The 288358-nt window shown below is 48.7% G+C and overlaps 1 protein-coding gene across 2 annotated transcripts; it reads left to right on the forward strand.

Moving 5' to 3' along the window:
- The first annotated feature begins 52886 nt into the window (after positions 1-52886).
- Positions 52887-242963, forward strand: LYPLAL1 (lysophospholipase like 1). Of its 2 annotated transcripts, XM_063919123.1 has the most exons (8): positions 52928-53017; positions 78270-78367; positions 78472-78532; positions 80689-80786; positions 99484-99592; positions 112105-112193; positions 112311-112778; positions 113734-114081. In XM_063919123.1, the coding sequence occupies exons 2-8, from the start codon at positions 78311-78313 to the stop codon at positions 114067-114069; spliced, it is 1218 nt and encodes a 405-aa protein (XP_063775193.1). In that variant the 5' UTR covers positions 52928-53017; positions 78270-78310; the 3' UTR covers positions 114070-114081. The 2 variants fall into 2 exon arrangements, with proteins under 2 accessions (XP_063775194.1, XP_063775193.1); XM_063919124.1 differs by lacking the exons at positions 78270-78367; positions 78472-78532; positions 80689-80786; ... (2 more) ...; positions 112311-112778; positions 113734-114081 and adding exons at positions 151874-151973; positions 207399-207568; positions 241754-241869; positions 242700-242963 and having other exon boundaries at positions 52887-53017.
- The last annotated feature ends 45395 nt before the right edge of the window (positions 242964-288358 follow it).

Here is a 288358-nt window from a genome sequence, read left to right on the forward strand (position 1 = left end):
GGTTCGGATCTCGACGAACCGAACCCACTCATTTCTAATCTAATTACATTCCCTCTGTAAAGTCCACACTTTTGTGCACCTGACATTTTTCGGGTTTTGTGTTTTGGTTTTGGATTAGGTTCCGCGGCCGTGTTTTGGATTCGGATGCATTTTGGCAAAACCTCCCTGAAATGTTTTTTGTCGGATTTGGGTGTGTTTTGGATTCGGGTGTTTTGTTTTCAAAAAACCCTCAAAAGCAGCTTAAATCATAGAATTTGGGGGTAATTTTGATCCTATAGTATTATTAACCTCAATAACCATAATTTACACTCATTTCCAGTCTATTCTGAACACCTCACACCAGTCACAATATTATTTTTAGTCCTAAAATTTGCACCGAGGTCGCTGGATGACTAAGCTAAGTGACCCAAGTGGCCGACACAAACACCTGGCCCATCTAGGATTGGCACTGCAGTGTCACGCAGGATGGCACTTAAAAAAATTGGGCCCAAACATCACATGATGCAAAGATAAATAAAATAAAAAAAGAGGTGCAAGATGGAATTGTCCTTGGGCCCTCCCACCCACCCTTATGTTGTATAAATGTGGTAGCCACTAGTATTAGGTGTGCAAAATCTGCAGTCACTGTGTATAGTGCATCACACTTACTCTGCCCCGGCTGGTCATGGTTTCAGGCACAGTTACCAGAGGGTCCCCTGAAGAATCCGGTCTTTAACTACAAGTACATTGTGGGTGTGGACTACAGGTGTCGGTGCAGCGCATAAAGAATTGGGCGCCAGCCCATCTCAGAAAAACAGCATAAAGTTTATTTAAACATCAAACAGGGATATTGCAGGGATAACTTGTGAACACTCCTCCAGCACAAAGCATAAGTTACAGTGGATCCCATATCAGGGCACCTCCTCCAGCGCATCGCTTAGTCGCAGCGGCATATATATGGCGAACATCAGTACGTACCAGGGCATTCTGTGACCAGTAGTGCTACACATTAGGTTGCCGTCTCTCTCTCTCTCTTACTTAGCTAGGATTCTTTTCCTTGGGGGCGCTTACTCACGCCGCGTGGCTTTCCGACCACTTCACCCAGATTCCTCTCGAGGTACTTTTCCATGGGGGCGCTTACTCACGCCGCGTGGCTTCCGACCACTTAACCCAGATACCTCTTGAGACTCACACCATTAGCACACTTTTCTTCTGGCATCACCCTTTCACTGGATTCTGCATACTGCTGCTCTTACACTGCGATGTCTCCCTCTGTCATCAAGTGCTTTGCTGTGGCTGGCATCACTCCCCACCTAAACATGTGGGGAGGCCTCACTGGGGCTACATCTTTCTGGCTAAATTCACCTCACTGTCTGCTCACTCTCCTCACTGACTGTCCTCTTCCTAGGCTGCTGCAGGACAACCTTTTTATAACCCTGCATTCCCAGGTACACATTCTATCTGGGATTTCCCGCTCTGTGTTTCCCGCTCTCAGTTTCCCGCTCTGAGTCTGCAAATGAGTGAGTCATGCCCTTTGCATTTTGCAGACTAATCTGTATAGCTATGAGCTGTGCTGTTAACTCCTTCTGTGCTGCAAGCCGTAGGCTGCTGGCACAGTGCTATGCAACTCCAGCAAACATTTTACTTTTATTAAAGTCATGCTGGCACCTGTAGTGCCACAGTTGATTTGGGCTGCAGTTTCAGGGTATCACATAAACAGGACATGCACACTTTAACAAACCCATCATTTCAGCCATAGGGTCTGCCACACGACTGTGGCTGAAATGACTGGTTGGTTTGGGCCCCACCAAAAAAAGAAGCAATCAATCTCTCCTTGCTCAAACTGGCTCTACAGAAGCAAGATGTCCACCTCATCATCATCATCCTCCGATTCCTCACCCCTCTCACTGTCTACATTCCCCTCCTCACAGAGTATTAATTCGTCCCCACTGGAATCCACCATCTCAGGTCCCTGTGTACTTTCTGGAGGCAATTGATGGTGAATGTCTCCATGGAGGAATTGATTCTAATTCATTTTGATGAACATCATCTTCTCCACATTTTGTGGAAGTAACCTCGTACACCGATCGCTGACAAGGTGTCCGGCTGCACTAAACACTCTTTCGGAGTACACACTGGAGGGGGGGCAACTTAGGTAAAATAAAGCCAGTTTGTGCAAGGGCCTCCAAATTGCCTCTTTTTTCTGCCAGTATACGTACGGACTGTCTGACGTGCCTACTTGGATGCTGTCACTCATATAATCCTCCACCATTCTTTCAATGGTAACAGAATCATATGCAGTGACAGTAGACGACATGTCAGTAATCGTTTGCAGGTCCTTCAGTCCGGACCAGATGTCAGCACTCGCTCCAGACTGCCCTGCATCACCGCCAGCGGGTGGGTTTGGAATTCTTAGCCTTTTCCTCGCAGCCCCAGATGTGGGAGAATGTGAAGGAGGAGCTGTTGACGGGTCACGTTCCGCTTGACTTGACAAGTGTCTCACCAGCAGGTCTTTTAACCTCTGCAGACTTGTGTCTGCCGGAAAGAGAGATACAATGTAGGCTTTAAACCTAGGATCGAGCACGGTGGCCAAAATGTAGTGTTCTGATTTCAACAGATTGACCACCCGTGAATCCTGGTTAAGCAAATTAAGGGCTCCATCCACAAGTCCCACAAGCCTAGCGGAATCGTTCCGTTTTAGCTCCTCCTTCAATCTCTCCAGCTGCTTCTGCAAAAGCCTGATAAGGGGAATGACCTGACTCAGGCTGGCAGTGTCTGAACTGACTTCACGTGTGGCAAGTTCAAAGGGTTGCAGAACCTTGCACAACGTTGAAATCATTCTCCACTGTGCTTGAGTCTGGTGCATTACCCCTCCTTTGCCTATATTGGAGGCAGATGTATAGGCTTGAATGGCCTTTTGCTGCTCCTCCATCCTCTGAAGCATATAAAGGGTTGAATTCCACCTCGTTACCACCTCTTGCTTCAGATGATGGTGGGGCAGGTTCAGGAGTGTTTGCTGGTGCTCCAGTCTTCGGCACGCGGTGGCTGAATGCCGAAAGTGGCCCGCAATTCTTCGGGCCACCGACAGCATCTCTTGCACGCCCCTGTCAGTTTTTTTTAAATTCTGCAACACCAAATTCAATGTATGTGCAAAACATGGGACGTGCTGGAATTTGCCCACATGTAATGCACGCACAATATTGGTGGCGTTGTCCGATGTCACAAAACCAAAGGAGAGTCCAATTGGGGTAAGCCATTCTGCGATGATGTTCCTCAGTTTCCGTAAGAGGTTGTCAGCAGTGTGCCTCTTATGGAAAGCGGTGATACAAAGCGTAGCCTGCCTAGGAATGAGTTGGCGTTTATGAGATGCTGCTACTGGTGCCACCGCTGCTGTTCTTGCTGCGGGATGCAATACATCTACCCAGTGGGCTGTCACAGTCATATGGTCCTGAGTATGCCCTGCTCCACTTGTCCACATGTCCATGGTTAAGTGGACATTGGGTACAACTGCATTTTTTAGGACACTGGTGAGTCTTTTTCTGACGTCTGTGTACATTTTTGGTATCGCCTGCCTAGAGAAGTGGAATCTAGATGGTATTTGGTACCGGGGACACACTACCTCAAGAAATTCTCTAATTCCCTGTGAACTAATGCCGGATACCAGACGCACGTCTAACACCAACACAGCTGCCAATGCCTGAGTTATCCGCTTTGCAACAGGATGACTGCTGTGATATTTCATCTTCCTTGCAAAGAACTGTTGGACAGTCAATTGCTTACTGGAAGCAGTACAATTGGTCTTCCGACTTCCCCTCTGGGATGACGATCGACTCCCAGCAGCAACAACAGCAGTGCCAGCAGCAGTAAACGTTACACTCAAGGATTCATCGGAGGAATCCTAGTCAGGAGAGGACTCGTCAGACTTGCCAGTGACATGGCCTGCAGGACTATTGGCGTTCCTGTCTAAGGAGGAAATTGAAACTGAGGGAGTTGGTGGTGTGGTTTGCAGGAGCTTGGGTACAAGAGGAAGGGATTTAGTTGTCAGTGGACTGCTTCCGCTGTCACCCAAAGTTTTTGAACTTGTCAATGACTTCTGATGAATGCGCTCCAGGTGATGAATAAGGGAGGATCTTCCTAGGTGGTTAACGTCCTTACCCCTACTTATTACAGCTTGACAAAGGCAACACACGGCTTGACACCTGTTGTCCGCATTTCTGTTAAAATAATTCCACACCGAAGAGGTGATTTTTTTTGTAATTTGACCAGGCATGTCAATGGCCTTATTCATCCCACGGACAACAGATGTCTCCTCGGGTGCCTGACTTAAACAAACCACCTCACCATCAGAATCCTCCTTGTCAATTTCCTCCTCAGCGCCAGCAACACCCATATCCTCATCCTGGTGTACTTCAACAGTGACATCTTCAATTTGACTATCAGGAACTTGACTGTGGGTGCTCCTTCCAGCACTTGCAGGGGGCGTGCAAATGGTGGAAGGAGCCACCTCTTCCTGTCCAGTGTTGGGAAGGTCAGGCATCGCAACCGCCGACACAATTAGACTCTCCTTGGGGATTTGTGATTTAGAAGAACACACAGTTCTTTGCTGTGCTTTTGCCATCTTAACTCTTTTCAGTTTTCTAGCGGGAAGATGAGTGCTTCCATCCTCATGTGAAGCTGAACCACTAGCCATGAACATAGGAGAGGGCCTCAGCCGTTCCTTGCCACTCCGTGTCGTAAATGGCATATTGGCAAGTTTACGCTTCTCCTCAGACGCTTTTAATTAAGATTTTTGGGTCATTTTACTGAACTTTAGTGTTTTGGATTTTACACGCTCTCTACTATGACATTGGGCATTGGCCTTGGCAGACGACGTTGGTGGCATTGAATCATATCTGCAATGACTAGTGGCAGCAGCTTCAGCACTAGGTGGAAGTGGATCTTGATCTTTCCCTATTTCACCCTCCACATTTTTGTTCTCCATTTTTGTGTGGAATTATATGCCAGTAATATTATTATATCAATAGCAATGGCCTACTGTACTGTACAACTATATACTATTGGTCACCAAAATGCTGCACTGTACTACTATATATACTGCTCACAAAAATGCAGCACAGATATGGAATGGATACTAGCAGAGAGCTGCAAGATACAGCAATGGACTACTGTACTGTACAACTATATACTGTTGGTCACCAAAATGCTGCACTGTACTGCTATATAGTATACTATATATACTGATCACACAACAATGCAGCAGATATTGAGCACTGATGATCAGGATACTGTCTAGAACTGAGTCTGACACAGCTGCAAGATACAGCAATGGCCTACTGTACTGTACTACTACTATAATTATATACTGGTGGTCTCCACAATGCAGCACACTGAGCACAGATATTTGCAGCACACTGAGCACAGATACGGAGCTTTTTAGGGAGAAAACGTAGCCACGTCCTCTCTGTTCAATCTCCAATGCACGAGTGAAAATGGCGGCGACGCGTGGCTCTTTATATAGAATACGAATCTCGCGAGAATCCGACAGCGGGATGATGACGTTTGGCCGCGTTCGGGTTAACCGAGCAAGGCGGGAAGATCCGAGTATGCCTCGGACCCGTGTAAAATAGGTGAAGTTCGGGGGGGTTCGGATCTTGATGAACCGAACCCGGTCATCTCTAGTCCACTCCACACATATCATCACATACCAGGGGGTACCCAAAGAAACAGGAATCGTGTTCTAGAGGGCAGGGCGCATGTAGTGCAGGATTCAGCTGCTAGGTGAATGTTTGTGGACCCTTATGAGCAGGTATCCCAGCTGATGGTGTGGGGGAAGGTAGCGTTTGACTGCAGTGATTTTTTTTCCGATGAGTTATTCACTCGCCTACAGTATTTCTAGTGAAGTCAAATGTGAAAACAATGCTCATTTGTTTCTTTGATGTGAGAGAGATTGAACACAAGTTTTTATTGGAAGTTTTGAAAAGGTTGCATCACGATTTTAGGAAAAAACGTCACGATTTGTGGTGAACAGGTGACTGGTTCTTCCATCATGATAACGCACTTGCCCACACAGCACTGAGTGATAAGCCATTTTTAACCAAAAACGACATGACTCCTTTGCCTCACCCACCATATTCACCGAATCTCGCCCTGTGCAACCTTTTTTTATTTCCTCAGATGAAAAGAGACCTTAAAGGAAAACGTTTTGCTAATATTGAGGAGGTGACACAAAAAAAAGGCAATACTACTAAAAGGCATAAACCAAGATGAATTTAAAAACAGTATTTCTCTAACGTCCTAAGTGGATGCTGGGGACTCCGTAAGGACCATGGGGAATAGCGGCTCCGCAGGAGACTGGGCACATCTAAAGAAAGCTTTAGGACTATCTGGTGTGCACTGGCTCCTCCCCCTATGACCCTCCTCTAGTTAGATCTTTGTGCCCGAACGAGAAGGGTGCACACTAGGGGCTCTCCTGAGCTTCTTAGTGAAAGTTTTAGTTTAGGTTTTTTTATTTTCAGTGAGACCTGCTGGCAACAGGCTCACTGCATCGAGGGACTAAGGGGAGAAGAAGCGAACTCACCTGCGTGCAGAGTGGATTGGGCTTCTTAGGCTACTGGACATTAGCTCCAGAGGGACGATCACAGGCCCAGCCTGGATGGGTCCCAGAGCCGCGCCGCCGGCCCCCTTACAGAGCCAGAAGGCAGAAGAGGTCCGGAAAATCGGCGGCAGAAGACGTCCTGTCTTCAACAAGGTAGCGCACAGCACTGCAGCTGTGCGCCATTGCTCTCAGCACACTTCACACTCCGGTCACTGAGGGTGCAGGGCGCTGGGGGGGGGCGCCCTGAGACGCAATAAAAAACACCTTGGATGGCAAAAAATGCATCACATATAGCTCCTGGGCTATATGGATGCATTTAACCCCTGCCAGAATACATAGAAAAACGGGAGATAAGGCCGCCGATAAGGGGGCGGAGCCTATCTCCTCAGCACACTGGCACCATTTTCCCTCACAGCTCCGTTGGAGGGAAGCTCCCTGTCTCTCCCCTGCAGTCACTACACTACAGAAAGGGTTAAAAAAGAGAGGGGGGGCACTAATTACGCGCAGTATTAAAAGATACAGCAGCTATAAGGGGAAAAACACTTATATAAGGTTATCCCTGTATATATATATAGCGCTCTGGTGTGTGCTGGCAAACTCTCCCTCTGTCTCCCCAAAGGGCTAGTGGGGTCCTGTCCTCTATCAGAGCATTCCCTGTGTGTGTGCTGTATGTCGGTACGTTTGTGTCGACATGTATGAGGAGAAAAATGATGTGGAGACGGAGCATTGCCTGTAATAGTGATGTCACCCCCTAGGGGGTCGACACCTGAGTGGATGAACTGTTGGAAGGAATTACGTGACAGTGTCAGCTCTGTATAAAAGACAGTGGTTGACATGAGACAGCCGGCTACTCAGCTTGTGCCTGTCCAGACGTCTCATAGGCCGTCAGGGGCTCTAAAGCGCCCGTTACCTCAGATGGCAGATATAGACGCCGACACGGATACTGACTCCAGTGTCGACGGTGAAGAGACAAATGTGACTTCCAGTAGGGCCACACGTTACATGATTGAGGCAATGAAAAATGTTTTACACATTTCTGATAATACGAGTACCACCAAAAAGGGGTATTATGTTCGGTGAGGAAAAACTACCTGTAGTTTTCCTGAATCTGAGAAATTAAATGAGGTGTGTGATGATGCGTGGTTTTCCCCCGATAACAACTGATAATTTCTAAAATGTTAATGGTATTATATCCTTTCCCGCCAGAGGTTAGGGTGCGTTGGGAAACACCCCCTAGGGTGGATAAAGCGCTCACACGCTTGTAAGGGCTCTACCCTCTCCTGAGATGGCCGCCCTTAAGGATCCTGCTGATAGAAAGCAGGAGGGTATCCTAAAATGTATTTACACACATACTGGTGTTATACTGCGACCAGCAATCGCCTCAGCCTGGATGTGCAGTGCTGGGTTGGCGTGGTCGGATTCCCTGACTGAAAATATTGATACCCTAGATAGGGACAGTATATTTTTGCCTATAGAGCATTTAAAAGATGCATTTCTATATATGCGTGATGCACAGCGGAATATTTGCCGACTGGCATCAAGTCTAAGTGCGTTGTCCATTTCTACCAGTAGAGGGTTATGGACACGTCAGTGGTCAGGTGATGCGTATTCCAAACGGCATTTGGAAGTATTGCCTTATTAAAGGGAGGAGTTATTTGGGGTCGGTCTTTCAGACCTGGTGGCCACGGCAACAGCTGGGAAATCCACGTTTGTACCCCAGGTCGCCTCTCAACATGAGAAGACGCCGTATTATCAGGCGCAGTCTTTTCGTGGACAAGCGGGCAAAAGGTTCCTCATTTCTGCCCCGTGACAGAGGGAGAGGAAAAAGGCTGCAGAAATCAGCCAGTTCCCAGGAACAGAAACCCTCTCCCGCCTCTGCCAAGCCCTCAGTATGACGCTGGGGCTTTACAAGCAGAATCAGGCACGGTGGGGGGCCCGTCTCAATGAATTTCAGCGCGCAGTGGGCTCACTCGCAAGTAGACCCCTGGATCCTTCAGGTGATATCTCAGGGGTACAAATTAGAATTCGAGACGTCTCCCCCTCGCCGTTTTCCTAAAGTCGGCTTTACCGATGTCTCCTTCTGACAGGGAGACAGTTTTGGAAGCCATTCACAAGCTGTATTCCCAGCAGGTGATAATCAAGGTACCCCTCCTGCAACAGGGAACGGGGTATTATTCCACACTGTTGTGGTACCGAAGCCGGACGGCTCGTGAGACCGATTCTAAATCTAAAATCTTTGAACACTTACATACAGAGGTTCAAATTCAAGATTGAGTCACTCAGAGCAGTGATTGCGAACCTGGAAGAAGGGGACTACATGATGTCTCGGGACATCAAGGATGCTTACCTTCATGTCAAAATTTACCCTTCTCATCAAGGGTACCTCAGGTTTATGGTACAGAACTGTCACTATCAGTTCAGACGCTGCCGTATGGATGGTCCACGGCACCCCGGGTCTTTACCAAGGTAATGGCCGAAATGATGATATTCCTTCGAAGGAAGGGAATTTTAGTTATCCTTTACTTGGACGATTCCCTGATAAGGGTAAGATCCAGGGAACAGTTGGAGGTCGGTGTAGCACTATCTCAGGTAGTGTTGCGGCAGCACGATTGGATTCTCAATATTCCAAAATCGCAGCTGGTTCCGACGACTTGTCTTCTGTTCCTAGGGATGATCCTGGACACAGTCCAGAAAAAGGTTTTTCTCCCGGAGGAAAAAGCCAGGGAGTTATTCGAGCTAGTCAGGAACCTCCTAAAACCGAGCCAAGTCTCAGTGCATCAATGCACAAGGGTTCTGGGTAAAATGGTGGCTTCCTACGAAGCAATCCCATTCGGCAGATTCCACGCAAGAACTTTCCAGTGGGACCTGCTGGACAAATGGTCCGGGTCGCATCTTCAGATGCATCAGCGGATAACCCTTTCACCAAGGACAAGGGTGTCCCTCCTGTGGTGGTTGCAGAGTGCTCATCTTCTAGAGGGCCGCAGATTCGGCATTCAGGACTGGGTCCTGGTGACCACGGATGCCAGCCTGCGAGGCTGGGGAGCAGTCACACAGGGAAGGAATATCCAGGGCTTATGGTCAAGTCTGGAGACATCACTTCACATAAATATCCTGAAGCTAAGGGCCATTTACAATGCTCTAAGCTTAGCAAGACCTCTGCTTCAAGGTCAGCCGGTGTTGATCCAGTCGGACAACATCACGGCAGTCACCCACGTAAACAGACAGGGTGGCACAAGAAGCAGGAGGGCAATGGCAGAAGCTGCAAGGATTCTTCGCTGGGCGGAAAATCATGTGATAGCACTGTCAGCAGTATTCATTCCGGGAGTGGACAACTGGGAAGCAGACTTCCTCAGCACGACCTCCACCCGGGAGAGTGGGGACTTCACCCAGAAGTCTTCCACATGATTATAAACCGTTGGGAAAAACTCGACAGGTATTGCGCCAGGTCGAGGGACCCTCAGGCAATAGCTGTAGACGCTCTGGTAACACCGTGGGTGTACCAGTCAGTGTATGTGTTCCCTCCTCTGCCTCTCATACCCAAGGTACTGAGAATGATAAGATGGAGAGGAGTAAGCACTATATTCGTGGCTCCGGATTGGCCAAGAAGGACTTGGTAACCGGAACTTCAAGAGATGCTCACGGAGGATCCGTGGCCTCTACCTCTAAGAAGGGACCTGCTCCAGCAAGGACCCTGTCTGTTCCAAGACTTACCGCGGCTGCGTTTGACGGCATGGCGGTTGAACGCCGGATCCTGAAGGAAAAAAGGCATTCCGGATGAAGTCATCCCTATCCTGATCAAAGCCAAGAAGGATGTAACCGCAAAACATTATCACCGCATTTGGCGAAAATATGTTGCGTGGTGCGAGGCCAGTAAGGCCCGACGGAGGAAATTCAACTGGGTCGATTCCTACATTTCCTGCAAATAGGAGTGTCTATGGGCCTGAAATTGGGGTCCATTAAGGTTCAAATTTCGGCCCTGTCAATTTTCTTCCAAAAAGAACTAGCTTCAGTCCCTGAAGTTCAGACGTTTGTAAAAGGGGTACTGCATATACAGCCTCCTTTTGTGCCTTCAGTGGCACTTTGGGATCTCAATGTAGTTTTTGGGTTCCAAAAGTCACATTGGTTTGAACCACTTAAATCTATGGAGTTAAAATATCTCACATGGAAAGTGGTCATGCTGTTGGCCCTGGCCTGGGCCAGGCGCGTGTCAGAATTGGCGGCTTTATCCTGTAAAAGCCCTTATCTGATTTTCCATTTGGACAGGGCGGAATTGAGGACTCGTCCTCAGTTTCTCCCTAAGGTGGTTTCAGCGTTTCACCTGAACCAACCTATTGTGGTGCCTGCGGCTACTAGGGACTTGGAGGACTCCAAGTTGCTAGACGTTGTCAGGGCCCTGAAAATATATGTTTCCAGGACGGCTGGAGTCAGGAAAACTGACTCGCTGTTTATCCTGTATGCACCCAACAAGCTGGGTGCTCCTGCTTCTAAGCAGACTATTGCTCGTTGGATTTGTAGTACTATTCAGCTTGCACATTCGGTGGCAGGCCTGCCACAGCCAAAAATCTGTAAATGCCCACTCCACAAGGAAGGTGGGCTCATCTTGGGCGGCTGCCCGAGGGGTCTCGGCTTTACAACTTTGCCGAGCAGCTACTTGGTCAGGAGCAAATACGTTTGTAAAATTCTACAAATTTGATACCCTGGCTGAGGAGGACCTGGAGTTCTCTCATTTGGTGCTGCAGAGTCATCCGCACTCTCCCGCCCGTTTGGGAGCTTTGGTATAATCCCCATGGTCCTTACGGAGTCCCCAGCATCCACTTAGGACGTTAGAGAAAATAAGAATATACTTACCGATAATTCTATTTCTCGTAGTCCGTAGTGGATGCTGGGCGCCCATCCCAAGTGCGGATTGTCTGCAATACTGGTACATAGTTATTGTTACCAAAAAATCGGGTTATTGCTGTAGTGAGCCATCTTTTCTAGAGGCTCCTCTGTTATCATGCTGTTAACTGGGTTCAGATCACAAGTTGTACGGTGTGATTGGTGTGGCTGGTATGAGTCTTACCCGGGATTCAAGATCCTTCCTTATTGTGTACGCTCGTCCGGGCACAGTATCCTAACTGAGGCTTGGAGGAGGGTCATAGGGGGAGGAGCCAGTGGACACCAGATAGTCCTAAAGCTTTCTTTAGATGTGCCCAGTCTCCTGCGGAGCCGCTATTCCCCATGGTCCTTACGGAGTCCCCAGCATCCACTACGGACTACGAGAAATAGAATTATCGGTAAGTAAATTCTTATTTTTAATACCTACCGGTAAATTATTTTCTCCTAGTCCATAGAGGATGCTGGGGTCCACTTCAGTACCATGGGGTATAGACGGTTCCGCAGGAGCCGTGGGCACTTTAAGACTTTTCAAGGGTGTGGACTGGCTCCTCCCTCTATGCCCCTCCTCCAGACCTCAGTATAGGAACTGTGCCCAGGGAGACGGACATTTCGAGGAAAGGATTTACTTTCATTTAATGGTGAGATTCATACCAGCTCACACCTCAACCATGCCGCACAACATGGCATTCAACATAACACACGCCAACGGGCATGAACAATTGCAGCAACATGCTGAAATAACCGTAAAACAACATTAGTGTAACTACAAAACTAACCACTGCAGGTAAAATACGCACTGGGTCGGGTGCCCAGCATCCTCTACGGACTAGGAGAAAAGGATTTACCGGTAGGTATTAAAATCCTGTTTTCTCATACGTCCTAGAGGATGCTGGGGTCCACTTCAGTACCATGGGGTTATACCAAAGATCCAGTACGGGCAGGAGAGTGCGGATGACCCTGCAGCACCGATTGACCAAACTTGAGGTCCTCATCGGCCAAGGTGTCAAACTTGTAAAACTTAGCAAACGTGTTTGCCCTGACCAAGTAGCTGCTCGGCAAAGTTGTAAAGCCGAGACGCCCCGGGCAGCCACCCAGGATGAGCCCACCATTCTAGTAGAATGGGCATTTACCGACTTCGGTACCGGCAATCGTGCCGTGGAATGAGCGTGCTGAATCGTTCCTCTGATCCAGCACGCAATAGTCTGCTTAGAAGCAGGACAACCAATCTTGTTGGGAGCATACAGGACAAACAGAGCCTCCGTTTTCCTTATCCGAGCTGTTCTTGCGACATAAATCCTCAAAGCTCTAACCACATCAAGAGACTTTGAGTCAGTGAAAGTGTCAGTAGCTACTGGCACCACAATAGGTTGGTTTATGTGGAAAGACGAAACCACATTTGGAAGAAATTGTTGACGAGTTCTTAATTCTGCCCTATCTTCATGGAAGATCAGGTAAGGGCTCTTGTGAGACAAGGCCCCCAACGCAGACACTGCCTTGTGGATGCCAAGGCCAAAACATCACCACTTTCCAAGTGAGAAACTTCAACTCTATCTCCTGTAGAGGTTCAAACCAACTCGATTGAAGGAACTGCAACACCACATTAAGGTTCCATGGTGCCACAGGAGGCACAAATGGAGGCTGGTTGTGCAGAACCCCTTTCACGAACGTCTGAACTTCTGGGAAGCCAATTGTTTTTGAAAGAAAACTGATACGGCCGAAATCTGGACCTTGATTAAACCCAGTCTAAGGCCCGCATCCACACCAGCCTGCAGAAAATGGAGAAAACGTCCCAACTCAAACTCTTCCGTAGGAGCCTTCTTGGATTACACCAAGACACATATTTTCTCCAAATACGGTGGTAATGTTTAGACGTTACTCCTTTCCTGGCCTGAATAAGAGTGGGGATGACTTCCTTGGGAATACCCTTTCGGGCTAGGATCCGGCGCTCAACAGCCATGCCGTCAAACGTAGCCGCGGTAAGTCTTGATACACGCACGGCCTCTGCTGTAGCCTGTCCTCACGATGAGGAAGAGGCCGAGATCTTCTGTGAGCAACTCCTGAAGATCTGGATACCAAGCCCTCCTTGGCCAGTCTGGGGCAATGAAGATTGCTCGAACTCTTGTTCTTCTTATGATTTTTAGAACTTTTGGAATCAGTGGAAGTGTAGGGAAGACATATACCGACCGAAACACCCACTGGGTCACCAGTGCATCCACTGCTATTGCTTGAGGGTCTCTCAACCTGGAACAATATCTCTGAAGCTTCTGGTTGAGACAAGATGCCATCATGTCTACTTGATGAACTCCCCAAAGACTTTCCACCTCTGCGAAGACTTCTTGGTGGAGGCCCCACTCTCCTGGATGGAGATCGTGTCTGCTGAGGAAGTCTGCTTCCCAGTTGTCCACTCCCGGAATGAAAATTGCTGATAGAGCTCTTGCATGTCTTTCTGCCCAGAGGAGGATCTTTGTCACCTCTGCCATTGCCGCTCTGTTTTTAGTTCCGCCTTGCCGGTTTATGTACGCGACTGCTGTTACATTGTCCGACTGGATCTGCACGGGTTGATCTTGAAGAAGATGTACCGCTTGTAGAAGGCCGTTGTAGATGGCTCTCAATTCCAGAACGTTTATGTGAAGGCAGGCTTCCTGACTTGACCATTTTCCTTGGAAGCTTTCCCCCTGTGTGACTGCTCCCCAACCTCAGAGACTTGCATCCGTGGTTACCAGGACCCAGTCCTGAATCCCAAACCTGCATCCCTCTAGTAGGTGAAAACTGTGTAGCCACCACAGGAGCAAAATCCTGGCTTTGGAGGACAGGATTATCTTCCGGTGCATGTGTAGGTGGGATCCAGACCACTTGTCCAACAGGTCCCACTGGAATACTCTGGCACGGAATCGGCCAAACTGTATGGCCTCGTAGGCTGCTACCATCTTCCCCAACAACCGAATGCATTGATGGATCGACACTCTTGTTGGTTTCAAAATTTGTTTGACCATTCTCTGGATTTCCAGAGCCTTTTCTACTGGAAGTTATACTCTCTGAACTTCTGTATCCAGTATCATCCCCAAAAAGGACAATCTTGTCATCGGTTCCAACTGCGACTTTGGAAAATTCATGATCCAACCGTGTTGTTGGAGTACTGATAGGGAGAGTGCGATGTTCTGCACCAACTGTTCCCTGGATCTCGCTTTTATCAGGAGATCGTCCAGATAAGGAATTATATTGACTCCTTTTTGATGAAGGAGGACCATCATTTCCGCCATCACCTTGTGAATACCCTCGGTGCCGTGGAGAGTCCGAATGGCAACGTGTGGAACTGGTAATGGCAATCCTGTGCTGCGAAACTCAGATAAGCTTGGTGAGGAGGATAAATGGGAACATGCAAGTAAGCATCCTTTATGTCTACTGACACCATGAAGTCCCCCTCCTCCAGACTGGAAATCACTTCCCTCAGAGATTCCATCTTGAACTTGAACCTTTTCAGGTAGAGATTCAGATTTTTCAGGTTTAAAATTGGTCTGACTGAGCCGTCCGGCTTCGGAACTACGAAGAGGCTTGACCAAAAACCTTCTCCTTGCTGTGACAAGGGTACCAGGACAATGACCTGATCCTGACATAATTTTTGAATTGCCATTGTTACTGCCTCTTTTTCTGGAAGAGAAGCTGGCAAGGTCGATTTGAAAAATCGGCATGGGGGGATGTCTTGAAACTCCAGTCTGTACCCATGGGACACTATCTGTAAGACCCATGGGTCCAGGCCAGATTGAATCCAGATCTGACTGAAAAGCCTCAGACGTGCTCCCACCCGAACGGACTCCCGCAAGGGAGCCCCAGCGTCATGCTGCAGATTTGGCAGAAGCAGGGGTTGACTTCTGCTCCTGGGATCCTGGAGATGCTGCAGATTTCTTTCCTCTTCCCCTCCCTCTACCTGCAAAGAAGGGGGAACCTTTGGCCTTTTTGTATGTGTTGGGCCGAAAGGACTGCTTCTGAGAGTGATGTGTCTTTTTCGCCGGTGCAGGAGCATAAGGCAAGAATGTCGACTTACCTGCGGTAGCCGCCGAGACTAACGCATCCAGTCCATCTCCAAACAAGGCCTCACCTTTATACGGGAGAGCCTCCATATTTCTTTTGGAATCTGCATCAGCATTCCACTGGCTAATCCACAACGCCCTCCGAGCCGATACTGCCATGGTAGCGGCTGCTGAACCCAAGAGTCCAATATCCTTCATAGCTTCTAGCATGTATGTGGCAGCGTCTTTGATATGACCTAACGTTAGGAGTATCTCGTCTCTATCTATTGTGTCAATTTCCGATGACAAGTTATCTGACCATTTTTCAATAGCACTACTCACCCACGCGCAAGCTATGGTGGGCCTGAGCAGCGTACCATTGGCCACATAAATAGATTTTAACGTAGTCTCCATTTTGCGGTCTGCCGGCTCCTGTAGTGAAGCCGTCCCAGGTGCAGGGAGAATCACCTTTTTAGTTAACCTTGACAGGGCACTGTCTAATACAGGGGGTGACTCCCATCTTTTCCTGTCCTCTGCTGGGAAAGGATAAGCAACCTGAATCCTTTTGGGAATCTGAAATTTCTTTTCAGGGTTTACCCAAACTCCCTCAAAAAGAGTATTTAGCTCGTGAGAAGGAGGGAAAGTTACATTAATTTTCTTTTCTTTATAGAAATAAGCCTTCTCCTGAGGTACAGGAGGGGCTTCCGTAACTTCCAAAACTTCCTTTATAGCAACAATCATGTATTGAATGCTTTTTGCCAATTTGGGATCTGGAATCAGTATCGTCGACACAGGGATCAGAGTCTGTGTCGGTATTAGTATGTACAATTTTTGCAAAAGGTCTCTTATGTGACCCAGAGGGGTCGCCTGCGGATGAAAAGGCAGAACCATGAAAAATCACATCTTCCACTGATTTTCTCCAGTTTTCTGCATAAGACTCAGACTTATCCAATCTCTTACTGATATGATTCACACTATCACGTAATTCTTTCACCCATTCAGGCTCGTGGTGTGCCGGCAGCGCCACCACATTACAACTCTGTGTCCCTAAAATGGCTCCCTCAGGGGAAGAGCTCCCTGCCTCAGACATGTCACACTCGTGCACAACCACACCACAGACACTCCGGGGTTTATAGGGGACAGACCCTCAGTAAAATCTGTCAGAAGGACACAGATAGGATTTGCCAGTTCACAACCCAGCGCCAGTAACCAAATGTCTGTGAAACACAAAATGCCCACAGACCTGCAGCGCTTTTATAATGATATTATCACACCATATATAGCACCAAATTTCACTGTGCCCCCCCTGTTTGTCACCCTGATATTTGTACTCAGCAGTGGAGAGCGTTGTCTCTGCAGTATGAGGAGAAAGAAAATGGCACTGAGCAGTGTGCTGGCTGACTGAGGAGGAAGCCCCGCCCCCGTAATGGCGCGTTTCTCCACAGCTTCTTTGATACAGATATTTATACTGGCGGGGTAGGACTGTGCCTCAGCAACTTATGCCCCTTATTCTAGCCAGTTTGGTAGGTTACATGCTGCCCAGGGCGCCCCCCGCGCCGTGCACCCTGCAGTGCCTGTGTATGTGTGGGCAGCATGGCGCGCTGCGCTCCCACCAGCCGCGCGGTACCTTTAGCCGTCACTTTGATTAAAGATTCTTTCTTCCAACAGTCACCTGTGTTCTGACTTCTGGCTCTGTGAGGGGGGTGACGGCGTGCTGTGGGAGTGAGCATCTAGATACGGCTAGCGTTCAGTTCCCTTCAGGAGCTAATGGTGTCCTATCAGCCAGAAGCAGAGCCATGAAACTCTTTAGGAAGTTGGTTCCTACTTCTGCCCCCTCAGTCCCACGAAGCAGGGTGTCTGTTGCCAGCAGATCTCCCTGAAAATAAAAAACCTAACATAAAAGTCTTTTCAGAGAAACTCAGTAGAGCTCCCCTGGAGTGCATCCAGTCTGCCTGGGCACATTTTCCAAACTGAGGTCTGGAGGAGGGGCATAGAGGGAGGAGCCAGTTCACACCCTTGAAAAGTCTTAAAGTGCCCATGGCTCCTGCAGAACCGTCTATACCCCATGGTACTGAAGTGGACCCCAGCATCCTCTAGGATGTATGAGAAAAATGTTTTGAGCAATGGAAACAACGTTTGGATAAATGTATTGATTCAAGTGTAGAGGACTCTGAGGGTGACTGAAATTTCATAATGTACATAATAAATTGATGAATTCCTGTTTCTTTTGGGTACCCCCTTGTACTTTCCCTCTCTTCACTTTCCAATCCTACTGACCCCATCACTGTGTGACCATATCATACAGCCCACCAAGAGCCTCTGCAATCTGGTGTACAATTATGCAATAGGTAGCATCTATCCTTGTGTATCCATGCCTATTTCCCTATAGATTGTAAGCTGATGAGCAGGGCCTTCCTAGTTCCTACCTCTATGTCTGTCTGTTATCACCCAGTTTGGTTCTATCTAGAGATGTGCGGCGGGCACTTTTCGTGTTTTGTGTTTTGGTTCTAATTCCACTTTCGTGTTTTGGTTTTGGATCTGGATGATTTTTGAAAAAAAACATAAAAACGGCTAAAATTACAGAATTTGGGGGTAATTTTGCTCCTACGGTATTATTAACCTCAATCACATTCATTTCCACTCATTTCCAGTCTATTCTGAACACCTCACAATATTGTTTTTAGGCCTAAAAGTTGCACCAAGGTGACTGTATGACTAAGCTAAGCGACACAAGTGGCCGACACAAACACCTGGCCCATCTAGGAGTGGCACTGCAGTGTCAGGCAGGATGGCACTATTCAAAAACTAGTTCCCAAACAGCACATGATGCAAAGAAGAAAAAGAGGTGCAAGATGGAATTGTCCTTGGGCCCTCCCACCCACCCTTATGTTGTATAAACAGGACATGCACACTTTAACAAACCAATAATTTCAGTGACAGGGTCTGCCCCACGACTGTGACTGATATGACTGGTTGGTTTGGGTCCCCACCAAAAAAAGAAGCAATCAATCTCTCCTTGCACAAACTGGCTCTACAAAGGCAAGATGTCCACCTCATCCTCCTCCTCCGATTCCTCACCCCTTTCAGTGTGTACATCCTCCTCACTGAGTATTAATTCGTCCCCACTGGAATCCACCATCACAGGTCCCTGTGTACTTTCTGGAGGCAATTGCTGGTAAAGGTCTTCCCAGAGGGATTTATAATTAATTTTGATGAACATCATCTTCTCCACATTTAGTGGAAGTAACCTCCTACGCCGATCGCTGACAAGGTTACCAGCTGCACTAAACACTCTTTCGGAGTACACACTGGAGGGGGGGCAACTTAGGTAAAATAAAGCAAGTTTGTGCAAGGGCATCCAAATTGGCTCTTTTTCCTGCCAGTATACATACAGACTGTCTGACATGCCTACTTGGATGCTGTCACTCATATAATCCTCCACCATTCTTTCAATGGTGACAGAATCATATGTAGTGACAGTAGACATGTCAGTAATCGTTGGCAGGTCCTTCAGTCCGGACCAGATGTCAGCACTCGCTCCAGACTGCCCTGCATCACCGCCAGTGGGTGGGCTCGGAAATCTTATCCTTTTCCTTGCAGCTCCAGTGGCGGTAGAAATTAAAGGACGAGCTGTTGACGGGTCACGTTCTGCTTGAGTTGACAATTTACTAACCAGCAGGTCTTTGCACCTCTGCACACTTGTGTCTGCCGAAAAGAGAGATACAACGTAGGCTTTAAACCTAGGATCGAGCACAGTGGCCAAAATGTAGTGCTCTGATTTCAACAGATTGACCACCCGTGAATCCTGGCAAAGCCAAAGTAGGACTCCATCCACAAGTTCCACATACTTTGCGGAATCGCTCCGTCTTAGCTCCTCCTTCAATTTCTCCAGCTGCTTCTGCAAAAGCCTGATGAGGGGAATGACCTGAGTCAAGCTGGCAGTGTCTGAACTGACTTCACACGTGGCAAGTTCAAAGGGTTGCAGAACCTTGCACAAGACGGAAATCATTCTCCACTGCGCTTGAGTCAGGTGCATTCCCCCTCCTTTGCCTATATCGTAGGTGGATGTATAGGCTTGAATGGCCTTTTGCTGCTCCTCCATCCTCTGAAGTATATAGAGTGTTGAATTCCACCTCGTTACCACCTCTTGCTTCAGTTGATGGCGGGGCAGGTTCAGGAGTGTTTGCTGGTGCTCCAGTCTTCAGCACGAAGTGGCTGAATGCCGAAAGTGGCCACAATTTTTCGGGCCACCGACAGCATCTGCTGCACACCCCTATCATTTTTCAAAAAATTCTGCACCACCAAATTAATTGTATGTGCAAAACATGGGACGTGCTGGAATTTGCCCAGATGTAATGCACGCACAATATTGGTGGCGTTGTCCGATATCACAAATCCCCAGGAGTGTCCAATTGGGGTAAGCCATTCTGCGATGATGTTCCTCAGTTTACGTAAGGGGTTGTCAGCTGTGTGCCTCTTATGGAAAGCAGTGATACATAGCGTAGCCTGCCTAGGAACGATTTGGCGTTTGTGAGATGCTGCTACTGGTGCCGCCGCTGCTGTTGTTGCTGCGGGAGGCCATACATCTACACAGTGGGCTGTTGCAGTCATATAGTCCTTAGTCCGCCCTGTTCCACTTGTCCACATGTCCATGGTTAACTGGACACTGGAAACAAACGCATTTTGTAGGACACTGGTGAATCTTTTTCTGACATCTATGTACATTCTCGGTATCGCCTGCCTAGAGAAGTGGAACCTAGATGGGATTTGATACCGGACGCACGTCTAACACCAACATAGTTGTCAAGGCCTCAGTTATCCGCTTTGCAAAAGGATGACTGCTGTCATAATTCATCTTCCTCACAAAGGACTGTTGGACAGTCAATTGGTTACTGGAAGTAGTACAAGTGATCTTCCAACTTCCCCTCTGGGATGACGATCGACTCCCAGCAGCAACAACAGCAGCGGCAGCAACATGCGTACCACTCAAGGATCCTATGGAGGAATCCCGGTTAGGAGAGGACTCTTCAGTCTTGACAGTGACATGGCCTGCAGGACTACTGACGTTCCTGACTGAGGAGGAAGTTGACGTTGAAGGAGTTGGTGGTGTGGCTTGCAGGAGCACTGCTTACGCTCTTACCCAAAGTTTCACAACTTGACACTGACTTCTGATGAATTCGCAGCAGGTGACGTATAAGGGAGGATGTTCCAAGGTGGTTAACATCCTTACCCCTACTTATTACAGATTGACAGAGGTAACAGATGGCTTGACACCTGTGGTCCGGATTTGTGGAGAAATAATTCCACACCGAAGAGGTGGCTTTTTTGATAGTCTGCCCAGGCATCACAAAGGGCTTCTTCATCCCACGGACAACAGATGTCTCCCCGGGTGCCTCACTTAAACAAACCACCTCACCATCAGAATCCTCATCGTCAACTTCCTCCTCAGCGCCAGCAACACCCATATCCTCATCCTGGTGTACTTCAACAGTGACATCTTCAATTTCAATATCAGGAACTGGAATATGGGTGCTCCTTCCAGCACTTACAGCGGGCGTGCAAATGGTGGAAGGAGCCACCTCTACCCGTCCAGTGTTGGGAAGGTCAGGCATCGCAAACGCCGACACACTTGGACTCTCCTTAGGGATTTGTGATACCATCTCAGAACGCACAGTTCTTTTCACTGCTCTTTCCAGCTTAACTATTTTAATTTTTCTAGCGAGAGGATGAGTGCTTCCATTGTCATGTTAATCTGAACCACTAGCCATGAACATAGGGCAGGGCCTCAGCCGTTCCTTGCCACTCCGTGTCGTAAATGGCATATTGGCAAGTTTACATTTCTCCTCAGACGATTAAAATGTCTTTTTTTTGGGTCTTTTTACTGAACTTTGGCTTTTTGGATTTTACATGCCCTCTACTATGACATTGGGCATCGGCCTTAGCAGACGACGTTGATGGTATTTCATCGTCTATGTCATGGCTAGTGGCAGCAGCTTCAGCACTAGGAGGAAGTGGTTCTTCTTGATATTTCCCTATTTTATCCTCAACATTTTTGTTCTCCATTATTTTTTGGGAGTTATATAAGACTATATGCAGCACAGGAATGACTGTAATGACTGATGGACAGGACACTACCACACTGGTCTGATGCAGCACAACACAACAACACTGTAAGGGACTTGTGGTTGTTGTTATTGGCCCTCATTCCGAGTTGTTCGCTCGCTAGCTGCTTTTAGCAGCATTTCAAACGCTAGGCCGCCGCCCTCTGGGAGTGTATCTTAGCTTAGCAGAATAGCGAACGAAAGATTAGCAGTTCTGCTATTAAATATTTCTCTGCAGTTTCTGAGTAGCTCCAGACCTACTCCTAGATTGCGATCAGCTCGGTCCGTTTACGTCCTGGTGTCAAAGTCGAAAAATCTTGCAGTACACACATCACGTACAAACTACACACAGATGGCCTCCGCGTGTGTACTTGTTCTGCCATGCGTGCACATATTCGCAATTTGCGTATGGTCGCTCCCACGGTCCTGTGCATTAGCGCGTGGTATGGGTATTTACGGTAGAGTTTGTGAACGCATGGAAAGCTATCAAAACACATTACATATTTAATCCAAATAGTGCACAATGTACACATAGTCTCTCTGCACCACATCAGTAAGTTACAGCAGTTTAAATGGTAACAGAACAAAGGGATTCACCTTTACAGAATAGGAGGGGACAGAACAAGGTTATAAGATGGTGTTTGGTATCCAGCTGAAGGGTATTTTAAGGGTAACATTCCGGTGTTGGTTTGAGGAAGATCGCATGTTCCTGCAAATAGTTATGTGCAGGAGCAGAATATAGATATAAACTGTATTTACTGTACATTATGTATGCGGCGGGAATCCAGAGGAGACCACCCACAAGAGCAGTTGGAACAGACATCGCCTACCTATTCAAACCGACCTATGACCTCTCCTGTACTGTAAATGACCATCCCTGACACAAGACTCACAAAGTTATCTATTAGATGACCGAGGACCGGACCGGGTAGCGCGACCAATCCAATCACGTATGTACCATTGAATGTAGCCATTTACTCTGTTATATTGTATTGTATTGTTTGTATTGTAACCCCCTTTCAGCAATAATACGCTGTGGTTTCGGAACCCAGCGGTTTAATTACAATCTGGTGTCGTGTCTTCATTGCCCTGCTAAGGTTTAAAGTGTATTATCATTGCATTGCATAGCTGTTAAGGGTTCACGGTGTATCTCTGGGTGTGTACGCGCTGTGAGTACTTTGTACCGTCAGCGCGGCGTTTGTATGCAAAGTCCGTACACAGTACGGGACTTTGTACGCTAATAGCGTACAAAGTACGTAGAGTGTGCATTAAGTATAGCGGCTGCAGCGGCTCCATGGTAAAGTATATTTAAGGTGTGTTTAAGGTACAGGTTGAGTATCCCATATCCATATATTCCGAAATACGGAATATTCCGAAATACGGAATTTTTTGACGGAGAGTGAGACAGTGAAACTTTGTTTTCTAATGGCTCAATGTACACAAACTTTGTTTAATAGACAGAGTTATTAAAAATATTGTATTAAATGACCTTCAGGCTGTGTGTATAAGGTGTATATGAAACATAAATGAATTGTGTGCTTAGACTTGGATCCCATCGCCATGATATCTCATTATAGGATGCAATTATTCCAAAATACGGAAAAATCCGATATCCAAAATGCCTCTGGTCCCAAGCATTTTGGATAAGGGAGACTCAACCTGTATAGCTTTTATTCCAGTAGATCAGGCTTTTTCAACCAGTGTGCCGTGGCACACTAGTATGCCGCGACCAGTTGCAAGGTGTGCCGCGGAGCCAGAGCAGCTTCCTGCACCTTCAGAGTGAACTGTTGGCCCAGGCTCTTATTAAAGGATCAGTCATGCTCCGGCCGTGACCTATGCCTTGAACATGCAGCGGTGTGATATCATAGGTCACGGCTGCCGCGTCTCGCCACCCAGCCAGCCCACCCGCCTGCAATATGCATCTTCCAGTTCCTGCCTGCATACACAGCTTTCTTTGCACACCCACATCCACACATGCCCGACCACCCGCTGCTCAGTATTCGCAGAACTCCACTATGAATAACCCCCGCCACTGAGGGACAGGGAGGACAGTAGGGGCAAATAGTTGTTATGTTATTTCTCCTGTGGGGTGCAATAGGATTTATGTGGGGAGAATAAGGATTTATGGATTTATGTGGGGAGCAATGTGATTGATTTATATGGGGATTAATAGGATTTATGTAGGGAGCAACATGATTTATGTGGGGAGCAATGTGATTGTTTTTTCTGTGTAGGCCAATGTATGTGTGGATCTTTTTTTTTACTGATGGTGTGCCTTGGCAATTTTAAAATATTGTTTGGTGTGCCGCGAGTAAAAAAAGGTTGAAAATCACTGCTGTAGATAAATCAGCATTATGAATTGGGGGCTCCGTCCAGTTTTCCACATACTTACTACCTAACAGGTCACAGCAGACTTAATCTATCAGCAAAGGGTGGACAGAAAGTATCCTACGTATCCTTTTCCTGGTCGATGGATGCACTGAAAACCCTACTTGATTGCTGATTAGATGGCGTCTGCTCTGTATGGTTTGTAGAGATGCTGGTAGAACTCGTAAGGTAAACAGGAAAAAAGCTATTTAAAATCTATGATTTTTTTTTGGTGCCAAAAGCGTACACGGCACCCAGACTCTTTGTATATCCTCACATTGTTGCCATAACATTCAGATTGCTAGATTCATTTAGACTTGTGTGAAACCGGAGATATTTGTTGCTATATAGTTAAAAATAAAATAAGTATTTCAGGAAATAAGAGTAAAATTACAAAACGCAGTTCTGGCCCAGTAGTAAGAGGGTTAAAACGGAACAAGTGTGGATTGTGTTTAGTGGGCAATAGTAGTTTTATTGCTCACATTTATAGAATTGTATGATTTGTGCTATTGCGGACGTACGGTTTTGTACACGTGTCTCGGACAAAGTACGGAACTGCACACACGGCGTAAGAGACACGCACGGTCGCGTGTTTACGCAAATTGCGTAAGAGTACGGGCGCTAAGTACAAATTACACAATAGTTCGTTTAGTTTAAAGGTGGGACAGTAGCCACGCTACAATAGCACAAAACTAACCGGTTTCTAAAAAAAAAAAAATTAGTTTAAAAACAAAATTTAGTATAAATATTTTTTTTTTAATTGCTTCTGGGGGTAAAGCTGCCAACGTGAATGAATCCTAATTTTCTGTACAGAAAAACAAAGTATACCTGAGTGAGCGAACGTAGGAGTGAGTGAAATTCAAACCCCGTAATTCGGGATCCCGTCGTTCAGTACATCAAGTGAGTGGAGGCTTGGTGGCATGAGAAGGCTGACTCACGTTAGTATAAGGTTTAATACGCAAATCGTGAGGTGATTTGTAGAGGAGCGTGATAGTGCATTGTATTGCGAAGTATTGAAGTTAAAAGGTTTTTTTTGGTATTACGCTCTGGACTGAGGGTCCCAGTTTGTACAACGACCCGTGGTCGTACGACAGATAAGTAACAAGTACCTATATGCTGTGCGATTGGACCGCACGTTCGTGGGTGCGATAGACAGCGCAACTTGACTTCCTTTTTACGAGCTTTTGCGTAAAATCGCGGTATCATTAGCGCTGTATAGAGCATACGCAAGCATGATTTGTGTATATCAAAGTGCATAGGGAGTTTTCTCAGGTCTCTCTCAGGAAAATCTCCAACGGCCGATACTTTACTGGAAAGGGTAAGTTATTCCTAAAAACTTCCAGTAAATATAGGTCAGATAGGGCCATAAGTTGGGTACATTGCGATCCGCTACCAACAGTGTATGGTAGTACTGGCCAACGTGGGCGTGAGTGGGTGAAAGCGCTCTAAGAACTTTCACCGTCTATTCGTATTGTGCATTGGGGATTGCGTAAAAGGAAAAAGTCCACGATGGGATCCAATTGCACAAGCGGTGGACGTTTTGTAACCAGGGTTCAGGTTGAAGAGCCGCGGCCCAAGGGGTCAGCGAGGTTTGTTATGTGTGGGAAATATGGTTCAGACACGGAAGGCTTTTTGTCTGAATGGGTATGTATGACTAACAATTATAGGGAACCATTCCCTAGGGTGGGCAGCTTTGAACCAGAGGTACTGCAGAATGTAAGCAGTAAAATATGTCTTCTTAAATCCAGAAAACAAAGGATTAGACATAATGATTGTTTAAAATTATAGCAACAGGAGGGGGATATGCAAAGAGAACAAATTCGCAAAACAGGTTCAAAACCTAACGGGAATGAGAACACAAACACACCATTGTCGACACAGGTCGAAGGGGAAGAGATGGCTACAATCAATGGTATATCCGTAAATGATAGTAGTATGCAAAAACAATGTATTAACCCTAATTTTTGCAAGATGTATCTTGTTTTGAAGTCTTTTCAAGGTTATAGGTCACAAGAAGATGAAGGATCCAGCCAAAATCCAGCTCTCCTCCAAGCAGTCACTTTGCAGGAAACTCAGGTGGGGCCTGTCCAACCAGGTAGAGCAGAAACAGTATTCCCCAATGAAAGAACTGGTGAGGTCACAGCTACCGGTAAGTTTGAGACAGTTCATTGTACAGAGACAACAACACCTCACAGTAAACAGATTAGGAACGTAATGGGAGAATTACACCCTGTCTTGGAAATAGTAACTCCCAATGGGGGAACCGATAGTCAGGGAATAATCCTCACCAGGAATAATGCAATGCATTGCCCGTGGCCCAGAGATGAGCTGCGATCAATCATTTCAGAATTCCCCGACCCTCGGAAGCATTTAGCCAGATGTCAGAAATTTATCAGAGATCTGGGTAATGTGTGTGAACCGACAAACAAACACTGGCAGATATTTTTGAAAGCGTGCCTACCCCCTAATATTGACACCCAAAAATGTACCACTGATTGTAGACTAGAGTCGGATAGTCTTATGACTGACAAACACAATCAGGAGAACTTAGAACGAATTAATAGACAACTAGAGTTGTGTTTCCCCATTAATGTTAAGTGGAGAAAAATTTTCTCCATAAAACAGAGGGAAAATGAAATGACATCTGAATATTTCCATCGGGCCCTGCAAATAATGGATAGATACATTGGGGTATCAGATACAGGGAACGATGTGAATTATAGGGAAGTGGCTGTCTCTGTGCTAATGGATGGACTCAATAAGACAGTAAGGGACAGGGTACAAACATTTTTGCCTGATTGGAGAGGGGCCACAGAAGCTTGTCTTAGAGAGTGAGCGATTGAACACCATAAGAATATTGCTAGGCGTAGAGAACTGCAGGAGGAGAGGCTGAGGATTGAAAGTATACAGGCTCTTACACCAAAGTCTCATCAACCTAAACCCCAAAACACGGATAGTAAGAAAAGACCTAGAATATGTTACACTTGTAGGAAGGAAGGGCATTTTGCCAGAAATTGTAAGAGTAGTAGAGCACATAGTCAATATAGACCCCTAGACAGAGAAAACAAGCCACGTTATTAAACACATAGACGGGATCAAGGGACATATAGTAAGGAATCACGAGCCATATAGAAAACACAGATTCGGTTAATGGGAAGAACAGAATAAATGCAACTTTACCCTTTTGACAGAACTTACTGGGGTTAGGAGGAGGCCTCTAAACTTCTGCTTCTCTCTCTAGCAGAAGTGACCTCTAAGTAACTTAACAGGAGTTTTGTTAGAGATGGTATACATATAGCGTGCTCCCGCCCATGAAGCACAAAGTATGTTGGATACCCACGAAGACTAATGTTGCATTTCACTGTTCTAGATACATGTCCATCACAGGTAGAGGAAATTATCTCAAAGATACCGGGTTCCCTATGAACTTAGAATGGACAGGACACTGGATTGATGGCTGGGATAGTCCCAGTAGAGCTATATGGAAAGGATAAAGAGAGCTTGTCTATTGGTGGTATGCCAATTCCACCCTCCTGGCGCTAATAAAAAATATCTCACAAATGAATATGTATATAAAAAAAAAATTCAACACACTGCAGCGTATGTTTTCAAGACTTGGGCCCTCATTCCGAGTTGTTCGCTCGCTAGCTGCTTTGCACACACTAAGCTGCCGCCTACTGGGAGTGAATCTTAGCTTTGCAGAATAGTGAACGAAAGATTCACAAAATAGCGAATAGAATAGCGATCAGAAATTTCTTTGCAGTTTCCGAGTAGCTCGATACTTACTCTGCCACTGCGATCAGTTCAGTCCTTTTCGTTCCTGGTTTGACGTCACAAACACACCCAGCGTTCGCCCAGACACTCCCCCGTTTCTCCAGCCACTCCCGCGTTTTCCCCAGAAACGGCAGCGTTTTTCCGCACACTCCCATAAAACGTCCAGTTTCCGCCCAGAAACACCCACTTCCTGTCAATCACACTACGATCACCAGAACGATGAAAAATCTTTGTTAAGCCGTGAGAAAAATACTAAACTTCTTAGCAAATTTACTTGGCGCAGGCTCGGTGCGAACATTGCGCATGCGCAGTTTGCGGAAAATCGCTGCGATGCGAAGAAAAATAACGAGCGAACAACCCGGAATGAGGGCCTTAGTTAGAGTCTTAGGCATAGAGGTACATACATAGATATTTAAAACATTGCGCTGCGTGTTACTGTTTTTTTTACTTTAATAGATATAAGCAGTATTAAATTATATATATAAAAATATAAAGAAAAAAATATATATTATAAGAGTGGCTCTGTATAAATCAGTGATGAGATCGGGAGACGTCCGCAAATATCTCAACAGTCTTTGATACTGGGTCCACACACGGAATTGCTACTTTGTTTAGAGATGAGCGCCTGAAATTTTTCGGGTTTTGTGTTTTGGTTTTGGGTTCGGTTCCGCGGCCGTGTTTTGGGTTCGAACGCGTTTTGGCAAAACCTCACCAAATTTTTTTTGTCGGATTCGGGTGTGTTTTGGATTCGGGTGTTTTTTTCAAAAAACACAAAAAAACAGCTTAAATCATAGAATTTGGGGGTCATTTTGATCCCAAAGTATTATTAACCTCAAAAACCATAATTTACACTCATTTTCAGTCTATTCTGAATACCTCACACCTCACAATATTATTTTTAGTCCTAAAATTTGCACCGAGGTCGCTGTGTGAGTAAGATAAGCGACCCTAGTGGCCGACACAAACACCGGGCCCATCTAGGAGTGGCACTGCAGTGTCACGCAGGATGTCCCTTCCAAAAAACCCTCCCCAAACAGCACATGACGCAAAGAAAAAAAGAGGCGCAATGAGGTAGCTGTGTGAGTAAGATTAGCGACCCTAGTGGCCGACACAAACACCGGGCCCATCTAGGAGTGGCACTGCAGTGTCACGCAGGATGGCCCTTCCAAAAAACCCTCCCCAAACAGCACATGACGCAAAGAAAAAAAGAGGCGCAATGAGGTAGCTGTGTGAGTAAGATTAGCGACCCTAGTGGCCGACACAAACACCGGGCCCATCTAGGAGTGGCACTGCAGTGTCACGCAGGATGTCCCTTCCAAAAAACCCTCCCCAAACAGCACATGACGCAAAGAAAAAAAGAGGCGCAATGAGGTAGCTGTGTGAGTAAGATTAGCGACCCTAGTGGCCGACACAAACACCGGGCCCATCTAGGAGTGGCACTGCAGTGTCACGCAGGATGTCCCTTCCAAAAAACCCTCCCCAAACAGCACATGACGCAAAGAAAAAAAGAGGCTTTTTACTGATATTTGGTGTTTTGGATTTGACATGCTCTGTACTATGACATTGGGCATCGGCCTTGGCAGACGACGTTGCTGGCATTTCATCGTCTCGGCCATGACTAGTGGCAGCAGCTTCAGCACGAGGTGGAAGTGGATCTTGATCTTTCCCTAATTTTGGAACCTCAACATTTTTGTTCTCCATATTTTAATAGGCACAACTAAAAGGCACCTCAGGTAAACAATGGAGATGGATGGATTGGATACTAGTATACAATTATGGACGGGCTGCCGAGTGCCGACACAGAGGTAGCCACAGCCGTGAACTACCGCACTGTACTGTGTCTGCTGCTAATATATAGACTGGTTGATAAAGAGATAGTATACTCGTAACTAGTATGTATGTATAAAGAAAGAAAAAAAAACCACGGTTAGGTGGTATATACAATTATGGACGGGCTGCCGAGTGCCGACACAGAGGTAGCCACAGCCGTGAACTACCGCACTGTACTGTGTCTGCTGCTAATATATAGACTGGTTGATAAAGAGATAGTATACTCGTAACTAGTATGTATGTATAAAGAAAGAAAAAAAAACCACGGTTAGGTGGTATATACAATTATGGACGGGCTGCCGAGTGCCGACACAGAGGTAGCCACAGCCGTGAACTACCGCACTGTACTGTGTCTGCTGCTAATATATAGACTGGTTGATAAAGAGATAGTATACTCGTAACTAGTATGTATGTATGTATAAAGAAAGAAAAAAAAACCACGGTTAGGTGGTATATACAATTATGGACGGGCTGCCGAGTGCCGACACAGAGGTAGCCACAGCCGTGAACTACCGCACTGTACTGTGTCTGCTGCTAATATATAGACTGGTTGATAAAGAGATAGTATACTCGTAACTAGTATGTATGTATAAAGAAAGAAAAAAAAACCACGGTTAGGTGGTATATACAATTATGGACGGGCTGCCGAGTGCCGACACAGAGGTAGCCACAGCCGTGAACTACCGCACTGTACTGTGTCTGCTGCTAATATAGAGACTGGTTGATAAAGAGATAGTATACTCGTAACTAGTATGTATGTATAAAGAAAGAAAAAAAAACCACGGTTAGGTGGTATATACAATTATGGACGGGCTGCCGAGTGCCGACACAGAGGTAGCCACAGCCGTGAACTACCGCACTGTACTGTGTCTGCTGCTAATATATAGACTGGTTGATAAAGAGATAGTATACTCGTAACTAGTATGTATGTATAAAGAAAGAAAAAAAAACCACGGTTAGGTGGTATATACAATTATGGACGGGCTGCCGAGTGCCGACACAGAGGTAGCCACAGCCGTGAACTACCGCACTGTACTGTGTCTGCTGCTAATATAGACTGGTTGATAAAGAGATAGTATACTCGTAACTAGTATGTATGTATAAAGAAAGAAAAAAAAACCACGGTTAGGTGGTATATACAATTATGGACGGGCTGCCGAGTGCCGACACAGAGGTAGCCACAGCCGTGAACTACCGCACTGTACTGTGTCTGCTGCTAATATAGACTGGTTGATAAAGAGATAGTATACTCGTAACTAGTATGTATGTATAAAGAAAGAAAAAAAAACCACAGTTAGGTGGTATATACAATTATGGACGGGCTGCCGAGTGCCGACACAGAGGTAGCCACAGCCGTGAACTACCGCACTGTACTGTGTCTGCTGCTAATATATAGACTGGTTGATAAAGAGATAGTATACTCGTAACTAGTATGTATGTATAAAGAAAGAAAAAAAAACCACGGTTAGGTCACTGGTATATACAATTATGGACGGGCTGCCGAGTGCCGACACAGAGGTAGCCACAGCCGTGAACTACCGCACTGTACTGTGTCTGCTGCTAATATAGACTGGTTGATAAAGAGATAGTATACTACTAATATTATATACTGGTGGTCAGGTCACTGGTCACTAGTCACACTGGCAGTGGCACTCCTGCAGCAAAAGTGTGCACTGTTTAATTTTAATATAATATTATGTACTCCTGGCTCCTGCTATAACCTATAACTGGCACTGCAGTAGTGCTCCCCAGTCTCCCCCACAATTATAAGCTGTGTGAGCTGAGCAGTCAGACAGATATATAATATATATAGATGATGCAGCACACTGGCCTGAGCCTGAGCAGTGCACACAGATATGGTATGTGACTGACTGAGTCACTGTGTGTATCGCTTTTTTCAGGCAGAGAACGGATATATTAAATAAACTGCACTGTGTGTCTGGTGGTCACTCACTATATAATATATTATGTACTCCTGGCTCCTGCTATAACCTATAACTGGCACTGCAGTAGTGCTCCCCAGTCTCCCCCACAATTATAAGCTGTGTGAGCTGAGCAGTCAGACAGATATATATAATATTATATATAGATAATAGATGATGCAGCACACTGGCCTGAGCCTGAGCAGTGCACACAGATATGGTATGTGACTGAGTCACTGTGTGCTGTGTATCGCTTTTTTCAGGCAGAGAACGGATTATAAAGTAAACTGCACTGTCCTCACTAGTAAACTCTCTCCACTCAGTCTCTACACTTCTACAGTAACAGTACTCCTCCTAGTCAGCTCCAGTAAATCTCTCTCAGTCTCTTATAATCTAAATGGAGAGGACGCCAGCCACGTCCTCTCCCTATCAATCTCAATGCACGTGTGAAAATGGCGGCGACGCGCGGCTCCTTATATAGAATCCGAGTCTCGCGATAGAATCCGAGCCTCGCGAGAATCCGACAGCGTCATGATGACGTTCGGGCGCGCTCGGGTTAACCGAGCAAGGCGGGAAGATCCGAGTCGCTCGGACCCGTGAAAAAAAACATGAAGTTCTGGCGGGTTCGGATTCAGAGAAACCGAACCCGCTCATCTCTACTTTGTATGCCGGCGTTCCGGCTGTGATAGAAACAGTTCAGTGTGAAACTGAAAGCAGTATTTATAGTTACCACTGATTCTCCCTGCTAGGATGACGTATCCGTCCCTTTTTTCACCCGGTGGTGAGGCAGTCACCGCCCCGTGTGATGTACGCCGGGATGGGATATCCTGATGGGTGGAACTGCAGACTCTCAGCCAAGTTGCGCTCACTGCGGGCTCCGATATTTTCTGATCGGCCAGATAGCTGCGGTGCTGGATTGCCTGTGGCTGCAGAAGTTCACCACATTCTCCCGGATAGATGTAATAGCAGGGTGGGTAGTGGACGGTGATCGGTGGCTTTCAGCTTCCCGTGATGGTACACCAGTATATGTTTTCAGGAGTGCGGTATCAATGCGTTTCGTCCCACAATGCCTTGGGACTTCCTCAAGATTTAAGGGGAGCAGACTGAGTAGAGAATCATTCCCCGTAGTGCCCAATCCAGATGTCAAATTTTGTAAAATCTTCTTTGCCTCTACAAAATTATCTGTTACTAAACTCTATGATTTGTCTTCAAAGTTTCCTCTTCATCTCTTACATTCACCGACAGGATTACAGTTCAAACGCCACATGCCTACTCGGTCTTTCAGAGCTCTGCCCAAATCCAGTATATCTCACCAGCATAGGGACACCAGTATCAGTGTGCCTGGCCATGCACAAAGGGTGGAGAATGAGAATACTGGTGAAGGGAGACTGTGCATAGACACCGATATGCATGATGGTGTGACAGCCTGATGGTGAACGCAAATCTGACAAATTTTCTTTTTATTATTTCCCCTCTCTTTTCACTTTCCACAGACGGTTTACTTCACACAACTGATAATACACAACAGTTAAACACATTGAAATGCAAGATTTGTGTTCATTACAGGAAAGGGCGGTCTGGAGGTCAAAGGGGGTATGGCCAGGAGTCCTCAGGACTGTGGACAGGTGGACACGGTAAGCCAGTGGCCCCCAGAGCATATCTTCCAAGTCTAGCTGAGGCGGCACACGGTCTGACTCATCTGGGCAAAGAGGGTATGTGTAAGCTGGTGAGAGCCTACTGGTGTGCGCCAGGATTCTCTTCTCATGCAGGTAAGAGAGTAATGACATGCTTTACTTGCTTGAGGAAGAATATTGGAAAGTCAATACCAACAGAGCCATCCCATATCCCTCCGACAGATGGACCTTTTCAGGTAATACAAATCGATTTCATACAGTTACCACCCTGTAGGAATTTAAAATATGTGTTAGTTTGTATTGATGTATTTTCCAACTGGGTAGAAGTGTTCCCTGCTGCCACAAATACTGCTACGTTCACTGCAAAGAAAATTGTGCAGGAATTTGTGTGTAGATATGGTATCCCTAGAATAATTGAAAGTGATAGGGGTACCCATTTTACAGGTGAAGTCTTTCAGGTCATGTGCAAGCTGATTGGAATTAATAGCAAGCTGCATACTCCGTACCGTCCACAGGCGAGTGCAAAGGTGGAGAGAGTGAATAGCACTATTAAGAACAAGCTGAGCAAATTAATGGCTGAAACTGGATTGTTGTGGCCAGAAGCTTTGCCACTAGTGTTGTACAGCATCAGAACCACTCCCAGGTCTCCCCTTAACCTATCACCCTTTGAAATTCTTTTTGGTCGACAACCTCATGTAATGATAGACCCCCAGGATGATTTGAAATGTAATAATGAAGTGACTGTGAAATATTTGGTTGGGATGAGCGAGCAGCTGAGAAATCAACAAAGAAATTTAAAGCTGGTGATTCCTGACTTACTGAACAGTAATTGTCATGACATTGAGCCTGGGGATTATGTGATGATTCTAAATTTCTTACGCTCAGGTTGCCTCATATACAGGTGGGAAGGACCATATCAAGTCTTGTTAACCAGCACAACAGCATTGAAGGTTGCCGAAAGAGAGACTTGGATCCACTCGTCCCACTGCAAGAAGGTCGCTGACCCGGAGAGAACTCGTGCAGTTTCATCAAGTTTGTGTGGTTTGGTAACTGTGTGTTCAAAGAGCAAAGCGGAGAGCAAAGTGAACTGTGGGTTCAAAGAGCAAAGCTAAGAGACACTAGGGTGTTTGTTCCGGGAAAGTTGAGAGGCAGGACTGTTGAAGGGCGTCTGAGCACAGAGAGTAACAAGAGCTAGAACGGTTGTTGTACCACTTTCTTTTTTCACCTCCCCCTGCATTTTTCCTTTCTTTTCTCCTTCTTATTTTCCTCCTTTCCCCTAACGAAATGGATCGATCACAAGAGACTGCGTTTCGGGTTCTGTTAGTAATTCTGGTTTTGATAAGGACAGTTTGTTTTGGTGAGGGTCCGAGAGAGGTCGAGCAGGGATCTGGAATGGGTTCTAATGACGAGTATGAATTTGTAGGATCTCAGGAGCAGCACATCACTCTAGTAAAGGCTGGCATCAGTAAGCGCTCTGGTAGTCAAGGAGCTCGGAGGCACTGTGAGGGGTTATTGTCTAATGAATATTGCTGTTATGATTCCCGTACTCCAGACCAGAGGAGATCTTATGGCAGAGGTCTGAGTACTGGAAAGATATGCTGGTTACGGGAGCAGGAAAGCCTAGTAACCCCTGGCGCCCTAACTCCGTTGTCTCGCCCGTGTTATCAGAAATCCCCTGCGAGACTATGGTTGCTTGAGCCCATGGCAGCCGCGTTTGAAGGGCGGATTATGTCTGCCCAACCCCGATGCCCCCTCAGGTCTTAATGGGAGACAAAGGGAAATCCGAGACAGGGTGATAACAAGGGGCCCTCTGACTAAGCAACCAGGCCAGGGGCTACAAGCTAACTAACTTAAACCAAAAGTATGTGCGGACAAACCGCCAGGGAAAAGGACAACCAAAGATCCACTGATCCGTTACTCCTATCCAGCACCGCTGGATACCAGAGTGGATTTGTGGGAGCGGAATCCTCCGCAAAAGCTCCGGAACACAATGAAACTAAATAATAAACAGTAAGCGGTCAAGCCGCAACACACGGCTACGCCGCGACTCACGAACACCACAGGATGTTAAAGGTGCTCGGTCGGACTCCAGGAATAGATGACAACTTCCGAGTACAGGACCACTGAGGACAGGAACAACCGGATTGAGCAGGACTGGAAACTCTCTGTAACAGACTCAGCAAACAGGAAGCTATCACCGGCGTCTGTGAGAAGTCCTGAGAGTGCTTAAATTTGGGAGCCCTCCAATCAAGATCCAGACAGGGTAATCACATAATCATGCCGTGCAGCTGCATGCTGTACGGCCAGGATACACTTGAACTGATTAATTAAGACCCAGCAATGGGGAACGCGGTCCGAGCGTGGCGTCCCCGTTGCTAGGGTCTGAGCGGCTCCGTGCGCCCGGCGTCTAGCGTTGCTAGGGAGCCGGCGGCTGTCTGCCTGCGGCGTCCCTAGTTGCTAGGCGCCGGGCCGCACTGACGGGCGGATCCTCGGCGCCTAACAATTGCATTTGTAGGAATTGTGAGAATATAGTTGAGGATGGGTGCATCCAGAGATGACAGTCCAACCTTAATATCGACATGGACCGTCATCCGTTGAGTGATTACCACTCACTAGTGGGTAAGGTCTTAAACCAGACAGAATGCTGGGTGTGCTCACAGGTACCTCAAGGTCAGAGCAAGTCAGGATTAGTACCATACCCCTTAGCAATAGATGAGGTACTCGAATTACGGGGAGGGAGACCGGTGGACAAGAAATTCAATATTTCTAGGCCCCCTAGTTTGAAGCTCCACCAGTATCATGTAGACAGATCCTTACTATGTTTTAATATTTCCAATTACCGAAAACCGGGAAATTGGGAAGTGACGTGGAATAACCAGACAATTACCTTTTCACACAGAGCTGATAGGATACCCATAGACTCTGAACTTGTACGCCAAATAGCCAGCAGTGGGAGGTATTTTCGGTATAGGTATACTCGTGGAAGCAAGACCATGGCCAGTATTTACTAAAAATCCGAGTTTGGCCGATTTGTGTTTTTTTTTCTAAGTCCCAATCCGGGAATTCACTAAGCAGCAATCTCGGCAGTGTTTGGACTATTCGTAATGGTTTGATTTGCAAAGTTCCGAAATACGAATGAATAGACCATCGGTCAAACGCGGCTTCATACAATACGGGCATTCACTATTCATTCGTATTTGGGTGTTAGTTTCTGAGTGCTCAAGTGCGGGTCTGGTTTTTTTCGAATCATTAAAAAGCAGCAAAAAAATAGACCTGCTTTTTCCAGTCGAGTTTGGATAACCATGCACGGATCAGTGAGATCTGTGCACGGATCTATGGGAAAGGGTCTGTTTAGTGTAAAATCTGTAAAAAAAATTGCGTGGGGTCCCCCCTCCTAAGCATGACCAGCCTCGGGCTCTTTGAGCCGGTCCTGGTTGAAAAAATATGGGGGGAAAAATGACAGGGGTTCCCCCATATTTAATCAACCAGCACCGGGCTCTGCGCCTGGTCCCAAAAATTCAGGGGACAAAAAGCGTAGGGGTCCCCCGTATTTTTGAAACCAGCACCGGGCTCCACTAGCTGGGGATATAATGCGGTCTGGTTTCCGTTTTATTTTTTTGCAAGTACGTGGATTATTCAAAAGTCGGATTCTTCACTGGATTATGTGAGTATAATTTTTTTCACAGGTACCCCTAGGATTCTACATGGAGGAGAGGACCGAGCCTCGTGGGAACATAGGTAAGTACAGTATGTGTGTATGTTGGTGTGCATGTATGTAATAAAGTTGTACTGTCACGGTGTGTGTGTCCTGTTTTTATTGGGGTATTTTTTTAGTAGTAGTACTACAGGTACCAGCGGGCCCGGTTTTCTACCGCATGCTGGTACTTGTGGTTCTCCAAGTACCAGCTTGCGGGGGAGGCTTGCTTGAACTTGTAGTACTGCTACTAAAAACAATATTCACAATTTCACACAAGGCTATCAGCCCCCCATCCGCCGCCCTTGGATGGGGGGGACAGCCTCGGGCTTCACCCCTGGCCCTTGGGTGGCTGGAGGGGGGGACCCCTTGATTTAAGGGGTTCCCACTCCTCCAGGGTACCCCGGCCAGGGGTGACTAGTTGGGTATGTAATGCCAGGGCTGCAGGGACCAGTATAAAAGTGTCCCCCGACTGTGGCATTATGTACCTGGTTAGTGGAGCCCGGTGCTGGTTTCAAAAATACGGGGGACCCCTACTCTTTTTGTCCCCCGTATTTTTGGAACCAGGACCAGGCGCAGAGCCCGGTGCTGGTTGATTAAATATGGGGGAACCCCTGTCATTTTTTCCCCATATTTTTTCAACCAGGACCGGCTCAAAGAGCCCGAGGGGGACCCCACGCAATTTTTTTCAGATTTTTTAAGACTTTTATCAACTTTTTAAGGTACACAATGAAGCCCTACACGGATCTCACAGATTCGGCCGGGATTCCTTGTGTTTTGTCAGGCAGTGTTTTACTCATCACTCCCGTAAAACACTGCCTGATATTACGAATCACATCGACATCGGAAAAAATGATTGTGCAAAACTCGGCAGCTTAGTGAATGATCGTATCAGGATTCAAAAAGTTGCAGTAAAATGCATCCGATACCATTCGAGTTCAAACACCCTTCAAAACGGACAAAACACGAATCTTTGTAAATATACCCCTGTCACGATCCGGGTATCTGGACGCCATTACTTACCCTTCAGATGCCTCCTAAGGCTGGCTCAGCGTTCCAGGACCGGATCCCGCTGTTCCTGAGTTTCCACATGCAGAATGTCAGAGTGGTGATTTCATCAGCCGCGGCCTCCGCTGTGCCCGCGTGGTTAAATGTGCGCTTGTCAGTCTGGCGTCTCCTGTCTCCTGTGGCCGGCGTCGCCATTACTGTTTCAATTCTCACATGGATTACAAACCAAACTTCCCTCCAAGTGTCTGCATGGGCGCAGCCATCTTGGATTTTGTCATCTGATTATTTCCACCAATCTGCTGTCTGTATTGTTGATTTGCATAATTGCCTAGCCAACCCCTTCCTTGCTGCAGGTATAAGTATGCTGTGCCTGAGCAAGGAAGGCGTCAGTGCTTTGGTTGTCTAACCTAGTTCCAGTTTGTCTCTCTCCTGTGGTTGTCTTCCAGGTTCCAGCTCCTGTCTCCAGACTTCTGCTATAGAGACCCGCACCAGCATTCCATCTGCGGTGTAGCCTGACTCTCCGATCCATTCTGGACTCACCTGTTTCCAGCTACAACAATCACCTGCTTCCAGCCCAGCTTCCAGCAGTGTACAGCTTCTCTTAAAGGGCCGGTGTCCTTTCTGCAGTTTACCACTCTCCACCGGTATTATTATTTCACCGCTCTCAAACAATCACCTGCTTCCAGCCCAGCTTCCAGCAGTGTATAGCTTCTCTTAAAGGGCCGGTGTCCTTTTCTGCAGTTTACCACTCTCCACCGGTATTATTATTTCACCGCTCTCAAACTCCAAACTTCATTATTATTTCATCGCTCTCAAGTTCGTTTATTATTTAACTGGTTCCAGCCAGTATCCACTCCGTACCAACAACAGTCTGGTTCCAGCCAGTATCCACAGCAGCCGTTTTACCTTCAGCAGCCCAGCCTTTCCTGGAACATCAGCTGGTACGATCCTGGGTTCTCTCCATTGCTACAGTCAGGCCTGGTAAGGACTTTCCAACTAGAAGATTATAAGAACTGTCTCACACTACCAGTGCCTGTGGCCCTTGCCACCCTGTAGTACCCAGGAATTGTATTTATCCTCTGTTGACTTTTATGTTTCCTTTTACTGCTGCTGTGTTACGGAGTTTGTCATAATAAACATCATTGACTTTTATCCTGGTTGTCGTGGTCACGCCTTCGGGCAGTTATTCTACATGTTACTTACATGTCTAGGGGTCTGATACAACCTCCCAGGTTCCGTTACATCTCAGCCCCTACAACTGAGGCTGCCTCCCGTCAGCTCAGGCCCTCAGTTGTGACAGTAAGCACTGACCTAATGAATCCAGCCGGAGACCAGGATCAAGCGGCCAGGCCAATGCAAGAACTGGCAGCCCGACTTGAACATCAGGAGGCTGCACAGGGCCACATCATCCGCTGTCTCCAGGATCTCTCTACACGGCTGGATGGGATTCAAACGACCCTCCGTGGACCTGGCACGTCCGGTGCGTCCACTACAGTAACACCAGCTGTAACTCCACCCACCTTACCCATTTCCAGTCCACATCTTCATCTTCCAACGCCAGCAAAATTTGATGGATCTCCAAGGTTCTGCAGGGGATTTCTCAATCAATGTGAAATCCACTTTGAGCTTCTACCTGGCAATTTCTTCAGTGACCGTACCAAAATTGCCTATATCATCTCCCTTCTCAGTGGCTCAGCCCTTGACTGGGCATCACCTTTATGGGAGAAGTCTGATCCCCTGCTATCCTCCTTCTACTGACTTTGTAGCTACATTCAGGCGCATCTTCGACGAGCCAGGCCTGATAACATCTGCTTCATCTGAGATTCTCCGTTTACGCCAGGGAACACGTACTGTGGGACAGTATCTTATACAGTTTAAAATCCTGGCATCCGAACTGGCATGGAACGATGAGGCCCTGTATGCTGCATTCTGGCATGGCTTATCAGAACGCATCAAGGATGAGTTAGCTACCAGAGACTTGCCCTCTAAGTTGGATGAGCTAATTTCTCTTTGCACGAAGGTTGATCTACGTTTCAGAGAGAGAGCAACCGAGCGAGGAAGATCATCTACTCCTAAATCTTCTGCTCCTCCTCCTCGTCAACCATCTCCATCCAAGGATGAGCCTATGCAAATTAGTCGTTCCCGTCTATCTCCCGCTGAGCGCCGAAGACGTCTCTCTGAGTCTCTCTGTCTCTACTGTGCAGCTCCGTCGCACACTATCAATGCCTGTCCCAAACGTCCGGGAAACTCCAGATCCTAGCTCGCCAAGGAGAGGGCCGGCTAGGAGTAATGATCTCCTCTCCATCTCCTCATGACTGTAACCTCCCAGTGTCGCTCCAAATTGCTCAACGTTACAGGAACATCATTGCCCTCCTTGATTCCGGAGCAGCTGGGAATTTCATAACCGAAGCTTATGTTAAACGGTGGTCCCTACCCACCGAGAGACTGTCCTCGTCCATCTCTTTGACTGCCGTGGATGGCAGCAAGATTTTTGACGCAGTCATTTCCTTAAGGACTCTTCCAGTTCGTCTGAGAGTGGGAGTTCTTCATTCTGAGTATATTTCTTTTTTAGTGATTCCAAGAGCCACACATCCAGTGGTTTTAGGCCTTCCATGGCTCCGTCTCCACAACCCATCAATTGACTGGACGACTACGCAAATACTGGCATGGGGTCCCTCCTGTGCTGAGACTTGTTTAGCCAAAGTTCTTCCTGTTTGTTCTTCCTTCCCCAGGTCATCTGATGTTCCGCCTCCTCCATATCAAGACTTCACGGACGTGTTCAGTAAAGCCTCTGCTGATATCCTTCCTCCTCATAGAGAATGGGACTGCCCAATCGACCTCATTCCAGGGAAGGTTCCACCGCGAGGCCGAACTTATCCGTTGTCTCTGCCTGAGACACACTCCATGGAAGAGTACATCAAAGAGAACCTGGCGAAGGGTTTCATCCGACCATCTTCTTCTCCAGCCGGCGCAGGCTTCTTCTTCGTTAAGAAGAAAGACGGTGGTCTGCGTCCGTGCATCGACTACAGAGGTCTGAACGACATTACCGTCAAGAACCGATACCCTTTACCCCTGATTACCGAGCTCTTTGATAGAGTTAGTGGTGCAACTATTTTCACAAAGCTGGACTTGAGGGGTGCCTACAATCTCATCCGAATCCGTGAGGGTGACGAGTGGAAGACCGCCTTTAACACCCGTGACGGACATTATGAGTACCTCGTCATGCCCTTCGGATTGAGCAATGCTCCAGCAGTCTTCCAGCACTTCGTGAATGAGATTTTCAGGGACATCTTGTACCGCCATGTCGTGGTTTATCTAGACGACATCCTCATCTTTGCTAATAATCTCGAAGATCATCGTTTCTGGGTAAAAGAGGTTCTTTCCCGTCTCCGTGTCAATCACCTCTATTGTAAATTGGAGAAGTGTGTGTTTGAAGTTAAAACCATTCCGTTTCTAGGTTACATTGTGTCCGGTTCCGGACTAGAGATGGATCCTGAGAAACTCCAAGCAATCCAGAATTGGCCTATACCCTTAAGCCTCAAAGGGGTCCAGAGGTTCTTAGGGTTCGCCAATTATTATAGAAAATTTATACGAGACTTTTCCACCATTGTGGCGCCTATCACTGCATTAACCAAGAAAGGTGCTAATCCGTCCAAGTGGTCCGAGGAAGCTACACAGGCCTTTCACCTTCTGAAGCAACGGTTCATCTCTGCACCAGTTCTGAAACAGCCCGACACCGACTTTCCTTTTATCTTAGAGGTAGATGCCTCCTCCGTTGGAGTAGGAGCAGTGTTATCCCAGAGGGCCAAAGATGGACATCTACATCCTTGCAGTTTCTTCTCCCGGAAGTTCTCCCCAGCTGAGCGCAACTATGCCATTGGCGATCAGGAGTTGCTAGCCATCAAGCTCGCTCTGGAGGAGTGGAGATACCTGTTGGAGGGAGCTTCCCACTCAATCACCATTCTTACCGACCACAAAAATCTTTTATATCTCAAAGGCGCACAATGTCTGAATCCTCGTCAGGCCAGATGGGCACTTTTTTTCTCTATGTTTGACTTTAAACTCCAGTTCTGTCCGGGTTCTCAGAATCGTAAGGCCGATGCCCTTTCCCGCTCATGGGAGCAAGAAAATGAGTCCGAGTCTGCAGACAAGCATCCTATTATTAATCCGTTGGCATTCTCCACGGTAGGGATGGACTCTACGCCTCCACCAGGGAAAAGTTTTGTTAAGCCAGTTCTAAAGAAGAAGCTCATGCATTGGGCCCATGCTTCCCGTTTTGCTGGACATACAGGCATTCAGAAAACCCTTGAATTTATTTCTAGGTCCTACTGGTGGCCAACTCTGAAGAAGGACGTTATGGAATTTATTGCCTCCTGCCCAAAGTGTGCCCAACACAAAGTCTCCCGCCAGTCGCCTGCGGGGCAACTGGTTCCATTATCTGTTCCCCGTCGACCTTGGACCCATTTGTCGATGGACTTTGTTTCCAATCTACCTATCTGCAACAAGTTTAATACCATCTGGGTGGTAGTTGACCGGTTCACCAAGATGGCACATTTCATCCCTCTCACCGGTCTTCCGTCAGCTTCCAAGTTGGCTCAAGTGTTTATACAAGAGATCTTCCGACTTCACGGTCTTCCTGAAGAGATCATCTCGGATCGTGGAGTACAATTTGTAGCCAAATTTTGGCGAAGTTTGTGTCAAGCCCTCCAAGTCAAGTTAAAGTTTTCCACGGCTTACCATCCTCAGACCAATGGTCAAACCGAGAGGGTGAATCAGGACTTGGAGTCCTTCCTCCGTATATATGTGTCTTCCTCTCAAGATGACTGGGTTCAACTCCTTCCTTGGGCCGAGTTCAGCCACAACAATCAATACCATTCCTCATCTTCTTCTACACCATTCTTCATTAATTATGGATTCCACCCTAAAGTCCCAGAATTCCAACCGCTTCCCGCAACTTCTGTTCCAGCAGTGGATGTCACCTTGCGTCAGTTTTCAAATAACTGGAGGAACGTCCGCGCAGCCCTGCTTAAAGCCTCATTCAGGTATAAGAAGTTTGCCGATAGAAAGCGTAGAGCGGTTCCTGCTCTCAAGGTGGGTGATCGTGTGTGGCTGTCCACGAAGAATTTGAGGTTGAGAGTTCCCAGCATGAAATTTGCACCTCGCTACATCGGACCCTTCAAGATTGAACAAGTCATCAATCCTGTTGCCTACAGGTTACAGTTACCATCCTTCTTGAAAATACCCAGGACATTTCATGTATCTTTGTTGAAACCGCTGATCCTGAATCGGTTTCATTCCGCACTTCCTCCAGCTCCCAAAGTTCAGACTCAACGGGGAGTCGAGTACGAGGTGGCCAAGATTTTGGACTCACGTTTCCGTTACGGTCAGTTACAATACCTCATTGACTGGAAGGGCTATGGTCCTGAAGAACGCTCTTGGACCAATGCCTCAGACGTCCATGCTCCTGCCTTGGTCCGAAATTTCCACGCAAAGTTTCCTTTAAAGCCTAAGAAGTGTCCTGGGGCCACTCCTAAAGGGGGGGGTGCTGTCACGATCCGGGTATCTGGACGCCATTACTTACCCTTCAGATGCCTCCTACGGCTGGCTCAGCGTTCCAGGACCGGATCCCGCTGTTCCTGAGTTTCCACATGCAGAATGTCAGAGTGGTGATTTCATCAGCCGCGGCCTCCGCTGTGCCCGCGTGGTTAAATGTGCGCTTGTCAGTCTGGCGTCTCCTGTCTCCTGTGGCCGGCGTCGCCATTACTGTTTCAATTCTCACATGGATTACAAACCAAACTTCCCTCCAAGTGTCTGCATGGGCGCAGCCATCTTGGATTTTGTCATCTGAGCATTTCCACCAATCTGCTGTCTGTATTGTTGATTTGCATAATTGCCTAGCCAACCCCTTCCTTGCTGCAGGTATAAGTAAGCTGTGCCTGAGCAAGGAAGGCGTCAGTGCTTTGGTTGTCTAACCTAGTTCCAGTTTGTCTCTCTCCTGTGGTTGTCTTCCAGGTTCCAGCTCCTGTCTCCAGACTTCTGCTATAGAGACCCGCACCAGCATTCCATCTGCGGTGTAGCCTGACTCTCCGATCCATTCTGGACTCACCTGTTTCCAGTTACAACAATCACCTGCTTCCAGCCCAGCTTCCAGCAGTGTACAGCTTCTCTTAAAGGGCCGGTGTCCTTTCTGCAGTTTACCACTCTCCACCGGTATTATTATTTCACCGCTCTCAAACTCCAAACTTCATCAATCACCTGCTTCCAGCCCAGCTTCCAGCAGTGTACAGCTTCTCTTAAAGGGCCGGTGTCCTTTCTGCAGTTTACCACTCTCCACCGGTATTATTATTTCACCGCTCTTAAACTCCAAACTTCATTATTATTTCATCGCTCTCAAGTTCGTTTATTATTTAACTGGTTCCAGCCAGTATCCACTCCGTACCAACAACAGTCTGGTTCCAGCCAGTATCCACAGCAGCCGTTTTATCTTCAGCAACCCAGCCTTTCCTGGAACACCAGCTGGTACGATCCTGGGTTCTCTCCATTGCTACAGTCAGGTCTGGTAAGGACTTTCCAACTAGAAGATTATAAGAACTGTCTCACTCTACCAGTGCCTGTGGCCCTTGCCACCCTGTAGTACCCAGGAATTGTATTTATCCTCTGTTGACTTTTATGTTTCCTTTACTGCTGCTGTGTTACGGAGTTTGTCATAATAAACATCATTGACTTTTATCCTGGTTGTCGTGGTCACGCCTTCGGGCAGTTATTCTACATGTTACTTACATGTCTAGGGGTCTGATACAACCTCCCAGGTTCCGTTACATCTCAGCCCCTACAACTGAGGCTGCCTCCCGTCAGCTCAGGCCCTCAGTTGTGACACACACACTCTGAAAAATTGTCTTTATATGTGACTGTCTGTTCTTTTGCCCCATTGGTTTTGGGGTTACCCTGGTTAAGGGCCCATAACCCTCAATTTGACTGGGTCTCTGTGGAGATTCTTAGTTGGGGTAGTGATTGTTTCAGGAGTTGCTTGAGCCTTCCAGTCAGGCTCTCGCAGCTAAGTTTGCCAGGATTGCCAGGATGTTATGCAGATTTTGCAGATGTGTTCTCCAAAAAAGTTGCGGAGGTACTGCCTCCCCATCGCCCCTATGACTGTGCCATTGATTTGTTGCCGGATGCTAAGCTTCCCAAGAGCAGGTTGTACTCCCTGTCACGTCCTGAGACTCAGGCTATGGCAGAGTACATTCAGGAGAACTTGGCTAAGGGATTTATCAGACCCTCACAGTCCCCAGTTGGGTCGGAGTTCTTCTTCGTGGGTAAAAAGGACGGTTCGTTGCGACCCTGCATCGACTTCAGGGAATTGAACCGTATCACGATTAAAAACTCGCACCCACTGCCTCTCATTTCGGTTTTGTTTGACCAGCTTCGTACTGCCACCATTTTTTCTAAGATTGACCTACGCAGTGCTTACAATCTAATCCGAATAAGAGAGGGGGATGAATGGAAGACTGCCTTTAATACCCACTCAGGGCATTATGAATATTTGGTGATGCCTTTTGGGCTCTCTAATGCCCCGGCAGTCTTCCAGGAATTCATGAACGATGTGCTCAGGGAATATTTGGATAGATTCTTAGTTGTTTATCTAGATAACATCCTAATCTTCTCTCATTCCCTGGAGGAACATCGGAAGCATGTACGCTTAGTCCTCCAGAAACTCAGAGACCACCAGCTTGGGGCGAAGCTGGAGAAGTGCGAGTTTGAAGTCCAGCAAATCGCATTTCTAGGGTATATTATCTCCTCAGAAGGTTTCCAAATGGAGGGTTCTAAGGTACAGGCAGTCCTGGATTGGGTGCAGCCCACTAGTTTGAAGGCGCTTCAGCGTTTTCTGGGCTTTGCAAATTTTTATAGACGGTTTATCGCTGGATTTTCGTCTATAGTGGCCCCCTTGGTGGCACTCACTAAGAAAGGGGCGGATGTTGCTCACTGGTCTTGTGAGGCCAAAGCGGCCTTTGCCCATCTCAAAAGGGCATTTGTCTCGGCCAAGGTGCTGCGACACCCAGATCCAGAGCGTCCTTTTGTGGTAGAAGTGGATGCCTCTGAGATAGGTATTGGGGCAGTGCTCTCTCAGATGGGGGTGTCTGATAATCGCCTTCATCCCTGTGCTTACTTTTCCCGTAAATTTTCGTCTGCCGAGATGAATTATGATGTGGGTAACCGGGAATTGTTGGCTATAAAGGATGCACTCGGGGAGTGGAGACACTGGCTTGAGGGGGCTAAGTTTGTGGTCTCAATTCTCACCGACCATAAGAATCTGGCATATTTAGAGTCAGCGAAGCGGCTCAATGCCAGGCAGGCACGATGGGCTTTGTTTTTTGCTCGCTTTAATTTTTTGATAACATATCGCCCTGGGTCAAAAAACATCAAGGCTGATGCGCTCTTGCGGAGTTTTGCTCCAGTTCAAGAGACCACCGAGGAGCCATTGCCCATTGTGTCCCCATCATGTATTAAAGTGGGCATTACCCAGGACCTCTTGTCATTAGTCCTTAGAGCACAGGAGCAGGCTCCTCCAGACCTTCCGGTAGGTCTCTTGTTTGTGCCTCCTAGGTTAAGACAGCGAGTGTTCCTGGAATTCCATGCCAAGAGGTCGTCAGGGCATCCGGGTATTGCCAGAACTCGGGAGTTGCTGTATAGGGCGGTGTGGTGGCCCTCGGTGGCTAGGGATGTGGATCAGTGGGTTCGGGCATGTGACGTTTGTGCCCGAAATAAAACTCCTAGAGGGGTTCCTGTCGGCCCATTACATCCACTCTCTATTCCGTCTAAGCCATGGACCCACATTTCCATGGATTTTGTGGTGGACTTGCCCAAATCCTCGGGGATGACAGCCATTTGGGTTGTCGTTGACAGGTTTTCGAAGATGGCGCATTTCGTTCCACTGGTTGGGTTGCCATCGGCCAGACGCCTGTCTGAGTTATTTATGCAGCATGTTGTGCGCCTCCATGGGTTGCCACTTGATGTGGTCTCTGACCGTGGATCCCAGTTTGTGGCCAAATTCTGGAGGGCATTTTGTTCTGATCTCCAGATTTCTGTGAGCTTGTCGGCAGGCTACCATCCACAGTCTAATGGGCAGACTGAGAGGGTGAAGCAGTCCTTGGAGCAGTTCCTCAGGTGTTATGTCTCCAAGTGTCATACTGACTGGGTTGCTCATCTGTCCATGGCGGAGTTTGCCTATAACAACGCGGCTCACTCTGCTACAGGGATCTCTCCCTTTCTTTGTGTGTATGGGCATCATCCTAAGGCCAATTCTTTTGACCCCCAGGATTCCACGCCTGGTGGTTCCTCTGTTGTTTCGGTCCTTAGGGGTATTTGGAGGAAAGTGAAGAAAGCCCTTGTGTCTGTGTCATTAGTGACCAAAAGGGTTTTTGATAAGCGGAGAAGACCCTGCAGCTTCAAATTAGGAGACTTCGTCTGGTTGTCCACCAAGAATTTGAAGTTGAGACAGCCATCTCATAAGTTAGGCCCCCGGTTCATCGGCCCTTATAAGATCACCAGGGTTATCAATCCGGTGGCATTTCAGTTAGATCTGCCCCGTTCATTGGGTATCAATAAAACATTTCATTGTTCCCTTTTAAAACTGGCGGTTAGTAATCCTTCTTCCAGTGGAAGACCTTCTCCTCTTCTGATACGGGGTCAGAGGGAGTTTGTGGTTGAAAGGGTTCTTGACTCCAAGATGGTTCGGGGTCGGCTGTCATTTTTGGTGCACTGGAAGGGGTATGGCCCGGAGGAGCGGTCGTGGGTGCGCAGTTGTGATCTTCATGCCCCCAGACTGATACGCTCTTTCTTCTCGCAGTCCCCCGATAAACCCGGTGGTAGGGGTTCTTTGACCCCTCGTCAGAGGGGGGGTACTGTTAGGATCTCCTGCTCTGTGCTGCCACGTCGCAATGGCAACCGGGAGGCAAGTGTTAGCGAAGTAACCTGAGCGCAGCTGATACTCCGGTCCGGGTTTTTACTGTGTAGTGGTTACAGGCTCTGTGCACGGCAGGGAATCCGGCGCTGGTTTTGTGCTCACAGTCTGTGAGGTCTGAGTGGGGCGTGGACAGCACCTGCTATATAAACCATCCTCTCAGGCTAGGCAAATACTGCTGAATCTTTGTTTGTTAGTCAGTTCCAGAGAGTTAGCTAGTGCTGTGTGACTTTGTATTTACTTGTTGCTTACTGCGAATAGGCCTTGGGATTCGGTACTTCATTCTGCCATTCCGGACCTAGCAGTAAGACTGGAGTCAGTTGTTTGACCTGCTGGGGTTCTTTTGCTATTCTGTGAACCCAGCAGGTTTGCGGCTGTACTCTCAGACCTGCTTGCTTAATCCTCCCTCACTGTGCAGGGCGTCCAGGTGTCAGTTTAGTGGCAGTAAGCTGAAACTGTGCCCTGCAAGTGGGGGTTAGGATTGTGGATACTCTCCTTGTGTCTATATTTCTATCTCTGACCAAGGAGTTTATTCCCACACCCGTTGGTAACCCTTTGGGGTTTTTTCTGTTGCTCTTAGCAACATCATTTCAGGTGCTCCACATGTTAAATCACTACACATCGCTTCATTGTCCGCTCTATTCCATCTGAGCATTCCTGACAGTAGGGAGACACCCAATTCCTGAGCCTTTGGGCTTCTCCGTTCACTTTGTGTTTATTAGTTATTCCATCACCTCCTGTGTATGTTATGTTATACTGTCTGTGAGTTCGTTTGCTTCGCTTCCCTCTCTGTTCATACACCGGTATACCCCTGTTAGCACTGGTGTGCGTAACATTATTACAGCATGTGCTGCGCTCTTATTACAGTATGTGCTGCTCTCTTATTACAGTATGTGCTGCTCTAATATTACAGCATGTGTTGCGCTATTATTACAGTATGTGCTGCTCTCTTATTACAGCATGTGTTGCGCTATTATTACAGTATGTGCTGCACTCTTATCACAGTATATGCTGCTCTCTTATTAAAGCATGTGCTGCGCTCTTATTACAGTATGTGCTGCGCTCTTATTACAGTATGTGCTGCACTCTTATCTGTGCTCTTATTACAGTATGTGCTGCTCTCTTATTACAGTATGTGCTGCGCTCTTATTACAGTATGTGCTGCTCTCTTATCACAGTATGTGCTGCGCTCTTATTACAGTATGTGCTGCTCTCTTATTACAGTATGTGCTGCGCTCTTATCACAGTATGTGCTGTGCTCTTATCACAGTATGTGCTGCTCTATTATTACAGCATGTGCTGGTCTATTATTATAGTATTTGCTGCTCTCTTATTACAGTATTTGCTGCGCTCTTATTACAGCATGTGCTGCTCTATTATTACAGTATCTGCTGCTCTATTATTACAGTATGTGCTGCGCTCTTATTACAGTATGTGCTGCGCTCTTATCACAGTATGTGCTGCTCTCTTATTACAACATCTGCTGCTCTCTTATTACAGTATGTGCTGCTCTATTATTACAGTATGTGCTGCTCTATTATTACAGTATGTGCTGCGCTCTTATTACAGCATGTGCTGCTCTATTATTACAGTATGTGCTGCTCTATTATTACAGTATGTGCTGCTCTATTATTACAGTATGTGCTGCGCTCTTATTACAGTATGTGCTGCGCTCTTATCACAGTATGTGCTGCTCTCTTATTACAACATCTGCTGCTCTCTTATTACAGTATGTGCTGCTCTATTATTACAGTATGTGCTGCTCTATTATTACAGTATGTGCTGCGCTCTTATTACAGCATGTGCTGCTCTATTATTACAGTATGTGCTGCTCTATTATTACAGTATGTGCTGCGCTCTTATTACAGCATGTGCTGCGCTCTTATTACAATATGTGCTACTCTATTATTACAGTATGTGCTGCTCTATTATTACAGTATGTGCTGCGCTCTTATTACAGTATGTGCTGCGCTCTTATTACAGCATGTGCTTCTCTATTATTACAGCATGTGCTGCTCTATTATTACAACATGTGCTGCGCTCTTATTACAGCATGTGCTGCGCTCTTATTACAGCATGTGCTGCGCTCTTATTACAGTATGTGCTGCGCTCTTATTACAGTATGTGCTTCTCTCTTATCACAGTATGTGCTGCTCTCTTATCACAGTATGGGGGTCATTCCAAGTTGTTCGCTCGTTGCCGATTTTCGCAACGGAGCAATTAAGGCAAAAATGCGCATGCGCATGGTACGCAGCGCGCATGCACTAAGTATTTTTGCACAAAACTTAGTAGATTTACTCACGGCCAAACAAAGAATTTTCATCGTGGAAGTGATCGGAGTGTGATTGACAGGAAGTGGGTGTTTCTGGGCGGAAACTGACCGTTTTCTGGGAGTGTGCGGAAAAACGCAGGCATGCCAGGATAAAACGCAGGAGTGTCTGGAGAAATGGGGGAGTGGCTGGCCGAACGCAGCGCGTGTTTGTGACGTCAAACCAGGAACGAAACTGGCTGAGCTGATCGCAGTGCAGGAGTAAGTCTTGAGCTACTCAGAAACTGCTACGAATTTTCTATTAGCAATTTTGCTAATCTTTCATTTGCAATTCTGCTAAGCTAAGATACACTCCCAGAGGGTGGCGGCCTAGCGTGTGCAATGCTGCTAAAATCTGCTAGCGAGCGAACAACTCGGAATGAGGGTAGCAGTTGATTTACGACGGACACAATACCGACGGGCATAATCCCGACAGCCATTGACTGACAGTCAAAATACCAACATGGTAAAAATACCAACATAGCCAGAATACCAACATTGAAATGCCGACATGTCAGAATGCCAACATGAATTTTTAAGGACTTTTTGTCCAAAACCAGACTTTACCATCTCAGTGAACCTGGAGGGGGAATATAATAGTGTTGCAGCGATGCACCGTGCCCGAAGTATAGCGAGCCATGCGAGGGGACGCGGTACACTTAGACGGTGTCCATGTCGACCTATGACACCAAACCCCCCCCCCAAAAAAAAACAACAACCTTATGTTGGTATTTTGACATGTCGGCATTTCAAATGACGGCAGCAGCAGGCTGAGACTGCAGGCATGGCACCGTGGCCTGGAACTTGAAGCTGCCACTCGGGGAAGCCGGGGCAGTGCTGTGACCCGCATCCCCCCGCCCCCACCAGTGGTCACATGACGGGGGAGCGGCCGTGTGACCGGGGGGAAATGGAGGAGCAGCGGTGCACTGGGAGCTGTCAGCTGTCGGCACACGGTGCAGCACCAGTTAGCACCCGATATGCCACCGCTTGTGCTGGTTTATCATGGGTAATAGGATAGCCCCCGGCGGGACAGTTAGCCCAGGTAAATTACCAGGGCTAACTGCATATCCCCCAAAGTCGGGAATTTTGAACATGGTATAATAAATGTTGGTATTTTGACTGTCAGGATTATGACCGTCGGTTTTGTGTCCGTCAGTAAATCGTACTGAACCCACATGTGTGTATATAATATATATATATATATATTTATTTATTGTATGTGTGTTTGTATGTATATGTGTGTGATGTGTGTAGATATATATGTGTGTGTGTGTACATGTGTGATGTGTATGTATGTATGTATGTATGTATGTTTGATAAGTGTGTTTGTATATGTGTGTGTATGTATATGTGTGTATGTATTTTTGTGTGTGTATGTATGTGTGTGATATGTATATGTGATGTTTATGTGTGTGTGATGTATGTATATATGTGTGTGTATGTATATAAGTGTGTATGTATATGTTTGAGATGTGTGTATGTATATGTGTGTGATATGTGTGCGTGTGTATGTATGTATATAAGTGTGCGTGTTTGTATATGTGTGTGATATGTGTGTATGTATATATGTGTGTATGTATATGTGTGTGATGTGTGCGTGTGTATGTATATATGTGTGTATATATGTATGATATGTATATGTGTGTGATATGTGTGCGTGTGTATGTATGTTTATAAGTGTGCGTGATATGTGTGTGTGTGTATGTATATATGTGTGTGTATGTATGTGTGTGTGATATGTGTGTGTGTATATGTGTTTGTATGTATATGTATGTATATGTGTGAGGGTGTATGTATAAGTGTGTGATATGTGTGTGTATGTATATGTGAGTGTGCGTGTATGTATATGTGTGTGATATGTGTGTATGTATATATGTGTGTATGTATATGTGTGTGCATGAATGTGTGTGTATGTATATGTATATAAGTGTGCGTGTGTATGTATATGTGTGATATGTGTGTGTATGAATATATGTATTTGTGTGTGATATGTGTGCGTGTGTATGTATATAAGTGTGCATGTGTTTTTATGTGTGTATGTATATGTGTGTGATATGTGTGCGTGTGTATGTATGTATGTGTATATGTGTGTATGTATATGTGTGAGGGTGTATGTATAAGTGTGTGATATGTGTGTATATGTATATGTGTGTGTATGTATATGTGTGAATGCATGTATATGTGTGTGTATGTATATGTGTGATGTGTGTATGTATATATGTATATGTGTGCTTGTGTTTGTATATGTATGTGTGTGATGTGTATGTATATATGTGTGTGTGATATGTGCGTGTGTATGTATATATGTGTTTGTATGTATATGTGTGAGGGTGTATGTACAAGTGTGCGATGTGTGTATATGTATGTGATATCTGTATGTATATGTGTGAGTGTGCGTGTATGTGTGTGATATGTGTATGTATGTATTTGTGTGTATGTATATATGTGTGTATATGTGTTTGTATGTATATGTGTGTATGTATATGTGTGAGGGTGTATGTATAAGTGTGCGATATGTGTGTATATGTGATATATGTGTGTATGTATATGTGTGAGGGTGTATGTATAAGTGTGCGATATGTGTGTATATGTGATATATGTGTGTATGTATATGTGTGAGTGTATGTATATGTGTGAGTACGTATATATATGTGTGTTTGTTGCAACCTAGGTAAGTGTATGGGCCTGGGGGAGCTGAGCCTGTGCCATGTGTACAGTGTGGTATTGTTACACTGACACCACACAGGACACACCTGCTGCTGAGGAGGAGGCACTGGTGATGATACTGGGGTCACTGGTGCGGGTGATATATAAGGCAGAGGCCTCAGCCCTGCGCATGCGCGGCGGTCACGTGACTCGGGCTGTGTTTGCGTCATCATGGCGGCGCCCTGCTCCCTGTCACGCAGTGTGGTATCTCCGGCCGGCAGACACACGGCCTCCGTCATCTTCCTGCACGGATCAGGTGCCTCCTACCTCCTTTCCACCCTCCCGCTCTCCTCCTGTAATACTGTGTAGCTCGCCGCCGCGGCTGGTGTGGGACTACAGGTCTCAGCATGCCCGCTCCCCCCCCACCACCTCCCCCTGCTCTCCTCTGTGCTGTAATACTCTGTAGCTCGCTGCAGGTGTGGGACTACAGGTCTCAGCATGCCCGCTCCTCCCCCTGCTCTCCTCTGTGCTGTAATACTCTGTAGCTCGCTGCTGGTGTGGGACTACAGGTCTCAGCATGCCCGCTCCTCCCTCCCCCTGCTCTCCTCTGTGCTGTAATACTGTGTAGCTCGCCGCCGCGGCTGTTGTGGGACTGCAGGTCTCAGCATGCCCGCTCCTCCCTCTCCTAGTGCCCCTGTGATGTCACAGTCGCTGTGCGGTGTTGGCATGCTGGGGCAGGTTGTTGTACGCAGCGCCGCGTGCTACCAGTACCGCGCAGCGACAAGATGCGCTCCATGGCGCCCCCGGGAAGCCATTATCACTGATATGGCCACTTACACCTCCCCCATACTGGGTGCAAGAGATGCGTCGCATACCGTGTGCCAGCTGCCCAGGGACGCCGGTATCACGTGGGCAGAGAGCCGGCTGAGGTGTGTCGGCGCAGTGTCGCAGGGGTATGCGCAGAGATGCGTGTGACTGGGAACTTGCGATGATGGTGAGAGCCGGGTACATTAGGCGCGTGTGTACGACAGGCAGCGGGGACTCGCGGGGTAACGACATGTGCATCGTCATCACTGTGTCGCTCTCAGCCCGTGACTGTCGGCAGTGTAAGTGCGTCCCATCTGTAGTAGCGCTGAGCGCAGCAGGACAGACCCGCCCCCTTATAGAGCGTGACGCAGATAAATACACTGTATGTTGCTGAGCGCCGGTGTTCCTCCCCGCCTGGTGGGTGCCGCCATGTTGCTGCAATGCTCGGCCGAGCCCCAGTAGCACTATGGCAAACTCTGGCACAGATGTACTAAGCTATGGAGATAAAGTCCCAGCCAATCAGCTCCTAACTGTCATTTCTCTAACGTCCTAGTGGATGCTGGGGACTCCGTCAGGACCATGGGGATTAGCGGCTCCGCAGGAGACGGGGCACAAAAATAAAGCTTTAGGATCAGGTGGTGTGCACTGGCTCCTCCTCCTATGACCCTCCTCCAAGCCTCAGTTAGGTTTTTGTGCCCGTCCGAGCAGGGTGCAATCTAGGTGGCTCTCTTAAGGAGCTGCTTAGAAAAAGTTTTAGGTTTTTTATTTTCAGTGAGTCCTGCTGGCAACAGGCTCACTGCAACGAGGGACTTAGGGGAGAAGAAGTGAACTCACCTGCGTGCAGGATGGATTAGCTTCTTAGGCTACTGGACACCATTAGCTCCAGAGGGATCGAACACAGGCCCAGCCATGGAGTCCGGTCCCGGAGCCGCGCCGCCGACCCCCTTACAGATGCCGAAAAGCGAAGAGGTCCAGAAACCGGCGGCAGAAGACTTTTCAGTCTTCATGAGGTAGCGCACAGCACTGCAGCTGTGCGCCATTGTTGTCACACACTTCACACCAGCGGTCACGGAGGGTGCAGGGCGCTGCGGGGGGCGCCCTGGGCAGCAATGAGAATACCTTGTTCTGGCTAAAAAATACATCACATATAGCCCTTGGGGCTATATGGATGTATTTAACCCCTGCCAGGTCTCACAAACTCCGGAGAAGAGCCCGCCGAAATAGGGGGCGGGGCCTATCTCCTCAGCACACAGCGCCATTTTCCTGCTCAGCTCCGCTGCGAGGAAGGCTCCCAGGACTCTCCCCTGCACTGCACTACAGAAACAGGGTAAAAAAGAGAGGGGGGGGCACTTTTTTTGGCGTTTTTGATATATATTAAGCTGCTATAAGGGAGACAACACTTCTATAGGGTTGTTCCTATATATTTATAGCGCTTGGGTGTGTGCTGGCAAACTCTCCCTCTGTCTCCCCAAAGGGCTAGTGGGGTCCTGTCTTCGATAAGAGCATTCCCTGTGTGTCTGCTGTGTGTCGGTACGTGTGTGTCGACATGTATGAGGACGATGTTGGTGTGGAGGCGGAGCAATTGCCGGTAATGGTGATGTCACCCCCTAGGGAGTCGACACCGGAATGGATGGCTTTATTTATGGAATTACGTGATAATGTCAGCACATTACAAAAATCAGTTGACGACATGAGACGGCCGGAAAACCAGTTAGTACCTGTACAGGCGTCTCAGACACCGTCAGGGGCTGTAAAACGCCCTTTACCTCAGTCGGTCGACACAGACCCAGACACGGACACCGAATCTAGTGTCGACGGTGAAGAAACAAACGTATTTTCCAGTAGGGCCACACGTTATATGATCACGGCAATGAAGGAGGCTTTGCATATCTCTGATACTGCAAGTACCACAAAAAGGGGTATTATGTGGGGTCTGAAAAAACTACCTGTAGTTTTTCCTGAATCAGACGAATTGAATGAAGTGTGTGATGAAGCGTGGGTTAACCCAGATAGAAAAGTGCTAATTTCAAAGAAGTTATTGGCATTATATCCTTTCCCGCCAGAGGTTAGGGCGCGCTGGGAAACACCCCCTAGGGTGGATAAGGCGCTCACACACTTATCAAAACAAGTGGCGTTACCGTCTCCTGAAACGGCCGCCCTCAAGGATCCAGCAGATACGAGGCTGGAAACTACCCTGAAAAGTATATACACTCATACTGGTGTTATACTGCAACCAGCCATCGCCTCTGCATGGATGTGCAGTGCTGGGGTGGTTTGGTCGGATTCCCTGACTGAAAATATTGATACCCTGGATAGGGACAGTATTTTACTGACTATAGAGCATTTAAAGGATGCATTTCTATATATGCGAGATGCACAGAGGGATATTTGCACTCTGGCATCGAGAGTAAGTGCGATGTCCATATCTGCCAGAAGAAGTTTATGGACGCGACAATGGTCAGGTGATGCGGATTCCAAACGGCATATGGAAGTATTGCCGTATAAGGGGGAGGAATTATTTGGGGTCGGTCTATCGGATTTGGTGGCCACGGCAACAGCCGGGAAATCCACCTTTTTACCTCAGGTCCCCTCCCAACAGAAAAAGACACCGTCTTTTCAGCCGCAGTCCTTTCGTTCCTATAGGAACAAGCGGGCGAAAGGACAGTCATATTTGCCCCGAGGCAGAGGAAAGGGTAAGAGAGTGCACCAAGCAGCTTCTTCCCAGGAGCAGAAGCCCCCCCCGGCTTCTGCAAAGCCCTCAGCATGACGTTGGGGCTTTACAAGCGGACTCAGGGGCGGTGGGGGGTCGACTCAAGAATTTCAGCGCACAGTGGGCTCACTCACAGGTGGACCCCTGGATCCTGCAGATAATATCTCAGGGTTACAGGTTGGAATTCGAGAAGTCTCCCCCTCGCCGGTTCCTAAAGTCTGCTCTGCCAACGTCTCCCTCAGACAGGGCGACGGTATTGGAAGCCATTCACAAGCTGTATTCTCAGCAGGTGATAGTCAAGGTACCCCTCCTACAGCAGGGAAAGGGGTATTATTCCACACTATTTGTGGTACCGAAGCCGGACGGCTCGGTAAGACCTATTCTAAATCTGAAATCTTTGAACCTGTACATACAAAAATTCAAGTTCAAGATGGAGTCACTCAGAGCAGTGATAGCGAATCTGGAAGAAGGGGACTTTATGGTGTCCCTGGACATCAAGGATGCTTACCTGCATGTCCCAATTTGCCCTTCACATCAAGGGTACCTCAGGTTCGTGGTGCAAAACTGTCATTATCAGTTTCAGACGCTGCCGTTTGGATTGTCCACGGCACCTCGGGTCTTTACCAAGGTAATGGCCGAAATGATGTTTCTTCTACGAAGAAAAGGCGTATTAATTATCCCTTACTTGGACGATCTCCTGATAAGGGCAAGGTCCAGGGAACAGCTGGGGGACGTAGTAGCACTAACCCAAATAGTGCTGCAACAGCACGGGTGGATTCTGAATTTTCCAAAATCTCAATTGACCCCGACGACACGTCTGCTGTTCCTGGGAATGATTCTGGACACGGTTCAGAAAAAGGTGTTTCTTCCGGAGGAGAAAGCCAAGGAGTTATCCGAACTTGTCAGGAACCTCCTAAAACCAGGGAAAGTGTCTGTGCATCAATGCACAAGAGTCCTGGGAAAGATGGTGGCTTCTTACGAAGCGATTCCATTCGGCAGATTCCACGCACGAACTTTTCAGTGGGATCTGCTGGACAAATGGTCCGGATCGCATCTGCAGATGCATCAGCGGATAACCTTGTCGCCACGGACAAGGGTGTCTCTTCTGTGGTGGTTGCAGAGTGCTCATCTGTTAGAGGGCCGCAGATTCGGCATACAGGACTGGGTCCTGGTGACCACGGATGCCAGTCTGAGAGGCTGGGGAGCGGTCACACAGGGAAGAAACTTCCAGGGAGTATGGTCAAACCTGGAGATGTCTCTTCACATAAATATACTGGAGCTAAGAGCGATTTACAATGCTCTAAGCCTGGCAAAACCCCTGCTTCAGGGTCAGCCGGTGTTGATCCAGTCGGACAACATCACGGCAGTCGCCCACGTAAACAGACAGGGCGGCACAAGAAGCAGGAGAGCAATGGCAGAAGCTGCAAGGATTCTTCGCTGGGCGGAAGATCATGTGATAGCACTGTCAGCAGTGTTCATTCCGGGAGTGGACAACTGGGAAGCAGACTTCCTCAGCAGACACGATCTACACCCGGGAGAGTGGGGACTTCATCCAGAAGTCTTCCACATGATTGTGAACCGTTGGGAAAAGCCAAAGGTGGACATGATGGCGTCTCGCCTCAACAAAAAACTGGACAGGTATTGCGCCAGGTCAAGAGACCCTCAGGCAATAGCTGTGGACGCTCTGGTAACGCCGTGGGTGTTCCAGTCAGTGTATGTGTTTCCTCCTCTGCCTCTCATACCAAAAGTACTGAGAATTATACGGCAAAGGGGAGTAAGAACGATACTCGTGGCTCCGGATTGGCCAAGAAGAACTTGGTACCCGGAACTTCAGGAGATGCTCACGGAAGATCCGTGGCCTCTACCTCTGACGGGACCTGCTTCAGCAGGGACCGTGTCTATTCCAAGACTTACCGCGGCTGCGTTTGACGGCATGGCGGTTGAACGCCGAATTCTAAGGGAAAAAGGCATTCCGGAAGAGGTCATTCCTACACTGGTAAAAGCCAGGAAGGAGGTGACTGCACAACATTATCACCGCATTTGGAGAAAATATGTTGCGTGGTGTGAGGCCAGGAAGGCCCCCACGGAGGAATTTCAATTGGGTCGATTCCTACATTTCCTGCAAACAGGATTGTCTATGGGCCTCAAGTTGGGGTCCATTAAGGTTCAAATTTCGGCCCTGTCGATTTTCTTCCAGAAAGAATTGGCTTCAGTTCCTGAAGTCCAGACTTTTGTAAAAGGAGTACTACATATACAGCCCCCGGTTTGTGCCCCCAGTGGCTCCGTGGGACCTTAATGTAGTTTTGGACTTTCTCAAATCCCATTGGTTTGAGCCACTCAAATCGGCGGATTTGAAATATCTTACATGGAAAGTAACCATGCTACTGGCCCTGGCTTCAGCCAGGAGAGTGTCAGAATTGGCGGCTTTATCGTATAAAAGCCCATATCTGATTTTCCATTCGGACAGGGCAGAACTGCGGACGCGTCCTCATTTTCTGCCTAAGGTGGTGTCAGCGTTTCACCTGAACCAGCCTATTGTGGTGCCTGCGGCTACTAGCGATTTGGAGGATTCCAAGTTGCTGGACGTTGTCAGGGCATTGAAAATATATATATTTCAAGGACGGCTGGAGTCAGAAAATCTGACTCGCTGTTTATACTGTATGCACCCAACAAGCTGGGTGCTCCTGCTTCTAAGCAGACGATTGCTCGTTGGATTTGTAGCACAATTCAACTTGCACATTCTGTGGCAGGCCTGCCACAGCCTAAATCTGTCAAGGCCCATTCCACAAGGAAGGTGGGCTCATCCTGGGCGGCTGCCCGAGGGGTCTCGGCATTACAACTCTGCCGAGCAGCTACGTGGTCGGGGGAGAACACGTTTGTAAAATTCTACAAATTTGATACCCTGGCTAAAGAGGACCTGGAGTTCTCTCATTCGGTGCTGCAGAGTCATCCGCACTCTCCCGCCCGTTTGGGAGCTTTGGTATAATCCCCATGGTCCTGACGGAGTCCCCAGCATCCACTAGGACGTTAGAGAAAATAAGATTTTACTTACCAATAAATCTATTTCTCGTAGTCCGTAGTGGATGCTGGGCGCCCATCCCAAGTGCGGATTGTCTGCAATACTTGTACATAGTTATTGTTACAAAGAAATCGGGTTGTTATTGTTGTGAGCCGTCTGTTCAGAGGCTCCTACGTTGTCATACTGTTAACTGGGTTCAGATCACAAGTTGTACGGTGTGATTGGTGTGGCTGGTATGAGTCTTACCCGGGATTCAAAATCCTTCCTTATTGTGTACGCTCGTCCGGGCACAGTATCCTAACTGAGGCTTGGAGGAGGGTCATAGGGGGAGGAGCCAGTGCACACCACCTGATCCTAAAGCTTTATTTTTGTGCCCTGTCTCCTGCGGAGCCGCTAATCCCCATGGTCCTGACGGAGTCCCCAGCATCCACTACGGACTACGAGAAATAGATTTATCGGTAAGTAAAATCTTATTTTTTGAAAGACAGTCTGTAACATGGCAGGTGCTGATTGGCTGGTACTTTATCTCTCCCCAAGACTTACTACCTATCCCCCACAGTAACTCCGCCCCCATATGGCGATGGTAGAATCTGCGGGCTGTGTGCTAATGAGCTGGATAATATACGCGCAGTACTCGGACAGGTCATGTGGTAAATACGTTGCGTTGGGCGCAGGGTGTTTCCATAACTCGGCAGGCGGAGGTAATGACAGGGTTGCGGGCGTGCGTTGTGTACTGACATTGGAGCTTACTGTCCTGTGTAGGATTCCAGCGAGCAGTGCGTCAGTAAGAGCGATGGCGGCTGCTGGGATCCACCAGTAGTCACATGGCAAACGCTGATGCTGGAACCCCGGTGGTGGTTCTTTCTTGGTCGGATATCGTGAGTAAACCCTTCTGCTGTTTCCTAACAGTGTGTAAAAGAGAGGGGGGCAGACTAGATAGTCCGCCACGTCTTTCTGTAGGGGCGTTCGGCTGGTGTATTAGTGCAATGTATCTGTGTTTTAGGGTAATTTGCATGTAGTGTTCTCTTATAGATGCTATGTAATAATATCCAGGGATCGCTGAGCGCGGCACATGTGACTGCCCAGACTCTGTAAGTACATGCCGGAGCGCACACAGGAGTTTCCCTGGCCACTAATGCCGCTTTCAGACGTGTGACCTAGCGCCATGACATTGGTCGGGAACAGGGTTTTTGAACATGGGACTTAGAGCCTAATTCAAGGTTGATTGCAAAATAACATGTTCCCCTAATGGGCAAAACCATGTGCGCTGCCGGTGGGGCAGATGTAACATGTGCAGAGAGAGTTAGATTTGGGTGGGTTATAGTGTTTCTGTGCAGGGTAAATACTGGCTGCTTTATTACACTGCAATTTAGATTTGTTTGAGCACACCCCACCCAAATCTAACTCTCTCTGCACATGTTACATCTGCCCCACCTGCACTACACATAAGAGGAAAATGTTGTTTTGCAATCAACCTTGACTTAAGCCCTTAGTCCCGGCTTGCTTCCTTTCATACATTCAGCAATCCCAGGTTGATGCACATTCATGTGCGAAACAATGGGATATAGTTGGATGTGTGACGGGGTGTAAAGCGTCTATATTGCACCAGGGTTCCTAACGCCAGTCCTCGAGAACCTCTGCAGCTACTGTAGGTACACACACTATGAAATGTTGTATTTATTGTTTGGTGGAACTGACCATCGGTACACATTCTCTGCCAGTGGACGGTGCTGGTCTCGGTATTTGTACAGAAGTGACCTGAATTTGCCTATGTCCGCCCACAAGGAAGATGAGCGCCTGTGGATCAGGTTATCGGGAATGGCACCACTGCATTATATCGGGATATTTCGGCCATTATTTTCTGGCAGTTCTGACCGATTCCGTAACCTAAGCATTTCTAGGTTGTTGGGGTTTTTTTTGCCTACATACTACATAACAAAACAGGCTGGTCACCTGATTATTGGCCCAGTAATTGTATGGTGTGCTCCTAGCTTAGCAGGTCATGTTTTACAGATCTCCTCATTATCTCAAGTGAAACAATTAGCAGCACATGTGGATCATATACAATGTGTCAGTAATGAGCACACCTGTGCAGCATGTAGGAGGGAGGGAAAACACGCCCTGGTAAAGATGGCCGCACATCTTCACATTACCCCTCTAACCATTTCATTGGTAATCTATGGGGGCAAATGGCGATTGTGCCCAAACACTGGGAAACGGTTGTTTTAGACAAGTTGGTAAAATCTGTTTCTGAAGGAGCATTTTTGCCCATTTTCATGGTTTGGGGATTACACGCTGATTGTCACCAGACTGTCACTCCAAGCAGCCATATAGTCCACACAACTGTGACCCTAACCCTTTCTATACGAGGGGAACCATGCAGACCCACAGCACCTGTTAGGTTTCCCAGCCCACGTTAATGAGCTGATTTTGGTGTATTGGGGTGTGTGTGTTCTCAGGAATCACTGGGCGCCACAGATTAGTGATCCAGGCTGGAAACCTCGCAACCCCCGAGTCCAGGTTACTATTTGGTGTGGGGGTTGGGTAGAACGGCGTGCTTTTACACTATATATAAAGCTGGGCATACACTATACAGTTATCTGGAAAATGGACAAAGCCGGTTTAGATAGTTTGGTTAAATCTGTGATTTAACCAATTTGTATAAACTACATTTTTTTTTTTTTTTCCATTTTCCAGTGTTTGGGAGCAAATGGACGATTGTCATTTGTTCCCAGACATTACAAGATTTCCATTCCGACCAGCCAGATCTGGCAGATAATTGTATAGTGTATGCCCAGCTTTACTCACGGATGAGAGAACGGTATGGTTTTATAGAGAATAATTCGTAATAATGCTTCCCAGACTCTGCCCCCCCTCCCGCATTCTGCAGGAGACTCCCTGAATAGTCCAGCACGCTTGTCCCGGTCTCCCTGACAGAGTGTTGTGTGGGTCACTTCGGTAAATCAGGGGCAGGTCAGCTGCATTTTGGGGGCAGTGATGTCACACTCAGCCGCTCCAATCATGAAAATGGCGGTAGACCAACTGCATACACAGCCTAGCTGCGGCTGCAGAGTGTCGTCCACGGTTGCACTCACAGCCACTGGGCAGGCCATTCAGCATGCTGTGCGGCCTTGTCCTGCGATGGGCGCACCCCAGCATGTGATAGAAAGGATTGCCCTTACTGAATAACCCCCCTTATCCCCATTATGCAGCTGTTATCAGAGATGCATAGTCACATGGGCTCATCAGTCACATGGGCTCATCAGCATTAGTTATAAGGCACAATGCCCCAGATTTATCAAGCCTTGGAGAGTGATAAGGTACCAACCAATCAGCTACTAACTGTCATTTTTTGCACAGTCTGTAACATGGCAGTTAGGAGCTGATTGGTCCTGTATCACCATGCTGTTATCACTCTCTGCGGCTTGATAAACCTGGGCCTATGATCCCTATGGCTACATGCATTTTATATAAGGTTCTCGTGGCCACTTACAGTATATGGAACCTCCTGTAAAACACATCCTGAATTCACGTAGATCTTACTGACTCTGGGGCTCATTTACATTTGGATGTAACGCGTCTCTCAGCTGATAGGTGTGACTGTCACATCTCCCTGACACGCCGCCTAGCAGTCCAGGTTTTACAATCACTGAGGTAGTAGTTGGCACGTGTGCTCAAGCGTGGCTATCCTTAAACCCAGGACTGTTAGGTGAGTTTGGGAAACACGGATTTATAATAAAGGACTTTGGCACAGATTTCTCCATTTTATATGTCATTGTTTTAGATCAGCTGTAAAGACTCTCAGCTTCTACCAGTTTGCCTCCTATAACCTGGGGTTCCATTTGCATTTAAAAACACCAATAAAAGTAGAAAGAGAAGTAGAAATAGAATTCTGTATATGAATGTGCGGTCACACAGCAATGTAGCACAAGTCTGCAGGCGGGACCTGGGACACTAAAGTCATTCTCTCGGGATATCTGCACACAGCATTTGGAATATACAGATCGCTGTATAGACGTCTGTGCAGTCTTCTGCCCCTTTATACAGAGTGTGAGCTCAATGGTGGCAGATACAACAAATAACTAGAATGTTCCCTTCTATTACCAGCTCCTGCTGTTCCGTGTGTCATGTTCCGCACTGCTCTGCAATCCTCATGTAACATTCGTGCGTTACCCTCACGCGTTCTGATAGACCAGTGCCCCTCGTCCCTTCAGCAGACGACCGTCATAATGTACAGTAATTCCTGTGTTAATGAACAAGGCGCCACTAATGTGCATGAGATCACTTGCTTGCCGTTAGCAGGAACAGAGTGTGAGTCACAGACCAATGGCCGACGCTCAAATCTTTATAACTTTGGAAGTTTATATTGTTATTCCGCTGGAGAGAATGTGATGTGGGCATTGTCACCTCTGTAGCGCACGTCACTCTGGCCTGTGATCAGTCATGCCAGGAGACGGAACGTCCAGGCAGACGCTGTGTATGGCGGGGCCCCTGTACGTGGATTGTACGCTGTTTGCATGGATTAGCTGCTGCTATTTCTTTAGGGGCTACATTAGCTCATCTATAACTTGGGGTCTCTGTATGTGGGATTTCCTTTTGTGTGTGGGGAGGTTTGATGTATTTCGCTGGTGTTCCTAATATTCTGTAACGGTGTCGTCACACTGGTGCTTCTCCTTCACTAAGCTCTGATTGATAATGCACCTTTATTGCGCTGACAAAGCGTTACGGGAGACGCTTCTTTCTGGGGGGTCTGCTCAGGTATGGCTTCCTTCAGAGAGTGTTGTTGAGTTCTTTGGCTGTTTGTATAAAATCCTGCAGTCTAATTAATGCATTTATGTGACATCGTATTTTACTCAGAAAACTGGAGCGATTTATCTCTTTCCTAAATGTGGAGAGAACAGCGCCCGTCTGACAGCGCCCCCGTGTTACTGAATCATTACTGTACTGTATCCACCACAGCTGGGAGACGGATCTATAGACCTATAGCCCTTCCCGTACCTTATGTTACTATTCAGTCTTCCTCTGAGGCCATTGTGTGACCTCTTTTTGTACAGATCATTGTATCTTTTAGAATACTGCCCTTTCCAGCGTTCTTTATGCCTTTGGTAGATTTGTAGTGTTCATTTTCAGCAGCTAGCTAAAGACCAGGGTGTGCTAGAAGCACCAGAGCAGAAAGCGTCACCCCAGGCAGGAAAGAGGAACTACACGGGTTGTGATAGGTGCAGGGTACTAGACTGAACACTAGATTTGAGTGTTTGTCTTATTGCCTCATCTCTTTCCCATGTTGTACAGGTTCAGTAATTGGTGTGTCTCCTGATATGTGTAGTAACCCATCCATGATTGTATATGTATTAATGTGCTTCTGAATGAGTGCCCCAGGAACTGTATGTAAGACTGCCTCTTCCTGCAGCTAATACCTCTGTATACTGTATAAGTGTCCCAGTGCGTACAGTGCTCTGTGCCCTGCTTGTGTACTTTCACATTTTCATGTAGTATATTTATAATTTGACACTACATCCATTTGTTTTTATCAGTTCTGGAGTATCAGCCCTATTACGGTGTATTATCTGTAACCAGTCTTGCCCTACTCACTTGTAGTCGTCATGTCACCAGTGAATACATGTTACAGTCATCAAAGTGATAATGTGGCATTCCCTTCCAGTGTAACACTCATTGGTCCTGGATATATACTTTATCAGCAGCTATAGGCTAAAATAAATGTTGTTAGTGGCACAACAAGGACCAGTCATAATTCTGTTACCTTTCTGATTTATATCGGCTGTGCATTGATTTATCTGCTTTTCATTTAGAGAGTTGAAGTAGTAGAATCTCTTCTGTAGTGAATATATGTACAGCACAGCAGCCAGATCTTTCCTTCCACGTCCTAGTCACTCACTTTACACAGTGACTAAGGAGCATAGATTGGGAGCTACATATACTGTGCAATGTGCCCTGGTTATGGGCAGAAGATAATACGCTGTACAGTAACACTCATGCTTATAAGACACACTGGCTCTCATGGGGTAATTACCTACATACCGGGCCAGCTGTGCCCCTGGGCGGCCCTCCCGGGCCAACTGTGCCCCTGGGCGGCCCTCCCGGGCCAGCTGTGCCCCTGGGCGGCCTGAGTTTAATAGTAATTTTCTGGTTGTTCCCCCACAGTCTGTAAGTGACTTGAGCCTCAGTTGTGTGATGCACTTTCTGCTCACGGTTGATGCTCTGTTTCGGTAAGTCGTGTCCAGTTTGGAATATGTTTTGGATGCCGGGATGGCTCCATGCACACCTAAGGAATGGCTAGCAGCAAGCAATGCTTGGAATCTGGGATTATCCAGTGTTCCACCTGTAGGGAATGGGATTGCAGCACATTGGTAAGGTGAGAGGAGGTGCAGCTGTATACATACAGTATCACAGGAGATGGTTTGCGGACGGTGGGTTAGTTATTTGCAGAAGAGACTCCTGACCACGGAACAGAACCTCGTGTGGCCTCGCAGGTAACATTTTAGGAGGCTTCTGATCTTCCTGATAAATAGCGATGACACCACTTTAGCACGTGTGTCCCAATATCTGGGCACAAAGTTCCACATTGGATTCCAACACAGATATTTAATGGTGGATGTTACTATTAAAGGGTTTGGTTACAATCCAGGTTGTAACGGGCTAAGGAAACTTGTTTAGTAAAAGCTGACCGTTTGGAAATGAAGACGTTTCCGTGATGCTGGATAATGAACGCAGTAAAGTGATAAGTCTGTAGTTTGCATATAATACCCCTGTAACCACTTCTGTGGATCGGATGACTCTAACCAATTTCCATGCCTTGGGGAAAGCAATCAGATGACATAATAGAGATTACTAAGGAGGCTGACACAGGTCCCATGTGACTGCTGTTCTGCAGCTGGGTATATAAATGGATTACCTCCTGCTGCGTCCTGCGGCTGTTCTGCAGCTGGGTATATAAACGGATTACCTCCTGCGGCTGTTCTGCAGCTGGGTATATAAACGGATTACCTCCTGCTGCGTCCTGCGGCTGTTCTGCAGCTGGGTATATAAACAGATTACCTCCTGCTGCGTCCTGCGGCTGTTCTGCAGCTGGGTATATAAACGGATTACCTCCTGCTGCGTCCTGCGGCTGTTCTGCAGCTGGGTATATAAACAGATTACCTCCTGCTGCGTCCTGCGGCTGTTCTGCAGCTGGGTATATAAACGGATTACCTCCTGCTGCATCCTGCGGCTGTTCTGCAGCTGGGTATATAAACGGATTACCTCCTGCTGCGTCCTGCGGCTGTTCTGCAGCTGGGTATATAAACGGATTACCTCCTGCTGCGTCCTGCGGCTGTTCTGCAGCTGGGTATATAAACGGATTACCTCCTGCTGCGTCCTGCGGCTGTTCTGCAGCTGGGTATATAAATGGATTACCTCCTGCTGCGTCCTGCGGCTGTTCTGCAGCTGGGTATATAAACGGATTACCTCCTGCGGCTGTTCTGCAGCTGGGTATATAAACGGATTACCTCCTGCGGCTGTTCTGCAGCTGGGTATATAAACGGATTACCTCCTGCTGCGTCTGTTCTGCAGCTGGGTATGAACGGATTACCACCTCCTGCGTCCTGCGTCTGTTCTGCAGCTGGGTATGAACGGATTACCTCCTTCTGCGTCCTGCGGCTGTTCTGCAGCTGGGTATATGAACGGATTACCTCCTGCTGCTCCGGCCCCCTTACAGAGATGAAGCAGTCTGTGACCACTGACATCGCTGTGGAAATAAGTCCCTTACCGCCAGAGCACTGCTGTACTGATCTCTGCAAGTGCACTGGTTTAGTCCCCGCTGACTCGCACAACTCTGCAATAAGGGTTGGGGAGGGGCAATGCATGAGGGGAAAGTGAGGAAGGGTGATCTTTTGCCACTGAGGGGTAGCTATAATTTGAGCTGGCAGCAGTGTGAATGTAGACAAGCTGAGTCTCCCCTGATAGTCAGAATCTGCCTAGCTGGAACGTGGGTGCTGCTGCGCTGCACATACAATGAGGGATAAGAGGTGAGACGGTGACAAGCTGAGCCTCCCCTGATGGTCAGAATCTGCCTAGCTGGAACGTGGGTGCTGCTGCGCTGCACATACAATGAGGGATAAGAGGTGAGACGGTGACAAGCTGAGCCTCCCCTGATGGTCAGAATCTGCCTAGCTGGAACGTGGGTGCTGCTGCGCTGCACATACAATGAGGGATGAGAGGTGAGACGGTGACAAGCTGAGCCTCCCCTGATGGTCAGAATCTGCCTAGCTGGAACGTGGGTGCTGCTGCGCTGCACATACAAGGAGAGATGAGGCCAGTGATTTTGTTGGTAAAAGGGACCAGGGAGGCAGCTGTCAAATCCAATCCGGCATGTAAGCTAGACTGCTGCTGGTTGCTGAAGTCTGAGGGTTGGGCACAGCACCACCACTCTCCTCCCACTGAACCGATTCACTGCACAAGGGTCTCAACTAGGGAGGCCAATCCCGGGTATCGGGATAGTGCAGGGAGAGCAGGTGGTGGGTGAGTGCAGGGGGAGTCGGCGGATGAAGACCGCCGTACCTTCCGGCTCTGCGGCTGCTGACAGCGCAGCGTGACCTCACAGGTCACGCTGCACGGGTGGAGCCGGGAACAGGTATCTGGGCAGCGTCTGAGCCTCCTGAGGTTGCTCAACGCTGATCCCTCAATGCCCAGGATTAAAGCTTCCAATCCCAGGATTGAATCCTGGCCGTTTTGGGGCCTAACTCCCGGGATCCCGCCGATCCCGATCCCTGGTTTGGCCTCCCTAGTCCCAACCCCCCAAGACAGCCCAGTCACAGCCTTCCCCCAGGCTAGTGTTCCACTGCCCCTCCCTCATCTCCAGCCCAGTGTTGACTTCATATGTCGCCTCCACCCCATCAATTCAGCCCAGTGTTCCATCCCATACGTGTCGCTCTCCAACCACCATCTGTCTGCACCCTGCGTATCTGCACCTGCTGCCTGATGGTCGGAGCAAGTGGTGGCATCTTCCTGGGTATAGGACACTTATTCTTCTTTAGTTTCTAAAATCGAATAACGGTGCAATTCTTAAGCGCTAGCCGCTGATATACTAAGGTGCGTCTGATTCTTGTAGTGAATCCCATCTCTGACAGTAACAAGTATCAGACTTTATCTTAGTATGTTGGCGTTATTTTGTTTTATAGCTATTTATTCCTTGTGTGGGCGATGTGGGTGTGATTTACGCTGCTGCCTTCCCATGTTTGCTTTATTTGATGCATCTTTATTTCTCTATAGTCCTAGTGGATGCTGGGGTTCCTGAAAGGACCATGGGGAATAGCGGCTCCGCAGGAGACAGGGCACAAAAAGTAAAGCTTTAGGATCAGGTGGTGTGCACTGGCTCCTCCCCCTATGACCCTCCTCCAAGCCAGTTAGATTTTGTGCCCGGCCGAGAAGGGTGCAATCTAGGTGGCTCTCCTAAAGAGCTGCTTAGGAAAGTTTAGCTTAGGTTTTTTATTTTACAGTGAGTCCTGCTGGCAACAGGATCACTGCAACGAGGGACTTAGGGGAGAAGAAGTGAACTCACCTGCGTGCAGGATGGATTGGCTTCTTGGCTACTGGACATCAGCTCCAGAGGGACGATCACAGGTACAGCCTGGATGGTCACCGGAGCCTTGCCGCCGGCCCCCTTGCAGATGCTGAAGTAAGAAGAGGTCCAGAATCGGCGGCAGAAGACTCCTCAGTCTTCTAAAGGTAGCGCACAGCACTGCAGCTGTGCGCCATTTTCCTCTCAGCACACTTCACACGGCAGTCACTGAGGGTGCAGGGCGCTGGGAGGGGGGCGCCCTGGGAGGCAAATGAATACCTATTTTGGCTAAAAATACCTCACATATAGCCTCCGGAGGCTATATGGAGATATTTAACCCCTGCCAGAATCCGTTAAGAGCGGGAGACGAGGCCGCCGAAAAAGGGGCGGGGCCTATCTCCTCAGCACACAGCGCCATTTTCCCTCACAGAAAGGCTGGAGGGAAGGCTCCCAGGCTCTCCCCTGCACTGCACTACAGAAACAGGGTTAAAACAGAGAGGGGGGGCACTAATTTGGCGATATGCTTATATATATATTAAGATGCTATAAGGGAAAACACTTATATAAGGTTGTCCCTATATAATTATAGCGTTTTTGGTGTGTGCTGGCAAACTCTCCCTCTGTCTCTCCAAAGGGCTAGTGGGTCCTGTCCTCTATCAGAGCATTCCCTGTGTGTGTGCTGTGTGTCGGTACGTGTGTGTCGACAGGTAGGAGGACGATGTTGGTGAGGAGGCGGAGCAATTGCCTGTAATGGTGATGTCACTCTCTAGGGAGTCGACACCGGAATGGATGGCTTATTTAGGAAATTACGTGATAATGTCAACACGCTGCAAGGTCGGTTGACGACATGAGACGGCCGACAAACAATTAGTACGGTCCAGACGTCTCAAAAACACCGTCAAGGGTTTTAAAACGCCCGTTTACTTTAGTCGGTCGACACAGACACAGACAGGGACACTGAATCCAGTGTCGACGGTGAATAAACAAACGTATTCCTTATTAGGGCCACACGTTAAAGGCAATGAAGGAGGTGTTACGTATTTCTGATACTACAAGTACCACAAAAGAGGGTATTATGTGGGATGTGAAAAAACTACCATAGTTTTTCCTGAATCAGATAAATTAAATGAAGTGTGTGATGATGCGTGGGTTCCCCCCGATAGAAAATATGGGCGGTATACCCTTTCCCGCCAGAAGTTAGGGCGCGTTGGGAAACACCCTTTAAGGTGGATAAGGCGCTCACACGCTTATCAAAACAAGTGGCGGTACCGTCTATAGATAGGGCCGTCCTCAAGGACCAGCTGACAAGGCTGGAAAATATAATAAAAAGTATATACACACATACTGGTGTTATACTGCGGCCAGCGATCGCCTCAGCCTGGATGTGCAGAGCTAGGGTGGCTTGGTCGGATTCCCTGACTAAAAATATTGATACCCTTGACAGGGACAGTATTTTATTGACTATAGAGCATTTCTATATATGCGAGATGCACAGAGGGATATTTGCACTCTGGCATCATGAATAAACGCGATGTCCATAACTGCCAGAAGATGTTATGGACACGACAGTGGTCAGGTGATGCAGATTCCAAACGGCACAGTATGGCCGTATACAGGAAGAGGACTTGTTTGGGGTCGGTCCATCGGACCTGGTGGTCACGGCAACTGCTGGAAAATCCACCGTTTTTTACCCTAAGTCACATCTCTGCAGAAAAAGACACCGTCTTTTCAGCCTCAGTCCTCTCGTCCCTATAAGATCATATCTGCCCAGGGATAGAGGAAAGGGAAGAAGACTGCAGCAGGCAGCCCATTCCCAGGAACAGAAGCGTTCCACCGCGTCTGACAAGTTCTCAGCATGGCGCTGAGACCGTAGTGTTCATTCTAGCACCCTGCACCTTTCAAAATCCGTGCAGTTCCACTGTCCTGCCTGGGGTGTCACTCTATGCTGTGGTGCTTCCCAGCACACTCTGATCTGTAACTCAGTGCTGTGATACAGACATGTGTCTGCTGAGAAGCACCAGAGCAGAGAGCGACACCCCAGGCAGGAAAGAGGAACTGCACAGGATTTGAAAGGTGCAGGGTGCTAGAATGAACACTAGACCGTACAGGACCCCTGGATCCTACAAGTAGTATCCCGGGGGTACAGATGGGAATGTCGAGACGTTTCCCCTTCGCAGGCTCCTGAAGTCTGCTTTACCAAGTCTCCCTCCGACAAGGAGGTAGTATGGGAAAAAATTCACAAGCTGTATTCCCAGCAGGTGATAATTAAACTACCCCTCCTACTACAGAAAAGGGGTATTATTCCACACTATATTGTGGTACTGAAGCCAGAAGGCTAGGTGAGACTTATTCTAAAAATTTGTTTTTGAACACTTACAAAGGTTCAAATTAAGATGAAGTCACTCAGAGCAGTGATAACGAACCAGGAATAAGGGGACTATATAGTGTCCCGGGACATCAGGGATGCTTACCTCTATGTCCCAAATTTGCCCTTCTCACTAAGGGTACCTCAGGTTCGTGGTGCAGAACTGTCACTATCAGTTTCAGACGCTGCCGTTTGGATTGTCCACGGCACCCTGGGGTCTTTACCAAGGTAATGGCCGAATTGATGATTCTTCTTCGAAGAAAAGGCGTCTTAATTATCCCTTACTTGGACGATCTCCTGATAGGGGCATAGTCCAGGGAACAGTTGGAGGTCGGAGTAGCACTATCTCGGATACTGCTACAATCAGCACGGGTGGATTCTAAATATTCCAAAATCGCAGCTGATCCCGACGACACGTCTGCTGTGCCTAGGGATGATTCTGGACACAGTCCAGAAAAAGGTGTTTCTCCCGGAAGAGAAAGCCAGGGAGTTATCCGAGCAAGTCAGGAACCTCCTAAAAACAGTGCATCATTGCACAAGGGTCCTGGTAAAAATGGTGGCTTCCTACGAAGCAATTCCATTCGGCAGATTTCACGTAAGAACTTTTCAGTGGGATCTGCTGGACAAATGGTCCGGATCGCATCTTCAGATGCATCAGCGGATAACCCAATATCCAAGGACAAGGGTGTCTCTCCTGTGGTGGTTATAGAGTGCTCATCTTCTAGAGGGCAGCAGATTCGGCATTCAGGATTGGATGCTGGTAACCACGGAGCCCAGCCTGAGAGGCTGGGGAGCAGTCACACAAGGAAAAAATTTCCAGGGAGTGTGATCAAGTATGGAGACTTTTCTCCACATAAATATACTGGAGCTAAGGGTAAATTTATAATGCTCTAAGCTTAGCAAGACCTCTGCTTCAAGGTCAGCCGGTATTGATCCAGTGGGAAAAACATCACGGCAGTCGCCCACGTAAACAGACAGGGCGACACAAGAAGCAGGAGGGCAATGGCAGAAACTGCAAGGACTTTTCGCTGGGCGGAAAATCATGTGATTACACTGTCAGCAGTTTTTCATCCCGGGAATGGAAACTGGGAAGCAGACTTCCTCAGCACGACCTCCACCCGGGAGAGTGGAAACTTCATTGAGAAGTTTTTTCCACATGATTGTAAACCGTTGGGAAATACCAAAGGTGGACATGATGGCGTCCCGTCTGAACAAAAAACGGGACAGGTATTGCGCCAGGTCAAGAGACCCTCAGGCAATAGATGTGGACGTTCTGGTAACACCGTGGGTGTACCAGTCGGTGTATGTGTTCCCTCCTCTGCTTCTCATACCTAAGGTGCTGAGAATTATAAGACGTAGAGGAGTAAGAACTATACTCATGGCTCCGGATTGGCCAAGAAGGACTTGGTACCCGGAACTTCAAGAGATGCTTACAGAGGTCTTATGGCCTCTGCCGCTAAGAAGGGACTTGCTTCAGCAAGTACCATGTCTGTTCCAAGACTTACCGCAGCTGCGTTTGTCGGCATGGCGATGGAAAGCCGGATCCTAAGGGAAAAAAGGCATTCCGGAAGAGGTCATTCCTACCCTGGTCAAAGCCAGAAAGGAGGTGACCGCACAACATTATCACCACGTGTGGCGAAAATATGTTGCGTGGTGTGAGGCCAGGAAGGCCCCACAAAGAAATTTCAACTCGGTCGTTTCCTGCATTTCCTGCAAACAGGAGTGTCTATGGGCCTCAAATTGGGGTCCATTAAGGTTCAAATTCGGCCCTGTAAATTTTCTTCCAGAAAGAATTGGCTTCAGTTCCTGAAGTCCAGAAGTTTGTCAAGGGAGTATTGCATATACAAACCCTTTTTTTGTGCCTCCAGTGGCACTGTGGGATCTCAACGTAGTTCTGGGATTCCTCAAATCACATTGGTTTAAAACCAGTCAAATATGTGGATTTGAAGCATCTCACATAAAAAGTGACCATGCTCTTGGCCCTGGCCTGGACCAGGCGAGTGTCAAATTGGTGGTTTTTTCTCAAAAAAGCCCATATCTGTTTGTCCATTCGGACAGGGCAGAGCTGCGGACTCGTCCCCAGTTCTCTCCCTAAGGTGGTGTCAGTGTTTCACCTGAACCAGCTTATTGTGGTGCCTTGCACCTACTAGGGACTTGGAGGACTCCAAGTTGCTAGGAGTTGTCAGGGCCCTGAAAATATGTTCCAGGACAGCTGGAGTCAGAAAATCTGACTCGCTGTTTATACTGTATGCACCCAACAAGTTGGGTGCGCCTGCTTCTAAGCAGGCGATTGCTCGTTGGATTTGTAACACAATTCAACTTGCACATTCTGAGGCAGGCCTGCCACAGTCTAAATCGGTTAAGGCCCATTCCACAAGGAAGGTGGGCTCATCTTGGGCGGCTGCCCGAGAGGTCTCGGCATTACAACTCTGCCGAGCAGCTACGTGGTCAGGGGAGAACACGTTTGTAAAATTCTACAAATTTGATATCCTGGCAAAAGAGGACCTGGAGTTCTCTCATTCGGTGCTGCAGAGTCATCCGCACTCTCCCGCCCGTTTGGGAGCTTTGGTATAATCCCCATGGTCCTTTCAGGAACCCCAGCATCCACTAGGACGATAGAGAAAATAAGAATTTACTTACCGATAATTCTATTTCTCGGAGTCCGTAGTGGATGCTGGGCGCCCATCCCAAGTGCGGATTATCTGCATTACTTGTACATAGTTACAAAAATCGGGTTATTATTGTTGTGAGCCATCCTTTCAGAGGCTCCGCTGTTATCATACTGTTAACTGGGTTTAGATCACAAGTTGTACGGTGTGATTGGTGTGGCTGGTATGAGTCTTACCCGGGATTCATAATTCCTCCCTTATTGTGTACGCTCGTCCGGGCACAGTACCTAACTGGCTTGGAGGAGGGTCATAGGGGGAGGAGCCAGTGCACACCACCTGATCCTAAAGCTTTACTTTTTGTGCCCTGTCTCCTGCGGAGCCGCTATTCCCCATGGTCCTTTCAGGAACCCCAGCATCCACTACGGACTCCGAGAAATAGAATTATCGGTAAGTAAATTCTTATTTTTCCGTCTGGTTTTAGTTGTGCGTTTTGTAGCTGCGGTAAATGAGAGGTCATGGGACGTATAATGCTCCCCTTACCGCAGCCTTTTATTGTGTGTTAGGGACTTTTTTATGTTAGTTTGTAGAGTTTGTGTGTGATTAGCAGAGATGCTTTACATTCTAGTGTAATCTTTGTACATGGCTAGAATGATCTGGTGGGGTATAATTTCCCAGAAAAGAGAAATGTGCCCACTCATTTACTAATCCCCCAAACAAGAAACACTCCTTCCTATATTTTTTATTTCATCTTTGTGTACGTTTTTCCTCATCTGAGCAGATGATTATACTGACGTGCCGTAATGGGTACAGCGTTGGTAGCGGCGGTGTTCTGTGTCGGATTTATGTTTCTTCTCTCATTTGCAGCAAGTGGATGTTTTTGCAGTTTGTCTAAACTAGGGATGAGCGGGTTTGGTTTCCCCGGGAACTGAACTTCCTGATCCGAGCAAAACGGGGCGAAACGTTGTCATCCCGCTGTCGGATTCTCGCAGGTTTTGGATTCTATATTAGTCCCTGGTGATCGGCGCCATCTTCACTCCGTCAGTAGAGAGTGTACTGGATGGACGTGTCCGTCTCAGTTCTGGGTGGTGTGTGGCTGGTGGGAGTGCCCTCTGTGCTGTATCTGAAAAAGGGGTGCTCTGTCAGTCCATCCAGGGGCTCTGCCCCAGTGTAAAATTAATAAAAGAAAAGCTATAAACAAAGCCTAAAATTATGATTATAAAAATATATATATTTTTTGTTTGTGCTGTACCCCTGTGTACTATACAATTTTTATTTTCATAAGTGCTGTGACACTGCCGGACAGATCGCAGTATATTATTTCCTTCTCGTACATGTATTGTGCAACACTGTCAGGGAAGTACAACCACAGTGTGTAATTATTATACATATTTCTGACTCATTTGTGCGACGCTGTCGGTGAAGTCAGCTGCAGTGTGTAATTATATATATTTCTGACTCATTTTGTGGGACACTGTTGCTATACCCCACTATGTGTTGATAGAAATGGAGGACAAACTAAGGACTACATGACTGTGACAGCCCACTGGGTAGATGGATTTCATACCACAGCACCAGTAGCAGCATCTACTAAACGCCAACTTGTTCCTAGGCAGGCTACGCTGTGTATCATCGGTTTCAGTAAGAGGCACACCGCTGGGAACCTCTTAGAAAAACTCAGGGATATCATCTCACATTGGCTTACCCCACTTGGTCTCTCCTCGGGATTTGTGATATCTCACAATGCCACTAATATTGTGAGAGCATTACATCTGAGCAAATTCCAACACACGTCCCAAGTTTTACTCACACAATTAAATTGGCTGTGCAGAATTTTATTTTATTTTTTAAATGACAGGGGCGTGCTGTCGGTGGCCCGAAAAATTTCGGGTTATTTTCGACATTAAGAAACTGCATGTTGAAGATTGGAGCGCCAGCAAACACTCTTGAACTTGCCCTGCCATCACCTGAAGCAAGAGGTGATAACGAGGTGGAAATCTACCCTTTTATATGCTTCAGAGGATGGTGGAGCAGCAACAGGCCATTCAAGCTTACACATCCACCTATGACATGGGGAAAGGAGCCGGAATGCACCTGAGTCAAGCGCAGTGGAGAATAATTTCCGTGTTGTGCAAGGTTCTCAAACGCTTCTAAGTTGGCACATGTGAAGTTAGTTCAGACACTGCCAGCTTGAGTCAGGTCATTCCCCCTCATCACGCTTTTGCATAAGCAGCTGGAGAAAGTGAAGGAGGAGCTGAAACGGAGCGATTCTGCTAAGTATGTCGCACTTGTAGATTAAGCCATTAATTTGCTTTGCCAGGATTCAAGGGTCGTCAATCTCTTGAAAGCAGATCACTATATTTTGGCTACTGTACTTGATCCTAGGTTTAAAGCCTACGTTGTATCTTTGTTTCCGATGGGCACAAATCTGCAGAGATGCAAAGAGCTGTTGGTGAGAAAATTGTCAGCTCAAGCGGAACGTGACCCGTCAACAGCTCCTCCTTAATTTTCTCCGGCAACTGCGGCTGCGAGGAAAAAACTATATTTTCCTATGAGACCCGCTGGCGGTGATGCAGGGCAGTCTGCAGCGAGTGCTGACATCTGGTCCGGACTGAAGGACCTGACAACGATTACGGACATGTCGTCTACTGTCACTGCATATGATTCTCTCACCATTGAAAGAATGGTGGAGGATTATATGAGTGACCGCATCCAAGTAGGCACGTCAGACAGTCTGTACGTATACTGGCAGGAAAAAGAGGCAATTTGGAGGCCCTTGCACAAACTGGCTTTATTCTACCTAAGTTGCCCTCCCACAAGTGTGTACTCCGAAAGAGTGTTTAGTGCCGCCGCTCACCTTGTCAGCGATCGGCGTAGGAGGTTACTTCCACTAAATGTGGAGAAGATGATGTTCATCAAAATTAATTATAAATTCCATGAGGAAGACTTTTACCAGCAATTACATCTAAAAAGTGAAAGTCCCTGTCGCTGAAATGATGGGTTGGTTAAAGTGTGCATGTCCTGTTTAATATACAACATAAGGGTGGGTGGGAGGGCCCAAGGACAATTCCATCTTGCACCTCTTTCCTTTGTATTTTGTGCTCTTTGGAGCATTTTTGACATAGTTTATGAAATTGCCCTCCTGTCTGACACTGCAGTGCTACTCCTAGATGGGCCAGGTGTTTGTGCCGCACACTTCTGTCGCTTAGCTTAGTCACACAGCCACCTCGGTGCAACCTTTTGGCCTAAACTGGATAAAAACAGTATTGTGAGGTGGTCAAACTTTACTGGCATTCAGTGGAAATGAATGTTATTGAGGTTAATAATACTGAATGAACAAAAACACCCCCAAATTCTGTGATTTTAGCTGTTTTTATGACCTTTAAAAAATAAAATAAAAATCCAGATCTAAAACCAAAATCCGCATGGCAAAACCAATACAGATCCAAAACCAAAACACAAAAAAACGGGCCGGTGCTCGCCCCTAACTAAAGTTGTCTAGGGCCCGTTCCGGCACACGGAACGGCTAAGGTGGACTGCGCCCCGCGCCGGCACCAGACACTGCTATCCAAAGTGGTCCAGGCCCCTGTTACGGCTATCTAAGGTGGTCTGTCCCCCGCGTTCCTGGAATCCGGAATGGATGTGTAAGATTGTCTGCGCCTGATCCGGAAATTATATTAAAAGTAGTTAAAATTTGGAACACTGCACAAGAAATGGGTCTTGTTTAATTAAAAACAATAAACTGGCATTGCCAGTCACTCAGGTCACATTCCCGAACCTCTCAACATTACCAGAGGGCAAGGTAGTAACTATTCATTATAATGGCTCATGTTCAGAACACGGGATCCTCTGGGCTAGCAGTTTTCCTATCCACATGGACATCTAATGGGAATAGTAACCTGTGGTGAGAGAAGCGAGATTCCGTGCCCAAGTGTGGTGAGCCTGTGCGGCTACACACCTAAATGTTCTGAACACTTTTTATGATGTTCTGAACCAGTTTAGTTAGCCCAGGGGGTCTCATTGAACCAGTTATATATAATGCCCCCCACCTTATGCAGCAAGCATTGATCATTGTAGTGCTGCTCCCGTTGTCTTGGAGCAGCAGCAGAACATTGTGGATATACGAGGTGGTGACTAGGTTAGCTGAGTGATGGAACGCAGAGTCCGGAAGTATAATCGGACATGAAAGGCGGAAGTCCGGTGGAACGCAAAACCAGGAAATCTGCTTGTGTGTCAATTTCCAAAGACTGGTGGAACGCAGAACCCGGATGTGATTATTTTGTTTACATCATCATGCATCTTCCGGTTCCTGTATTTTAGTCAACAAGAACAAGGAAGCTTTTCTCAGTAAGTTCTGATATTATGCCTGTAATTCCCCCTTTCTGCTCATTGCACAGATCAGGGATGATTCTATTCCGGTCCTCCTGACGGGACGCCCTGGGTCACAGTCTCTGAATGAAACAGCCATTCACACATCTAATTGCTATGTGTCCTTCCATCTGCAGCTCCAGCCTTGTCCCGTATGTCACTTCCAGCCTGACTGCAAATGGATAAAGCTAAATGTAAGCCGGAACGGAGGAATATCTTATCCCAGGAAATACAGGTAGGCTGAATATAAGAAGTTCTGATAACATATGTGCAGATTACAATCTGCTTTACTGTCATTTATTTATTATTATTATTAATATTATTGTGTACAACATTCAGAGCGATGGTAAGATACGTGTGAAGATAAAGGAGGAGGAGGTCCCGACAGATATCAGCACAGGTCAGTAATATTCCCGTATTGTTCTTGTATACCCTCAGTGACGGTACACAGGGGAGGGGCTTCTCCGCATCCAGCTGCGAGTTGCCCTCTGCTGCATATTATCAGGGATTATCACTGCACGGTTTTTGAACAATACCTAATTGATTAGCATCTGCAAGAGATGAATAGCATGAGCAATATGTAATGGCACTTTATAACAGGAGCTCGCATAATACCCCTTTTCCACCAAAGTCGCGGGTCCGATCTGGGACAGACCCCTTACACACTGCGACTCCGACCTGGAAGCAGTCTCTCTTCTGATGACATCATCTCCAAGTGCATGCAAATCCGGATCTTCCCATGCTGTAAACGGGACTCGGGTCATGTGACCTGGGTTACCCATGTACACTATCGCTACCTGGGTTGGATTCTTGGGTCACTGGACCTGGGTTTTTTTTTTTTTTTTTTTAAGAATACATTTCTACTGAGCTACAACCCACATTCTCACGACTATATAACGACCGGGTTTTATCAGCAGTGGAGAATGGGAATTAGAGGAACCCATCCTAACATCATTAATAACATAGCATAAGCACGTCATTTTACCAAATATTCACAATGCCGTTGGATAGGGTGTGAGACCTGCAGCCACCGCTAAGCTGGTGTAATTACAATATGACCTTAGAAATTGATGGGTAACAGGTCTCTGAGTCTCCCAGGATTCCTTATCCTACAGTGATGACTGGTCCTTCTGTACAGGAATGGCAATCTGCTGGCTATTTCCCTACCACAAATCCCCCCCCCCCCCCCGTTCGGCTATCACAGAGTGCTACAACATCCCAGGATCGCCGCCCATACCAGTGAAAAATTGTTCTTTTTATTTTTGGCTGTTTGAGTTGATTTCCCGGATTATCCGCTGACTTGCTTAATGTAGGAGGATGGCAGGATTAGGTACTGAGGCCTGATTCAGATGGACATAAACCCAATGCTTTACATACATCTCTGATGGTGGAGCGTCTGCACATGTGCAGGTCCTGCGTCCTCTCTTGCAGTGCACCCGAGCCTCCGCTTCATTGAGGCTGTCAGTGTTTGGGGCAGAGTGGCGTGTCGTCCCCTGTTTTCTGGGAGTTATGAGCCCAGGGTCTATGTCTTCTGCTGCCATTCTCTCTCCTATATTAATGGACGTCTTCTGTTTGGCAGTAAAGACGGTGTAATGGTTAGCATTACCGCCTCACAGCACTGAGTCCGTGGGTTCAATTACCACCATATGCCCTAACTGTGTGGAGTTTGTATATTCTCCCCATACTTGCGTGGGTTTCCTCTGGGTTCTCTGGTTTCCTCCCACTCTCCAAAAATATACTGGTAGGTTCCCAACAAAAAAATTAACCCTAGCATGTACATGTGATAGGGAATATAGAGTGTAAGCTCCACCGGGGCAGGTACTGATGTGAATGGCAAATATTCTCTGTACAGCGCTGCGGAATATGTGTGCGCTATATAAATAACTAGTCATTTATGAATTCACAACTCCATCATTGTTTTCAATTAAAGCTGATTACTCCTGCAAATGGGCAAACGCTTTCTGGTGCTATGCATTAAACCAAATAATAAACTTCATTTCCATTATCTCTCTCTCGGTAATGATAGTTACACTACCTGTATGATTATATAATAGTAACATTTCTCTCTCTCTCTCTCTCTCTCTCTCTCTCTCTCTCTCTCTCTCTCTCTCTCTCTCTCTCTCTCTCTCTCTCATATAATAGTTACACTCCCTGTAGGATTATATAATAGTAACATTGAGGGGAGAGAGAAGCTTGGTCTTGGTGACGTTGGGCGCACAGATTTCTAGGCTGTCTTTAACCCCTTGTTGGAATGTGTCCTCGGTGCAGCTGGGCAGTAAGCTATGCACGCCAGCATCTCAAGTAATGGGGTTAAGATATTGAGACTGTTCCATACAGTATTTGTAGTGTAATTATTGGGCCACACTGATTTATAGTTGTGCATATGACGGATATAATCAGCTGGTGGCCTGTATAGACTGTGCACGTTCTGAGATGATAGTGAGTGATTATGATGACACTCGGCAGAAGACAATCCCGTGAGACGGTTCAGGTCACTACTATACCAAACTATATAAAAAATCCCATGTAAACTTCATATCCATCACTGTGTTCCAGATGGTTCCAGTAACAGGAATACACCGGAGCGTTATCTCAGCCCGCAGCACTCGCAGGACTGTACAGGAGAGGAGCTCCGGCTGGATAAGCATATTAAGGTATTGGCAATACACGTTCCTTTCTCCCCTGTAAATAGTTTTATGTTTTGTGTGCGTTCCATTAAGAGACGGAGGTGCTGTGGGGGTGCGCCTTCTCTCTGGTTGTTGGACATTCAGTAACTCTATACATCTAGAAGGATCTATTTATTCTACTTTAATTTTTAGGAAGGTAGGGGACTATTAACATCTTTACCTACTTTTGTGGGAATTAAGTATTGGGGCCATTAGTTACAAAGGTGAGTCTTCTCTTTCCGTTCCCATCTGGGCCGCTGTATGGGAACCAGAATTCATCAGACTCTGACAGTAGCTTGATAGAGGGAACCTTTGTCGTCAGATGGCTCTCATTCCCAGCCCCGGAAGGAAAGAGGTCCAGGTTGGGAAACTCTATCCCTTTTGATCCCTCCACTGGATGCTGGCTTCTCAGTGCGCACGGGTGATCCCCAGTTCATACATACGTACTAGCGCTGCCAAGTCGGGCTCAGTGGTGCTAAGGCTTTCTGCTGCCAAGGCAGTGATCCGCTGTCTCTGCACTGGAGCAGTGTAGAATATCCGCCACTACTAATCGCAGGAAGTAGGATGCTTTGTTAGCAGGGCCAAACCGCATAGGCCCCTAATACATTCATGAGCAGGTGGCTAATGGGATGGCAATTTCAGAGGGAGCAGTTTCCACAGTCAGGAGGGAGATCTGAGTGGTCTCGGCCAGGGCTTTCAGGGCTTATTTGATATCGGCTCGCTGTCTGGAAAAGGATAAACAGAAAGTGGATATTGGGCTTTGGGGTATTTTGATGGAAGGGTTGATGGAGGAAGATCCTGGTTATGGCAGCCCCTGAATGAGCAGTCAGACTGGTAGTATGGCAGTAATGAGAGGGTAGTACCACGGGTTACAGGAGAACAGCTGGTAACACAATATGGAACACATCCAAACGAAAAAGCGAGAAGATGTGCTGTGAGGAGTGCGTTGTCTGTCTGCCGGGGATATGAGTGAAGTCGATCAATCTGCCGTTTCCAGGTTACTCATGTACTTTTAATTCTTTCATCTTTGGATTAAGCCATGATTTTATTTTTTTTGTCCCCCCCCTCAAGTTTGGGGTATAAATCGGACCTGTCACCAGTTCCCCTAGATTGCGGGTCTGTAACTGCCGCATTGTCACCGGGAGAGAGTCTTTCTTGTTGATGCATTGCTCGCTCCCTGATGCGGTGTGGAAACTGGCACAGGTGTCTGAGAGAGCCGGTGACATGATTCCAGATCTGATGCTCTGTCAGTGTGCAGGTCCGGAGTTCATGTATACATGCTCTGTTATAGAGCCACCAGGTACAGAGGGGTTTCTGGTTGTACATTGTAACTAGCTGGCTTTATATAGTTCTAGAGACCTATTAATATCTTTTCTCTGACGTCCTAGTGGATGCTGGGACTCCGTAAGGACCATGGGGAATAGCGGCTCCGCAGGAGACAGGGCACAAGAATAAAAGCTTTAGGATCAGGTGGTGTGCACTGGCTCCTCCCCCTATGACCCTCCTCCAAGCCTCAGTTAGATTTTTGTGCCCGAACGAGAAGGGTGCACACTAGGGGCTCTCCTGAGCTGCTTAGAGTAAAAGTTTAAATAGGTTTTTTATTTTCAGTCAGACCTGCTGGCAACAGGCTCACTGCATCGAGGGACTAAGGGGAGAAGAAGCGAACTCACCTGCGTGCAGAGTGGATTGGGCTTCTTAGGCTACTGGACATTAGCTCCAGAGGGACGATCACAGGTTCAGCCTGGATGGGTCCCGGAGCCGCGCCGCCGGCCCCCTTACAGAGCCAGAAGAGCGAAGAGGTCCGGAAAAATCGGCGGCAGAAGACGTTCCTGTCTTCAATAAGGTAGCGCACAGCACTGCAGCTGTGCGCCATTGCTCTCAGCACACTTCACACTCCGGTCACTGAGGGTGCAGGGCGCTGGGGGGGGAGCGCCCTGAGACGCAATATAACAGATATACAGTACCTTAGGTTGGCAAAAAGAAATACATCACATACTGTATAGCTCCTGGGCTATATGGATGTATTTAACCCCTGCCATTTTTCCAGAAAAGAGCGGGAGATAAGGACGTCGTGAAGGGGCGGAGCCTATCTCCTCAGCACACAAGCGCCATTTTCCCTCAGCTTCGCTGGAAGGACGGCTCCCTGACTCTCCCCTGCAGACCTGCTACAGAATCAGGGTAAAAAAGAGAAGGGGGGGCACTATTGGCAGCTAATAATAAAAACAGCAGCTATAAAAGGGAGTAACACTTATATAAGGTTATCCCTGTGTATATGTATGTATGTATGTATGTATGTATATATATATATATATATATATATATATATATATATATATATATATATATATATATATATATATATATATATATATATAATATATAGCGCTTGGTGTGTGCTGGCAAACTCTCCCTCTCCAAAGGGCTGGTGGGGTCCTGTCCTCTATCAGAGCATTCCCGGTGTGTGTGCTGTGTGTCGGTACGTGTGTGTCGACATGTATGAGGAGGAAAATGATGTGGAGGCGGAGCAATTGCCTGGGTTAGTGATGTCACCCCCTAGGGAGTCGACACCTGACTGGATGATCGTATTTAAAGAATTTACGTGACAATGTCAGCACTTTGCAAAAAACTGTTGACGACATGAGACAGCCGGCAAATCAATTAGTGCCTGTCCAGGCGTCTCAGACACCGTCAGGGGCCCTAAAACGCCCGTTACCTCAGTGGGTCGACACAGACCCAGACACAGATACTGAGTCTAGTGTCGACGGTGAGGAGACAAACGTAATGTCCAGTAGGGCCACACGTTACATGATCACGGCAATGAAGGAGGCATTGAACATTTCTGACACTACAAGTACCACAAAGAAGGGTATTATGTGGGGTGTGAAAAAACTACCAATAGTTTTTCCTGAGTCAGATGAATTAAATGAGGTGTGTGATAAAGCGTGGGTTTCCCCCGACAAAAAACTGCTAATTTCTAATAAATTATTGGCACTATACCCTTTCCCGCCAGAGGTTAGGGCGCGTTGGGAAACACCCCCTAGGGTAGATAAAGCGCTCACACGTTTATCTAAACAAGTAGCGTTACCGTCTCCTGATACGGCCACCCTCAAAGAACCAGCTGATAGAAGGCTGGAAAATATCCTAAAAAGTATATACACACATACTGGTGTTATACTGCGACCAGCTATCGCTTCAGCCTGGATGTGCAGTGCTGGAGTCGCGTGGTCGGATTCCCTGACTGAAAATATTGATACCCTGGACAGGGACAATATATTGTTAACTATAGAGCATTTGAAGGATGCATTACTATATATGCGTGATGCACAGAGGGATATTTGCACCCTGGCATCAAGAGTAAGTGCTATGTCCATTTCTGCCAGAAGAGCATTATGGACGCGACAGTGGTCAGGGGATGCGGATTCCAAACGACATATGGAAGTATTGCCGTATAAAGGGGAGGAGTTATTTGGGGCTGGTCTATCGGACCTGGTGGCCACGGCAACGGCTGGAAAGTCCACCTTTTTACCCCAGGTCACCTCACATCAGCAGAAAAAGACACCGTCTTTTCAAACTCAGTCCTTTCGTTCCCATAAGTACAAGCGAGCAAAAGGCCACTCATTTCTGCCCCGGGGCAGAGGAAGAGGAAAAAGACTGCACCATGCAGCCGCTTCCCAGGAGCAGAAGCCCTCCCCTGCTTCTGCCAAGTCTTCAGCATGACGCTGGGGCTTTACAAGCAGACTCAGAGACGGTGGGGGCCCGTCTCAAGAATTTCAACGCGCAGTGGGCTCACTCGCAAGTGGACCCCTGGATTCTACAGGTAGTATCGCAGGGGTACAAACTGGAATTCGAGGCGTTTCCCCCTCGCCGGTTCCTGAAGTCTGCTCTACCAAAGTCTCCCTCCGACAGGGAGGCAGTTTTGAAAGCCATTCACGAGCTGTATTCTCAGCAGGTGATGATCAAGGTACCCCTCCTACAACAAGGAAAGGGGTATTATTCCACGCTGTTTGTGGTACCGAAGCCGGACGGCTCGGTGAGACCAATTTTTTAAATCTGAAATCCTTGAACACTTACATAAAAAGGTTCAAATTCAAGATGGAGTCACTCAGAGCAGTGATAGCGAACCTGTAAGAAGGGGACTATATGGTGTCTCTGGACATCAAAGATGCTTATCTCCACGTCCCAATCTACCCTTCTCACCAAGGGTACATCAGGTTTGTAGTACAAAACTGTCATTATCAGTTTCAGACGCTGCCGTTTGGGTTGTCCACGGCACCTCGGGTCTTTACCAAGGTAATGGCCGAAATGATGATTCTTCTTCGAAGAAAAGGCATCTTAATTATCCCTTACTTGGACGATCTCCTGATAAGGGCAAGGTCCAGGGAACAGTTAGAAGTCGGAGTAGCACTATCTCAGGTAGTGTTACGTCAGCACGGGTGGATCCTAAATATTCCAAAATCGCAGCTGATTCCAACGACACGTCTACTGTTCCTAGGAATGATTCTGGAAACAGTCCAGAAGAAGGTGTTTCTCCCGGAGGAGAAGGCCAGGGAGTTATCCGAGCTAATCAGGAACCTCCTAAAACCAGGCCAGGTGTCAGTGCATCAGTGCACGAGGGTTCTGGGAAAAATGGTGGCTTCTTACGAAGCGATTCCATGCAAGAACGTTTCAGTGGGATCTACTGGACAAATGGTCCGGATCGCATCTTCAGATGCATCAGCGGATAACCCTGTCGCCAAGGACAAGGGTGTCTCTTCTGTGGTGGCTGCAGAGTGCTCATCTACTAGAGGGCCGCAGATTTGGCATTCAGGAATGGATCCTGGTGACCACGGATGCCAGCCTGAGAGGCTGGGGAGCAGTCACACAGGGAAGAAATTTCCAGGGCTTGTGGTCAAGCATGGAAACATCTCTTCATATAAACATTCTGGAACTAAGGGCCATTTACAATGCCCTAAGTCAAGCGAAACCCCTGCTTCAGGGTCAGGCGGTATTGATCCAATCGGACAACATCACGTCAGTCGCCCACGTAAACAGACAGGGCGACACGAGAAGCAGGAGGGCAATGGCAGAAGCTGCAAGGATTCTTCGCTGGGCGGAAAATCATGTGATAGCACTGTCAGCAGTGTTCATGTTGGCGTCCCGTCTAAACAAAAAACTAGACGGGTATTGCGCCAGGTCAAGGGACCCTCAGGCAATAGCGGTGGACGCTCTGGTAACACCGTGGGTGTACCAGTCAGTGTATGTGTTCCCTCCTCTGCCTCTCATACCAAAAGTACTGAGAATCATAAGAAGGAGAGGAGTAAGAACTATACTCGTGGTTCCGGATTGGCCAAGAAGGACTTGGTACCCGGAACTTCAAGAGATGCTCACGGAAGACCCGTGGCCTCTACCTCTAAGAAAGGACCTGCTCCAGCAGGGGCCTTGTCTGTTCCAAGACTTACCGCGGCTGCGTTTGACGGCATGGCGGTTGAACGCCGGATCCTGAAGGAAAAAGGCATTCCAGATGAAGTCATCCCTACCCTGATCAAAGCCAGGAAGGATGTAACCGCAAAACATTATCACCGCATTTGGCGAAAATATGTTGCGTGGTGTGAGGCCAAGAAGGCCCCTACAGAGGAATTTCAACTGGGTCGTTTCCTCCATTTCCTGCAAACAGGACTGTCTATGGGCCTAAAATTAGGGTCCATTAAGGCCCTGTCGATTTTCTTCCAGAAAGAGCTGGCTTCCGTGCCTGAAGTTCAGACTTTTGTAAAAGGGGTACTGCATATACAGCCTCCTTTTGTGCCTCCAGTGGCACCTTGGGATCTCAATGTTGTTTTGAGTTTCCTAAAGTCACATTGGTTTGAACCACTCACCACTGTGGACTTAAAATATCTCACATGGAAGGTGTCGATGCTGTTAGCCCTTGCTTCAGCCAGGCGTGTGTCAGAATTGGCGGCTTTATCATATAAAAGCCCTTACTTAATTTTTCATTCTGACAGGGCAGAATTGAGGACTCGTCCTCAATTTCTCCCTAAGGTGGTTTCTGCATTTCACATGAACCAACCTATTGTGGTACCTGCGGCTACTAGGGACTTGGAGGACTCCAAGTTGCTTGACGTTGTCAGGGCCCTGAAAATATATGTTTCCAGGACGGCTGGAGTCAGAAAATCTGACTCGCTGTTTATCCTGTATGCACCCAACAAGCTGGGTGCTCCTGCTTCTAAGCAGACGATTGCTCGTTGGATTTGTAGTACAATTCAGCTTGCACATTCTGTGGCAGGCCTGCCACAGCCAAAATCTGTAAAAGCCCATTCCACAAGGAAAGTGGGCTCATCTTGGGCGGCTGCCCGAGGGGTCTCGGCTTTACAACTTTGCCGAGCAGCTACTTGATCAGGGGCAAACACGTTTGCTAAATTCTACAAATTTGATACCCTTGCTGAGGAGGACCTGGAGTTCTCTCATTCGGTGCTGCAGAGTCATCCGCACTCTCCCGCCCGTTTGGGAGCTTTGGTATAATCCCCATGGTCCTTACGGAGTCCCAGCATCCACTAGGACGTCAGAGAAAATAAGATTTTACTCACCGATAAATCTATTTCTTGTAGTCCGTAGTGGATGCTGGGCGCCCATCCCAAGTGCGGATTGTCTGCAATACTTGTATATAGTTATTGTTACAAAATTCGGGTTATTATTGTTGTGAGCCATCTTTTCAGAGGCTCCTTTCGTTTATCATACTGTTAACTGGGTTCAGATTACGAGTTGTACGGTGTGATTGGTGTGGCTGGTATGAGTCTTACCCGGGATTCAATATCCTTCCTTATTATGTACTCTCGTCCGGGCACAGTATCCTAACTGAGGCTTGGAGGAGGGTCATAGGGGGAGGAGCCAGTGCACACCACCTGATCCTAAAGCTTTTATTCTTGTGCCCTGTCTCCAGCGGAGCCGCTATTCCCCATGGTCCTTACGGAGTCCCAGCATCCACTACGGACTACGAGAAATAGATTTATCGGTGAGTAAAATCTTATTATTGTGCAGTGGCCGGCGGTTACGTGGCAGAAAGCATCTATACAGGCAAGCCGATAACCGTGCATCAACCATAGCTAGTCTTATATCGGCTCCTTTTCTGGCGCTGTCCCACGGGCAGCTGTCTAGTGGATGGGCATGAATTTTGTGGCTAACACAGCTGCCATTGGAAGACTCGGTGAATTGTGTATCTTAGCTTCATTCTCCCTTTGTGAGAACTTCTATATTATTATTTAGTTGTTCTTTAAATCTTATGGGGCCACACTTCCAGATTATGTATATTGTGCTATTACATGGAACTGTGCATTCACTTTCAGTGTTCTGCAGAGAACACTTTGCCAGCCAGGTGGCATTGAGAGGTAGCCAAGTGGGGGCAGTGTAAAACTTTGCAATAATGCTGGCTGGACATAGATACTATATTTCTCTTACGTCCTAGAGGATGCTGGGGTCCATATTAGTACCATGGGGTATAGATGGGTCCACCAGGAGCCATTGGCACTTTAAGAGTTTGAGAGTGTGGGCTGGCTCCTCCCTCTATGCCCCTCCTACCAGACTCAGTTTAGAAAATGTTCCCGGAGGAGCCGGTCACAGCTAGGGAAGCTCTACAGAACTTCTCTGGTAAAAGTTTGTTTTAAGAGTTTATTATTTTACAGGGAGGCTGCTGGCAACAGCCTCCCTCCAGTGAGGGACTAAGGGGGGGGGAGCAGTGTCCGTCCTGCGGGGTCTGAGCCACTGTTTCCGCTGACAGAATACTGAGCTCCTGAGGGGATAGATCGTTCCCCACCACAGGGGATCGCTCACCCCGGCAGCATGCCGCCACCCCCTTAGAGTCAGAGGATCTGTGGCGAGTTAGTCACTGCCCCCCCTTGCAAGCGGGGGGCCGGTGTGAAGATGGCGGCAACAGGGTATGGAACGCAGTACTAACTGCGCTCCGAGGCTCAGCGGTACATAGTGCGGCGCTGTGAGGGGCGCCCTGAGCCAGCGCCTACACCCTACACTGACCTCCAAGCCTGTCAGGGTCCAAGGATCGCTGCCAGCACAATTCCTCAGGCCACTATAATCCATGAAGAGCGGGAAGACAGCGTCATGAAGGGGGCGGAGCTACTCCTCAGAGTGGACCCAGCAGCGTTCAGCGCCATTTTCCTGCCTGCAGAAGCGCTGACAGGGAGAGCTGTCCCTCCAATTCAACTCCAGCTATCTGTATGTTACCAGGGGGTTGTAGGAGAGTGGGTGGGGGGGGAGGTTTGCTGCATTAAGACTGTGTAACCTATTAAGGTGCACAGTCAGCGCTGGTTGGGGGTCTCCCTATACCTTAAAAGTGCTGTGTGTGGGTTGGCTCCAATGTCTGTGTCTCTCTTGCCATTCTTGGGGATGAAACTCTGTCCTCCCCTGTGTGTGTGTAGTGTCTGTGGTCTCCATTAAGCAATGTCCAGGGACGCTGTGTCATATGCTGCAGAGGATATGTCCTCTCAGGATGATCTCATTCCATGTAATCTGGATTGCACTGTTTTAGCGCAGATACCAGCAATGAGCATGAATGGTCATCCTCTATTAAAACGATGATTTCTCAGATTTCTACTAGGGTCGCACAGAATGAATCTGCAACTCAGGCTTTACAGAACTCTATGGCAGTTTGGTCCGGTTCTGTTACCTCAGGACCCCCCCCCCCCCCCCCTCCTCTGTAGGAAACGTTCTCTTGCCCAGATTATGCAAGATGACAGAGATACCGATTCTGACACAGCAGACGGTGATGGGGATGTGCTCAGGGGGGCGGCATCTCTTGCTAAAGGGGTGCAGTTGTTGTTGGCTATTAGAGATGTGTTGAATATTACAGACACAACACCTGAGCAGGTTGAGGAGGCTTACTTCACTGACAATAAGAAAGCCTCGCTAACCTTCCCTGCGTCAAAATAATTAAATGCTATTTTTGAGAGAGCATGGGAAAACCCGGAGAAAAAATTCCAGATCACTAGAAGGGTTCTGGTTTCTTTCCCCTTCCCTGAAGAGAATAAGAAAAAATGGGAAAACCCACCCATAGTGGACGCGTCTGTATTCAGACTCTCGAAAAAGGTGGTTTTACCTGTTTCAGAATCTACCGCCTTAAAGGAACCGGCTGATCGCAAAATTGATACTACGCTCAAATCCATATACACAGCTTCAGGGGTGATACTACGGCCTACTATTGCCTGTGCATGGATTTCCAAAGCTATAGTAAAGTGGTCAGGCACGTTACTTGAGGATTTGGATACAATGGATAAAAGTGATGTTGAATTGTTTTTACGTAACATTCAGGATTCTGCAGGATTTATGGTGGAATCCATGAAAGACCTGGGTTCCATGGCTGCAGGGATATCTTCCATGTCTGTCTAAGCTCGTAGGGGACTTTGGCTGCTCCAGTGGTCTGCCGACGAGGAATCCTGGAGAGGTGTGGAGACCCTACCCTACACAGGTCAGGCTCTCTTTGGGGAAGCGTTGGATGCGTGGTTTTCCACGGCTACAGCGGGTAAGTCTCCTTTTCTTCCCTCAGCTGCACCTGCTACGACGAAACCCTTTTCTTCAGCTGCATCTCAGTCCTTTCGGACTACCAAAGCAAGAAAGGCCAAGCCGTCCAACACCTTCTTCAGAGGAGGTCGGCCAAAATCTAAGAAACCTGCTGCGGCGGGTTCCCAGGAACAGAAACCTACTTCAGGTACGCCAAAGTCCTCAGCATGTCGGTGGACCGTGTGACCTGGAGGTGGGGCCGGTGGGGGCGTGACTCGGGCATTTCAGTCACGTATGGGTGTCGTCCGGTCTGGATCCCTGGGTGCAAGATAATGTGTCCCAAGTGTACAGGCTTGAATTTCAAAATCTCCCTCCTCACCGGTTTTTCAAATCAGGCTTGCCAGCTTTGCTGGCAGACAGGGCTATCCTACAGGAAGCCATCCAGAAGTTGGAGGAGGCATAGGTTATTATACCAGATCCACCCCATATGGAAAACAAAGGTTAGTATTCAAACCTTTTCGTGGTACCGAAACCGGATAGTTCAGTCAGGCCCATTCTGAATTTAAAATCACTAAACCCCTTCCTGAGGGAATTCAAGTTCAAAATGGAGTCTCTAAGGGCGGTGATATCAGGTCTGGAGGAGGAGGAATTCCTGGTATTCCTGGATATCAAGGATGCGTACCTCCACACTCCGAGTTGGCCGCTGCATCAAGCTTATCTCCGATTCACACTGTTGGACTGTCATTTTCAATTCCAGGCCCCGCCATTCGGCCTCTCCACAGCACCGAGGGTATTCATCAAGGTGATGGCGGAAATGATGGTTCTCCTCCGCAGACAGGGGGAGAACATAATTCCGTTTCTGGACAATCTGCTGAAAAGGCATTGTCCAAGGAGAAGTTGTTACAGTCCATTGCTCTCACGACCCATCTACTCTGGGAACACGGTTGGATTCTGAATCTTCCAAAATCGCATTTGGAACCAACCAGGAGGTTGGCCTTTCTGGGAATGATCCTCGACACATTAGTGCAGAGGGTGTTTCTTCCAGAGGAAAAAGCGTTGGTGATGCAAACAATAGTCCAGGATGTCCTGAAGCCAGCCCGGGTGTCGGTTCATCAGTGCATTCGCTTCTGGGGAAGATGGTGGCCTCTTACGAGGCTCTGCAGTATGGGAGGTTTCATGCTCGGTCCTTCCAACTGGATCTCCTGGACAAGTGATCGGGATCTCATCTACACATGCAGCAGAGAATACGTCTGTCGCCAAAGGCCAGGATTTCACTCCTAAAATTACCTCATCTTCTGGAGGGCTGCAGGTTCGGGATTCAGAACTAGATACTTCTAACCACGGATGCAAGTCTCCGAGGTTGGGGCGCAGTCACTCAAGGGGAAACCTTCCAAATCTGAAAGCCAGCCTAGCGATAAACATTCTGGAACTAAGAGCCGTCTACAACGGTCTTCTCCAAGCGGCCCATCTTCTGAGAAATCGGGCCATTCAAGTGCAGTCGGACCATGTGACGACAGTGGCTTACATAAACAGACAGGGCGGAACGAAGAGCAGAGCTGCAATGTCAGAGGTAACAAGAATCATCCTGTGGGCAGAAAAACGCGTTGGCGCTGTCCGCAATCTTCATTCCGCGAGTAGATAACTGGGAAGCGCACTTCCTCAGCAGACACTATCTCCATCCAGGGGAGTGGGGTCTCCATCCGGAGATGTTCAAGGAGGTAACAGATCTTTGGGTTGTACCTCAAATAGACGTGATGGCCTCTCGTCTCAACAAGAAGCTTCGGCGATATTGTTCCAGGTCGAGGGACCAGCAAGCAGTGGCGGTGGACGTCCTAGTGACTCCGTGGGTGTTCCAGTCTGTATACGCGTTTCCACCACTCACACTCATTCCAAGAGTGCTAAAGCTCATAAGGAGAACAAGAGTTCAAGCAATCCTAATTGCTCCAGACTGGCCAAGAAGGTCTTGGTACGCGGATCTTCTGGATCTACTGCTAGAAGAGCCGGGGCCTCTTCCTCTTTGGGAGGACCTGCTGCAACAGGGTCCGTTCGCCTATCAAGACTTACCACGGCTACGTTTGACGGCATGGAGGTTGAACGCCAGATACTAGCTCCGAAGGGCATTCCGAAAAAGGTTATTCCTATCCTGATACAGGCTAGGAAAAGGATAACGTCTAAACATTACCATCGTGTTTGGAAAAAATATGTATCTTGGTGTGAGTCCAAGAAGTTTCCTACGGTGGAGTTTCAATTGGGATGTTTTATCCTCTTCCTGCAAGCGGTGTGGATATGGGCCTGAGGTTAGGATCTGTAACGGTCCAGATTTCGGCCCTATACATTTTCTTCCAGAAACAGTTGCCCGCCCTTCCTGAGGTTCAGACTTTTTTTTTTGAAGGGAGTTCTGCACATCCAGCCTCTTTGTGCCGCCTACGGCACCGTGGGATCTTAACGTGGTGTTGCAGTTCCTCCAGTCGAACTGGTTTGAGCCTCTACAGGAGGTTGAGGTCAAGTTTCTAATGTGGAAGGTTGTCACTTTGTTGGCCTTGGCTTTTGCTAGACGTGTGTCGGAGTTGGGGGCTTTGTCATGTAAAAGCCCATACTTGATCTTCCATAAAGATAGAGCCGAGCTCCGGACACGTTAGCAGTTCCTTCCGAAGTTTGTGTCGGCATTTCATATCAACCAACCTATTGTGGTGTCAGTTGCGACTGACTCCTCAATTTCATCAAAGTCCTTGGATGTTGTAAGGGCTCTGAAAATCTATGTGAAGAGGACTGCTCGTCACAGGAATTCGGACTCTCTGATTGTCCTGTATGATCCCAAGAAAATTGGGTGTCCTGCTTCTAAGCAGACTATCTCTCGCTGGATCAGGTTCACTATCCAGCATGCGTATTCTATGGCAGGCTTGCACTGTCCTACGTCTGTTGAGGCCCACTCTACTTGTAAGGTGGGGTCTTCCTTCGCTGCTGCCTGGGGTGTCTCGGCTTTACAACTCTGCCGAGCGGCTACTTGGACGGGGTTGAACACATTTGCTAAGTTCTAAAAGTTCGATACTTTGGCCTCTGAGGACCTAAAGTTTGGTCAATCAGTTCTGCAGGAGCCTCCGCACTCTCCCTCCCGTTCTGGGAGCTTTGGTACATCCCCATGGTACTAATGTGGACCCCAGCATCCTCTAGGATGTAAGAGAAAATAGGATTTTGGTTACCTACCGGTAAATCCTTTTCTCGTAGTCCGTAGAGGATGCTGGGTGCCCGCCCAGTGCTTCGTTTTCCTGCAGTGGTTATCTGGTTCAGTACAACTTTGTTCTGGTAGGAGGTGCATAGAGGGAGGAGCCAGCCCACACTCTTAAACTCTTAAAGTGCCAATGGCTCCTAGTGGACCCGTCTATACCCCATGGTACTAATGTGGACCCCATCATCCTCTACGGACTACGAGTAAATAATTTACCAGTAGGTAATTAAAATCCTATTTCTCTGACGTCCTAAGTGGATGCTGGGGACTCCGTCAGGACCATGGGGAATAGCGGCTCCGCAGGAGACGGGGCACAAAAATAAAGCTTTAGGATCAGGTGGTGTGCACTGGCTCCTCCCCCTATGACCCTCCTCCAAGCCTCAGTTAGGTTTTTGTGCCCGTCCGAGCAGGGTGCAATCTAGGTGGCTCTCTTAAGGAGCTGCTTAGAAAAAGTTTTTAGGTTTTTTATGTTCAGTGAGTCCTGCTGGCAACAGGCTCACTGCATCGAGGGACTTAGGGGAGAGAAGTTCAACTCACTTGCGTGCAGGATGGATTGGCTTCTTAGGCTACTGGACACCATTAGCTCCAGAGGGAGTCGGAACACAGGTCTCACCCTGGGGTTCGTCCCGGAGCCGCGCCGCCGACCCCCCTTGCAGATGCTGAAGATTGAAGGTCCAGAAACCGGCGGCAGAAGGCTTTTCAGTCTTCATGAAGGTAGCGCACAGCACTGCAGCTGTGCGCCATTGTTGTCACACACTTCACACCATAGGTCACGGAGGGTGCAGGGCGCTGCTGGGGGCGCCCTGGGCAGCAATGTATAATACCTTTTATGGCTAAAAAATACATCACATAATGGTGATGTCACCCCCCAGGGAGTCGACACCGGAGTGGATGGCTTTGTTTATGGAATTACGTGATAATGTCAGCACATTACAAAAATCAGTTGACGACATGAGACGGCCGGAAAACCAGTTGGTACCTGCCCAGGCGTCTCAGACACCGTCAGGGGCTGTAAAACGCCCTTTACCTCAGTCGGTCGACACAGACCCAGACACGGACACTGAATCTAGTGTCGACGGTGAAGAAACAAACGTATTTTCAAGTAGGGCCACACGTTATATGATCACGGCAATGAAGGAGGCTTTGCATATCTCTGATACTGCAAGTACCACAAAAAGGGGTATTATGTGGGGGGTGAAAAAACTACCTGTAGTTTTTCCTGAATCAGAGGAATTGAATGATGTATGTGACGAAGCGTGGGTTAACCCAGATAGAAAAGTGCTAATTTCAAAAAAGTTATTGGCATTATACCCTTTCCCGCCAGAGGTTAGGGCGCGCTGGGAAACACCCCCTAGGGTGGATAAGGCGCTCACACGCTTATCAAAACAAGTGGCGTTACCGTCTCCTGATACGGCCGCCCTCAAGGATCCAGCTGATAGGAGGCTGGAAACTACCCTAAAAAGTATATACACACATACTGGTGTTATACTGCGACCAGCCATCGCCTCAGCCTGGATGTGCAGTGCTGGGGTGGTCTGGTCGGATTCCCTGACTGAAAATATTGATACCCTGGATAGGGACAGTATTTTATTGACTATAGAGCAATTAAAGGATGCTTTTCTTTATATGCGAGATGCTCAGAGGGATATTTGCACTCTGGCATCGAGAGTAAATGCGATGTCCATATCTGCCAGAAGAAGTTTATGGACGCGACAGTGGTCAGGTGATGCGGATTCTAAACGACATATGGAAGTATTGCCGTATAAAGGGGAGGAATTATTTGGCGTCGGTCTATCGGATCTGGTGGCCACGGCAACTGCCGGAAAATCCACCTTTTTACCTCAGACCCCCTCCCAACAGAAAAAGACACCGTCTTTTCAGCCGCAGTCCTTTCGGTCCTATAAGAACAAGCGGGCAAAAGGACAGTCATATCTGCCCCGGGGCAGAGGAAGGGGTAAGAGAGGACAGCAAGCTGCCCCTGCCCAGGAACAGAAGCCCTCCCAGGGTTCTGCAAAGCCCTCAGCATGACGCTGGGGATTTACAAGCGGACTCCGGAGCAGTGGGGGGTCGACTCAAGAATTTCAGCGCACAGTGGGCTTGCTCACAGGTGGACCCCTGGATCCTGCAGGTAGTATCTCAGGGTTACAGGTTGGAATTCGAGAAGTCTCCCCCTCGCCGGTTCCTAAAGTCTGCTTTGCCAACGTCTCCCTCAGACAGGGCGACGGTATTGGAAGCCATTCACAAGCTGTTTTCTCAGCAGGTGATAGTCAAGGTACCCCTCCTACAACAAGGAAAAGGGTATTACTCCACGCTATTTGTGGTACCGAAGCCGGACGGCTCGGTAAGACCTATTCTAAATCTGAAATCTTTGAATCTGTACATACAGAAATTCAAATTCAAGATGGAGTCACTCAGAGCAGTGATAGCGAATCTGGAAGAAGGGGACTTTATGGTGTCCCTGGACATAAAGGATGCTTACCTGCATGTCCCAATTTGCCCTTCACATCAAGGGTACCTCAGGTTCGTGGTGCAAAACTGTCATTATCAGTTTCAGACGCTGCCGTTTGGATTGTCCACGGCACCTCGGGTCTTTACCAAGGTAATGGCCGAAATTATGATTCTTCTTCGAAGAAGAGGCGTATTAATTATCCCTTACTTGGACGATCTCCTGATAAGGGCAAGGTCCAGAGAACAGCTGGAGGACGGAGTAGCACTAACCCAATTAGTGCTGCAACAACACGGGTGGATTCTGAATTTTCCAAAATCTCAGTTGACACCGACAACACGTCTGCTGTTCCTGGGAATGATTCTGGACACGGTTCAGAAAAAGGTGTTTCTTCCGGAGGAGAAAGCCAAGGAGTTATCCAAACTTGTCAGGAACCTCCTAAAACCAGGAAAAGTGTCTGTGCATCAATGCACAAGAGTCCTGGGAAAGATGGTGGCTTCTTACGAAGCGATTCCATTCGGCAGATTCCACGCACGAACTTTTCAGTGGGATCTGTTGGACAAATGGTCCGGATCGCATCTGCAGATGCACCAGCGGATAACCTTATCACCACGGACAAGGGTGTCTCTTCTGTGGTGGTTGCAGAGTGCTCATCTGTTAGAGGGCCGCAGATTCGGCATACAGGACTGGGTCCTGGTGACCACGGATGCCAGTCTGAGAGGCTGGGGAGCGGTCACACAGGGAAGAAACTTCCAGGGAGTATGGTCAAGCCTGGAGATGTCTTTTCACATAAACATACTGGAGCTAAGAGCGATTTACAATGCTCTAAGTCTGGCAAAACCCCTGCTTCAGGGTCAGCCGGTGTTGATCCAGTCGGACAACATAACGGCAGTCGCCCACGTAAACAGACAGGGTGGCACAAGAAGCAGGACAGCAATGGCAGAAGCTGCAAGGATTCTTCGCTGGGCGGAAGATCATGTGATAGCACTGTCAGCAGTGTTCATTCCGGGAGTGGACAACTGGGAAGCAGACTTCCTCAGCAGACACGATCTACACCCGGGAGAGTGGGGACTTCATCCAGAAGTCTTCCACATGATTGTGAACCGTTGGGAAAAACCAAAGGTGGATATGATGGCGTCCCGCCTCAACAAAAAACTGGACAGGTATTGCGCCAGGTCAAGAGATCCTCAGGCAATAGCTGTGGACGCTCTGGTAACACCGTGGGTGTTCCAGTCAGTGTATGTGTTCCCTCCTCTGCCTCTCATACCAAAAGTACTGAGAATTATACGGCAAAGGGGAGTAAGAACGATACTCGTGGCTCCGGATTGGCCAAGAAGAACTTGGTACCCGGAACTTCAAGAGATGCTCACGGAGGATCCGTGGCCTCTACCTCTAAGACGGGACCTGCTTCAGCAGGGACCGTGTCTATTCCAAGACTTACCGCGGCTGCGTTTGACGGCGTGGCGGTTGAACGCCGAATTCTAAGGGAAAAAGGCATTCCGGAAGAGGTCATTCCTACACTGGTAAAAGCCAGGAAGGAGGTGACGGCACAACATTATCGCCGCATTTGGAGAAAATATGTTGCGTGGTGTGAGGCCTGGAAGGCCCCCACGGAGGAATTTCAATTGGGTCGATTCCTACATTTCCTGCAAACAGGATTGTCTATGGGCCTCAAATTGGGGTCCATTAAGGTTCAAATTTCGGCCCTGTCGATTTTCTTCCAGAAAGAATTGGCTTCAGTTCCTGAAGTCCAGACTTTTGTAAAAGGAGTACTACATATACAGCCCCCGGTTGTGCCCCCAGTGGCTCCGTGGGACCTTAATGTAGTTTTGGATTTTCTCAAATCCCATTGGTTTGAGCCACTCAAATCGGTGGATTTGAAATATCTTACATGGAAAGTAACCATGCTACTGGCCCTGGCTTCAGCCAGGAGAGTGTCAGAATTGGCGGCTTTATCCTATAAAAGCCCATATCTGATTTTCCATTCGGACAGGGCAGAACTGTGGACGCGTCCTCATTTTCTGCCTAAGGTGGTGTCAGCGTTTCACCTGAACCAGCCTATTGTGGTGCCTGCGGCTACTAGCGATTTGGAGGATTCCAAGTTGTTGGACGTGGTCCGGGCATTGAAAATATATATTTCAAGAACTGCTGGAGTCAGAAAGTCTGACTCGCTGTTTATATTGTATGCACCCAACAAGCTGGGTGCTCCTGCTTCTAAGCAGACGATTGCTCGTTGGATTTGTAGCACAATTCAACTTGCACATTCTGTGGCAGGCCTGCCACAGCCTAAATCTGTCAAGGCCCATTCCACAAGGAAGGTGGGCTCATCCTGGGCGGCTGCCCGGGGGGTCTCGGCATTACAACTCTGCCGAGCAGCTACGTGGTCGGGGGAGAACACGTTTGTAAAATTCTACAAATTTGATACCCTGGCTAAAGAGGATCTGGAGTTCTCTCATTCGGTGCTGCAGAGTCATCCGCGCACTCCCGCCCGTTTGGGAGCTTTGGTATAATCCCCATGGTCCTGACGGAGTCCCCAGCATCCACTTAGGACGTCAGAGAAAATAAGAATTTACTTACCGATAAATCTATTTCTCGTAGTCCGTAGTGGATGCTGGGCGCCCATCCCAAGTGCGGATTGTCTGCAATGCTTGTACATAGTTATTGTTACAAAAATCGGGTTATTATTGTTGTGAGCCATCTTTTCAGAGGCTCCTCTGTTATCATGCTGTTAACTGGGTTCAGATCACAAGTTATACGGTGTGATTGGTGTGGCTGGTATGAGTCTTACCCGGGGTTCAAAATCCTTCCTTATTGTGTACGCTCGTCCGGGCACAGTATCCTAACTGAGGCTTGGAGGAGGGTCATAGGGGGAGGAGCCAGTGCACACCACCTGATCCTAAAGCTTTATTTTTGTGCCCTGTCTCCTGCGGAGCTGCTATTCCCCATGGTCCTGACGGAGTCCCCAGCATCCACTACGGACTACGAGAAATAGATTTATCGGTAAGTAAAATCCTATTTGTGTCCAGCAATGCAGTGCTGCACTCTCCCTCTACCCTCTCTGCAGTGTTCCCACAGTCGGAACCTGTTTCTTAAAGATGTGAGAGGGATCTCTGTTACTCTGTTACTGTGCCTACTACAGATCATTTTCATGGTGTGTACACACGGTGAGATCCTTGCTATGCCCGATTTCCACTTGCGATTTCCCCTGAACTCCCCGGAGCCCAGCACCACCATTTTTGAGTAACTTTTCTTGAGATATGGACTGTGTGTGCTTACCATTGTGGCTTATGTGAGATGAACTAGACAGTACACTTGCCTGCACAGTCGTATCTTCTCTTGCGATATCGACCTGCGCATCGGGATCGCAAGTGGCATAACACCTTGCGATTTGCAGTAACTTTTCTTGCGATTTTGACCATATAATGAAAATCGAAAGAAAAAATCTCACCGTGTGTGTACACACCCTAAAATGTAATTGAGGTTTTCCTCATCCCTGCAGATTGTCTGATTGCATTATTCTGCCTGTTCTTCAGGAAGAGAATCTGAATATTGTGATAGTTGATATTGGTCCAGAGATTCAGAGAGAAGATGAGATCCGCGGGAAGATTAAGGAGGAAGAAATCCCTACAGATATTGGGCCGGGTGAGTAATGACTAGAGACCCATACATTCTCCTGGTCACTATATTCCTCTCTTCTCTATACACTCTTCTGCCGCTACATGCCGGTGAGAGAAACGTATCTGTCCGGGGGGGATGTGGGGGTGGTGATGGTGGTGGGGGGGGGGGGGGGGGGGGGGGGGGTGGGGTGTGTGTATCAGGAGTCTGTTGTCCATGTTAGAACTGTGCTCTTCTGTTACACATCCTTTTGCTGATTATATCATTGACACGACCATTATGCAGAGATGCACTAAACAGTGAAAAGAGAGAAGTGAGCCAGTGGAGAAGTTGCACATGGCAACCAATCAGCATTGACGTAACCTTTATAATTTGCATAGTATAAAATGGTACAGAGTAGCTGATGCGGTGCATATCTCCAGTTGCCTTTGTCTCCTGCACTGTTTTGGGGTGTCTGCCATCACTGCCTTCTGGATGGGTGGTCCTGCTGTTGCCATTTCCTTGTGATGACTGCACTCCCTGCCAGTTCCTCATTGCCGGGTGCCGCCAAATACACTATCTGTGTCTTCCTCTGCTCCTGCCTGCCAGTGTCTGAGAACGTGTCTGGTATCTACTGTATCTGGTGCACCTCCTCTCCTGCTCGGGAGGGTCTCTCTGGATTCACCGCCTCAGGTCACTGACACCTGGAGACCTCTCTATTCTTTCTCCTGGTGGCCCACATCCCTGTGCATATCGTGAGACATGCTTGAAGAATGTGTAGTTGGGATGACGTTGGCTGAAGCAATGTGATTTTCTAAATGTGGCTGTCCAGGAATGAGTGAGAAGAAGGTAGAGAAACGGTGATAAGAGTAGGAGCGGTCAGGGGAGAAGTAGGTCTGGAGCTGTGCAATTATGGACCAGCTCCACAACAGACACAGAAGGAAAATGAAGTCAGATTGGGATATTGTGAGAGTGTGGGGGGGGGCAGTAAGTTAGTGGATTCCTGTGTGTGGCGAGGACTTCCTCCACAAAAGAAGGTCAAAGATGGTTCCAAGGTCTCAAGGGATGTATCGCTATATTGGCTAATGTCAGGATAGTGGGCCTAATCCACTAAGGATTTCAATTGCAGGAGGAGGTCCATACCACCTCCATACCGCCCCCTGCCTTCATACCGCCTCCATACCACCCCCTGCCTCCATACCACCCCCATACCGCCCCCTGCCTTCATACCGCCTCCATACCACCCCCTGCCTCCATACCACCCCTATACCGCCCCCTGCCTTCATACCGCCTCCATACCACCCCCTGCCTCCATACCACCCCTATACCGCCCCCTGCCTTCATACCGCCTCCATACCACCCCCTGCCTCCATACCGCCCCCTGCCTTCATACCGCCTCCATACCACCCCCTGCCTCCATACCACCCCCATACCGCCCCCTGCCTTCATACCGCCTCCATACCACCCCCTGCCTCCATACCACCCCCATACCGCCCCCTGCCTCCATACCACCCCCATACCGCCCCCTGCCTCCATACCACCCCCATACCGCCCCCTGCCTTCATACCGCCTCCATACCACCCCCTGCCTCCATACCACCCCCATACCACCCCCTGCCTCCATACCACCCCCATACCACCCCCTGCCTCCATACCACCCCCTGCCTCCATACCACCCCCTGCCTCCATACCACCCCCATACCGCCCCCTGCCTTCATACCGCCTCCATAACACCCCCTGCCTCCATACCACCCCCATACCGCCCCCTGCCTTCATACCGCCTCCATACCACCCCCTGCCTTCATACCGCCTCCATACCACCCCCTGCCTCCATACCACCCCCATACCGCCCCCTGCCTTCATACCGCCTCCATACCGCCCCCTGCCTCCATACTGCCTTTTGCCTCCATACCGCCTCTATACCACCCCCTGCCTCCATACTGCCTCTATACCACCCCCTGCCTCCATACTGCCTCTATACCACCCCCTGCCTCCATACTGCCTCTATACCACCCCCTGCCTCCATACTGCCTTTTGCCTCCATACCGCCTCTATACCAACCCCTGCCTCCATACTGCCTCTATACCACCCCCTGCCTCCATACTGCCTTTTGCCTCCATACCGCCTCTATACCACCCCCTGCCTCCATACTGCCTCTATACCACCCCCTGCCTCCATACTGCTTTTTGCCTCCATACCGCCTCTATACCACCCCCTGCCTCCATACTGCCTCTATACCACCCCCTGCCTCCATACCGCCTCTATACCACCCCCTGCCTCCATACCGCCTCTATACCACCCCCTGCCTCCATACTGCCTCTATACCACCCCCTGCCTCCATACTGCCTTTTGCCTCCATACCGCCTCTATACCACCCCCTGCCTCCATACCACCTCTATACCACCCCCTGCCTCCATACTGCCTCTATACCACCCCCTGCCTCCATACTGCCTTTTGCCTCCATACCGCCTCTATACCACCCCCTGCCTCCATACCGCCTCTATACCACTCCCTGCCTCTATACCACCCCCTGCCTCCATACTGCCTTTTGCCTCCATACCGCCTCTATACCACCCCCTGCCTCTATACCACCCCCTGCCTCCATACTGCCTTTTGCCTCCATACCGCCTCTATACCACCCCCTGCCTCCATACTGCCTCTATACCACCCCCTGCCTCCATACTGCCTTTTGCCTCCATACCGCCTCTATACCACCCCCTGCCTCCATACTGCCTCTATACCACCCCCTGCCTCCATACCGCCTCTATACCACCCCCTGCCTCCATACCGCCTCCTCCTGGCAAGCTGAGTAAGTGTGAGCTTAATCAGGTTTACCGTCACAGGTAGCCTTGCAAGGCCAGGGAAACTGCGTCCACGACGCAGTCCTTGGCCTTCCTACTCCCGGAAAATGGTGGTGACACTCCCCTATTGCGCAGGACCCGATCGGTGAAATGTAGTGAGGATCGCCATGTTCTAGCTGGACTGTTGTATTTATAAAGCAGCAGGTGTGACCTCTACGTTTAATGTACCGCCATTATTAAGCGCACACACTGCTGTGTTTCGCGGTTTGCGTTTTGCAGAACTGCTGCTTCGTACATATACCGCGGTTACTGACACGCCGCAGAGGGGGGGGGGTATAAATACATTTTGTGACGCTAGAGTAAAAAGATGGGTTTTATTTAATCGGCTTAAAGGCCAGACTGTAACATATAGGAGGCCGTAGACATTGTCACTGCGTCCAGCACTGTAACATATAGGAGGCCGTAGACCTTGTCCCTGCGTCCAGCGCTGTAACATATAGGAGGCCGTAGACCTTGTCCCTGCGTCCAGCACTGTAACATATAGGAGGCCGTAGACCTTGTCACTGCGTCCAGTGCTGTAACATATAGAAGGCTGTAGACATTGTACCTGCGTCCAGCACTGTAACATATAGGAGGCCGTAGACATTGTCCCTGCGTACAGCACTGTAACATATAGGAGGCCGTAGACATTGTCCCTGCGTCCAGCACTGTAACATATAGGAGGCCGTAGACCTGGTCACTGCGTCCAGCGCTGTAACATATAGGAGGCCGTAGACCTTGTCACTGCGTCCAGCACTGTAACATATAGGAGGCCGTAGACCTTGTACCTGCGTCCAGCACTGTAACATATAGGAGGCCGTAGACATTGTCCTTGCGTCCAGCGCTGGAACAGACGGAGGCCGTAGACATTGTCCTTGCGTCCAGCACTGTAACATATAGGAGGCTGTAGACATTGTCCCTGCGTCCAGCACTGTAACATATAGGAGGCCGTAGACATTGTCCCTGCGTCCAGCACTGAAACATATAGGAGGCCGTAGACCTTGTCCCTGCGTCCAGCACTGTAACATATAGGAGGCCGTAGACATTGTCCCTGCGTCCAGCACTGTAACATATAGGAGTCCGTAGACATTGTCCCTGCGTCCAGCACTGTAACATATAGGAGGCTGTAGACATTGTCCCTGCGTCCAGCACTGTAACATATAGGAGGCTGTAGACATTGTCCCTGCGTCCAGCACTGTAACATATAGGAGGCCGTAGACATTGTCCCTGCGTCCAGCACTGAAACATATAGGAGGCCGTAGACCTTGTACCTGCGTCCAGCACTGTAACATATAGGAGGCTGTAGACATTGTCCCTGCGTCCAGCACTGTAACATATAGGAGGCCGTAGACATTGTCCCTGCGTCCAGCACTGTAACATATAGGAGGCCGTAGACATTGTCCCTGCGTCCAGCGCTGTAACATATAGGAGGCCGTAGACATTGTCCCTGCGTCCAGCGCTGTAACATATAGGAGGCCGTAGACATTGTCCCTGCGTCCAGCGCTGTAACATATAGGAGGCCGTAGACATTGTCCCTGCGTCCAGCGCTGTAACATATAGGAGGCCGTAGACATTGTCCCTGCGTCCAGCGCTGTAACATATAGGAGGCCGTAGACATTGTCCCTGCGTCCAGCACTGTAACAGACGGAGGCCGTAGACCTTGTCCAGCACTGTAACATATAGGAGGCCGTAGACATTGTCCCTGCGTCCAGCACTGTAACAGACGGAGGCCGTAGACCTTGTCCCTGCGTCCAGCACTGTAACAGACGGAGGCTCTGGGGACGTCTAGGAGATGACCTTCATTCAGCAGAAAACACTGAAATGTGACAGTCGTAATAAAAATTACCCTATATGTAATAATAAATCCTGCACCTGGTTTCGGTGCCTCCTTGTCTCTTTAGGACGCTGTCCATTTGTCCTAGAACATGAAATATATGTTCTTGCTGTAGCTCACGCTTCCCCCTGAGAGATTGGTGTGCAGTCCCTTTTCCATACAACTGGTGGTGTCTCTTTGTGCAGTGAGCACCCCTAGCCAGTGGCGTAACTACATCCACCAATACAAACGGCCCTGTCCAGGGGACATACAGGGGCAGGACTGATGGGGAGAGCTCGCAGCGGTGGGCTGGGGAAGGGGAATATGTCCCATCGGGATGGGTCCTGTTAGATGCATTTGTTGGGCCTGGAAGCACTTGCAGCGAGCAGGGGGCTGCCAATGTATGTACGACCTGTGGCCCGCGGCCAGCAAGGAAAAGGGGAGTCTCTCTTTTTTTTTTTTTTTTTTTTCTTCTTCCAATTGCTGTGAAGGCAGCCCGGTCTGGCTCATTGGGTGGCCCCACCCTCCGAGGACCCTTCGGCCGCCCTCTACCATGCCAGGGGAGGACCCAGGATGACGATGACCACAAGCTGCTTGGTGCCTGGGTGCGGAAATAGTGTCTGCGCTAACCGGGCCTGCTTATGGCAATTAGTTGCCACCCAAAATGGGACCAGTCACCACAGCATCGCGGTTCACCGTCGTCCTCCTCACTTCCATTCAGCACCTCCCACATGATGTAAGCTGCTGTAACCATCCAATCACTCACCTCCTCACCCCACTGTGTGAGCTACTGTAGCCAGCCTCCAGCTCTCCGACCCCCGGCCAGTTTGTACTCCAACATCCGCCTACCCCTGCATTAGGCACTCCTGTAGCCAGCTCCTAACCCCCCACCCCTATAATATTCACCCCTGTAGCCAGCCCCCCCGGTGTTATGTGTACACCCCTACCCCTGTGTGTGACTCCCTGTATCCACCTGTCCCTGTGTGTGACACTCTTTCCCCCTACCCCTGTGTGTCTCACCCTGTACCCCCACTCTCTGTAGAAGGGCTTTCAAAATCTTGCTATGGGGCCCACAAAGTTCTAGTTACGCCCCTGCCCTTAGCCTTGGAGCTTGAATCTGATTTTTAACACGGTCCGTTACAGTTCTGAGGGGGATACTCCCTTTCTGTTGACGCCTGATCTTGCGACTAGTCCAGAGATTTCCTGGTGTTCGGTGTCAGTCTTGGTGGTCTTGGATTACCATCCCGATGTTTTGAGGATCTTCAGTTGCAGATCTCTGGCATGCCAGCGAGCATATGGGAGACCCCCAATGATAGAGGACAATATTCCTATCGGCATGAGACGTTCCCTAACTGGAGATCTCTGCTGAGACTGGGTCTGATGAGACAGCTGTTGGATTTGCTCTTGTGACCGTGCCGTAACTGGGCAACATGTCTACCTGAATTCATAGGAACTTCAGCTGTAGATATTCTAGGTGACACTTGCTGGTGTTTATGATCCATCCATGTTCCTGTAAAGAAGTCAGTGTCTTGTTTTAGGCATTAGGCCTCACCCTCAGCTTTTTCGTTTGCCCGCGGCAGCCCGTTCACCATCTTAGGCTAATATGACTATCTGTCCACCTGTCTTGATGTGGAAGGTTGCATCACCCACTGGTTTTCCATCAGTATGGGGACTTACACCCACCTCATGCTGGTGGGAAAAGATCCATCTGAAAAGGTTTCCTGTTTCCGTTTGGAAGCCACAAGCATTTTTCTTATTACTCCCATGAGATTTTTCCGTCCTCAGACGCAACCACTTCATAGAAAGAGTGATCCGTCCTCTCTTTCCGCTTCCGCCAGTGTGCGTATTCATGATGTTGTGCGCGCAGTCTGCAATGGCTTTCTCTGGCGCATGTGTGGTTTGCAGATCTCTGTGGGATCCATCCGCATTTGTTTAAAATTAAACCTGTTGTTTTCTGAGTTTATTAGAATGTTGTCCTTATGAGGCCGGCCTACAGCTCCTTGCTTCCTGAGAACCACCATCAGGTCTACTAGCACCTTCTTAGAGGTCCTGGGGGAAGGTGAGGTTCCAGATTGTAGGCACGTAACCTGTAGTATGTGAGCAAGCGATGATGATGTGGTGCAGTTGGCATGTGACGGTGGGCACCCTGTAAGTCTGATGTCAGGAAGTCTCCTTCTATTGCCCAGAAAATGGAACTTGAAGGCTCCATGTGAAAATGTTTTGTCTTTTACAAATGGAGTCTAATACAGTCTGAAGTTCTCCTATTTACCAGTAAGAGCCTGGAAGAAACTAAGAAAGTACATATAACCCTTTATATTTTGGTGACTTTAGACCAGGCATGTCCAAACTGCGGCCCTCCAGCTGTTGAGAAACTACACATCCCAGCATGCCCTGATACAGCTTTAGCATTCTCTGACAGCAAAGCTGTGTCTGGGCATGCTGGGATATGTAGTTTCACAACAGCTGGAGGGCCGCAGTTTGGACATGCCTGCTTTAGACTCATTCCTGTCTTAACTCATCTGACCAAGCTTTAACTTCTACACCTAGGCTACCATTGAGTATGAGGAAGGACATTTTCAACATAAGTATTATGAAAGAAATGTTGTGATGTTTTTTTTTTTCTTCTTTCAAACCAATTTTGTTTTCTCTATCGTCCTAGTGGATGCTGGGGTTCCTGAAAGGACCATGGGGAATAGCGGCTCCGCAGGAGACAGGGCACAAAAGTAAAGCTTTCCGATCAGGTGGTGTGCACTGGCTCCTCCCCCTATGACCCTCCTCCAAGTCAGTTAGATTTTTGTGCCCGGCCGAGAAGGGTGCAATCTAGGTGGCTCTCCTAAAGAGCTGCTTAGAAAAGTTTAGCTTAGGTTTTTTATTTTACAGTGAGTCCTGCTGGCAACAGGATCACTGCAACGAGGGACTTAGGGGAGAGGAAGTGAACTCATCTGCGTGCAGGATGGATTGGCTTCTTGGCTACTGGACATCAGCTCCAGAGGGACGATCACAGGTACAGCCTGGATGGTCACCGGAGCCTTGCCGCCGGCCCCCTTGCAGATGCTGAAGTAAGAAGAGGTCCAGAATCGGCGGCAGAAGACTCCTCAGTCTTCTAAAGGTAGCGCACAGCACTGCAGCTGTGCGCCATTTTCCTCTCAGCACACTTCACACGGCAGTCACTGAGGGTGCAGGGCGCTGGGAGGGGGGCGCCCTGGGAGGCAAATGAATACCTATTTTGGCTAAAAATACCTCACATATAGCCTCCGGAGGCTATATGGAGATATTTAACCCCTGCCAGAATCCGTTAAGAGCGGGAGACGAGGCCGCCGAAAAAGGGGCGGGGCCTATCTCCTCAGCACACAGCGCCATTTTCCCTCACAGAAAGCCTGGAGGGAAGGCTCCCAGGCTCTCCCCTGCACTGCACTACAGAAACAGGGTTAAAACAGAGAGGGGGGGCACTAAATTGGCGTTAGAAATATATAAAAAAGATGCTATAAGGGAAAACACTTATATAAGGTTGTCCCTATATAATTATAGCGTTTTTGGTGTGTGCTGGTAAACTCTCCCTCTGTCTCTCCAAAGGGCTAGTGGGTCCTGTCCTCTATCAGAGCATTCCCTGTGTGTGTGCTGTGTGTCGGTACGTGTGTGTCGACATGTATGAGGACGATGTTGGTGAGGAGGCGGAGCAATTGCCTGTAATGGTGATGTCACTCTCTAGGGAGTCGACACCGGAATGGATGGCTTATTTAGGAAATTACGTGATAATGTCAACACGCTGCAAGGTCGGTTGACGACATGAGACGGCCGACAAACAATTAGTACCGGTCCAGACGTCTCAAAAACACCGTCAGGGGTTTTAAAACGCCCGTTTACTTTAGTCGGTCGACACAGACACAGACAGGGACACTGAATCCAGTGTCGACGGTGAATAAACAAACGTATTCCTTATTAGGGCCACACGTTAAAGGCAATGAAGGAGGTGTTACATATTTCTGATACTACAAGTACCACAAAAGAGGGTATTATGTGGGATGTGAAAAAACTACCGTAGTTTTTCCTGAATCAGATAAATTAAATAAAGTGTGTGATGATGCGTGGATTCCCCCCGATAGAAAATTATGGGCGGTATACCCTTTCCCGCCAGAAGTTAGGGCGCGTTGGGAAACACCCCTTAGGGTGGATAAGGCGCTCACACGCTTATCAAAACAAGTGGCGGTACCGTCTATAGATAGGGCCGTCCTCAAGGACCAGCTGACAGGAGGCTGGAAAATATCATAAAAAGTATATACACACATACTGGTGTTATACTGCGACCAGCGATCGCCTCAGCCTGGATGTGCAGAGCTGGGGTGGCTTGGTCGGATTCCCTGACTAAAAATATTGATACCCTTGACAGGGACAGTATTTTATTGACTATAGAGCATTTAAAGGATGCATTTCTATATATGCGAGATGCACAGAGGGATATTTGCACTCTGGCATCAAGAGTAAATGCGATGTCCATATCTGCCAGAAGATGTTATGGACACGACAGTGGTCAGGTGATGCAGATTCCAAACGGCACAAAGGTGTATTGCCGTATAAAGGAAGAGGAGTTATTTGGGGTCGGTCCATCGGACCTGGTGGCCACGGCAACTGCTGGACAATCCGCCGTTTTTACCCTAAGTCACATCTCTGCAGAAAAAGACACCGTCTTTTCAGCCTCAGTCCTTTCGTCCCTATAAGATCATATCTGCCCAGGGATAGAGGAAAGGGAAGAAGACTGCAGCAGGCAGCCCATTCCCAGGAACAGAAGCGTTCCACCGCTTCTGACAAGTTCTCAGCATGGCGCTGAGACCGTACAGGACCCCTGGATCCTACAAGTAGTATCCCAGGGGTACAGATTGGAATGTCGAGACGTTTCCCCTTCGCAGGCTCCTGAAGTCTGCTTTACCAAGGTCTCCCTCCGACAAGGAGGCAGTATGGGAAAAAATTCACAAGCTGTATTCCCAGCAGGTGATAATTAAATTACCCCTCCTACTACAAGAAAAGGGGTATTATTCCACACTATATTGTGGTACTGAAGCCAGAAGGCTAGGTGAGACGATCTCCTGATAAGGGCATAGTCCAGGGAACAGTTGGAGGTCGGAGTAGCACTATCTCGGATACTGCTACAACAGCACGGGTGGATTCTAAATATTCCAAAATCGCAGCTGATCCCGACGACACGTCTGCTGTGCCTAGGGATGATTCTGGACACAGTCCAGAAAAAGGTGTTTCTCCCGGAAGAGAAAGCCAGGGAGTTATCCGAGCTAGTCAGGAACCTCCTAAAAACAGTGCATCATTGCACAAGGGTCCTGGTAAAAATGGTGGCTTCCTACGAAGCAATTCCATTCGGCAGATTTCACGCAAGAAGTTTTCAGTGGGATCTGCTGGACAAATGGTCCGGATTGCATCTTCAGATGCATCAGCGGATAACCCTATATCCAAGGACAAGGGTGTCTCTCCTGTGGTGGTTATAGAGTGCTCATCTTCTAGAGGGCCGCAGATTCGGCATTCAGGATTGGATGCTGGTGACCACGGAGCCCAGCCCGAGAGGCTGGGGAGCAGTCACACAAGGAAAAAATTTCCAGGGAGTGTGATCAAGTCTGGAGACTTTTCTCCACATAAATATACTGGAGCTAAGGGTAAATTTATAATGCTCTAAGCTTAGCAAGACCTCTGCTTCAAGGTCAGCCGGTATTGATCCAGTGGGAAAAACATCACGGCAGTCGCCCACGTAAACAGACAGGGCGACACAAGAAGCAGGAGGGCAATGGCAAAAACTGCAAGGACTTTTCGCTGGGCGGAAAATCATGTGATAGCACTGTCAGCAGTGTTTCATCCCGGGAATGGAAACTGGGAAGCAGACTTCCTCAGCAGGCACGACCTCCACCCGGGAGAGTGGAAACTTCATCGGGAAGTTTTTTCCACATGATTGTAAACCGTTGGGAAATACCAAAGGTGGACATGATGGCGTCCCGTCTGAACAAAAAACGGGACAGGTATTGCGCCAGGTCAAGAGACCCTCAGGCAATAGCTGTGGACGTTCTGGTAACACCGTGGGTGTACCAGTCGGTGTATGTGTTCCCTCCTCTGCTTCTCATACCTAAGGTGCTGAGAATTATAAGACGTAGAGGAGTAAGAACTATACTCATGGCTCCGGATTGGCCAAGAAGGACTTGGTACCCGGAACTTCAAGAGATGCTTACAGAGGTCTTATGGCCTCTGCCGCTAAGAAGGGACTTGCTTCAGCAAGTACCATGTCTGTTCCAAGACTTACCGCAGCTGCGTTTGTCGGCATGGCGGTGGAAAGCCGGATCCTAAGGGAAAAAGGCATTCCGGAAGAGGTCATTCCTACCCTGGTCAAAGCCAGAAAGGAGGTGACCGCACAACATTATCACCACATGTGGCGAAAATATGTTGCGTGGTGTGAGGCCAGGAAGGCCCCACAAAGAAATTTCAACTCGGTCGTTTCCTGCATTTCCTGCAAACAGGAGTGTCTATGGGCCTCAAATTGGGGTCCATTAAGGTTCAAATTTCGGCCCTGTCGATTTTCTTCCAGAAAGAATTGGCTTCAGTTCCTGAAGTCCAGAAGTTTGTCAAGGGAGTATTGCATATACAACCCCCTTTTGTGCCTCCAGTGGCACTGTGGGATCTCAACGTAGTTCTGGGATTCCTCAAATCACATTGGTTTAAAACCAGTCAAATCTGTGGATTTGAAGCATCTCACATGAAAAGTGACCATGCTCTTGGCCCTGGCCTGGACCAGGCGAGTGTCAAATTGGTGTTTTTTTCTCAAAAAAGCCCATATCTGTTTGTCCATTCGGACAGGGCAGAGCTGCGGACTCGTCCCCAGTTCTCTCCCTAAGGTGGTGTCAGTGTTTCACCTGAACCAGCTTATTGTGGTGCCTTGCACCTACTAGGGACTTGGAGGACTCCAAGTTGCTAGATGTTGTCAGGGCCCTGAAAATATGTTCCAGGACGGCTGGAGTCAGGAAAACTGACTTGCTGTTATCCTGTATGCACCCAACAAACTGGGTGCTCTTGCTTCTAAGCAGACTATTGCTAGTTGGATGTGTAATACAATTCAGCTTGCACATTCTGTGGCAGGCCTGCCACAGCCAAAATATGTAAATGCCCATTCCACAAGGAAGGTGGGCTCATCTTGGGCGGCTGCCCGAGGGGTCTCGGCTTTACAACTTTGCCGAGCAGCTACTTGGTCAGGGGCAAACACGTTTGCTAAATTCTACAAATTTGATACCCTGGCTAAGGAGGACCTGGAGTTCTCTCATTCGGTGCTGCAGAGTCATCCGCACTCTCCCGCCCGTTTGGGAGCTTTGGTATAATCCCCATGGTCCTTTCAGGAACCCCAGCATCCACTAGGACGATAGAGAAAATAAGAATTTACTTACCGATAATTCTATTTCTCGGAGTCCGTAGTGGATGCTGGGCGCCCATCCCAAGTGCGGATTATCTGCAATACTTGTACATAGTTACAAAAATCGGGTTATTATTGTTGTGAGCCATCTTTTCAGAGGCTCCGCTGTTATCATACTGTTAACTGGGTTTAGATCACAAGTTGTACGGTGTGATTGGTGTGGCTGGTATGAGTCTTACCCGGGATTCAAAATTCCTCCCTTATTGTGTACGCTCGTCCGGGCACAGTACCTAACTGGCTTGGAGGAGGGTCATAGGGGGAGGAGCCAGTGCACACCACCTGATCGGAAAGCTTTACTTTTGTGCCCTGTCTCCTGCGGAGCCGCTATTCCCCATGGTCCTTTCAGGAACCCCAGCATCCACTACGGACTCCGAGAAATAGAATTATCGGTAAGTAAATTCTTATTTTAAATGTATTTATTAAAAAACAAAACAAAAACCAGTATACCTTTTTTCCAGTACATATGAACACAAGGAAAGGCTACCTGAGGAATCCTTACAAGAAGTGGTGGTCTCCCGCAAAGAATAACTATGCAGTCTCACATAAGGTAAATAACCATGTGAATGGGCTTATGTTTCCTTACTGATTCTATAGAAGGACCAGGCCTGTTTTCTTTAGTATGTGCATACGTAATCTGTTTTTTTTTTTTTGTTTGTTTTTTAAGATGGATCTTTCAAAGAAGAAAATGTACTCCGAGTATCTTATGAATCCTCAATTCCTAAAAGAATTTATAGACGCGTATCGATCGTTTCCATGTTTGTGGAATGTTAAATACTCCGATTATTCTAATAAACAGAAAAGATCGAAAGCCTATGAGAAGCTAGTAGGCCTCTGTAAGAGCGTTTGTCCGACGGCAAATATCCAATTTGTTAAACATAAGATTGCAAATTTGAGAACAGTCTTCAAAAAAGAATTTAATAAGGTACAAGTATCCAAAAAGTCTGCGGCCTGCGTGCAGGACATCTACGTGCCACGGCTGTGGTATTACGACCTACTGAAATTTACTATTGGTCAGGATCTTCCAAGGAAGTCCTTGTCCACCTCGAGCCAAGAGACCCACAAAGCGAGGCAGGAGGATGAACACGCCGACGAGAACCTGGAAACCCTGGAGGAATCTACAAACTTGTCTCAGGTATTACATGTTCCGTTCTTGTATTACTGCAGTGGCCACAATGGGCCGTTACGGGGTGTATAACACTTCCACTCTTGTCTGTCTTTATCGCTCTGTGAGCCTGATTCAAAGATGGTCGCAAATACTGTCGCTGCTTCGATCCAGTACGCAAATGTCGCAGCAGCCAGGATGAAACGAAGACGTTGGAGCCTTAACTGAAGCATACATGATTGGAGTTGCAAAAGAGAGAGTCGAAACAGTCGCAATACGCCTACATTTGAGTTGCCGCACCCCTTACTGCCCACACGGTCCCTGACTGCTGATCACTTTGTGAATATATCCGCTCTGTGACCGCCGTCGCAAATACAATGCGGCAATGTCGCAGTGCAACCCTGACGTGTGCGCCAAAGAAAAAAACCTCGTCCAATTGTGGCTTACAGTCCATGAACCTGGCCCTGTGTGTTTTTGTGTCCTCTCTCTCTCTCTCTCTCTCTCTCTCTCTCTCTCTCTCTCTCTCTCTCTCTCTCTCTCTCTCTCTCTCTCTCTCTCTCTCTCTCTCTCTCTCTCTCTCTCTCTCTCTGTACAGATTTATGTGTGGTTATATTTCTCCGTGTGCTTTTGTCTCTCTGTGTGTACCTTTCTCTCTGTGTGTTTTGTGTTTCTCTTTTTTTGTGTGTGTCTGTCTCCTCTCTATCTCTCTGTTTATTTGTTTCTATAAATGTGGGTGTCTCTGTTTCACTCTTTGGGCGGGATGTACTAAAGGGAAAGTGCGTTTGAAAACAGACGTTTTGGGAATTTCCCCGCTTTTCCCTTATGTACCAAGCATTCTGCTGCTTTTGCCCAGTGGTTAATTCCTGTAGGCTTCTTATTGTGTTTCCCCCCCTGGACACCCCCTGGGAGGGATTCAATTGGATGGTAAACCCCCTTGAACATTGATTTAAATCCTGATTGATTTATTTTTGTGTGTCTAATGTAGGTAACCAGCAACAGCCAATCAGATGACGTGGACTTCGAGATACAGGAAGTTATTCCTATGAGGAAGCAGAAGAAAAGAAAGATGTACAAGGAGGACGATTTAAGCAACGAGCTCCTCTCTCAGGCTGCAGCCATTCTCTCTAAGAACGATGACGAGTATGACGCATTTGGGATCACTGTTGCGTCAAAGCTGCGGCGGATGGAGGAAAAACAAAGACTGATTGCGGAGGTTCTCATAACAGACATTTTATACAAGGGAATGTTAAACCAAATAAATGAAGAAACCTACGTTGCAGAGTACTCCGATCAGTACTACCCGCCTAACCCGATCAGCTGAGCCCCCCCCCCCCCCCCCCCCCCCCCCCTTTTGGTTTTACTTCTACCTGTGCCCAACAGACTGTCACACCCAGCCATGGTGTATTGCCACCTGGACTATCGGTGGATCATCGGGATCTTTCTGTTTCTTCCTATCTCATTGTTTTGTTACTGAGAATATTGGAGCCCACGGTCGTCATTCTCCTACATACCGCAAATGTGATTTCTGTTTTTTAAAGCTGCAGTCCCACAAGCCGGTTCCCTGCCTTCTTATCAAGCATCTGATTTTTCTACTTCTACGTCCTCCTCCTCCTAATGTTTTCTTTGCACACTCTCTCTGTGGTGGGGTCTGATATGGTGGCTACTCCGCTAGCTCGAGTCGTCGCAGGACTCTGGTTCATTCCCAGGACAAGGATTACATGATCTTCGTCCTCCCCCCTATACACATGGTAGCAGTGAAAGCGCATGCTGAGAAGAGACGTGCCCCAAAGCTTCCCTGCTCACTAGCGTATGCCGTGACTGTGGTTGCCATGGTAGTCACGTGACACTTGGCAAACTATGTATCGTTAATAGTGCTTTTAAAAATAAATAAAAATAAACACCACCATCATGAGCTGGAAGATTCGGTAGCAAATGAGACGCCTTCGTCTATGGAGGAACGGGTTGCGGAACGGTGAGAGGCGCACTGCAGCGGTTGTTACTGGTTAGTGCTGTCAGGCCGGGGCTCCACTACCAACATGGAGTGTTGAGAATATATAGCTGCTCTGTTACTATAAACTAGTCAGAAGGTAATACATTATTCATTTAGCTCTACATATTTGCAGACGAACTTCCCTTTCAGACTACGCTAATTATTTATATCAACCCCTTTGAGTAATTAAACTGTATCAACTCCACATGATCCTGTCCAGCTCCCTTCCTGACTCCCAACAAATGTGGTTTGAACTAATGAAATCTCCTGCTTCTGATTGGTCTTTAATGAGTTTTGACTTCATACGGATAGGATGGTGGTTTGTCCCCAGGTCTGAATGGGGGGAGGAGGAGGGGGGGGGGGGGGGTTGGCAGGCCACAGAGGGTGCAGTGTTAGACCATTTATACAGCAGTGGCCCAGAACAAATGTTCCAGAGTTCGGTCCTGGGTGGTCTCGCGACCAGTATTGGGCAAGTATTAATCATGCTGTGTTAAATAGAATGTAAAAAAATCTCAGTGTATGCACCCATCCCTGCAAGACACTGGCCTGGAGCCAGAGGTACCCACAGGTGAGGCAGGGGTGCTATGCCGGACAGTGTTTTCTATGTCTGTGTTTTAGGCTCGATGCCTTAGAACGCCTAGTTACATGTACCTTTTATATTGTCTAATAGTCACACGTGTGTTAGTGTTACTTTGAGGAGACATTTTTTATTTTCAAGCTGTAAACTAGAGAATGTTGTTACTATTATTTTTTTGAAAAAAATTGATTTCCAGTTTATATTTTGAAATATTGCTAAATAAGTGTCCTATAACATTATGAAAGTTGATGTAAGAAAATGTGTATTAAAACATGATTTAACAATGAAATGTCTGGTTTTATCTTATGTTCTTTCTTGACCGCTAATGCGGTTCCAACATGGTGTCTCTGCGGCAGTCTGTGACCGACTGTGGGGAGATTGCTGGTCAGGACTCTCTATAGACCTATACAATATTCCTTACCATCGCTATTTGCTTTCTAGAGATTCATGTGTCCTGGTTTTCCAACAGATGGGTCCCTGCGGGCAACAGAATGACTTCTTCGCCTATAGCGCTATATACCAGAGTTGGGTATGAAATGCCGGCAGTCACATGACTGACAACGGCATCCCAATAGTGAGAATACAGACGCTGGACGGGGGTATTTTACCCCTTCCCCCTAACCCAGACATGTCCAAACTGCGGCCCTCCAGCTGTTGTGAAAAAACATATCCCAGCATTCCCTGACACAGTTTTGCTGTCAGAGAATGCAAAAGCTATGTCAGGGCATGCTGGGATGTGTAGTTTCTCAACAGCTGGAGGGCCACAGTTTGGACATGCCTGCCCTAACCTAACCCTCTGCGAGTGTTGGATAGGGCTAACCCTCTGGGGGTGCTGGCTATGGATAATAGTGCCTAACACCCCCCCCCCCCCCCCCCCCTTAACCGCTTTGCTGACAGTAGGCTATTGGGAGGAGGTGACTGAGAGAATAACCAGAAACAAAATCACCACCCTAATTAAGAAGAAATCCTACCAGATATATTACCACTGGCATAATACCATAGATTAATTAGAATGCTCAGCACATGTACCTCTGGATGCTGGAGGAACTGCGGCCACAGAGACCCCTCTGTCACATATGGTGGGCCTGCCCAGAGAAGAAACATTGCTAACCTGATATCGGTTCTAGAGTTGCCAGTCCCTTATGGTCCATGGATACTTCTGCTCTGATACCTGCTCCAGAATTGAATAGATGCTCAATAAACCTGGCATTTCACATGCTCACGGCCGCAAAAGGCTTAATATCCAGTCACTGGAAATATAATAATTACACACTGCGGTTGACTTCACCGACAGCTTTGCCCAAATGAGTCAGAAATATAATACACACTGCGGTTTACTTCGCCAACAGCGCCACACAAATGAGTCAGAAATATGTAGAAGTATTTTTTATATCACATACCGGCGGTTAGTGTCACACAAATGAGTTGGCTATATATTATAATAATTACACACTGCGGTTGACTTCATCAACAGCTTCGCACAAATGAGTCAACAATACTGTATAATACATACGGCGGTTGACTTCACAGACTGCACCGCACAACACGAGTAGGAAATAATATATTGCGGTCTGACCGGCAGTGTCACAGTACTGATGAAATAAAATAAAAATTGTATAGTACACTGGTGGGGTACAGCACAAAAAAAATATATATATTTTTTTAATCATTTTAATATTTATTTTGTTTTTTTGCTGTTATTTCAATTTTACACTGGGGCAGAGCCCCTGGATGGATGGACAGATCACCCCTTTCAGATACAGGAGACAGAGAGAGCACCCCTTTCAGATACAGCAGACAGAGCCCCTTTCAGATACAGCACAAAGAGCGAGAGCACCCCTTTCAGATACAGCACAAAGAGTGAGAGCACCCCTTTCAGATACAGCAGACAGAGCCCCTTTCAGATACAGCACAAAGAGAGAGAGCACCCCTTTCAGATACAGCAGACAGAGAGAGCGCCCCTTTCAGATACAGCACAAAGAGAGAGAGCACCCCTTTTTCAGATACAGCAGACATAGAGAGCACCCCTTTTTCAGATACAGCAGACATAGAGAGCACCCCTTTCATATACAGCAGACATAGAGAGCACCCCTTTCAGATACAGCAGACAGAGAGAGCGCCCCTTTCAGATACAGCAGACAGAGAGAGCGCCCCTTTCAGATACAGCAGACAGAGAGAGAACCCCTTTCAGATACAGCAGACAGCGAGAGCACCCCTTTCAGATACAGCAGACAGAGAGCGCCCCTTTCAGATACAGCAGAGAGAGAGAGAGAGCGTCCCTTTCAGATACAGCAGAGAGAGCACCCCTTTCAGATACAGCAGAGAGAGCACCCCTTTCATATACAGCAGACAGAGAGAGAGAGAGCCCCTCTTTCAGATACAGTAGACAGAGCACCCCTTTCAGATACAGCACAGAGAGAGAGCACCCCTTTCAGATACAGCACAGAGAGAGCGCCCCTTTTCAGATACAACACAGAGAGAGAGAGCACCCCTTTCAGATACAGCACAGAGAGAGTGCCCCTTTTCAGATACAGCAGAGAGCGCCCCTTTTCAGATACAGCAGGCAGAGAGTGCCCCTTTTCAGATACAGCAGACAGAGAGCGCCCCTTTCAGATACAGCAGACAGAGAGAGCACCCCTTTCAGATACAGCAGACAGAGAGAGCACCCCTTTCAGACACAGCAGACAGAGAGAGCGCCCCTTTCATATACAGCAGACAGAGAGAGCATCCCTTTCAGACACAGCAGACAGAGAGCACCCCTTCTTCAGATACAGCAGAGAGAGCACCCCTTTCGGATACAGCAGACAGGGAGAGCACCCCTTTCAGATACAGCAGACAGGGAGAGCACCCCTTTCAGATACAGCAGACAGAGAGAGCACCCCTTTCATATACAGCAGACAGAGAGAGCGCCCCTTTCATATACAGCAGAGAGAGCACCCCTTTCAGATACAGCAGACAGGGAGAGCGCCCCTTTCATATACAGCAGACAGAGAGAGCACCCCTTTCAGACACAGCAGACAGAGAGCACCCCTTCTTCAGATACAGCAGAGAGAGCACCCCTTTCGGATACAGCAGACAGAGAGAGCACCCCTTCTTCAGAAACAGCAGAGAGAGCACCCCTTTCAGATACAGCAGACCGAGAGAGCACCCCTATCAGATACAGCAGACAGAGAGCACCCCTTTCGGATACAGCAGACAGAGCACCTCACTCAGATCGCAATGTTTGGGGGGGTTTCGGTTCCAGGGGTTACCTGACAGGAGTGCAACCCAGGGTCTTAAGGCCCGTACACACTGGCCGATATATCGGCCGTTCTCTTGAATGGCCGATATATCGCGGGTCCGTCGGCCAGTGTGTACGGCCGATATGTCTGTGAACTCCGTCGTTCACAGACGTATCACGTGGGCCCCGCAGCACAGCCGACAGCCAATATATCTACTGATATATTGGTGCGTCGCTGTGTGTACGGCGGTCGGCCGACCGCCCGTACACATGCTGCGGAGGTCGGCGGTGATTGACAGCTGAACTGGGCGGGCGTGTGTACACGCCCGCCCAGTTCATGACGTCAGTCCCCGACGGATCGGGCAGTGCGTATGGTCAACACACTGCCCGATCCGTCCATAGATATATCTGCAGATATATCTACTAGTGTGTACCCACCTTTAGTCTTCTGCTCTATCTAGTCCTTGGGGTGTGTGGGAAAAACCCTTTTGTTTTTTCTTGTCTAGAGTAACACCCTCTTGCAGCATCGGAGTAATGTTACCAGTTTAAATTGAGCAGTTTTTCATTATATATTGCGGTTCAGAAAGGCATAGATGGGGCCATCATTGGGAGGGCATGCTGGGTCCTGTAGTACCATTTGGCAGATACAGGGGTGACTCCAGGTAAGCTTAGCTCTCAATCTGGATATATTTTTTATGTGCCGTTATCATACTCTTAGTGAACATAATATTGCTGTGTGAGTTTGGGGTGGCCGGGCTGCCTTGGGCTAGCACACCATAATATTTATTTAGCACTTTTGTAACAGTTCTATGTATGTTTCCACTAACACTACTCTTTTGAGTATTTTACGAACACCCTTATTTTTGTGTCACTTTTTAACACACAGCTCTTGCTTCTTTCATATTAACACTTTAGTATTTCAATGGTGTGCCACCCTGGGGTGGTTGGGTCAGAGCCAGCTATGTTCGGGTCCGCACCATGGACTTAGACTTAGTATTAGGGACCTCCAGTAATAAAGATGCCTTGACGTGGCCTGGAGGCTTATCATATTTTTTTTGTAAATTATATCTAACTAAGGTCTCTTAAATTGTCTCTTACCCTATGGTGTACAGGTCTGGTCACTAATAGCCCTTGGGGTGCGTGGGAAAAACCATTTTGATTTTTCAAAGTTTTTCAACCTTCAACTCTCCACTGCTGGCAGGCTGGTGCCCACTAGACCATCACTTTCTCCAGTGGTTACCTGACCGGAGTGCAGCCCGGAGTAGTCGCCTACTGCTCTGAGAGGCGCCTCTGCATGCCAGTGCTGTCCCACTTGGTCACTTGAGTCACTGTTGCCTTCAGGTCAGTTTTCTCCCCTGTTCTTTCATTGCAGTTACTACGGCCAAACACACCAGCGGCAGTGGGCAGAAGAAAGGTGTAGTCTTTTAATGAAAATTAAAATAGCTTGGGTATGATGCTCCAAATTACAGAAACCAGTGCAATAGAAATATGATTGGCTACTGACCCTATGAGGTCAACAAAAAACAACAAGTCTGAAGATACCATACGCTTGAAGGGCCTTGAATGGATCCCTAAGAGTGTCTGTGCATTGTTGTTAGTGATATTATACAATATAATGTATTTTGTGCAAAAACTTCAGTACAAAAATATAATGATATAGAACAGCCCTGTTGATCACCTTATAAAGCCAATCAATGTAGATTCCAGAAAGCAACTCTGGATTGCTTAAAATATGCAACATTAATTAATAATTATATTTCTCTGACGTCCTAGTGGATGCTGGGAACTCCGTAAGGACCATGGGGAATAGCGGCTCCGCAGGAGACTGGGCACAAAAGTAAAGCTTTAGGACTACCTGGTGTGCACTGGCTCCTCCCCCTATGACCCTCCTCCAAGCCTCAGTTAGATTTTTGTGCCCGGCCGAGAAGGGTGCATTCTAGGAGGCTCTCCTGAGTTTCTTAGAAAAAGTTTAGTTTTAGGTTTTTTTATTTTCAGTGAGACCTGCTGGCAACAGGCTCACTGCATCGAGGGACTAAGGGGAGAAGAAGCGAACCTGCCTGCTTGCAGCCAGCTTGGGCTTCTTGGCTACTGGACACCATTAGCTCCAGAGGGACAGAACACAGGCCCAGCCTCGGAGTCCGGTCCCAGAGCCGCGCCGCCGGCCCCCTTACAGAGCCAGAAGCAAGAAGAGGTCCGGAAAATCGGCGGCAGAAGACATCCAGTCTTCACCAAGGTAGCGCACAGCACTGCAGCTGTGCGCCATTGCTCCTCAGGTACACTTCACACTCCGGTCACTGAGGGTGCAGGGCGCTGGGGGGGGGGGCGCCCTGAGCAGCAATAAAAACACCTTGGCTGGCGAAAATACATCACATATAACCCCCAGGGCTATATGGATGTATTTTAACCCCTGCCAGAATATAGCAAAAAGCGGGAGAAAAGTCCGCCGAGAAGGGGGCGGAGCCTATCTCCTCAGCACACGGGCGCCATTTTCCCTCACAGCTCCGCTGGAAGGACGTCTCCCTGACTCTCCCCTGCAGTCCTGCACTACAGAAAAGGGTAAAACAAGAGAGGGGGGCACTAATTAGGCGCAGTATTAACATAACAGCAGCTATAAGGGGAAAAACACTTCTATAAGGTTATCCCTGTTTATATATAGCGCTCTGGTGTGTGCTGGCATACTCTCCCTCTGTCTCCCCAAAGGGCTAGTGGGGTCCTGTCCTCTATCAGAGCATTCCCTGTGTGTGTGCTGTGTGTCGGTACGATTGTGTCGACATGTTTGAGGAGGAAAATGATGTGGAGGTGGAGCAATTGCCTGTAATAGAGATGTCACCCCCTAGGGAGTCGCCACCTGAGTGGATGGGCTTATGGAAGGAATTACGTGACAGTGTCAGCTCTTTACAAAAGACGGTTGATGACATGAGGCTGCCGGCTACTCAGCTTGTGCCTGTCCAGGCGTCTCAAAGACCATCAGGGGCTCTAAAACGCCCGTTACCTCAGATGGCAGACACAGACGCCGACACGGATACTGACTCCAGTGTCGACGATGAAGAGACGAATGTGACTTCCAGTAGGGCCACACGTTACATGATTGAGGCAATGAAAAATGTTTTACATATTTCTGATAATACAAGTACCACTAAAAAGGGTATTATGTTTGGTGAGGAAAAAACTGCCTGTAGTTTTTCCTGCATCTGAGGAATTAAATGAAGTGTGTGATGAAGCGTGGGTTTCCCCCGATAAAAAACTGATAATTCCTAAAAGGTTATTGGCATCATACCCTTTCCCGCCAGAGGATAGGGCACGTTGGGAAACACCCCCTAGGGTGGATAAAGCGCTCACACGTTTGTCTAAACAGGTGGCACTGCCGTCTCCTGATACGGCCGCCCTTAAGGAACCTGCTGACAGAAAGCAGGAGAATATCCTAAAATGTATATACACTCATACGGGAGTTATACTGCGACCAGCAATCGCCTCCGCCTGGATGTGCAGTGCTGGGGTGGCTTGGTCGGATTCCCTGACGGACAATATTGATACCCTAGACAGGGACAGTATATTACTGACTATAGAGCATTTAAAAGATGCATTTCTATATATGCGTGATACACAGAGGGATATCTGCCGACTGGCATCAAGAGTAAGTGCGCTGTCCATTTCTGCCAGAAGAGGGTTATGGACGCGGCAGTGGTCAGGTGATGCTGATTCCAAAAGGCATATGGAAGTATTGCCTTATAAAGGGGAGGAGTTTTTTGGGGTATGTATATCAGACCTGGTAGCCACGGCAACTGCTGGGAAATCCACATTTTTACCCCAGGTAGCCTCTCAACATAAGAAGACGCCATATTATCAGGCGCAGTCCTTTCGGCCACATAAGGGCAAGCGGGCAAAGGGCTCCTCTTTTCTGCCCCGTGGCAGAGGGAGAGGGAAAAGGCTGCAGCAAACAGCCAGTTCCCAGGAACAGAAGCCCTCTCCCGCCTCTGCCAAGTCCTCAACATGACGCTGGGGCTTTACAAGCGGACTCAGGCACGGTGGGGGCCCGTCTCAAGAATTTCAGCGCTCAGTGGGCTCACTCACAAGTGGACCCCTGGATCCTTCAGGTGGTATCTCAGGGGTACAAATTGGAATTCGAGACGTCTCCCCCTCGCTGTTTCCTAAAGTCTGCTTTACCGACGTCTCCCTCCGACAGGGAGGCGGTATTGGAAGCCATTCACAAGCTGTATTCCCAGCAGGTGATAATCAAGGTACCCCTCCTGCAACAGGGAAAGGGGTATTATTCCACGCTGTTTGTGGTACCGAAGCCGGACGGCTCGGTGAGACCTATTTTAAATCTAAAATCCTTGAACACTTACATACAGAGGTTCAAGTTCAAGATTAAGTCACTCAGAGCGGTGATTGCGAACCTGGAAGAAGGGGATTATATGGTGTCTCTGGAAATCAAGGATGCTTACCTCCATGTCCCAATTTACCCTTCTCACCAAGGGTACCTCAGGTTTGTTGTACAGAACTGTCACTATCAGTTTCAGACGCTGCCGTTTGGATTGTCCACGGCACCCCGGGTCTTTACCAAAGTACTGGCCGAAATGATGATACTCCTTCGAAGGAAGGGAGTTTTAGTTATCCCTTACTTGGACAATCTCCTGATAAGGGCAAGATCCAGGGAACAGTTGGAAGTCGGGGTAGCACTATCTCAGGTAGTGTTGCGGCAGCACGGTTGGATTCTCAATATTCCAAAATCGCAGCTGATCCCGACGACACGTCTTCTATTCCTAGGGATGATCCTGGACACAGTCCAGAAGAAGGTGTTTCTCCCGGAGGAGAAAGCCAGGGAGTTATCCGAGCTAGTCAGAAACCTCCTAAAACCAGGCCAAGTCTCAGTGCATCAATGCACAAGGGTCCTGGGAAAAATGGTGGCTTCCTACGAAGCAATCCCATTCGGCAGATTCCACGCAAGAACTTTTCAGTGGGACCTGCTGGACAAATGGTCCGGATCGCATCTTCAGATGCATCAGCGGATAACCCTGTCACCAAAGACAAGGGTGTCTCTCCTGTGGTGGTTACAGAGTGCTCATCTTCTAGAGGGCCGCAGATTCGGCATTCAGGACTGGGTCCTGGTGACCACGGATGCCAGCCTGCGAGGCTGGGGAGCAGTCACACAGGGAAGGAATTTCCAGGGCTTGTGGTCAAGCCTGGAGACATCACTTCACATAAATATCCTGGAGCTAAGGGCCATTTACAATGCTCTAAGCCTAGCAAGACCTCTGCTTCAAGGTCAGCCGGTGCTGATCCAGTCAGACAACATCACGGCAGTCGCCCACGTAAACAGACAGGGCGGCACAAGAAGCAGGAGGGCAATGGCAGAAGCTGCAAGGATTCTTCGCTGGGTGGAAAATCATGTGATAGCACTGTCAGCAGTGTTCATTCCGGGAGTGGACAACTGGGAAGCAGACTTCCTCAGCAGGCACGACCTCCACCCGGGAGAGTGGGGACTTCATCCAGAAGTCTTCTACATGATTGTGAACCGTTGGGAAAAACCAAAGGAGGACATGATGGCGTCCCGCCTCAACAAAAAACTAGACAGGTATTGCGCCAGGTCAAGGGACCCTCAGGCAATAGCTGTGGACGCTCTGGTAACACCGTGGGTGTACCAGTCAGTGTATGTGTTCCCTCCTCTGCCTCTCATACCCAAGGTACTGAGAATTATAAGACGGAGAGGAGTAAGAACTATACTCGTGGCTCCGGATTGGCCAAGAAGGACTTGGTACCCGGAACTTCAAGAGATGCTCACAGAGGACCCGTGGCCTCTACCTCTAAGAAGGGACCTGCTCCAGCAAGGACCCTGTCTGTTCCAAGACTTACCGCGGCTGCGTTTGACGGCATGGCGGTTGAACGCCGGATCCTGAAGGAAAAAGGCATTCCGGATGAAGTCATCCCTACCCTGATCAAAGCCAGGAAGGATGTAACCGCAAGGCATTATCACTGAATTTGGCGTAAATATGTTGCGTGGTGCGAGGCCAGGAAGGCCCCTACAGAGGAATTTCAACTGGGTCGATTCCTGCATTTCCTGCAAACAGGAGTGTCTATGGGCCTAAAATTGGGGTCCATTAAGGTTCAAATTTCGTCCCTGTCGATTTTCTTCCAGAAAGAACTGGCTTCAGTTCCTGAAGTTCAGACGTTTGTCAAAGGGGTGCTGCATATACAGCCTCCTTTTGTGCCTCCAGTGGCACCTTGGGATCTCAATGTAGTTTTGGGGTTCCTAAAATCACATTGGTTTGAACCACTCACCACTGTGGACTTAAAATATCTCACATGGAAAGTGGTAATGCTGTTGGCCCTGGCTTCGGCCAGGCGTGTGTCAGAATTGGCGGCTTTATCCTATAAAAGCCCTTACCTGATTTTTCATACGGACAGGGCAGAATTGAGAACTCGTCCTCAATTTCTCCCTAAGGTGGTTTCAGCGTTTCACCTGAACCAGCCTATTGTGGTACCTGCGGCTACTAGGGACTTGGAGGACTCCAAGTTGCTGGACGTAGTCAGGGCCCTGAAAATATATGTTTCCAGGACGGCTGGAGTCAGAAAATCTGACTCGCTGTTTATCCTGTATGCACCCAACAAGCTGGGTGCTCCTGCTTCTAAGCAGACTATTGCTCGTTGGATTTGTAGTACAATTCAGCTTGCACATTCTGTGGCAGGCCTGCCACAGCCAAAATCTGTAAAAGCCCATTCCACAAAGAAGGTGGGCTCATCTTGGGCGGCTGCCCGAGGGGTCTCGGCTTTACAACTTTGCCGAGCAGCTACTTGGTCAGGGGCAAACACGTTTGCTAAATTCTACAAATTTGATACCCTGGCTGAGGAGGACCTGGAGTTCTCTCATTCGGTGCTGCAGAGTCATCCGCACTCTCCCGCCCGTTTGGGAGCTTTGGTATAATCCCCATTGTCCTTACGGAGTTCCCAGCATCCACTAGGACGTCAGAGAAAATAAGAATTTACTTACCGATAATTCTATTTCTCGTAGTCCGTAGTGGATGCTGGGCGCCCATCCCAAGTGCGGATTGTCTGCAATACTTGTACATATTTATTGTTAACTAAATCGGGTTATTGTTGTTGTGAGCCATCTTTCCAGAGGCTCCTATGTTATCATGCTGTTAACTGGGTTCAGATCACAGGTTGTACGGTGTGATTGGTGTGGCTGGTATGAGTCTTACCCGGGATTCATGAATCCTTCCTTATTGTGTACGCTTGTCCGGGCACAGTATCCTAACTGAGGCTTGGAGGAGGGTCATAGGGGGAGGAGCCAGTGCACACCAGGTAGTCCTAAAGCTTTACTTTTGTGCCCAGTCTCCTGCGGTGCAGCTATTCCCCATGGTCCTTACGGAGTTCCCAGCATCCACTACGGACTACGAGAAATAGAATTATCGGTAAGTAAATTCTTATTTTCCAAAAGACAGCGCATAAACAATTCTATTCATTCAGACTATTTTAATAATTCACTTACAAATTTATATAATAAAAACATTATAATTGTAAATTAACATGTAGATTTTCCTCTCACTGAAAGCATGAATTACTATAAAAAAAAAGTCCCCAGACATTTTTAGTCCAGAAAAGTTTTATCCTTGTCTGAAAAGATGCAACGTAGTAATACTCCAATACTGCAGAAGATATTTAGATCAATTTACAATACGATTGTTCTCTACATTGGGTCTAGACTAAATTCAATTCTAAGGGGGTCTTATTTACCATTTAGAGGGTGCAGTAATGTCTTTCTTTGAAGAACCAAGGAGGCCACATTCAAGCGAATGTGTCTGGTTTATTGAGCAGGTGATATGCAAATAGGTTTCAATGAGAAAAAAGAGGTGGGCAAAATAAATAAATATATATATATTTATATTTGACTAATTTGTGCGACATTGTTGTTGTAAACCAGTGTGTAATTATTATATATATTTCTGACTCATTTGTGCGACGCTGTTGCTGTACCTCACTTCGTGTTGATAGAAATTTGAGGACAAACAATTGAAAGATCAGGAACCACTTCCTACTACTAGTGCTGAAGCTGCTGCCACTAGTCATGACATTGACAGTGCAAGTCAGTCAACGATGGCCGATAAGGCCGATGCCCAATGGCGTTGAGGGCATGTAAAATCACAGAAGCAATGTTTTATGGTGATACAGGTTGAGTCTCCCTTATCCAAAATGCTTGGGACCAGAGGTATTTTGGATATGGGATTTTTCCGTATTTTGGAATAATTGCATACCATAGTGAGATATCATGGTGATGGGAACTAAATCTAAGCACAGAATGCATTTATGTTACATATACACCTTATACACACAGCCTGGAGCTCATTTTAGCCAATATTTTTTATAACTTTGTGTATTACACAAAGTGTGTCTACATTCACACAATTCATTTATGTTTCATATACACCTTATACACACAGCCTGAAGGTCATTTAATACAATATTTTTAATAACTTTGTGTATTAAACAAAGTGTGTGTACATTGAGCCATCAGAAAACAAAGGTTTCACTATCTCACTCTCACTCAAAAAAGTCCGTATTTCGGAATATTCCGTATTTCGGAATATTTGGATATGGGATACTCAACCTGTAAATAAAAAAGTAGAGTTAGCTAACGGGAAAAATATGCCATTCACTACTCTAAGTGGCAAGGAAAGGCTAAGGCCTCGGCCTGTGTTTATGACTGGTTGTTCTGAGTCTCATAATAAAGATGTACTGTAAGCCTTCCTCCCTGTAGAGGAGTAAAAAAAAAAAAAGGAAACTTGTTAAGGCGCAGGAATCAACTGTGCGTTCAGAAATATCACCAATCCCCGAGGAGAGTCCAAGTGTGTCTGCGGTTGCGATGTATAAGCCTGACCTTTCCAATACTGTATGGGAAGAGAAGGCTCCTTCCACAATTTGCACGCCCCTGCAAATTGCCAGTCACCGTCCTGACAGTGAGATTGAGGATGTCACTGTAGAAGTACACCAGGATGAGGAGGACATTGACTATGAAGATTTCTGCTGCCGGGTACACTGGGCTCCACAGGGAATGACATTGGGGTGTAGAGTAGGATCTTGAGCCGAGGCACCAACAGGCTCAAAGCTTTGACCTTCCCAAGATGCATAGCGCTGTCTCCTCTATAACCCCGCCTCTGTGCACAGGAGCTCAGTTTGCAGTAAGCAGGCATACAACAGGTGGGCTGCTACAGTAGCCCTGAGAAGAAGCTTTTTAAGCAAAGATAGAAGACCTTAATGGCTGCAGCAGTGATAGATGTCAGTCTGACATCTGCTGCAGCTCCATCACCTCCCCCAGCGGCGCTGTATACTCACGCGCCCTGGTTGCTGGGTACTTACAGCGGAGACTCCGGTTTGCTCACCGTTAGTCACACACTCGCCAAAGTTCTCCTGGATCGCGTGGCCGCACTCAGGGAGTAGGTAAGTGGGTCCCCTAGGCGGGTCCCGTTGAAATCGCGATCCGGTGGGAGGTGGACACTGTGGTCGAGCAGGGTCTCTACTAAACCACCAGGGCAAGGACACAGGTCGGTTTTTACCTCATAAAAAACGTTTTTATTACGGCCCATAGTACCAGTGGTGAGGTCCATCATGGGGTAAGGCTTGGACCTGTAGCCCCTCCCCCAGCCCCAGGGTGCCATTTACAGTAATGTTTCCGCCCTGGAGCTGCATATATCTCTCTCCCTCACTCCCAGTCAGTGTTTGGGCGCCATTACACAGAGCAGCACTGTTCCTGGGACTGTTTGGGCAAATCCTCCTCTGTAAAGCCACCTGCATGTCAGCGCTGTGCATTTTACAGGACACCTAAGTATTCTACATGTCTATTGACAGTGTTAGTTAAGAAACCATGCATTCGGTCAGGGTTATATACACTGCTCAAAAAAATAAAGGGAACACTTAAACAACACAATGTAACTCCAAGTCAATCACACTTCTGTGAAATCAAACTGTCCACTTAAGAAGCAACACTGATTGACAATCAATTTCACATGCTGTTGTGCAAATGGAATAGACAACAGGTGGAAATTATAGGCAATTAGCAAGACACCCCCAATAAAGGAGTTGTTCTGCAGGTGGTGACCACAGACCACTTCTCAGCTCCTATACTTTCTGGCTGATGTTTTGGTCACTTTTGAAAGCTGGCGGTGCTTTCACTCTAGTGGTAGCATGAGACGGAGTCTACAACCCACACAAGTGGCTCAGGTAGTGCAGCTCATCCAGGATGGCACATCAATGCGAGCTGTGGCAAAAAGGTTTGCTGTGTCTGTCAGCGTAGTGTCCAGAGCATGGAGGCGCTACCAGGAGACAGGCCAGTACATCAGGACACGTGGAGGAGGCTGTAGGAGGGCAACAACCCAGCAGCAGGACCGCTACCTCCGCCTTTGTGCAAGGAGGAACAGGAGGAGCACTGCCAGAGCCCTGCAAAATGGCCTCCAGCAAGCCACAAATGTGCATGTGTCTACTCAAACGATCAGAAACAGACTCCATGAGGGTGGTATGAGGGCCCGACGTCCACAGGTGGGGGTTGTGCTTACAGCCCAACACCGTGCAGGACGTTTCACATTTGCCAGAGAACACCAAGATTGTGCTCTTCACAGATGAAAGCAGGTTCTCACTGAGCACATGTGACAGACGTGACAGAGTCTGGAGACGCCAAGGAGAACGTTCTGCTGCCTGCAACATCCTCCAGCATGACCGGTTTGGCAGTGGGTCAGTAATGGTGTGGGGTGGCATTTCTTTGGGGGGCCGCATAGCCCTCCATGTGCTCGCCAGAGGTGGCCTGACTGCCATTAGGTACCGAGATGAGATCCTCAGACCCCTTGTGAGACCATATGCTGGTGCGGTTGGCCCTGGGTTCTTCCTAATGAAAGACAATGCTAGACCTCATGTGGCTGGAGTGTGTCAGCAGTTCTTGCAAGATGAAGGCATTGATGCTATGGACTGGCCCGCCTGTTCCCCAGACCTGAATCCAATTGAGCACATCTGGGACATCATGTCTCGCTCCATACACCAATGCCACGTTGCACCACAGACTGTCCAGGAGTTGGCAGATGCTTTAGTCCAGGTCTGGGAGGAAATCCCTAAGGAGACCATCCGCCACCTCATCAGCAGCATGCCCAGGCATTGTAGGGAGGTCATACAGGCACGTGGAGGCCACACACACTACTGAGCCTCATTTTGACTTGTTTTAAGGACATTACATCAAAGTTGGATCAGCCTGTAGAGTGTTTTTCCACTTTAATTTTGAGTGTGACTCCAAATCCAGACCTCTATGGGTTAATGAATTTGATTTCCATTGATTTATTTTTGTGTGATTTTGTTGTCAGCACATTCAACTATGTAAAGAACAAAGTATTTAATAAGAATATTTCATTCGTTCAGATCTAGGATGTGTTATTTTAGTGTTCCCTTTATTTTTTTGAGCAGTGTAGTACAAGTACCCTGTGATATACATCCGGTCTTTACTGTGCATTGATATATCTACTAATTATATAGCTATACTGAGTATTACTTTGTATTGCTAGTCCAGTGCAGTTTTATTGCATGTCATAATTTCTGCATTGTACATTGTGACTATATGTGTGTGCATGTAGCTGCATGTGACCTCCATTTTGTGTCTCTCTTAGATTGCTATCCCCATATTCTATGACCTGAGGGGGCTCAGTGCGTCAGGTTTATTATCTGATATAGATGTCTCACAAGATATACTCATTGTGTATTTTTCTTTGTGATTTGTAGTCACCATATACCTCTTGAATTCCCTGTTTGCGGAGTACATAAGCTGCACAGGGGGTTCTTGTCAGGTATTTTGCTGCTAATATTGTACTGTGTTGCCTAAGATTGTACTTTTAGCTATGTTGGCTACAGGGGGCAACAAAGCTGGAGCTGATCCCACAGTGTGTGGAGCTGACGCTGCAGGCATGTTTGATGAAAACTTGGCAGCAGAGAGTTCAGGTTCTGGGGGTTCCCTTCCCCCCAGTGGAACAGTGGCAACGGGGGTTCAAAATGACCCACCGTGGGCTACATTTTCCTCATTATTAACTACACTTGTAACTAAACTTACGCCCCTATGGGACCCCCTGTGCCGGTACATCTGAGTATGGTCCCTGCAGTTAATCCGCCCTGGGCAGATCAAATCTCCAGTCAGTTACAGCAATTAAACCAGCCACTACCTAAAAAGAAATCTGACTCTCGCCCGCCTAAGACCAAGGGGTCATCTAAACGGGCCATTACTTCCTCACAGTCTACCACTGTCCCAGACACCTCATCTGATGAGGATGGTGTCTATACTGACCCCCCCCGCCAGTGGCCTCTGATTCTGATCCTGATAGTTCTGATGGGGAGGCTGGTTCGCAGGTAGATGTTCCTGACTTGTTGGAGGCTATCAGGATGATTCTTCAGATCACTGATGACACAGAGCCTGATGTCGTTCCTAAGAATGGTGGTCTTCTGTATGCCGAATGTCGGGATCCCGGCGCACAGTATACCGGCGCCGGAATCCCGACACCCGGCATAACGACAACTATTCTCCCTCGTGGGGGTCCACGACCCCCCTGGAGGGAGAATAAAATAGTGTAGCGCGCCACCGTGCCCGCAAGGGGCTCCTTTGCGCTCGCCACGCTGTCGGTATGCCGGCGGTCGGGCTCCCGGCGCCGGTATGCTGGTCGCCAGGAGCCCGAGCGCCGGCATACCATACTACACCCCCTAAGAAACCAGACAGGTTCAAACGAAAGAAAGTGGTTAAGCAAGTTTTACCTCACTCTGACCACTTAGTGGACATACGTCAGGAATTCTGGGAGAAGATGCTAGCTCGCTATCCTCTTGCTGTGGAGCTAAGTAAAAATTGGGAGACTCCCCCACCAGTGGATTCGCAGGTGGCGCGGCTGGTGGTATCCTCAGCTCTGCCTGTGACTACTGTCACATCTCTGAAGGAACCAACGGATAAGCTTGTGGAGGGTGGTTTAAAGGCGATTTACACCCTCACTGGTGCTGCGCATAGGCCCACTATTGCAGCAACTTGGGCTGCAGAGGCCATTGAGGCGTGGGCCCAGGAGTTGGAGGCAGAGTCGCCTTCCAATGCTTCCGATCACGCTAGACAATGCCTGTCGTATATTGTCACAACTTCTCATTATGTGAAGGAGGCGGCTTCTGATTCCGGTATTCTGGCGGCCAAGGCTTCTACTACATCTATCCTGGCTCGCCGGATTCTTTGGCTGCGGTCCTGATCCGTAGATCTGGACTCCAAGAAAACCCAGGAGGTGCTCCCTTTTCAGGGAAACATTCTTTTTGGAGAGGACCTCAACAGGATAGTGGCTGACTTAGCTTCTGCTAAAACGGCATGTCTGCCTAGTACTGCTCCTTCGGCGCTGAAGGCTAAGAGTACTTCCTCTCGTTCCTTTCGTCTTCCCGGGAAAGCAAAAGGTCAGGCGTACGCAAAACACGGTCGCACTTCCAAACCTGCTAAGCCCAAACCCAAACGAACCTGGTCTGCCCGTCAGCCTACTTCCAAAACTGACCAGCCTGCCGCATGACAGGGCAGGCCTCCCCCTGGGGGATCCCAGGGTGGGGGGCCGACTTCTAGGGTTTACCCAGGAATGGTTGTAGACCACTTCCGATGCCTGGGTACGGGAAGTCGTCACTCGAGGTAACGCCGTATCCTTCAAGAAACGTCCCCCTCATCGATTTTGCCTGACAGACGTCCCTTCAGATCAGGTGAAGGCAAAAACTCTTCATTCGATGGTACAGTCCCTCCTGGACACAGGAGTGGTAGTACAAGTGCCTCTTGCTCAGAGAGGCAAGGGGTACTATTCACCGCTGTTTCCTAGTCCCGAAACCGAATGGGTCTTCACGCCCATTCTCAACCACAAGTCCTTGAACAAATTTGTCAGGGTTTCCAAGTTTCGTATGGAAACCCTTCGCTCTATTGTTCTGGCCTTGGAACCTGGGGATTGTATAGTCTCCCTGGGTATATAGGATGCTTACCTGCATATTCCCATTGCAATGTCGCATCAGCAGTATCTGAGGTTTGCTATGGGCAACCTCCAATACCAATTTTGGGCGTTACCTTTTGGTTTGACCACGGCTCCGCGTGTTTTCACCAAGGTCATGGCGGTAATGACGGCTGTACTCCACCATCAAGGGGTCGGGATCCTACCGTATCTGGACGACTTGTTGATCCTGGCAAATTCCCCAGAAGTTCTCCTACACCATCTGGATCTGCTATCCAGTTTCTGAAAGCCCATGGGTGGCTCATCAACTGGAAGAAATCTTCCCTGGTCCCTGCAAAGCATGGTGCACCTGGGAGCGTTGTTGGACGCCCGCAACCAGCGGTTGTTCTTGTCTCAGGAGAAGGTCCTGAAGCTTCAGGACAAGATTCGATAGTTCCTATCTTGTCCGCAAGTGTCAATACATTCGGCGATGCAAGTGCTAGGTCTCATAGTGTCAGCTTTCGACATGGTGGAGTACGCTCAGTTCCATTCGCGCCCTCTGCAGAAACTGATTCTTGCCAAATGATGGCCTACCTCATCGGATCAGGTCTCACATGATCTCCTTGTCTCTGGAGGTCCGTCTGTCACTGAGCTGGTGGCTTCAGGACCAACGATTGAGCAGGGGTCGTCCATTCCGGATCTCCAACTGGGTCCTTCTGACGACGGATGCCAGTGTGAGGGGTTGGGGCACGGTGTTGGAGCAACACTCCCTTCAGGGTCGGTGGACCAAGGAGGAGTCTCTCCTCCCGATAAACATTCTGGAACTGCGGGCGGTGTTCAACTCATTAAACTTGGCCCAGCATTTAATACAGAACAGACCTGTTCAAGTACAATCGGACAACGCCACCACGGTGGCGTACATCAATCATAAAGGCGGCACTCGAAGCCGCATGGCGATGAGGAAAGTATCACGGCTTCTTCAGTGGGCGGAACGCCATCTGCCAGCCATATCGGCAGTGTTCATTCCGGGGGTCCTAAACTGGGAAGCGGACTTTCTCATTCGTCAGGACGTACACGCCGGAGAGTGGAGCCTCCATCCAGAAGTGTTTCAACTCCTCGTGGACAAGTGGGGCCTTCCAGATGTGGACCTGATGGCATCTTGACACAATCACAAGGTTCTGGTCTTCGGAGCAAGGACAAGGGATCCTCTAGCAGCATTCGTGGACGCACTGGCAATTCCATGGAACTTCGGCTGCCATACATGTTCCCTCCGGTGTCACTCCTGCCCTGAGTAATAAGGAAGTTCAAGCAAGAAGGAGGAATCCTACTTCTGATCACTCCAGCGTGTTCCAGACGGCATTGGCTCTCAGACCTTCAGGGTCTCTTGATAGAGCGTCCCCATCTACTTCTGCAGCGCCCAGATCTGCTCATTCAGGGCCCCTGTGTATATCAGGATTTAGCCCGATTGGCTTTGACGGCATGGCTCTTGAAGCTGCCGTCTTAAGGGCCAAAGGATTTTCTGAGGCGGTCATTCGAACCATGTTGAAGGCCCGGAAACCGGCTTCTGCTCGGATTTATCATAGGGTCTGGAATTCTTAATTTGCTTTGTGCGCATCTAACAATCATGACGCTTACAAGTTTAGTACGGCCAAACTTTTGGCCTTTCTACAACAAGGCCTGGACTTGGGCCTTCATCTGGCCTCCATCAAGTTTCATATTTTTGCCTTGTCGTTTTGGTTTCAGAGAAAAATTGTGACCTTACCTGATGTGCATACATTCACTTAGGGTGTGTTGCGGATTCAACCTCCTTATGTCCCGCCGGTGGTTCTGGAGGCATTACAAGGGTCTCCGTTTGAGCCTCTTGAATCTGCAGACCTTAAGTGGCTTTCTCTTAAGGTATTGTTTCTGCTGGCTATTGCCTCTGCTAGACGGGTGTCGGATTTGGGTGCCTTGTCTTGTAGCTCACCATATCTGATTTTTCACCGTGATCGGGCGGTTCTTTGAACACGTCCCGTGTATTTACCTAAGGTGGTGTCTTCTTTCCACCTTGGTATTTACCTAAGGTGGTGTCTTCTTTCCACCTTAACCAGGAGATTGTGGTTGCGGCCTTTGCCTCTCCTGATTTGTCTTCCAAAGAACAGTCTTTGGATGTGGTATGGGCTCTCCGTATCTATGTGAAGAGAACTGCCTCCATCAGGAAGTCGGATTCTCTCTTTGTTCTATTTGGTTTTCACAAACGTGGCTGGCCTGCTCACAAGCAGACTCTGGCCAGATGGATTAGAATGGTGATTGCACATGCTTATGCACAGGCTGGCCTTCCAGCTCCTGCTACCATCAAGGCCCGTTCTACTCGGTCGGTTGGACCTTCTTGGGCGGCCCGCCATGGTGCGACCCTTGAACAATTGTGGTCCTCAGTGAACACGTTCATAAGGTTCTATGCCTTCGATATTTCCGCCTCCCAGGGTGCTTCCTTTGGACGCCGGGTCCTTGTGCCCGCTACAGTGCGTCCCCTCCCATAAGGAACTGCTTTAGGACATCCCCAATGTCATTCCCTGTGGAATACCGTGTACCCTGCAGCAGAAAACGAGATTTATGGTAAGAACTTACCATTGTTAAATCTTTCTGCGAGATACACTGGGCTCCACAGGGCGCCGCACTTAGCTTCTTTGGTTTGGTATGGCATTAGCGGCTGACACTTCTCCTGTCGTGAGAGTGCGGTGTATGTGGCTACTAACCGTTGTCGTCTCTTTTCCTGTTACTGCATTGGGCTGGTTAACAAAAAACTGAGCTCCTGTGCACGGAGGCGGGGTTACAGAGGAGGCGGCGCTATGCATTCTGGGAACAGTCAAAGCTTTGAGCCTGTTGGTGCCTCGGATCAATATCCTCCTCTACACCCCAATGTAATTCCCTGTGGAGCCCAGTGTACCTCGCAGAAAGAGATTTAACAACGGTAAGTTCTTACCATAAATCTCATTTTCCTGCTGTCATCCTCTGGAACCAGCAACGTTTGCTGGTCTGTCAGGTATGGCAGAGATGCAGCAGGCTTGTACTGTGTCTGACCGTCGTATGACAGCGGCTGGTGTAACCAGCCCTACAGGAAACCAGCAGTCGCTGGCACTCACGTGTCACTGAAGTGGACAACTACAATTATCCTACAAACAACAAGACTGTGGTCTGCTACACAATCTCCTGCCTGTACCCTGTCCCTACTGGTACCTGGCAGATGGCATATTTATTTTTATTTATTTATTAACAGGTTCTTGTATAGGGCAGAAAATTCACTTGCGCTTTACAACTGGACACATTGATAAAACAAAACTGGGTAATAACGGTCATAGAGGTAGGAGGGCCCTGCTCGCAAGCTTATGATATAGGGGGAAATGGGCATTGATAGCACCTATCCTTGTGTATCTATTGCATAGTTTTCCACCAGATTGCAAAGGTTCTTGGTTTGCTGCCTGATATCACATCACAGCACTGATGAACCAGGGTCAAGAGGAAGGGAAAGTGTAGAAAGAGAAAATGTGTGGACTGTACAGTGGGGATATAATCGGATAGGAAGGTTAATGAAGGATGAGTGAGCGGTTCTGGAATGTGATAGGCTGCCTGAAGAGGTGAGTTTTCAGGGAACGCTTGAAGGTTTGGAGACTAGAGGAGAGTCTTATTGTGCGTGGGAGGGCATTCCTCAGAGTGGGTGCAGCCCGATGAAAGTCCTGCAATCATGAGTGGGAGCGAGTAATGAGTGTGAATGAGACGCAGATCTTGTGCAGAGCGGAGAGGTTGGGTAGGGAGATATTATGAGATGAGAGAAGTGATGTACGTTGGTGTAGTTTGGTTAATAGCCTTGCATGTCAGTAAAATTATTTTATATTGAATGCGGTAGAATACAGGTAACCAATGGAGGGACTGACAGAGTGGATCTGCAGACGATGAACATCTAGCGAGGAAGATTAGCCTCGCAGCTGCAGTCAGAATGGATTGTAGTGGTGAGAGTCTATGTTTGGGAAGACCGGTCAGGAGACTATTACAATAATCAATGCGGGAGATAATGAGAGCATGGATTAGAGGTTTTCCTGTGTCTTGTGTAAGATATGGTCATATTTTTGATATGTTGTTTTTTTTAGATGAATGTAACATAAAATTGAATGTGTGGAACGTAGTACAGGTCTGCCTCAGGAATGACACCCAGGCAGCGAGCTTGTGGGGTAGGGATGATTGTTGAGTTCTCAGCAGTGATAGAGATATCAGGTTGGTAACTACTATTGGCCGGTGAAAATATAATTAACTCTGTTTTGGAAATATTAAGTTTGAGGTGGCGAGATGTCATCCAAGATGAAATGGCAGAAGGGCATTCAGTGACACGGCCCAATACAGATGGTGACAAATCTGGGGAGGATAGATAGATCTGATTATCGTCAGTGTACAGATGATACTAAAATCCGAAAGAGCTGATTAGTTACCAAAGATGAGGTATAGATGGAAAAAAGCAGAGGACCTAAGACTGAGCCTTGTAGTACTCCAACTGATAGAGGTAGAGAAGAAGAGGTAGAATCAGAGAAACGAACACTGAAGGAGCGATTAGATAGGTACAGTAGGGTAGGGACCAAGAAAGGGCTGTGTCCTGAGGACCTAGGGATTGTAGTGTCTATATTAGAAGAGAATGGTCACAGTGTCACATGCAGCAGAGAGATCTAGAAGAATAAGGCTGTGTACACACGGTGAGATTTATTCTTTCGATTTTGACTATACAGGTGAAAGTCAGAAAATTAGAATATCGTGCAAAAGTTCATTTCAGTAATTCAACTTAAAAGGTGAAAGTAATATATTATATAGACTCATTACATGCAAAGTGAGATATTTCAAGCCTTTATTTGTTATAATTTTGATGATCGTGGCTTACACCTTAAGTAAACCCCAAATCCAAAATCTCAGAAAATTAGAATATTGTGAAAAGGTTCAATATTGTAGGCTCATTGTCACTCCCTAATCAGCTAATTAATCCAAACCACCTGCAAAGGGTCCCTGAGCCTTTAAATGGTCTCTGGTTCAGTAAAATTTTCAATCATGGGGAAGACTGCTGACCTGACAGTTGTGCAGAAAACCGTCATTGACACCCTCCACAAGGAGGGAAAGCCTCAAAAGGAAATTGCAAAAGAAGTTGGATGTTCTCAAAGTGCTATATCAAAGCACATTAATAGAAAATTAAGTGGAAGGGAAAAGGTGTGGATGAAAAAGGTGCACAAGCAGCAGGGATAACCGCAACCTGGAAAGTATTGTCAGGAAAAGGCCATTCAAAGTGTGGGGGAGCTTCACAAGGAGTGGACTGAGGATGGAGTTAGTGCATCAAGTGCCACCACGCACAGACTGATCCTGGACATGGGCTTCAAATGTCGTTTTCCTCTTGTCAAGCCATTCCTGAACAACAAACAATGTCAGAAGCGTCTTACCTGGGCTAAGTAAAAAAGAACTGGTCTGTTGCGCAGTGGTCCAAAGTCCTCTTTTCTGATGAGAGCACACTTTGTATTTCATTTGGAAACCAAGGTCCCAGAGTACTGAGGAAGAATTGAGAGGCACACAATCCAAGATGCTTGAAGTCCAGTGTGAAGTTTCCACAGTATGTGTTGATTTGGGGAGCCATGTCATCTGCTGGTGTTAGTCAACTGTGCTTTATTAAGTCCAGAGTCAATGCAGATGTCTACCAGGACATTTTAGAGCTTCCTTCAGCAGACCAGCTTTACGGAGATGCTGACTTCATTTTCCAGCAGGACTTGGCACCTGCCCACACTGCCAAAAGTACCAAAACCTGGTACAATGACCGTGGGATTACTGTGCTGGATTGGCCAGCAAACGCGCCTGACCTGAACCCCATAGAGAATCTATGGGGCATTGCCAAGAGAAAGATGAGAGACATGAGACAGAACAATGCAGAAGAGCTGAAGGCCGCTATTGAAGCATCCTGGTCTTCCATAACATCTCAGCAGTGCCACCGGCTGATAGAATCCATGCCACGCCGTATTGAGGCAGTAATTCATGTAGAAGGGGCCCAAACCAAGTACTGAGTACATATACATGAGTATACTTTTCTCTAACGTCCTAGTGGATGCTGGGGACTCCGAAAGGACCATGGGGAATAGCGGCTCCGCAGGAGACTGGGCACAAAGTAAAAGCTTTAGGACTAGCTGGTGTGCACTGGCTCCTCCCCCTATGACCCTCCTCCAAGCCTCAGTTAAGATTTTGTGCCCGAACGAGAAGGGTGCAATCTAGGTGGCTCTCCTGAGCTGCTTAGAGTAAAAGTTTAAATAGGTTTTTTATTTTCAGTGAGACCTGCTGGCAACAGGCTCACTGCATCGAGGGACTAAGGGGAGAAGAAGCGAACTCACCTGCGTGCAGAGTGGATTGGGCTTCTTAGGCTACTGGACATTAGCTCCAGAGGGACGATCACAGGCCCAGCCATGGATGGGTCCCGGAGCCGCGCCGCCGGCCCCCTTACAGATGCTGAAGCAAGAAGAGGTCCATAAATCGGCGGCAGAAGACTTTCCTGTCTTCATAAGGTAGCGCACAGCACTGCAGCTGTGCGCCATTGCTCTCAGCACACTGCACACTTCGGTCACTGAGGGTGCAGGGCGCTGGGGGGGGGCGCCCTGGTAAGCAATGAATTTACCTTATTTGGCAAAAAATACATCACATATAGCTCCTGGGCTATATGGATGTATTTAACCCCTGCCAGTTTTCCAGAAAAAAGCGGGAGAAGAGCCCGCCGTGAAGGGGGCGGGGCCTATCTCCTCAGCACACAGCGCCATTTTTCCCACACAGCTCCGCTGGTAGGAAGGCTCCCAGAATCTCCCCTGCATCCTGCAACTACAGAAACAGGGTAAAAAAGAGAGGGGGGCACTTATTTGGCAAAATAACAGATATAAGCAGCTATAAGGGATAGACACTTATTGTAAGGTTGTCCCTATACATATATAGCGCTCTGGTGTGTGCTGGCAAACTCTCCTTCTGTCTCCCCAAGGGGCTAAGTGGGTCCTGTCCTCTATCAGAGCATTCCCTGTGTGTGTGCTGGGTGTCGGTACGTGTGTGTCGACATGTATGAGGAGGAAAATGATGTGGAGGCGGAGCAATTGCCTATAATGGTGATGTCACCCCCTAGGGAGTCGACACCTGAATGGATGGCCGTAATTAAGGAATTACGTGACAGTGTCGGCACGTTACAGAAAACTGTTGACGACATGAGACAGCCGGCAGCTCAGTTAGTGCCTGTCCAGGCGTCTCAAACACCGTCAGGTGCTATTAAACGCCCGTTACCTCAGTGGGTCGACACGGACCCAGACACAGACACTGACTCCAGTGTCGACGGTGAAGAAACAAACGTATTTTCCAGTATGGCCACACGTTACATGATCACGGCAATGAAGGAGGTTTTGCACATCTCTGATACTGCAAGTACCACAAAAAGGGGTATTATGTGGGGTGTAAAAAAACTACCCGTAGTTTTTCCTGAATCAGATGAATTGAATGAAGTGTGTGATGAAGCGTGGGTTACCCCCGACAAAAAAACTGCTAATTTCTAAAAAATTATTGGCACTATATCCCTTCCCACCAGAGGTTAGGGCTCGTTGGGAAACACCCCCTAGGGTGGATAAGGCGCTCACACGCTTATCAAAACAAGTGGCGTTACCGTCTCCAGAAACGGCCGCCCTTAAGGAGCCAGCAGATAGGAGGCTGGAAAATATCCTTAAAAGTATATACACTCATACTGGTGTTATACTGCGACCAGCAATCGCCTCAGCCTGGATGTGCAGTGCTGGGGTGGCTTGGTCGGATTCCCTGACTGAAAATATTGATACCCTGGACAGGGACAATATATTATTGACTATAGAGCATTTAAAGGATGCATTCCTATATATGCGAGATGCACAGAGAGACATTTGCACTCTGGCATCAAGAGTAAGTGCGATGTCCATTTCTGCCAGAAGAGGATTATGGACGCGACAGTGGTCAGGGGATGCGGATTCCAAACGGCATATGGAAGTATTGCCGTATAAAGGGCAGGAGTTATTTGGGGGCGGTCTATCGGACCTGGTGGCCACGGCAACGGCTGGGAAATCCACCTTTTTACCCCAAGTCACCTCGCAGCAGAAAAAGATACCGTCTTTTCAGGCTCAGTCCTTTCGTCCCCATAAGGGCAAGCGGGCAAAAGGCCACTCATATCTGCCCCGGGGCAGAGGAAGGGGAAAAAGACTGCAACAGACAGCTTCTTCCCACGAACAGAAGCCCTCCCCCACTTCTGCCAAGTCCTCAGCATGACGCTGGGGCCTTACAAGCGGACTCAGGCACGGTGGGGGCCCGTCTCAAGAATTTCAGCGCGCAGTGGGCTCACTCGCAAGTGGACCCCTGGATCCTGCAGGTAGTATCTCAGGGGTACAAATTGGAATTCGAGACGTCTCCCCCTCGCCGGTTCCTGAAGTCTGCTTTACCAACGTCTACCCCCGACAGGGAGGCGGTATTGGAAGCCATTCACAAGCTGTATTCCCAGCAAGTGATAATCAAGGTACCCCTCCTACAACAGGGAAAGGGGTATTACTCCACGCTGTTTGTGGTACCGAAGCCGGACGGCTCGGTGAGACCCATTTTAAATCTGAAAGCCTTGAACACTTACATAAAAAGGTTCAAGTTCAAGATGGAGTCACTCAGAGCAGTGATAGCGAACCTGGAAGAAGGGGACTACATGGTGTCTCTGGACATCAAGGATGCTTACCTCCATGTCCCAATTTGCCCTTCTCACCAAGGGTACCTCAGGTTTGTGGTACAGAACTGTCACTATCAGTTTCAGACGCTGCCGTTTGGATTGTCCACGGCACCCCGGGTCTTTACCAAGGTAATGGCCGAAATGATGATTCTTCTTCGAAGAAAAGGCGTCTTAATTATCCCTTACTTGGACGATCTCCTGATAAGGGCACGGTCCAGAGAACAGTTAGAGGTTGGAGTAGCACTATCTCAAATAGTACTACGACAGCACGGATGGATTCTAAATATTCCAAAATCGCAGCTGATTCCGACGACACGTCTGCTGTTCCTAGGGATGATTCTGGACACAGTACAGAAAAAGGTGTTTCTCCCGGAAGAGAAAGCCAGGGAGTTATCCGACCTAGTCAGGAAACTCCTAAGACCAGGCCAGGTGTCAGTGCATCAGTGCACAAGGGTCCTGGGAAAGATGGTGGCTTCTTACGAAGCGATTCCATTCGGCAGATTCCACGCAAGAACTTTTCAGTTGGATCTGCTAGACAAATGGTCCGGATCGCATCTTCAAATGCATCAGCGGATAACCCTGTCTCCAAGGACAAGGGTGTCTCTCCTGTGGTGGTTACAGAGTGCTCATCTCCTAGAGGGCCGCAGATTCGGCATTCAGGATTGGGTCCTGGTGACCACGGATGCCAGCCTGAGAGGCTGGGGAGCAGTCACACAGGGAAAAAATTTCCAGGGCTTGTGGTCAAGCATGGAAACGTCACTTCACATAAATATCCTGGAACTAAGGGCCATTTACAATGCCCTAAGTCAGTCAAGGCCTCTGCTTCAGGGTCAGCCAGTATTGATCCAGTCGGACAACATCACGGCAGTCGCCCACGTAAACAGACAGGGCGGCACAAGAAGCAGGAGGGCAATAACGGAAGTGGCAAGGATGGCGGAAAATCATGTGATAGCACTGTCAGCAGTGTTCATTCCGGGAGTGGACAACTGGGAAGCAGACTTCCTCAGCAGACACGATCTTCACCCGGGGGAGTGGGGACTTCACCCAGAAGTCTTCCACATGATTGTAAACCGTTGGGAAAAACCAAAGGTGGACATGATGGCGTCTCGCCTCAACAAAAAACTGGACAGATATTGCTCCAGGTCAAGGGACCCTCAGGCAATAGCTGTGGACGCTCTGGTAACACCGTGGGTGTACCGGTCAGTGTATGTGTTCCCTCCTCTTCCTCTCATACCAAAAGTACTGAGAATCATAAGAAGGAGAGGAGTAAAGACTATACTCGTGGCTCCGGATTGGCCAAGAAGGACTTGGTACCCGGAAATTCAAGAGATGCTCACGGAAGACCCGTGGCCTCTACCTCTAAGACAGGACCTGCTCCAGCAGGGACCATGTCTGTTCCAAGACTTACCGTGGCTGCGTTTGACGGCATGGCGGTTGAACGCCGGATCCTGAAGGAAAAAGGCATTCCGGATGAAGTCATCCCTACCCTGATCAAAGCCAGGAAGGATGTAACCGTACAACATTATCACCGTATTTGGCGTAAATATGTTGCGTGGTGCGAGGCCAGGAAGGCCCCTACGGAGGAATTTCAACTGGGTCGATTCCTGCATTTCCTGCAAACAGGACTGTCTATGGGCCTCAAATTAGGGTCCATTAAGGTTCAAATTTCGGCCCTGTCGATATTCTTCCAAAAAGAACTAGCTTCTGTTCCTGAAGTTCAGACGTTTGTCAAGGGAGTACTGCATATACAGCCTCCTTTTGTGCCTCCAGTGGCACCTTGGGATCTCAATGTAGTGTTGGGATTCCTAAAATCACATTGGTTTGAACCACTCACCACTGTGGACTTGAAATATCTCACATGGAAAGTGGTAATGCTGTTAGCCCTGGCTTCAGCCAGGCGTGTATCAGAATTGGCGGCTTTATCCTATAAAAGCCCTTACCTAATTTTTCATACGGACAGGGCAGAATTGAGGACTCGTCCTCAATTTCTCCCTAAGGTGGTTTCAGCATTTCACTTAAACCAACCTATTGTGGTGCCTGCGGCTACTAGGGACTTGGAGGATTCCAAGTTGCTGGACGTAGTCAGGGCCCAGAAAATATATGTTTCCAGGACGGCGGGAGTCAGAAAATCTGACTCGCTGTTTATCCTGTATGCACCCAAAAAGCTGGGTGCTCCGGCTTCTAAGCAGACGATTGCTCGTTGGATTTGTAGTACAATTCAGCTTGCACATTCTGTGGCAGGCCTGCCACAGCCAAAATCTGTAAAAGCCCATTCCACACGGAAAGTGGGCTCATCTTGGGCGGCTGCCCGAGGGGTCTCGGCTTTACAACTTTGCCGAGCAGCTATTTGGTCAGGGGCAAACACGTTTGCTAAATTCTACAAATTTGATACCCTGGCTGAGGTGGACCTGGAGTTCTCTCATTCGGTGCTGCAGAGTCATCCGCACTCTCCCGCCCGTTTGGGAGCTTTGGTATAATCCCCATGGTCCTTTCGGAGTCCCCAGCATCCACTAGGACGTTAGAGAAAATAAGAATTTACTTACCGATAATTCTATTTCTCATAGTCCGTAGTGAATGCTGGGCGCCCATCCCAAGTGCGGATTGTCTGCATTACTTGTACATAGTTATTGTTACAAAAATCGGGTTATTGTTGTTGTGAGCCATCTTTTCAGAGGCTCCTTCTGTTATCATGCTGTTAACTGGGTTCAGATCACAAGTTGTACGGTGTGATTGGTGTGGCTGGTATGAGTCTTACCCGGGATTCAAAATCCTTCCTTATTGTGTACGCTCGTCCGGGCACAGTATCCTAACTGAGGCTTGGAGGAGGGTCATAGGGGGAGGAGCCAGTGCACACCAGCTAGTCCTAAAGCTTTTACTTTGTGCCCAGTCTCCTGCGGAGCCGCTATTCCCCATGGTCCTTTCGGAGTCCCCAGCATCCACTACGGACTATGAGAAATAGAATTATCGGTAAGTAAATTCTTATTTTCAGAGGGCCACATTTATGTATTTAAAATCCTTTTTTATTGATTTTATGTAATATTCACATTTTTTGAGATTTTGGGTTTTCTTAAACTGTAAACCACAATCATCAAAATGATAAATAAAGGCTTGAAATATCTCACTTTGCATGTAATGAGTCTATATAACATATTACTTTCACCTTTTAAGTTGAATTACTGAAATAAATGACCTTTTGCACAATATTCTCATTTTCTGTCTTTCACCTGTATAATCGCAATGAAAGTTAGTGGAAATTGCACTGTGTTTAGCCAGCTGCAATATCGAAGCGCACTCCCGCAGCGTCTGTATCGCAAGGAAAGATAGACTGTGCAGGAAAGTCAAGCTTGACTATATAGTGCAGGCCTGGCCAACCTGTGGTACTCCAGCTGTTGTAAAATTACAAGTCCCAAAATGCCCTGTCATAGTTTGCTATTAGAGAATGCTAAAATGGTGGCAGGGCATGCTGGGATGTGTAGTTTCACCACATCTGGAGAGCCACAGGCTGGCTAAGCCTGATCTAGTACAAAGTATAGTTAAAATTGGCACTTAGTCAAAATCAAAAGTACAGATAGTCAAAATCTGTGCTTCTGGGCTCTGGGGGAGTTCAAGGGAAATCGCATAGTCAAAATCATAGTATCTCACCGTGTGTATGCACCTTAATTATTATTATTTATTAGCAGTTTCTTATATAGCAGCATATTCCGTTGCGCTTTACAATTAGAACAACAATTATAGAACAAAACTGGGCAAAGACAGACAGAGGTAGTAAGGGGGGTACACACGTAGCTATGTGTGCTTAAATTCTCAGCAATCTGACTAGATAAAAAGAAGCACACATTGCTCCATGTGTATGCCCCATAGCGATGTGCGGCCCTGCGCGACGCTTTCGCTGACTCTAGATTGGCTCGGTGTGCTGAGCGTTCTGTGATAGATCGCTCAGCCCACATCTCCCCATGTGTACCCCCCTTAAGAAGTCAGTAATGGCCTTTGAACTTGGCAGTGACCAGATTATTCACTACTGTAGTCAGTGCTGTCTCTGTGGAGTGTTGGGAAGGAAAGCCTGACTGAAGTGGTTCTAATACGTTGGGGTAAATTTACTAAGATGGGATGTTGCCCATAGCAACCAATCAGGTTCTCCACATTTATCTAGCACCTGCTAAAAGATAATACCTGGAATCTGATTGATTGTTATGGGCAACATCCCTTCTTAAATATAACTCTCATCTTAGTAAATTTACCCTGTTGTGTGAATTAAAGTGCGTGAGGCGAGTATAGTCAAGTTTCTCAATTACAGTAGCTTGGAGAGGCATGGGAGCTGAGAGATGGGACAGGACAGAGGCATTGGAACTGCGAGATGGGACAGGAGAGAGGCATGGGGGCTGAGAGATGGGACGGGAGAGAGGCATGGGGGCTGAGAGATGGGACGGGAGAGAGGCGTGGGAGCTGAGAGATGGGACAGGAGAGAGGCATTGGAACTGCGAGATGGGACAGGAGAGAGGCATGGGGGCTGAGAGATGGGACGGGAGAGAGGCATGGGGGCTGAGAGATGGGACGGGAGAGAGGCATGGGGGCTGAGAGATGGGACGGGAGAGAGGCGTGGGAGCTGAGAGATGGGACAGGAGAGAGGCATTGGAACTGCGAGATGGGACAGGAGAGAGGCATGGGGGCTGAGAGATGGGACGGGAGAGATACATGGGGGCTGAGAGATGGGACGGGAGAGAGGCATGGGAGCTGAGAGATGGGACTGGAGAGAGGCATGGGAGCTGAGAGATGGGACAGGAGAGAGACATGGGAGCTGAGAGATGGGACGGGAGAGAGACATGGGAGCTGAGAGATGGGACGGGAGAGAGGCATGGGGGCTGAGAGATGGGACGGGAGAGATACATGGGGGCTGAGAGATGGGACGGGAGAGAGACGTGGGAGCTGAGAGATGGGACGGGAGAGAGGCATGGGAGCTGAGAGATGGGACAGGAGAGAGGCATGGGGGCTGAGAGATGGGACGGGAGAGATACATGGGGGCTGAGAGATGGGACGGGAGAGAGACGTGGGAGCTGAGAGATGGGACGGGAGAGAGGCATGGGAGCTGAGAGATGGGACAGGAGAGAGACATGGGAGCTGAGAGATGGGACGGGAGAGAGACATGGGAGCTGAGAGATGGGACGGGAGAGAGGCATGGGAGCTGAGAGATGGGATGGTAGAGAGGCATGGGAGCTGAGAGATGGGATGGTAGAGAGGCATGGGAGCTGAGAGATGGGATGGTAGAGAGGCATGGGAGCTGAGAGATGGGACAGGAGAGAGACATGGGAGCTGAGAGATGGGACAGGAGAGAGGCATGGGAGCTGAGAGATGGGACAGGACAGAGGCATTGGAACTGCGAGATGGGACGGGAGAGAGGCATGGGAGCTGAGAGATGGGATGGTAGAGAGGCATGGGAGCTGATAGATGGGATGGGAGAGAGACATGGGAGCTGAGAGATGGGACAGGAGAGAGACATGGGAGCTGAGAGATGGGACAGGAGAGAGGCATGGGAGCTGAGAGATGGGACAGGAGAGAGGCGTGGGAGATGAGAGATGGGACAGGACAGAGGCATTGGAACTGCGAGATGGGACAGGAGAGAGGCATGGGGGCTGAGAGATGGGACAGGAGAGAGACATGGGAGCTGAGAGATGGGACGGGAGAGAGGCATTGGAACTGCGAGATGGGACGGGAGAGAGGCATGGGAGCTGAGAGATGGGATGGGAGAGAAACATGGGAGCTGAGAGATGGGACAGGAGAGAGGCATGGGAGCTGAGAGATGGGACAGGAGAGAGGCATGGGAGCTGAGAGATGGGACAGGAGAGAGGCGTGGGAGCTGAGAGATGGGACAGGACAGAGGCATTGGAACTGCGAGATGGGACAGGAGAGAGGCGTGGGAGCTGAGAGATGGGACGTGGAGAGACATGGGAGCTGAGAGATGGGACAGGAGAGAGACATGGGAGCTGAGAGATGGGACAGGAGAGAGGCGTGGGAGCTGAGAGATGGGACAGGACAGAGGCATTGGAACTGCGAGATGGGACAGGAGAGAGGCATGGGGGCTGAGAGATGGGACAGGAGAGAGACATGGGAGCTGAGAGATGGGACAGGACAGAGGCATTGGAACTGCGAGATGGGACAGGAGACAGGCATGGGGGCTGAGAGATGGGACAGGAGAGAGACATGGGAGCTTAGAGATGGGACGGGAGAGAGGTATGAGAGATGGGACGGGAGAGATGTATGGGAGCTGAGAGATGGGATAGGAGAGAGGCATGGGAGCTGAGAGATGGGATAGGAGAGAGGCATGGGAGCTGAAAGATGGGACAGGAGAGAGGCATGGGAGCTGAGAGATGGGATAGGAGAGAGGCATGGAAGCTGAGAGATGGGATAGGAGAGAGGCATGGGAGCTGAGAGATGGGATAGGAGAGATGGGATAGGAGAGAGGCATGCGAGCTGAGAGATGGGACGGGAGAGAGGCATGGGAGCTGAGAGATGGGACAGGAGAGTGGCATGGGAGCTGAGAGATGGGACGGGAGAAAGGCGTGGGAGCTGAGAGATGGGGCAGGAGAAAGGCATGGGAGCTGAGAGATGGGACGGGAGAGAGGTGTGGGAGCTGAGAGATGGGGCAGGAGAGAGGCATGGGAGCTGAGAGATGGGACGGGAGAGAGGCGTGGGAGCTGAGAGATGGGACAGGAGAGAGGCGTGGGAGCTGAGAGATGGGACGGGAGAGAGGCATGGGAGCTGAGAGATGGGACAGGAGAGAGGCATGGGAGCTGAGAGATGGGACAGGAGAGAGGCATGGGAGCTGAGAGATGGGACGGGAGAGAGGCATGGGAGCTGAGAGATGGGATGGGAGAGATGTATGGGAGCTGAGAGATGGGACGGGAGAGAGGCATGGGAGCTGAGAGATGGGACGGGAGAGAGGCGTGGGAGCTGAGAGATGGGACAGGAGAGAGGCGTGGGAGCAGAGAGATGGGACGGGAGAGAGGCATGGGAGCTGAGAGATGGGACAGGAGAGAGGCGTGGGAGCTGAGAGATGGGACGGGAGAGAGGCATGGGAGCTGAGGGACGGGAGAGAGGCATGGGAGCTGAGAGATGGGACGGGAGAGAGGCGTGGGAGCTGAGAGATGGGATGGGAGAGAGGCATGGGAGCTGAGAGATGGGACAGGAGAGACATGGGAGCTGAGAGATGGGACGGGAGAGAGGCGTGGGAGCTGAGAGATGGGACAGGAGAGAGGCGTGGGAGCTGAGAGATGGGATGGGAGAGAGGCGTGGGAGCTGAGAAATGTGGCGGGAGAGAGAAAATGGGAGCTGAGAGATGCGACGGGAGAGAGGCGTGGGAGCTGAGAGATAGGGCGGGAGAGAGACATGGGTGCTGAGAGATGCGACGGGAGAGAGACGTGGGAGCTGAGAGATGCGACAGGAGAGAGGCGTGGGAGCTGAGAGATGGGACGGGAGAGAGGCATGGGAGCTGAGAGATGGGACAGGAGAGAGGCATGGGAGCTGAGAGATAGGGCGGGAGAGAGACATGGGAGCTGAGAGATGCGACGGGAGAGAGACGTGGGAGCTGAGAGATGCGACGGGAGAGAGACGTGGGAGCTGAGAGATGGGACGGGAGAGAGGCGTGGGAGCTGAAAGATGGGACGGGAGAGAGGCATGGGAGCTGAGAGATGGGACGGGAGAGACGTGGGAGCTGAGAGAGAGAGATGGGATGGGAGAGAGGCGTGAGAGATGGGACGGGAGAGAGACATGGGAGCTGAGAGATGGGACGGGAGATAGGCGTGAGAGCTGCGACGGGAGAGAGACATGGGAGCTGAGAGATGGGACAGGAGAGAGGCATGGGAGCTGAGAGATGGGACGGTACTTTGAGAGAGAGTAATCACTGCATGGTTAAACAGAGAATGAAAGATACCAGTAGAGAGAGATTACAGATGTTAGGTAAGGTTGAGATTAGAACAGGAGACAAAGGTTTGCTTGTGAGGGTATAGGATCATGAGGAGAGGTAGTAGAGTAGCAGGATGAGAAGAGTGCAGATACTTCATCTTCATTTGTGGGATCACATGAAGAGAATGTGTTAGAGGGTTCAGGTAGAGAATTGAGCAGGTCACTTGCTGTGGAAGAGCATACCATTTCATCTTGGATCTTATCAATCTCCTCCTTGAAGTAGGAAGCAAGATCTTGTGCCTTGATAGAGGATGGTGGGTTGGGTTCAGAGGTGATTGAAATGTATTAAAACGTCATTTGGGTTTAGAGGATTGAGCAGAGATGAGAGTTTGGAAATATGTTTGTTTGACAGTGTCCAGGGCATTATGATAAGACTGGTAGACAGTCTTCTATGTGAGAATGTCGCTTGGAATACGTGATTTACACCACTGATGCTCAACTTTCCGTGGGCGTTTTTGTAGATGTCTTGTTAATTTAGAGTGCCACGATTGACATGTAGCCCTACATGGAGCGTGATGGGTAGCTGTAGCCACTTGGTCAAGGCCTATTTCTAGAGTCTGGTTTAGGTGTGATACAGCCATCTCAGGAGAGGTGAATGCAGAAATAGGTGAGAGCAGTTGTTGGACTGAGGTGGAAAGCTCTTGAAAATGAATTGTGTTAATATTTCTGCGGGTTTGAGAAGGATGGGAGGACTTCAATGACTGTGAGTTTGGAATAATGGAAGAGAGCATGCAGGTGATAAGGTTGTGATCTGGGAAAGGAGTGTTAGTGAATTCAGAAACTGAGCATACAGTAGTCTAGTGAATACTAGATCAAGGCAGTGGTGAGAGGCAGAGAGAGGAGGTTAGAGAGAGTAGTTTGGAGGCATGAAGAGATTGTGGACAATCAGTAGCAATATTGAAATCACCCATGATAATGGTGGAGATGTCAGAGGATAGGAAATGAGGGAGCCAGGCAGAAAAATCTTCCAGAAATTGTTTGGCTTGCCCAGGTGGGCGATAGATAGCTGCAACACACAGAGAGAAAGGAGAGTAGATCCTGATGGAATGTACTTCAAATGATGGAACGTGACAGAACTGTATATGGGAAAGTAGTAATTTAACCCCACCTCCTATACTGTTACCAGGCCTGTGGTTCAGGACACTAAGGTGGACAATCATGAGCCATTTTTTCAATCCTGGGATTCCCGGGATTGGTTTCATTTCAATGTGTGAAATCCCCCTCCCTGCCCCCCTCCCCCCCGCCTTGCCCTGACCAGCCCACATACCTGACCCTAATTTAAATGGGCGGGAGGGTGGAGATGAGATGCGGGGCAGTGCAAGCGATGACTTCCGGTGGGTGGCTGGCTGGCTGTACAGCATGTCCTCTGACTTCACATCACACTGCACAGTGTGGGGAGCGGAGCATGGGTAGCCGGGCAACGTCTGAGCCTCCTGAGAACGCTCAGCGCTGCCCGATATAGAGAAAAGTAAGGTGGTGGCTCCAATCCCGGGATTAAATCCTGGACAATTTTAGGCCAGGATCCCGCCGATCCTGTGATTGGTCACCTTACTGGACACAGTATATGGTCAAACATGGCTCAACCAAAGTACGTTGCCATCTTGCAGGACATGAAACCTGCTTATAAAATGTAACCTGCCTGAGATGAGATACAGGTGTCTGACATTTACCTCTCTTGAAGCAATGCGCTCATGGCAGCACTTCTGACCAGTAGGTGGCGCTGCTCTGCCCCTCGCCCTGAGCCGCCTTACACAAAGTCTCCTTTGGTAACCTCTGGCAAGTTTGGCCGCCATTACATCCTGCCTATTGTGTCTTTCCTTTATTTCCGATCTGTCACTTATAGTATTCTTCAGGGGGTACACACGTAGAGATTTCTCCCAGAGATGCGTGCTGAGCGAGGGAAGGAGGGGGGCGATCTGACTAGATCCGGCATTGCTGTCACCGGCGTCCTATGCACGGAGTGATGTGTACTCTAGTCAGATTGCTTAGAAATGAAGCACACATTGCTACATGTGTACCCCCTTTAAGGCGCATATACCCGGTGCGATTCTGCCTAAGGGCCGATTTTGACAGTGTAATTTCCCTTGAACTCCCCGGAGCCCAGAACCGCTGATACTGACTCTACACACGGTGCGATTGTGCCTATACTAGAGTGTAGATTGTACACTTTCTGCCCGCACAGGCTTTCTTCTCTTAGTACTGACCCCACGGGAGCGCGGCATCACAATCTGTATACACACTGTGTGATATGTACTATGGTTTCAGATCGCACCGTGTATGCACCTCTAGGGGGCCATGTCCTCAGCATCACTACGTCTGCCCGCCTCTTACGTACCGGCTGCGATGTACCCGTCCCATCGCATTGCATTTGCGGATGGAATCCCGGTGACCGGGATCCTGGAGGTCAGTATACCGACACCGGGATCCCAGCCATCAGAATGCCGGCAGCGAGGCGAGCGCTAGAAAGCCCCCTGCGGGCTCGCTGCACTCTCCGCAGGTTCTATTCCCAGTTTATGGGTGTCATGGATACCCACGAGCGGGAATAGCCCTGGCGCAGCTGTCTGCATTCTCGGCGGACAGGATCCCTGCGTCTGTATTCTGACCGCCGGGATATTAATCACATCCCCATTAAATCGCTCCCTGAGAGTTGCACGTTATATTTAACCTCATGGATAATCTTTTTGTTTCTGTAGGTGACTCGGGACCCGGAATCAGATCATGGATAAAGGACATTTTAAAGAAAGATTTAGCATTTACACATATAAAGGTCATTTTCCCCACGGCTCCAGCCCGGTAAGCTCCATTTCTCACTCTTACATTTTACTTTGTAGCGTTACATACAATGTGGCCAAAATGAGAAGCTCATGTTTGTGTGTATATGTATGTGCGCCCGTGTATGTATAGACAGCGGAGACAGCGTTGTGTCTGACTAAATCATAGCGTCACGCTCTGGAGTCTGCAAGAAAAAAAATGAAATTGTTGTGAAACGTTTCAGAGCCGCGCTGAGCCCTTTCCTCAGGGTGTTATATGTCAGCGCTGGGTCATTCGCACACTATGGGAGACATGTATTATCCTGCAAGGTGCAGACATCGGCGCAATTCCGAGGAGTCCGCCTTATGGTTTAAACCGGCAAGGTTGATATTGGCTTTTAAATTTCTACTACTGAAAAACGTCGGACAGAATCGCAGCAATGCCAGTGTGTTACATTCCCTATATATATATATATATATATATATATATATATATATATATATATATATATATATATTATATTCAGTGCAATCTGACCTGTGCACCAAGGTGGGAACAGTTTGCCTGAAGCACTTATAAAAAATGAAAAACGACATTAATGTGTCAATTCTAAGCAGGATATGTGATGGTAAGTCAGCCGTCTCTCCCCACAAGAGCTTCCGATCAGGATGTTTTCCATTTTTCATGGCTAGTTGTACAAAGCCTCAGTGCTGCTCATAACCCTCGGGAGTTGGCCGCCAGTAGGGTGCTCGGGAGTGGGCCGGCCAGTAGGGTGCTCGGGAGTGGGCCGCCAGTAGGGTGCGCGGGAGTGGGCCGCCAGTAGGGTGCTCGGGAGTGGGCCGCCGGTAGGGTGCTCGGGAGTGGGCCGCCGGTAGGGTGCTCGGGAGTGGGCCGCCGGTAGGGTGCTCGGGAGTGGGCCGCCGGTAGGGTGCTCGGGAGTGGGCCGCCGGTAGGGTGCTCGGGAGTGGGCCGCCGGTAGGGTGCGCGAGAGTGGGCCGCCGGTAGGGTGCGCGGGAGTGGGCCGCCGGTAGGGTGCTCGGGAGTGGGCCGCCGGTAGGGTGCTCGGGAGTGGGCCGCCGGTAGGGTGCTCGGGAGTGGGCCGCCGGTAGGGTGCTCGGGAGTGGGCCGCCGGTAGGGTGCTCGGGAGTGGGCCGCCAGTAGGGTGCTCGGGAGTGGGCCGCCAGTAGGGTGCTCGGGAGTGGGCCGCCAGTAGGGTGCTCGGGAGTGGGCCGCCAGTAGGGTGCTCGGGAGTGGGCCGCCAGTAGGGTGCTCGGGAGTGGGCCGCCAGTAGGGTGCGCGAGAGTGGGCCGCCAGTAGGGTGCGCGAGAGTGGGCCGCCAGTAGGGTGCTCGGGAGTGGGCCGCCAGTAGGGGGGGTGCCCCGGCCAGTAGCGGGCGCACGGGAGTTCTAGCCTTTAAATCATGTTCCCTTATTTCTCTAACGTCCTAGTGGATGCTGGGGACTCCGTAAGGACCATGGGGAATAGCGGGCTCCGCAGGAGACTGGGCACTCTAAAGAAAGATTTAGTACTATCTGGTGTGCACTGGCTCCTCCCTCTATGCCCCTCCTCCAGACCTCAGTTAGAATCTGTGCCCGGCCGAGCTGGGTGCTTTTAGTGAGCTCTCCTGAGCTTGCTAATAAGAAAGTATTTTAGTTAGGTTTTTTATTTTCAGAGAGCTTCTGCTGGCAACAGACTCTCTGCTACGAGGGACTGAGGGGAGAGAAGCAGCCATACTCACGGCAGCTAGGTAGCGCTTCTTAGGCTACTGGACACCATTAGCTCCAGAGGGATCGAACACAGGTACCTAACCTTGATCGTCCGTTCCCGGCGCCGCGCCGCCGTCCCCCTCGCAGAGCCAGAAGAACAGAAGCAGCAGAAGCATGAAGACATTGAAATTGGCGGCTGAAGACTCCTGTCTTCACTTAAGGTAGCGCATAGCACTGCAGCTGTGCGCCATTGCTCCCACAGCACACCGCACACTCCGGTCACTGTAGGGTGCATGGCGCAGGTGGGGGCGCCCTGGGCAGCAATTAAGTACCTTTTTTGGCAAAAAGAGACATATATACAGTCTGGGACTGTATATATGCCCGAGCCCCCGACATTTTTTACACATTAAAGCGGGACAGAAGCCCGCCGCTGAGGGGGCGGGGCCTTCTTCCTCAGCACACCAGCGCCATTTTCTCTTCACAGCTCCGCTGGAAGGACGCTCCCCAGGCTCTCCCCTGTAGTATACAGGTGCAATAGAGGGTAAAAAAGAGAGGGGGGGCACATAAATATGCCTATATATGCGGGATGCCCAGAGGGACATTTGCCTGCTGGGCTCTAGAGTTAACGCTATGTCCATTTCTGCCAGAAGGGTCTTATGGACTTGGCAATGGACAGGGGATACCGACTCTAAAAAACACATGGAGGTTTTACCTTATAAGGGTGAGGAATTGTTTGGGGTTGGTCTCTCGTCCGCAGTTTCTGCCAAAGGTGGTGTCATCTTTTCATCTGAACCAACCTATTGTGGTGCCTGCGGCTACTCGTGACTTGGAGGATTCCAAGTTGCTTGATGTAGTCAGGGCTTTGAAGATCTATGTTGCCAGGACAGCTGGAGTCAGGAAGACTGACTCGCTGTTTATTCTGTATGCATCCAACAAGCTGGGTGCTCCTGCTTCAAAGCAAACCATTGCTCGCTGGATCTGTAACATGATTCAGCAGGCTCATTCTGCGGCGGGATTGCCGCAGCCGAAATCAGTGAGAGCCCATTCCACAAGGAAGGTGGGCTCTTCTTGGGCGGCTGCCCGAGGGGTCTCGGCATTACAGCTTTGCCGAGCTGCTACTTGGTCGGGTTCAAACACATTTGCAAAGTTCTACAAGTTTGATACCCTGGCTGAGGAGGACCTTGTGTTTGCCCATTCGGTGCTGCAGAGTCATCCGCACTCTCCTGCCCGTTTGGGAGCTTTGGTATAATCCCCATGGTCCTTACGGAGTCCCCAGCATCCACTAGGACGTTAGAGAAAATAAGAATTTACTCACCGTTAATTCTATTTCTCGTAGTCCGTAGTGGATGCTGGCGCCCGTCCCTAGTGCGGACTTTCTGCAATACGTGTATATAGTTATTGCTTAATAAAGGGTTATGTTATGTTGGCATCCATTGGTTGATGCTCTATTGTTTGTTCATACTGGGTATGTTTATCACAAGTTATACGGTGTGATTGGTGTGGCTGGTATGAGTCTTACCCTGGATTCCAAAATCCTTTCCTTGTAATGTCAGCTCTTCCGGGCACAGTTTCCTTAACTGAGGTCTGGAGGAGGGGCATAGTGGGAGGAGCCAGTGCACACCAGATAGTACTAAATCTTTCTTTAGAGTGCCCAGTCTCCTGCGGAGCCCGCTATTCCCCATGGTCCTTACGGAGTCCCCAGCATCCACTACGGACTACGAGAAATAGAATTACCAGTGAGTAAATTCTTATTTTTTTCCTAAAGATATAAAAATCATTGAAATAATTTAGCACCATTACCACAATTGAGCATTCCGTGTGGATACACGGCAGGAGAACGCCTGATTGGTGAATTCCGTGTGGATACACGGCAGGAGAACGCCTGATTGGTGAATTCCACGTGGATACACGGCAGGAGAACGCCTGATTGGTGAATTCCGCGTGGATACACGGCAGGAGAACGCCTAATTGGTGAATTCCGTGTGGATACACGGCAGGAGAACGCCTGATTGATGAATTCCGTGTGGATACACGGCAGGAGAACGCGAGAACGCCTGATTGGTGAATTCCGCGTGGATACACGGCAGGAGAACGCCTGATTGGTGAATTCCGTGTGGATACACGGCAGGAGAACGCCTGATTGGTGAATTCCGTGTGGATACACGGCAGGAGAACGCCTGATTGTTGAATTCCACGTGGATACACGGCAGGAGAACGCCTGATTGGTGAATTCCGTGTGGATACACGGCAAGAGAACGCCTGATTGGTGAATTCCGTGTGGATACGCGGCAGGAGAACGCCTGATTGGTGAATTCCGTGTGGATACACGGCAGGAGAACGCCTGATTGGTGAATTCCGTGTGGATATACGGCAGGAGAACGCCTGATTGATGAATTCCACACGGCAGGAGAACGCCTGATTGATGAATTCCGCGTGGATACACGGCAGGAGAACGCCTGATTGGTGAATTCCGCGTGGATACACGGCAGGAGAACGCCTGATTGATGAATTCCGCGTGGATACACGGCAGGAGAACGCCTGATTGATGAATTCCGCATGGATACACGTCAGGAGAACGCCTGATTGATGAATTCCGTGTGGATACACGTCAGGAGAACGCCTGATTGATAAATTCCGTGTGGATACACGGCAGGAGAACGCCTGGTTGGTGAATTCCGTGTGGATACACGGCAGGAGAACGCCTGATTGGTGAATTCCGCGTGGATACACGGCAGGAGAACGCCTGATTGGTGAATTCCGCGTGGATACACGGCAGGAGAACGCCTGATTGTTGAATTCCGTGTGGATACACGGCAGGAGAACGCCTGTTTGGTGAATTCCGTGTGGATACACGGCAGGAAAACGCCTGATTGGTGTATTCCGCGTGGATACACGGCAGGAGAAAGCCTGATTGATGAATTCCGTGCGGATACACGGCAGGAGAACGCCTGATTGGTCAATTCCGTGTGGATAGACGGCAGGAGAACGCCTGATTGATGAATTCCGTGCGGATACACGACAGGAGAACGCCTGATTGGTCAATTCCGTGTGGCTACACGGCAGGAGAATGCCTGATTGATGAATTCCGCGTGGATACACGGCAGGAGAACGCCTGATTGGTGAATTCCGCGTGGATACACGGCAGGAGAACGCCTGATTGAGGAATGCCGCGTTGATACACGGCAGGAGAACGCCTGATTGATGAATTCCGTGTGGATACACGGCAGGAAAACGCCTGATTGGTGAATTCCGCGTGGATACACGGCAGGAGAAAGCCTGATTGATGAATTCCGTGCGGATACACGGCAGGAGAACGCCTGATTGGTCAATTCCGTGTGGCTACACGGCAGGAGAACGCCTGATTGATGAATTCCGCGTGGATACACGGCAGGAGAACGCCTGATTGGTGAATTCCGCGTGGATACACGGCAGGAGAACGCCTGATTGATGAGTCACTGGTTGGAATCCTAGGACTCCGCTCTTGGTATTGCATATTACTGTAGAACCTTGGACCATACCATTGTGAGTCATGGATTTGCTTCCCATAACTGAGGAAACATAAAGCAATATGTTGGTGTTCTCCAGGCAGACTTGTATTACCTTTGTGTAACGGCATCTGGTAGTTTTATCTTCCTGCTTCCAAGAGGTTCTAGAGCAGATCTCTGGGATCCCGGCCACAGGTTTCCCCTCTGTCTTATATTACTGGGGCCATAAAAGTGCGAGTCCTCGGCCAGAACCTGCCAGTAACTCGCAAATGTTCTCAGTGCCAAATTCCTGGATGCTATTACCAGCAGGAGAGTTATTAATCACCCAATTTACTATAAGAGCGCAGTATGCTGCCCTGTAGCCGGGTCTGCCACTCCCACACTTATGGCTCAAGTACATAGGGGTATATGCAATTGCGGTCGAATTCCCGAAATTGTCGAATTTCGGGTCATTTTCGACCCAAAAAAAAAATCGCCTATGCAATTCAGTGCTTTCCGACCAAAAAACGGACTTTCAAAATTCGACTTTTTGAAATTCGACTTTTTGCAAATTCGACTTTTCTGCAATGATACAAGTGCTGCAATTCGACCAAAGCATATTCAATTCAAGTTTGGAAATTCGACAGCAGTGCTTTTAGACAGCAAATTCGTCATTTTCAATCCGCCACACTTTGGAGGGTGAAAACAAATAAAAAAAATTTAAACATGTTTTTTTTTGTGTTTTTTTGGGGGGGAATAGCAGATCTATTTATATTAGAAGGGATTAGGTACTTTTTTTTTTTTTTTGGAGGCACAAATATTATTTATATATTTTTTAAAATATTATTTTTTTTTTTTTATTTTTTTTTATGCTGGAACGGTGAAATCATAAAAAAAAATGGCGTGGGGTCCCCCCTCCAAAGCATAACCAGCCTCGGGCTCTTCGAGCTGGTCCTGGTTCTAAAAATGCGGGGAAAAAATTGACAGGGGATCCCCCGTATTTTTAAAACCAGCACCGGGCTCTGCGCCTGGTGCTGGTGCCAAAAATACGGGGGACAAAAAGAGTAGGGGTCCCCCGTATTTTTAACACCAGCATCGGGCTCCACTAGCTGGACAGATAATGCCACAGCCGGGGGTCACTTTTATGCCGTGCCCTGCGGCCGTGGCATTAAATATCCAACTAGTCACCCCTGGCCGGGGTACCCTGGGGGAGTGGGGACCCCTTCAATCAAGGGGTCCCCCCCCCCAGCCACCCAAGGGCCAGGGGTGAAGCCCGAGGCTGTCCCCCCCCATCCAATGGGCTGCGGATGGGGGGCTGATAGCCTTTTGTGATAATAAAAAGATATTGTTTTTTCCAGTAGTACTACAAGTCCCAGCAAGCCTCCCCCGCAAGCTGGTACTTGGAGAACCACAAGTACCAGCATGCGGGAGAAAAACGGGTCCGCTGGTACCTGTAGTACTACTGGGAAAAAAATACCCAAATAAAAACAGGACACACACACCGTCGACAGTAAAACTTTATTTCATACGTCGACACACACATACTTACCTATGTTCACACGCCGACATCGGTCCTCTTCTCCACGTAGAATCCACGGATACCTGAAAAGAAAAGATCAATATACTCACCTCAGCCATGGTCCAGAGATAAATCCACGTACTTGGCAAAAAAACAAACCGAACACCCGCTCCATGCCGGACTGAAAGGGGTCCCATGCTGACACATGGGACACCTTTCCACGAATGAGACCTGTCAGTGACAGCTGCCACAGAAAGGTCTCTAAGCCAATCAGGAAGCGCAACTTCGTTGCGCTCACCTGATTGGCTGTGCGCTGTCTGTACTGTGACAGCACATCGCAAAGCCGCTCCATTACTTTCAATGGTGGGAACTTAGCGGCTAGCGGTAAGGTCACCCGCCGGTCAGCGGCTGACCGGCGGGTGACCCCACCGCTACCCGCAAAGTTCCCACCATTGAAAGTAATGGAGCGGCTTTGCGATGTGCTGTCACAGTACAGACAGCGCACAGCCAATCAGGTGAGCGCCACGGAAGTAGCGCTTCCTGATTGGCTGAAGGGACGTCAGTGACAGGAGTCACGTGATGTCCCGGCATTCGGGAGAAAGGGGTCTGATGTGAAAGCATTGGACCCCTTTCTAGTCCGGTATGGAGCGGGTTTTTGCGTTTTTTTTTTTTTAAACAAGTACGTGGATTTTACTCTCTGGACGTGGATTTATCTCTGGACGCTGGAAGGTGAGTATAATTTTTTCACAGGTACCCTCGGATAGTCGGAGACCGTGGCAGTCGGCGTGTCAACATAGGTAAGTATGTGTGTGTCGGTAGTGTGTAATAAAGTTTTACTATCAAGGTGTGTGTGTCCTGTTTTTATTTGGGTATTTTTTCCCCAGTAGTACTACAGGTACCAGCGGACCCGTTTTTCTCCCGCATGCTGGTACTTGTGGTTCTCCAAGTACCAGCTTGCGGGGGAGGCTTGCTGGGACTTGTAGTACTGCTGGAAAAAACAATATCTTTTTATTATCACAAAAGGCTATCAGCCCCCCCATCCGCAGCCCATTGGATGGGGGGGGACAGCCTCGGGCTTCACCCCTGGCCCTTGGGTGGCTGGGGGGAGGGACCCCTTGATTGAAGGGGTCCCCACTCCCCCAGGGTACCCCGGCCAGGGGTGACTAGTTGGATATTTAATGCCACGGCCGCAGGGCACGGCATAAAAGTGACCCCCGGCTGTGGCATTATCTGTCCAGCTAGTGGAGCCCGATGCTGGTGTTAAAAATACGGGGGACCCCTACTCTTTTTGTCCCCCGTATTTTTGGCACCAGCACCAGGCGCAGAGCCCGGTGCTGGTTTTAAAAATACGGGGGATCCCTGGCCAATTTTTCCCCTGCATTTTTAGAACCAGGACCAGCTCGATGAGCCCGAGGCTGGTTATGCTTTGGAGGGGGGACCCCACGCCATTTTTTTTTCGGGTTTTTCACGTTTTTTTACCGTTTTTTAAAATCGCGGCAAAATCCGCCAAATCGGCCGATTTTCGCCCGCGACTCTGGCGAATCCGTTTTTCATTGAATATGGTGAATTCCGGAAGCCACCTTCCGGGATTCACCTGTCGAATTGAGTCGAATTAAAAAACGGCGAAAATTGCCGCGAATTCGACCGCAATTGCATATACCCCATAATCCTTTATTACGTAAGGTTCTGGTGGAGAATCGCCCTCGCAGTGACTTTCTGCTTATATACTATATATAGTGACTCCAGGTTTCCATTAATGACGGCCGCACATAGAGTCTCCCTATAGTGCTGTTCCTGCAGGTGGATGTCCTGTGTAGGTGATGTTACAGTCTGCCAGCTATCCCAGTATAGCCTGATTCCCAGTGACTTGTGTGGACCTCTCCCAGGAGTATAATAGGGCTGTCCCTCCAGGAGTATAATAGGGCTGTCCCTCCAGGAGTATAATAGGACTGTCCCTCCAGGAGTATAATAGGGCTGTCTCTCCAGGAGTATAATAGGGCTGTCCCTCCAGGAGTATAATAGGGCTGTCCCTCCAGGAGTATAATAGGACTGTCCCTCCAGGAGTATAATAGGGCTGTCTCTCCAGGAGTATAATAGGGCTGTCCCTCCAGGAGTATAATAGGGCTGTCCCTCCAGGAGTATAATAGGGCTGTCTCTCCAGGAGTATAATAGGACTGTCCCTCCAGGAGTATAATAGGGCTGTCTCTCCAGGAGTATAATAGGGCTGTCTCTCTCCCAGGAGTATAATAGGGCTGTCCCTCTCCCAGGAGTATAATAGGGCTGTCTCTCCAGGAGTATAATAGGGCTGTCTCTCCAGGAGTATAATAGGGCTGTCTCTCCAGGAGTATAATAGGGCTGTCTCTCCAGGAGTATAATAGGGCTGTCTCTCCAGGAGTATAATATCCCACCAGGAGTATAATAGGGCTGTCCCTCCAGGAGTATAATAGGGCTGTCTCTCCAGGAGTATAATAGGGCTGTCTCTCTCCCAGGAGTATAATAGGGCTGTCCCTCTCCCAGGAGTATAATAGGGCTGTCTCTCCAGGAGTATAATAGGGCTGTCTGTCTCCCAGGAGTATAATAGGGCTGTCTCTCCAGGAGTATAATAGGGCTGTCTCTCCAGGAGTATAATAGGACTGTCCCTCTCCAGGAGTATAATAGGGCTGTCTCTCCAGGAGTATAATATGACTGTCCCTCCAGGAGTATAATAGGACTGTCTCTCCAGGAGTATAATAGGACTGTCCCTCCAGGAGTATAATAGGGCTGTCCCTCCAGGAGTATAATAGGGCTGTCCCTCCAGGAGTATAATAGGGCTGTCCCTCCAGGAGTATAATAGGGCTGTCTCTCCAGGAGTATAATAGGGCTGTCTCTCCAGGAGTATAATAGGGCTGTCTCTCCAGGAGTATAATAGGGATGGTTCTCCAAGAGTATAATAGGGCTGTCTCTCCAGGAGTATAATAGGGCTGTCTCTCCAGGAGTATAATAGGGCTGTCTCTCCAGGAGTATAATAGGGATGGTTCTCCAGGAGTATAATAGGGCGGTCTCTCCAGGAGTATAATAGGGCTGTCTCTCCAGGAGTATAATAGGACTGTCCCTCCAGGAGTATAATAGGGCTGTCTCTCCAGAAGTATAATAGGACTGTCCCTCCAGGAGTATAATAGGACTGTCCCTCCAGGAGTATAATAGGACTGTCCCTCCAGGAGTATAATAGGGCTGTCTCTCCAGGAGTATAATAGCTCTGTCCCTCCAAGAGTATAATAGGGCTGTCCCTCCAGGAGTATAATAGCTCTGTCCCTCCAAGAGTATAATAGGGCTGTCCCTCCAGGAGTATAATAGGGCTGTCCCGCTCCAGGAGTATAATAGGGCTGTCTCTCCAGGAGTATAATAGGGATGGTTCTCCAGGAGTATAATAGGGCTGTCTCTCCAGGAGTATAATAGCTCTGTCCCTCCAGGAGTATAATAAGGATGTCCCTCCAGGAGTATAATAGGGCTGTCTCACCAGGAGTATAATATCCCACCAGGAGTATAATACGGCTGTCCCTCCAGGAGTATAATAGGGCTGTCCCTCCAGGAGTATAATAGGGCTGTCCCTCTCCAGGAGTATAATAGGACTGTCCCTCCAGAGTATAATAGGGCTGTCTCTCCAGGAGTATAATAGGGCTATCCCTCTCCAGGAGTATAATAGGGCTGTCTCTCCAGGAGTATAATAGGGCTGTCTCTCAAGGAGTATAATAGGGCTGTCCCTCCAGGAGTATAATAGGGCTGTCTCTCCCAGGAGTATAATAGGGCTGTCTCTCCAGGAGTATAATAGGGATGTTTCTCCAGGAGTATAATAGGGCTGTCCCTCCAGGAGTATAATAGGGCTGTCTCTCCAAGAGTATAATAGGGCTGTCTCTCCAGGAGTATAATAGGGCTGTCTCTCCAGGAGTATAATAGGGCTGTCTCTCCAGGAGTATAATATCCCACCAGGAGTATAATAGGGCTGTCCCTCCAGGAGTATAATAGGGCTGTCTCTCCAGGAGTATAATAGGGCTGTCTCTCTCCCAGGAGTATAATAGGGCTGTCCCTCTCCCAGGAGTATAATAGGGCTGTCTCTCCAGGAGTATAATAGGGCTGTCTCTCTCCCAGGAGTATAACAGGGCTGTCCGTCTCCCAGGAGTATAATAGGGCTGTCTCTCCAGGAGTATAATAGGGCTGTCTCTCCAGGAGTATAATAGGACTGTCCCTCTCCAGGAGTATAATAGGGCTGTCTCTCCAGGAGTATAATAGGACTGTCCCTCCAGGAGTATAATAGGACTGTCTCTCCAGGAGTATAATAGGACTGTCCCTCCAGGAGTATAATAGGGCTGTCCCTCCAGGAGTATAATAGGGCTGTCCCTCCAGGAGTATAATAGGGCTGTCCCTCCAGGAGTATAATAGGGCTGTCCCTCCAGGAGTATAATAGGGCTGTCTCTCCAGGAGTATAATAGGGCTGTCTCTCCAGGAGTATAATAGGGCTGTCTCTCCAGGAGTATAATAGGGATGGTTCTCCAGGAGTATAATAGGGCTGTCTCTCCAGGAGTATAATAGGGCTGTCTCTCCAGGAGTATAATAGGGCTGTCTCTCCAGGAGTATAATAGGGATGGTTCTCCAGGAGTATAATAGGACTGTCCCTCCATGAGTATAATAGGACTGTCCCTCCAGGAGTATAATAGGACTGTCCCTCCGGGAGTATAATAGGGCTGTCTCTCCAGGAGTATAATAGCTCTGTCCCTCCAAGAGTATAATAGGGCTGTCCCTCCAGGAGTATAATAGGGCTGTCCCGCTCCAGGAGTATAATAGGGCTGTCTCTCCAGGAGTATAATAGGGATGGTTCTCCAGGAGTATAATAGGGCTGTCTCTCCAGGAGTATAATAGCTCTGTCCCTCCAGGAGTATAATAGGGATGTCCCTCCAGGAGTATAATAGGGCTGTCTCACCAGGAGTATAATATCCCACCAGGAGTATAATACGGCTGTCCCTCCAGGAGTATAATAGGGCTGTCCCTCTCCAGGAGTATAATAGGACTGTCACTCCAGAGTATAATAGGGCTGTCTCTCCAGGAGTATAATAGGGCTGTCCCTCTCCAGGAGTATAATAGGGCTGTCTCTCCAGGAGTATAATAGGACTGTCTCTCCAGGAGTATAATAGGGCTGTCCCTCTCCAGGAGTATAATAGGGCTGTCTCTCCAGGAGTATAATAGGGCTGTCCCTCCAGGAGTATAATAGGGCTGTCTCTCCCAGGAGTATAATAGGGCTATCTCTCCAGGAGTATAATAGGGATGTTTCTCCAGGAGTATAATAGGGCTGTCCCTCCAGGAGTATAATAGGGCTGTCTCTCCAGGAGTATAATAGGACTGTCCCTCCAGGAGTATAATAGGGCTGTCTCTCCAGGAGTATAATAGGGCTGTCTCTCCAGGAGTATAATAGGGCTGTCTCTCCAGGAGTATAATAGGGCTGTCCCTCCTGAAGTATAATAGGGCTGTCTCTCCAGGAGTATAATAGGGCTGTCCCTCTCCAGGAGTATAATAGGGCTGTCTCTCCAGGAGTATAATAGGGCTGTCCCTCTCCCAGGAGTATAATAGGGCCGTCCCTCCAGGAGTATAATAGGGCTGTCTCTCTCCCAGGAGTATAATAGGGCTGTCCCTCCAGGAGTATAATAGGGCTAACCCACCAGGAGTATAATAGGGCTGTCCCTCCAGGAGTATAATAGGGCTGTCCCTCTCCCAGGAGTATAATAGGGCTGTCCGCCTCCCAGGAGTGTAATAGGGCTGTCTCTCTCCCAGGAGTATAATAGGGCTGTTTCTCCAGGAGTATAATAGGGCTGTCTCTCCAGGAGTATAATAGGGCTGTCCCTCTCCAGGAGTATAATAGGGCTGTCCCTCCAGGAGTATAATAGGGCTGTCCCTCCAGGAGTATAATAGGGCTGTCCCTCCAGGAGTATAATAGGGCTGTCTCTCCAGGAGTATAATAGGGCTGTCTCTACAGGAGTATAATAGGACTGTCCCTCCTGGAGTATAATAGGGCTGTCCCTCCAGGAGTATAATAGGGCTGTCTCTCCAGGAGTATAATAGGACTGTCCCTCCAGGAGTATAATAGGGCTGTCTCTCCAGGAGTATAATAGGGCTGTCTCTACAGGAGTATAATAGGACTGTCCCTCCAGGAGTATAATAGGGCTGTCTCTCCAGGAGTATAATAGGGCTTTCTCTACAGGAGTATAATAGGACTGTCCCTCCAGGAGTATAATAGGGCTGTCTTTCCCAGGAGTATAATAGGGCTGTCTCTCCAGGAGTATAATAGGGCTGTCTCTCCAGGAGTATAATAGGGCTGTCCCTCTCCAGGAGTATAATATGACTGTCCCTCCAGGAGTATAATAGGGCTGTCCCGAGTATAATAGGGCTGCTGTCTCTCCAGGAGTATAATAGGGCTGTCTCTCCAGGAGTATAATAAGGCTATTCCTCCAGGAGTATAATAGGGCTGTCCCTCCAGGAGTATAATAGGGCTGTCTCACCAGGAGTATAATATCCCACCAGGAGTATAATAGGGCTGTCTCTCCAGGAGTATAATAGGGCTGACTCTCCAGGAGTATAATAGGGCTGTCTCTCCAGGAGTATAATAGGCCTGTCTCTCCAGGAGTATAATAGGGCTGTCCCTCCAGGAGTATATTAGGGCTGTCTCTCCAGGAGTATAATAGCGCTGTCCCTCCAGGAGTATAATAGGGCTGTCCCTCCAGGAGTATAATAGGGCTGTCCCTCTCCAGGAGTATAATAGGGCTGTCTCTCCAGGAGTATAATAGGGCTGTCTCTCCAGGAGTATAATAGGGCTGTCCCTCTCCAGGAGTATAATAGGGCTGTCCCTCCAGGAGTATAATAGGGCTGTCCCTCCAGGAGTATAATAGGACTGTCCCTCCAGGAGTATAATAGGGCTGTCTCTCCAGGGGTATAATAGGGCTGTCCCTCCAGGAGTATAATAGGGCTGTCTCTCCCAGGAGTATAATAGGGCTGTCCCTCCAGGAGTATAATAGGGCTGTCTCTCCCAGGAGTATAATAGGGCTGTCTCTCCAGGAGTATAATAGGGATGTTCCTCCAGGAGTATAATAGGGCTGTCTCTCCAGGAGTATAATAGGGCTGTCCCTGCAGGAGTATAATAGGGCTGTCTCTCCAGGATTATAATAGGGCTGTCTCTCCAGGAGTATAATAGGGCTGTCTTTCCAGGAGTATAATACGGCTGTCCCTCCAGGAGTATAATAGGGCTGTCCCTCTCCAGGAGTATAATAGGGCTGTCCCTCCAGGAGTATTATAGGGCTGTCCCTCCAGGAGTATAATAGGACTGTCTCTCTCCCAGGAGTATAATAGGGCTGTCTCCCCAGGAGTATAATAGGGCTGTCTCTCCAGGAGTATAATAGGGCTGTCCCTCTCCAGGAGTATAATAGGGCTGTCCCTCCAGGAGTATAATAGGGCTGTCCCTCTCCAGGAGTATAATAGGGCTGTCCCTCCATGAGTATAATAGGGCTGTCCCTCCAGGAGTATAATAGGTCTGTCTCCCCAGGAGTATAATAGGGCTGTCCCTCTCCAGGAGTATAATAGGGCTGTCCCTCCAGGAGTATAATAGGGCTGTCCCTCCAGGAGTATAATAGGGCTGTCCCTCCAGGAGTATAATAGGGGCTGTCTCTCCTGGAGTATAATAGGGCTGTCCCTCCAGGAGTATAATAGGGCTGTCTCTCCAGGAGTATAATAGGGCTGTCCCTCTCCAGGAGTATAATAGGGCTGTCTCTCCAGGAGTATAATAGGACTGTCCCTCCAGGAGTATAATAGGGCTGTTCCTCCAGGAGTATAATAGGACTGTCCCTCCAGGAGTATAATAGGGCTGTCTCTACAGGAGTATAATATGGCTGTCTCTCCAGGAGTATAATAGGGCTGTCTCTCCAGGAGTATAATAGGGCTGTCCCTCCAGGAGTATAATAGGGCTGTCTCTCCAGGAGTATAATAGGGCTGTCTCTCCAGGAGTATAATAGGACTGTACCTCCAGGAGTATAATAGGGCTGTCTCTCCAGGAGTATAATAGGACTGTACCTCCAGGAATATAATAGGGCTGTCTCTCCAAGGGTATAATAGGGCTGTCCCTCCAGGAGTATAATAGGGCTGTCTCTCCAGGGGTATAATAGGGCTGTCTCTCCAGGAGTATAATAGGGCTTTCTCTCCCAGGAGTATAATAGGGCTGTCCCTCCAGGAGTATAATAGGGCTGTCTCTCCCAGGAGTATAATAGGGCTGTCTCTCCAGGAGTATAATAGGGATGTTCCTCCAGGAGTATAATAGGGCTGTCTCTCCAGGAGTATAATAGGGCTGTCCCTCTCAAGAAGTATAATAGGGCTGTCTCTCCAGGAGTATAATAGGGCTGTTCCTGCAGGAGTATAATAGGGCTGTCCCTCCAGGAGTATAATAGGGCTGTCCCTCTCCAGGAGTATAATAGGGCTGTCCCTCCAGGATTATTATAGGGCTATCCCTCCAGGAGTATAATAGGTCTGTCTCTCCAGGAGTATAATAGGGCTGTCCCTCTCCAGGAGTATAATAGGGCTGTACCTCCAGGAGTATAATAGGGCTGTCCCTCCATGAGTATAATAGGGGCTGTCTCTCCAGGAGTATAATAGGGCTGTTCCTCCAGGAGTATAATAGGGCTGTCTCTCCAGGAGTATAATAGGGCTGTCCCTCTCCAGGAGTATAATAGGGCTGTCTCTCCAGGAGTATAATAGGGCTGTTCCTCCAGGAGTATAATAGGACTGTCCCTCCAGGAGTATAATAGGGCTGTCTCTCCAGGAGTATAATAGGGCTGTCTCTCCAGGAGTATAATAGGGCTGTCCCTCCAGGAGTATAATAGGGCTGTCTCTCCAGGAGTATAATAGGGCTGTCCCTCCAGGAGTATAATAGGGCTGTCTCTCCAGGAGTATAATAGGGCTGTCTCTCCAGGAGTATAATAGGACTGTACCTCCAGGAGTATAATAGGGCTGTCTCTCCAGGAGTATAATAGGGCTGTCTCTCCAGGAGTATAGTAGGGCTGTCTCTCCAGGAGTATAATAGGGCTGTCCCTCCTGGAGTATAATAGGGCTCTCCCTCCAGGAGTATAATAGGGCTGTCCCTCCAGGAGTATAATAGGGCTGTCTCTCCAGGAGTATAATAGGGCTCTCCCTCCAGGAGTATAATAGGGCTGTCCCTCCAGGAGTATAATAGGGCTGTCTCTCCAGGAGTATAATAGGGATGGTTCTCCAGGAGTTTAATAGGGCTGTCCCTCCAGGAGTATAATATCCCACCAGGAGTATAATAGGGCTCTCCCTCCAGGAGTATAATAGGGCTGTCCCTCCAGGAGTATAATAGGGCTGTCTCTCCAGGAGTATAATACGGCTGTCTCTCCAGGAGTATAATAGGGCTGTCCCTCTCCAGGAGTATAATAGGACTGTCCCTCCAGGAGTATAATAGGGCTGTCTCTCCAGGAGTATAATAGGACTGTACCTCCAGGAGTATAATAGGGCTGTCTCTCCAGGAGTATAATAGGGCTGTCCCTCCAGGAGTATAATAGGGCTGTCTCTCCAGGAGTATAATAGGACTGTCCCTCCAGGAGTATAATAGGGCTGTCTCTCCAGGAGTATAATAGGACTGTCCCTCCAGGAGTATAATAGGGCTGTCTCTCCAGGAGTATAATAGGGCTGTCCCTCCAGGAGTATAATAGGGCTGTCCCTCTCCAGGAGTATAATAGGGCTGTCCCTCCAGGAGTATTATAGGGCTGTCCCTCCAGTAGTATAATAGGACTGTCCCTCCAGGAGTATAATAGGGCTGTCTCTCCAGGAGTATAATAGGACTGTTCCTCCAGGAGTATAATAGGGCTGTCCCTCTCCAGGAGTATAATAGGACTGAGCACAGGCGGGGTGGGTGGTGTATACGGTAATACAGCTGGTGCTGTCGCTGAGCACAGGTGGGGCGGGTGGTGTATACGGTAATACAGCTGGTGCTGTCGCTGAACACAGGTGGGGCGGGTGGTGTATACGGTAATACAGCTGGTGCTGTCGCTGAGCACAGGCGGAGCAGGTGGTGTATACGGTAATACAGCTGGTGCTGTCGCTGAGCACAGGCGGGGCGGGTGGTGTATACGGTAATACAGCTGGTGCTGTCGCTGAGCACAGGCAGGGCGGGTGGTGTATACGGTAATACAGCCGGTGCTGTCGCTGAGCACAGGTGGGGCGGGTGGTGTATACGGTAATACAGCTGGTGCTGTCGCTGAGCACAGGCGGGGCGGGTGGTGTATACGGTAATACAGCTGGTGCTGTCGCTGAGCACAGGCGGGGCGGGTGGTGTGTACGGTATTACAGCTGGTGCTGTCGCTGAGCACAGGCGGGGTGGGTGGTGTTTTCGGTAATACAGCTGGTGCTGTCGCTGAGCACAGGCGGGGCGGGTGGTGTATACGGTAATACAGCTGGTGCTGTCGCTGAGCACAGGCGGGGCGGGTGGTGTATACGGTAATACAGCTGGTGCTGTCGCTGAGCACAGGCGGGGCGGGTGGTGTATACGGTAATACAGCTGGTGCTGTCGCTGAGCACAGGCGGGGCGGGTGGTGTATACGGTAATACAGCTGGTGCTGTCGCTGAGCACAGGCGGGGCGGGTGGTGTATACGGTAATACAGCTGGTGCTGTCGCTGAGCACAGGCGGGGCGGGTGGTGTATACGGTAATACAGCTGGTGCTGTCGCTGAGCACAGGCGGGGCGGGTGGTGTATACGGTAATACAGCTGGTGCTGTCGCTGAGAACAGGCAGGGCGGGTGGTGTATACGGTAATACAGCTGGTGCTGTCCCTGAGCACAGGCGGGGTGGGTGGTATATACGGTAATACAGCTGGTGCTGTCGCTGAGCACAGGCGGGGCGGGTGGTATATACGGTAATACAGCTGGTGCTGTCGCTGAGCACCGGCGGGGCAGGTGGTGTATACGGTAATACAGCTGGTGCTGTCGCTGAGCACAGGCGGGGCGGGTGGTGTATACGGTAATACAGCTGGTGCTGTCGCTGAGCACAGGCGGGGCAGGTGGTGTATACGGTAATACAGCTGGTGCTGTCGCTGAGCACAGGCGGGGCGGGTGGTGTATACGGTAATACAGCTGGTGCTGTCGCTGAGCACAGGCGGGGCGGGTGGTGTATACGGTAATACAGCTGGTGCTGTCGCTGAGCACAGGCGGGGCGGGTGGTGTATACGGTAATACAGCTGGTGCTATCGCTGAGCACAGGCGGGGCGTGTGGTGTATACGGTAATACAGCTGGTGCTATCGCTGAGCACAGGCGGGGCGGGTGGTGTATACGGTAATACAGCTGGTGCTGTCGCTGAGCACAGGCGGGGCGGGTGGTGTATACGGTAATACAGCTGGTGCTGTCGCTGAGCACAGGCGGGGCGGGTGGTGTATACGGTAATACAGCTGGTGCTATCGCTGAACACAGGCGGGGCGGGTGGTGTATACGGTAATACAGCTGGTCCTGTCTCTGGGCACAGGCGGGGCGGGTGGTGTATACGGTAATACAGCTGGTGCTATCCCTGAGCACAGGCGGGGCGGGTGGTGTATACGGTAATACAGCTGGTGCTGTCGCTGAGCACAGGCGGGGCGGGTGGTGTATACGGTAATACAGCTGGTGGTGTCGCTGAGCACAGGCTGGGCGGGTGGTGTATACGGTAATACAGCTGGTCCTGTCGCTGAGCACAGGTGGGGCGGGTGGTGTATACGGTAATACAGCTGGTGCTGTCGCTGAACACAGGCGGGGCGGGTGGTGTATACGGTAATACAGCTGGTGCTGTCGCTGAGCACAGGCGGGGCGGGTGGTGTATACGGTAATACAGCTGGTGCTGTCGCTGAGAACAGGCAGGGCGGGTGGTGTATACGGTAATACAGCTGGTGCTGTCGCTGAACACAGGTGGTGCAGGTGGTGTATACGGTAATACAGCTGGTGCTGTCGCTGAACACAGGTGGTGCAGGTGGTGTATACGGTAATACAGCTGGTGCTGTCGCTGAACACAGGTGGTGCAGGTGGTGTATACGGTAATACAGCTGGTGCTGTCGCTGAGCACAGGTGGGGCGGGTGGTGTATACGGTAATACAGCTGGTTCTGTCGCTGAGCACAGGCGGGGCGGGTGGTGTATGCGGTAATACAGCTGGTGCTGTCGCTGAGCACAGGCGGGGCGGGTGGTGTATACGGTAATTTAGCTGGTGCTGTCGCTGAGCATAGGCGGGGCGGGTGGTGTATACGGTGTCAAAGTCAGAAAAATGTCTCAATGCACGTTGCCATATTTGCACCGCACACTGGTCCGCGCTGCGCGTGCATGCGCTCTCCCGTGGATTCGCATACCCGCAATAACGTGCACTCGCAGGCGCGGTATGCGTATTTACGGTAGAGTTTATGTAGTCGTAGCGTGCGACTCATTCGTTACAAATATTCACAATTAATGTAGTTTATAGATCATGGTCCCTTTGATAGATTCTGAAAGTTTAGTTAAAATACAATGTCCCAGAGCTGAGGAATCCCTCTTTATATCGTACAAAGGGTCTAACAGGAATCATACAGCAGTGTTTGGTACCCATCGGAAGAGTATTTAATTAGCAATATTCCGGTGTTGGTTTGGAGCGTATTAATCGCTCGTGCGAATAGTTATGGACATAAGAAGTTTATGTCCATTTCTATTATTTACACATACTCAGGTATGCGGCGGGAAACCCAGTTTCCCACCCACCTGAGCTGTTGGAAATCGTCACAGCCCACCTGTATGAATCACCCTATGACCTTTTGTTATGATACAGGGCCGAATTCCTTCGGCCAATGGACAATGGGATTGTAGGACCAGGAGATTGCATTGTGTGTGGGGCATAAATAGGCAGGCCGACCACATCCAGCTCTCACTCTCTCATCAACGGTTATCTGCTGATAGCCGGGAGCTGGATATCGAGGCGCAGGCGATCATACCCTTTGTGCGTAAGTTTCTCTCCGTAATCATTGTCTTTCTGTGAGCCAATTTCTCTCATCTCATCTCTCTCTCTCTCTCTCTCTCTCTCTCTGTTCTGTTCTCTCATATCTCCCCTAGACTAGGCTAGTATTGTATTGTATTAGATAGTATTGTATTGTATTGCATTTAGGTCAGTATAGTATTGTCTTATTGTATTTATTGTTTAGTTCTGTGGTTAGGAAGTCTCTGTTATATTGTAGTGTATCATTTGTACTGTTATCCCCTTTTACAAGTATATTAGACATAATACAGTTAATAGGCCTTGGAACCTAAACCAGTATCTGTGTATTTTCTATAGTGATAAGTGTTCACTTGAGCGTCGGTGACGCTCAAGCAGCTTTGTAGTTAGTCAGGTTACACAAGGTTGCACTTACACCCTGTACTCACATTAAGGTATTCAGTGTATTTCATTGGTATAAGGTTTTATCATAAAGGTATAGTGTTGTGAGCGTCTGCATCGCTGGTGACCTCCTCGTGGTCTCGAGCGTAAGCTACGCCATAGCGAATCATTACCCTAGACATAACCAATAACGTGTCCTGTGATCCCTGGGCCGTGAGCGAACGTGACGCTTGAGCGTCTCGCCTACGGCTGAGCGATCGTTACGCAACTAGCGTACCATTACGGTACTTCTTAAGTAAACAGCGTACAGTGTTCTTAGCTTCATAAAGGGTTGTTTATACGACAAAGGAATTTAGCATTGTCAATTGGGCGCTCGTCCTATACTTCTCACATCTGCACTAGGTAGATCAGCAGACATTATCCCCCAGCAAAGGGTGGGAGGTCGTCTCACAGTGCTGACGGGATAAGCGTCTGCTTCGCTTAGATAAAGAGTGCTGAAGGAACCCGGTAACCGGAAGTAAGAACAAAACGCTTGTGTCTTTTAAAACTTTTATTTCTCTTCTGTCTTGCGTATACACGCACGCATACATATATCTGCATTTCTGTTTCATTTTTCGTATATCACTATTCCTGTTTGCCAATTTTATAGTTGATAGGAAGTGCTAAAAAGAGATTTGCTGTTATTTAATAGTAGAGGTGATAGTTAAAGTATAGAACAAACACACGGTTTGTCTGAGATACAAGGCAGTCAGTGTGGATTGCGGTAGATGATCAGGGATCATTTACATTGATAAAAATATATTGTGTTACGGTGGATCCTTTGCATTGCGTACACGTGTCGCTAACAAAGACTAGCGTACGCAATCCAAAAGGCAGACGCACGCAGCGTTCATTACGCAACGTAGCGTCCGGTTACGCCCACGTAGCTCAAGTTGTGATAAAGTGAAGTAACGCAAAGGCGATAATTAACGCACAGCGGTAGATAACGCGAAGCGGTAAATAACGCAAATCTATTTTTGGAAAATCTGAAATTTAGTTTAACAGATCCTGCTCCTAATTGGTAACACTTTTGGCCTAAAGACAATTTCTGCGCAGAAATAGATATAGAAACAAAAGTGTACTTGTGTTGAGTGAGTGTGTTTTGTATACAAAAGTTTATATAACTTTAAGGTGGAACCAAAAGGAAAGCCGGGTACTCGTCAAGGGACATACGTGTAAGTGACATATACGGTGGCCAGGGAGGCATCCCTGGTTAAATAATATTTGAGCATTAGAGTATAGCGGACCATAAGGTAACAAGACCAGGAGGTCATAAGGTAACAAGACCAGGAGGTCATAAGGTAACAGACCAGGAGGTCATAAGGTAACAAAGAGGTCCGCTATAAAAGTCCAGTGGCACAACGCCTGGGGTGTTGGTGCAGAACCCATATAGGCCATACAAGCTCTGGCTGAAGGAATCGCAGCCGGAAACATAGATTCCATTGATCTTTCAGTACATGACAAGTAGTGCTCGTGTACTGAACGATTGGACCGCACGTAATTGTGTGCAGTAGTTAGTAATCTGACCTAATACCATTAGAGTAAAGTGGTCACAAACGCTATCTGTACATTCTGACGTGATTTGTGTAATTTTTTATTTTTGGAAGGGAAGTTCGCTGGTCACTCAGGAACTATCTAACAACCCCAACTTTACTGGAAAGAGTAAGTGTCCTGCGGGTAACCCTCATATGTTCCAGTAAACTAAAGGTTCACAGGGGCCCTAGGTTGGGTCCAGCAGCTCTGGCTACAGTGATTGCAGCACAGGCCAACGTGGGCGAGAAGTAAGTGGGGTACTTGATAAACCACCACCGCCGGCCTGCCCAAGGACATCTTGGTTTGTTTGTAAGGGTTCGCTGAAAGCCTTGATATTCAAGGAGGAATAAGCAACGCCTGCAGATTATGGGGGCCATTTGTTCAGGTAGGGGGCGATCAACCCTGGTTCAGGTTGATTCTGTGAACCGACCAGTTGGGTCGGCACGATATGTAATGTGTGAAAAATATGGAATTCACACCGAATCTTTATGTGATGAATGGGAGAGAATGACTGTACAAGACAGGGACAAATTCCCAAGAATAGGTAGCTTTAGTCCAGAAGTGTTACAAAATTTAAGGAGGAGGATATGTCTCGTAAAATCAACAAAGAGACGAATTCAACATCATGATTGTTTACAGTTATGGCACCAGGAAGGTGAGATACAGAGAGGTTTGGCTCTGGCGGCAGGATCTGGGGCAGTCAGGAAGTTGATTGCCACAGCTCCTCCTCCACCATACATTGCAGGAGAGAAGTTGATTGCGGAGAGAAACGCACTGGGTTGTAAAACACAAACTCTTAGTAACCCTGTAAATGTTAATGATGTTAACCAAATAACTCATGCAAGTATTAACCCGTGCAAGATGTACCCTGTTTTGAACCTTCCTCAGGAGTGTGATCAAGAAGACGATTCAGCAACAATTTCAGCTCTCTCTCTTGCAGCCACCATAGCAGAGACCACAGTAGGCACAGCGACACCCACGAGATTAGTGAAAGCCCCTAGCGGAGGGATAGGTGAGGTCGTGTCAACGGGTAAGTACGGCACCATGCACTACACTGAAACAATTGTACCACAACAAGCTGTAGAATCTACACAGGAAGAGGCTGTTAGAATTGCTCCTGTAAGGGTAATAGCAGTTCCCAATGGAAAAACAGATGTGTCTGGAGCCACTCCCATAAGGAACATTGCCATGTACACTCCATTTTCCAGAATGGAATTAAGAACAATAGTGTCCGAATTTCCTGACCCCAGGAAGGATTTAGTTGCTAGCCAAAAATACATCAGGGATCTAGGTAACACTGTAGAACCCAACAACAAGGATTGGCAGATACTGCTAAGAGCTTGTTTACCTTCCAATGTTGATGCAACTCAATTTTTAGCTGACTGTGCATTGGATAAAGATGTACCGCTTACAGACGTGTACAACAAGGATAATGTAAAAAGGATAAATTTACAGCTAAAGGAGTATTTCCCAGCCGTTGTTAAATGGAATAAAATATTTTCCATTAAGCAAAAGGAGTCCGAAACGGCAACAGAATATTTTCACCGGGCACTATTAGAAATGGCAAAGTACACTGGTATAGAGGACATTAAGACCAACCCAAACCATCGGGAAGTAGCAGTATCTGTACTGATGGATGGTTTAAAGGAAACATTAAAGACTAGGGTTCAGACCACGCAACCATGCTGGCGAGGTCTGTCAGTGTCCGGCTTGAGAGAGGCTGCTATTGATCACGACAGAAACATCACTAGGCACAGGGAATCGCAAAGTGATAAGTTGATGTCCGTAAGTATACAGGCGCTGACCACAAGGCAGCCTGCGTATGTACCACCGAATCCTGTGGGTAAGGCAAGTGTAATAACATGTTTTTCTTGTAACAGACCGGGACACTTTGCACGAGAATGTAGAACAAAGAATGTACAAAGATCTTTTAAACCCCCTAGACAACAACACAACACACGACATTGGGAGCAGGGTCCACAGAGGCGGAGTTTTGAGCCACATACAGGGGAAACAAAAAGATATCCCCCGAACAGAGATTGGCATGCCTCTGGTAGTTCCCAGCTAACTCCCTCACAAGTAGTTGCTGCCAGCGGGATTCTGGGAGGTCAGCATACCCAATAGGGGTGTGGCCATACCTGTAATCTGCAGCCAGTTAAGTTGATTGCTAGTCTTGGAAACGAACCAGAAATTGCAATCAATGTAGCTGGTAAAACTTTAAACTTTCTTGTAGACACAGGGGCGGCCAAGTCAGTGATAAATTCGACAGTGGGCATGAGAACCACTGGTAGGACAATTCCAGCCATGGGAGTAACAGGAGTAGTCCAGCACTACCCTGTTAGCAAACCAGCCGAGATTACAATAGGGCCTTTGCATACCAAGCATTCCTTTTTGCTGGCTGCATCTGCACCAACTAATCTCCTGGGAAGAGACTTACTATGTAAAATGGGTTGCGTCATTTATTGTACTCCTGAAGGTGTATTCTTGGACATTCCTGAGAATCACGCTCAGGAAGTACGAGACATGTTAGACTCCCCATCAAAATTAATGTCACATTCCATTATGACAAATAGGAATCCATCCCAAGTAGAAGAGATGATATCTCAGATACCAGAGTCACTTTGGACAAAAGATGGACAGGACACTGGATTAATGGCAAACGTAGCTCCAGTAGTTGTGCAAGTAAAAGATGGTAGGATAGCTCCAAAAATCCCACAGTATCCTCTGAAGCCAGAGGTGGAGCTAGGAGTTTTTCCCGTAATAGAGCGCTTGCTACAACAGGGCATTCTAGTAAGAACGTCCAGCACCGCAAATAGTCCCATCTTCCCTGTTAAAAAGAGTGGGGGGAGGGGTTACAGGCTAGTGCAGGATCTAAGGGGGATTAACAAAATAGTTGAGAGTCAGTTCCCCGTAGTGCCTAATCCAGCTGTCATCCTAATGCAAATTCCTCCCACTGCCAAATTTTTCACTGTTATTGACCTCTGCTCCGCTTTCTTTTCGGTACCTCTGCACCCTGACAGCCAATATTTGTTTGCATTCACATACAGAGGAGTCCAATACACGTGGACTCGGTTACCCCAAGGTTTCATAGATAGTCCAAGTATATTTTCTCAGGCTTTGCATGATTGTTTACAGTCTTTCCAACCAGACAGTGGATCAGTATTGATACAGTATGTGGACGATTTATTACTGTGTTCAGATTCACTGGAAGCATCTCTGAAGGATACGAAACAGCTCCTGTTTCATCTTTCAGACACAGGTCACAAGGTTTCCAAAGACAAGTTGCAATTATGCCAAGCTAAGGTAAAATATTTGGGACACTGTCTAACACAAGGACTGAGACACCTGACCACTGATAGAATCCAAGCCATTAGAGACATGACACTGCCACAAACCCAGCAACAGATCAGGACGTTTTTAGGAATGTGTGGGTATTGCCGTAATTGGATCCCAGGGTTTTCCATATTGGCGCTACCTTTGCAGGAAATGGTCTCTTCAAACAAACCTGATCGGATTTCGCATACAGACGAATCTGAAACAGCATTTGAGAGACTCAAACAGTGCCTAACGCAGGCACCAGCACTAGGTATGCCAGACTATGGGAAACCCTTTGAACTATACGGAACAGAAAGTGCTGGGTGCGCAGCAGGTGTACTAACACAAAGACACGGTGATGCCAGCAGGCCAATTGCATACTACAGCGCCCAGCTAGATACGGTAGCGCGATCCCTCCCCACATGCTTGCGTAGCGTTGCGGCGATAGCATTGCTAGTGACAAAAAGCGAAGATGTCGTGCTAGGCCACAACCTCACAATCCATACACCGCATGCGGTATCTGCCTTATTGAATTCTGCCCAAACCAGACACGTCTCATCAGCAAGGTTTACAAGATGGGAATTGGCATTAATGGCCCCCGTAAACATCACCATAAGGAGATGCAGCGCATTAAATCCTGCAACATTTCTCCCAGGTGTGCCTGGTCAGACACAAAGGGTGGAAGGTGAGAGTGATGGGGAAGGAGGATTTAATGCAAAGGAAGATACACATGATTGTATGGAATATTTGACCCAAAATTTTACCGCAAGGCCTGACATCAGTGACAATCCACTGAAAGATGCAGAACTCACGTTCTACACGGACGGTAGTTGTCACAGACAGTCAGACTCGGGAGACTTGTGTACTGGATACGCAGTCGTGGATGACCAAGACACCATAGAAGCGGAACCGCTAGGCCCACCTCACTCAGCCCAGGTTGCTGAACTGGTCGCCCTAACCAGAGCATGTGAATTGGCTAAGGGTAAGTCAGCCAATATCTACACCGATTCCAGATACGCGTTCGGGGTAGTCCATGATTTCGGAGCCCTATGGCGGCTCAGAAATTTCATGACGGCGGCTGGTACACCGATAGCGCATGCAGCTCATATAAAAAGGCTTCTAACAGCGATACAGGAACCCGACAGAGTGGCTGTTATCAAATGTAAAGCACATACATATAGCCAAGACCCAGTATCCCTTGGTAACAGCCGAGCAGACGAAGCCGCAAAGCTTGCAGCTGCTACCCCCACACGGACAGACACCACACAGTTGATGGTATTTAATACCATCAACACACAGAAGTTGTGTGAGATGCAGAATTTGTGTTCCACACAGGAAAGAGCAGTCTGGAAGGCAAAGGGATATGGCCAGGAGTCCTCAGGGCTCTGGACGGATGGACATGGTAAACCAGTGGCCCCCAGGGCATACCTTCCATGTCTGGCTGAAGCAGCTCACGGGCTGACTCATCTAGGCAAGGAGGGGATGTGCAAATTGGTAAGAGCATACTGGTGCGCCCCAGGATTCTCCTCTCATGCGAGTAAAAGAGCAATGTCATGCCTTACCTGTCTGAGAAAGAATATTGGAAAAGCAATACCTACAGAACCATCCCATATCCCACCTGCCGGCGGCCCTTTCCAGGTAATACAAATTGACTTCATTCAATTACCCCCATGTCGAAATTTGAAATATGTACTTGTCTGTATAGATGTTTTCTCGAATTGGGTCGAGGCTTTTCCAGCAGCTACAAATACCGCTATGTTTACAGCTAAGAAAATTGTGCAGGAATTTGTATGTAGATATGGTATCCCTAGAATCATTGAAAGTGATAGGGGTACCCATTTTACAGGTGATGTCTTTCAAGGAATGTGTAAGTTGATGGGTATTGATAGCAAGCTGCACACTCCGTACCGTCCACAGGCGAGTGCGAAGGTCGAAAGAGTGAACAGCACTATTAAAAATAAATTGAGTAAAGTAATGGCAGAGACAGGATTGACGTGGCCAGAAGCTTTACCCATTGTTTTGTATAGCATCAGAACCACTCCCAGGTCCCCTCTTAATCTGTCTCCTTTTGAAATCTTGTTTGGTCGACAACCGCATGTCATGATTAACCCTCAGGATGATTTGAAATGTAACAATGAAGTAACTGTAAAATACTTAATTAACATGAGTAAACAGTTGAGGAATCAAAATGATAATCTGAAGTTGGTGATTCCTGATTTACCAGATAGTAATTGTCATGACATTGAACCTGGGGATTATGTAATGATACGAAATTTTCTACGCTCAGGTTGTCTTATTGATAGATGGGAAGGACCATACCAGGTCTTATTGACTAGCACCACAGCATTGAAGGTTGCTGAGAGAGAGACTTGGGTCCATTCATCCCACTGCAAAAAGGTTGCTGATCCAGAGAAGTCCCGCGATAAGGAACAGACGGTAGAGGTTGTATCACTGGAGTGTCTGTTCCAGGAGGATTGAGGCGGCACCTGAGCCTTGAAGACCGAAAGCAGTTGTCGACTCCCTTCTCCCTTTTATTGTTTTTCTCCACTTCCCAGCCCCTCTCCCTTAAAATTTCTTTTTCCCCCTCCTCATTCTTCTCTATTTCCTCCTCAAAGATGGACCTGCCCCAAGAGACTGTGATCCGGATTTTGATGTTAACCATGATGTTGACCAGAGCAGTCTGTTCCGGCGAGAGTACCATAGAGGTCGAAAGAGGTTCTGGAATGGGTTCCGATTATGATGATGGAGGCGTAGTTTTCCAAGATCAACCAAACCAACAAGCAAAGGCGAGTATCAGAAAACGATCCGATAGAAGAAATTGTGATGGATTGTTAGCTGAAGAAAATTGTATCTGTAGGCTCTGTGATAATCTGGTTGAAGATGGATGCATAAAGAAATGCCAATCTAGTTTTAATATCCATATAGACCGGCATCCATTGAGTGACTATCACTCCTTAGTGGGTAACGTGTTAAACCAAACAGATTGTTGGGTATGCTCTCAAGTACCTCAGGGTCACAGCAAATCAGGGCTAGTACCATTTCCTTTAACGTTAGGGGAGGTACTTGAGCTAAGTGGTGGGAGACCGGTGGACCGGAGGTTTAACATCTCCAGCCCTCCTAGTTTGAAGCTCCACCAATACCATGTGGATAGGTCCCTCTTATGTTTTAACATCTCCAATCCTAGAAAACCGGGAAATTGGGAAGTGTCATGGAGCAACCTTACCATGACCTTTTCACACAGAGCAGATAGAATGCCTACAGATACAGAGCTCGTACGCCACATAGCCAGTAGAGGAAAATCTTTCCGGTATCGATATACCTTAGGGAATAGGATTACTAGAGTTGGAGAGGTATCACCAGGATACTGTGCACATATCGTACAAACCGATACGTGCATTAAGCAGTTGGAAGAATTAGGGTCAGGAGATTTCACCTGGAAGGTTTGTAACATGGTCATGTCCTTCTCCGTCCCTTATGTTCTCCCCGATGATGCATATTTCATATGCGGGAGAAAGGCGTACAAATGGCTTGCCCCAAACTCTGAAGGATTGTGTTATATTGGAAAAGTATTGCCTGAAGTGATGACTGTTACACATGACAAAATGAAGGACATACACCGTGGTGCCCAAGCTCCTTATACTCACACTCATTACGAGCACCGAGTTAAAAGACAACTGTCAGAAAGGTTAGAGCATCCGGCCTCTGATCTTATCCATGAATCCACCGGGATTCAGGTTCTGGTAGCGTTAGATTTCACTCGTACCGCTCGGGGAGTGATGAATTATAGATACATTTCCGCACTCGCCAATTTGTTAGATAATATCACTGAAATGTATGATGACACGTTTAGATACACTGGAAGAGAACTTCAAGCTTACAAAACAGAACTAGTTCAGCATAGGATGGTTCTTAATTACCTTACAGCAGTAACAGGCGGATATTGTGTTACATTGGCAACACAGTACGGCATAAAGTGTTGCACGTATATCACAAATAGCACCGAGGATCCGGTAGAGGTCATAGACCAAAAGATGGATGATATTCTGCAATTAAAGTGGGAATTTCGTCGAAAACACAATCTCACCCTTGCTGCTGTAGGTAATGAGCTGACTGGTTGGGTGTCATGGTTGAACCCGCGAAATTGGTTCTCCGGTTTAGGAGACTGGGCTCAAGGAGTCATAATGGATGTTGGAAAGTTTCTACTATGTATCTTAGGTGTCGTTATATCGATTGGATTGATATTTAGATGCGGGCAGGCTTTAATGAGGTGCAAACAAAGTACAAAAGTGATGAGCTTGAGGAGTGAGGAAACTGTAATTAACCTGGATTTGATTTATGACCCAATGATAGAAACCAGGATGTGATGAAAATGCGATTATACGGTCCGTTTCTTTCACCTGTTTTTCTGCTTTTCTCCAAGATACAAAGACCCCCTTGGACGAGGAAGCTGACGAGACGAGATGTATACAGACAACGGATTGACCAAAGAAGAAGATTTGACAACTTTAAATATGGACACTTGATGAACTTTGCCATGGATCCCCAGTTTCCCTAGTATTTTTAAACTCACGCTAGCCCAACATTTTTGTAAATCTGATGGCACTGACAAAGCTTGTTGCTCATGCCTAAGGAGCAAAACAGCGCAAAGAAGACGACTCTCAACAGATACCGAACACAACTTCGACGACAGATGTACATTTCCCTGACATAGAATATCATTGCATTTTTCGTAAGTGTTCTTTATCTTCATCTCTACAACCCTCAGGTAACGACACACATAGACGATAGGGAATACAGGCACAGATATCAGCAACCACATACCTCCCCAATTCATGTATCATCAACTAAAATGTGCATCCCCATTTTGTTACAACCACAGCCGAAATGAGCTCGGTAAAGTTTGACAGCCCATCCACAGACCTGTACCACAGGATAAGAAGGAATTCAAATGTATACTTCGCAATACCTCGAAGCTTGATTTACAACACGTACGGCACGATGATACATGACCCCCCAAACATGGATTCATACACACATGCTTCTGCTATCTCACTAGGTCATACCCTCTTCACACCTTCTCCTCTCTCCTCCCCTACCCAACCATGGAAATCAATTAACCCCTGACTTACATTTTTCTCCTTAAATGTTTTGTGGCAGTTATTATTGACTGCCAAAGGGTGGACTGTCAAAGTCAGAAAAATGTCTCAATGCACGTTGCCATATTTGCACCGCACACTGGTCCGCGCTGCGCGTGCATGCGCTCTCCCGTGGATTCGCATACCCGCAATAACGTGCACTCGCAGGCGCGGTATGCGTATTTACGGTAGAGTTTATGTAGTCGTAGCGTGCGACTCATTCGTTACAAATATTCACAATTAATGTAGTTTATAGATCATGGTCCCTTTGATAGATTCTGAAAGTTTGGTTAAAATACAATGTCCCAGAGCTGAGGAATCCCTCTTTATATCGTACAAAGGGTCTAACAGGAATCATACAGCAGTGTTTGGTACCCATCGGAAGAGTATTTAATTAGCAATATTCCGGTGTTGGTTTGGAGCGTATTAATCGCTCGTGCGAATAGTTATGGACATAAGAAGTTTATGTCCATTTCTATTATTTACACATACTCAGGTATGCGGCGGGAAACCCAGTTTCCCACCCACCTGAGCTGTTGGAAATCGTCACAGCCCACCTGTATGAATCACCCTATGACCTTTTGTTATGATACAGGGCCGAATTCCTTCGGCCAATGGACAATGGGATTGTAGGACCAGGAGATTGCATTGTGTGTGGGGCATAAATAGGCAGGCCGACCACATCCAGCTCTCACTCTCTCATCAACGGTTATCTGCTGATAGCCGGGAGCTGGATATCGAGGCGCAGGCGATCATACCCTTTGTGCGTAAGTTTCTCTCCGTAATCATTGTCTTTCTGTGAGCCAATTTCTCTCATCTCATCTCTCTCTCTCTCTCTCTCTCTCTCTCTCTGTTCTGTTCTCTCATATCTCCCCTAGACTAGGCTAGTATTGTATTGTATTAGATAGTATTGTATTGTATTGCATTTAGGTCAGTATAGTATTGTCTTATTGTATTTATTGTTTAGTTCTGTGGTTAGGAAGTCTCTGTTATATTGTAGTGTATCATTTGTACTGTTATCCCCTTTTACAAGTATATTAGACATAATACAGTTTATAGGCCTTGGAACCTAAACCAGTATCTGTGTATTTTCTATAGTGATAAGTGTTCACTTGAGCGTCGGTGACGCTCAAGCAGCTTTGTAGTTAGTCAGGTTACACAAGGTTGCACTTACACCCTGTACTCACATTAAGGTATTCAGTGTATTTCATTGGTATAAGGTTTTATCATAAAGGTATAGTGTTGTGAGCGTCTGCATCGCTGGTGACCTCCTCGTGGTCTCGAGCGTAAGCTACGCCATAGCGAATCATTACCCTAGACATAACCAATAACGTGTCCTGTGATCCCTGGGCCGTGAGCGAACGTGACGCTTGAGCGTCTCGCCTACGGCTGAGCGATCGTTACGCAACTAGCGTACCATTACGGTACTTCTTAAGTAAACAGCGTACAGTGTTCTTAGCTTCATAAAGGGTTGTTTATACGACAAAGGAATTTAGCATTGTCAACGGTAATACAGCTGGTGGTGTCGCTGAGCACAGGTAGGGCAGGTGGTGTATACGGTAATACAGCTGGTGCTGTCGCTGAACACAGGTGGTGCAGGTGGTGTATACGGTGATACAGCTGGTGCTGTCGCTGAGAACAGGCAGGGCGGGTGGTGTATACGGTAATACAGCTGGTGCTATCGCTGAACACAGGCGGGGCGGGTGGTGTATACGGTAATACAGCTGGTGCTATCGCTGAACACAGGTGGTGCAGGTGGTGTATACGGTAATACAGCTGGTGCTGTCGCTGAGCACAGGCCGGGCGGGTGGTGTATACGGTAATACAGCCGGTGCTATCGCTGTACACAGGTGGTGCAGGTGGTGTATACGGTAATACAGCTGGTGCTGTCGCTGAGCACAGGCGGGGCGGGTGGTGTATATGGTAATACAGCTGGTGCTGTCGCTGAACACAAGCGGGGCAGGTGGTGTATACGGTAATACAGCTGGTGCTGTCGCTGAGCACAGGTGGGGCGGGTGGTGTATACGGTAATACAGCTGGTGCTGTCGCTGAACACAGGTGGGGCGGGTGGTGTATACGGTAATACAGCTGGTGCTGTCGCTGAGCACAGGTGGGGCGGGTGGTGTATACGGTAATACAGCTGGTGCTGTCGCTGTACACAGGTGGTGCAGGTGGTGTATACGGTAATACAGCTGGTGCTATCGCTGAACACAGGCCGGGCGGGTGGTGTATACGGTAATACAGCTGGTGGTGTCGCTGAGCACAGGCGGGGCGGGTGGTGTATACGGTAATACAGCTGGTGGTGTCGCTGAGCACAGGCGGGGCAGGTGGTGTATACGGTAATTTAGCTGGTGCTGTCGCTGAACACAGGCGGGTCGGGTGGTGTATACGGTAATACAGCTGGTGCTGTCGCTGAGCACAGGCGGGGCGGGTGGTGTATACGGTAATACAGCTGGTGGTGTCGCTGAGCACAGGCGGGGCGGGTGGTGTATACGGTAATACAGCTGGTGCTGTCGCTGAGCACAGGTGGAGCAGGTGGTGTATACGGTAATACAGCTGGTGCTGTCGCTGAGCACAGGCGGGGCGGGTGGTGTATACGGTAATACAGCTGGTGCTGTCGCTGAGCACAGGTGGGGCGGGTGGTGTATACGGTAATACAGCTGGTGCTGTCGCTGAGAACAGGCGGGGCGGGTGGTGTATACGGTAATACAGCTGGTGCTATCGCTGAACACAGGTAGGGCAGGTGGTGTATACGGTAATACAGCTGGTGCTGTCGCTGAGCACAGGCGGGCGAGTGGTATATACGGTAATACAGCTGGTGCTGTCGCTGAGCACAGGCGGGGCGGGTGGTGTATACGGTAATTTAGCTGGTGCTGTCGCTGAACACAGGTGGGGCGGGTGGTGTATACGGTAATACAGCTGGTGCTGTCGCTGAGCACAGGTGGGGCGGGTGGTGTATACGGTAATTTAGCTGGTGCTGTCGCTGAACACAGGTGGGGCGGGTGGTGTATACGGTTATACAGCTGGTGCTGTCGCTGAGCACAGGTGGGGCGGGTGGTGTATACGGTTATACAGCTGGTGCTGTCGCTGAGCACAGGTGGGGCGGGTGGTGTATACGGTAATACAGCTGGTGCTGTCGCTGAGCACAGGTGGGGCGGGTGGTGTATACGGTAATACAGCTGATGCTGTCGCTGAGCACAGGCGGGGCGGGTGGTGTATACGGTAATACAGCTGGTGCTGTCGCTGAGCACAGGTGGGGCGGGTGGTGTATACGGTAATACAGCTGATGCTGTCGCTGAGCACAGGCGGGGTGGGTGGTGTATACGGTAATACAGCTGGTGCTGTCGCTGAGCACAGGCGGGGCGGGTGGTGTATACGGTAATACAGCTGATGCTGTCGCTGAGCACAGGCGGGGTGGGTGGTGTATACGGTAATACAGCTGGTGCTGTCGCTGAGCACAGGTGGGGCGGGTGGTGTATACGGTAATACAGCTGATGCTGTCGCTGAGCACAGGCGGGGCGGGTGGTGTATACGGTAATACAGCTGATGCTGTCGCTGAGCACAGGCGGGGTGGGTGGTGTATACGGTAATACAGCTGGTGCTGTCGCTGAGCACAGGCGGGGTGGGTGGTGTATACGGTAATACAGCTGGTGCTGTCGCTGAGCACAGGTGGGGCGGGTGGTGTATACGGTAATACAGCTGATGCTGTCGCTGAGTACAGGCGGGGCGGGTGGTGTATACGGTAATACAGCTGATGCTGTCGCTGAGCACAGGCGGGGTGGGTGGTGTATACGGTAATACAGCTGGTGCTGTCGCTGAGCACAGGCGGGGCGGGTGGTGTATACGGTAATACAGCTGATGCTGTCGCTGAGCACAGGCGGGGTGGGTGGTGTATACGGTAATACAGCTGGTGCTGTCGCTGAGCACAGGCGGGGCGGGTGGTGTATACGGTAATACAGCTGGTGCTGTCACTGAGCACAGGCGGGGCGGGTGGTGTTTACGGTAATACAGCTGGTGCTGTCGCTGAGCACAGGTGGTGCAGGTGGTCTATACGGTAATACAGCTGGTGCTGTCGCTGTACACAGGCGGGGCGGGTGGTGTATACGGTAATACAGCTTGTGCTGTCGCTGAGCACAGGCGGGGCAGGTGCTCTATATGGTAATACTTAGGCTGACATCTCTGGGGGCCTTGAGAGGCCAAGAAAACTGTGTCTGAGACGCAGTCCCTGCCTCTCCACTCCCGGCAACACAAGGGGCGTGATGTATTAAGATACATCTCTGCCCCTCGCCGCTTATCGCAACGATGTTGATCGCATATGTACTATTTCCTTTATGTAAGACAAGTTGGTTTTTAGGTTAATGATGATCTGCTGTAAGCTATAGCAACCAGACACTTGCTTTTATGAGTCTGATTACAATAAATTTGTGGTTCTCAAGTACCCCCTGCAGGTCATGTTTTCAGGATTTCTGTCTTTAGAAAGAGGACTGAATTACCGACGGAGGAAAATAGATTAACTCACCTGTGCATGATTATAGGCATTCAGTAAACATGACCTGCTGGGGATACTTGAGGACTGCAGTTGAGAACCACTGCACTAGATGGCTAGGAATGCGTATGTAATGGGTTGCTATGGGTTACACCATCTCATTGCTCTTTACACCATGGGGGTAATTCAGAGTTGATCGCAGCAGCAAATTTGTTAGCAGTTGGGAAAATCCATGGGGGTCATTCCGAGTTTTTCGCTCGCAAGCTGCTTTTAGCAGCTTTGCAAACGCTAAGCCGCCGCCTACTGGGAGTGAATCTTAGCTTAGCAAAATTGCGAACGAAAGATTCGCAATATTGCGAAAATACTTCTCTGTGCAGTTTCTGAGTAGCTCGAGACTTACTCTGCCAGTGCGATCAGTTCAGTGCTTGTCGTTCCTGGTTTGACGTCACAAACACACCCAGCGTTCGTCCAGACACTCCTCCGTTTCTCCAGCCACTCCCGCGTTTTTCCCAGAAACGGTAGCATTTTTTCGCACACACCCATAAAACGTCCACTTTCCGCCCAGAAACACCCACTTCCTGTCAATCACATTACGATCACCAGAACGAAGAAAAAACCACGTAATGCCGTGAGTAAAATACCAAACTGCATAGCAAATTTACTTGGCGCAGTCGCACTGCGGACATTGCGCATGCGCATTAGCGATTAATCGCTCCGTTGCGACAGAAAAATAACAAGCGAACAACTCGGAATGACCCCCCATGTGCACTGCTGGTGTGGCAGATATAACATGTGCAGAGAGAGTTAGATATGGGTGGGTTATAGTGTTTCTGTACAGGGTAAGTACTGGCTGCTTTATTTTTACACTGCAATTTAAATTTCAGTTTGAACACACCCCACGCAAAAATCTAACTGTCTCTGCACATGTTACGTCTGTCCCCCTGTAATGCACATGGTTTTGTCCAACTGCTAACAAATTTGCTGCTGCGATCATCTCTGAATTAGGCCCAGTGTTATGAAACTAAAAGGCCGGCTTAAAACACAAGGTTTAGTGTGATGAGTGTAAGCAAAGCCTGAGTCCGCTCTTCCACTCTTATAGTTTTGTACTTTGGTTCTTATTTTGTATTCGGCTAGACTGTACGAGAGTAGCCGTACATCATTCATAAACGGAGGTGTGTTTGGAAGAAACCTATTCCCATGCCATGTAATATCTCTATATGAAGAGATGCAGGAGTTACGCAGGGCTCACACCGGTCCATATATTCGCCATACTGACAAATAATCTATCATAAACGGATCGGTGGGTAAGTACACCCGTGACGTCTCTGAACGACCTGTCTGATCGGCCGTGCATGTGTGTCCGGGTGATCCACCAATGCTCATACACTGGCTGCAGGGACCCCGACATCACAGCTGGGCGGGCAAATATTAATTCCTGCAAGACATACAGAGCGGCTGATTGGTCAGTTATAGCTAACCTAACCGGCCGCTCTGTCGGAGGTCAAGTTAGCCGGGGTTGGGTATGGGATCCCGGCGATCAGAATACCGACGTGGGGATCCCGACCGTCAGAATGCTAGCAGGGGAGCGAGCGCAACGAAGCCGCTGGTGGGCTCAATAGCTGTATAACTCACCTACCTTCTGGGTCGGGGGATGGGATTCTTCATCCAGCTTTGTGGCAGGTGACGGGCGACTTTCCATCGGCCTCGGCAGCGGGTGACGGGCTGGTGACTGCGCAGAGTGACCTCAGAGTCAGAGGTCACACTGCGCAGGGGGAGCCGGGCCGACGCTCAACGCTGACCGGCATTAAAGGCCCCTGATCCCACAATCCCCGGGATTGGAGCGGCAATCCCGGGATTGAATACTGGCCATTTTCTGGCCTAAATCCCGGGATCCCGCTGATCCTGAATCACACAAGCTGTGGTTCTTGGTAGTGATCTCTGAAGCCTGTGTGATACTAGTGTGCAGGTGTATGTGACCGGGTCATACTGCCATCTGGTGTATCCGCGCTGGGGCAGATGGCACAGTGTGCCCTGTATATAAATGCTCTCATGCATGGTGTGGCGTTCTGCCCTGGTTATTTGCGTGTCAGGACTGCGCTGCGCTATTTGTAAGGAATCTGGTAGTCTACAATAGTCTTATGTATAAATGAAATGCTATATGTGAGCAGTAAGGAAGGCCGGCAGACCAGAAGGCCGTCATACAGGGAACAGCTCTGCACTCCTGCACAGAGCGGACAGTCCCGGCTGAGCCCCCATGTGCGGTGTGTGGAGGAATTCGGGGGGAACGGCCCATGGCTCCTACACAGATCTCTTTCTGCCTCTTTGCTTTCTTTTGATCAGCAGCAGAGATTGGACAGTGCAGGAATCCAGCGTCCTCTGCGTGTGTCAGCCACTACTGCTGATATTACTACACTCCTCCTTTATACACATTCATTTTCAGCTGAAAGTGGGGTTATTGAGTTTCCCTGCACAGCGGGGTGAGAGCCACTTGTCCTCACAGAGCGGTCACAGTAACATGATAGGGCAGTAAGTACTGTACAGAGTAGCCAGCTCCTAACCGGCGGTACCATCTAGTGGCTACTGAGCGGTCTCTGCCGGCCACCGCAATCTCTGCCGCTATGTCGCCTATACCTTATATAACCTATCAAAAAGACTTTCCATTAAATACGGCTAAATAGACAAATGTTTATTTTTATGTTATGGTAGGAGGTAGAAAGTATTTCCCCGAATGTCAGGACAGCCGAGTACACAGTTGCTTATTAGCCGCACGCTGCCATATATTTGGGTAAGTTGCCCATTACACATCACACATTAGTGCAGCCTGCTTTCATTTCAGGTGAGTTCATCGTGACAGGTCCCGGTGACCAGGTGGGTGATTATTATTATTACATCCCATTTTCTGTCGCCGGAAAATCCTGTGGGTGTGTGTGGGTGCCCCTCCACGGCGAGGACCCGAGGGGTGTCTGGGCAACACAAAAGTGCCCCCGACGTGTGGAGCGCAGAGCATTTACAGGTGCACTAAGGGGTAAAGTTACTAATTGCTATGGACAACATCCCATCTTAAATAGAACTCCCATCTTAGTAAATGTCCTCCTAAGCATTCCTTTCCTATCACTTATAAACCTCATTTTATTCCGCTCTTCCTCGGTGCTGGCTGAGAACACTGGAAGATTCTGAAGGCAGAGATAAGGCCTTCTCCAGTTACAGCTGCGGAGCGCAATATCTAATACGTAATATGCGTCACAATCCTGTAATAAAACTCTTCCCGCGCTCTCTATGTAATTAGTGGCTGCAACTCTCCCCAAATGCCTCAACGCCAGACGCCCTGGGCCGCTGTCTGCACTCAGGGAAGACCCTCGCCATTATCTTTCTACAGGACCCCTCCTCCATCATCTATTGTGCGGCCGCCGGCTGTCAGTCATACCAGTAAATGACAATATGCGGAGAATGTGTTATTGCTTCCAGCAGCCCTTTAGATGATTGCATTTGTTTTGTGGCTAGTGTCAATTTTCTTGATGCAAAAAGAGTAATTTTCTACATGAAGTGCCGTGTCCTGCAGAGCATTGCATAGATTCCGTACACTACTCCCTCTTACAGGCTGTGAGTGTGTAGGAGGAGAGCCGTCCGCCTTGTACCTGTATATAATGCAGATTGCTGGGACTAGTAGTGATACATAAAGTGTATACCCTCTGGCTAGTGCATGCATTACTCCCTGCTATAGGCTGTGGGTGTGTAGCAGAAGACCCGAAAGCCTTGTACCCAGATATGGGGCAGATTTCTGGGCCTGGTACCTGTGCATACATGAAGGGAGTTGGTGAAGATAATGCCTCATGCCATGGCTTGACAATAACCAGCTTCTCTATGGGGTTCAGGTCAGGCGAGTTTGCTGGCCAATCCAGCACAGTAATCCCACGGTCATTGAACCAGGTTTTGGTACTTTTGGCAGTGTGGGCAGGTGCCAAGTCGTGCTGGAAAATGAAGTCAGCATCTCCGTAAAGCTTGTCTGCTGAAGGAAGCTTGAAGTTCTATAAAATGTCCTGGTAGACGGCTGCGTTGACTCTGGACTTAATACAGAACAGTGGACCAACACCAGCAGATGACATGGCTCCCCAAATCAACACAGAATTGGAAACTTTGCACTGGACTTCAAGAATCTTGGATTGTGTGCCTCTCCATTCTTCCTCCATACTCTGGGACCTTGGTTCCCAAATGAGATGCAGAATTTGCTCTCATCAGAAAAGAGGACTTTGGACCACTGAGCGACAGACCAGTTCTTTTTTTCTTGTCAGGAAAAGGCCATTCAGAGCCTCACAAGCAGCGGACTGAGGCTGGAGTTAGTGCATCAAGAGCCACCACACACAGACGGATCCTGGACATGGGCTTCAGATGTCGTATTACTCTTGTCAAGCCACTCCTGAACAACAAACAATGTCAGAAGCGTCTTACCTGGGATAAAGAAAAAAGAGAATCTATGGGGCATTGCCAAGAGAAAGATAATAGACATGAGACGGAGCAATGCAGAAGAACTGAAGGCCGCTATTGAAGCATCCTGGTCTTCCATAATACCTCAGCAGTGCCACCGGCTGATAGAATCCATGCCACACCGCATTGAGGCAGTAATTCATGGAAAAGGGGCCCAAACCAAGTACTGAGTACATATACATGAGTATACTTTCCAGAGGGCGACATTTCTGTATTTAAAATCCTTTTTTTATTGATTTTATGTAATATTCTAATTTTCTGAGATTTTGGATTTGGGGTTTTCTTAAAATGTAATCTACAATCATCCAAATTATAACAAATAAAGGCTGAAATATCTCACTTTGCATGTAATGAGTCTATACTGTATAATGTATTTCATCTTTTAAGTTGAATTACTGAAATAAATGAACTTTTGCAAAATAATCAAATTTTCTGGGTTTCACCTGTACATCTGCAGTGTATTGTGGTGTAGAGAAGACGTGACCTCACTGTTATATCTCTGTCCCTAGGCCCTATACACCGATGCAGGGAGCCCTGTACGTATGCAGTGTATTGTGGTGTAGAGAAGACGTGACCTCACTGTTATATCTCTGTCCCTAGGCCCTATACACCGATGCAGGGAGCCCTGTACGTATGCAGTGTATTGTGGTGTAGAGAAGACGTGACCTCACTGTTATATCTCTGTCCCTAGGCCCTATACACCGATGCAGGGAGCCCTGTACGTCTGCAGTGTATTGTGTAGAGAGGACGTGACCTCACTGTTATATCTCTGTCCCTAGGCCCTATACACCGATGCAGGGAGCACTGTACGTATGCAGTGTATTGTGGTGTAGAGAAGACGTGACCTCACTGTTATATCTCTGTCCCTAGGCCCTATACACCGATGCAGGGAGCCCTGTACGTATGCAGTGTATTGTGGTGTAGAGAAGACGTGACCTCACTGTTATATCTCTGTCCCTAGGCCCTATACACCGATGCAGGGAGTCCTGTACGTATGCAGTGTATTGTGTAGAGAGGATGTGACCTCACTGTTATATCTCTGTCCCTAGGCCCTATACACCGATGCAGGGAGCCCTGTACGTATGCAGTGTATTGTGGTGTAGAGAAGATGTGACCTCACTGTTATATCTCTGTCCCTAGGCCCTATACACCGATGCAGGGAGCCCTGTACGTCTGCAGTGTATTGTGTAGAGAGGACGTGACCTCACTGTTATATCTCTGTCCCTAGGCCCTATACACCGATGCAGGGAGCACTGTACGTATGCAGTGTATTGTGGTGTAGAGAAGACGTGACCTCACTGTTATATCTCTGTCCCTAGGCCCTATACACCGATGCAGGGAGCCCTGTACGTATGCAGTGTATTGTGGTGTAGAGAAGACGTGACCTCACTGTTATATCTCTGTCCCTAGGCCCTATACACCGATGCAGGGAGTCCTGTACGTATGCAGTGTATTGTGGTGTAGAGAAGATGTGATCTCACTGTTATATCTCTGTCCCTAGGCCCTATACACCGATGCAGGGAGCCCTGTACGTATGCAGTGTATTGTGGTGTAGAGAAGATGTGACCTCACTGTTATATCTCTGTCCCTAGGCCCTATACACCGATGCAGGGAGCCCTGTACGTATGCAGTGTATTGTGGTGTAGAGAAGACGTGGCCTCACTGTTATATCTCTGTCCCTAGGCCCTATACACCGATGCAGGGAGCCCTGTACGTATGCAGTGTATTGTGGTGTAGAGAAGACGTGGCCTCACTGTTATATCTCTGTCCCTAGGCCCTATACACCGATGCAGGGAGCACTGTACGTATGCAGTGTATTGTGGTGTAGAGAAGACGTGACGTCACTGTTATATCTCTGTCCCTAGGCCCTATACACCGATGCAGGGAGCCCTGTACGTATGCAGTGTATTGTGGTGTAGAGAAGACGTGACCTCACTGTTATATCTCTGTCCCTAGGCCCTATACACCGATGCAGGGAGTCCTGTACGTATGCAGTGTATTGTGTAGAGAGGATGTGACCTCACTGTTATATCTCTGTCCCTAGGCCCTATACACCGATGCAGGGAGCCCTGTACGTATGCAGTGTATTGTGGTGTAGAGAAGATGTGACCTCACTGTTATATCTCTGTCCCTAGGCCCTATACACCGATGCAGGGAGCCCTGTACGTATGCAGTGTATTGTGGTGTAGAGAAGATGTGACCTCACTGTTATATCTCTGTCCCTAGGCCCTATACACCGATGCAGGGAGCCCTGTACGTATGCAGTGTATTGTGGTGTAGAGAAGACGTGACCTCACTGTTATATCTCTGTCCTGTACGTATGCAGTGTATTGTGGTGTAGAGAAGACGTGACCTCACTGTTATATCTCTGTCCCTAGGCCCTATACACCGATGCAGGGAGCCCTGTACGTATGCAGTGTATTGTGGTGTAGAGAAGACGTGGCCTCACTGTTATATCTCTGTCCCTAGGCCCTATACACCGATGCAGGGAGCCCTGTACGTATGCAGTGTATTGTGGTGTAGAGAAGACGTGGCCTCACTGTTATATCTCTGTCCCTAGGCCCTATACACCGATGCAGGGAGCCCTGTACGTATGCAGTGTATTGTGGTGTAGAGAAGACGTGACCTCACTGTTATATCTCTGTCCCTAGGCCCTATACACCGATGCAGGGAGCCCTGTACGTATGCAGTGTATTGTGGTGTAGAGAAGACGTGACCTCACTGTTATATCTCTGTCCCTAGGCCCTATACACCGATGCAGGGAGCCCTGTACGTATGCAGTGTATTGTGGTGTAGAGAAGACGTGGCCTCACTGTTATATCTCTGTCCCTAGGCCCTATACACCGATGCAGGGAGCCCTGTATTTATGCAGTGTATTGTGGTGTAGAGAAGATGTGACCTCACTGTTATATCTCTGTCCCTAGGCCCTATACACCGATGCAGGGAGCCCTGTACATCTGCAGTGTATTGTGGTGTAGAGAAGACGTGACCTCACTGTTATATCTCTGTCCCTAGGCCCTATACACCGATGCAGGGAGCCCTGTACGTATGCAGTGTATTGTGGTGTAGAGAAGACGTGACCTCACTGTTATATCTCTGTCCCTAGGCCCTATACACCGATGCAGGGAGCCCTGTACGTATGCAGTGTATTGTGGTGTAGAGAAGATGTGACCTCACTGTTATATCTCTGTCCCTAGGCCCTATACACTGATGCAGTGAGCCCTGTACGTATGCAGTGTATTGTGGTGTAGAGAAGACGTAGCCTCACTGTTATATCTCTGTCCCTAGGCCCTATACACCGATGCAGGGAGCCCTGTACGTATGCAGTGTATTGTGGTGTAGAGAAGACGTGACCTCACTGTTATATCTCTGTCCCTAGGCCCTATACACCGATGCAGGGAGCCCTGTACGTATGCAATGTATTATGGTGTAGAGAAGACGTGGCCTCACTGTTATATCTCTGTCCCTAGGCCCTATACACTGATGCAGGGAGTCCTGTACGTATGCAGTGTATTGTGGTGTAGAGAAGACGTGACCTCACTGTTATATCTCTGTCCCTAGGCCCTATACACCGATGCAGGGAGCCCTGTACGTATGCAATGTATTATGGTGTAGAGAAGACGTGGCCTCACTGTTATATCTCTGTCCCTAGGCCCTATACACTGATGCAGGGAGTCCTGTACGTATGCAGTGTATTGTGGTGTAGAGAAGACGTGACCTCACTGTTATATCTCTGTCCCTAGGCCCTATACACCGATGCAGGGAGCCCTGTACGTATGCAATGTATTATGGTGTAGAGAAGACGTGGCCTCACTGTTATATCTCTGTCCCTAGGCCCTATACACTGATGCAGGGAGTCCTGTACGTATGCAGTGTATTGTGGTGTAGAGAAGACGTGACCTCACTGTTATTTCTCTATCGTCCTAGTGGATGCTAGGGTTCCTGAAAGGACCATGGGGAATAGCGGCTCCGCAGGAGACAGGGCACAAAAAGTAAAGCTTTAGGATCAGGTGGTGTGCACTGGCTCCTCCCCCTATGACCCTCCTCCAAGCCTCAGTTAGATTTTTGTGCCCGGCCGAGAAGGGTGCAATCTAGGTGGCTCTCCTAAAGAGCTGCTTAGAAAAGTTTAGCTTAGGTTTTTTTATTTTACAGTGAGTCCTGCTGGCAACAGGATCACTGCAACGAGGGACTTAGGGGAGAAGAAGTGAACTCACCTGCGTGCAGGATGGATTGGCTTCTTTGGCTACTGGACATTAGCTCCAGAGGGACGATCACAGGTACAGCCTGGATGGTCACCGGAGCCTCGCCGCCGGCCCCCTTGCAGATGCTGAAAAGAGAAGAAGGTCCAGAATCGGCGGCAGAAGACTCCTCAGTCTTCTTAAGGTAGCGCACAGCACTGCAGCTGTGCGCCATTGCTCTCAGCACACTTCACACGGCAGTCACTGAGGGTGCAGGGCGCTGGGAGGGGGGCGCCCTGGGAGGCAATGTAAACCTATTTTTTGGCAAAAAAATACCTCACATATAGCCTCCGGGGGCTATATGGAGATATTTAACCCCTGCCAGAATCCGTTGAAGAGCGGGAGACGAGCCCGCCGAAAAAGGGGCGGGGCCTATCTCCTCAGCACACAGCGCCATTTTCCCTCACAGAAAGGCTGGAGGGAAGGCTCCCAGGCTCTCCCCTGCACTGCACTACAGAAACAGGGTTAAAACAGAGAGGGGGGGGCACTAATTTGGCGATATGCTTATATATATATTAAGATGCTATAAGGGAAAACACTTATATAAGGTTGTCCCTATATAATTATAGCGTTTTTTGGTGTGTGCTGGCAAACTCTCCCTCTGTCTCTCCAAAGGGCTAGTGGGTCCTGTCCTCTATCAGAGCATTCCCTGTGTGTGTGCTGTGTGTCGGTACGTGTGTGTCGACATATATGAGGACGATGTTGGTGAGGAGGCGGAGCAATTGCCTGTAATGGTGATGTCACTCTCTAGGGAGTCGACACCGGAATGGATGGCTTATTTAGGGAATTACGTGATAATGTCAACACGCTGCAAGGTCGGTTGACGACATGAGACGGCCGACAAACAATTAGTACCGGTCCAGACGTCTCAAAAACACCGTCAGGGGTTTTAAAACGGCCGTTTACCTTAGTCGGTCGACACAGACACAGACACGGACACTGAATCCAGTGTCGACGGTGAATAAACAAACGTATTCCTTATTAGGGCCACACGTTAAGGGCAATGAAGGAGGTGTTACATATTTCTGATACTACAAGTACCACAAAAGAGGGTATTATGTGGGATGTGAAAAAAACTACCTGTAGTTTTTCCTGAATCAGATAAATTAAATGAAGTGTGTGATGATGCGTGGGTTCCCCCCGATAGAAAATTATTGGCGGTATACCCTTTCCCGCCAGAAGTTAGGGCGCGTTGGGAAACACCCCTTAGGGTGGATAAGGCGCTCACACGCTTATCAAAACAAGTGGCGGTACCGTCTATAGATAGGGCCGTCCTCAAGGAGCCAGCTGACAGGAGGCTGGAAAATATCATATAAAAGTATATACACACATACTGGTGTTATACTGCGACCAGCGATCGCCTCAGCCTGGATGTGCAGAGCTGGGGTGGTTTGGTCGGATTCCCTGACTAAAAATATTGATACTCTTGACAGGGACAGTATTTTATTGACTATAGAGCATTTAAAGGATGCATTTCTATATACGCGAGATGCACAGAGGGATATTTGCACTCTGGCATCAAGAGTAAGTGCGATGTCCATATCTGCCAGAAGATGTTTATGGACACGACAGTGGTCAGGTGATGCAGATTCCAAACGGCACAAAGGTGTATTGCCGTATAAAGGAAGAGGAGTTATTTGGGGTCGGTCCATCGGACCTGGTGGCCACGGCAACTGCTGGAAAATCCACCGTTTTTACCCTAAGTCACATCTCTGCAGAAAAAGACACCGTCTTTTCAGCCTCAGTCCTTTCGTCCCTATAAGAGTCATATTTGCCCAGGGATAGAGGAAAGGGAAGAAGACTGCAGCAGGCAGCCCATTCCCAGGAACAGAAGCCTTCCACCGCTTCTGCCAAGCTCTCAGCATGACGCTGGGACCGTACAGGACCCCTGGATCCTACAAGTAGTATCCCAGTGGTACAGATTGGAATGTCGAAACGTTTCCCCCTCGCAGGCTCCTGAAGTCTGCTTTACCAAGGTCTCCCTCCGACAAGGAGGCAGTATGGGAAAAAATTCACAAGCTGTATTCCCAGCAGGTGATAATCAAATTACCCCTCCTACAACAAGGAAAGGGGTATTATTCCACACTATATTGTGGTACTGAAGCCAGAAGGCTAGGTGAGACCTATTCTAAATCTAAAAAAATTTGAACACTTACAAAGGTTCAAATCAAGATGGAGTCACTCAGAGCAGTGATAACGAACCAGGAAGAAGGGGACTATATAGTGTCCCGGGACATCAGGGATGCTTACCTCCATGTCCCAAATTTGCCCTTCTCACTAAGGGTACCTCAGGTTCGTGGTATAGAACTGTCACTGTCAGTTTCAGACGCTGCCGTTTGGATTGTCCACGGCACCCCGGGTCTTTACCAAGGTAATGGCCGAAATGATGATTCTTCTTCGAAGAAAAGGCGTCTTAATTACCCCTTACTTGGACGATCTCCTGATAAGGGCAAAGTCCAGGGAACAGTTGGAGGTCGGAGTAGCACTATCTCGGATACTGCTACAACAGCACGGATGGATTCTAAATATTCCAAAATCGCAGCTGATCCTGACGACACGTCTGCTGTGCCTAGGGATGATTCTGGACACAGTCCAGAAAAAGGTGTTTCTCCCGGAAGAGAAAGCCAGGGAGTTATCCGAGCTAGTCAAGAACCTCCTAAAACCAGGAAAAGTGTCAGTGCATCATTGCACAAGGGTCCTGGTAAAAATGGTGGTTTCCTACGAAGAAATTCCATTCGGCAGATTTCACGCAAGAACTTTTCAGTGGGATCTGCTGGACAAATGGTCCGGATCGCATCTTCAGATGCATCAGCGGATAACCCTATATCCAAGGACAAGGGTGTCTCTCCTGTGGTGGTTACAGAGTGCTCATCTTCTAGAGGGCCGCAGATTCGGCATTCAGGATTGGATGCTGGTGACCACGGAGGCCAGCCCGAGAGGCTGGGGAGCAGTCACACAAGGAAAAATTTCCAGGGAGTGTGATCAAGTCTGGAGACTTTTCTCCACATAAATATACTGGAGCTAAGGGTAAATTTATAATGCTCTAAGCTTAGCAAGACCTCTGCTTCAAGGTCAGCCGGTATTGATCCAGTGGGAAAAACATCACGGCAGTCGCCCACGTAAACAGACAGGGCGGCACAAGAAGCAGGAGGGCAATGGCAAAAACTACAAGGACTTTTCGCTGGGCGGAAAATCATGTGATAGCACTGTCAGCAGTGTTTCATTCCGGGAGTGGAAACTGGGAAGCAGACTTCCTCAGCAGGCACGACCTCCACCCGGGAGAGTGGAAACTTCATCGGGAAGTTTTTCCACATGATTGTGAACCGTTGGGAAATACCAAAGGTGGACATGATGGCGTCCCGTCTGAACAAAAAACGGGACAGGTATTGCGCCAGGTCAAGAGACCCTCAGGCAATAGCTGTGGACGTTCTGGTAACACCGTGGGTGTACCAGTCGGTGTATGTGTTCCCTCCTCTGCTTCTCATACCTAAGGTACTGAGAATTATAAGACGTAGAGGAGTAAGAACTATACTCATGGCTCCGGATTGGCCAAGAAGGACTTGGTACCCGGAACTTCAAGAGATGCTCACAGAGGACTTATGGCCTCTGCCGCTAAGAAGGGACTTGCTTCAGCAAGTACCATGTCTGTTCCAAGACTTACCGCAGCTGCGTTTGACGGCATGGCGGTGGAACGCCGGATCCTAAGGGAAAAAGGCATTCCGGAAGAGGTCATTCCTACCCTGGTCAAAGCCAGGAAGGAGGTGACCGCACAACATTATCACCACATGTGGCGGAAATATGTTGCGTGGTGTGAGGCCAGGAAGGCCCCACGAAGAAATTTCAACTCGGTCGATTCCTGCATTTCCTGCAAACAGGAGTGTCTATGGGCCTCAAATTGGGGCCCATTAAGGTTCAAATTTCGGCCCTGTCGATTTTCTTCCAGAAAGAATTGGCTTCAGTTCCTGAAGTCCAGAAGTTTGTCAAGGGAGTATTGCATATACATCCCCCTTTTGTGCCTCCAGTGGCACTGTGGGATCTCAACGTAGTTCTGGGATTCCTCAAATCACATTGGTTTAAAACCAGTCAAATCTGTGGATTTGAAGCATCTCACATGAAAAGTGACCATGCTCTTGGCTCTGGCCTGGGCCAGGCGAGTGTCAAATTGGTGGGTTTTTTTCTCAAAAAAGCCCATATCTATTTGTCCATTCGGACAGGGCAGAGCTGCGGACTCGTCCCCAGTTCTCTCCCTAAGGTGGTGTCAGTGTTTCACCTGAACCAGCTTATTGTGGTGCCTTGCGCCTACTAGGGACTTGGAGGACTCCAAGTTGCTGGATGTTGTCAGGGCCCTGAAAGTATAGGTTCCAGGACGGCTGGAGTCAGGAAAACTGACTTGCTGTTATCCTGTATGCACCCAACAAACTGGGTGCTCTTGCTTCTAAGCAGACTATTGCTAGTTGGATGTGTAATACAATTCAGCTTGCACATTCTGTGGCAGGCCTGCCACAGCCAAAATATGTAAATGCCCATTCCACAAGGAAGGTGGGCTCATCTTGGGCGGCTGCCCGAGGGGTCTCGGCTTTACAACTTTGCCGAGCGGCTATTTAGTCAGGGGCAAACACGTTTGTAAAATCCTACAAATTTGATACCCTGGCTAAGGAGGACCTGGAGTTCTCTCATTCGGTGCTGCAGAGTCATCCGCACTCTCCCGCCCGTTTGGGAGCTTTGGTATAATCCCCATGGTCCTTTCAGGAACCCCAGCATCCACTAGGACGATAGAGAAAATAAGAATTTACTTACCGATAATTCTATTTCTCGGAGTCCGTAGTGGATGCTGGGCGCCCATCCCAAGTGCGGATTATCTGCATTACTTGTACATAGTTACAAAAATCGGGTTATTATTGTTGTGAGCCATCTTTTCAGAGGCTCCGCTGTTATCATACTGTTAACTGGGTTCAGATCACAGGTTGTACAGTGTGATTGGTGTGGCTGGTATGAGTCTTACCCGGGATTCAAAATCCTTCCTTATTGTGTACGCTCGTCCGGGCACAGTATCCTAACTGAGGCTTGGAGGAGGGTCATAGGGGGAGGAGCCAGTGCACACCACCTGATCCTAAAGCTTTACTTTTTGTGCCCTGTCTCCTGCGGAGCCGCTATTCCCCATGGTCCTTTCAGGAACCCCAGCATCCACTACGGACTCCGAGAAATAGAATTATCGGTAAGTAAATTCTTATTATCTCTGTCCTGTACGTATGCAGTGTATTGTGGTGTAGAGAAGACGTGGCCTCACTGTTATATCTCTGTCCCTAGGCCCTATACACCGATGCAGGGAGCCCTGTACGTATGCAGTGTATTGTGGTGTAGAGAAGACGTAGCCTCACTGTTATATCTCTGTCCCTAGGCCCTATACACCGATGCAGGGAGCCCTGTACGTATGCAGTGTATTGTGGTGTAGAGAAGACGTGACCTCACTGTTATATCTCTGTCTCTAGGCCCTATACACCGATGCAGGGAGCCCTGTACGTATGCAGTGTATTGTGGTGTAGAGAAGACGTGACCTCACTGTTATATCTCTGTCCCTAGGCCCTATACACCGATGCAGGGAGCCCTGTACGTATGCAGTGTATTGTGGTGTAGAGAAGACGTGACCTCACTGTTATATCTCTGTCCCTAGGCCCTATACACCGATGCAGGGAGCCCTGTACGTATGCAGTGTATTGTGGTGTAGAGAAGACGTGACCTCACTGTTATATCTCTGTCCCTAGGCCCTATACACCGATGCAAGGAGCCCTGTACGTATGCAGTGTATTGTGGTGTAGAGAAGACGTGACCTCACTGTTATATCTCTGTCCCTAGGCCCTATACACCGATGCAGGGAGCCCTGTACGTATGCAGTGTATTGTGGTGTAGAGAAGACGTGACCTCACTGTTATATCTCTGTCCCTAGGCCCTATACACCGATGCAGGGAGCCCTGTACGTATGCAGTGTATTGTGGTGTAGAGAAGACGTGGCCTCACTGTTATATCTCTGTCCTAGGCCCTATACACTGATGCAGGGAGCCCTGTACGTATGCAGTGTATTGTGGTGTAGAGAAGACGTGACCTCACTGTTATATCTCTGTCCCTAGGCCCTATACACTGATGCAGGGAGCCCTGTACGTATGCAGTGTATTGTGGTGTAGAGAAGACGTGACCTCACTGTTATATCTCTGTCCTAGGCCCTATACACTGATGCAGGGAGCCCTGTACGTATGCAGTGTATTGTGGTGTAGAGAAGACGTGACCTCACTGTTATATCTCTGTCCCTAGGCCCTATACACCGATGCAGGGAGCCCTGTACGTATGCAGTGTATTGTGGTGTAGAGAAGACGTGACCTCACTGTTATATCTCTGTCCCTAGGCCCTATACACCGATGCAGGGAGCCCTGTACGTATGCAGTGTATTGTGGTGTAGAGAAGACGTGACCTCACTGTTATATCTCTGTCCCTAGGCCCTATACACCGATGCAGGGAGCCCTGTACGTATGCAGTGTATTGTGGTGTAGAGAAGACGTGGCCTCACTGTTATATCTCTGTCCCTAGGCCCTATACACCGATGCAGGGAGCCCTGTACGTATGCAGTGTATTGTGGTGTAGAGAAGACGTGGCCTCACTGTTATATCTCTGTCCCTAGGCCCTATACACCGATGCAGGGAGCCCTGTACGTATGCAGTGTATTGTGTAGAGAGGACGTGACCTCACTGTTATATCTCTGTCCCTAGGCCCTATACACCGATGCAGGGAGCCCTGTACGTATGCAGTGTATTGTGGTGTAGAGAAGACGTGGCCTCACTGTTATATCTCTGTCCCTAGGCCCTATACACCGATGCAGGGAGCCCTGTACGTATGCAGTGTATTGTGTAGAGAGGACGTGGCCTCACTGTTATATCTCGGTCCCTAGGCCCTATACACCGATGCAGGGAGCCCTGTACGTATGCAGTGTATTGTGGTGTAGAGAAGACGTGACCTCACTGTTATATCTCTGTCTCTAGGCCCTATACACCGATGCAGGGAGCCCTGTACGTATGCAGTGTATTGTGGTGTAGAGAAGACGTGACCTCACTGTTATATCTCTGTCCCTAGGCCCTATACACCGATGCAGGGAGCCCTGTACGTATGCAGTGTATTGTGGTGTAGAGAAGACGTGACCTCACTGTTATATCTCTGTCCCTAGGCCCTATACACCGATGCAGGGAGCCCTGTACGTATGCAGTGTATTGTGGTGTAGAGAAGACGTGACCTCACTGTTATATCTCTGTCCCTAGGCCCTATACACCGAGGCAAGGAGCCCTGTACGTATGCAGTGTATTGTGGTGTAGAGAAGACGTGACCTCACTGTTATATCTCTGTCCCTAGGCCCTATACACCGATGCAGGGAGCCCTGTACGTATGCAGTGTATTGTGGTGTAGAGAAGACGTGACCTCACTGTTATATCTCTGTCTCTAGGCCCTATACACCGATGCAGGGAGCCCTGTACGTATGCAGTGTATTGTGGTGTAGAGAAGACGTGACCTCACTGTTATATCTCTGTCCCTAGGCCCTATACACCGATGCAGGGAGCCCTGTACGTATGCAGTGTATTGTGGTGTAGAGAAGACGTGACCTCACTGTTATATCTCTGTCTCTAGGCCCTATACACCGATGCAGGGAGCCCTGTACGTATGCAGTGTATTGTGGTGTAGAGAAGACGTGACCTCACTGTTATATCTCTGTCCCTAGGCCCTATACACCGATGCAGGGAGCCCTGTACGTATGCAGTGTATTGTGGTGTAGAGAAGACGTGACCTCACTGTTATATCTCTGTCCCTAGGCCCTATACACCGATGCAGGGAGCCCTGTACGTATGCAGTGTATTGTGGTGTAGAGAAGACGTGACCTCACTGTTATATCTCTGTCCCTAGGCCCTATACACCGATGCAAGGAGCCCTGTACGTATGCAGTGTATTGTGGTGTAGAGAAGACGTGACCTCACTGTTATATCTCTGTCCCTAGGCCCTATACACCGATGCAGGGAGCCCTGTACGTATGCAGTGTATTGTGGTGTAGAGAAGACGTGACCTCACTGTTATATCTCTGTCCCTAGGCCCTATACACCGATGCAGGGAGCCCTGTACGTATGCAGTGTATTGTGGTGTAGAGAAGACGTGGCCTCACTGTTATATCTCTGTCCTAGGCCCTATACACTGATGCAGGGAGCCCTGTACGTATGCAGTGTATTGTGGTGTAGAGAAGACGTGACCTCACTGTTATATCTCTGTCCTAGGCCCTATACACTGATGCAGGGAGCCCTGTACGTATGCAGTGTATTGTGGTGTAGAGAAGACGTGACCTCACTGTTATATCTCTGTCCCTAGGCCCTATACACCGATGCAGGGAGCCCTGTACGTATGCAGTGTATTGTGGTGTAGAGAAGACGTGACCTCACTGTTATATCTCTGTCCCTAGGCCCTATACACCGATGCAGGGAGCCCTGTACGTATGCAGTGTATTGTGGTGTAGAGAAGACGTGACCTCACTGTTATATCTCTGTCCCTAGGCCCTATACACCGATGCAGGGAGCCCTGTACGTATGCAGTGTATTGTGGTGTAGAGAAGACGTGGCCTCACTGTTATATCTCTGTCCCTAGGCCCTATACACCGATGCAGGGAGCCCTGTACGTATGCAGTGTATTGTGGTGTAGAGAAGACGTGGCCTCACTGTTATATCTCTGTCCCTAGGCCCTATACACCGATGCAGGGAGCCCTGTACGTATGCAGTGTATTGTGTAGAGAGGACGTGACCTCACTGTTATATCTCTGTCCCTAGGCCCTATACACCGATGCAGGGAGCCCTGTACGTATGCAGTGTATTGTGGTGTAGAGAAGACGTGGCCTCACTGTTATATCTCTGTCCCTAGGCCCTATACACCGATGCAGGGAGCCCTGTACGTATGCAGTGTATTGTGTAGAGAGGACGTGGCCTCACTGTTATATCTCGGTCCCTAGGCCCTATACACCGATGCAGGGAGCCCTGTACGTATGCAGTGTATTGTGGTGTAGAGAAGACGTGACCTCACTGTTATATCTCTGTCTCTAGGCCCTATACACCGATGCAGGGAGCCCTGTACGTATGCAGTGTATTGTGGTGTAGAGAAGACGTGACCTCACTGTTATATCTCTGTCCCTAGGCCCTATACACCGATGCAGGGAGCCCTGTACGTATGCAGTGTATTGTGGTGTAGAGAAGACGTGACCTCACTGTTATATCTCTGTCCCTAGGCCCTATACACCGATGCAGGGAGCCCTGTACGTATGCAGTGTATTGTGGTGTAGAGAAGACGTGACCTCACTGTTATATCTCTGTCCCTAGGCCCTATACACCGAGGCAAGGAGCCCTGTACGTATGCAGTGTATTGTGGTGTAGAGAAGACGTGACCTCACTGTTATATCTCTGTCCCTAGGCCCTATACACCGATGCAGGGAGCCCTGTACGTATGCAGTGTATTGTGGTGTAGAGAAGACGTGACCTCACTGTTATATCTCTGTCTCTAGGCCCTATACACCGATGCAGGGAGCCCTGTACGTATGCAGTGTATTGTGGTGTAGAGAAGACGTGACCTCACTGTTATATCTCTGTCCCTAGGCCCTATACACCGATGCAGGGAGCCCTGTACGTATGCAGTGTATTGTGGTGTAGAGAAGACGTGACCTCACTGTTATATCTCTGTCCCTAGGCCCTATACACCGATGCAGGGAGCCCTGTACGTATGCAGTGTATTGTGGTGTAGAGAAGACGTGACCTCACTGTTATATCTCTGTCCCTAGGCCCTATACACCGATGCAGGGAGCCCTGTACGTATGCAGTGTATTGTGGTGTAGAGAAGACGTGACCTCACTGTTATATCTCTGTCCCTAGGCCATATACACCGATGCAGGGAGCCCTGTACGTATGCAGTGTATTGTGGTGTAGAGAAGACGTGACCTCACTGTTATATCTCTGTCCCTAGGCCATATACACGATGCAGGGAGCCCTGTACGTATGCAGTGTATTGTGGTGTAGAGAAGACGTGACCTCACTGTTATATCTCTGTCCCTAGGCCCTATACACTGATGCAGGGAGTCCTGTATGTATGCAGTGTATTGTGGTGTAGAGAAGACGTGACCTCACTGTTATATCTCTGTCCCTAGGCCCTATACACCGATGCAGGGAGCCCTGTACGTATGCAGTGTATTGTGGTGTAGAGAAGACGTGACCTCACTGTTATATCTCTGTCCCTAGGCCCTATACACCGATGCAAGGAGCCCTGTACGTATGCAGTGTATTGTGGTGTAGAGAAGACGTGACCTCACTGTTATATCTCTGTCCCTAGGCCCTATACACCGATGCAGGGAGCCCTGTACGTATGCAGTGTATTGTGGTGTAGAGAAGACGTGACCTCACTGTTATATCTCTGTCCCTAGGCCCTATACACCGATGCAGGGAGCCCTGTACGTATGCAGTGTATTGTGGTGTAGAGAAGACGTGACCTCACTGTTATATCTCTGTCTCTAGGCCCTATACACCGATGCAGGGAGCCCTGTACGTATGCAGTGTATTGTGGTGTAGAGAAGACGTGACCTCACTGTTATATCTCTGTCCCTAGGCCCTATACACCGATGCAGGGAGCCCTGTACGTATGCAGTGTATTGTGGTGTAGAGAAGACGTGACCTCACTGTTATATCTCTGTCCCTAGGCCCTATACACCGATGCAGGGAGCCCTGTACGTATGCAGTGTATTGTGGTGTAGAGAAGACGTGGCCTCACTGTTATATCTCTGTCCTAGGCCCTATACACTGATGCAGGGAGCCCTGTACGTATGCAGTGTATTGTGGTGTAGAGAAGATGTGACCTCACTGTTATATCTCTGTCCCTAGGCCCTATACACCGATGCAGGGAGCCCTGTACGTATGCAGTGTATTGTGGTGTAGAGAAGACGTGACCTCACTGTTATATCTCTGTCCTAGGCCCTATACACTGATGCAGGGAGCCCTGTACGTATGCAGTGTATTGTGGTGTAGAGAAGACGTGACCTCACTGTTATATCTCTGTCCCTAGGCCCTATACACCGATGCAGGGAGCCCTGTACGTATGCAGTGTATTGTGGTGTAGAGAAGACGTGACCTCACTGTTATATCTCTGTCCTAGGCCCTATACACTGATGCAGGGAGCCCTGTACGTATGCAGTGTATTGTGGTGTAGAGAAGACGTGACCTCACTGTTATATCTCTGTCCCTAGGCCCTATACACCGATGCAGGGAGCCCTGTACGTATGCAGTGTATTGTGGTGTAGAGAAGACGTGACCTCACTGTTATATCTCTGTCCCTAGGCCCTATACACCGATGCAGGGAGCCCTGTACGTATGCAGTGTATTGTGGTGTAGAGAAGACGTGACCTCACTGTTATATCTCTGTCCCTAGGCCCTATACACCGATGCAGGGAGCCCTGTACGTATGCAGTGTATTGTGGTGTAGAGAAGACGTGGCCTCACTGTTATATCTCTGTCCCTAGGCCCTATACACCGATGCAGGGAGCCCTGTACGTATGCAGTGTATTGTGGTGTAGAGAAGACGTGGCCTCACTGTTATATCTCTGTCCCTAGGCCCTATACACCGATGCAGGGAGTCCTGTACGTATGCAGTGTATTGTGGTGTAGAGAAGACGTGACCTCACTGTTATATCTCTGTCCCTAGGCCCTATACACCGATGCAGGGAGCCCTGTACGTATGCAGTGTATTGTGGTGTAGAGAAGACGTGACCTCACTGTTATATCTCTGTCCCTAGGCCCTATACACCGATGCAGGGAGCCCTGTACGTATGCAGTGTATTGTGGTGTAGAGAAGACGTGACCTCACTGTTATATCTCTGTCCCTAGGCCCTATACACCGATGCAGGGAGCCCTGTACGTATGCAGTGTATTGTGGTGTAGAGAAGACGTGACCTCACTGTTATATCTCTGTCCCTAGGCCCTATACACCGATGCAGGGAGCCCTGTACGTATGCAATGTATTGTGGTGTAGAGAAGACGTGACCTCACTGTTATATCTCTGTCCTGTACGTATGCAGTGTATTGTGGTGTAGAGAAGACGTGGCCTCACTGTTATATCTCTATCCCTAGGCCCTATACACCGATGCAGGGAGCCGTGTCCAATGTCTGGTTTGATAGGTATAAAATCTCCCGTGATTGCCCGGAACACCTGGACTCGGTGGACTCCATGTGCCACATCCTGAGCGATTTAATCAGAGAAGAAGTGGCGTCTGGCGTGCCGGAGAGCAGACTGCTTCTAGGTAAGAGCTCCGCCAGTGTTCCATTCCCACCAGTGACTCCAGCCCTAGATATACTTGTGTTTTGTATCATGTAAATATTCTGTATAACTGTATTATAGGGTTCTCTCCTAGTGCTGATATCGCTAATAATCCTGATTACAAAGCTCGCCGTTAAGTAGAGGTGTCATTGTTTCTCTTCTCTTTGCTAGTCCTGTGGTAGTATAATAGCTTGGTTTAGTGACAAGGAACATGGGTGACATTATTAGGTGTTTCTTGGTCTATGACGCAACAGTGTTGCATACAGAGGTAGCCACGCACATCGTGCTTACATCCGCTCCCCGGCAGTCGCAGGGTGCAGGCACGTCCGTGGTGCGTGCGCGTCATATACACACCCCATTAGCATGGACAAGAGTATATTTGTGTGCTGCCTCGGCTTGGGTAGGTGCCGCGTCGCATAGCCGCACCATCAGTGCATGTTTAGGATGTAGCCACACTAGATGAGCGTGGCTATGTCTGTACTCCTTTCCCTCTGTTCTACACGGCACACAATGGGGCAGATGTACTAAGCCTGGACGGCATAAGGAAGTGATAAACCAGTGATAAGTGCAAGGTGATAAACGCACCAGCCAATCAGATCCTAACTGTTAATTTACATGTTGGAGCTGATTGGCTGGTGCGTTTATCACTTTGCACTTATCACTGGTTTATCACTTCCTTATGCCGTCTCCAGGTTAGTATATCTGCCCCATTAAGCTGTGGCACAATCTTACTGGGTTCCGTAGATTTACCCCGTCCTGCCTGTGGATCCACGCTCCCAGGCCACTGACTGCAGCTGATTTCAGGCACGATAGGGAGTGCTGTCCATATGAAGCCCTAGGGTAAGATCATACGTCATGAGATTGGACATAGTGTCTCTACACATATAATCAGCAGATGGAGCAGATTTCAGTGCCCATTCAGTAGCGTTCCTAGCATAATAGAGTGCATGGCGACACAGGTGGTCACATCAGTGGACATGTAAGTATATGGGTATACTGGACGCCGTCTCTCTGAACACCCTGCACCGTGTATAACATCAGTAAGTCACTGGGGTCAGATCTAGCACGTCTCAGCGTAAGCCGCCCACAGGCCTCTTCCCTCCCTCGCCCTGCTGAACCCGCAATCACCCCAACATATCCACATCTTCCCAGCAGAGCAGCAAATATACAGATGTGCCCCCTTACATCTCGCCTCCTTGCATATTAAACCTCACTTTTAGTCATACCACGCCGTCACATGACACTGACCGCTGAGTGTATTTTTCTCGCTACTTTTTCCATTAAAATGCGTCTTATTTGCAAAGTGATGTGAATAGAACATACAAGCTGGAAGCAGTGTACAGGGTATGCACGGTGTATGTGTTATAGGGCAGTGCTGGAAGCAGTGTACAGGGTCTGTGCGGTGCATGTGTTATAGGGCAGTGCTGGGAGCAGTGTACAGGGTCTGTGCGGTGCATGTGTTATAGGGCAGTGCTGGGAGCAGTGTACAGGGTCTGTGCGGTGTATGTGTTATAGGGCAGTGCTGGGAGCAGTGTACAGGGTCTGTGCGTGTATGTGTTATAGGGCAGTGCTGGGAGCAGTGTACAGGGTCTGTGCGGTGCATGTGTTATAGGGCAGTGCTGGGAGCAGTGTACAGGGTCTGTGCGGTGCATGTGTTATAGGGCAGTGCTGGGAGCAGTGTACAGGGTCTGTGCGGTGTATGTGTTATAGGGCAGTGCTGGAAGCAGTGTACAGGGTCTGCGCGGTGCATGTGTTATAGGGCAGTGCTGGGAGCAGTGTACAGGGTCTGTGCGGTGCATGTGTTATAGGGCAGTGCTGGGAGCAGTGTACAGGGTCTGTGCGGTGCATGTGTTATAGGGCAGTGCTGGGAGCAGTGTACAGGGTCTGTGCGGTGTATGTGTTATAGGGCAGTGCTGGAAGCAGTGTACAGGGTCTGCGCGGTGCATGTGTTATAGGGCAGTGCTGGGAGCAGTGTACAGGGTCTGCGCGGTGTATGTGTATAACACATGCACCGCGCAGACCCTGTACACTGCTCCCAGCACTGCCCTATAACACATGCACCGCGCAGACCCTGTACACTGCTTCCAGCACTGTCCTATAACACATACACCGCGCAGACCCTGTACACTGCTCCCAGCACTGCCCTATAACACATGCACCGCGCAGACCCTGTACACTGCTCCCAGCACTGCCCTATAACACATGCACCGCACAGACCCTGTACACTGCTCCCAGCACTGCCCTATAACACATGCACCGCACAGACCCTGTACACTGCTCCCAGCACTGCCCTATAACACATGCACCGCGCAGACCCTGTACACTGCTCCCAGCACTGCCCTATAACACATACACCGCGCAGACCCTGTACACTGCTCCCAGCACTGCCCTATAACACATGCACCGCGCAGACCCTGTACACTGCTCCCAGCACTGCCCTATAACACATGCACCGCACAGACCCTGTACACTGCTCCCAGCACTGCCCTATAACACATGCACCGCACAGACCCTGTACACTGCTCCCAGCACTGCCCTATAACACATGCACCGCGCAGACCCTGTACACTGCTCCCAGCACTGCCCTATAACACATGCACCGCGCAGACCCTGTACACTGCTCCCAGCACTGCTCTATAACACATACACGCACAGACCCTGTACACTGCTCCCAGCACTGCCCTATAACACATGCACCGCGCAGACCCTGTACACTGCTCCCAGCACTGCCCTATAACACATGCACCGCGCAGACCCTGTACACTGCTCCCAGCACTGCCCTATAACACATGCACCGCGCAGACCCTGTACACTGCTCCCAGCACTGCCCTATAACACATGCACCGCGCAGACCCTGTACACTGCTCCCAGCACTGCTCTATAACACATACACGCACAGACCCTGTACACTGCTCCCAGCACTGCCCTATAACACATGCACCGCGCAGACCCTGTACACTGCTCCCAGCACTGCCCTATAACACATGCACCGCGCAGACCCTGTACACTGCTCCCAGCACTGCTCTATAACACATACACGCACAGACCCTGTACACTGCTCCCAGCACTGCCCTATAACACATGCACCGCACAGACCCTGTACACTGCTCCCAGCACTGCCCTATAACACATGCACCGCACAGACCCTGTACACTGCTCCCAGCACTGCCCTATAACACATGCACCGCACAGACCCTGTACACTGCTCCCAGCACTGCCCTATAACACATGCACCGCGCAGACCCTGTACACTGCTCCCAGCACTGCCCTATAACACATGCACCGCGCAGACCCTGCACACTGCTCCCAGCACTGCCCTATAACACATACACCGCACAGACCCTGTACACTGCTTCCAGCACTGCCCTATAACACATGCACCGCACAGACCCTGTACACTGCTCCCAGCACTGCCCTATAACACATACACCGCACAAACCCTGTACACTGCTCCCAGCACTGCCCTATAACACATACACCGCACAGACCCTGTACACTGCTCCCAGCACTGCCCTATAACACATGCACCGCGCAGACCCTGTACACTGCTCCCAGCACTGCCCTATAACACATGCACCGCGCAGACCCTGCACACTGCTCCCAGCACTGCCCTATAACACATACACCGCACAGACCCTGTACACTGCTTCCAGCACTGCCCTATAACACATGCACCGCACAGACCCTGTACACTGCTCCCAGCACTGCCCTATAACACATACACCGCACAAACCCTGTACACTGCTCCCAGCACTGCCCTATAACACATACACCGCACAGACCCTGTACACTGCTCCCAGCACTGCCCTATAACACATGCACCGCGCAGACCCTGTACACTGCTCCCAGCACTGCCCTATAACACATGCACCGCGCAGACCCTGTACACTGCTCCCAGCACTGCCCTATAACACATACACCGCACAGACCCTGTACACTGCTCCCAGCACTGCCCTATAACACATGCACCGCGCAGACCCTGTACACTGCTTCCAGCACTGCCCTATAACACATACACCGCGCAGACCCTGTACACTGCTCCCAGCACTGCCCTATAACACATGCACCGCGCAGACCCTGTACACTGCTCCCAGCACTGCCCTATAACACATGCACCGCGCAGACCCTGTACACTGCTTAAAGCACTGCCTATAACACATACACCGCGCAGACCCTGTACACTGCTTCCAGCACTGCCCTATAACACATACACCGCACAGACCCTGTACACTGCTCCCAGCACTGCCCTATAACACATGCACCGCACAGACCCTGTACACTGCTCCCAGCACTGCCCTATAACACATGCACCGCGCAGACCCTGTACACTGCTTCCAGCACTGCCCTATAACACATGCACCGCGCAGACCCTGTACACTGCTTCCAGCACTGCCCTATAACACATGCACCGCGCAGACCCTGTACACTGCTCCCAGCACTGCCCTATAACACATGCACCGCGCAGACCCTGTACACTGCTTAAAGCACTGCCTATAACACATGCACCGCGCAGACCCTGTACACTGCTTAAAGCACTGCCTATAACACATACACCGCGCAGACCCTGTACACTGCTTCCAGCAATGCCCTATAACACATACACCGCACAGACCCTGTACACTGCTCCCAGCACTGCCCTATAACACATGCACCGCACAGACCCTGTACACTGCTCCCAGCACTGCCCTATAACACATGCACCGCGCAGACCCTGTACACTGCTTCCAGCACTGCCCTATAACACATGCACCGCGCAGACCCTGTACACTGCTTCCAGCACTGCCCTATAACACATGCACCGCACAGACCCTGTACACTGCTTCCAGCACTGCCCTATAACACATGCACCGCGCAGACCCTGTACACTGCTTCCAGCACTGCCCTATAACACATGCACCGCACAGACCCTGTACACTGCTCCCAGCACTGCCCTATAACACATGCACCGCACAGACCCTGTACACTGCTTCCAGCACTGCCCTATAAACACATGCACCGCACAGACCCTGTACACTGCTCCCAGCACTGCCCTATAACACATGCACCGCACAGACCCTGTACACTGCTCCCAGCACTGCCCTATAACACATACACCGCGCAGACCCTGTACACTGCTCCCAGCACTGCCCTATAACACATACACCGCACAGACCCTGTACACTGCTCCCAGCACTGCCCTATAACACATACACCGCACAGACCCTGTACACTGCTTCCAGCACTGCCCTATAACACATACACCGCACAGACCCTGCACACTGCTCCCAGCACTGCCCTATAACACATACACCGCACAGACCCTGTACACTGCTCCCAGCACTGCCCTATAACACATACACCGCACAGACCCTGTACACTGCTTCCAGCACTGCCCTATAACACATACACCGCACACACCCTGTACACTGCTCCCAGCACTGCCCTATAACACATACACCGCACAGACCCTGTACACTGCTCCCAGCACTGCCCTATAACACATACACCGCACAGACCCTGTACACTGCTTCCAGCACTGCCCTATAACACATACACCGCACAGACCCTGTACACTGCTTCCAGCACTGCCCTATAACACATACGCCGCACAGACCCTGTACACTGCTCCCAGCACTGCCCTATAACACATACACCGCACAGACCCTGTACACTGCTCCCAGCATTGCCCTATAACACATACACCGCACAGACCCTGTACACTGCTCCCAGCACTGCCCTATAACACATGCACCGCGCAGATCCTGTACACTGCTTCCAGCACTGCCTATAACACATACACCGCGCAGACCCTGTACACTGCTCCCAGCACTGCCCTATAAACACATGCACCGCGCAGACCCTGTACACTGCTCCCAGCACTGCCCTATAACACATGCACCGCGCAGACCCTGTACACTGCTTCCAGCACTGCCCTATAACACATGCACCGCGCAGACCCTGTACACTGCTCCCAGCACTGCCCTATAAACACATGCACCGCGCAGACCCTGTACACTGCTCCCAGCACTGCCCTATAACACATGCACCGCGCAGACCCTGTACACTGCTCCCAGCACTGCCCTATAAAACATGCACCGCGCAGACCCTGTACACTGCTCCCAGCACTGCCCTATAACACATACACCGCACAGACCCTGTACACTGCTTCCAGCACTGCCCTATAACACATGCACCGCGCAGACCCTGTACACTGCTCCCAGCACTGCCCTATAACACATGCACCGCGCAGACCCTGTACACTGCTCCCAGCACTGCCCTATAACACATGCACCGCGCAGACCCTGTACACTGCTCCCAGCACTGCCCTATAACACATACACCGCGCAGACCCTGTACACTGCTTCCAGCACTGCCCTATAACACATGCACCGCGCAGACCCTGTACACTGCTTCCAGCACTGCCCTATAACACATGCACCGCGCAGACCCTGTACACTGCTTAAAGCACTGCCTATAACACATGCACCGCGCAGACCCTGTACACTGCTCCCAGCACTGCCCTATAACACATGCACCGCGCAGACCCTGTACACTGCTTCCAGCACTGCCCTATAACACATACACCGCACAGACCCTGTACACTGCTCCCAGCACTGCCCTATAACACATACACCGCACAGACCCTGTACACTGCTCCCAGCACTGCCCTATAACACATACACCGCACAGACCCTGTACACTGCTTCCAGCACTGCCCTATAACACATACACCGCGCAGACCCTGTACACTGCTTCCAGCACTGCCCTATAACACATACACCGCGCAGACCCTGTACACTGCTCCCAGCACTGCCCTATAACACATGCACCGCGCAGACCCTGTACACTGCTTCCAGCACTGCCTATAACACATACACCGCGCAGACCCTGTACACTGCTCCCAGCACTGCCCTATAACACATGCACCGCGCAGACCCTGTACACTGCTTCCAGCACTGCCCTATAACACATGCACCGCGCAGACCCTGTACACTGCTCCCAGCACTGCCCTATAACACATGCACCGCACAGACCCTGTACACTGCTCCCAGCACTGCCCTATAACACATGCACCGCGCAGACCCTGTACACTGCTCCCAGCACTGCCCTATAACACATGCACCGCGCAGACCCTGTACACTGCTTCCAGCACTGCCCTATAACACATACACCGCACAGACCCTGTACACTGCTCCCAGCACTGCCCTATAACACATGCACCGCGCAGACCCTGTACACTGCTCCCAGCACTGCCCTATAACACATGCACCGCACAGACCCTGTACACTGCTCCCAGCACTGCCCTATAACACATGCACCGCACAGACCCTGTACACTGCTCCCAGCACTGCCCTATAACACATGCACCGCGCAGACCCTGTACACTGCTTCCAGCACTGTCCTATAACACATACACCGCGCAGACCCTGTACACTGCTCCCAGCACTGCCCTATAACACATGCACCGCGCAGACCCTGTACACTGCTCCCAGCACTGCCCTATAACACATGCACCGCACAGACCCTGTACACTGCTCCCAGCACTGCCCTATAACACATGCACCGCACAGACCCTGTACACTGCTCCCAGCACTGCCCTATAACACATGCACCGCGCAGACCCTGTACACTGCTCCCAGCACTGCCCTATAACACATACACCGCGCAGACCCTGTACACTGCTCCCAGCACTGCCCTATAACACATGCACCGCGCAGACCCTGTACACTGCTCCCAGCACTGCCCTATAACACATGCATCGCACAGACCCTGTACACTGCTCCCAGCACTGCCCTATAACACATGCACCGCACAGACCCTGTACACTGCTCCCAGCACTGCCCTATAACACATGCACCGCGCAGACCCTGTACACTGCTCCCAGCACTGCCCTATAACACATGCACCGCGCAGACCCTGTACACTGCTCCCAGCACTGCTCTATAACACATACACGCACAGACCCTGTACACTGCTCCCAGCACTGCCCTATAACACATGCACCGCGCAGACCCTGTACACTGCTCCCAGCACTGCCCTATAACACATGCACCGCGCAGACCCTGTACACTGCTCCCAGCACTGCCCTATAACACATGCACCGCGCAGACCCTGTACACTGCTCCCAGCACTGCCCTATAACACATGCACCGCGCAGACCCTGTACACTGCTCCCAGCACTGCTCTATAACACATACACGCACAGACCCTGTACACTGCTCCCAGCACTGCCCTATAACACATGCACCGCGCAGACCCTGTACACTGCTCCCAGCACTGCCCTATAACACATGCACCGCGCAGACCCTGTACACTGCTCCCAGCACTGCTCTATAACACATACACGCACAGACCCTGTACACTGCTCCCAGCACTGCCCTATAACACATGCACCGCACAGACCCTGTACACTGCTCCCAGCACTGCCCTATAACACATGCACCGCACAGACCCTGTACACTGCTCCCAGCACTGCCCTATAACACATGCACCGCACAGACCCTGTACACTGCTCCCAGCACTGCCCTATAACACATGCACCGCGCAGACCCTGTACACTGCTCCCAGCACTGCCCTATAACACATGCACCGCGCAGACCCTGCACACTGCTCCCAGCACTGCCCTATAACACATACACCGCACAGACCCTGTACACTGCTTCCAGCACTGCCCTATAACACATGCACCGCACAGACCCTGTACACTGCTCCCAGCACTGCCCTATAACACATACACCGCACAAACCCTGTACACTGCTCCCAGCACTGCCCTATAACACATACACCGCACAGACCCTGTACACTGCTCCCAGCACTGCCCTATAACACATGCACCGCGCAGACCCTGTACACTGCTCCCAGCACTGCCCTATAACACATGCACCGCGCAGACCCTGCACACTGCTCCCAGCACTGCCCTATAACACATACACCGCACAGACCCTGTACACTGCTTCCAGCACTGCCCTATAACACATGCACCGCACAGACCCTGTACACTGCTCCCAGCACTGCCCTATAACACATACACCGCACAAACCCTGTACACTGCTCCCAGCACTGCCCTATAACACATACACCGCACAGACCCTGTACACTGCTCCCAGCACTGCCCTATAACACATGCACCGCGCAGACCCTGTACACTGCTCCCAGCACTGCCCTATAACACATGCACCGCGCAGACCCTGTACACTGCTCCCAGCACTGCCCTATAACACATACACCGCACAGACCCTGTACACTGCTCCCAGCACTGCCCTATAACACATGCACCGCGCAGACCCTGTACACTGCTTCCAGCACTGCCCTATAACACATACACCGCGCAGACCCTGTACACTGCTCCCAGCACTGCCCTATAACACATGCACCGCGCAGACCCTGTACACTGCTCCCAGCACTGCCCTATAACACATGCACCGCGCAGACCCTGTACACTGCTTAAAGCACTGCCTATAACACATACACCGCGCAGACCCTGTACACTGCTTCCAGCACTGCCCTATAACACATACACCGCACAGACCCTGTACACTGCTCCCAGCACTGCCCTATAACACATGCACCGCACAGACCCTGTACACTGCTCCCAGCACTGCCCTATAACACATGCACCGCGCAGACCCTGTACACTGCTTCCAGCACTGCCCTATAACACATGCACCGCGCAGACCCTGTACACTGCTTCCAGCACTGCCCTATAACACATGCACCGCGCAGACCCTGTACACTGCTCCCAGCACTGCCCTATAACACATGCACCGCGCAGACCCTGTACACTGCTTAAAGCACTGCCTATAACACATGCACCGCGCAGACCCTGTACACTGCTTAAAGCACTGCCTATAACACATACACCGCGCAGACCCTGTACACTGCTTCCAGCAATGCCCTATAACACATACACCGCACAGACCCTGTACACTGCTCCCAGCACTGCCCTATAACACATGCACCGCACAGACCCTGTACACTGCTCCCAGCACTGCCCTATAACACATGCACCGCGCAGACCCTGTACACTGCTTCCAGCACTGCCCTATAACACATGCACCGCGCAGACCCTGTACACTGCTTCCAGCACTGCCCTATAACACATGCACCGCACAGACCCTGTACACTGCTTCCAGCACTGCCCTATAACACATGCACCGCGCAGACCCTGTACACTGCTTCCAGCACTGCCCTATAACACATGCACCGCACAGACCCTGTACACTGCTCCCAGCACTGCCCTATAACACATGCACCGCACAGACCCTGTACACTGCTTCCAGCACTGCCCTATAAACACATGCACCGCACAGACCCTGTACACTGCTCCCAGCACTGCCCTATAACACATGCACCGCACAGACCCTGTACACTGCTCCCAGCACTGCCCTATAACACATACACCGCGCAGACCCTGTACACTGCTCCCAGCACTGCCCTATAACACATACACCGCACAGACCCTGTACACTGCTCCCAGCACTGCCCTATAACACATACACCGCACAGACCCTGTACACTGCTTCCAGCACTGCCCTATAACACATACACCGCACAGACCCTGCACACTGCTCCCAGCACTGCCCTATAACACATACACCGCACAGACCCTGTACACTGCTCCCAGCACTGCCCTATAACACATACACCGCACAGACCCTGTACACTGCTTCCAGCACTGCCCTATAACACATACACCGCACACACCCTGTACACTGCTCCCAGCACTGCCCTATAACACATACACCGCACAGACCCTGTACACTGCTCCCAGCACTGCCCTATAACACATACACCGCACAGACCCTGTACACTGCTTCCAGCACTGCCCTATAACACATACACCGCACAGACCCTGTACACTGCTTCCAGCACTGCCCTATAACACATACGCCGCACAGACCCTGTACACTGCTCCCAGCACTGCCCTATAACACATACACCGCACAGACCCTGTACACTGCTCCCAGCATTGCCCTATAACACATACACCGCACAGACCCTGTACACTGCTCCCAGCACTGCCCTATAACACATGCACCGCGCAGATCCTGTACACTGCTTCCAGCACTGCCTATAACACATACACCGCGCAGACCCTGTACACTGCTCCCAGCACTGCCCTATAAACACATGCACCGCGCAGACCCTGTACACTGCTCCCAGCACTGCCCTATAACACATGCACCGCGCAGACCCTGTACACTGCTTCCAGCACTGCCCTATAACACATGCACCGCGCAGACCCTGTACACTGCTCCCAGCACTGCCCTATAAACACATGCACCGCGCAGACCCTGTACACTGCTCCCAGCACTGCCCTATAACACATGCACCGCGCAGACCCTGTACACTGCTCCCAGCACTGCCCTATAAAACATGCACCGCGCAGACCCTGTACACTGCTCCCAGCACTGCCCTATAACACATACACCGCACAGACCCTGTACACTGCTTCCAGCACTGCCCTATAACACATGCACCGCGCAGACCCTGTACACTGCTCCCAGCACTGCCCTATAACACATGCACCGCGCAGACCCTGTACACTGCTCCCAGCACTGCCCTATAACACATGCACCGCGCAGACCCTGTACACTGCTCCCAGCACTGCCCTATAACACATACACCGCGCAGACCCTGTACACTGCTTCCAGCACTGCCCTATAACACATGCACCGCGCAGACCCTGTACACTGCTTCCAGCACTGCCCTATAACACATGCACCGCGCAGACCCTGTACACTGCTTAAAGCACTGCCTATAACACATGCACCGCGCAGACCCTGTACACTGCTCCCAGCACTGCCCTATAACACATGCACCGCGCAGACCCTGTACACTGCTTCCAGCACTGCCCTATAACACATACACCGCACAGACCCTGTACACTGCTCCCAGCACTGCCCTATAACACATACACCGCACAGACCCTGTACACTGCTCCCAGCACTGCCCTATAACACATACACCGCACAGACCCTGTACACTGCTTCCAGCACTGCCCTATAACACATACACCGCGCAGACCCTGTACACTGCTTCCAGCACTGCCCTATAACACATACACCGCGCAGACCCTGTACACTGCTCCCAGCACTGCCCTATAACACATGCACCGCGCAGACCCTGTACACTGCTTCCAGCACTGCCTATAACACATACACCGCGCAGACCCTGTACACTGCTCCCAGCACTGCCCTATAACACATGCACCGCGCAGACCCTGTACACTGCTTCCAGCACTGCCCTATAACACATACACCGCACAGACCCTGTACACTGCTCCCAGCACTGCCCTATAACACATGCACCGCACAGACCCTGTACACTGCTCCCAGCACTGCCCTATAACACATGCACCGCGCAGACCCTGTACACTGCTCCCAGCACTGCCCTATAACACATGCACCGCGCAGACCCTGTACACTGCTCCCAGCACTGCCCTATAACACATACACGCACAGACCCTGTACACTGCTCCCAGCACTGCCCTATAACACATGCACCGCGCAGACCCTGTACACTGCTCCCAGCACTGCCCTATAACACATGCACCGCACAGACCCTGTACACTGCTCCCAGCACTGCCCTATAACACATACACCGTGCATACCCTGTACACTGCTTCCAGCTTGTATGTTCTATTCACATCACTTTGCAAATAAGACGCATTTTAATGGAAAAAGTAGCGAGAAAAATACACTCAGCGGTCAGTGTCATGTGACGGCGTGGTATGACTAAAAGTGAGGTTTAATATGCAAGGAGGCGAGATGTAAGGGGGCACATCTGTATATTTGCTGCTCTGCTGGGAAGATGTGGATATGTTGGGGTGATTGCGGGTCCAGCACTGCCCTATAACACATGCACCGCGCAGACCCTGTACACTGCTTCCAGCACTGCCCTATAACACATGCACCGCACAGACCCTGTACACTGCTTCCAGCACTGCCCTATAACACATGCACCGCGCAGACCCTGTACACTGCTTCCAGCACTGCCCTATAACACATGCACCGCACAGACCCTGTACACTGCTTCCAGCACTGCCCTATAACACATGCACCGCACAGACCCTGTACACTGCTCCCAGCACTGCCCTATAACACATGCACCGCGCAGACCCTGTACACTGCTCCCAGCACTGCCCTATAACACATACACCGCGCAGACCCTGTACACTGCTTCCAGCACTGCCCTATAACACATGCACCGCGCAGACCCTGTACACTGCTCCCAGCACTGCCCTATAACACATGCACCGCGCAGACCCTGTACACTGCTCCCAGCACTGCCCTATAACACATGCACCGCACAGACCCTGTACACTGCTTCCAGCACTGCCCTATAAACACATGCACCGCACAGACCCTGTACACTGCTCCCAGCACTGCCCTATAACACATGCACCGCACAGACCCTGTACACTGCTCCCAGCACTGCCCTATAACACATACACCGCGCAGACCCTGTACACTGCTCCCAGCACTGCCCTATAACACATACACCGCACAGACCCTGTACACTGCTCCCAGCACTGCCCTATAACACATACACCGCACAGACCCTGTACACTGCTTCCAGCACTGCCCTATAACACATACACCGCACAGACCCTGCACACTGCTCCCAGCACTGCCCTATAACACATACACCGCACAGACCCTGTACACTGCTCCCAGCACTGCCCTATAACACATACACCGCACAGACCCTGTACACTGCTTCCAGCACTGCCCTATAACACATACACCGCACACACCCTGTACACTGCTCCCAGCACTGCCCTATAACACATACACCGCACAGACCCTGTACACTGCTCCCAGCACTGCCCTATAACACATACACCGCACAGACCCTGTACACTGCTTCCAGCACTGCCCTATAACACATACACCGCACAGACCCTGTACACTGCTTCCAGCACTGCCCTATAACACATACGCCGCACAGACCCTGTACACTGCTCCCAGCACTGCCCTATAACACATACACCGCACAGACCCTGTACACTGCTCCCAGCATTGCCCTATAACACATACACCGCACAGACCCTGTACACTGCTCCCAGCACTGCCCTATAACACATGCACCGCGCAGATCCTGTACACTGCTTCCAGCACTGCCTATAACACATACACCGCGCAGACCCTGTACACTGCTCCCAGCACTGCCCTATAACACATGCACCGCACAGACCCTGTACACTGCTCCCAGCACTGCCCTATAACACATGCACCGCGCAGACCCTGTACACTGCTTCCAGCACTGCCCTATAACACATGCACCGCGCAGACCCTGTACACTGCTTCCAGCACTGCCCTATAACACATGCACCGCACAGACCCTGTACACTGCTTCCAGCACTGCCCTATAACACATGCACCGCGCAGACCCTGTACACTGCTTCCAGCACTGCCCTATAACACATGCACCGCACAGACCCTGTACACTGCTTCCAGCACTGCCCTATAACACATGCACCGCACAGACCCTGTACACTGCTCCCAGCACTGCCCTATAACACATGCACCGCGCAGACCCTGTACACTGCTCCCAGCACTGCCCTATAACACATACACCGCGCAGACCCTGTACACTGCTTCCAGCACTGCCCTATAACACATGCACCGCGCAGACCCTGTACACTGCTCCCAGCACTGCCCTATAACACATGCACCGCGCAGACCCTGTACACTGCTCCCAGCACTGCCCTATAACACATGCACCGCACAGACCCTGTACACTGCTTCCAGCACTGCCCTATAAACACATGCACCGCACAGACCCTGTACACTGCTCCCAGCACTGCCCTATAACACATGCACCGCACAGACCCTGTACACTGCTCCCAGCACTGCCCTATAACACATACACCGCGCAGACCCTGTACACTGCTCCCAGCACTGCCCTATAACACATACACCGCACAGACCCTGTACACTGCTCCCAGCACTGCCCTATAACACATACACCGCACAGACCCTGTACACTGCTTCCAGCACTGCCCTATAACACATACACCGCACAGACCCTGCACACTGCTCCCAGCACTGCCCTATAACACATACACCGCACAGACCCTGTACACTGCTCCCAGCACTGCCCTATAACACATACACCGCACAGACCCTGTACACTGCTTCCAGCACTGCCCTATAACACATACACCGCACACACCCTGTACACTGCTCCCAGCACTGCCCTATAACACATACACCGCACAGACCCTGTACACTGCTCCCAGCACTGCCCTATAACACATACACCGCACAGACCCTGTACACTGCTTCCAGCACTGCCCTATAACACATACACCGCACAGACCCTGTACACTGCTTCCAGCACTGCCCTATAACACATACGCCGCACAGACCCTGTACACTGCTCCCAGCACTGCCCTATAACACATACACCGCACAGACCCTGTACACTGCTCCCAGCATTGCCCTATAACACATACACCGCACAGACCCTGTACACTGCTCCCAGCACTGCCCTATAACACATGCACCGCGCAGATCCTGTACACTGCTTCCAGCACTGCCTATAACACATACACCGCGCAGACCCTGTACACTGCTCCCAGCACTGCCCTATAAACACATGCACCGCGCAGACCCTGTACACTGCTCCCAGCACTGCCCTATAACACATGCACCGCGCAGACCCTGTACACTGCTTCCAGCACTGCCCTATAACACATGCACCGCGCAGACCCTGTACACTGCTCCCAGCACTGCCCTATAAACACATGCACCGCGCAGACCCTGTACACTGCTCCCAGCACTGCCCTATAACACATGCACCGCGCAGACCCTGTACACTGCTCCCAGCACTGCCCTATAAAACATGCACCGCGCAGACCCTGTACACTGCTCCCAGCACTGCCCTATAACACATACACCGCACAGACCCTGTACACTGCTTCCAGCACTGCCCTATAACACATGCACCGCGCAGACCCTGTACACTGCTCCCAGCACTGCCCTATAACACATGCACCGCGCAGACCCTGTACACTGCTCCCAGCACTGCCCTATAACACATGCACCGCGCAGACCCTGTACACTGCTCCCAGCACTGCCCTATAACACATACACCGCGCAGACCCTGTACACTGCTTCCAGCACTGCCCTATAACACATGCACCGCGCAGACCCTGTACACTGCTTCCAGCACTGCCCTATAACACATGCACCGCGCAGACCCTGTACACTGCTTAAAGCACTGCCTATAACACATGCACCGCGCAGACCCTGTACACTGCTCCCAGCACTGCCCTATAACACATGCACCGCGCAGACCCTGTACACTGCTTCCAGCACTGCCCTATAACACATACACCGCACAGACCCTGTACACTGCTCCCAGCACTGCCCTATAACACATACACCGCACAGACCCTGTACACTGCTCCCAGCACTGCCCTATAACACATACACCGCACAGACCCTGTACACTGCTTCCAGCACTGCCCTATAACACATACACCGCGCAGACCCTGTACACTGCTTCCAGCACTGCCCTATAACACATACACCGCGCAGACCCTGTACACTGCTCCCAGCACTGCCCTATAACACATGCACCGCGCAGACCCTGTACACTGCTTCCAGCACTGCCTATAACACATACACCGCGCAGACCCTGTACACTGCTCCCAGCACTGCCCTATAACACATGCACCGCGCAGACCCTGTACACTGCTTCCAGCACTGCCCTATAACACATACACCGCACAGACCCTGTACACTGCTCCCAGCACTGCCCTATAACACATGCACCGCACAGACCCTGTACACTGCTCCCAGCACTGCCCTATAACACATGCACCGCACAGACCCTGTACACTGCTCCCAGCACTGCCCTATAACACATGCACCGCGCAGACCCTGTACACTGCTTCCAGCACTGCCCTATAACACATGCACCGCACAGACCCTGTACACTGCTTCCAGCACTGCCCTATAACACATGCACCGCGCAGACCCTGTACACTGCTTCCAGCACTGCCCTATAACACATGCACCGCGCAGACCCTGTACACTGCTTCCAGCACTGCCCTATAACACATGCACCGCACAGACCCTGTACACTGCTCCCAGCACTGCCCTATAACACATGCACCGCGCAGACCCTGTACACTGCTCCCAGCACTGCCCTATAACACATACACCGCGCAGACCCTGTACACTGCTTCCAGCACTGCCCTATAACACATGCACCGCGCAGACCCTGTACACTGCTCCCAGCACTGCCCTATAACACATGCACCGCGCAGACCCTGTACACTGCTCCCAGCACTGCCCTATAACACATGCACCGCACAGACCCTGTACACTGCTTCCAGCACTGCCCTATAAACACATGCACCGCACAGACCCTGTACACTGCTCCCAGCACTGCCCTATAACACATGCACCGCACAGACCCTGTACACTGCTCCCAGCACTGCCCTATAACACATACACCGCGCAGACCCTGTACACTGCTCCCAGCACTGCCCTATAACACATACACCGCACAGACCCTGTACACTGCTCCCAGCACTGCCCTATAACACATACACCGCACAGACCCTGTACACTGCTTCCAGCACTGCCCTATAACACATACACCGCACAGACCCTGCACACTGCTCCCAGCACTGCCCTATAACACATACACCGCACAGACCCTGTACACTGCTCCCAGCACTGCCCTATAACACATACACCGCACAGACCCTGTACACTGCTTCCAGCACTGCCCTATAACACATACACCGCACACACCCTGTACACTGCTCCCAGCACTGCCCTATAACACATACACCGCACAGACCCTGTACACTGCTCCCAGCACTGCCCTATAACACATACACCGCACAGACCCTGTACACTGCTTCCAGCACTGCCCTATAACACATACACCGCACAGACCCTGTACACTGCTTCCAGCACTGCCCTATAACACATACGCCGCACAGACCCTGTACACTGCTCCCAGCACTGCCCTATAACACATACACCGCACAGACCCTGTACACTGCTCCCAGCATTGCCCTATAACACATACACCGCACAGACCCTGTACACTGCTCCCAGCACTGCCCTATAACACATGCACCGCGCAGATCCTGTACACTGCTTCCAGCACTGCCTATAACACATACACCGCGCAGACCCTGTACACTGCTCCCAGCACTGCCCTATAAACACATGCACCGCGCAGACCCTGTACAGGGTTTGTGCGGTGTATGTGTTATAGGGCAGTGCTGGGAGCAGTGTACAGGGTCTGTGCGGTGCATGTGTTATAGGGCAGTGCTGGAAGCAGTGTACAGGGTCTGTGCGGTGTATGTGTTATAGGGCAGTGCTGGGAGCAGTGTGCAGGGTCTGCGCGGTGCATGTGTTATAGGGCAGTGCTGGGAGCAGTGTACAGGGTCTGCGCGGTGCATGTGTTATAGGGCAGTGCTGGGAGCAGTGTACAGGGTCTGTGCGGTGCATGTGTTATAGGGCAGTGCTGGGAGCAGTGTACAGGGTCTGTGCGTGTATGTGTTATAGAGCAGTGCTGGGAGCAGTGTACAGGGTCTGCGCGGTGCATGTGTTTATAGGGCAGTGCTGGGAGCAGTGTACAGGATCTGCGCGGTGCATGTGTTATAGGGCAGTGCTGGGAGCAGTGTACAGGGTCTGTGCGGTGCATGTGTTATAGGGCAGTGCTGGGAGCAGTGTACAGGGTCTGTGCGGTGCATGTGTTATAGGGCAGTGCTGGGAGCAGTGTACAGGGTCTGTGCGTGTATGTGTTATAGAGCAGTGCTGGGAGCAGTGTACAGGGTCTGCGCGGTGCATGTGTTATAGGGCAGTGCTGGGAGCAGTGTACAGGGTCTGTGCGTGTATGTGTTATAGAGCAGTGCTGGGAGCAGTGTACAGGGTCTGCGCGGTGCATGTGTTATAGGGCAGTGCTGGGAGCAGTGTACAGGGTCTGCGCGGTGCATGTGTTATAGGGCAGTGCTGGGAGCAGTGTACAGGGTCTGTGCGGTGCATGTGTTATAGGGCAGTGCTGGGAGCAGTGTACAGGGTCTGTGCGGTGCATGTGTTATAGGGCAGTGCTGGGAGCAGTGTACAGGGTCTGTGCGTGTATGTGTTATAGAGCAGTGCTGGGAGCAGTGTACAGGGTCTGCGCGGTGCATGTGTTATAGGGCAGTGCTGGGAGCAGTGTACAGGGTCTGCGCGGTGCATGTGTTATAGGGCAGTGCTGGGAGCAGTGTACAGGGTCTGTGCGGTGCATGTGTTATAGGGCAGTGCTGGGAGCAGTGTACAGGGTCTGTGCGGTGCATGTGTTATAGGGCAGTGCTGGGAGCAGTGTACAGGGTCTGCGCGGTGCATGTGTTATAGGGCAGTGCTGGGAGCAGTGTACAGGGTCTGTGCGGTGTATGTGTTATAGGGCAGTGCTGGGAGCAGTGTACAGGGTCTGCGCGGTGCATGTGTTATAGGGCAGTGCTGGGAGCAGTGTACAGGGTCTGTGCGGTGCATGTGTTATAGGGCAGTGCTGGGAGCAGTGTACAGGGTCTGTGCGGTGTATGTGTTATAGGGCAGTGCTGGAAGCAGTGTACAGGGTCTGCGCGGTGCATGTGTTATAGGGCAGTGCTGGGAGCAGTGTACAGGGTCTGCGCGGTGCATGTGTTATAGGGCAGTGCTGGGAGCAGTGTACAGGGTCTGTGCGGTGTATGTGTTATAGGGCAGTGCTGGAAGCAGTGTACAGGGTCTGCGCGGTGCATGTGTTATAGGGCAGTGCTGGGAGCAGTGTACAGGGTCTGCGCGGTGCATGTGTTATAGGGCAGTGCTGGGAGCAGTGTACAGGGTCTGTGCGGTGTATGTGTTATAGGGCAGTGCTGGGAGCAGTGTACAGGGTCTGCGCGGTGCAATGCTCCGCTCTGGCTCTCCGGGTCACATATACAGTAAGCTGTTAGTATTTGTTTTCCATCTGTACATTTATGACTCTGAAGCGAGCTGCGTCCTCATTCGGTGCCTCATTGTGTCCTGTGAGCTCGCTATAATTATTGTAGTTTGATGATGTTGATATGAACGCCAGCCGGTGAGTCTTCTCTGTAGAGCTTGGTGGCACCTGCGTGTCATCGCTCATTGCATTCAGTATCGCTCACTGACGCCATTATGAGAGGTGGATCAGCGCGTGGGAGTCAGTGGCCTCTTCCCTAGCGCTGGACACATAGTAGGTGTGAGACGTTGCAGCACGCGCTGTAGTGATAGAGGCGGTGAGTCTGGCGAGCACAGGGCTTATGTCATGGCGGTGAGAGAGCCGCAGCTACTGGAACTCCCCGCAGATGGTAAGTCATTACTGTAAGTGGTGCCAGGGATGTCGCACATTACTCTTACAGAAGAGCAGCATGTGTTTTACGCATCACACCAATCAGCCCTGAAATACGATCTCCGTGAATCACAACATTCTGCCACAAACTATATATATTTATTGAAATCACTGTCTGCAAAGAATTTACTCCAGTCCTGCGCCTTGGGAGCGCAGTTGCTGCGTTATTCGGTGATGCACTGCAGGATTTTCCATGGAAAACCATTTAAAGTGCTCGCACTCTTTTCCTCTGTGTACCGTATTCGGAGCGCTCACCACATGAAAGTATCATTACTTAATATTCATCGCTGGAGGTGACTGCATGAGAGAAGATTGTACGTGAGTCATCCCTCCTGTATCTGCCAGACTCTGACTAACGCTGCCTTTCTCAGAAGTAATGACATTTCAGGGGTTTATTCGGCAGACCTTCTTATGTAATTCCAGCTATATTGTTTCCAGTGTCTGTAGTACACGTACAGCAGCTTCAGATTGTCTTATCTTCTGCGTGCTGCTGCTCTAAGCACGCTCACTGCGTCGGGTGTTTCCCAGTCCGCAGCCACAGAGGTCTTACAGAACTGGCGTTTATACCGCGCAGCTTCTATGCTCCGAGCTCCTGTCCGCTACCTATGAAATATTGCGGGTCCGTATGTGTCCTGCTTCCTCCTGTTCCTACCTATCTTTCCCGTTTCCTTGTTCCTTCTCATTTATTAATATTTCTGCAGCGGGGTACACTGGGATTCCACAGGGAATACATCGGGGTGTAGAGTAGGATCTTGATCCGAGGCACCAACAGGCTAAAGCTTTGACTGTTCGCAGGATGCACTGCACCGCCTCCTCTATAGCCCCGCCTCCAGGCACTGGAGCTCAGTTTGTAAGTTGGTGCCGGCAGCTAATAGGTGGGGCTGCGCTGGGCAGCCCTGAAAAGAGCTTTTTAGAAGACTTCAAGGGCCGCAGCACTTTCTATGTCATTCTGACATTCTGTGCTGCGGCTCCATCACTTCCCCAGCAGCGCTGCATACTCCCACGGCCGGTTCACGGTTACTTGCAGTGGACGCGTACCGGTCTCCAGGCACACACCGCTGACGCTCTCCTGGATCGCGTGACTGCACATCAGGGAGGAGGTAAAAGGGTACCCCAGGTGGGACCCGCCGGTAAATTGCGGTCCCAGGAGACGGACCGTGCCGCTGGCGTGGACACTGTACTTCTCAGGGACCCCACTATATCCACCAGGACAGGGAGCACAGGTCGGATTTACTAAAATCCATTTCATATAGGCTCCACAGTACCAGGTGGTGAGGACCAGCATAGGGGATAAGGCGCTGACCTGTGGCCCCTCCCACAGCTCCGGGCGCCATCTACAGCAGGTGTTCCCGCCCTGGAGCTGCGTCTCTCTCTCTCCCTCATTCCCTGACAGAGATATTGGCGCCATTACATAACTGGGCTGATCTCCGGGACTGCTGGGCTCTGTCTCCTCTGTAAAGCCGCCTGCCTCATCAGCGCTGTGCATTTACAGGACACTTAAGTATTCTACATGTCATTTTAGTTAAGAACAAGTGTACTTCTACCTGAATATTTAGTACAAGTATTCACAAGTATTCTGTGATATACATCCAGTATCTACTGTGCATTGTTCTGTCTATATATATATATATATATATATATACATATTTATATGCAGCTTTACTCGTCCAGTGCAGTTTTATTGTTTATCTGTAATAACTTCTGCATTGTACCTGTGACTGGGTGTGCCTGTAGCTGCTGTGTGGATTCCATTCTCCTGTATCACACTTCTTGCTATCACTATATTCTGTATCCTGGGGGGGGGGGGCTTGGTGCATCATAGTCTCTCTCTCCCTCTATAAATATATATCTATAGCTACACAATATATACTGTTTTTAATTTTTTCTGTGTATTTCAGTCACCTCACGCCGCTTTAATCCTTTGTGCCCTGTATTTACGGTCACATAAATCAGGGAGTTATTTGCAGGTATTGTGTTTGTCTGACTATATTGTACTGCTACGCTCTAAGGCTACATTCCCTATAATGTCTGCCACACAGGGCGAGAAATCTGCGGACGCTTCTGCATCATGCATTGCTGGCACCAAGGATTTACCTGACGGGGAAGTTTTAGCTGATGATTCAGGCACTGGGTGCCATACATCTCCCAGTCATCCCTCCGCACCTGTGGCCAAACAGGAAACACCTTGGGCAGCGTTCTCAGGTATGCTGAATATGCTTGTGACACGTCTTACGCCCCCTGTGGGACCTCCTGTGCCATTGAAGCCACATATTGTCCCTGTAGTTATTCCGCCCTGGGCAGACACTCCAGTAATTGGGAAGTGTCAGTGTCAGAAATAGTGGCAGAAGTGGCAGTGTCAGAGATATCCTGAGGCAGCTCATCCTCAATTGCCTGAACCCATGCTTCAATTTCTTTCGCGGCCCAGGAGGCTGCTATAGTGGGTCTATGTACACAGCACTGGCAAAAGAGTAAATAGACTTCAGGCATCCCTCCAGACGCGTATCTGTCGGTTCCTTCAGTGAGATGACAGTGGTGACAGGCAGAGTAGATGACACCATAAGACGGGCGTAAGACGTCACAAGCGTATTCAGCATACCTGAGAACGCTGCCCAAGGTGGTTCCTGATTGGTCACAGGTGCTGAGGGCTGACTGGGAGATGTATGGCACCCAGTACCTGAATCATCAGCTAAAACTTCCCCGTCAGGTAAATCCTTGGTGCCAGCAATGCATGATGCAGAAGCGTCCGCAGATTTCTCGCCCTGTGTGGCAGACATTATAGGGAATGTAGCCTTAGAGCGTAGCAGTACTATATAGCCAGACAAACACAATACCTGCAAATAACTCCCTGATTTATGTGACAGTAAATACAGGGCACAAAGAGAGGATTAAAGCGGTATTAGGTGATTGAAATACACAGTAAAAAATACAAAACAGCATAGACTGTGTAGTAGCACTACATATATATATATATATATATATATATACTGTAAACGCGGCACTCCTGGTGTCTGAATCAATAAAGTTCTTTGGCAGGCAGATCGTTACTGACAACGTTTCAATTACATTTATTAGGTAATTTTCCTCAGGTCAAATTAACAAATGAACAAGTCTTACCTTATAAAGTGTACCATCACCCCGTGCAAGTGCAAGCCGCAAGCTACGGGACGCCGTCCGCCCTGTACAGCGCGCCTGGGAGTGACGTTGCGCTGTGCCACTTCCCCCGGCCGTGCTCCCCATCACCATGGTTACAGTGTAAATAAAAACAGAATACGGACAACTGCAGAGACAGAATATAGCAAGCTTGGTATAAGTACATGATACGGGCAATTATACATTCATTACTTGCATAATAGCACTTACCACGGTGATCTAATAAATACAAAACAAAATGTAAGAAATACATCGCTGGCGGTACATAGACACTAACCACTATTAGCATAATCATCGATCAACATATATACTACGGACAACAACTGTCCCATTATCAACTGGATGATAAATTAACTAAATCCCAGTAAAACTGTTATAATATAAGATATAACATCTTAAAACGGGTACAAGACACAAGGACAGCGGGTCCGTTTCAATATGGAGATTATGGCACAATCAAAAACGCCAAGTTCCATAGACAGATCCTAAGTAATAATGCTAATATGTGGTAGATACTATGCATCATAATAATACTGAACCTATCTACAAGAAGCTATTATAGCCATGTGACTCGTTGAGTCCCCGTGAGTGAACCGTATCTAAACGGTAAATCCAACGGGCCTCCAGTCTAAGTAGTTTAGAACCCCGATCGCCACCACGCATAGTAGCTGGCACATGATCGATCATGCGATATCGGAGCGTGGTAAGTGAATGCCGTTTAATAGCGAAGTGCCTGGCAACAGGCTGTTCACTTGTGCCCTTAGAAATGGCCAGCTTGATGGCCGACCTGTGGGCTGCCATACGTTCTTTAAACATACGTTGAGTCTTCCCTATGTATGACAGCCCACAGGGGCACATCAACTGGTAGACCACAAAGCGGGTGGCACATGTCAGGGTATGTACAATGTATAGCGTCTTCCCAGAATGGGGATGTTGAAAAGTATCTCCCGCTATCGTGAATTGGCAGGTTGTGCATGTACACCGGATACAGCCCCTATGCCTACCCCCCGTAGGGTTGGTAGTTACGGTATACTTAGAGACATCAGTTTTAACCAATATATCTCGAATGTTCTTACTACGTTTGTAACAAGACATTAATTTGGTGTTCTGTAGCCGTAAATCGGGGTCACTTTGCACAATAGGCCACAATTTTTAGATATTTGGTTGATGCCTGTGCTGGCTGAATGATATTGTATCACCCAAGGGATAATGGGGCTAGATACATTATGGGTCTGTGGTGGACCAATCAATGTAGCTCTATCAATATTCAATGCTTTTTGTTTAGCCTCCTGTAGAAGTTTGATTGGATACCCACGTTCTAGAAACTGGGCCATCATCACTTCCATTTGTGAGTTAGCTGCTATAGGATCAGATGTAATGCGTCTAATGCGAAGACGCAGGGAGAACGGCAAGCCGCGCTTAAGTGGCTGCGGATAAAAACTACTATAATGTGGAACATTGTTTTTGTCAGTAGGTTTACGGTAAAGAGATGTCACAATGCGGCCCTGATGTATAGATATTTGAACATCTAGATAGTTGACCACTAATTGTATAAGTAAGTTTAATCAGATGTTGCTTAGCATTATGCCCTTGAATCGTTGCTTCCAGCAGCTCCTGAGGACCCTGCCAAAACAGTAACAGATCGTCGATGTAGTGGCAGTAGAACAATATACTGCCGGCTACATCGGGATCTTCAAAGAATATTTGCTGTTCAATGTCGAACATGAAGATATTGGAGTATGCAGGGGCCACAGAGGACACCATAGCACACCCCCTACGCTGTAAATAAATGTGCCCATCATAAAGGAAAACATTTTTTGGAAGCGTCATCTGTAGTAGTTGCATGCATAACTGAAGATCAGGGCCCTGATATTCACTGTGATTAGCTAAATCACGCTCTACTGCAGCCATCCCCATATCGTGCGGGATAACGGTGTACAAATTTTGCACGTCAATACTACATAACAGCATATTTGTATCAAAGATAGGTAGCTGCTGAAGTTTATGTAGAAGTGTGGTGGTATCAAGCAGAAAACGAGGATGGACTTGTATACACGGCTGCATGATGGAATCCAGAAATAATGCTACAGGTTGAAATAGAGATGCCCTAGCGGAGATTATGGAGCGTCCTGGTGGATTATGGAGGGATTTATGGATTTTTGGTGTCGTATATAATACTGGCATAACCGGATATGCAGGGATAAGGGCATCACGGATGGAACTAGAAATTTGTCCTTCCCGAACCGCACAGTCTAAAGTCCTGATAAGTTGGTCTTTAAATTCACCAGTAGGATCCCTACTCAGACGACAATATGTATCGGAATCTTGTAATTGGCGCTCAATTTCAGATTTATAATCCTGTAGATTTTGAATTACGAGCGCTCCCCCTTTGTCCGCCAGGCGGAAGATAAGGTTTACTTGTGCGGATAAATGGCGCAGAGCTTCATTTTCTGCTTTGGTTAAATTATATGGGACATATGAGCACTGGTTTGCTCATCAAGAAGGCGTGCAAATGTCTTTATTGAGGCATTATGAGACTGGAGCTCAAATTTAGATTTTGGTAGAATCTTCTGTAACTTGGCTGGTATTTCAGGGCGTTCCATAATGGTAGGCTGTTTGTTAAAGTATTCTTTAAGCTTAAGTTGACGCTGCAGCCGATATTTTTCAATCTGCCATTCAAATGGATCTTGTTTACGTGCTGGGATAAAAGACAAGCCCCTAGACAGCACCCGATGTTCCACAGCAGACAGTTCATAATCAGATAAATTCATTATTAGCGTCTCTGATGTTTGGGTGTCCTCCCCACTCTGCCTCTGCCATTGTTTGCTCCTTCTTGTATACGAGCGCCTACCTCTCTTTTATCCTTGACCAGAGTCTGGATGGAGACCCCTAAAGGGCGTACCGCTTGTACTGATTGACTGGCTGAATCAGACTCACTGGACGTGAGGGTATGCTCATGAGATGATTCCAGATCCCGCTGTCTATAACGTCTACGGCGGAAAAACGGCTGTTTATGTTCATAACGGGTAGATGAGTCTGTCCATTTGTATACGTTATGATTGTCATAGTCGCCATCGACCTTGCTGCGCTTTTGTGCCTTAAATTTAATGAGATCACGCCTGTAGATTTGTAATTGTCCATTTAATTTTTTGTACCAATTGGTACCGGAATCAGCCTGCAATATAGGTTTATGTATGGTCTCGAACTCCACTATTTTCGTTTTGATATTATTCATTTCTTTAGTGGATTGCTCTATTATTAACAGCGTTAAGTCCATGGAGCATTTTGAATGGCAGATTGAAAAATATCGGCTGCAGTGTCAACTTAAGCTTAAAGAATACTTTAACAAACAGCCTACCACTATGGAACGCCCTGAAATACCAGCCAAGTTACAGAAGATTCTACCAAAATCTAAATTTGAGCCCCAGTCTCATAATGCCTCAATAAAGACATTTGCACGCCTTCTTGATGAGCAAACCAGTGCTCATATGTCCCATAATGTACCAGTCCGCTATAATTTAACCAAAGCAGAAAATGAAGCTCTGCGCCATTTATCCGCACAAGAAAACCTTATCTTCCGCCCAGCGGACAAAGGGGGAGCGCTCGTGATTCAAAATCTACAGGATTATAAATCCGAAATTGAGCGCCATTTACAAGATTCCGATACATATTGTCGTCTGAGTAGGGATCCTACTGGTGAATTTAAAGACCAACTTATCAGGACTTTAGACTGTGCGGTCCGGGAAGGACAAATTTCTAGTTCCATCCGTGATGCCCTTATCCCTGCATATCCGGTTATGCCGGTATTATATACGACACCAAAAATCCATAAATCCCTCCATAATCCACCAGGACGCCCCATAATCTCCGCTAGGGCATCTCTATTTCAACCTGTAGCATTATTTCTGGATTCCATCATGCAGCCGTGTATACAAGTCCATCCTCGTTTTCTGCTTGATACCACCACACTTCTACATAAACTTCAGCAGCTACCTATCTTTGATACAAATGTGCTGCTATGTAGTATTGACGTGCAAAATTTGTACACCGTTATCCCGCACGATATGGGGATGGCTGCAGTAGAGCGTTATTTAGCTAATCACAGTGAGTATCAGGGCCCTGATCTTCAGTTATGCATGCAACTACTACAGATGACGCTTCCAAAAAATGTTTTCCTTTATGATGGGCACATTTATTTACAGCGTAAGGGGTGTGCTATGTGGTCCTCTGTGGCCCCTGCATACTCCAATATCTTCATGTTCGACATTGAACAGCAAATATTCTTTGAAGATCCCGATGTAGCCGGCAGTATATTGTTCTACTGCCGCTACATCGACGATCTGTTACTGTTTTGGCAGGGTCCTCAGGAGCTGCTGGAAGCAACGATTCAAGGGCATAATGCTAAGCAACATCCGATTAAACTTACTTATACAATTAGTAGTCAACTATCTAGATGTTCAAATATCTATACATCAGGGCCGCATTGTGACATCTCTTTACCGTAAACCGACTGTCAAAAACAATGTTCTACATTATAGTAGTTTTCATCCGCAGCCACTTAAGTGCGGCTTGCCGTTCTCCCAGCGTCTTCGCATTAGACGCATTACATCTGATCCTATAGCAGCTAACTCACAAATGGAAGTGATGATGGCCCAGTTTCTAGAACGTGGGTATCCAATCAAACTTCTACAGGAGGCTAAACAAAAAGCATTGAATATTGATAGAGCTACATTGATTGGTCCACCACAGACCCATAATGTATCTAGCCCCATTATCCCTTGGGTGATACAATATCATTCAGCCAGCACAGGCATCAACCAAATATCTAAAAAATTGTGGCCTATTGTGCAAAGTGACCCCGATCTACGGCTACAGAACACCAAATTAATGTCTTGCTACAAACGTAGTAAGAACATTCGAGATATATTGGTTAAAACTGATGTCTCTAAGTATACCGTAACTACCAACTCTACGGGGGGTAGGCATAGGGGCTGTATCCGGTGTACATGCACAACCTGCCAATTCATGATAGCGGGAGATACTTTTCAACATCCCCATTCTGGGAAGACGCTATACATTGTACATACCCTGACATGTGCCACCTGCTTTGTGGTCTACCAGTTGATGTGCCACTGTGGGCTGTCATACATAGGGAAGACTCAACGTATGTTTAAAGAACGTATGGCAGACCACAGGTCGGCCATCAAGCTGGCCATTTCTAAGGGCACAAGTGAACAGCCTGTTGCCAGGCACTTCGCTATTAAACGGCATTCACTTACCACGCTCCGATATCGCATGATCGATCATGTGCCAGCTACTATGCGTGGTGGCGATCGGGGTTCTAAACTACTTAGACTGGAGGCCCATTGGATTTACCGTTTAGATACGGTTCACTCACGGGGACTCAACGAGTCACTTGGCTATAATAGCTTCTTGTAGATAGGTTCAGTAGTATTATGATGCATAGTATCTACCACATATTAGCATTATTACTTAGGATCTGTCTATGGAACTTGGCGTTTTTGATTGTGCCATAATCTCCATATTGAAACGGACCCGCTGTCCTTGTGTCTTGTACCCGTTTTAAGAGGTTATATCTTATATTATAACAGTTTTACTGGGATTTAGTTAATTTATCATCCAGTTGATAATGGGACAGTTGTTGTCCGTAGTATATATGTTGATTGATGATTATGCTAATAGTGGTTAGTATCTATGTACCGCCAGCGATGTATTTCTTACATTTTGTTTTGTTTTATATTTTATTAGATCACCGTGGTAAGTGCTATTATGCAAGTAATGAATGTATAATTGCCCGTATCATGTACTTATACCAAACTTCCTATATTCTGTCTCTGCAGTTGTCCGTATTCTGTTTTTATTTACACTGTAACCATGGTGATGGGGAGCACGGCTGGGGAAAGTGACGCAGCACAACGTCACTCCCAGGCGCGCTGGACAATGCGGGCGGCGTCCCGTAGCCCGCGGCTTGCACTTGCACGGGGTGATGGTACATTTTATAAGGTAAGACTTGTTCATTTGTTAATTTGACCTGAGAAAATGACCTAATGTATTTATTGTTTATTTATTTATTACAGTTTCTTATATAGCGCAGCAAATTCCGTTGCGCTTTACAATTTGAAATAACAATAACAAACTGGGTGATAACAGTCATAGAGGTAGGAAGCCCTGCTCGCAAGCTTACAATCTATAGGCAAGCTTACAATAAATGTCATTGAAACGTTGTCAGTAACGATCTGCCTGCCAAAGATCTTTATTGATTCAGACACCAGGAGTGCCGTGTTTACAGTATGTATGCCTGACCCCACACGGAGGGACCCGGTGCAGCAATTTATACTAAAGGAGAGCCGGATCACACGGACATTGTATATATACAGGTACAATGCAGAAGTTATTACAGAAAAACAATAAAACTGCCAGACAGTATCTGTCTCATATTACCACAACCTCCCACTATATTCAGGAGGCGGCCTCTGAGGCAGGTGTAATGGCAGCCAAGGCGTCTACTACGTCTATACTGGCTCGCCGAATTCTGTGCTTGAGGTCCTGGAAGGTGGACCTAGACTCCAAAAAGTCCTTGGAGGTACTCCCTTTTAACTGAGACATCCTTATTGTGGAGGAACTGAATAAGATTGTTAATGACTTGGCAAATGCTAAGACTGCGTTTCTCCCAAGTACTAATCCTTCTGCACCGAAGACAAAGAGTACCACTTTTCGTTCCTTTCGACCTCCAGGGAAGGCAAAGGGTCAGGCGTACCCGAGACAGACTCGTACTTCCAAATCCACAAAGTTCAAACCTAAACAATCTTGGGGGGAGTCCCGTCATGCGGGTGGTCTTCTGTTTGCCGGCGGTCGGGCTCCCGGCGCTCAGTATACCGGCGCCGGGAGCCCGACAGCAGGAATACCGACAATTATTTTCCCTCGTGGGGGTCCACGACCCCCATAGAGGGAGAATAAAATAGGGTGGCGCGCGTAGCGCGCCACCGTGCCCGTAGCGTGGCGAGCGCAGCGAGCCCGCAAGGGGCTCATTTGCGCTCGCCAAGCTGTCGGTAAGCCGGCGGTCGGGCTCCCGGCGCCGGGATGCTGGTCGCCGGGAGCCCGACCGCCGGCCAGCCGTAGTGAACCCCCGTCATGCAGCAGGCTTGTCTTGTTTGGAAGCAGACTGAGCTGGTGGCTACAGGAGCAACAGTTAAGCAGGGACCGTCCCTTCTGGATCTCCAACTGAGTCCTCCTGACAACGGACGCCAGTCTGCGAGGTTGGGGCGCAGTGTTGGAGCAACACTCTCTCCGGGGTCGGTGGACCAGGGAGGAATCTCTCCTCCCAATAAACATTCTGGAATTGCGGACAGTGTTCAATGCGCTGACGCTTGCCCTGCCTCTGGTACAGAGCAGGCCTGTTCAAGTACAAATAGAAAATGCCACCACGGTGACGTACATAAATCAAGACTGCACTCGAAGCCGGATGGCAATGCTGGAAGTATCAACAATCCTCCGTTGGGCGGAACACCATCTGCCAGCAATATCGTCAGTGTTCCCGGAGTCCTCAACTGGGAAGCAGATTTCCTCAGTCGTCAGGATGTTCACGCCGGAGAGTGGAGTCTTCATCCAGAAGTCTTTCAACTCCTAGTGGACAAATGGGGCCTTACAGATGTAGACCTGATGGTGTCTCGACACATTCAGATGGTTCTGGTCTTCAGATCAAGGACAAGGGATCCTCGAGCAGCGTTCGTAGACACACTGGCAATTCCATGGAACTTTCGGCTGCCATACGTGTTCCCTCCAGTATCACTCCTGCCCAGGGTGCTACCGAAGTTCAAGCAAGAAAGAGGAATTACTACTTCTAGTCACTCCAGCGTGGCCCAGACGCCATTGGTTCTCAGACTTTCAAGGTCTATTGATAGAGCATCCTCTACTACTTCCTCAACAACCAGACCTCCTCGTTCAGGGCCCCTGTGTCTATTCGGACCTGGCCAAACTGGCATTGATGATGTGGCTTTTGAAGCTTCACTCCTGAGGGCCAAAGAATTCTCTGAGGCGTTTGTTCAAACAATTTTGAAGGCCCGTAAACCGGCTTTTGCACGGATTTATTATAGGGTCTGGAACTCTTCACATGGTGTGCTGCTCAGAATTATGATGCCTATTTGTTCAGAACTTCCAGGCTTTTGGCTTTTCTGCAACAAGGCCTAGATTTGTGTCTTCGTCTGGCCTCCACCAAGGTTCATATACTGTATCTGCCTTGTCGGTGTGGTTTCAGAGAAAAATTGCGTCTATTCCTGATGTTCATACTTTCACTCGGGGCGTTTTACGGACTCATCCTCCCTGTATCTTTCCTGTGTCTCCATGGTATCTGTCTGTTGTCTTAAATGCCCTACAAGAGTCTCCATTTGAACCTCTTGAGTCTGTGGACCTTAAATGCCTTTCGCTTAAGGTCGTGTTTCTGCTGGCTATTGCTTCTGCTAGGAGGGTGTCAGACTTAGGCGCTTTGTCCTGCTGTCTACCCTTTTGGATTTTTCACCGTGACCGGGCAGTTCTTCGAAATCGCCCTGGTTATCTGCCTAAAGTGGTATCTTATTTCCATCTTAACCGAGAGATTGTGGTTCCGGGTTGTATCTCTTCTGGTTTGTCTTCCAAAGAACGGTCTTTTGGATGTGGTACCGGCTCTCCGTATCTACGTGGAGAGGACTGCCTCTATTAGGAGGTCAGATATCCTGTTTGTACTTTTTGGTTTTCACAAACGTGGCTGGACTGCGTATAAGCAAACCTTGGCCAGATGGATTAGAATGGTGATTGCACAAGCCTATGCGCAGGATGTAACTTCCTGTGCTCCACGTGGTTTCTCTCCTTTTGAATGTAATTAAGAGGGTAACACTTCTGTGTCACACTGCCCGAAGTCTCAGGTCAGTTGCTGTGTGTACCAGTAGGTGGCCGTGCTGTCTTACAGAGCATTTCCCCATCGCTCCGCTGCCTCTGTAGACTGGATGCAGATCACCTAGACTAGTCTAGGGGGGTATTTACTAAGCCTTGGATGGAGGTAAGTGCACCGAGATAAAGTACCAGCCAACCAGCTCCTAACGGTCGTTTTTCAAACCCAGCCTATGACATGACAGTTTAGAGCTGATTGGCTAGGACTTTATCTCCGTTGACTTTATCTCCATCCAGGGCTTAGTAAATAGACCTAACAACCGCTACGTTAATCTGACTGATCCCACCAGTGTCCGCCATGTCCTTTCCACGGTGTTGCGGCATTGCCCACGCCTGCAGTCTCCTGTAGTTCCTGTGTAGGGTGTTAGATGGCGCGTGATGTGAGTGTGTGGGGGGATAGGTGTGTCAGGATAGTTAGGTGATTTTTTTTTATGGATTTTATTGCAGGAATAATAACTAACGATGATATCAGTGAGGATCACATTAATATTCTCCATAACACTACAGCAAGTCCTGTTTTTACACTGGTGCCTTTTACACCAGTAGACCACTACTAGGAGTGTCCATCACGTAACGGCGCTGCGTCATTTTCATTCATTATAGATATATTATACATTCATAGGCTATGTTACTCAGAGGATGTGTGGGTATAAAATATATATGTACTGTATGTGTATCTTGATCTTATGTAGCCCAATTAGAAGAGTAGAAATTCCATGTGGAATCACCATGGAATTGTGTGTAGAAGTCTGTTTAGAGCACACTTTTATTTCCTCTATGACCTGCTGTATGTTGGAAAGGTGGTATACTTACTGTACCTGTATGTTGGAAAGGTGGTGCACTTACTGTACATGTATGTTGGAAAGGTGGTGCACTTACTGTATCTGTATTTTTGGAAAGGTGGTACACTTACTGTACCTATATGTTGGAAAGGTGGTACACTTGCTGTACCTGTATGCTGGAAAGGTGGTACACTTGCTGTACCTGTATGCTGGAAAGGTGGTGCACTTGCTGTACCTTTATGTTGGAAAGGTGGTGCACTTGCTGTACCTGTATGTAGGAAAGGTGGTGCATTTGCTGTACCTGTATGTAGGAAAGGTGGTGCACTTGCTGTATCTGTATTGCGGAAAGGTGGTGCAATTTCTGTACCTGTATGTAGGAAAGGTGGTGCACTTGCTATACCTGTATGTAGGAAAGGTGGTGCACTTGCTGTACCTGTATGTAGGAAAGGTGGTGCACTTGCTGTACCTGTATGTAGGAAAGGTGGTGCACTTGCTGTACCTGTATGTATGAAAGGTGGTGCACTTGCTGTACCTGTATGTAGGAAAGGTGGTGCACCTGCTATATCTGTATTGCGGAAAGGTGGTACACTTGCTCTACCTGTATGTAGGAAAGGTGGAGCACTTGCTCTACCTGTATGTAGGAAAGGTGGAGCACTTGCTCTACCTGTATGTAGGAAAGGTGGAGCACTTGCTCTACCTGTATGTAGGAAAGGTGGTGCACTTGCTGTACCTGTATGTAGGAAAGGTGGTGCACTTGCTGTACCTGTATGTAGGAAAGGTGGTGCACTTGCTGTACCTATATGTAGGAAAGGTGGTGCACTTGCTGTACCTGTATTTAGGAAAGGTGGTGCACTTGCTGTACCTGTACATAAAGAAGAAATTATGTATGTTGTCTCTGTATACCCAAACACACACTGATTACTAAGAATGTCCCCTAATATCTGCAGGTGGATTCTCTATGGGTGGCGCTATGGCGATGCACTTGGCTTATCGGTACCATAGAGATGTTGCTGGAGTCTTTGCACTCTCTAGTTTCCTAAATGAGAACTCTGTGGTTTATAAGGTAATGAGCGTCAGTGGAACTGAGCTTTCTTTTTGTATTATAAGTGTCACACACGTGTGGCCGCTGTTCGTCTATCAATGACAGTATTAATGCATTATGGGCCTGATTAATATCTGCATAAACCTGATGGTGTACGTACAAATACGGGCCCTCATTCCGAGTTGTTCGCTCGTTAGCTGCTTTTAGCAGCATTGCACACGCTAATCCGCCGCCTACTGGGAGTGAATCTTAGCTTAGCAGAATTGCGAATGAAAGATTAGCAGAATTGCGAATAGAAAATTCTTAGCAGTTTCTGAGTAGCTCGAGACTTACTCCTACACTGCGATCAGCTCAGCCCGTTTCGTTCCTGGTTTGACGTCACAAACACTCCCAGCGTTCGCCCAGATACTCCCCCGTTTCTCCAGACACTCCCGCGTTTTTCCCTGAAACGCCTGCATTTTTCCGCACACTCCCAGAAAACGGCGAGTTTCCGCCCAGAAACACCCACTTCCTGTCAATCACACTCCGATCACCAGAACGAAGAAATTTCTTTGTTAAGCCGTGAGTAAAATACCAAACTGATTAGCAAATTTACTTGGCGCAGACGCACTTGGAACATTGCGCATGGGCATTAGCGACTAATCGCTCCGTTGCGAAAAAAAAAATAACGAGCGAACAACTCAGAATGAGGGCCACAGTGTTCTCTGCGCATGTGCAGAACTGGTCTCCAGATATCTCCCACAGAACCCTGGTGTTGCAGTTCCTTACAGTCATGCATTCGGCCCTGTGTGACCGGTATAGTCATTCTCTCTGATTACGTACTAATGAAATGTCTTCTTTTCACCCATCAGGCAGTGGAGGGAGCGCAGAAGGGGCTACCGGAGCTGTTCCAGTGCCACGGCCGGGCTGACCAGCTAGTGTCCCATCAGTGGGGAGAGGCAACATTGGCGCTATTACAGCACCTCGGCGTGCGTTCCACATTCCACACTTTCCCGCACCTTTATCATGAGCTCAGTCTGCTGGAATTGGAGCAGTTACAGTCCTGGATTTTACACAAACTGCCAGAGGAAGCGGCATAAATGCAGTAACCTGTAATAAAGACAGATATAAGATTCCTCATCCGGCTCTTATTCATTCTGAACACGAGAAACCGTTGTGGTAATATGTGTAGTGATCTTAGGGATCATTCCGACCCGTTCGCACGCAGCGGTTCATCGCTGCGGTGCGTACGGGTCGGAAATGCGCATGCGCGCCAGCCGCAATGCATGCGTGCGTCGTTGCTCGCCGGGCAACGACCAGAAGAAAGTGATCGCTAGCACGATCGCAAGTAGATTGACAGCTGGGAGGCGTTCCGGGGCGGACACTCACCGTTTTCCGGGCATGGAAAGCCGAACGCAGGCGTGTCCAGGCGTTTGGAGGGCGGTTGTCTGACGTCAATTCCGGGAGCTTCATCGCTGGATCCGTCGCACTGGGTAAGTAGCTGCAGGGCTGGTCTTGTTTTGCACAAAACTTTTTTAGCATAGCAGGGCTGCACAAGCGATCGCAGCCCTGCTATGCAGATATACACTGCCCCATAGGCGGCGTCTAGTTGATCGCACGGGCAGCAAAAAGTTGCTACGTGCGATCAACTCGGAATGACCCCCATTGTACCAGAGAATGTAGCAGTTATATCTGTCTTTGTTGGTGACCTGAGTGACGTTGCGCAGTGACAAGCCATGTGACCAGAGCAGCAGTGCAATGTTACCATGGTGCATCTAGAGAAGCAGCGAGATAGAGCTGCGCCGCTGCCGGCTGCTACAGGAGGGTGTCTTGGTGTAAGGGAGATCGCCAATGGCGTCAGCGTAAGACGCAGCGCCCCTGTGTATTACTGCCTGTCTCATTCCTAAATTATACAAACTCTGGAAAAGTAAATCTAGCACAGGTAAGACAGTAATGGCGGTGCGATGTCGGCGCCCCGGTATTGTGGGTGACTGCTGTAGTCATTGGTGCTCCGCGGACCTTGCTCTCGCTGGAATTATTATTCATGGGGTTACGCAGATGGCGGGGCGGGGGGGGGGGGGGGCTGACTGTTATGCGATGGTGGCGCTGGTGAGGAGCTTATTGTTGATAGCCAGAGGCACTTCAGGGACCGCCTGTGGCCCTAAGTGTGAGAAGGGCCACATGTTACCCTTCTTCTCAGTAGTAAATGGAGACAGTACATTTGATGAAAGTAAGAGATGCCTATCTGTAATATTATTTCTTCTTCTTCACGTCCATGGTCTCCACAGGCATAACCGTATGTATGGCTGGTGGAGACCAGGACTGGCACCGAACAGCATAGGCTTGTGAGTCTCCCAGGATGCACTGGGCTCCTCTCCCCTCATACCCCTCCCCCATGCTCAGGCAGGAGCTGGTCACCACTGCACAGGGGCTGCAGCAATGTAGCCAGCCAGGGGATGCCAGCGTTGATGCTCCTACACCACCATCGGAGCCGCGACACCACGATTGGGTTGGTGATTTTGGTGGGACCCCTGCATCTTTCTGCTAGCAGAGGCACAGGGGACATCCAGGACTGCACCAGACACATTGCAGACAGGTAAGGTGGGTTCCGTGAGTTGTGGAGTTCTATGCCACCAGTTCCGGGAGATGGACCGGCGGCGCTGACGTGCTTCCAGGCCATTGAGTGTCCTGCAGATGCACTAGACCACAGGGCGTAATGTATACTGGCACTGGGGACCCTTATTACGGCCAGGAGTACCGGTGGTAGAAGTCAGCGAGAGGAGGTCAGTACTTCCCCAGCAGCCCCACCCACAGTCCAGGGCGCTTCCCCTGCAGACTATCCCGCCTTGGCTGCCCCTCCTTCATCAAGGGACGCTGGGCAGGCATAGCTGAGCTCTGCAGTACTCCGGGAGCGTTGAGCTGAGTCTCCCTTTATACTTCTCCTCACACAAATACAAATTAATTTGGTGGGTGTAGAAGAGCCCACACCTCACCAAACAGAAGAAATTCCTATGTTTGGAGCACTCTTTTATATAATGTGTATGTATGAATGGATGAAAACTGTATTTAGTTTAAAACTTAGCTTTTATTCATCAAATACTCAACTAAAAAATGATAACAGGGGTATTCTAGAAATATCAATTCATTATTCCCCTTCTAAACAGTGGTAAAAATATAAATAAATAAGAGCAAATACTCTCGTCTTGAAATTATGTATTTTGCTCAAAAATTGATGACAGGAAATGATAGTAATCTATCAAACTTATCCAAAAAGCAGCAGTAGTGATATTGGTGATATATATTCTATACAATCAGAAAGGTTATTTTAGAAAATTGATTAATCTTTAGATATTCAACTTCAATATCTCATATAAGGTCCAATCTGATAATACATGTTTGAATTTCACCTGGCGGTATAAATAATACTATACATATAGGATCGACTACTCCCCATATTTCACAATAATTTTTTGTACATCAAATACTAACATCCCTTCCATGCAGAAGAGAGAATGCTATCCATGTCTGTGTAGAGACACGTGAAGAATACATAGTTGCAATTAAATTATACTGAACACTCTATCTACATATTGGTTCATTTGTATCTTTAAGTAGAAAGCTGACACACTAATGTTTATATCAGCTGATTATGTAACAGATGCAGATATCTTAAACAGCCACTATTTGCAAGGACTACATCCTAATCATAATGTAACAGACCACATCATATACATTAGGGCTCCTGTATAATTTATTGATTAGCTGTATTCAGAAAACATATTGTTGCATAGAGAATTTGAGAAAACACGATCATATTATACTGTGTCTTTGACAGTGGAAAGAAAAGATTGGTTTACACAGGCATGGATAGTAGAAAATTAGATGGTGACACTCTAGTCTGCTAGTCCCATCTGCTGTCTAACCTCATCCATGAGCGGAGGAAAGATGAGAGTAGGACCGTCGACTGTGTCACGGAAAAAAGTAAAGCTGGCGCACTGGCTAGAGACCCCGTCGTGGTGTTAGATGGGCCCTGATGCTTATATGTCTTGCAAGGTCCTAAATGCGCCACTTGGGCCAGAGCCAGAGTCCGAAAATGAAAAGAACCACAGTGACAGAATAGGTCACAATTATGTTGGTATCGCTAAATCATTAGAAAGCATTTGAGTTATGTACTGAGATTACACACACCAGAATAATTTTTGTGCAGTACAAATTTTAGTAGTTTCAACAGAAAAAGTTGAAAATCACCCATTCCTTCCATGCGTAAGAAATATTCAACTGCTTTCATCCCAAGATCATGGGATATGCACGTATAGAGAGACTCAACGTCCATACTGACCAGAATATATCTGGACTCTAGTTGGACATCATTCAGTCTTCTCAGGACATCTGGTGTGTCTTTGACATACGAGGCTAGTTGTGTTACATGTGTTCTGAGATGGGTGTCTAGAAAAATACTGGCCTTTTCCGAAAGTCCACCTATTCCGGACACTATGGGGCGTCCTGGCGGTTCCTGTAAATCCTTGTGGACCTTTGGGAGTAGATAAAATGTTGGGATTTTTGGATTGATCATATGCAGAAAATCACGTTCTTCCTTGAGGATAGTACCATTTGTGAAGGCACGGTTTATCATATTATACATCTCCATATAGTTTTGGGTAGGATTCAGTATAAGTTTTTGATAACATGTATCGTTTAGCTGTCTTAATGCTTCCCTCATATACATGGCTTTGGGCCACAAGACAGTGTTGCCCCCTTTATCCGAGGGTTTAATTATGATGTCATCCCACTCCTTTATCTCTGCTAGGGCTAATCTTTCCTTATGGTTCAGGTTTCCTGTTCGTCTGTTATGTCCAGATTTCTTATAGATGTTATCAAATTCTCTGGACACCAGATTTAGGAAAACCGTGGTTTCTGGACTGATGGATTCCGAAGGAATAAATGTTGATCTTTTTTTGCATATTTTTCTGGTAGTGATGGAGTTTTCCAGGGGTTGTGATTCATTCCTGGACAATTCCTCAAGAGACTCCAGAGCTTCCTCTTCCTGAGAGGACCATGACGGAATAATGTCCCCATCTACTGGGCTTGTTCCCCGACCTGAAGATTGTGGGAGAGACAGATTGTCGTCTGATTTCATCGAGAAGAACTTTTTTAAAAGAAGTTTCCTTCCAAAAAGGCGTAGGTTTTTCTCCCACACAAACCTATTAAAAGGTTTGGAGGGTGAAAAAGATAGGCCCTTCCTAAATATGTTGATTTGATCTTCTGTGAGGATCCGTTCAGTGAGGTTGATGACATTAAGTGAGTCGGTGTCGCTCATTTTTTCTTGTACGTTCGGATTGGATATCTCCCGGGTGGGGGTGATTCCCATCTCTGTCTGTTTTTGGTTTTTCTTGCGGCCACGTCTCGTCTTCCTCTTGTGGCTTGTCCCCGATATGCCCTGCCGTCCTCTAAAAAAGAAAGTCTCTGATCCAAGTCTCCTTTATAGCTGGCAGTACTTAAAGGTATATGGTTACCTGTGTCTTCACTGCCTGAGGAGTCAATTTCTGATGATATATAAGAGTCCTCTCTAGGCCTTCTGGATTGTTGATCTGATATCTTATGCCATGCTATAATTAGTCTGGTGCAGGGTAAACCTAGTTTTGCTACTTCTCCTCACAGTCAGGTTATACACTGTCAAAGTCAGAAAAATATCTCTATGCACACTACCATATTTGCACCTCACACAGGTCCGTGCTGCGCATGCGTGAGCTCTCCCGTACGTGCGCATACTCACAGTCGCGGGCACCCGCAGGCGCACGGTATGCGTATTCACGGTAGAGTTTATGTGATCGTAGCGTGCGACTCAATCGTTACATATTTTCACTATATAATGTATTTTGTAGATCATGGTCCCTTTGATAGATTCTGAAAGTTTAGTTAACATAGCATGTTCCTGAACAGAGAGATCCCTCTTTGTATTGTACGAAGGGTCTAACAGGGGTCATACAGTGGTGTTTGGTACCCATCGGAAGAGTATTTAAATAGCAATATTCCGGTGTTGGTTTGGAGCGGATTAATCGCTCGTGCGAATAGTTATGGACATAAGAAGTTTATGTCCATTTACTATTATTTGTTCTTATTTAGTCATGCGGCAGGAAACTCAGTGTCCCACCCACCTGAACAGTTGGAAGCAGTCACAGCCCACCTGTATGAATCAACCTATGACCTTTTGTTATAATGCGAAGCCGAATTCCTGTGTCCAATGAACAATGAGATTGTAGGGACCATTGAATTGTATTGTGTGTGGGGCATAAATAGGCAGGCCGACCATATCCAGTTCACTCTCTTCAACGGTTCTCATTGCTGATAATCGGGAGCTGGATATCGAGGCGCATGCGATCGTTTCCCCTTGTGCGTAAGTGTTTCTCCGCAACTATATTGATCTTCTTGTTATTGTGGGCCAATTTCTCTCTCTCTCTCCCTTCTCCTCTTTCTCTCTTATTTTCCTTTAAATAGTAATTGTATTATATTTCCTGTGTAGTTATCTGGTTAGGTAGTCTATGTTATATTGTAGTGTATGATTTGTATTTGTATTAATTCTTTTGCAAGTATATCATTCAAAATATATACATATTAGGCGTTGGACCCTAAGCCCAGGTATCTGTGTATTTCTTATAGGGTCTAGTATTCTCAGAGCGTCGGTGACGCTCAAACAGCTTTTAAGTTAATAAGGTTACACTAGGTTGCATCTACACCCTATCTCTACACTAAGGTTTTACAGCATACTGCATTGTATATGGTTTAGATACAAGGGTTTAACATTGTGAGCGTCAGCGCCGCTGGTGATCTCCTCGTGGTCCCGAGCATCCGCTACGCTATAGCGAACCATTACGTTAGTCAGCAGCCAATAGCGTGCCTGCCTGTGATCTCTTGGCCGTGAGCGAACGTGGCGCTTGAGCGTCTCGACTACGGCTAAGCGATTGTTACGCAACGTGCGTACCCTTACGGTACTTCATACGTAGATAGCGTACAGTGTTCTTAGACCTCATAAAGGGTATTATATAAGATAAATATTTAGCTTTATCAATTGCGGGCTCGTCCTGTCCTTCACACATCTGCACTAGGTAGTTTCAGCAGACATTATCCAGCAGCAAAGGGCGGGAGATCATATTCCTCGTAGTGCTGTTTGGATAAGCGTCTGCTTCTCTTAGTAAAGGGTGCTGAAGGAATCCGGGAACCGGAGGTAAGAACAACACGCTAGTCTCTTTTAAAACTGTTTATTTTTCTGTCTTGCGTACACACGCACGCACACATATATATCTGCATTTCTTTTTTTCATTTGTGTATTTTCGTATATCACTCTCCTGTTTGCCAGTTTTATAGTTGATAAACGTGCTAAGAGAGATTTGCCGCTATTTCATAGTTTAAGAGTAAAGGTAATATAGTTAAAGTATAGACAAACACAGCTGTGCCTGAGAGACAAGGCGAAGTCAGTGTGGTGCGTGGTAGATGATAAAGGATCATCTACATTGATAAACGTATAAATTGTGTTACGGTGGATCTTTGCTTTGCGTACACGTGTCTCTAACAAAAGACTGAGACTTGTGTACGCAACCCAAGGGCCGACGCACGCAGCGTATATTACGCAACGGAGCGTACGGGTACGCCCACGTAACTCAAATCACAAGCGTTAAAAAAAAATTCAACGCGATAAATAGCGCAACGCGGTAAATAACGCAAGGCGATAAATCGCGCAAATCTATTTTAACATTCAAATTTTAAATTAATAGATCCTTCTCCTAATTTGTAACACATCTGGTCTGAAGAAAATTTCTGCGCAGAAATAGAAATAGAAACAAAAGTGTATATGTGGTGAGTGAGTGTTTGTTTTTACAATTTTTGAGGTTGAACCACAAGAAAAGTCGAGTTCTCGTGAGGTACATGCGTGTAAGTGACGTACATGGTGGCTAGGGAGGCATCCCTGGTTAAAACATACAATTTGAGCATTAGAGTGTAGCAGACCAGGAGGTCATACTGTAACAGACCAGGAGGTCATAGCAGACCAGCAGGTTCAGGTACAGCAGACAAGGAAGTCCGCTATACAGTCCACAGGCACAACACCAAGAAAGGGTTGGTGCAACACCCATATAGGCCATACAAGCTCTGGCTGAAGGAATTCGCAGCCGCAATTTTCGATTCCACTGGTCGCTCCGTACATAAGATTAGTTGCTTATGTGCTGAACGATTGTACCGCACGTAATTGTGTGCATTAGTAAACCTGACCGGTACTATTTGTGTACGAAGGTCATAAACGCTATTTGTACATTCTAACGTGATTTGTGTAATTTTTTTTATTTTAAGGGAGGTTCGCTGCTCACTCAGGAACTATCCAACAACCAATAGTTACTGGAAAGAGTAAGTGTTCTTCGGATCACCCTCACAGGTTCCAGTAAATAGAGGTTCAGGTCGCAGGGGCCCTGGGTCGAGTACGCCAGCACCATATCGGTGTGATCAGGTCGTATTGGTCGGCGTGGGCGAGTGAGTGGGGTACTCGGTAAACCGCCACCGTCAGCCTATTTTGAACATTTTGGTTTGCGTAAGGGTTGGTTGAATAAAGCAACACCTTCGAACTATGGGGGCCACTTGTTCAGGTAGGGGGCGATCAACCTCGGTTCGGGTTGATTCAGTGAACCGACCAGTCGGGTCGGCAAGATACGTAATGTGTGAGAAATACGGAAGTCACACAGAAGCTTTATGTGATGAATGGGAGAGAATGACAATACATGACGGGGAGAAATTCCCAAGAGTAGGTAGCTTCAGCACAGAAGTGTTAACGAATTTAAGGAGAAGGATATGTCTCATTAAATCAGCCAAGAGACGAATCAAACATTATGATTATTTACAGTTGTGGCAACAGGAGGGTGACATACAGAGAGGATTGGCTCAGGCGGCGGGATCTGGCTCGATCAGAAAACTGATAGCCACGGCCCCACCGCCACCATATATATCGGGAGAAAAATTGGTTGCGGTGAATGACGCATTAAGGTGTAACAAACAAACACTTAGCAACTGTGTAAATGTTAAAGATAATGTTAACCAATTAACCAATGCAAGTATTAACCCGTGCAAGTTGTACCCTGTTTTGAACTTTCCTCAGGAGTGTGATCAAGAGGACGAATCTGCAACAATTTCAGCGCTCTCTCTAGCAGCCACCATAGCAGAGACCACTGTAGGCACAGCTCAACCCCCGAGATTAGTAACGAAAGCCCCTAGCGGAGGGATAGGTGAGGTCGTATCAACGGGTAAGTACGGCACCATACACTATGCTGAAACTATTTCACCACAGCCTGTAGAATCTACACAGGATGAGGTTGTTAGAGTTAATCCTGTTAAGGTAATAGTAGTTCCAAATGGGAAAACAGACACTTCAGGAGTCACTCCTGTTAGGAACATTGCCATGTACAGCCCATTTTCCCGAATGGAATTAAGGACCATAGTGTCGGAATTCCCTGACCCTAGAAAAGACTTAGTTGCCAGCCAAAAATACATCAGAGACCTAGGTAACACGTTAGAGCCCAACAACAAAGACTGGCAGATATTGCTGAGAGCATGTTTACCCTCCAATGTCGACGCAGCTCAATTTTTAGCTGACTGTGGATTAGATCAGGATGTACCTCTTACAGATGTGTACAACAAAGACAATGTAAAAAGAATAAGCTTACAGTTAAAAGAGTATTTCCCAGCCGTAGTTAAATGGAACAAAATATTCTCCATTAAACAGAAGGAGTCAGAAACAGCTGCAGAGTATTTTCACAGAGCATTATCAGAAATGGCAAAATACACAGGCATAGAGGACATTAAAACAAACATAAACCATCGAGAAGTAGCAGTATCGGTACTGATGGATGGTTTAAAAGAGTCATTGAAGACTAGGGTACAGACCACACAACCATGTTGGCGAGGTCTGTCTGTGGCTACTTTGAGAGAGGCTGCTATTGATCACGAACATCACCAGACACAGGGAACAACAAGGTGATAAGTTAATGGCAGTAAGTATACAGGCCCTGACCACAAGGCAGCCTTTGTTTATATCACCAAACCCTGTGGGTAAGTCAAGTGTGGTTACTTGTTATTCTTGTCATAAACAGGGACACATGGCACGAGATTGTAGAATGAAGAATTCACGAAACTCATACCAACCCCCTAGACAACGACACGACACACGACATTGGGAGCAAGGTCCGCAGAAACGGAGTTATGAGCCACATACAGGGGAAACAAAAAGATACCCCCCGAACAGAGACTGGCAAGCCTCTGGTAGCTCCCAATTAACTCCATCACAAGTAGTTGCTGCCAGCGGGATTCAGTGAGGTCACCATACCCAATAGGGGTGTGGCCATACCTGTAATCTGCAGCCAGTAAAATTGATTGCAAATCTTGGAAGTGAACCAGAAATTGCAATCAATGTAGCTGGTAAATCATTAAACTTTCTTGTAGACACAGGGGCGGCCAAATCAGTGATAAATTCGACAGTGGGCATGAGAACCACTGGTAAGACAATTCCAGCCATAGGGGTAACGGGAGTAGTCCAGCACTACCCTGTTAGCAAACCAGCCGAGATTACAGTAGGGCCTTTACATACCAAGCATTCCTTTTTGCTGGCTGCATCGGCACCGACTAATCTCCTGGGAAGAGACTTACTGTGTAAAATGGGGTGCGTCATTTATTGTACTCCTGAAGGTGTATTCTTGGACATACCTGAGAATCACGCTCAGGAAGTGCGAGACATGTTAGACTCCCCGTCAAAATTAATGTCACATACCATTATGACAAATAGGACTCCCTCCCAAGTAGAAGAAATGACATCTCAGATACCAGAGTCACTTTGGACTAAAGATGGACAGGACACTGGATTAATGGCAAACGTAGCTCCGGTAGTTGTACAAGTAAAAGATGGTAGGATAGCTCCAAAAATCCCACAGTACCCTCTGAAGCCAGAGGTGGAGTTAGGAGTGTATCCCGTAATAGAGCGCTTGCTACAACAGGGCATTCTGGTAAGAACGTCCAGCACTACCAATAGTCCCATCTTCCCTGTTAAAAAGAGTGGGGGGAGGGGTTACCGGCTAGTGCAGGATCTAAGGGGGATTAACAAAATAGTTGAGAGTCAGTTCCCCGTAGTGCCAAATCCAGCTGTCATCCTAATGCAAATCCCTCCCACTGCGAAATTTTTCACTGTTATTGACCTCTGCTCCGCTTTCTTCTCGGTACCTCTGCACCCTGACAGTCAATATTTGTTTGCATTTACATACAGAGGAGTCCAATACACATGGACTCGATTACCACAAGGATTCATAGATAGCCCAAGTATATTTTCTCAGGCTTTGCATGATTGTTTACAGTCTTTCCAACCAGTGAGTGGATCAGTATTAATACAGTACGTGGATGATCTACTACTGTGTTCTGATTCATTGGAAGCATCCCTGAAGGATACGAAACAGCTCCTGTTTCATCTTTCAGACACAGGACACAAGGTTTCCAAAGACAAGTTGCAATTATGCCAAACTAAGGTAAAATATTTGGGACACTGTTTAACACAAGGACTGAGACACCTGACCGCTGATAGAATTCAAGCAATTAGAGACATGACTCTGCCACAAACCCAGCAACAGATCAGAACATTTTTAGGAATGTGTGGGTATTGCCGTAACTGGATCCCAGGGTTTTCCATCCTAGCGTTACCCTTGCAGGAGATGGTCTCCTCAAACAAACCTGATCGGATTTCGCATACAGACGAGTCTGAGACAGCATTTGAGAGACTTAAACAGTGCCTAACGCAGGCACCAGCATTAGGTATGCCTGACTATGGGAAACCCTTTGAACTATACGGAACAGAAAGTGCTGGTTGCGCGGCAGGCGTACTAACCCAAAAGCACGGTGATGCCAGCAGGCCGGTAGCATATTACAGCGCTCAGCTAGATACGGTAGCGCGATCCCTCCCCACATGCTTGCGAAACGTTGCTGCGATAGCATTGCTAGTAACGAAAAGCGAAGACGTCGTGCTAGGTCACAACCTCACAATTCATACACCACATGCAGTGTCAGCCTTGTTGAATTCTGCCCAAACCAGACACGTCTCATCAGCGCGGTTTACAAGATGGGAATTGGCACTAATGGCCCCCGTAAACATCACCATAAGGAGATGCAGTGCATTAAATCCTGCAACATATCTCCCAGGTGTGCCTGGACAGGCACAAAGGGTGGAGGATGAGAGTGGTGGGGAAGGAGGATTTAATACAAAGGAAGACACTCATGATTGTATGGAATATTTGACCCAAAATTTTACCGCAAGGCCTGACATCAGTGACAACCCACTGGAAGATGTAGAACTTACGTTCTACACGGACGGTAGTTGTCATAGACAGTCAGACTCGGGAGACTTGTGTACTGGATACGCAGTCGTAGATGACCAAGGCACCATAGAAGCGGAACCGCTAGGCCCACCTCACTCAGCCCAGGTTGCTGAACTGGTCGCCCTAACCAGAGCATGTGAATTGGCTAAGGGCAAATCAGCCAATATCTACACCGATTCTAGATACGCATTCGGGGTAGTCCATGATTTCGGAGCCCTATGGCGCCTCAGAAATTTCATGACGGCAGCTGGTACACCGGTAGCGCATGCAGCTCATATAAAAAGGCTTCTAACAGCGATACAGGAACCCGACAGAGTGGCTGTTATCAAATGTAAAGCACACACATATAGCCAAGACCCAGTATCACTTGGTAACAGCCGAGCAGACGAAGCTGCTAAATTAGCAGCTGCTACCCCCAGACAGACAGACACCACACAACTGATGGTATTTAATACCATCAACACACAGAAGTTGTGTGAGATGCAAAATTTGTGTTCCACACAGGAAAAGGCAGTCTGGAAGGCAAAGGGATATGGTCAGGAGTCCTCAGGACTCTGGACGGATGGACATGGTAAACCAGTGGCCCCCAAAGCATACCTTCCATGCTTAGCTGAGGCAGCTCACGGGCTGACTCATCTGGGCAAGGAAGGGATGTGCAAGTTGGTAAGAGCATATTGGTGTGCCCCAGGATTTTCTTCTCATGCGAGTAAAAGGGCAATGTCATGCCTTACCTGTCTGAGAAAGAACATCGGAAAGGCAATACCTACTGAACCATCTCATATCCCACCTGCCGGCGGCCCTTTCCAGGTAATACAGATTGACTTTATTCAATTACCCCCTTGTCGAAATTTGAAATATGTACTTGTTTGTATAGATGTTTTTTCAAATTGGGTCGAAGCATTTCCGGCGGCCACAAATACCGCTATGTTTACTGCTAAGAAAATTGTGCAGGAATTTGTATGTAGATATGGTATCCCTAGAATTATCGAAAGTGATAGGGGTACCCATTTTACAGGTGATGTCTTTCAAGGAATGTGTAAATTGATGGGAATTGATAGCAAGCTGCACACTCCATACCGCCCACAGGCGAGTGCGAAAGTGGAAAGAGTGAACAGCACTATTAAAAATAAACTGAGTAAAGTGATGGCAGAGACAGGATTGACATGGCCAGAAGCTTTACCCATTGTACTGTACAGCATCAGAACCACTCCCAGGTCCCCTCTTAATCTGTCTCCCTTTGAGATCTTGTTTGGTCGACAACCGCATGTTATGATTAACCCTCAGGATGATTTGAAGTGTAACAATGAAGTGACTGTAAAATACTTGATTAACATGAGTAAACAGTTGAGGAATCAAAATGATAATCTGAAGTTAGTGATTCCTGATTTACCAGATAGTAATTGTCATGACATTGAACCTGGGGATTATGTAATGATACGGAATTTTCTACGCTCAGGTTGCCTTATTGACAGATGGGAAGGACCATACCAGGTCTTATTGACTAGCACTACAGCATTGAAGGTTGCTGAGAGAGAGACTTGGGTTCATTCGTCCCACTGTAAAAAGGTTGCTGATCCAGAGAGGTCCCGTGATAAGGAACAGACGGTAGAGGTTGTATCACTGGAGTGTCTGTTCCAGGAGGATTAAGGCGGCACCTGAGCATTGAAAATCACAAGACCAAAAGCAGTTGTCGATCCCCTGTTCCCTTTTATTGTTTTTCTCCAACTTCCCATCCCCTCTCCTTCAAATTATTTTTTCCCCCTTCTCATTCTTCTCCGTTTCCTCCTACAAGATGGACTTGCCCCAAGAGACTGTGATCCGGATTTTCCTGTTGACCATGATGTTGACCAGAGCAGTCTGTTCCGGCGAGAGTACCATGGAGGTCGAGAGAGGTTCTGGAATGGGTTCTGATGACAGAGATGGAGGCGTAGTTTTCCAAGAACAACATAATCAACAAGCAAAGGCGAGTATCAGAAAACGATCCGATAGCATTGACCATAGAAGGAATTGTGAAGGATTGTTAGCTGAAGAAAACTGTATCTGTCGGCTCTGTAACAATGTCATTGAGGATGGGTGCATAAAGAAATGCCAATCCAGTTTTAATATCCATATGGACCGGCATCCATTGAGTGACTATCACTCCTTAGTGGGTAGTGTGTTAAATAAAACAGATTGTTGGGTATGCTCTCAAGTACCTCAAGGTCATAGCAAATCAGGGCTAGTACCATTTCCTTTAACGTTAGGGGAGGTACTTGAGTTAAGTGGTGGGAGACCGGTGGACAGGAGGTTTAATATCTCCAGCCCTCCTAGTTTGAAGCTCCACCAATACCATGTGGATAGGTCCCTATTATGTTTTAACATCTCCAATCCCCGAAAGCCGGGAAATTGGGAAGTGTCATGGAGTAATCAAACCATGACCTTTTCGCATAGAGCAGATAGAATGCCTACAGATACAGAGCTTATACGCCACATAGCCAGTAGAGGAAAATCTTTCCGGTATAGGTATACCTTAGGAAATAGGATTACGAGAGTTGGAGAGGTATCACCAGGATACTGTGCACATATCGTACAACCTGATACGTGTACTAAGCAGATGGAAGAATTAGGGTTAGGAGATTTCACATGGAAGGTGTGTAATATGGTTATGTCCTACTCCGTCCCATATGTTCTCCCCGATGATGATACATATTTCATATGCGGGAGAAAGGCGTATAAGTGGCTTGCCCCAAACTCTGAAGGATTGTGTTATATTGGAAAAGTACTGCCTGAAGTAATGACTGTATCACATGACAAAATGAAAGACATACACCGTGTTGCCCAAACTCCTTATACTCACACCCATTACGAGCACGTAGTTAAACGGCACCTGATAGAAAGAACAGAGCATCCGGCCTCTGACATGATCCATGAATCCACCGGGATTCAGTTTCTAATCGCGTTAGACATCACTCGCACCGCCAGAGGAGTGTTGAATTATAAATACATATCTGCGCTCGCCAATTTGTTAGATAATATCACTGAAATGTATGATGACACGTTTAGGTATACTGGAAGAGAACTTCAGGCTTATAAAACAGAACTGGTACAGCATAGAATGGTTCTTAATTACCTCACAGCAGTGACAGGTGGATATTGTGTCACACTGGCAACACAATACGGTGTGAAATGTTGCACATATATTACGAATAGCACTGAGGACCCGGTCGAGGTCATAGACCAAAAGATGGACGATATTCTCCAACTGAAGTGGGAATTTCGCAGGAGACACAATCTCACTCTTGCTGCTGTAGGTAATGAGCTGACTGGTTGGGTGTCATGGTTGAACCCGCGAAATTGGTTCTCTGGTTTAGGAGACTGGGCTCAAGGAGTCATAATGGATGTTGGGAAGTTTCTCCTATGTATCTTAGGTGTTATCATAACGATTGGTTTGATATTTAGATGCGGTCAGGCTTTAATGAAGTGCAAACATCGTACCAGGGTAATGAGTTTGAGGAGTGAGGAAACTGTAATTCCAATGGACTTGATTTATGACCCAAATGTAGAAACAATGATGTGATGAAAATGCGATTTCTACGGTCCGTTTCTTTCACCTGTTTTTCCGTTTCCTCCAAGGTAAAAAGACCCACTTGGACGAGGAATTTGATGAGCCGATATACAGACAACAGAGGGATTAAAGAAGAAGTTTTGACAACCTGATACACAGATTTTTGATGAACTATGCCATGGATCACCAGTTTCCCTAGAAATTTAAAAATTACGCTAGCCCAACACTTTTGTAAATCTATGGACATTGACAGCTTTTGCTCGCACCTTATGGGCAAAAGCACAAAGAAGACTGCATTCAACAGACACCAAACAAGACCTCAATCGACGAATGTACATTTACCTGACATAGAATACCACCGCATTTACCGTAATTATGTCTTTTCTTCATTTCTACAAACCTCAGGTAATGACACACATAGTCGATAGGGAATACAGGCACAGATATCAGCAATCACATATCTCCCCCATTCATGTATCATCAACTAAAATGTGCTCCCCCATTTTGTTACAACCAAAGCCGAAAAGAGCTCGGTAAAGTTTGACAGCCCATCCACAGACCCGTACCACGGGATAAGAAGGAATTCAAATGTATACTTCGCAATACCTCGAAGCTTGATTTAAAACACGTACGGCACGATGATACATGACCCCCAAACACGGATTCATACACACATGCTTCTGCTATCTCACTAGGTCATACCCTTTTCCTACCTTCTCCTCTCCTCCCCTACCCAACCATGTAAATGTATTAACCCCTGACATATATTTTTCTCCTTTTGAAATGTTTTAGAAGGTGGCAGTTATTGTTGACTGCCAAAGGGTGGACTGTCAAAGTCAGAAAAATATCTCTATGCACACTACCATATTTGCACCTCACACAGGTCCGTGCTGCGCATGCGTGAGCTCTCCCGTACGTGCGCATACTCACAGTCGCGGGCACCCGCAGGCGCACGGTATGCGTATTTACGGTAGAGTTTATGTGATCGTAGCGTGCGACTCAATCGTTACATATTTTCACTATATAATGTATTTTGTAGATCATGGTCCCTTTGATAGATTCTGAAAGTTTAGTTAACATAGCATGTTCCTGAACAGAGAGATCCCTCTTTGTATTGTACGAAGGGTCTAACAGGGGTCATACAGTGGTGTTTGGTACCCATCGGAAGAGTGTTTAAATAGCAATATTCCGGTGTTGGTTTGGAGCGGATTAATCGCTCGTGCGAATAGTTATGGACATAAGAAGTTTATGTCCATTTACTATTATTTGTTCTTATTTAGTCATGCGGCGGGAAACTCAGTGTCCCACCCACCTGAACAGTTGGAAGCAGTCACAGCCCACCTGTATGAATCAACCTATGACCTTTTGTTATAATGCGAAGCCGAATTCCTGTGTCCAATGAACAATGAGATTGTAGGGACCATTGAATTGTATTGTGTGTGGGGCATAAATAGGCAGGCCGACCATATCCAGTTCACTCTCTTCAACGGTTCTCATTGCTGATAATCGGGAGCTGGATATCGAGGCGCATGCGATCGTTTCCCCTTGTGCGTAAGTGTTTCTCCGCAACTATATTGATCTTCTTGTTATTGTGGGCCAATTTCTCTCTCTCTCTCCCTTCTCCTCTTTCTCTCTTATTTTCCTTTAAATAGTAATTGTATTATATTTCCTGTGTAGTTATCTGGTTAGGTAGTCTATGTTATATTGTAGTGTATGATTTGTATTTGTATTAATTCTTTTGCAAGTATATCATTCAAAATATATACATATTAGGCGTTGGACCCTAAGCCCAGGTATCTGTGTATTTCTTAGAGTGTTAAGTATTCACAGAGCGTCGGTGACGCTCAAACAGCTTGTAAGTTAATAAGGTTACACTAGGTTGCATCTACACCCTATCTCTACACTAAGGTTTTACAGCATACTGCATTGTATATGGTTTAGATACAAGGGTTTAACATTGTGAGCGTCAGCGCCGCTGGTGATCTCCTCGTGGTCCCGAGCGTCCGCTACGCTATAGCGAACCATTACGTTAGTCAGCAGCCAATAGCGTGCCTGCCTGTGATCTCTTGGCCGTGAGCGAACGTGGCGCTTGAGCGTCTCGACTACGGCTAAGCGATTGTTACGCAACGTGCGTACCCTTACGGTACTTAATACGTAGATAGCGTACAGTGTTCTTAGACCTCATAAAGGGTATTATATACGATAAATATCTAGCTTTATCAACACAGTGCTGCATCCTAGCAGCCTCCTACACATGGGGACCTTGGCCTTGTCCGTCTGGTTCCATCAGAGACTGGCACCCTTGCCAGATGTGCGTGCTTTCCTCCAGGGGGTACTCTGGATACAGCCTCCATTTGTCCCTCCGGTTGCTCCATGGGACTTGTCATTGGTTTTTCCGCCTTACAACGGACCCCTTTTGAACCATTGGAAACGGTGGACCTGAAGTGGTTAGCTGCAAAGACTCTCTCTTTCTACTGGCCATTGCTTCAGCCCGAAGAGTCTCTTATTTGGGAGCCCTTTCCTGTCGCTCCCTCTTTTTGATATTTCACCGGGACCGGGCGGTCATTCAGACTAAACGTGGATACCTACCTTAGGTGGTGTCTAAATTTCATATCAACGAACCCATGGTAGTACCGTCCTTCCCGGGCCCTGGTCTTTCACAAGAGGAAGCCTAGTTGAATGTGGCCCGTGCTCTCCGGATCGACGTGGACCGTACTGGCTCCGTTAGGAAAACGGATTCCTTGTTCGTCCTCTATGCGCCAGGTGAGGACTCGGAGGTGTTCACCATAACGGCAATAGACCAGTTGTTGCAGCCGGAGGGTCTATGACACTGCCTGAGGTGCAGACCCCGCTGAATCGCAGCCAGGTTGGCACAGTGGCAGCAGTACCTGCTTTAGCTGGCAACCTGGGTTGATTTGAGTCAGAATCGGGGGATTTGCAGCGTTGCTGACAGGTGGGAACAGCGGCGTACTGGAGTAAGATCTGCACCATGGGTTACCATCATTCTGCCGCCACTCTGTAAGGACCTGTTTCTGCTTTGCAGCAGGTCAGTAGCGTTAGATTTGGCCAGAGAACACAGGGAATATATAGGCTGTTCTGTCTGTCGCTGCATTGCCCTACGTGTGGCTCGCATGTCGTGCTTCTGCTGTATGTAACCGCTCAGCCGGATGGTGGAAACCACTAGGTGAGTTCTTCGCTCTGTCTCCCTTCTGTAGACCTCTTCTCATTGCTGCTGATGAATAACCAGAGCAGGCAGCGAGGGGGCACGGTAGCCATCATGTTACCTAGAGAGTAGTGTAACAGCATCATAATATAAGTGCCAGCGCAGTACAAGTGTTCTGTTGTCATGGAGACCACTTGGTTCACACTTTTGCGCTGTTTTTATGTTAGAACCACCCAGAATCGAATAGGTTTTGCGGACGCTGTAGGAGCCCTGATAGTTGTGCAGTCATTGTATCAGTTTTGATGGTACAAAGACGCATTCTGCGTTATTCTCGAATGTTCCTTCATTCATTTTTGTAATCATTGTGAGTCGGTCTTACCCTGTTGCTTATTGTTGCGCTCAGCTAGGACAGTCCTCTCCTGCACATAATACAACGTGCGGCCGGCACACGACGGCTGGGAATACGGCTGCGTTCACAAGAATGGTGCTCATCCAATAAAAACAGATTTTGATCACTAAACTGTTATTCAGAGAGCAATAAATGTTTCTTTATATCATTATGTAGAGAGCCCGCGATGAGGGTCACTGATTGTGTGGCCGCGGCACACGCTGTATCGGGACAGGAACACGCTGTAAGGAGAGCTTACATTCTATTCCCAGTTTTATTCTCCGTTGTCATTTATTCTATTTTTCTACTGAAGTATTTGGAGCAAAAGCAAAATAAGTAAGAGAAGTGATGAAATGGAAAAGCGCGGTGTATCGGCTGGATCACACCGAGGGTTTGTTTTTTATTGCAAACTCCTATTTAAAGTAATAAAACCTTTTTTATGGTTTTCATATGACTTGCAAATCTGTCTGAACTTATGATTCCTTATTTTATCCCAGCGGGACGCAGGTGAAAAGTGATATGTAATAGTAATGTGGCGATTGCTAAATGACTACTGACGCGTGTTTCAGGGGGTTTCCCACCGGCAGATGATGGGGCACCTAGCAGGTGTCTCCTTGGGTTTATAATGATAATGTTATTTATATAGTGTTTTCCTAATAGGACTCAAAGCGCTTAGCTTTACCATTGCTGCAACGGGCACCGGCTTTTCCGCGGATGGCGTGATCGGTCTCCTGTGTGACCATGGGGATTATTATCTGAAGGTGGACAGTTCTGTTATCAGGAAAGGGGGGGGACTGGACTGCACAACCGGCGGGATGTAATTGAGCCTGAGATTGCCGGATGCCGCCTGATTTGACTTGGCAAACACTTAAAAGGCGAAGCCATTCCCTGTAAGTGGTTGCCCCTTTATATTGCTTAATAAATGGTCACTAGCCGAAACGTTGCCGCTTCCAGAGTGCCGCTCCTGTCTGTACATACAGTCTATCATCATTCTGGCACCTGAAAGACTGAATGCCTGGAATGTCCACCTCTCTCTCTCTCTCTCTCTCTCTTTCTCTCTCTATTGTGCAAAAATTTTAGGCAGGTGTGGAAAACATACTGAAGCGTAAGAATGCTTTCAAAAATAGAAGTGTTACTAGTTTATTTTCTACCAATTACCTAAATGCAAAGTGAATGAACAGAAGACAAATCGACATCAAATCAATATTTGCTGTGACTGTCCTTTGCCTTCAAAACCGCATCAGTTCTTCTAGGTACAGTTGCACACAGTGTTTGAAGGGACTCAGCAGGGAGGTTGCTCCAAACATCTTGGATATCAAACCACAGATCTTCTGTGGATGTAGCTTGCTCTAATCCTTCTGTTGATTCATGTAATCCCAGACGGACTTGATGTTTAGATCAGGGCTCCTTGTTCTTCTTTACACTGAAGATAGTTCTTAATGACGTTGGCTGTATGTTTGGAGGAGTTGTCCTGCTGCAGAATAAATTTGGAGCCAGTCAGACGCCCCCCTGATAGTACTGCATGATGGATAAGTACCTGCCTGTATCTCTCCGCATTGAGTACACTATTAATCCTGACCAAACTCACAACTCCTTTTGCTGAAATGTAGCCCCAAACTTACAAGGAACCTCCACCATGCGTCACTGTTTCCTGCAGACATTTTACCACTCTCCTGCCCTTCACCGAATACACTGCCTTCTGTTACAGCTGAGTAATTCATATTGTGTGTCGTCAGTCCAGAGCACCTGCTGACATTATTGTACCGCTCTCCTGCCCTTCAGCGCACACACTGCCTTCTGTTACAGCTAAATAATTCACATTGTGTGTCGTCAGTCCAGAGCACCTGCTGACATTATTGTACCGCTCTCCTGCCCCTCAGCGCACACACTGCCTTCTGTTACACCAGATACTTCACATTGTGTGTCGTCAGTCCAGAGCACCTGCTGACATTATTGTACCGCTCTCCTGCCCTTCAGCGCACACACTGCCTTCGGTTACAGCTAAATAATTCACATTGTGTGTCGTCAGTCCAGAGCACCTGCTGACATTATTGTACCGCTCTCCTGCCCCTCAGCGCACACACTGCCTTCTGTTACACCAGATACTTCACATTGTGTGTCGTCAGTCCAGAGCACCTGCTGACATTATTGTACCGCTCTCCTGCCCTTCAGCGCACAGACTGCCTTCTGTTACAGCTGAGTAATTCACATTGTGTGTCGTCAGTCCAGAGCACCTGCTGACATTATTGTACCGCTCTCCTGCCCTTCAGCGCACACACTGCCTTCTGTTACAGCTGAATAATTAACATTGCGTGTCGTCAGTCCAGAGCACCTGCTGACATTATTGTACCGCTCTCCTGCCCTTCAGCGCACACACTGCCTTCTGTTACAGCTGAATAATGCACATTGTGTGTCGTCAGTCCAGAGCACCTGCTGACATTATTGTACAGCTCTCCTGCCCTTCAGCGCGCACACTGCCTTCTGTTACAGCTGAATAATTCACATTGTGTGTCGTCAGTCCAGAGCACCTGCTGACATTACTGTACCGCTCTCCTGCCCTTCAGCGCGCACACTGCCTTCTGTTACAGCTGAATAATTCACATTGTGTGTCGTCAGTCCAGAGCACCTGCTGACATTATTGTACCGCTCTCCTGCCCTTCAGCGCGCACACTGCCTTCTGTTACAGCTGAATTATTCACATTGCGTGTCGTCAGTCCAGAGCACCTGCTGACATTACTGTACCGCTCTCCTGCCCCTCAGTACACACACTGCCTTCTGTTACAGCTGAGTAATGCACATTGTGTGTCGTCAGTCCAGAGCACCTGCTGACATTATTGTACCGCTCTACTGCCCTTCAGCGCGCACACTGCCTTCTGTTACAGCTGAATAATTCACATTGTGTGTCGTCAGTCCAGAGCACCTGCTGACATTATTGTACCGCTCTCCTGCCCTTCAGCGCACACACTGCCTTCTGTTACACCAGATACTTCACATTGTGTGTCGTCAGTCCAGAGCACCTGCTGACATTACTGTACCGCTCTCCTGCCCTTCAGCGCGCACACTGCCTTCTGTTACACCAGATACTTCACATTGTGTGTCGTCAGTCCAGAGCACCTGCTGACATTACTGTACCGCTCTCCTGCCCTTCAGCGCACACACTGCCTTCTGTTACACCAGATACTTCACATTGTGTGTCGTCAGTCCAGAGCACCTGCTGACATTATTGTACCGCTCTCCTGCCCTTCAGCGCACACACTGCCTTCTGTTACAGCTGAATTATTCACATTGCGTGTCGTCAGTCCAGAGCACCTGCTGACATTACTGTACCGCTCTCCTGCCCCTCAGTACACACACTGCCTTCTGTTACAGCTGAGTAATGCACATTGTGTGTCGTCAGTCCAGAGCACCTGCTGACATTATTGTACCGCTCTCCTGCCCTTCAGCGCGCACACTGCCTTCTGTTACAGCTGAATAATTCACATTGTGTGTCGTCAGTCCAGAGCACCTGCTGACATTATTGTACCGCTCTCCTGCCCTTCAGCGCACACACTGCCTTCTGTTACACCAGATACTTCACATTGTGTGTCGTCAGTCCAGAGCACCTACTGACATTACTGTACCGCTCTCCTGCCCTTCAGCACGCACACTGCCTTCTGTTACACCAGATACTTCACATTGTGTGTCGTCAGTCCAGAGCACCTGCTGACATTACTGTACCGCTCTCCTGCCCTTCAGCGCACACACTGCCTTCTGTTACACCAGATACTTCACATTGTGTGTCGTCAGTCCAGAGCACCTGCTGACATTATTGTACCGCTCTCCTGCCCTTCAGGGCACATGCTGCCTTCTGTTACAGCTGAGTAATTCACATTGTGTGTCGTCAGTCCAGAGCACCTGCTGACATTACTGTACCGCTCTCCTGCCCTTCAGCGCACACACTGCCTTCTATTACACCAGATACTTCACATTGTGTGTCGTCAGTCCAGAGCACCTGCTGACATTACTGTACCGCTCTCCTGCCCTTCAGCGCACACACTGCCTTCTGTTACACCAGATACTTCACATTGTGTGTCGTCAGTCCAGAGCACCTGCTGACATTATTGTACCGCTCTCCTGCCCTTCAGGGCACACGCTGCCTTCTGTTACAGCTGTGTAATTCACATTGTGTGTCGTCAGTCCAGAGCACCTGCTGACATTATTGTACCGCTCTCCTGCCCTTCAGGGCACATGCTGCCTTCTGTTACAGCTGAGTAATTCACATTGTGTGTCGTCAGTCCAGAGCACCTGCTGACATTACTGTACCGCTCTCCTGCCCTTCAGCACGCACACTGCCTTCTGTTACACCAGATACTTCACATTGTGTGTCGTCAGTCCAGAGCACCTGCTGACATTACTGTACCGCTCTCCTGCCCCTCAGTACACACACTGCCTTCTGTTACAGCTGAGTAATGCACATTGTGTGTCGTCAGTCCAGAGCACCTGCTGACATTATTGTACCGCTCTCCTGCCCTTCAGCGCGCACACTGCCTTCTGTTACAGCTGAATAATTCACATTGTGTGTCGTCAGTCCAGAGCACCTGCTGACATTATTGTACCGCTCTCCTGCCCTTCAGCGCACACACTGCCTTCTGTTACACCAGATACTTCACATTGTGTGTCGTCAGTCCAGAGCACCTGCAGACATTACTGTACCGCTCTCCTGCCCTTCAGCGCACACACTGCCTTCTGTTACAGCTGAATAATTCACATTGTGTGTCGTCAGTCCAGAGCACCTGCTGACATTATTGTACCGCTCTCCTGCCCCTCAGCGCACACACTGCCTTCTGTTACACCAGCTACTTCACATTGTGTGTCGTCAGTCCAGAGCACCTGCTGACATTATTGTACCGCTCTCCTGCCCTTCAGCGCACACACTGCCTTCTTTTATAGCTGAATAATTCACATTGTGTGTCGTCAGTCCAGAGCACCTGCTGACATTATTGTACCGCTCTCCTGCCCCTCAGCGCACACACTGCCTTCTGTTACACCAGAAACTTCACATTGTGTGTCGTCAGTCCAGAGCACCTGCTGACATTATTGTACCGCTCTCCTGCCCTTCAGCGCACACACTGCCTTCGGTTACAGCTAAATAATTCACATTGTGTGTTGTCAGTCCAGAGCACCTGCTGACATTATTGTACCGCTCTCCTGCCCCTCAGCGCACACACTGCCTTCTGTTACACCAGATACTTCACATTGTGTGTCGTCAGTCCAGAGCACCTGCTGACATTATTGTACCGCTCTCTTGCCCTTCAGCGCACACACTGCCTTCGGTTACAGCTAAATAATTCACATTGTGTGTCGTCAGTCCAGAGCACCTGCTGACATTATTGTACCGCTCTCCTGCCCCTCAGCGCACACACTGCCTTCTGTTACACCAGATACTTCACAGTGTGTGTCGTCAGTCCAGAGCACCTGCTGACATTATTGTACCGCTCTCCTGCCCTTCAGCGCACACACTGCCTTCTGTTACAGCTGAATAATTCACATTGTGTGTCGTCAGTCCAGAGCACCTGCTGACATTACTGTACCGCTCTCCTGCCCTTCAGTGCACACACTGCCTTCTGTTACACCAGATACTTCACATTGTGTGTCGTCAGTCCAGAGCACCTGCTGACATTATTGTACCGCTCTCCTGCCTTTCAGCGCACACACTGCCTTCTGTTACAGCTGAATAATTCACATTGTGTGTCGTCAGTCCAGAGCACCTGCTGACATTACTGTACCACTCTCCTGCCCTTCAGTGCACACACTGCCTTCTGTTACACCAGATACTTCACATTGTGTGTCGTCAGTCCAGAGCACCTGCTGACATTACTGTACCGCTCTCCTGCCCTTCAGCGCACACACTGCCTTCTGTTACAGCTGAATAATTCACATTGTGTGTCGTCAGTCCAGAGCACCTGCTGACATTATTGTACCGCTCTCCTGCCCTTCAGCGCACACACTGCCTTCTGTTACAGCTGAATAATTCACATTGTGTGTCGTCAGTCCAGAGCACCTGCTGACATTATTGTACCGCTTTCCTGCCCTTCAGCGCACACACTGCCTTCTGTTACACCAGATACTTCACATTGTGTGTCATCAGTCCAGAGCACCTGCAGACATTACTGTACCGCTCTCCTGCCCTTCAGCGCACACACTGCCTTCTGTTACAGCTGAATAATTCACATTGTGTGTCGTCAGTCCAGAGCACCTGCTGACATTACTGTACCGCTCTCCTGCCCTTCAGTGCACACACTACCTTCTGTTACACCAGATACTTCACATTGTGTGTCGTCAGTCCAGAGCACCTGCTGACATTACTGTACCGCTCTCCTGCCCCTCAGTACACACACTGCCTTCTGTTACAGCTGAGTAATGCACATTGTGTGTCGTCAGTCCAGAGCACCTGCTGACATTATTGTACCGCTCTCCTGCCCTTCAGCGCGCACACTGCCTTCTGTTACAGCTGAATAATTCACATTGTGTGTCGTCAGTCCAGAGCACCTGCTGACATTATTGTACCGCTCTCCTGCCCTTCAGCGCACACACTGCCTTCTGTTACACCAGATACTTCACATTGTGTGTCGTCAGTCCAGAGCACCTGCTGACATTACTGTACCGATCTCCTGCCCTTCAGCGCGCACACTGCCTTCTGTTACACCAGATACTTCACATTGTGTGTCGTCAGTCCAGAGCACCTGCTGACATTACTGTACCGCTCTCCTGCCCTTCAGCGCACACACTGCCTTCTGTTACACCAGATACTTCACATTGTGTGTCGTCAGTCCAGAGCACCTGCTGACATTATTGTACCGCTCTCCTGCCCTTCAGCGCACACACTGCCTTCTGTTACAGCTGAATTATTCACATTGCGTGTCGTCAGTCCAGAGCACCTGCAGACATTACTGTACCGCTCTCCTGCCCTTCAGGGCACATGCTGCCTTCTGTTACAGCTGAGTAATTCACATTGTGTGTCGTCAGTCCAGAGCACCTGCTGACATTATTGTACCGCTCTCCTGCTCTTCAGGGCACATGCTGCCTTCTGTTACAGCTGCGTAATTCACATTGTGTGTCGTCAGTCCAGAGCACCTGCTGACATTACTGTACCGCTCTCCTGCCCTTCAGCGCACACACTGCCTTCTGTGACACCAGATACTTCACATTGTGTGTCGTCAGTCCAGAGCACCTGTTGACATTACTGTACCGCTCTCCTGCCCTTCAGCGCACACACTGCCTTCTGTTACACCAGATACTTCACATTGTGTGTCGTCAGTCCAGAGCACCTGCTGACATTATTGTACCGCTCTCCTGCCCTTCAGGGCACACGCTGCCTTCTGTTACAGCTGTGTAATTCACATTGTGTGTCGTCAGTCCAGAGCACCTGCTGACATTATTGTACCGCTCTCCTGCCCTTCAGGGCACACGCTGCCTTCTGTTACAGCTGTGTAATTCACATTGTGTGTCGTCAGTCCAGAGCACCTGCTGACATTATTGTACCGCTCTCCTGCCCTTCAGGGCACATGCTGCCTTCTGTTACAGCTGAGTAATTCACATTGTGTGTCGTCAGTCCAGAGCACCTGCTGACATTACTGTACCGCTCTCCTGCCCTTCAGCGCACACACTGCCTTCTGTTACAGCTGAATAATTCACATTGCGTGTCGTCAGTCCAGAGCACCTGCTGACATTACTGTACCGCTCTCCTGCCCTTCAGCGCACACACTGCCTTGTGTTACACCAGATACTTCACATTGTGTGTCGTCAGTCCAGAGCACCTGCTGACATTATTGTACCGCTCTCCTGCCCTTCAGCGCACACACTGCCTTCTGTTACAGCTGAATATTTCACATTGCGTGTCGTCAGTCCAGAGCACCTGCTGACATTACTGTACCGCTCTCCTGCCCCTCAGTAGACACACTGCCTTCTGTTACAGCTGAATAATTCACATTGTGTGTCGTCAGTCCAGAGCACCTGCTGACATTATTGTACCGCTCTCCTGCCCTTCAGCGCACACACTGCCTTCTGTTACACCAGATACTTCACATTGTGTGTCGTCAGTCCAGAGCACCTGCAGACATTACTGTACCGCTCTCCTGCCCTTCAGCGCACACACTGCCTTCTGTTACAGCTGAATAATTCACATTGTGTGTCGTCAGTCCAGAGCACCTGCTGACATTACTGTACCGCTCTCCTGCCCTTCAGTGCACACACTGCCTTCTGTAACACCAGATACTTCACATTGTGTGTCGTCAGTCCAGAGCACCTGCTGACATTATTGTACCGCTCTCCTGCCCTTCAGCGCACACACTGCCTTCTTTTACAACTGATTAATTCACTTTGTGTGTCGTCAGTCCAGAGCACCTGCTGACATTACTGTACCGCTCTCCTGCCCTTCAGTGCACACACTGCCTTCTGTTACACCAGCTACTTCACATTGTGTGTCGTCAGTCCAGAGCACCTGCTGACATTACTGTACCGCTCTCCTGCCCTTCAGCGCACACACTGCCTTCTGTTACAGCTGAATAATTCACATTGTGTGTCGTCAGTCCAGAGCACCTGCTGACATTACTGTACCGCTCTCCTGCCCTTCAGCGCGCACACTGCCTTCTGTTACAGCTGAATAATTCACATTGTGTGTCGTCAGTCCAGAGCACCTGCTGACATTATTGTACCGCTCTCCTGCCCTTCAGCGCACACACTGCCTTCTGTTACAGCTGAATTATTCACATTGCGTGTCGTCAGTCCAGAGCACCTGCTGACATTACTGTACCGCTCTCCTGCCCCTCAGTACACACACTGCCTTCTGTTACAGCTGAGTAATGCACATTGTGTGTCGTCAGTCCAGAGCACCTGCTGACATTATTGTACCGCTCTCCTGCCCTTCAGCGCGCACACTGCCTTCTGTTACAGCTGAATAATTCACATTGTGTGTCGTCAGTCCAGAGCACCTGCTGACATTATTGTACCGCTCTCCTGCCCTTCAGCGCACACACTGCCTTCTGTTACACCAGATACTTCACATTGTGTGTCGTCAGTCCAGAGCACCTGCTGACATTACTGTACCGCTCTCCTGCCCTTCAGCGCGCACACTGCCTTCTGTTACACCAGATACTTCACATTGTGTGTCGTCAGTCCAGAGCACCTGCTGACATTACTGTACCGCTCTCCTGCCCTTCAGCGCACATGCTGCCTTCTGTTACAGCTGAGTAATTCACATTGTGTGTCGTCAGTCCAGAGCACCTGCTGACATTACTGTACCGCTCTCCTGCCCTTCAGCGCACACACTGCCTTCTGTTACACCAGATACTTCACATTGTGTGTTGTCAGTCCAGAGCACCTGCTGACATTACTGTACCGCTCTCCTGCCCTTCAGCGCACACACTGCCTTCTGTTACACCAGATACTTCACATTGTGTGTCGTCAGTCCAGAGCACCTGCTGACATTATTGTACCGCTCTCCTGCCCTTCAGGGCACACGCTGCCTTCTGTTACAGCTGTGTAATTCACATTGTGTGTCGTCAGTCCAGAGCACCTGCTGACATTATTGTACCGCTCTCCTGCCCTTCAGGGCACACGCTGCCTTCTGTTACAGCTGTGTAATTCACATTGTGTGTCGTCAGTCCAGAGCACCTGCTGACATTATTGTACCGCTCTCCTGCCCTTCAGGGCACATGCTGCCTTCTGTTACAGCTGAGTAATTCACATTGTGTGTCGTCAGTCCAGAGCACCTGCTGACATTACTGTACCGCTCTCCTGCCCTTCAGCGCACACACTGCCTTCTGTTACAGCTGAATAATTCACATTGCGTGTCGTCAGTCCAGAGCACCTGCTGACATTACTGTACCGCTCTCCTGCCCTTCAGCGCACACACTGCCTTGTGTTACACCAGATACTTCACATTGTGTGTCGTCAGTCCAGAGCACCTGCTGACATTATTGTACCGCTCTCCTGCCCTTCAGCGCACACACTGCCTTCTGTTACAGCTGAATAATTCACATTGTGTGTCATCAGTCCAGAGCACCTGCTGACATTATTGTACCGGTCTCCTGCCCTTCAGCGCACACACTGCCTTCTGTTACAGCTGAATAATTCACATTGCGTGTCGTCAGTCCAGAGCACCTGCTGACATTACTGTACCGCTCTCCTGCCCCTCAGTACACACACTGCCTTCTGTTACGGCTGAGTAATGCACATTGTGTGTCGTCAGTCCAGAGCACCTGCAGACATTACTGTACCGCTCTCCTGCCCTTCAGCGCACACACTGCCTTCTGTTACAGCTGAATAATTCACATTGTGTGTCGTCAGTCCAGAGCACCTGCTGACATTACTGTACCGCTCTCCTGCCCTTCAGTGCACACACTGCCTTCTGTTACACCAGCTACTTCACATTGTGTGTCGTCAGTCCAGAGCACCTGCTGACATTATTGTACCGCTCTCCTGCCCTTCAGCGCACACACTGCCTTCTTTTATAGCTGAATAATTCACATTGTGTGTCGTCAGTCCAGAGCACCTGCTGACATTATTGTACCGCTCTCCTGCCCCTCAGCGCACACACTGCCTTCTGTTACACCAGAAACTTCACATTGTGTGTCGTCAGTCCAGAGCACCTGCTGACATTATTGTACCGCTCTCCTGCCCTTCAGCGCACACACTGCCTTCGGTTACAGCTAAATAATTCACATTGTGTGTTGTCAGTCCAGAGCACCTGCTGACATTATTGTACCGCTCTCCTGCCCCTCAGCGCACACACTGCCTTCTGTTACACCAGATACTTCACATTGTGTGTCGTCAGTCCAGAGCACCTGCTGACATTATTGTACCGCTCTCCTGCCCTTCAGCGCACACACTGCCTTCTGTTACAGCTGAATAATTCACATTGTGTGTCATCAGTCCAGAGCACCTGCTGACATTATTGTACCGGTCTCCTGCCCTTCAGCGCACACACTGCCTTCTGTTACAGCTGAATAATTCACATTGCGTGTCGTCAGTCCAGAGCACCTGCTGACATTACTGTACCGCTCTCCTGCCCCTCAGTACACACACTGCCTTCTGTTACGGCTGAGTAATGCACATTGTGTGTCGTCAGTCCAGAGCACCTGCAGACATTACTGTACCGCTCTCCTGCCCTTCAGCGCACACACTGCCTTCTGTTACAGCTGAATAATTCACATTGTGTGTCGTCAGTCCAGAGCACCTGCTGACATTACTGTACCGCTCTCCTGCCCTTCAGTGCACACACTGCCTTCTGTTACACCAGCTACTTCACATTGTGTGTCGTCAGTCCAGAGCACCTGCTGACATTATTGTACCGCTCTCCTGCCCTTCAGCGCACACACTGCCTTCTTTTATAGCTGAATAATTCACATTGTGTGTCGTCAGTCCAGAGCACCTGCTGACATTATTGTACCGCTCTCCTGCCCCTCAGCGCACACACTGCCTTCTGTTACACCAGAAACTTCACATTGTGTGTCGTCAGTCCAGAGCACCTGCTGACATTATTGTACCGCTCTCCTGCCCTTCAGCGCACACACTGCCTTCGGTTACAGCTAAATAATTCACATTGTGTGTTGTCAGTCCAGAGCACCTGCTGACATTATTGTACCGCTCTCCTGCCCCTCAGCGCACACACTGCCTTCTGTTACACCAGATACTTCACATTGTGTGTCGTCAGTCCAGAGCACCTGCTGACATTATTGTACCGCTCTCCTGCCCTTCAGCGCACACACTGCCTTCTGTTACAGCTGAATAATTCACATTGTGTGTCGTCAGTCCAGAGCACCTGCTGACATTACTGTACCGCTCTCCTGCCCTTCAGTGCACACACTGCCTTCTGTTACACCAGATACTTCACATTGTGTGTCGTCAGTCCAGAGCACCTGCTGACATTATTGTACCGCTCTCCTGCCTTTCAGCGCACACACTGCCTTCTGTTACAGCTGAATAATTCACATTGTGTGTCGTCAGTCCAGAGCACCTGCTGACATTACTGTCCCACTCTCCTGCCCTTCAGTGCACACACTGCCTTCTGTTACACCAGATACTTCACATTGTGTGTCGTCAGTCCAGAGCACCTGCTGACATTACTGTACCGCTCTCCTGCCCTTCAGCGCACACACTGCCTTCTGTTACAGCTGAATAATTCACATTGTGTGTCGTCAGTCCAGAGCACCTGCTGACATTATTGTACCGCTCTCCTGCCCTTCAGCGCACACACTGCCTTCTGTTACAGCTGAATAATTCACATTGTGTGTCGTCAGTCCAGAGCACCTGCTGACATTATTGTACCGCTTTCCTGCCCTTCAGCGCACACACTGCCTTCTGTTACACCAGATACTTCACATTGTGTGTCATCAGTCCAGAGCACCTGCAGACATTACTGTACCGCTCTCCTGCCCTTCAGCGCACACACTGCCTTCTGTTACAGCTGAATAATTCACATTGTGTGTCGTCAGTCCAGAGCACCTGCTGACATTACTGTACCGCTCTCCTGCCCTTCAGTGCACACACTACCTTCTGTTACACCAGATACTTCACATTGTGTGTCGTCAGTCCAGAGCACCTGCTGACATTACTGTACCGCTCTCCTGCCCCTCAGTACACACACTGCCTTCTGTTACAGCTGAGTAATGCACATTGTGTGTCGTCAGTCCAGAGCACCTGCTGACATTATTGTACCGCTCTCCTGCCCTTCAGCGCGCACACTGCCTTCTGTTACAGCTGAATAATTCACATTGTGTGTCGTCAGTCCAGAGCACCTGCTGACATTATTGTACCGCTCTCCTGCCCTTCAGCGCACACACTGCCTTCTGTTACACCAGATACTTCACATTGTGTGTCGTCAGTCCAGAGCACCTGCTGACATTACTGTACCGATCTCCTGCCCTTCAGCGCGCACACTGCCTTCTGTTACACCAGATACTTCACATTGTGTGTCGTCAGTCCAGAGCACCTGCTGACATTACTGTACCGCTCTCCTGCCCTTCAGCGCACACACTGCCTTCTGTTACACCAGATACTTCACATTGTGTGTCGTCAGTCCAGAGCACCTGCTGACATTATTGTACCGCTCTCCTGCCCTTCAGCGCACACACTGCCTTCTGTTACAGCTGAATTATTCACATTGCGTGTCGTCAGTCCAGAGCACCTGCAGACATTACTGTACCGCTCTCCTGCCCTTCAGGGCACATGCTGCCTTCTGTTACAGCTGAGTAATTCACATTGTGTGTCGTCAGTCCAGAGCACCTGCTGACATTATTGTACCGCTCTCCTGCCCTTCAGGGCACATGCTGCCTTCTGTTACAGCTGCGTAATTCACATTGTGTGTTGTCAGTCCAGAGCACCTGCTGACATTACTGTACCGCTCTCCTGCCCTTCAGCGCACACACTGCCTTCTGTTACACCAGATACTTCACATTGTGTGTCGTCAGTCCAGAGCACCTGTTGACATTACTGTACCGCTCTCCTGCCCTTCAGCGCACACACTGCCTTCTGTTACACCAGATACTTCACATTGTGTGTCGTCAGTCCAGAGCACCTGCTGACATTATTGTACCGCTCTCCTGCCCTTCAGGGCACACGCTGCCTTCTGTTACAGCTGTGTAATTCACATTGTGTGTCGTCAGTCCAGAGCACCTGCTGACATTATTGTACCGCTCTCCTGCCCTTCAGGGCACACGCTGCCTTCTGTTACAGCTGTGTAATTCACATTGTGTGTCGTCAGTCCAGAGCACCTGCTGACATTATTGTACCGCTCTCCTGCCCTTCAGGGCACATGCTGCCTTCTGTTACAGCTGAGTAATTCACATTGTGTGTCGTCAGTCCAGAGCACCTGCTGACATTACTGTACCGCTCTCCTGCCCTTCAGCGCACACACTGCCTTCTGTTACAGCTGAATAATTCACATTGCGTGTCGTCAGTCCAGAGCACCTGCTGACATTACTGTACCGCTCTCCTGCCCTTCAGCGCACACACTGCCTTGTGTTACACCAGATACTTCACATTGTGTGTCGTCAGTCCAGAGCACCTGCTGACATTATTGTACCGCTCTCCTGCCCTTCAGCGCACACACTGCCTTCTGTTACAGCTGAATATTTCACATTGCGTGTCGTCAGTCCAGAGCACCTGCTGACATTACTGTACCGCTCTCCTGCCCCTCAGTAGACACACTGCCTTCTGTTACAGCTGAGTAATGCACATTGTGTGTCGTCAGTCCAGAGCACCTGCTGACATTATTGTACCGCTCTCCTGCCCTTCAGCGCGCACACTGCCTTCTGTTACAGCTGAATAATTCACATTGTGTGTCGTCAGTCCAGAGCACCTGCTGACATTATTGTACCGCTCTCCTGCCCTTCAGCGCACACACTGCCTTCTGTTACACCAGATACTTCACATTGTGTGTCGTCAGTCCAGAGCACCTGCAGACATTACTGTACCGCTCTCCTGCCCTTCAGCGCACACACTGCCTTCTGTTACAGCTGAATAATTCACATTGTGTGTCGTCAGTCCAGAGCACCTGCTGACATTACTGTACCGCTCTCCTGCCCTTCAGTGCACACACTGCCTTCTGTAACACCAGATACTTCACATTGTGTGTCGTCAGTCCAGAGCACCTGCTGACATTATTGTACCGCTCTCCTGCCCTTCAGGGCACACACTGCCTTCTTTTACAACTGATTAATTCACTTTGTGTGTCGTCAGTCCAGAGCACCTGCTGACATTACTGTACCGCTCTCCTGCCCTTCAGTGCACACACTGCCTTCTGTTACACCAGCTACTTCACATTGTGTGTCGTCAGTCCAGAGCACCTGCTGACATTACTGTACCGCTCTCCTGCCCTTCAGCGCACACACTGCCTTCTGTTACAGCTGAATAATTCACATTGTGTGTCGTCAGTCCAGAGCACCTGCTGACATTACTGTACCGCTCTCCTGCCCTTCAGCGCGCACACTGCCTTCTGTTACAGCTGAATAATTCACATTGTGTGTCGTCAGTCCAGAGCACCTGCTGACATTATTGTACCGCTCTCCTGCCCTTCAGCGCACACACTGCCTTCTGTTACAGCTGAATTATTCACATTGCGTGTCGTCAGTCCAGAGCACCTGCTGACATTACTGTACCGCTCTCCTGCCCCTCAGTACACACACTGCCTTCTGTTACAGCTGAGTAATGCACATTGTGTGTCGTCAGTCCAGAGCACCTGCTGACATTATTGTACCGCTCTCCTGCCCTTCAGCGCGCACACTGCCTTCTGTTACAGCTGAATAATTCACATTGTGTGTCGTCAGTCCAGAGCACCTGCTGACATTATTGTACCGCTCTCCTGCCCTTCAGCGCACACACTGCCTTCTGTTACACCAGATACTTCACATTGTGTGTCGTCAGTCCAGAGCACCTGCTGACATTACTGTACCGCTCTCCTGCCCTTCAGCGCGCACACTGCCTTCTGTTACACCAGATACTTCACATTGTGTGTCGTCAGTCCAGAGCACCTGCTGACATTACTGTACCGCTCTCCTGCCCTTCAGCGCACATGCTGCCTTCTGTTACAGCTGAGTAATTCACATTGTGTGTCGTCAGTCCAGAGCACCTGCTGACATTACTGTACCGCTCTCCTGCCCTTCAGCGCACACACTGCCTTCTGTTACACCAGATACTTCACATTGTGTGTTGTCAGTCCAGAGCACCTGCTGACATTACTGTACCGCTCTCCTGCCCTTCAGCGCACACACTGCCTTCTGTTACACCAGATACTTCACATTGTGTGTCGTCAGTCCAGAGCACCTGCTGACATTATTGTACCGCTCTCCTGCCCTTCAGGGCACACGCTGCCTTCTGTTACAGCTGTGTAATTCACATTGTGTGTCGTCAGTCCAGAGCACCTGCTGACATTATTGTACCGCTCTCCTGCCCTTCAGGGCACACGCTGCCTTCTGTTACAGCTGTGTAATTCACATTGTGTGTCGTCAGTCCAGAGCACCTGCTGACATTATTGTACCGCTCTCCTGCCCTTCAGGGCACATGCTGCCTTCTGTTACAGCTGAGTAATTCACATTGTGTGTCGTCAGTCCAGAGCACCTGCTGACATTACTGTACCGCTCTCCTGCCCTTCAGCGCACACACTGCCTTCTGTTACAGCTGAATAATTCACATTGCGTGTCGTCAGTCCAGAGCACCTGCTGACATTACTGTACCGCTCTCCTGCCCTTCAGCGCACACACTGCCTTGTGTTACACCAGATACTTCACATTGTGTGTCGTCAGTCCAGAGCACCTGCTGACATTATTGTACCGCTCTCCTGCCCTTCAGCGCACACACTGCCTTCTGTTACAGCTGAATAATTCACATTGTGTGTCATCAGTCCAGAGCACCTGCTGACATTATTGTACCGGTCTCCTGCCCTTCAGCGCACACACTGCCTTCTGTTACAGCTGAATAATTCACATTGCGTGTCGTCAGTCCAGAGCACCTGCTGACATTACTGTACCGCTCTCCTGCCCCTCAGTACACACACTGCCTTCTGTTACGGCTGAGTAATGCACATTGTGTGTCGTCAGTCCAGAGCACCTGCTGACATTATTGTACCGCTCTCCTGCCCTTCAGCGCGCACACTGCCTTCTGTTACAGCTGAATAATTCACATTGTGTGTCGTCAGTCCAGAGCACCTGCTGACATTATTGTACCGCTCTCCTGCCCTTCAGCGCACACACTGCCTTCTGTTACACCAGATACTTCACATTGTGTGTCGTCAGTCCACAGCACCTGCTGACATTACCGTACCGCTCTCCTGCCCTTCAGCGCGCACACTGCCTTCTGTTACACCAGATACTTCACAGTGTGTGTCGTCAGTCCAGAGCACCTGCTGACATTACTGTACCGCTCTCCTGCCCTTCAGCGCACACACTGCCTTCTGTTACACCAGATACTTCACATTGTGTATCGTCAGTCCAGAGCACTTGCTGACATTATTGTACCGCTCTCCTGCCCTTCAGGGCACATGCTGCCTTCTGTTACAGCTGAGTAATTCACATTGTGTGTCGTCAGTCCAGAGCACCTGCTGACATTACTGTACCGCTCTCCTGCCCTTCAGCGCACACACTGCCTTCTGTTACAGCTGAATAATTCACATTGCGTGTCGTCAGTCCAGAGCACCTGCTGACATTACTGTACCGCTCTCCTGCCCTTCAGCGCACACACTGCCTTCTGTTACACCAGATACTTCACATTGTGTGTCGTCAGTCCAGAGCACCTGCTGACATTACTGTACCGCTCTCCTGCCCTTCAGCGCACACACTGCCTTCTGTTACTGCTGAATAATTCACATTGCGTGTCGTCAGTCCAGAGCACCTGCTGACATTACTGTACCGCTCTCCTGCCCTTCAGCGCACACACTGCCTTCTGTTACACCAGATACTTCACATTGTGTGTCGTCAGTCCAGAGCACCTGCTGACATTATTGTACCGCTCTCCTGCCCTTCAGGGCACACGCTGCCTTCTGTTACAGCTGAGTAATGCACATTGTGTGTCGTCAGTCCAGAGCACCTGCTGACATTTTCTGCGCTCCAGTTACTATGTTTTTGTGCATAGTTGAGTCACTTGGCCTTGTTTCCGCGTTGAAGGTTGGCCACAATTTCATGAAGATCACTTCTGGGCAGACTTCTACTAACAGTAGATGGGTGTACCTGGGTCTACTGGTTTCTGCCACTTCTGAGCTGATGACACTGCTGGACATTTACCAATTTCAAAGGGAAGTAAGCATGATGTGTCTTTCATCTGATGCATCTATGGTCCTCAACGTTGCCCGTGTCTTTGTGCTTCAATGCTGAGAAATACAGACATGTACTTTTCCATCATGCAGTGCCATCAGGGAGGGGTCTGACTGGCTCCAAATTACAGCCAAACATACAGCCAATGTCATACAGCACTATCTTCAGCGTAAGGAAGAACAAGGAGTCCTGGAAGTGATGATATGACCCCCAAGGAGCCCTGACCTCTACATAATCAGGTCTGTCTGGGATTATATGAAGAGACAGAAGGATTTGAGGAAGCTACATCCACAGAAGATCTGTGATTAGTTCTCCAAGATGTTTGGAGCAACCTCCCTGCCAAGTTGCTTCAAAAACTGTGTGCAAGTGTACCTAGAAGAACTGATGCTGTTTTGAAGGCAAAGGGCGGTCATACTAAATATTGATGTGATTTAGATTTCTCTTCTGTTCAGTCACTTTGCATTTTGTTAATTGGTAGAAAATAAACTATTAACACTTCTATTTTTGAAAGCATTCTTACTCTACAGCATTTTTTCCACACCTGCCTAAAACTTTTGTACAGTACCATGTATGTGTGTGTGTATATATATATATATATATCTATATATATATACTGTATGTGTACGAGCTCTGGATTCCAGATGTTGGCATGAAAGACGTGTAGATGGATCTACAGGCCAATGGGTTGTATTCCGTCCATATTACACTTTCTCTTGTAAACTTCTGATCCTGAAGTGTAGAATTGTGTTTTCATTGGGAGTGTGTTTGGAAAGTAATAATGGAAAATGCTGTAGCATGGACTCTGCCTCACAGAGAGGAATGTTGTGTTTGGTATGCAGCTGGTACAGAGCTACCTAGAGGTCAGACGCAGTGCACACCAGCACACTCTGCAGACCTCTGCCACACACACATACTATGTACTTACACACACACGTAGCAAGCAGTGTGGCTGCTGCCTAGTTACAGGTATAAAGCTGTAGCTGTTATTATTCATTTACAGTACCCCAGAGGATCCTTACTATCCCCCCACATCCTCCGAATCACAGACTTAATCCAGGTACAGCATTAGGAGGGATTACTGACTCCAGATTGCCATTGGAGAAGTTAGGGGTGTCTCCAGGTAAGCTGGCTCTCCGATGCTGTAGGAGCCATTATCATGTGGACTTACACTGGGCTATTAGACCCATACATATTTGTCATTATTTATGGGGTGGGTTTGGGGTGCAGTACCCCCTGTGTTGGTACGGCTAGGCTGCTTCAGGTTGGCACACCCTAACACTTTATTAACACTTATGTTTTTCCATGTCACATTGTATATATTTTTGTATTATTTTAATCACACCTCACTTACATAGCACTTCTGTGCTTCTATTAACCCTTATTCATTTTCACCTGTGTGCTGCCCTGGGGTAGCCGGCCCGTGCCGACATGTTGGGATCCTGCACCCCGGACCCACACCGAGTATTAGGGACCCCCAGTGACAGAGACGCCTTGCCGTTCGGCCTGGGGGCTTAACCCTATATCTGCAGATACTGTATATACGCAACTAAGATCTCTGTATTATCTGATTATTATGTAGTATTATTTCTCATTCAGTGTGCATTAGGGATAGCAAAATGTTTTTCTCTTACCCAGAATTACCCCTCCCTTTTAGCACCTGAGTGACATCACAATCTGATTGAGCAGCTTACCAATAAATGTTAATCCAGGTACTTGTAGGCATGGCTCGGTACACACCCAGCACTGGCCGAGGGTATCAGTAGGTAGTTGTCACACTCCGGAACTTAATAATTTGACTTACCTTTGCTACCTGTCCTGCAGGTCTGGTTGTCAAGCTGCACTTGTGTTGTGGAGCTGATGCATAGATTTTGCCGTGTTGGATCTTATCTTTTGTCAGCTGACTGCATCACCTTCGGTCTGAAGGCTTCCTTACCTCAGCTGACCCTGGCAGCCAATCTGTGACCTGCAGCTCCTATTTATTCCTTCCTTTATTCCAGCTCACTGCCAGAGCAATAAGTCACATTGCTGAAATCCTGGCTGATGTTTATCAGCAAGTCTGCAATTCTTAGTGATATCTAGAGTCTCCGTATTGCTGGGTTTTTCTTGTGTAAGTATCAGTGATACTGGACTTATGCTTCAGTTATTTCATGTGTTTTTAGTGCATCTTATCAGCTACAGCCTCAGACTTCCTAGCTGCAGTTTTTGCCTATCTTTCAAGCGCAGTGCAGGCTCCAGATACACTTCACCTGTACAGGTTGGACTCTGCTTCTGAAATCTTTAGCTTTGTTTATAAGCCCGCATCTTAGTTCTGCTGTCACTCTCTCCTGATTGTGCTTCACCTAATCTACTCCAGAGTATCTTGTCTGCTGATTTCAAGCACTGCAGACTTCAGCCCATATCTGTTAATAACCAGCTACATTCTACCTTATGAATCGTGCACTCTTCACTTCCTGCAGATCTAATGAATCTTAGTGAGCAGTTCACCGCTCCTATTCCTGCTATCATTCTGTTTTGTGTGCAGGTTCCAGCCAGCGCACTCTGCAGCACTACTGGTCCCAGGCAGTAAACTCCAGTAACAACTCCAGCCTGGTTACTCTGCAGCATAGCCGTTCCTGGCCCGGCACTCTGTCATTTGGTTCCAGCCCAGGCTTCAGTCTGCTTCAGCCTTGCCGGAGTCCTAGAGGCTTCTCCTGTATTAGCATCCTTATAGTACTTAGCTCGTCTCGCTACGGCTTACACTAAGTGCAGCACCCAATGGAGTCTCCAAGAGCCCAGCTTGGGTTGTACCATGCTTACAGAAAGCCTCATATTAAATTGTCCCCTGCATAGGGTATAGCAGCTGCAATGCCCATGAGTTGGTGACGGTCAGTGGGAGGATTACGCAGAGCCTCAGTGGTTTTCCTGCATGGGAACACGCTGCCATATAAAAAGTAGAAATGAGCGGGATCGGATTTACTCGGTTCTTTACGCCAGAATTATCGCCATTTCTTATTTTCTGGATTTTTCTTATTGGTTAACCAAAACATGTGACTTCCGATAGCCAATAAGGAGATTCGGGTAAATCCGAGTAAAACCGAACCCACTCATCTCTAATAAAAAGCTTAGCCCATTGTGTTCACATGACAGGCACATATTACCCCGGCGTTTAAAGGGAAACCTAAGGCAATTGTGTGATTCATTTGTAGCTATCCCGATAAAATACGCTATTTGTTTTTGTCTGTACTTTCGGCACCTGTTAGCGCTTCCTGCCGTCGCCCCTCACAGCTGTCACGCAGGGTGCTGGAACCCTGTATTTTAGGCAGAGCGCCGAATAAGTCACCAGAATTAGGCTCCATTGCATGGGTAAAAAGAGAGGACGGAGAATCATACTGTAGCTATGGTACTTGTGGCTTATGCCTATACTGTGCATCGCTCATACAGAGCTACACAGGAGCAGCAATACCCATAATATTAATATACTCTTTACGGAATGTATTCTACAACAGGATAAACTGAGAGGAGGGAAGGGTGCGGACAGGGCGGCGGGGAAGGCGCAGGGTCGGAGCATGTGCAGTAGGAGTGGTAGTGGCAGACTGACCGAGGAGTGACAATCTTCTAGATCTACTTCCAGAGCATGGGGGAATGGTGACGTGGCACTGTAAGGGTCTGTATGTAGAAAATGTGTGTGAGGTCATAATGTAATGTAGAAGAGAGATTATTTCTACGCACAGGATTCCCCCTGGGGCCGGTCACAGTGTGCAGTACACTAACATACATATTACACACATACAGTATGTATACAATGCCCAGCTATGGATCAGAAGTGGTGAGCGCGGATTGTCAGGTATGCAATACATCCTAAGGTCATTGGTCTGTTGGATCTCAGTTGGAAACCTGTGTGTGCGACACCTGTGTATATAAATCCTGCTACAGGCTACACACATGATATAAATGAGCGATCTTTCTTCTCCACCTGGGTGTAATAATAAGCGGCACTATCTCTTTTCTCTGCGTCGTTTATATTGCTTTCTCTCCATTTGGACGATGACTCTACTTTGTGATATTCCGGACTTCTCTCATTCCTCCTGGTCATGCCCCGTGTTCCTGCCAACCTCATATTTTGTAAATGCCAACTAAAGGCCGATATAGAATGTCCTCAGAAAATCCGCAAGAGGCTTCAGTAAAATGTTTACAGATTGAGGGGGAGATGACTCAAGCCTTGGAGAGAGAGCTGCTTTGTGCAACGCCTCTACTTTATCTCTCTCCAGCGACTCGATACAGTATATCTTGCCCTGGATTACTGTACATGACATTAAATAAAACTTAGTGTTTCACATCAAAACATTTATAAGACTAGTAAAAGTGGTTTAGTGTTTATCTGATGAATAAATAATGGGTCGGGTATTAGTTAGAGACCCCCGTGGTCTGCGCTGCCAGAGACGTGCGGGGTGAGATGGATCTGTTATGGTGCCAGCACAGTGACTTGTGAGTTTGAAGTAAAAATCCTGGTAGGGGTCAGTTTTCCTCATTTCTGAAGTCTGCTTCTACGACATGAATGCAGACAGTAATGTGAAAAGCAGAGCTGAGAGCAGAGGAGAATTAGGTTACAACAGTAAAGTCATGCTTTCATTAGAAGGTACAACGCCGGTGAAACTGACCCTCTTTTTCCACTGAAATGCATTCCAGCGGCACTCTGGTAATAGCAATAGCATTTTTGCTGAACATCAAGCATGGACAAAAATAAACATTGATGTAACAGATGTTTGAACTTCCTGAGAAAAGTTACCCTCTATTGGATTTCAGTGTCCAAAAGGTTGGGGGGAAAATATATTTCTTCCTATTCTACCAGAAGTTGAATAAAATGAATTCTCCCGTCTCGCAGTTTGTAATGCATGAACATCAATGGTCTTCGGGGGCCAATGACACAATTTCCTTTTGCCTGGTAGGAGACGGAGCAGATTCTGAATGTTTTTAAAGCAAGGTTCTATTTCCACCGATAAGTTCTGGGAAAGGAAGGTGGGGTGAGAGCAGCAGATCCAGGCAGCGAAAGGGTACAGCATTTACCACTGACTCATTAGCTGGACGCACTCAAAGTGGAAATACACGGTCATTATGTTTGTGTCATATTGGGAGCAAATGTGCTTAAAGTCAAATTAGAACCAAAGGAAAAAAAAATTTTCACGTTGCGATGAACTCTTAAGTGAGTGACCCCCTACATTGTTCTCATTCCCCCTGAAGGCATCTCCAGTAGGTGAAGAGCAGTTTGGAGCGTTGTAAGAGTAGAGACTGGATCGTAGATATGTCCCGGGAGCTATCCCTTTATAAAAATGAGCTTCTGTTCTCTCTATGATTCCTTTAGAGGAGGCCGGTCGTCTAGAGACAATGATGAGAGAACATGTTGGAAGCTTCTCATAGGGCATTCTATCACAACTGATCTGGGAGTTGGAAGAAGGAAACAGGTTAGGGGCCTACGAGGAGCATCCGCTCAGAGAGTCGAGGAGCACAGAATTGTTTGTTCAGTGAGTCAAGGTGAAAGTCTTGATGTAGATGTTGGTATAAATAATCAGCCTACAGCTGAAACAGCGCAGACAGCGGTCTTTTATGCAGCGTCATCAGTGTCCTAGGACTTTTACCTGTTCATAACATGATGGATAGGATTCTTTATATCATAAACTAGAACACGTGGGGGTCTATTTACTAAGCCTTAGAGAGAGACAAAGTAGAGAGAGTGTGAGGACCCAGGGTTCATAGATGCCTTATTTTCACCTATCGCTCCTCTCCGCCTCCAGAAAGGCAGCGTTTACAGCCTGCACAGGGCCCGGGATCACTATGGGTTCTGGGATCACAGCAGTAAGCACACAATAGCAAGGTACCAGAGCACCTTTATTTTATACACACTAAACATACAATATAAAACAGTAACCACAATATGTACAATATATACAGCAAGCATTAATAACAATTACAGATAAGAGAAAAAAACACCCACCCACCCAAGCAGTCAATAGTCACCTCCCAGGGCATTTGAGCACGATCCTTGGCCCGGCTATTAGGCTCCGCTGGGTGATCTGCTGCAAGACTTGCTGATCCCAGCCGCCTCCCCCTGGGAGTGTATCTTAGCTTAGCAGAAGTGCGAACGAAAGGATCGCAGAGCGGCGGCAACATTTTTTTGTGCAGTTTTAGAGTAGCTCAAAACCTACTCGGCGCTTGCGATCACTTCAGACTGTTCAGTTCCTGATTTGACGTCACGAACACGCCCTGCGTTCGCCCAGCCACACCTGCGTTTTTCCTGGCACGCCTGCGTTTTTCCGAACACTCCCTGAAAACGGTCAGTTGACACCCAGAAACGCCCACTTCATGTCAATCACTCTGCGGCCAGCAGTACGACTGAAAAGCTTCTCTAGACCCTGTGTGAAACTACATCGTTCGTTGTAATAGTATGACGCGCGTGCGCATTGCACCGCGTGCGCAGAAGTGCTGTTTTTTTTGCCTCATCGCTGCACGGCGAATGAATGCAGCTAGCGAACAACTCGGAATGACCACCAATATACTGTCCTTTTAGTGTCCACAACAATATGGGGTATACCGCTCCAGCGAGACTGCGGGCAGTGTGCGCTATAGTAACATGCTGATGCGTAGAAGCAGGCTGGTAAAAAGTACACCCTGGCATGGCGTTGAGTCATGACAGAGATACAGTAAAGTGTCAGCCAATCAGCTCCTATCTGTCATTTTTCAAACAGCCTGTAACATGGCAGCTAGGAGCTGATTAGCTTGTACTTTATCTCTCTCCAAGGCTTAGTACATAGTATTTTTACCACAAAACTTGTAACATCGTATATTCAGCGCCAAATTACAAATTTCTTTGGATGCTGTTTTTTTCTTTTTTCATTTTGGGTGGTTTAGACTCCAGACTTGTTTTATATGTTCTCACCTTTTACGACAATAACACAGATGTTTCACTGAGCGTGTGCTGGTTCCCGCATTAACCAACCCTGAATCTATAGCATAAAACTGTCCTCTATTGTACTATTTACAGCTATTATGCATGAAATAATACAGTGTGCAATATCATATACAAAAAACATTGGGGGTCATTCCGAGTTGTTCGCTCGTTATTTTTTTCTCGCAATGGAGCGATTAGTCGCTAATGCGCATGCGCAATGTTCGCACTGCGACTGCGCCAAGTAAATTTGCTATGCAGTTAGGCATTTTACTCACGGCATTACGAGGTTTTTTCTTCGTTCTGGTGATCGTAATGTGATTGACAGGAAGTGGGTGTTTCTGGGCGGAAACTGGCCGTTTTATGGGTGTGTGCGAAAAAACGCTGCCGTTTCTGGGAAAAACGCGGGAGTGGCTGGAGAAACGGAGGAGTGTCTGGACGAACGCTGGGTGTGTTTGTGACGTCAAACCAGGAACGACAAGCACTGAACTGATCGCAGATGCCGAGTAAGTCTGGAGCTACTCAGAAACTGCTAAGAAGTGTCTATTCGCAATTCTGCTAATCTTTCGTTCGCAATTTTGATAAGCTAAGATTCACTCCCAGTAGGCGGCGGCTTAGCGTGTGCAAAGCTGCTAAAAGCAGCTAGCGAGCGAACAACTCGGAATGACCCCCATTGTCCTCAAATTGGGTTGAGATTGATTTGCTCGCGGTCAGGATGCCGATCGCTGCATCCCGATGACTAGAATCCTGACAGAGTAAGGCAAGTATACTTCACTCCCCCCAAAACCTTCCCTTTCTATAACCAAACCCTAACCCTCCCCCCCCCAGCCTAACCCTAACGTTCCCTTTCTATAACCAAACCCTAACCCTCCCCCCCCCAGCCTAACCCTAACGTTCCCTTTCTATAACCAAACCCTAACCCTCCCCCCCTCCCAGCCTAACCCTAACGTTCCCTTTCTATAACCAAACCCTAACCCTCCCCCCCCCCCAGCCTAACCCTAACGTTCCCTTTCTATAACCAAACACTAACCCTCCCCCCCTCCCAGCCTAACCCTAACGTTCCCTTTCTATAACCAAACACTAACCCTAACCTTCCCTGGTAGCCCAACCCTCCCCCAAAGCCTAAACCTAAAAGGCCCCACCCACCCTTGTGGCTTACCTCTTCGGAATGGCGGCGTGTGGTCATTCAGGATCTAGTCTGACCGGATTCTGCGATGGACTGGAGACCCTATTTAAGATGCCAGTGTCGGAATAGTGTTAGGTCGACCTAAAGACCCTGTCGACCTAGCATCCCTGTCAACCTACTTACTGTTGACCAGTAGTGGTCAACCTAAACATTATTGACCTACTTACCATCGACCTTACATACCACACCCGTCTAGAATGGCTACATAGATTGTGCATCTACAGTACAGCGTATTCCCCCTCCCCCTACTCGTCACTGATCAGGGCCGAGGACGCTATCAGAGACTTAGCAGACTTTTACTAAATATTTCCTTTTATTATGGAATTAGTAGAATTAAGTGAAAAGATTCTGAGATTTGTCAGATTTCCGACATCACAAGTCAGCTGACAAGCGCCGTGGCTTGGCCTAGACTGCGACTCCGCTAGCTGGGAATGTGGGTGACAGCCACGAGTACATCTCCGCTACTGGCAGCTGAGCATTTCCTGCAGTCATCACAGCACTTTATTTTGAGGAAAAATGACTTCACAGGAAGGGTAGTGGACAAGTGGAATAGCCTCTCATCAGAGGTGGTAGAGGCTAAGACTGTAGAGCAATGTAACATGCATGAGGTAGACATTAGGATCTCCTTACACAGAAATAAGGATCTAATAAGGTTTGAGATAATATATATATATATATATATATATATATATATATATGGTAAAACAAGGGGCAGACTAGATGGGCCAAGTGGTTCTTATCTGCCGTCACATTCTATGTTTGTATGTCACCCAAAGCCAATAGGAAGGCAGAAGAGTACGGAGAGCACAGTCACCAATCATTTCTCTTATCATCTTGTGCTCACAGATAAGGGGGTACTCACAGAGAGATCGGACTAGATTGCTTAGAAGTTAAGCACGGCTCTCTCGTGTGTATGCCCCCTAGCGATGTGCGGCCCCACGCGTCGCTATCGCTGCTGCTAGATCGTCCCCTCTCGCTCAGCACACGTCTCTGCCTTTACTATGAATCACTCCATAATATGAAGATAGTGATGTCTGTAATTAGATGGAACTGACACACCCTATAGAAATCACAGAATGGGGTCAGCTGACTTGTTCTGTGCAGCGTGTTACATTAATGCAGAATATTTCTCCCGATTCAGCAACAGTAAAAATTAATA

This window comes from Pseudophryne corroboree, chromosome 4, assembly GCF_028390025.1.
Source record: "Pseudophryne corroboree isolate aPseCor3 chromosome 4, aPseCor3.hap2, whole genome shotgun sequence".
NCBI classification, from domain to species: domain Eukaryota; kingdom Metazoa; phylum Chordata; class Amphibia; order Anura; family Myobatrachidae; genus Pseudophryne; species Pseudophryne corroboree.

What these genes read in the sequence shown, in the direction of transcription:
- LYPLAL1 (XM_063919123.1), top strand. Translation starts at nt 78,311, where the DNA reads ATGGATAAAGCTAAATGTAAGCCGGAACGGAGGAATATCTTATCCCAG. An exon ending in CCCGACAGATATCAGCACAG is followed by an intron (nt 78,533 to 80,688) that starts GTCAGTAATATT and finishes ACTGTGTTCCAG; the next exon opens with ATGGTTCCAGTAACAGGAAT. An exon ending in CCCTACAGATATTGGGCCGG is followed by an intron (nt 99,593 to 112,104) that starts GTGAGTAATGAC and finishes CCTTTTTTCCAG; the next exon opens with TACATATGAACACAAGGAAA.